This window comes from Bos grunniens, chromosome 20 (genome assembly GCF_055505025.1).
Source record: "Bos grunniens cultivar Pamir isolate PY7600 chromosome 20, Bosgru_T2T1.0, whole genome shotgun sequence".
Taxonomy (NCBI): domain Eukaryota; kingdom Metazoa; phylum Chordata; class Mammalia; order Artiodactyla; family Bovidae; genus Bos; species Bos grunniens.
The window spans coordinates 53847641-54135998 of NC_141184.1; the positions used below are offsets into that span (position 1 = coordinate 53847641).

The 288358-nt window shown below is 41.0% G+C and overlaps 1 protein-coding gene and 2 long non-coding RNA genes across 11 annotated transcripts in view; all 3 read left to right on the forward strand.

The window, feature by feature from the left end:
* Positions 1 to 12272: 12272 nt before the first annotated feature.
* On the forward strand, positions 12273 to 224195 carry ZSWIM6 (zinc finger SWIM-type containing 6). 5 transcript variants are annotated; one of them, XM_086361862.1, is made up of 14 exons: positions 12273 to 13122; positions 140954 to 141310; positions 158058 to 158206; positions 161763 to 161913; positions 197523 to 197702; positions 202487 to 202663; positions 202932 to 203078; positions 208202 to 208348; positions 209420 to 209680; positions 213514 to 213649; positions 217163 to 217320; positions 217911 to 218074; positions 219750 to 219831; positions 221488 to 224195. In XM_086361862.1, the coding sequence occupies exons 1-14, from the start codon at positions 12360 to 12362 to the stop codon at positions 222348 to 222350; spliced, it is 3735 nt and encodes a 1244-aa protein (XP_086217988.1). In that variant the 5' UTR covers positions 12273 to 12359; the 3' UTR covers positions 222351 to 224195. The 5 variants fall into 5 exon arrangements, with proteins under 5 accessions (XP_086217988.1, XP_086217991.1, XP_086217990.1 ...); XM_086361865.1 differs by lacking the exon at positions 12273 to 13122 and adding an exon at positions 87460 to 87629; XM_086361864.1 differs by lacking the exon at positions 12273 to 13122 and adding an exon at positions 95258 to 95331.
* Positions 224196 to 246109: 21914 nt separating this feature from the next.
* The window catches only part of LOC147350425 (uncharacterized), a 217361-nt gene continuing 175112 nt past the window's right edge, over positions 246110 to 288358 (forward strand). For 2 of the 5 annotated variants that reach the window (XR_015148840.1, XR_015148838.1), the window contains exon 1: positions 246119 to 246831. This is a non-coding gene — a long non-coding RNA (uncharacterized LOC147350425). Of the gene's footprint in view, positions 246832 to 288358 lie in introns of all 5 variants that reach the window. The other 3 variants (XR_015148839.1, XR_015148836.1, XR_015148837.1) reach the window with 3 other exon arrangements.
* LOC147350426 (uncharacterized) lies at positions 250226 to 275228 on the forward strand. Its single transcript, XR_015148841.1, has 3 exons — positions 250226 to 250329; positions 250714 to 251384; positions 272319 to 275228. It is a non-coding gene; the product is annotated as an uncharacterized LOC147350426 (long non-coding RNA).

Here is a 288358-nt window from a genome sequence, read left to right on the forward strand (position 1 = left end):
CAAGGTAACACTGTGAAATTAGTGAAGTTCATTCAGCAACCCACACCCCAGTAACCCTCTCCCTGTTAGAACCACCCTGTAGGGCCCATCCTCGATTTAGTTTTCCATGGGAAGTGGCAGAGAGGTTGGCACTCAGTTTAACTAGTCCCTTGGGATTATAAATTGATAATGGCTTCAAGTCTTAGCCCTTCAGGGGATATTGGTATTTATTCTTCTTCTTCTTTTTGGCTGCACTGCACAGCATGGGGGAGCTTAGTTCCCCAACAGGGGATGGATACCTGGGCCGCCTGCACTGGAAGTGTGAAGTCTTAACCTCTGGACTGCTGGGGAAGTCCCTGGATATTTTTCAAAGGGGGTTCATGAAGGTCCAAATGAACTAAATCTCTAACGTTTGAACTGTAAATTGAGAGGACTAAGTTTAGTCTGGAGATGTGGCCTTGCTCAAACACACATTTAAGGTAGAAGCCTTCTTTGGATATTAATGAAGCCAGAATTATAGGCAAGAAAAAGCAGTCGGGATGGGGTAGGTAAGTGCAGTGGGGAGCAGTCTTTACAGGAGGAAGACACCTTAGATGGAGAGGGAGAGGCAACCGGTCAGCTTCCATACAGAAATGAGGCAGGAGATATGTTAGAATCACCTGTCCTTCAGGGAACTTGGAAACTTTCTGGGGACATGAGATGTAGAAAATTACAACACAGGGTATTATATAGTGTGTTAAAAACCAAGTCATATAGAACTAAACACACATACATAGGTTCTAAGTTCAAAGTCTAAAGGAAATGAAGCCCTTCTTAGAAGATGTAAAATTGTTGGGATAGTTGCCTCTTCAGGAGACAAGTAAACTATTTTCTTCATTTTCCAGATTTTTCAAACTTTTCAGTTATTATGGGTCAAGCTTTCTGTGGAAGACTTAATTATCAAAACTATTAAGACTACAGAACAACAACAAAAAAGAGGCAACATCTAATGTTTATTTCTTGCTCTGAAAGTTAAGAAATTTTTATCTGCCTGTGAAATAGCAAAGGAAAAAATAAAATCGACAATGTATGTATAGTGTAGTTTCCCATGTGTCAGAAAGACTTATAAAATACGTTTTAAAATTTGGTTGATCTGAAGTGTTATAAAGATGTTTAGAGGAAAGATGGTAAAGGTTCTCACTCAGAGCTAATAGTTCTCACTCAGCAATTTGAACTTGTCTTAAAAATAATCCTAAGAAGCCTGGGAGAGGGCACAGTCATCTTTAATGTAACAGTTTGGAAGTAGAGGTGTTCCTGGCAGAGAACAATGCCTGGCACATTATAGGCACAAAAATAAATATTGGTTGATGTCACAGAAGCATTGCCTCCAAATCAACATTCTCTCAATTCATGAATACTATCAAAGGGGAGAAACTCTGAAACTCCCCCAAAGTGGATATTTTCCCCCTCAGTCTCTAAGAGATCATTGTTTCTTCATCCCACAGCAACCAGAACACTTGAAATTGCCAAAACTTGAGACAAAAGCCAGACAAATAGAATTAACAAGAGACAAATGTTAAAGGGGGCACGTATGACTGTGTGGCAAATGTTTTGAAATTTGTTGGGAAGATTTGCTTCTTATTTCTTTGCTTGGAATAATGCCATGATGTCCTTGTAGTAACAGACTCACGGCATGCGGCTGCACGTTCACAGAGTAGGTTTTATTCTTTTCTTGAAAGAGAAGGAGAGACCCATGGCCCTTGGCAGTAAGCAAGTAAAAGGAAGAGGTTGGAAACTGCTCTCCTGGCATGTCAGGATGTTAACCACACGAGGAGGCCAGTCTGGCTGGAGTGCCCTTGCTCCCTCCTTTCTACGGAATGAACAAATACTGAGCACCTACTATTTTCTAGGTAATCTGTCCTATACACAACTAAATGAAAAATTACAACTCTCGAAGGGCTCCAAGGGGGAAGTACACTAGCTACAAGAGTGTGTAATAGGCAGAGTTGACCTGTCAGAGTGGCCAGGCCTTCCTAAGGAAGTATGATTAAGCTGAGTAGGAGGAAACTCGGCTGTGACTCTCAGGCCTGGGGAGGGAGAGCATTCCAGGCAGTGGGAACTCTTGGGCAAAGAGCCTCTGGGGGAAGTGAGCCTCAAGTGTTCAAGGAACCGAAAGCAGGCCTGAGCAGCCTGCGTTGGCAGGACCCCAGAGAGTGAGGGGAATGAACTTGGGGCGAGGCCAGCTGGAGGGATGAGCAGGAACTGGGTCCTGCACAGCCTCGGGTCTTGTGGGGTGGGCTTGTTGAAGATTTTATTCTCTCTCCCTCCTCACTCCAGGGGGAACTCAAGCTGTAACACGAATGCATGACAGGCCCTTCTTCTACGTGATCTGGGAATGGCAGCTTCTGCTTCATCTGAAATCCGGCAGGATATTGTCATAAATTCCAGATGTGAACCACCAAGTTTCAGAGGATTATAATTTTATGAAGACTTTAAACCTAAATCATACTCAAGATATATTATTTTATATGGTATCATTCAATAGGCACCTCAGAGCCATCACTGAGAATTTCAAGTATCACCATGTATTAACCCCTCAGAAACCAGAGTCTGACCATCTAATAACCTTCTCTTTGTCTGTCACCTACCTGCGATCCAGAAAGTCTGCAAGAAACCAAAATAAATGTGACATAGACTGTACATATTTTAACCAGAGGGGATGTCCTCATTAAGAAAGTAATTGATTTTTACTTTATTCACAATCCTAACAAGTGTGTTTTCTGGGTTCCAAAGCCACACCAAATGTGAAGCAAAAACTCAGAAATGGAGGAGGGACAGGTTATATGACAATAATTAAAAGTAACAGGGGACAGCACAACTGTAGAGACCAAAAAAAAAAAAAAACTGAGGGGAAAAAAAGACATAAAAGCTAAAAAAATTAATAAAAGGAAGGAAAAAAGGAAAGAAAGAATAAAAGTAGTCTCAGCTTTTAGTTGTGGACAATGGTCTTGCATGCCTTAGTAGCTCTTGAGGGCATCACTGTGTTTATAGGGAGACCTTATGCCTAAGAAGTCAAGGATGTATGTCACATTAGACAATTTCTAGCCTACAGGGTTAAGATTTTTTAAAAAGCTTTGGTACTTGAGAAATAAATCTTCAAGGACTTCCCTCACCGACCAGTGGTGAGGAATCTGCCTGCCAATGCATGGGACACATGCTCAACCCTGGTCCGGGAAGATTCCACATGAGGTGGGGCAACTAATTCGGCATGCACATCTGCTGAGCCCTCTCACCCTAGAGCCCATGCACCACCACGAGAGAAGCCACCACAGTGAGAAGCCCTCACTCCCCAAACTAGAGAAACAAAGCAGCAAGGAAGACCCGGTGCAGCCAGAAATAACAAAGAAAGACGCTCTGCATAACCATAGTTTTTACTGTAGTGTGGTTCTGTGGTAAGTAAAGTCGCTCAGTGGTCTCCGACTCTTTGCAACCCCATGGACTGTAGCCTACCAGGGTCCTCCGTCCATGGGATTTTCCAGGCAAGAGTACTGGAGTGGGTTGCCATTTCCTTCTCCAGAGGATCTTCCCAACCCAGGGATGGAAGCCGGGTCTCCCGCACTGTAGGCAGACGCTTTACCATCTGAGCCACCAGGGAAGTCTGTGGAGTTCTGTGGAGGTGTTAGTTAATACAGATTTCACGTTGCAAAAATATCTGACATACCAGCTTTTGCTGAGACTGCTTCATTTCACGAGATATTTAATTCTGGGTTTGAACGAAGTCATTGGAAGTGACACTTTTCATATTGGAATTGTCATGATGCTATTCTTGACAAGGAATGAGTTCTTGAATATTTAAAAATATTGTAGGTGATAAAATGCCCTTAATAAATACATTATAAAGTTTGGTTTTCACATTTTTAACTTTAATTTTCATGCTTGTCTCTTAAATGCAAATAATCTTTATCTAGGCATTAGGTGCCCTCTAAAGTTACTTGGTTGTCTGAATTGTATGTCTTCACTTCCTCCAGATGGGAATGAAAATGAATAAAATACTGTTTGATCACTTTGGAAAATCCTCCTGCTATGTGTTTATGAAATGATTTGAGGGGTGACATTATTTTCTGCAAATACATCCTTCATGTATGTTCAGAGCATCTTTTGTCTCCCTAGGGAATATGTTCATACCATAGCATTTAATGTCTTATGTGTGTTTTTCTCCTGCTATCTCACCTATCAGAGGTATCTATGAAGAGTGAATTTGTAGATTGATGCAATTTTGAGGAAATCATTAATTTTCTAAGATTTTTTTTTATAGTGCTACTTCTCAATGTTTAAAATTGGGAGTTCTTTTTCCAGTTGACATAGATAAATATGGAAAATTTAAATATTTTTACATTATTCAATTGAATAGTATTCTTCTATTTTATGATAAATTTAATAAAATACTTACTAAAAAGTTACAGTTACAAATAAACCAATCAGTAAATGGGCAGAAGATCTAAACAGACATTTCTCCAAAGAAGACATACAGATAGCTGAAAGGCACATAAAAAGATGCTCAACATCACTAATTATTAGAGAAATGCAAATCAAAACTACAATGAAATACCACCTCACACTAATTAGAATGGCTATCATCAAAAAATCTACAAACAATAAATGCTGGAGAGAGTGTAGAGAAAATGGAACCCTCCTACACGGCTACTATGGAGAACGGTATGGAGAATCCTTACAAAACTAAAAATAGAACTACCACATGACCCAGAAATCCCACTCCTGGACATATACCCAGAGAAAACCATAATTCAAAGATACATGTGCACCAATGTTCATTGCATCATTTAGTAACAATAGCAACCTAAATGTCCATCAACAGAGAAATGGATGAAGAAATGTGGTGTAAATATACAATGGAATATTACTCAGCCATTATAAAAAGAAAAAAAAATGCCATTTACAGCAACATGGATGGAACTAGAGATTGTCATACTGAGTGAAGTAAGTCAGACACAGAAAGACAAATGTCATTTGATATCACTTACATGTGGAATCCTAAAAGAAAAAAAAGGGCAGAAGTGAACTCATTTATAGAACAGAAGTAGAGTCATGGGTGAAGAAAACAAATTTAATGTTACCAGGGGATAAGGGGTGGGGAAGGATAAATTGGGAGATTGGGATTGACATATATATACACAGTTCTGTATAGAACTGCAGTTCTATACAGTTCTATACAGAATAGAACTGTATACAGAATAGGGAACTCTATTCAGTACTCTGTAATGGCCTATATGGAAAAAGAATCTAGAAAAGAAAAAAGGAATGGATATATGTGTATGTATAGCTGACTTACTTTGCAGTACATCTGAAACATAACATTGTAAATCAATTATTGTTGTTGTTCAGTCACTAAGTTGTGTCTGACTCTTTGGGACCCCATGGACTGCAGCATGACAGGCTTCCCTGTCCTTTACTATCTGCTGAAGCTTGCTCAAACATGTCCATTGAGTCTGAGATGCTATCCAACGATCTCATCCTCTGTTGTCCTCTTCTCCTTCAATCTTTCCCAGCATCAGGGGCTTTTCCAATGAGTCAGCCCTTCACATTAGGTGGTCAGAATATTGGAGCTTCAGCATCAGACCTTCCAATGAATACTCAGGGTGATTTCTTTTAGGATTGATGGGTTTGATTTCCTTGCAGTTCAAGGGACTCTCAAGAGTCTTCCCCAGCACAGCAATTCGAAAGCATTAATTCTTTGGCATTCAGCCTTCCTTACAGTCCAACTCACATTTGTACATGAGTACTAGTAAAATCATAACTTTGACTTAGATGGACCTTTGTTGGCAAAGTGATGCCTTTGCTTTTAAATACACTGTCTAGGTTTGTCATAGCTTTTCTTTCAAGAAGCAAGTATCTCTTAATTTCATGGCTGCAGTCAACATCCACTGAGATTTTGGAGCCCAAGAAAATAAAATCTGTCACTGTTCCCAAGTTTCCCCCTTCTATTTGCCATGAAGTGATGGGATCAGATGCCATGATCTTAGTTTTTGAATGTTGAGTTTTAAGTCAGCTTTTCCACACACCTCTTTCACCCTCAATAAGAGGCTCTTTGGTTCCTCTTTGCTTTCTGTCATTAGAGTGTTATTATCCGCATATACAAGGTTGTTGATATTTCTCCTGGCAATCTGGATTCCAACTTGTGATTCATCCAACCTGGCATTTTGCATGATGATCAACTATATTCCAATAAAATATTTTTTAAGTTACAGTTATTAAAAAAAAGGGAAAGATTAAGAGCTATAATTAAACGTGGCATTTCCTATTTCTTTTGGCTATCACTAGGTTCCAAGTCATGTTGGAGGCCTCTTAAATGTTCAGAAATGGCTTCATCTGATGAGATCTTCACCACTGCACTTTGGATTGGAATGAATAGCAGAATGGTAACACTCTTGTCAGTTTTCACAATACTGAAATGGTACACAGACTATCTTTACACTAATGTATTTTTGCTAAAAATTAACAAGAGTAGATTATCTAATATTCAACAAAAGCAAACACTTTTACCTCTGGGGGGTGGGAATTATTGTCAAAATTAAAAGTTGAAGCAAATTAATTTATAAGCAAATTTCCAACCTGATTTTTTGTATATGTTGAGATGTAACAATTTAGTTTTCAAAAACCCAGATTGTAACTTTAAAGACTTTTGTCTTAACAGAATATACTGTTCTTAGAAATAGGATGGAAAAGGTTGGTTGGTTGATCAGTGGTTGTATACACTTTCTTGTAATTGTAGCAAATTCTAGAAGGGTACTTCTTAAAGAAAGAAACTGTGGGTTAGTAAGTGATAATGTGGCCATGGAATTATGAAGTTTCCCAACTTGCCTATTCTGGAGAATTATCTAGGGCATACATTAAAAAACAACAATGACAACAGCAAAACAAACAAAACAGATTCCAGGTCCCACCCTAGCCCTCTCTAGGGGAGACCTAAAAGAAATCTGTATTTTAAACAGGTATGCAGGGCTGCTCTTATCATCTGGCAAGTCTGAGAAGTAGTAGATAATGGGGAAAGATCTGACTTTATCATCAGACAGACTGAACTTGAATCCCTGCTTGGCCAGGCTGGAGCTGAATAACATTTGGTTAATTTCTCTGAGCTTCAGTTTCTTCATTCATTACTTGTGTTGAGACAGGGGTGGGCACAACATGGGGAGCAAGGGGGACTGGGGCACCAAAGGAGTTACTGTTTATAAAACCTCTAGTGCTGTATTGCACCCACTCTTCAAACAATAATAATAGTGAAATACCAGTGGTTTGATTTTCTGGAATTTAACCATTGAAATAGATCAAATTTTTCCTGTCTTCAGAGACAGAACAACTGTTTTAAATTGCTCAGTTCTGGGTTGATCATTTCCTGCCCACTTCTTATTTTGCCCGAGAATGTATTTGGTGGAAATGATTGATCAGGGAGATTCTTTTTGGCACTCTTCCTTGGTTTTGAACATTGTGTCCTAATGAAGTGGCATCTCTAATATCTCACTCTTTACTCTTTTTTAGCCACCTAGAATTCTCTGTCATTCTACTGAACAGGAGAATAATCCCAATTCACAGGCTAACTATACTATTTTAGGCTTTTCTTTCTTTCTAAACAATTTAATTATATCCCAGGGAACATAGGAGAAGGCAATGGCACCCCACTCCAGTACTCTTGCCTGGAAAATCCTATGGACGGAGGAGCCTGGTGGGCTGCAGTCCATGGGGTTGCGAAGAGTTGGACATGACTGAGCGACTTCACTTTCACTTTTCACTTTCATGCATTGGAGAAGGAAATGGCAACCCACTCCAGTGTTCTTGCCTGGAGAATCCCAGGGACGGGGGAGCCTGGTGGGCTGCCGTCTCTGGGGTCGCACAGAGTCGGACACGACTGAGGCGACTTAGCAGCAGCAGGGAACATATTAATAATTGGTTTTGGTTATAATATAAAAAGTCTATCCCAGTACAAGGAAAAGCATGGAAGTGGGAATAGCTTTGTCCAGCTTCAAATGACTTAAAATTCCTTAGATCTAATTCTCACATCTTCAAATCTTCCTATTATTGGAAAATTAATCTCTTAAATATCTGAGACTAGCAATAATGATGAGGCAAAGCCATTTTTTCCTTCTGCAGACCTCCTTCTAAGCATTGGAGCTGTGTGAAGTTCTTGCCACCAAAGGGTAGTTTTCAAACTTGAATGTGAAGAAGACTCATAAGGGGAGTAAGCGAGTGTCAATTTCTGGTTCCCAGCTCCAAAACTGTGTGCAATGCTCTGGGGGTACTCTAAGGATCTCTCTTTGAAAACCACTGCTCCAGGAATTTTATACATCTCTACTGAACTTAATTCAAATTTTCATTCTTAAAGACAGGTAGAGAAGTCATAACAGATGTCTAGATAGGCTGCCACTGCTCCTTTCAAATAAATCCTTAGCTATTCATCTATTGATGCAGCCAAGTGCTACAGGCCAGGCGCTTGGTATGGTGCTGGGGGAGAGGGTGTCTATCAGTTTAGCTACAGGGAGTTCTATTTATGAAGTCAGCCTAAAAGCCTAGCTCCTGACCACACTGGCCGATGCACTGTGGTGTGATGTGATGAATCACTGCATTTGGGAAGCTGAAGACTTTCTGTACTTTGATTTCCTACCATTGCCTAATGTTAAACATTTCAGCATAACCAGAGGCCTTTAGCTGTGATTTGGTCCCTAGGGTTGGGGCCTGTTTGAAAAGGGCAATTAACAGTAATTTAGTAATGATTTCTATGAACACCAGGAAAAAAACATTGTAAATACCTCAAATATGAGAGCGGCATAAAAACTAGCCAAAGATGACATGTTGGCACTTCTTTCTTGACTCATGAGAGTAGCTGGCCTCTGGGGAGATGGAAACCTTGCAGTGCAGTGCTGGGCACCTGGGACTATAGAGACAGAGATGGCTGAGGCATAATCCCAACCCTCAGAGACCTTCTAACCAGGGAAGAGAGAGATGAATGGCTCTAGCAAGTGGAAACATAGCTGTGACCCTTGGCAGAATGGTATAAATGTCACGAGAAAGATCCAAAGTGTCAGAGGAGCTTGAGGAGAGATCACACATCCAGGTGGGTTTTCCCAGAGGAAGTGGCATTTGAGCCAGTCCTGGAACGAAGGGTAGGAATTTGACAAGTTCCATGGGGAGAAAGAATCTTTCTGTTACCGGCAACAGCAACATCTTGAGCAAATGTGCAGATTGGGGAAGCTGGGATGTCGTCTAGGGAACTGGGAGAAGTCCTGATGGGATTTAACAACGTTCCTGTCTGGGACCTGGAAGTTCTGTTAGATTTTAGTGAAAGATGAGGCTGGAAAGTTGGGTTTGGGCAAGATCAAATTTGAATTTGGACTCTCCCTAGTACATGGCAGGCAGTCATTCAAAGGGACTTGAGCAGGAGGGTGATACCATCAGAATTATACTTTAGGAAGCATAACAGCTGGGTGGAGGAGGATTTGCATGAGGAAAGGTTATACAGACACACCAGTGAGGAGGCTGTGTGGAGTGAAGAGGAGGAATAAGTGACTAAGCGAGAGGGCCGGGAGAGATAACTCAGCAAATAAACCTATATGAGAGTTTCAGGCAAAGAGGAAAAAATCTTGGCGGCCTATGAACAGGTGGCAACTGTAATAACAGTCTAGGGGAAGAGAGCCTGGTTTCCAGGGAAATGTGGTACTTTGGGTTTGAGGTGGCAATGGAAAAGAGAGTTGACCACCAGCAAGAAGTGAGCTGAAGCAGAGACCATGGTTGGGAGTTACAAACAGTGGAAGCTCTCCAAGGTGTGGGCCACTAAAAATAGAGAAGAGGACCCTCCTAGGCTGTAGGGCAGGGTTAACATTAAAGTTTGGAGGAAGAGAAACCCCAAAACAAGGCAGAGAAAGACAAGTTGGAGATATTGTAGGATCAGGAGAGTGTCAGGGAACCAGAGGAAGGAGAACAGTTCAAGAGCGTTGGTCTCAGTTAAGAGACTACAAAGGGGGAAAGCTGAGCTGGTGGCTCTGGACTCACCTTTGAACAGAGTTAAATGAAATTCCTCCCATGTAGGACAATGCCTTAAATCCAGGCTCGTTGGTTCAATACAAAATCAAGATCTCTAAACGGTAGGCATTTCCAAAGCAGTCCACTTTCTCACTCAGTATGAGTTAATTTCTTCCATTAACACCTGGTTGGTGCCTGAATGAGTTTACCCTGTCTGGGGATATAAGTTTTGTCATCTTTGACTTTCCAGTTCCAAGATTCTGTGTGTATGTGTATGAAAATCCTTAGTAATCTATACAATATTACACAAGCCTAAGTTCTATCATGGCTGTGTTTGAAGACAGAATGGAAACCACATTTTACTTTCGACTTACTTTTCTCTATCATATATATTTAAATTAAATTTTTTATTTTTTAAAAAAGAAATCCAGAAAATAAGAAAAACTGAAGGAAAAACCTTTCCGCCTTCCTTTTGCCCGTAAGATAGTCTTCCAGTTTCCTACCCAGGCCTTTTCCTAAGCATTGAGGAGGTGCCCAGAAAAATATCAGATGGATATACAAAAACATACTGTCACCAAAATTTTCCTAACAAGTAAGGCAGCTGCGGAAAGTCGGCCAGCATCAGGTCCCCTAGGGACCTGCAGCCTGGGGCTTGGTGGGGCCTGAAGAGGGGAAGAGCCAAGACCTGGAACTCGAGGTTTCCCGGGCCTCGGCCCTGAGTGGGCGATTTTCTTAAAAACTCGGGAGCGTTCTTCTCTCTTTAAATCCAGGCAACAAGGCAGGCATGTGGGTATCAGCCAATAACCTTAAAAGACGCGAACGTGTCAAAGGAGACACGGTTTATGTTCTAAAATAGCCACAGTATCTATCAGTGACATGGTTTACAGGAGAAACAGAAGGCAGGGCAAAGAGTAGGGATGTCTCTAACGTGGTAATTAAGGCCGTGTTTTGGACCCACATTCGACCGAGCCCCGGAGAGTACGAAGAACAATGTCTGCAGCGTTCCTGGTTCACAGGGGACTCGCTTCTTTGCCTTCTCCGGCGCCCCGGCCCCAGCAAGCTGCGCTCTCCGCCGGCCCGCCCCCACGCAGCCTTGCCCCGGGAGGATGGGGCGTTCGGGCGCCGCCAGGGCGGCAGAGAGCCCGGCGTGCGTCCCGAGCGCCAGGGCTCCCCGCAGCCCGGGGTCGAGGCTGGCCGTGAACTCAACGGTGCACCGAGTGCGCTCCCAGCCACCATCCGCCGCCGAGCGGCCGGGGCGCGCCGTCTGCAGCCGGCTGGACTGTGCGCGCGCGCCTGCAGGGTGTGTGCGCGCGCGCCCGTGTCGTGTGTACTCACAAAGGTGTGTTTGCTAAATCCACTACCCGGGTGTGCCTTCCACCTCGAGCCGGAGCACGCCCGGGCCTGGAGCGGGGTCCCGGTAAAGAGGCCGCGGAGCCGGCATCCCCGCCCGCGGGGCTGAAGGCGCGCGAGGGCGGGGCGGCTGCGGCCAGCTAGAGACGCGCGTCGCACAGCTGCGGGACAGGTTCCGAGCGCTCTGCGCGTTTTCGGACACTTTGGCAAGCTTGGAAGCCGAGACTGAGCGGAAGCTGAGACTCGCTCGGGGTTGAGCGTGCTGCAGACAGGAGAAGCAGCGGAACTGGTGCTCTTCTCCGCCTTGGTCTGCAAAAGTGAAATGGAAAACAGCCGACTACCGCAGCCTCCTCCCTCTTCTCCGGCGCCGCAGCCCGGGCTGGGGGTGGGGGGAGTTCCTCTGGGCTGACTGGAGGGGAAGCAGGCGGCCTCAGCCGCACCTCCTCCGCCTTCCTCACCACCCCAGTCCCCCGGGTTCCACGCCGCATTTCTTTGTTTTGAAAGCACCTCCTCCGCCCAGAGGCTTTTCCCCCGGCGGGCTGGCTCTGGCGGGGTGGGGGTGGGGCCTCGACTCAGGGTCCCGCCCCCCAGTTACCCGGACCCCTCTCCCGTGCTCACCTCCCATCTACTCTTCCCTCCCCGCAGCGACCCACGAGGCGCGTCCTCACTTGCGGGACATCAAAGGTAAGCAGGGAATTGGAGGGGGAAGTTGAGCAGGCAGGGGGCGCAGAGACCCATGCACCCTAGACCATGCCGGGCGGCCCGCCCCCTCCCCCGGGAACCCCGCCTGAGCCCCGCCCCCCGCGTCACAGCAGCCTGACATTCTCACAACCCATCGGGCACCCAACCCCACCGCCCCCGCTACCCCCGTGTCCGCGGAGTGCTCTATTTATGTTTCAGCCCAGAGATTTGCATAGGCCCCGCCCTTGGCCCTAGGTCCCCCTATCGGTGCCCCGCCTCGGCCGCGACGTCACGGCGAAGGCCCCACCTCTTGTGCCCGTACAAGGAGCGGCGGGCCCTAGATGGCAGCGTGGCGTCGCGGCGGCGTGTGCGTGTCGCGCTTCCTTGTGCCGTTTATAGGGTCCCGGCACTTCCGCTGTCGGGTTAGAAGCGGCGCGGTCATGGCGGAGCGCGGACAGCAGCCTCCTCCGGCGAAACGGCTCTGCTGCCGGCCGGGCGGCGGCGGCGGCGGCGGCGGGGCCAGCAGCGGCGGCGGAGGAGCGGGTGGCGGTTATAGCTCTGCCTGTCGGCCGGGCCCGCGGGCGGGCGGCGCGGCGGCAGCGGCGTGCGGAGGCGGCGTAGCGCTGGGGCTGCTGCCGCCGGGCAAGACCCAGAGCCCCGAGTCGCTGCTGGACATCGCGGCGCGCAAGGTGGCTGAGAAGTGGCCGTTCCAGCGCGTGGAGGAGCGCTTCGAGCGCATCCCGGAGCCGGTGCAGCGCCGCATCGTCTACTGGTCCTTCCCCCGCAGCGAGCGGGAGATCTGCATGTACTCGTCCTTCAACACCGGCGGCGGCGCCGCGGGCGGCCCCGGCGACGACAGCGGCGGCCCCGGCGGCGCGGGCGGCGGCGCGGGCGGCGCGGGCGGCGGCGGCTCCTCGTCCTCGCCGGCCGCCACCTCGGCCGCCGCCGCCGCTGCCGCCGCCGCCGCTGCCGCCGCCTCCGGGGCCGGGGCCCCGTCGGTGGGGGCCGCCGGGCCGGCGGACGCCGGCGACGAGACACGGCTGCCCTTCCGCCGGGGCATCGCGCTGCTGGAGAGCGGCTGCGTAGACAACGTCCTGCAAGTCGGTGAGTCACGGGGCAGTCGCGGGGTCGTCTGTCTGTCCGTCAGTCCCTCGGGTGGGGGGAGCCCGCCCCCTCCCCTCTGGGCAGCCCCTCAGCGCAGCGCGCGCCCGCACCCCGCCCGATGCCCTCACTGGCCGGGACAGTCGTCCTGAGCGAAGCGCCCATTTCCTCTCCGCCCCTCCCCGCCCCCTGTCTCCCCGGACGGGCCAGCGCGAGTGGGAAATGAATCAGCAGGACGCGCCCCTCCGCGGGGTCCGCCGGGTGGGTGTCGGGTGCCCCCGGCCCGCTCCGTTCCCCACCCTTCTCCCGGGGAGCACGTCCTGGAGAGCTGCTGACACGTTTTGGGGGGTGAATGTGGACAAAGGCGCGGGCGGCCGGCCGGGCTCCGGCGGAGGGTGTCTGTGGTGGGGCCGTGCGGGGCGGGGGAGGGGGCGCGGGCCGCACAGACAATGCCGGCCGGGGCCGAGCCGGCGGCCGGGCCGCGCTCTGCGCTATGCCTCGTCTCTCCCCTTGTCTGTCACTCGCAGGTCTTTCTCCTCTGCACCCCCCTCCCCGCCCCCTCCATTTGAGGGGAGGGAAATACATTTTAATGCCACTCGGCGGCCGCTCCTCTCAGGGCTTCGACGGGCTGGCGGCCGCGGCGTTCCGGGGGGCGGGGGAGTCGCTGCGGCGTCTGGGCTGGCCCGCGCGAGCTCCGCCGGCCGCCCCGGGATTTAAATGTCCTTCCCTCCGCGCCTCTCCGTCTCGGGGTGCGCGGGCGTCAGGCTGGACCCCTTTCCTGAGGGACCTCCCCTCCCGAGGACGCCCGCGAATCAAAGGGGGCGAGCCGGGCTCGTGGCAGCTGGCTGTCCCCCTTACCGGGGGACCGCGGCGTCCCCGGGGCTCCGGCCGGCGGAGTTCGGTTTGCACCGGGGAGGGGGCCGGGGATCGGGCTCGTGCGAGCCGCGGGGAGCTGCGACAGGCTGGGCGCTCGCGGCCGGCGGCGGCCGGAGCGCGAGGCGGAGGGGCTTCGCGTCAGCTCCCGCGTCCCTCCCGGCGCGACCGCCTGGCAGTCGGGCACGACCCCGCACTTTGTTCTCGTTTTCAGGTTTATTTGTGCCCCTTTCAGTTTTCTGTCACCCTCCGAAAAGGAGAAACCAAACAAAAGAGTCTCTTTATTTCTTTTCAGGGCATGTAAAGTAGAAGATATTTGACAAAGGCGAGAGAAGGACTTAAAGCTGCACAGCCCTTCTTTCTCTGACAGACCATGAGAGTTTTCTCAAATACCGAGTTTTAAAAGCTTTCTCTGTGCTCCCCGCACCCCCCACCCTCCAATGTGTCTTTCTGGTCAGATATTTTTTTTTTCCCCCAGCTGTAGTGCTGGGGATGTTTGAGCTAGACGGAAAAGAACAATGCTGTAGTGAAACTCGCCTTTCCTCGTATTTTTCTCCTGATTGCAAAACGGGCGTATTTTTCTACCCCCCTCTTATAGTGCTGTCTATTTAAATTGTGGTGGTGAACGCGGTTCCTAATGAATGGGGAGAGATTTGGCAGCATCACTGTCTCTGATTTTTAATTTAATCTTCTCTCTCCGTAGTCAGTTCCTTTTATCCTTCTCTTTGGGAGTCGGGTAGGGGTCTGGGTGGGGCCCCAAGAGAGAATTAAGATTTGTTTTAATCCTGTCTGGTTAATTTGAATTCTAATGCAATCTGGGAACGTGATTTTTCTGCATGGTCATTTATTTCTAAAGGCCGTCCCCAGTGTTGCCTTTTCTAGGTTAGACACCCTTTCCTTATGTCTGGAGTGGGGTTTAACTTCTGAGGCTATCCATCTATCCTTTAAAAAAAAATCTAATTAACATTCTTTCAAGTTATACCCCTCCTCCCCTTGTTTCCTGCCTGGTTGAAATGGATTGAAGCACATCCATGGTATCTCAGTATAACAAACTAGTTTGTGAGTTTTTATGGCTTGGCTGGCAATGCTGAGTTTTTTTTTCCCCCTTCTGTGCTTGACTCTGCTTGCAAGCAATGAGGAATGACAGGAGAGCGCACAGGGAGGGTTTCTTGGCTGATTGCATTTAAGCCAGGAATTCACTGTGAAAATAAAGCCAAGGGACGATAAATAAAAGATGCAATCTTCTCTAGGAGACAGACACACAGCGTGGGCCTTGCCTGCTTTCATTGGTGAAGAGGCCTGGGTGAGTTGTAAAAGAAAATAGTAACTTTCTGAATAGTCCCCAGAGGGGAAGGAGGCCACTGAATGGAGTTGGCAGTGGTTGATGTGAAGCAGGATGATGCTTCTCATATAGCTTGAAGAGTTGACCACCCCTTTGGAAACACTTACATGCGTGCTAAACAAGTGCTGTACAAATGGTGGGAAAAATTCTTTTTTCCCCTCTGTGTTCTGCCAATTTCCTTAACTTCCAAGTTGTATTACTTGTTGTGCCAGTCGGTGTAGAGATGGAAGGCTGTTAAATGCCTGGCAGCTGGCACTGTGAGATAGAAAACTTATGACCAGGATTTTATTTTTTTTCCCTTGATGGAGAACAGAGAGAGTGGCTAGATTAACCATCTAATTTAGCTCTAAGTGGTGGTTTGCATTGGAACTAACATGAAGCTTATTTTATAATTTTGTGATTTGAGATAGAAGTCTTTTTTGCTTTATAACCTGAAATGGAAAAGAACAAAATATGTGTTGATAGCATCATAAGCAGTTTTCTGGTATTGCAAAATTACAAGTTTGTTTGTACAGGAAATATCCATTGACTTTTGTAGAGATGACTAAATTATAACTACAATACAGACAGTCTAGTTGCTGGACTTTATTTTGCACTTACAATGTTGAAGATTACTTAAGAATTGAGGGGCAGAGAATTGGGACTTCCCAGTATTTAAACATACTTTCTTGGTTATTTTTCAGCCCCTAGATTTTAAGAAGAAGTTTAAAGGAAAAAAATTAAATATTTGAGTAGTAGTTGTAAGCAGTATTTAATTGGTGCAGAGCTGTTCATCAGTTGATTATGGGAAGTTTTAGAGAAAGCATTGTTGGCTTATTATTGTTAACTAACAATATATTGGAAGGGAGCTAATGCTGAAGGTGCTTGAATGTAAATATAATTGACAGTACTTGAGTAATGATTTATAGGTCACATACGAATTTTCCACAAAAATTTCGGCCTGAAAAGTGAGTAAGTGTTAGTCGCTCAGTCATGCCCGACTCTTTGCGACCCCATGGACTGCAGCCTACCAGGCTCGTCTGCCATGAGATTTTCCAGGCAAGGGTACTAGAGTGGGTTGCCATTTGCTTCTCCAGGGGATCTTCCTAACCCAGGGATTGAACCCAAGTCTCCTGCATTGCAGGCAGATTCTTTATCGACTGAGCTACAAGGGAAGCGTGGAAAAGAGCATCCCTAATGGGGTCTGAAACTTGAAATGTAAAGGAAAAGACAGATACAAGTTACTTGATTTAAAAAAAATCTCAAAGTTTCTGTAGGATTGAAAACATAAGGGACCAAGTTAAGCAACTAACTGGTGTAGTTGTTTGCAACATGTTTGACCAAAGGCTAGCAGATAATTCCTGAAATTTGGGGAAAAAGATGAAGAACTTGGTAGGAAAAATAGACATTTCACAAAGAAATGCAAATTATTAATAAATGTATTCATCTTCAAGAGACAAAAATGGAAAGCTGTTTTCATCTACTACACTGACTCACGGGTAGATATTACCCAGAATTGAGTGAGGAGTTGGGAGAATGGGATGCTGCCTCCCCGGATGCTGGGCGCAGTCTTTTTGTGTCATTTCTAGGAATTTATTCAATAGATTTATTAATATCAGTGCGCAGAGATGTTCAGTTCGGTGGGTGATGCTCCTTGTAGTATGGTTTGTAACTGAAAAGCTGGACTCAATCTAAATTTCTATCAGAGGGGAACTAAGAAGTACTCACTGGAATACTATGCAACCATGAAAAAACAAAGTAAATTTTTATATGCTGACATGTAAGGGTGACCACCATGTTTCTTTTGAAAGCAGATCAACTGTTCATATAGTACACTGCAGTATCTGTTGAAAGCAAAGACAGGCTCGCGTATTGGTGTTATAAAGATGTCTGGAAAGGCTATACAAGCAACCATTGAATAGTGATTATCTTTGGAGAAGGGGGCACAGTTTTGGGGAGAATTTTACTTTTCATTGTATTAACTTATGATTGGATTTTTCTTAAAATTAGAAGCATATATGTTTGTAATCTTAGAAAAATTATCCTTGTGCTTTTAATGAATGCATATTTTTTGTTTTGGAGTATGTGTTTGTGTGTGTGTGTCTCCTTTCTGAAGACCTTGTGTATACTTAGTTTTCTTTTTTTGTTTTGAAACACCATTTCCTTATTTGTGATTGAACAATCATTTAAAAGCAAGGAATGTCTAAACAAAACTAGAAACTAGTCTTTTGTAGAAGGAGGGAGCTGAGTTTTAAAAGGAGTTTTTTTTTTTTGCTGGTTGCTTTTGGGAGAAAAGTTATGTTAACAATGGTAAGCATTCTCATGGTCTTTTCAGATTTGTTATTTAAACTTCATGATTTAGGGAGTAGCAAGGCAGTAAAAGGGGATCAGTATTAGATACTAGATTTAGGATGGTTAAAATTTTCATCAGCTGACTTACTTGAGGCTAATTAGTTGGCCTTTGAGTATTTTGATTTTCTTTACAGACCAGAGATTATTGTATAAAGATGCGATTTTGAATGCACTTTCAGAGATAGATATTTTGTTTATTGATGATGGTATAGCTTATTGAATGTATTCCCAAGTTTAAAGTAATGATATAGAACAAATTTGAATCAGAGCCTATACTTGTTAAGTCTTTTGGTTAATGAAGAATTACACAAAAGAAAATTTGAAACTAATGCATATATGTATTTTTCTTTTATTGTCTTCCTCTCTGAGTTGTTTCATTTGCTTATAATTGATTTTTCGAAAGTATTTGAGCATCACATGTGCTCAGCATTGGTCTGAGGGAGTTTCAGTTTTCAATTTTAAGTGAAGAAAGCTTTGAATTTTTGTAATACTTAGTTTTCTGATGGTTAGTACTGGTCCAATGAAGAAATCTGAAGTGTTCATTTGGGAGACAGACTACTTTTCATAGCCAGAAGATTTCAACAGTACTGGAAGGTGGGAACTGCAGATTTGAGTTAAGTAAATACTTCTACTCTTGCTGCAGTCTTTAATTTCTTGCCATCTCCCATCTCCCCATTCTGAGTACACCCTGGAATTGAGGAATAGACCATCTCTTATTTTATTTCAACTGTGCATTGAGTTTCATCCTTTCTTCAGATGTGAAACTTGGATACCTTTCCTTTTAAAAACATCAGGATTTTTTGAGCAGACGAAGTCAGTATTGTCTTTAAGTATGTCCTGGCCAGTTGTTAAGATGTTTATCCGTTTTCCTTTATCATTGGCTTCTTTTCACAATGGGTAGTCAATAACTATCAATTCAAACTTTAAATGTTTCATCTGGAAAAATAACAAGCTAGCATGTCTTCTCTACTCAAAATCATATTAAGGGTTTACTTAAGAATGCATGATTTCAACTAGTAATATCTTTAGTGAACAGGATGGCAGTGAGGGAATGATGCTTTTTTTTAAAGAAAGTTGTCCCTTTTAAAAATTATACGAATGGGTCTGTACTAATTCCAGATACTGATGTGTTTTATATTTTTGTGTTAGAAAATCAGTTTTCTTCAGTGATGGAAAGTGAATTTGGTACCTTTATTTTAAGAAACTTACCTATGTGTATGATAAAACAAACTCATGTTGTGTTAGAAATTTTTATAGGGGCAATCATTAAACTTGATCTGCTGTTGACCTTCAACTGTTATATATTTAAGAGAACAGATATCCTACAAAAGAAGTCAGATTATAGGTAAGTATAAACTTCTATGAACAAAGCAGATTATAGGAAACTATTTTTTAAATGGTAGTAAATTACATAGAGCCCATAAAAGCATTTTTAGTTACCTTTCAAATTACTATCACATAGTTTGAAGAATGGTGATTTTTCCCAACAAAAACCTAATTTAATTTTCTTGGTTTATTAATTTTTGATATATGTAAATATTTGAACATTACTGTAAACTAGAAAACATGAGCCGTTTCTTGCTTTAAGTGAGTGGAAAGACTCATCTCCTGCCGAGAAATCAGTATCGAATGATAATTTGGAGAAATATGTTACATAGTTTAGTCCCATAAGAAGAGACTCTTGTTTCTCAATCCTGGCCAGAGTCTCAAAAATAAAGTGTATTAGTTAGATTTGTTTGGAAAGATCCGAGTATCTTTCCACTTTCTGCTTTCAGTGCCAGGTATTCTGCTGAGAATATGCTTTGTACATAGTTTTCAGTTCTTTAAAAATAGGATGCTTCCTTAATTTTTTTTGATCTAGAAAAGGAGGCCAAAACAAGCTTTGGAGAGAATGCAGTGCAAAATCTGCTTTTCATTTTGAACTTAAATGTTGACTTTCAGCTGATAGTAAGTAAACTCTGTTGCTAAGGGTATGCTAACTGAATTCTTAAGTGATAACTAGTTTTCTGTCAGCATATATTACAAGTATTTATTTTGTTATTGTTCAGCTGCTAAGTCGTGTCTGACTCTTTGCAATAAATAAATATATTTATGTGTTTATAGCTAATTTGATGTTCCCAAGTGAGCGAAAAGACAAATGAAAAGTAGGTGTCGTTTGAGTATCATTACCCTAAGCATATTTCAGTGACCCCTGTGTACAGGTGCATTCTTCTGTTTCTTCTTAAATATACGAACAGGTGAGATGTTGTTTTTATACAAAACTGTTGTGCGATAGTTATTATATACCTGTAGAGCTCTGGAGGGGAGAAGGAAATGGCAACCCAGTGCAGTGTTCTTGCCGGGAGAATCCCAGGGACGGGGGAGCCTGGTGGGCTGCCGTCTATGGGGTCGCACAGAGTTGGACACAACTGAAGCGACTTAGCAGCAGCAGCAGCAGCAGCAGCAGGAGCAGCAGCAGAGCTCTGGAGATTTGTAAAGATCAGTTCCAGCCTCTCCTGTTTTGCTGATGAGAAAACCATGGCACAGACACGTTGAGTAATTTGTCCTGATAGGTATAGTAAATTGCAAAGTTAAACGTGGAATCTCTGTTTTTCTACTCACGGACTGCCTCAGTTTGCTGGGAACATTTGGTAAATTTCAGAAAATCTCCAAAATCAGGACAAGCATATCTTGAATGTAAATTGTCTTAGATGTTAGAGAGATTATTTGGTTAACATTTCATCTAGTGTTATAAAAGTATTTTTTTTTCTAGATAGCATTTTAGTTTCAGACCAGATTCTGATGGCTTCAATTAAGCAGTGATTCTAGCCTTCTAGTTCATGCTAGTGTAAAACATTTGTAGACACTTGGACATCGTAGAGATGTTCTGTGATGAGATTAAAGTTCAGAAAAAGTTGGTTATTATGATTGCTGACTGTATGAAACTCTATTACAGTTGGTGTGATCTACATCATTGTATGCATACCTCCTTGTAATACAGAATTTACTGAGAGTTGAAAATACACAGAACAGTAGAAGTCAGTACCTTGTAGGAAATTCGTTTGCTCTGAACTTAATGTGCTTATGAAAACAGACTTTGTGTTTGGCCTGTTTCTGTGCATTTTTCAGTGTCTCTGTCAGTGGCGCCCCGCCCTCAGCATCAGTAAACAGCACTGTATCCATCACCCCTAGATGCACTTCTTTCATGTAATTGATGCGGCCTCAAAACTTTATCAACATCTCTCTTAAAGACCTTGTGTAATTTGGGGCTTTTCTTTATTTAACTGCACATAGTTTATGTTGAGCCTCTGAATATTCCTGTAACATTTACTAATAGTAATAATAATAATAATAATAGCAGTCACTTTCAGCACACTTAACCATGTGCCAGTTACTGCTCCAAGTACATTATATTTCTTAACAGCCCTGTGGAGTTAGGTGCTTTTATTATCCTCATTTTACAGATGAGAAAACTGAAGCACAGGAAAAAAGCACAAGTGACTTTTGCCCAAGGTCACACAGGCTGGTAAATTATGGAGCCAGACACAGCCTCTCTGGCTGGTACTCTTACTCTCTGAGTAATTTCACTCACGATGCATCATCATTAACTATTCTAGAAAGTTCATCTTTATGTTTATAATAATCTCTTGCTACTTTCTAGAGTGATTTTTCACAGTAGCCAGAATTTTAAATTGTGATCAGAGCTATGATTTTTAACATGTATTTTTAAAATGTGATTTTAAGATTTGAAAAACTGCATTTTAAAAAGGCCTTTGTGAGTTAATTTCAGCTTTGGAAGATGGTTGTGTGGGGTGGTTTTGACTGTCACTCACCAGACACTTCTCTAACTTTTGAAAAAGGAATATCTTCCGTGTTAGATCTAATTGCAATATATATGCCACATATAATTGTATCTTTTATAACTTTTTGAATGTTATGATTAAAACTTATACTATTTCTTATGCTAATAAAAAGATTTAATTTTCTTTGAAAATTGAAAGGATGTTAATTGGAAGGATGCAGGATAACCTGTCAGTACATTTAAACTCTTACTAACTGAAAAAGCTGATCAAATAAATTGGAAGCTCATTTAGTGAATTAATGTCCTTAAAATTCAAGTGACTCACTACCTGGTCCTACCGTATTTAACAGTCTGTCTGTTAAAGCATTTTTCATTGTTAGTTGATGTCAGATCTCTAATGTTAGAAGGTATTATACAGAAACTGTGCATAAGAAGATAGTACGTTGAATGAATCCACAGAAACAAGATTTAAGTTCTTTTAATTACATTAATACAATTTAGAATGCTATATGGGCCACCTTATAGCTGTTAAATATTTGCTGACTGTGATTAGCATTTTTATAAATGAATAGGTATTTTATTATATCAGTGTAAAGGGCAAAGCGTGGAGCCTCTTCTGGTGTCGCTATTGATTGGTAAAGGCTAGCAGAAGTTGAAGGCAATGCTGTAGACTGGTTATGTTGAGCCTTTGTTCCTGCTACAGCTTCTTATTAACTTATTTCTACAAAGAAGATGGTCATGGTTTTTCTAAATAAAATAAATACCTAAAATGCAAATATCATAAATTTGTAGTCAGATGTATGTGAGAGAGGACTTTTTTTTTTTAAGAAGTTTACCTTATTTCTTTATGGCTTTATTTTTTAATTTAAATTTTTTATTTCTTGGACCATGCAGTGAGATTGAACCCAGGCCCTCAGCAGTGAAATTGCTGAGTCCCAACCACCAGATTTCGAGAGAAGTCCTAGACTTTGTTTTTTTTTTTAAAGCATTCTTCAAGCTTCCTTTAACATTTAGGATTTTGAACTGTAGATACCATATTCTCATTCTTTCTTCCTTCTTCCCCATGATTATCACCTGTGTAGTTTTTGTCTTATCTTTTCTATGGACCATGGTAAAAAGCTGAGGACTGAAATGACCAATGGCTGCTTTGTGATGATGAGGTGAGACTTGAGGGTAGGAGATGGGGGAACCTCTGCACTCAGCCTGCCTCAGAGTTCCAGTTTCTTTCTTCATTTTGCTCCTTACCTGTTGCCGGTCCTCATTCTCTTCCTTTGCTGGGTGTGGGAAATGGAGTCGGGTAGTGAGGAACAGGAGAGCGTGGTAGGGAAAAAGACAAGAAATCCAAAGAGGTGGGACATACCAACCGAGAGAGTGTATTCCATTCCTTTCTTTGCCAGCTGTTGTCCTCTCCCCTTCAACCTCCCTTGATTTAGGGAAATAAAAGTTGAGGTCACAAAGACCTATGTGTTCCAGCTGCTTGGCTGCTATTTTTAGCCTGACCCTACATCAGGCTGGCACTGGGCCATGGTGGCATAGGGCCAGCAGATTGTGAGACTGCTTAACAAACCTCAGAAACTTAGCTTTTCAGTTATCAAACTGAACCAATTTTCGTATCTGTCCTGTGCTATGATATTCTACTTACCTCTACTTTTTTGAAATGGGACATGCATGTTTTTTAAGATTGATTTTGGATAGTAGTCGATACTACTATGATAATTACTTTAGATAGGAGAAAGATTTAAGGATTGCCTTATCAGGTCAGACTTCTGTCTTGTCCAATAATTACGGTTTTGTGGTGTCACCAAAGGGTATGAAATTAGCCTAATTTAAAATGCCTTGGGCATCTTTAAAATTGCCATTCCTGTTAAAGTTGTAGAGTCTGAATTGGTTTATATAATTATAGATGTCATCAGACACTTAAAAAAAAAACACATGTACTGTTTTTTTCTACAGTTGTCAGTGTTCTCTGCTGACACAGTTGTGTGTGTTTAGGTTTGGTTAATGCTGTAAGAACATGTGTAGCAAATAAAAAAGCTTACTATTTATTCTAGTAGGAAGTGTTGGTGGGTTTTGATTGAAATGCCAGTATCTGGGTCTAGATTCTATATACCCTAGAGCCAGTATCATGTGGATTATATTTGCGAAGTGAGTCTTAACTTTTGTATGTTAATGTGAATTTAAAATTTATTTGATTATCACTTGTACTCAAAATGAAAAATACGTTGTATTTGTTCTTGTATAATTTTGGAAAGAAGTGCAAAGAATACCACAGTGTGAACCTGTATCTTTGGAGGGGACTTTGGTGGGAAGAAGAGTATATTCTTTCCATAGTGGTACGTAGAAAACTTGAGGTTATGTTAGGGCTGATTTTCAGTGTACTGTGGACTGCACTGAATATGAGTACAATAGGGTGATGATTACTCACTCATTCAATGACTCCTGGTATAATGTACTTAGATTTGTTGGATGGCAGGATAACATTTAGTGCATTGATCTGATGCCCTTCTTAAGGTAACAAAATAATTCACCAAAATAGCTAGAAATAGAATCAAATGGATATTTTCTTCACTTTGTCTTTAAGGTAGTTTATTGGATGAATTTTGCTGAATTCACTGTTTTGAAATAAAGCTTAAGGCAAGAGATTTAGTAAAAGATGACTTGCTACTTTGAGTGAAAAAAATTTCATTAGGGGATATAATCAGAATGTCTTGGAGATACAGTACCGAGTACATTGAACTGTATCACAGTGTAGTAGTTATGCCACATGATGTCTTTCTGCAGTAAGAGGTTATGGTAGGTGTATTTTCCAAAAGTGGATTGGCGATAGATCCATTGATCCATCTGTGTATGTGTCTAAAGATAGGGGTGTGTGTGCATGCTTGTATATATGCACACATTTATATGTACATATTTATAATTTAATACAATGCTTAGAACACTGTAATCTACTGGATGGTCGTAGGTAAGTGATTATCTTATAGATCCTTAATGTAATTTAGATTTTATTTAGGTGAGTCATGTAAATGATGTCAGCTCCAGTTTAACTAAGAAGCTTGATTAAAACCAAAGCCCAGATGGTAGTTTGACTAGTGCTGTTTAAAGTCTTAGAAGCAGAGTGCGTAAATGACGTTCTTTACTGGAACTTGTCAGAGCAGTTTCTTTGCAGTTTTTGTGGATCTCTCTTAGCAATTTATTAAAAAGGCATTTTGTCTAAGCTGTTTGATTAAACAGCAGGAAATTCCAAAGTATTGGATAGTACTGCATTTTTGCTTTCAATGAGAGCTATTGCAGTGGGGAAAAATTTTTTTTGAAAACTTTAAAAATTTGTGGAAATTTTTATTTTAAAATTGACTTTAAAAACTCTATTTCAACAGTAATTTAAGTTTCATCCATGTCTCATGCTCATCTGTTTTCCTTAGTTTGTTTTCAAAGTTTATGATTTTAGATGTGTTAGAAAGAAATTGGTGATATAAGAGCCAGTGACTGAATTTATTCAAGATTCAGTGCGATGTATTAGGTCTGAATTTGCATTATGAGGGCTCTGTCAGTAAAGAATCCACCTGCAATGCAGGAGACCTCCTGTAGTGCAGGAGACCCGGGTTTGATGCCTGACTTGGAAAGATCCCCTGGAGAAGGAGATGGCGGCAGATTTCAGTATTTTTGCCTGGGAAATCCCATGGACAGAGGAGCCTGCAGGGCTACAGGTCATGGAGTCACAAAGAGTCAGATACAACTAAGCAACCAAAGACCACCACAGCATAGCTTAGCAGTGGCTTTGTCTTTTGATTTTGATAAGTCTTGAGACATCAGAGTTTTTGTACTCTTGTATGAATTTTATTTTTTGAATAGAAGAATATGGTTTGTATTTTTAAAAATTCTTTGTGTATATGTTGTGTGTGCATGCCTGTTTGTGTGCGTGGGTGCGTGTTGGGGTTTTGGGAAGGAGTAGTGATAAAGATAATTTATGTGGCGATGGGTTAAGGCCAGAGAGGCACGAAAAATTCAAGAAGCCATGTTCAAATATAGAGGGTCCCTTTCCTCCCCTGGTTTCTGGAAAAGCACTGGTCTGCTTATGTAATGTTATAAAAAATGTATTTTTTACTTACTTCTCCACCCTCCCTCCCATATTCTTCCTGTTAAAAACTTTATTCAGAATGTAATATGTGCAGTGTATAATGGCTGTCTTATGGTGGTTTTATGGATGGATTGGCTATTGCATCTCTAAAAGGCTGCTTTTTAAAATTTACTCCTTGAGTTGAGGTTCTTCTCTTTACAGTTGTGGAGTAACTCGTTTTCTCTTTATTTTTGATTTGCCTTTTTATCATTTAGAATTGAGCTTTGAATCCGGCTCTTTCAAGAAGTCTTATTTGTTAGTAAACCTAGAAAATTCTGTGACTTAACTTTCAAGATTCTATGTCTTGCCTTTAATAACCCTTACCCAGGAAATCCAGAACTGTTGTACTGTTTTAAAAAAAGATGTAATAGTAAATCAAAGGGGTTATTTTGGAGACTGACACTGGCTTGTCTGATTCATGATCTTTTCCAAACTTGAGAACACAGCTGTGGGACTCAGCTCTAATGTAAAAGTTGGAAAAAATGAGGGATAGATTCTTATGAGAAATTACTGTGTGTAGAATTATAGATCTCTAAGCATCTTTTACAGAGGGGGGTACTAGTTAGGTTATTAAAGAACATGAAGTGCTAAATGTAAAAGTACTCTGCCATATATTGTTACAGGAGCATTTTGAGTTTGCTATTGTTTAATATATATTTCTAGTCATGTTTTTTGGGGTGAGAATTATAGAGTATTTAAATACAAAGTCCCCTTTTAGAGTTGAAAGATAAATCTGCTTGAGTGAAAAAAACCCTGGCAAATTTTAAATCCAGGACAGCCAACTATTAATAGTGCCAGTGCTGTGTATATAGTAGATGTCGAAATGTCCCTTAAATGAATGGTAAGCTTAGATTATATGCCAGTATTTTTGTGTGCACCTGTATGAAGTTCTCTTAAAGAAATATTTCCAAGCTCCAGTTTTTGTTTGACTTTCTGAATCAGAGTTATTAGTCTTTTATGAGGTATTTTGAATAGGAATAGGACCATAAGATAGGAAAGTTGGTTTTAAAAACTTGATGTATTATCATCAGTACATTTCTACAAAGACCATGTAAGGTTTCTTTCTTCCTTTTCTAATTTGAGGGGATTTTTTTTCCCCAGCTTGTTAACTTAACAGCATCAGCCAAAAACCTATTCTGAAAGCAGCTTATTTATTAGATGATTCCAGCTTCCAAACAGAAGATGATTTGGGCATTCCTATGTAGAGCAGTACTTTTGGGTTACCAAAGAAAATACCTTTGAATTTTAAATACCTTTGAATGATTAAGAGATTGCTTTTTCCTTTTATTTGATGTTTCACTTTTTAAAGAAGTTGGCAAAAATAAATTTAACTGGTTTCTTAAAACTTTTTTTCAGATGACTTGTAAAGCACATACAACTTCAAAACATCCCATAAGATCTTACACATTGTAAAAAGACATTCATTAATTAGTAGGAGTGTTTATTAAACTAGTCTACAAAATGCTGATGACTTTCTCTTGACATAGAATTTCCTTAAGATTCAATACTGCAGAAGATGGGACACACCAGGCAGTTTTTGGAGCAGTAAGGGTGTATTCCCAGTGCTTGGCTTGTGAAAGGCGGATCCAGATGGTGAGAGACCACATGTTCCCATTTGCCCAGTCATTCTTGTGCCTCTTTGGCTAGCATAATCAGGAACAGTGACCTCTTTTACACATTTTCCGGTTCAGCTGATAACATACATGATTACTCTAGCCATATATCTTGTTTTTCAGAAAGAAGGGGACAATTAATAAATCAGTTTAGAATTACATTCTGTGCATGCACGTGCTAGAGCGTGTGTGTAGAGACAGGAAGGGAGGGAAGGGTGAGTTGTTCAGGACAGAAGGGAGACCTCTGGCTTATCTTTGGTCTTTATCAGTGGGTTCCACTCACTGTTTGTCAGACAGGACACAGATGCTTTCTTTTTGCATTCAGTCCAGTTCAGTCGCTCAGTCGAGTCCGACTCTTTGCGACCCCATGAATTGCAGCACACCAGGCCTCCCTGTCCATCACCAACTCCTGGAGTTCACTCAGACTCACGTCCATCGAGTTGGTGATGCCATCCAGCCATCTCATCCTCTGTCGTCGCCTTCTCCTCCTGCCTTCAATTTTTCCCAGCATCAGGGCCTTTTAAAATGAGTCAGCTCTTCTCATCAGGTGCATCAGGTGACCAAAGTATTGGAGTTTCAGCTTCAACATCAGTCCCTTCAATGAACACCCAGGGCTGATCTCCTTCAGAATGGACTGGTTGGATCTCCTTGCAGTCCAAGGGACTCTCAAGAGTCTTCCTCAACACCACAGTTCAAAAGCATCAATTCTTCGGCGCTCAGCCTTCTTCACAGTCCAACTCTCACATCCATACATGACCACTGGAAAAACCATAGCCTTGACTAGACGGACCTTTGTTGGCAAAGTAATGTCTCTGCTTTTGAATATGCTATCTAGGTTGGTCATAACTTTCCTTCCAAGGAGTAAGCGTCTTTTAATTTCATGGCTGCAGTCACCATCTGCAGTGATTTTGGAGCCCAGAAAAATAAAGTCTGACACTGTTTCCACTGTTTCCCCATCTATTTGCCATGAAGTGATGGGACCGGATGCCATGATCTTCGTTTTCTGAATGTAGAGCTTTAAGCCAACTTTTTCACTCTCCACTTTCACTTTCATCAAGAGGCTCTTTAGTTCTTCTTCACTTTCTGCCATAAGAGTGGTGGCATTCACCAAAAAGAAGCAGTTAATGAAGAGACTTTCCATCTCCATGGGTTTGATACATATTCTCCCCTCCCCTGCTTTTAGTAACTTAAAGATTCATAAATTTTCTTATTTGATGTTGTAGGGCTCTAGCATATGTTTGTATTAATGGTATAATTCTATTTTGCACATTTTCTTACTTGTGTTTGATGTTTGCAGGTAGTACTCATTTTAGGTACTTGCAGTTAGCTACTGCTGTATCATTTGCTGTGAGCTGGAGAAGATGCCTGACCCATCAGAAGACCAGAATCATCTTTGTTGGGTCTTGTCTTACTATCTATATAACCTTAAGCAGATCACATACTGGCTCTGAATTCCCTTGAGCCCTTATAAAATGAAAATAACCGTACCTCTGTCACCTCTGTCATGAGACTGTTAAGAGACCTACGTGGGAATATATGAAAGTACTTGAATTCTGAGTATTTACACAGAAGGGAAATGTATTATTTTTGTGCTCAGTTTCCCCCTGATTTTCTCTATTTATTGTTATTTTCCTCAAGTTTTCTGTATCTTCTCCCGAATCTGCAATCATCATATCTTGATTTTGTAATCAGAGAAAGGAAATATATTTTTTAAACTTTTGTCACCATTGAAACACCAAAATTCACTATCCACAGATTAATGTCTTAATATTTTATTATATTATCATTTTGCCTGATCTAGTACAACTAAGCAGAACATATGTTATTCAACAAAGTATGCCTTGGCCTTAATGTCTTAATGCCTCTCTTGTTTTTGACCCCAATGATTGATGAATTTTGTCTTCACTGGAACACCAGGATTACTCTCCTGAAAGTGTAGGGGGGCATGAGTAAGATCTGTTCAGTTCTATTCTTGAGGATAATGGACAGTTTATGGATTAACCGAATCACTTGTGATTTAGTTTTTAGGCTTCCCTGAATATTTGCAATGGATAAGCAGAGGATGGAAGATAAAGGACACTCAGGTTCAGACGCATTTCTGAGTTTCTCGTCATAGGACTGTATATAAAAGATCTACATTCCCATGTTTTGGAGACGTGAATCAGTGAAAAGAGTTGATTAATATCCTGATTTAAAGATTTACAAGTAAAGTGTTGAGAAAAATAGTTTCAAGTGAAATTTTAAGAGCTTACTGTGAACTAAAATCTTGGTTGTGTATTTTTTCCAATTCTTTTTTTTTTTTTTGGGTGATCTCAAAAATTGTTGCCCTTGAAGCTGTGCTGATGTGCCCTGGAAGACCTACCTACTCCACACTCTTTTCTAACTACCCAGTGAAAGACCTGTTAATGGCCTTTGTGTACTTTGAATATGTACCACAGAGCTTTTCTTTTTCTTGTATACGCTCTTACGTGTGTTCACGCATGAGTAAGAGTAAACGCTATGCATTTGTTAAGAGTGTTAGACCAGCTTTAAACTTCGGGCAGGCAGGGATCAGCTCCTCTGATGCGTGTTGCCCCAGGATGATGCCGCCTGTCCTGTCCCTGTGCAGGACCTTCAGTGGCTTCCCTTTGTTCAGAGGACCAAAGGCACTCAGGGGTGTGCAAGGCCTCGCGTGGTCCAGCCTGGACCCTCAGCTGCCTTTTGCACACTGTTCTCGCTTACCCTTCACTTCCTTTTCCTGTGTGCTTTTTTCTGTTTGAAATGTTCTTCTTTGCCTGATTCATGCCTTAATTGCCAGCTTGGCTTAGAGAAAGCTCCTGGCCAAGAGTTCTCTTCTTTGTAACCCTAATCATGGTTTTCTGTGTGAGTTTTTTTATTGTCTTCCCCGTTAGATTGTATGTGTGTATGTCTATATATGTGTAATTTTGTATTCACAGTCCAGGTAAAAACTTTTGCGCATAATTGACTCAGAAAATGTTTGTTGAATAAATGGATGAAGGCAGTGGTGTTATACTTGAGAAAGAAGTAAAAGCAGTACTTTTACTCAGTGGCTGTCTCCACTGCCTGTCTCACATCTATCCCACAAAGAACGTGGCAGTTTGTGATATTTATTTATTTATTTACTTTTGGCTGTGCTGGGTCTTCGTTGCTATGTGGGCTTTTCTCTAGTTGCGGCGAGTGGGGGCTACTCTGTAGTTGCAGCGCACAGGCTTCATTGTGCTGGCTTCTCTTGTTGTCTGCATGGGCTCTAGGCACTCAGGCTTCAGAAGTTGTGACTCCCAGGCTCTAGAGCACAGGCTAAATAGTTGTGACTCATGGATTTGGTTGCACTGTGGCATGTGGGATCTTCCTGGACCAGGGATCGAACATTGGTGGATTCTTTACCACTGAGCCACCAGGAAAGCCCAATATGTGAGTTTGAAAATGTAGCTCATGGCCTTTTTGGGAGACAGTGGCACCCGACTCCAGTACTCTTGCCTGGAAAATCCCATGGACAGAGGAGCCTGGTAGGCTGCAGTCTATGGGGTCGCTAAGAGTCAGACACGACTGAGGGACTTGACTTTCACTTTTCACTTTCATGCATTGGAGAAGGAAATGGCAACCCACTCCAGTGTTCTTGCCTGGAGAATCCCAGGGACGGGGGAGCCTGGTGGGCTGCCGTCTCTGGGGTCGCACAGAGTCGGACACGACTTGGCAGCAGCAGACTACCTAAAGGTACTTTTTCATTGGTTCTCCTGTTAGAGGAACTTCCTTAGAAGAGTTTGAGAAGCTCCCTTATCAAGGTCAGTTGTATTGGTATGTGGGTGTATATGACAAGGATTGAGAAATTCAGCTTGTTAGGTGTTACCTGGTAAAAAAACACATTAGCCAAGTGTTTTGAGAGGATGGTAGGACGTGCAGTTAGAGCAGGAGACTCACCCACGTGTGTAGGTTAGTTCTCGTCTTTAGTCTTTTTCGCAGTTCTCTTGCACAATCAGCCATGTTCCATCGTGGTAGGCAAAGCACAGCCTTGAACTAAGCTCCCGTTTAGGGTTGCCATGGGCTACATGACAGGTCTGCATGCAACATCTTTTTCTGTTTGTTACTCTATGCATTCTTGCCTACTCTTGAGCTTTTCTCTCACTTTTTTTTTTTTTTGGGTGATGTTAATCTTTGACTCACATGTTAGTTGAACTCAAAAGGTGCAGACTAGAATGATACATGTAAGAAGTACCAAGTATCTGCCACATGAAGTTATTTCTATTCCATTAAAGTGATGTTGGACAGAACTTGAACTATTTATCTTGTTTAGGGTTGAGTTGGGAATCATTTCTAATTTGAAACTTCCGTTCATTTGCTCTTTTATGTAGCTGAAGCCCTTACTGCCTTCCACTTTTGGCCCCCAGTTCTGTGCTTCACAAGCATGATCTCCAGCCCTCAGAATGACTTTGGTACGTTCTGTGGCTGAAGAAACTGAGACTTGAGATGCTAAGTCACTGGTCCAGGAGCACCCAGTGGGTCTCTGCTAGATGTCTTCTCTTGTGGGATTTTTTTCAGTGTCCCACTTTCTTTCTAAGCTTTGCTAGGGGCAGCTTCTCTGCCTGCAGGTGCATAAAGGAAACCATCCAGAGACCTCCTTGGCCTGTAACACCACTCAAAATCCAACTTTTAAAAAGTGTTCCATGATTTCAGGGATGTGCTGTTTTATTTTTTCCTCCTGGATAGTAGTAATGTATGTCTGATCCATAGTATCTTCTTGCTTCTTGGAGCTGTTACTATACTGAGTTAAATATAAATATGACTTTCTTCTTTGCTGAGATTTAAAAAAAATTTCAGTCACAGTATTTGGTGACATTAATAGTTTGGCCTGAAAGAGGTACTGTTTTCTTTTTCATCAGTTCATTGATTTTAGTGGGAGACTTGGGAGTGATGGATATAGGCGATACTTCAAAGAGAACATTAGTATAATAGAAGCTGTGTGAGGCTGCTGAGGTGCACACAGCTCTTACTGGTGGGCAGTTTCGGGTGCTGGTGGGTTATGTTAGCAACCCTGTTGATGGAGAGATGCAGTGGTTTGCTGAAGTACTGGGGACATTCTCTTCTTATTACTAAATTATAGCCTTAATACCTGTGTAACTCTTAGGGCAGATCTTAAATTTTTCTTTCCTTTGGTTTTTAGGAAGCACCTCTGTTTGCAGGCGAGGAAAGACTAGATATGTCTTTCCAGGCAACATCCGGGGTCTTTCCCTTCTCCTATTCCCTCCTGTGTGTAACCATGAGGCTATATAAAGGAACATTTCTGGAGGCTATTTAATCCACTTGCCTGAGATGCCAAGACCTTTATTTTTTCAGTTGAGAGTAGGCAGTTGTAAGGGTATGCAACCTGACTGGCTAATAGAAGATTAGTGATAAAGTCAGGACACTACCCTTCCTTATAAGACCTGGATTATTAGGTTTGCCTTCTTCTGATCTCATTCCTGCTGACCCCATACCCTCTCCTTGAGTTAGTGAATTGCATGTGGGTTCAACTCTCATTGTATAGCTGGATGCGTCTGTAGCAATCGTAGCTTACTGTGTAGACTGGTCACAAGTTAAAAGTTTAACAAATCTTAATTTATCATAGTTTTAGCACTTAAAGTTACTTAATGTATGTGTTTTGATGATCTGATTTATGAATATATCATATTAAAAAGGGCTTCCCTGGTGGCTCAGACAGTAAAGAATCTGCCTGTAGTGCGGGAGACCTGGGTTCGATCCCTGGTTTGGGAAGAGCCCCTGAAGAAGGGAATGGCTGCCTCATCCAGTATTCTTGCCTGGAGAATTCCATGGACAGAGAAGCCTGGCAGGCTACAGTCCACAGGGTCACAAAGGGTAGAACACGGCTGAGCAACTAACACTAACTAAAATGCTATATTATTGCTGAAATATTGAGTAGCCCTGCTTTTTATGACCAAGTTATAGGATGAGTAATTACTCTCCACAGTGAATAGTTCAAAATGAAATAACTGTGTGCCTAAAGTGTGATGTGACACCAGTTGTATTTAAGCCCCAAAGGTATGTAATTATCTTAGTCTCTCGCACATACCCACAAGTATATTTATGCTTATGGCAAGAGTTTTATGTTCAAGAGAAAACACTTTCTGATAAGTGAAGGAACAGTCCATTATTTTTGAGGGGCTCAGAGATTGTTTTACATTAGAGGCACCATTTCAGTTTCCCTGTATTTCTTTAGGATATTATTTAAAGTCATACATCACTGGATTCTAGAGTAAACTGGTATCAAACTGTAAATTTCAGATATTAAGGATAGTTTAGGGACTTTTCTCAAAGAAGCATGTTTATGATTTATAGTCTGCCTCTGTACTCAGAGACTTGTTGTATACGCCATTCTTAGACTCTTGTTTTGACCATCAGTTGTTTTAATTAAAGGCAGTAAATGCTATACTGTGGCTTCCTATTGAAAATAAAAACTCTTTTGTAGTTTACTTAAAATTTTTAACTTTGTACACAGGTTGTCTGTCTGGTCTCATTCTATATAGATCATGAAGATTAAAGGTAATGTCTCCAGCTCATTTATTCTTTCTATTTTTAATTCAGTATCAAAATAGTGTTTTAATACATTAAAAATGCGACTGGTATTTTTTGTTTATCACAAGTCTAATATGAATAAAGACTTGTGAACAAAGTGATGAGGTTATAACAGTTTCTACTTTCAGAGGACCAGATACTTCAGTTTGGTGATGTGGTTGTTAGTTATGGTTAAAGCTGCCTGTTCACAGTCCCAGGAGATGAGAATTCCTTAGCTCTGGGACTGGTAGAGGCCCATAGTGGCTGCTTGGGCTTCCCTTGGGCCAGAGAAAGGCGAGTTGAGATACTGCTGGCTCTGGGACTCCAGGTAAAACAGCAGTGATGGTAGCTTACCTGTTTACAATGTGATTCTCTTGAGAGGCTTCTTTTTTTTTAATACAGTATTACGTGGCAAGAGCGAAATGTTAACATAGTTTTGTAACTGTCTGAAATCAGTACAAACGTTTATAAAGAGTTTAAAGCTTTAAATTCTTAAAAATATAATTCAACAGTAATTTGTGAAAACACTATAGTAGAATATTACTACTATGCTAAGTATCAATGTGTCCAAAAAAGAGACTGGTGAGTTTCTGTTTGTCTGTATCTGTGCTGTCTGACGTGGTAGTGTTTGAAATGTGGCTCCCCTGAACTGCCGTGTGCAGGAAGTATAACACCTGCAACAGAATTTGAAGACTTCGTGCAGTAAAAAGAATGTAAAATATATCATTAATAATTTGTTGAAATGATAATACTTTGGGCATTTTGGATTACATGGAATGTATTAAAACCAATTTCACTTGTTTCTTTTAACTTTTTCTAATGTGGTTACTAGAAAATTTAAAATTACGTATGTGGCTCACATTTTTAGTGCTGGTCTGTAGACCCTTTGGTCTCATAACTGTGTTTGTGCACACAGTTCTGTTGTTCAGTCTTAAATTTCTAAGGTAGAAAAACTATCTGTCAACTGTTTTCTAGGTTTGAGATTTCATTGGCTAAGTTATTTGCAATAATCTGATTCTAAGTCAGTGTTATCTTTATAGAAAACTTCAATGACTTGTTTCTGATATTTGAAATTGAGATTTTTATTTCTTGGTAAGGTATAAAGTAAGTGCTAAAATTATGTTAACTTTTAAAAACCATTCCTTAGAAACCTGTTGGCCTCTGTAATAATGTAAGGAAACTGTCTTAAGGGTTTGTTTTTTTCATTTGAAGGCAGGAGGTTGCGATTTCCTTGAATTTCAGTGTCTTTTGGATTTTATTGTCCAATAAAAAAGGCAGTGATGGTTGCACATATCTGTGAATATAATAAAAACCATTGAATTGTAAACTTTAAATGGCTGAATTGTATGGTATGTGAATTATATCTCAATAAAGGTGTTAAAAAAACTAAAATAGCTAAAAAAGAAAAGGCAGACCAATGCAAGATGGCCAGTTCTTTGTGTTTTGTCTGCTGTAGAATTTTCCAAAGCGTGGTTCAGTAGTATCAGCATCACCTGGGAATTTCTTCAAAATGCACATTCTTGGGCTCCGCTTCAGATACACTGACTAGGAACTGAGGTGGGGCCTACCATCTGCGCTTTAGTAAGCTCTTCAGGTGATTCTGATGTTAGTACATGCAGAACCGCTGGCTTAATACATTGGTTAAGAGTTCACCCAGGAAAAAGAAAACCACTCTTTAAGTTTTACTAGGAATTCACTGTGATGACCTAGAGGGGTGTAGGATGAGGGATGTGGGAGGGAGGTTCAAAAGGGAGGGGATATAGGTACACATATAGCTGATACAGGCTTCCGAGGCGGCTCAGTGGTAAAGAATCTGCCTGTCAGTGCAGGAGATCCGGGAGATGTGGGTTCGATCCTTGGTTCAAGAAGATTCCCTTGAGGAGGAAATGGCAACCCATTCCACTATTCTTGTCTGAAAATCTCCGTGGACAGAGGAGCCTGGCCAGCTGCAGTCCATGGTCTCAAAGAGTCGGATGTGACTGAGTACGCATAAAAATAAATGGGAATTCAGGTGAAGGGCTTGGTTGTACAGGTGATGGAGGAGCTGAGACAGCAGGATAGGATGGTGTAGCAGCCTAGAGATTAACAGCAAGGGTGAGAGAACAGTGTCTCTAATGGTAGGGCTGTGGGTGATCAGGAGCCAGAGTTCCTCTGAGGAGATTGGAATCTCCTGGTAAGGAACTAGAGCCATGAAAGAAATAGCAGCCACTGCTGGAAACACTTCCTGAAGTAGAGAAGGAGGGAGAGAAATATCCTAGCTCCATGGTGCCTCTTACTTGCCCATTCTCCACCATGATTTCCCAAAGGCTGAACCCAGAGAAAAGCCAGCTGAAGTGGGAGCCTGAGAAATGATGTCTGGAGTGATCAAGTCTCCTGAGGTGAAGAGCTGTCATAGATATGTGGAGATAGGCCCATGATTGACACATCTAGTATTTACACTTTAAAACAAAATAATGCTTTGATATAATTTTAAAAATTTACAGGCATTTTAATACCAAAAAATAATCTCAGGATAGGGGATAATCTTAATGGAATGAATTTAGCTTTATAAAAACTAAACTGTCCTTTTATAGTTTCAGTGTTGGCCAGGCAAATCTTTTCTTGGACCAGGGACTCACTTTTCATGGGTTTGGGAAATGCTACCTTTAAAAGACTTCTTATTTGTTTACTCTGGGATCATTTTTTTTTTAATTAATTAATTTTAATTGGAGGCTAATTACTTTACAATATTGTAGTGGTTTTTGCCGTACATTGACATGAATCAGCCGTGGGTGTACATGTGTTCCCCATCTTGAACCCCCTCCCACCTCCCTCCCCATCCCATCCCTCAGGGTCATCCCAGTGCACCAGCCCTGAGCACCCTGTCTCATGCATCGAACCTGGACTGGCGATCTGTTTCACATATGGTAATATACATGTTTCAATGCTATTCTCTCAAATCATCCTACCCTCGCCTTCTCCCACAGAGTCCAAAACACTGTTCTATACATCTGTGTCTCTTTTGCTGTCTCTCATATAGGGTCACTGTTACCATCTTTCTAAATTCCATATATATGCATTAGTATACTGTATTGGTGTTTTTCTTTCTGGCTTACTTCAGTCTGTATAATTTGGCTCCAGTTTCATCCACCTCATCAGAACTGATTCAAATGTACTCTTTTTAATGGCTGAGTAATGCTCCATTGTGTATATGTACCACAGCTTTCTTATCCATTCGTCTGCTGATGGACATCTAGGTTGCTTCCATGTCCTGGCTATTATAAACAGTGCTGTGATGAACATTGGGGTACACGTGTCTCTTTCAGTTCTGGTTTCCTCAGTGTGTGTGCCTAGCAGTGGGATTTCTGGGTTGTATGGCAGTTCTATTTCCAGTTTTTAAAGGAATCTCCACACTGTTTTTCTAGAACACTTGAGAACACTTCCCGGGATCAGTTTTAACCCTCTCACTTCCTAGTGGAGGAGTTACAGAGCTGTCCTCGGTTGTTAGTGCCCCCTTGTGGCAGGTATGGGAAGTTTGATTCCTCAGTTTCTCTGCCAGCTTTTCCAGGAACACTTTGTATGTTTTTATTTTCATATTTTTCCCTTTCATTTGTTGCCTAAAGCTTAGTTCTACCTTTTTACATCTCCTCTTTGCCTCCAGTGTTTAAGTCCCCCGCTCCTTAGTTTTCCAGTGTTTTTTCTTTTCCCTTTCTTCCTTGTTTTGGTTGTGATTAAACTGTGGCTGCTAAGAGAAGGGTAGTTACAGTGATAGGTGTCTAACAAGGAAATTCACGTTGTAGATTTTTTTAGTATAGTTAAAAATAGTTTCTTGAACATTTTGAGCTTTTGAAAAAATCCTGAAGATCCCCTCAGATTGTCTACAGAAAGTCATGCATTTCCTCATCCTTTTGAATTAATTTTTTCCCAGACACTAGCATTTAACTGCTGTCATTTGAAACAGTGTTGTTTTGTAGTATTTGTAACAAATGGAAGCTATGAAGCTAACCATCGTTTTCCCCCTTGAGGGGGACTGTGTTCTGAATTCCAATTGACTGTCTTAGAATTCAATGATGTGTTTAATGGTCCAAAATAAAATTTAATATTTATGAAATCAAATGGGTCTGGAATATGTATTTTCTTATATTTGAAAGATATGTGCTATCATTCACTGATTTCTTTGTCTTCACATTCCGAAAATTAAGAAAAAAGTTGTAAATAAGTGAGAATGTGGTATAGTTTTCATTTCACTTGTAAGATTTTATAATAGGGAATGCTGCCAGTGAACACTTGGAAATAGAGGAGTTCTGTTTCATGAGGTTTGATGGGAGACCAGAGTTACTGTTTTGTGTGCAAGGTGCTGAGCTGGATGCTACAGAGCAGTGCTTCCAACTTCTTTCACCCTATACCACTCAGAGGAAAATACTCTGTACAGTACACCAGGGTGGGAGATTTCTAACAGTATAGAAGCTGCTCTAGAGGGTTGGTGGATGAAGACCACTGGCCTGAAGGCTGGCCAGCCCTACCTGCTTGCCCCAAGAGCTGAGACAACAATATCTCACAGTTTTCACCTTTCATACTGGGAAACTCTGTTATATGGAGAATATGCAAACCGGTCATGAGTTTTAGTCTCCTGAGGAGCTCAGTGCTTGCCGCTTATAACACAAGCATGTAGTATTGGGTGGGTGCAATGCTAGAGAAACTTAGGAGAGGTAATTCTGTTTGAGGTGGAAGGGCTCTAGCAAAGGCGTCCTACCTGGAGTAGTTATTTTGTGCCAAGGTATGGTGGGACCAACAGAGAAAGCAGTGGCACCCCACTCCAGTACTCTTGCCTGGAAAATCCCACGGGTGGAGGAGCCTGGTGGGCTGCAGTCCATGGGGTCGCTAAGAGTCGGACTCGACTGAGCGACTTCACTTTCACTTTCATGCATTGGAGAAGGAAATGGCAACCCACTCCAATGTTCTTCCCTGGAGAATCCCAGGGACGGGGAAGCCTGGTGGGCTGCTGTCTCTGGGGTCGCACAGAGTGGGACACGACTGAAGTGACTTAGCAGCAGCATGGTGGGACCAAAGAGCAGAGAGAGTTTGGAGGAATGCCTGGGATTTCTGATGTGCTTGGGGTGTGAGATTTGGGAATGTGAATAGGAAACAGTTAATTGAGAGCTACTGTTAAGTAAATAGGCAGGGGTTGACTTCAGGAGGGCCTGTGTGTGATTGAATGGGCTTGTGACCTTGGGCAACACTGGTGGTAGTGACAAGATCTGACACCTCCTCTCCTCCCTTTAGGAAAATCCTCCTGGTCCTGTGTAGAATGAACTGGAGCCTGCAAGCAGATAAATCCTTGGGGAGGGAAAGACATTGATCCAGGCACAATAAGGAATAATAAAGGCTTGTACCTGGGGAATGGAGACTCACAGGACTCCCTGAAGGGAGAACTGGCAGATTGTGTTTACTGACGTGAAGATGGGCGACTCTGATTTGGAGCATGGTTGAAGAAAAGGCTTATTGGGACCATTTTCAGAAATCGTCTGTATGCACGATAAGGAACTTGATTTCACATGTGCGTTTAAAGATCCTTGCAGAGTAATAGTTGTTAACATTTATAAAATGCCTTCTAGGGGCCAGTTACTGATTCAAGCCTTTACTGTAAAACAAAAGAAAACAAAAATACCTCATTTTATTCTCACAATAACAGTAAGAATCTATAGATGTTATCAGTTAGTGTCCAATTAGGAAAATAAAAATCACTTGATGTTTTAGGATTTAATGCAGGTAATTAGTTACATGTTAATTGGAAGGGCTGTGTTGTAGGGGTGGGTATTGGAGCAAAAGGAAGAGTGTGTGTGTGGGTATGTGTGCGTGGATGTTGTGTCTGTGAGTGTTGAAGGAGCAAAATGGGGAGGGGATGGTACTCAGACAAAAGCTGCTGCAGAAACTGCCTGCTTTGCAGATTTGCTGGAGATGCTCGTTGGTTCTGTTGCTTTGGAGCCACCACAGAAGCTGCGGTTGTCTGCTGCACTGGAATGGGGTTACCACTAGAAATAGAAAACAAAAGAAGACCTTTTTCTTTCTCTTACCTTGCAGTCTTCTTTCATTGTTTCCCATGGGCAATACCCAGTGGGAATCTAGTTGGCAAGGGAGTTTAGAAGATGTAGTGTGTACAGACTTCTAGCCCTTTTTAATGAAGAGAGGAGGTGAGACCCAACAGAAAAACCAGCCCAGTGGGTACTGTTTTCTCCTTACCATCCTTGGTGTGGAAACTGAGGCTCGGCGAGGGTAAGTCATTCTCCTAAGGTCACACAGCTACAACTTGGCAGAATTGAGATGTGACTGTAGGTAGGCTGGTTTCAGAATCTGTGTTCTTAGCTGCTACTCTTTGATCTTCCCTTCACACATGGGCATTGTTTGGTTTTTCTCTTAATTGGTGAGCATTTCAAATGAGTAGGTGTTTCCATTGATTTTGCTTATCCTGCACTTATTTTCTTTTGGTATCTTTACTAGTTTTAGGTTTTTGTTTTCCCTTTTTGGAGCCTCTCCTCATGATCACCACTGATTTTATAGCCAAGTTCAGTTCAGTCGCTCAGTCGTGTCCAACTCTTTGCGACCCCATGGATCGCAGCACACCAGGCGTCCCTGTCTATCACTAGCTCCTGGAGTTCACTCAGACTCACGTCCATCGAGTCAGTGATGCCGTCCAGCCATCTCATCCTCCGTTGTCCCCTTCTCCTCCTGCCCCCAATCCCTCCCAGAATCAGAGTCTTTTCCAATGAGTCAACTCTTCGCACGAGGTGGCCAAAGTACTGGAGTTTCAGCTTTAGCATCATTCCTTCCAAAGAAATCCCAGGGCTGATCTCCTTCAGAATGGACTGGTTGGATCTCCTTGCAGTCCAAGGGACTCTCAAGAGTCTTCCTCAACACCACAGTTCAAAAGCATCAATTCTTCGGCGCTCAGCCTTCTTCACAGTCCAACTCTCACATCCATACATGACCACTGGAAAAACCATAGCCTTGACTAGACAGACCTTAGTTGGCAAAGTAATGTCTCTGCTTTTGAATATGCTATCTAGGTTGGTCATAACTTTCCTTCCAAGGAGTAAGTGTCTTTTAATTTCATGGCTGCAGTCACCATCTGCAGTGATTTTGGAGCCCAGAAAAATAAAGTCTGACACTGTTTCCACTATTTCCCCATCTATTTCCCATGAAGTGATGGGACCAGATGCCATGATCTTCGTTTTCTGAATGTAGAGCTTTAAGCCAACTTTTTCACTCTCCACTTTCACTTTCATCAAGAGGCTTTTGAGTTCCTCTTCACTTTCTGCCATAAGGGTGGTGTCATCTGCATATCTGAGGTTATTGATATTTCTCCCGGCAATCTTGATTCCAGCTTGTGCTTCTTCCAGTCCAGTGTTTCTCATGATGTACTCTGCATATAAGTTAAATAAGCAGGGTGACAATATACAGCCTTGATGAACTCCTTTTCCTGTTTGGAACCAGTCTGTTGTTCCATGTCCAGTTCTGACTGTTGCTTCCTGACCTGCATACAAATTTTTCAAGAGGCAGGTCAGGTGGTCTGGTATTCCCATGTCTTTCAGAATTTTCCACAGTTTATTGTGATCCACACAGTCAAAGGCTTTGGCATAGTCAGTAAAGCAGAAACAGATGTTTTTCTGGAATTCTCTTCCTTTTTTCTATGATCCAGCGGATGTTGGCAATTTTATCTCTGGTTCCTCTGCCTTTTCTAAAACCATCTTGAGCATCTGGAAGTTCATAGTTCACGTATTACTGAAACCTAGCTTGGAGAATTTTGAGCATTACTTTACTAGTGTGTAAGATGAGTGCAATTGTGCGGTAGTTTGAGCATTCTTTGGCATTGCCTTTCTTTGGGATTGGAATGAAAACTGATCTTTTCCAGTCCTGTGGCCACTGCTGAGTTTTCCAAATTTGCTGGCATATTGAGTGCAGCACTTTAACAGCATCAATTTTCAGGATTTATAGCCAAAGCCATGTATTATTTCAGTTTTTATTTCTCCTTAACCTGTTTCTGGCTTTCAGTCCTGATACCCATTTGTGTGGATTTCCAACTTTGACCTCTGTGGTGCTAACTTGCCTTGTTTTACCTCTCTAAGGCTGCTCGGTTTTCTTTTCTTTTTTCTCTTCCCTTTCCTTAAACCAGTGCCATCTCTTGGCTTGAGTATGATTTCAGTGTTTTATAAGAAGCTACTTAATGTTAATGTCATATTTAAACCAGAATCAGTAGAGGCTTCAGGTACCCAATTCTATGGCTTTTTTCTTTGTGTTGTGAACTCAGAGAGGAGTCTGAGCATCATCCCAATTTTTCTGCTTTGAACACAGAGGGAAAGAGAATGGGGAGTGAGGGAGATGGACTCATTTTGAGTACATACTGTGTGCCAGCACTGTGCTAAGTGATTTAAATGCGCTTGTTTCATTTCAATTCACCTGTGTTAGATGGGTTGTTGTTACCCTTATTTTACAAAAGAAGACTGACTCCTTGTGATGAACCAGTAATAGAATTGGAGTTGAAACCTTCATCTGGCTTGCTCTGATGCACTTTCCTCTGGACCACCTGGGACACACCCTGACTCTATCTGCTCAGCGAAGGAATTGGACAAGATAATTGATAAGGTCCATTTCAGTACTGTCATTTTTTTTTTTAAACAATTTTATCTATTCCTATTTGGCTGTGCTGGGTCTTCACTGCTGCACTTGGGCTTTCTCTAGTCGTGGCAAGCAGGGACTACTCTGTTGCGATGCTTGAGCTGCTCTTGCGGAGCACAGGCTCTAGGCCCACCGGCTTCAGTAGTCGCAGCATGCTGACGCAGTAGTTGTGGTGCATGGGCTTAGTTGCTCCGTGGTATGTGGAATCTTCCCAGACTAGACTGAACTGGTGTCCCCTGCATTGCAAGGTGGACTCTTAACCACTGGACCACCAGGGAAGCTCCAGTACCATCATTCTGATTCTGTCACAAACTCCTTGTCCTAGGCAGTAGTTGCTTCTAATATTAAAAAGGGAAGTTGCCATCCTACTCTAGGAAATGTCCTGTTTTATTAAAACCAAGAATGCTAATGTGATTCATAAATGTTTTGAAGTAGGGCAAAGGCACTTCAAGTAGTCACAATGATAGATCTTTGTGTAAGTTTCAAGAGAGCCACCTTAACCTCCAAATGAGGCTGCTGCTCAGAACATTAGAGGTTGTGGCTGTTATTGACAGGGGCTCAGGATAATAGTGTTGGAACAATTCTAGTCTAAACAAAGGGTAACCCTGTTATTCCATTTTACTTGTTGTTGAGAGCATTTGCTTCCAGATTATTAAGAATCCCCTTTTTTCCTTGAATTTAGTGTGAGATTTGCAAGAGGATAGTGCAAATATATTTTTAGGATAAGATTTATTGTAATGTGGCTTGACATCTTTAGAAAGCCAACGGACAGCCCTAAAATGATTAACTATCATGTGATTTGTCCACGTGTTGTCTTCAGACATGCAAAGAGGTGATTTAAATGGTTACCAACATCCTCTCTTGGTATACAGTACCCACCATAGAATACTTGAGCAAGTGTTCCTAAATATGTGTATATCAGCAACATAAAAGCATTGCCAAGCTCGGTAGCATTGGTTAACTTTCTTTACTCATAACCATCTTGCAACTTTTCCTCATTCATACCTTATTTTTGAAAATTGAAAGGGAGATGTCTCTTTTTTAACTTTTAGTTTTACTGGCTTTCTCTGCAGAAGAACCCTCAGCTTCTTGGTTTTCCTACTTCCTCTCTGGCCATGCCTTCATTTGGTTTAGGTAATTTCTTCCTCTGTTGTGCCTCAGTGGTAAAGAATCCATCTGCCAGTGCAGGAGACACAGGTTTGATCCCTGGGTTGGAAAGATCCTCTGGAGAAGGAAATGGCAGTCCATTCCAATATTCTTGTCTGGAAAATTCCATGTATGGGGAACCTGGAGGGCTGCAGTCCACAGGGTAGCAAAGAGTTGGACACTGATGAACATGCAGGTACTCCCTCTATCCAAGCTGTTAACTGTTGAAGCCCCAGGGTTTGAGGTTGAGCTCTTTTCTCCTCCCTCACGCCTTTTTGCTCAATAAGGTCAAGTTAACCCAAAACTTCCTAATCTTTGTTCTCATGTCTGATTACTGACCTGATTGCTTATTTAACTCATATGCCTACTTAGTTTTGGAAGGTATTTCAAGCTATTTTTTAGATCACACTACCCACTCCCCAAAGTAAGATATTTACATCACAACCCAGTACACACAAATATTACTATAAAAGAAACAAGTTTTCAAAACAGTAGTTACCCTTAAAACATACCACGTTTGTGATGTTTTCAAAAGTATTCATTCTTTTTATTGAAAAATGTTGTATGTGACCCACAACATTGGTCTCTGCCCTGTTCAGTTCAATTCAGTCGCTCAGTCGTGTCTCTTTGCGACCCCATGGACTGCAGTGCGCCAGGCCTCCCTGTCCATCACCAACTCCCAGAGTTTACTCCAGCTCATGTCCAAGGAGTCAGTGATGCCATCCAACCATCTCATCCTCTGTCATCCCCTTTCCCTCCCACCTTCAGTCTTTCCCAGCATGTTAGTTGATTGCCAATCACTCTTTGAAAAACATGTTCTTGAGCCACAATAGATATTTGAGAGATTTAATGTTAATGGGGAGCCTACCACATATTTGGAGACCATAAATATTTAGAGTGCAATAAATAATTATAAAATGAAAGAAGGCATGGACTGATTTCTTGCTTTTCTCTATATCAGAAAGCCAAAATTTCTTGGGCTGTTTCTGCTCTTATCTAGGTCAGTGATTAATCCAACTACTAGCTAGATGACCTTCTGAAGAAATTGCATTTTTGCCTTTTTTCTGAGTGAGAGCTGGATAAATCGAATTCCTAATTACTTTAAAAAATCTTAAAATGAAACCAGTTAGAATTCCCAAGTCCAAAACAAATGTCTGGCCCTTCCACGCCTGCCCCCCCTCCTCCCCGAAATGAGATTTTGGTAGTCCTAAACAAAACATGTATGTTCTGAGTGAATCCCTAGTTTTCAAAGAACTGAGGTAAGTCAGTCTGGTTTCAGTTTGCTGCTTTTTCCTGAGGTTCAAAATGCTTCTTTATCCTGAGGTTCAAAATGAAAAGCTGTTGTTGTTTTTACTACCTGTCCAGTTAGTACATCTCTTAAACCTGCTTGAGCAAAGTTGCTAAAATGAGGAAAAGTATTTTCTCCATTTTCAACGGTGTCCTCAAGTCCCCACACCCACAGGGACACCGTGCATAGAGAAAGTGGCTGATTAGAGCTCTCTGAGGCTGACCAAGTGGCAGAGGTTCATTACAGACAATAGCACTGGTTGAAAAGGCTGTCCCGCATGAGTCACCATGGAATCAAACCCAACTTTTGGTTATTCAGGATTATTTTTTAATTTATTATTTAGAGTTGGTAAGGATGCTCTCAGTCATCTTCTGACATGTGGAAATTGTTGGATTAACAGAACTCCCATGTAATAAGATTTTATAGGTACTTAACCTTGCACGCAGACTTCTGCTATAAGCCTATAGGAGGCTGACTAATCCGTTCTCAGTCTCATCTCTGATCTCAAAGTATTCTCATATTTTAGACCCAACACATCATGTATTCTCTTGAAGCTTCAGGAAATAGTTTTGATGCTATAGAAATTTACATTTGGCACTGTAACTTAAATCATTAGTTGACATGTGGGGAGTGCGGTAGGCCCTAGGATGGACCTAAAAGTACTGTGCTAATAATATGAGCACTAGAGGTTTAAGTCATTCCCAAGGGAAGCTACAGTATGTTTAAAGGTTATTAATAAGATACCCACTTATTTATTAACATTTTGGTATTAACTTTAGAAATTAGTATTTTTAAATAGTCTGTATATAGCACATTTTCTCTTCAGAATTACAGTAGCACATTGTTTAACTTACGGACTATCCCACAGCCCCCTCCAGATTTGAAGAGAACCGAATCTCAGAATTGTAGTTCGTGGGGTTTTTTGTATTTCCTTTTTAAAAAATAATTAGAGTAACCTTTATGAGGGATCAGAAAATTATGACCCATCAGCCAAATCTGGCCTGCCACCAGGTTTTGTATAGCCCACAGTAAGAAAGGTTCATACATTATTTTAATAGATGCTATAGAAATTTACATTTCTATTATGGGAAAAAAATCAAGGGAATTATGTTTTGTGACATGTGAAAATGATATGAAATTAAGATTTCAGAGTCCAGAAATAAAATTTCATTGGAATACATCCATGCTCATTAGTTTACATATTGTCTGTGGCTGCTTTTGTGGTACAAAGGCGGAGTTGAGTAGCTGGGAGAGAGTTTATGGTCTGCAAAGCCTACAGCAGAAAAAGCCCTTAACAGAAAAAATTTGCTCACCCCTGGCCCATATGTTTTGTAGCCCTTTTGAGTGTAACATATTTCATCAATTATATCACTGAATTTGATTATTTTAAGAAGTTCCAATGTGGAATATCTTGTTCATAAACATTGGTAGTAAAAACAGTTTGGAAGTTAAAAGCATGACTTTGTTCCTATTTATATGCAGTTCATATACCAGCTTCTTGGTTAGGGAATGAATGACTAGCTGAATGTTTGAAAATGGTAGAAATGCAGCAGTGCTTTATATAGTTGCTGCAGTAAGAGTGGAATAGTTTAAACTTTGTTTCAGATTTGACAGCTTTTCTTTTGTTTTTGAGGCATCTCAAATAGCTTTTGTATGATCACCTTCATTTCACTCTGCCTCTTATCCTTTTATTTTAATTTAGTGGTGACTTGTCACACAGTAAATAGTGTGATTATGTTCTAACACTTTAGTGGTTTTTGCTACTTGTTTGTCTGATAGGCTCATCACTGAACGTTGGAGTCACTTCTCTTTGCTGCCTTGCTGGAGAGCTGGAGCGCGTGTATGGATAACATTGAGTTGGCAGCATGTGGAATAAAGTTGTTCTTACTGAATCACCACATTGGACAGTACTTTAGGCGACTGTTACTAAACTGAGGACCTTTGAGTGGTGATACCTTAGTTTCTCCTCTGTCCAGTGTCTCTAACCATAAACCCTATCTTGTTTTAGCTGTTACTTCTTAACCTCTACTAGCCCTTAGGTAGTGAGCCAGAAGAAAAAGGTTGTTTATGCTTTTATGGACTGTTTGAGCAATTTGGTGTATTAGCCTGCAGCCACTGTCCCTAACTTTGTTTTCTGATTTGACAGAGTAGTAGTAGTGCCTAGTATGCTTCAGCAAGACCACATTTATCTATAGGTCTGAAATGTATGGTATCCTCAACACTCTCGAAAAGCCACAAAGAAGCTGAATAAGCATAAGAAGCTAAGCCCAGATGTTACAGAGTCCATTCAGTGAAGTTTTCCTCTTAACTAGAGAGACCCTGGCTCCTCCTCCACAATCTGGATATTGTTACTTAGAAATAATTTTGGAAAGTCTAGGGAGTTAGCTTTAAGAACTTACAGCATATTTGAAAGAAGTGTAGAAGAGGCGGAAAGAGAGGGGATGCCTCATACAGATACATCAGCAGCCAGGAATGCCAGCTTGAGAAAGTTAATAACGCTTGAGAAAATAAAACCTTAAGAAAAAGAGGTTTGGCAACTCAATAAGAGCAGTTTGAAGCCATTTGATGTGGGACCAAAGCCCTAATAAACACCTCACTCTTCTTTGGAGGAACACTGTGTTATTGCTTGCTGACGTTTTTGAGTCCTCATTGTGAGCCAGTCTACTAGGCATTAAATTTTCTCCCTGTAACAGTTCCATGATGCAAAAATTATTATATCACGTCTTCCATTCCTTTTGTAGCTGAGAAAAGTAACAGATTTTCTCCAGTTCCTCCAAGACTCATCAGTCAGCACAGGAGCTAGGCTTTGAACTCAGAATCAGATTTCAGAGTCCATGTCTTTTCCTTCCATCTCTAAGCCCTACAAGAGAACACAGAGGCAGTGTGGGGATTAAACTCACTGGCTTCAGATCCCAAGCCTGTTACTATCTGATCTGTTAACTAATACTGAGTGGTTCCATTTCCACATTTATAAAATAGATTTTAAAGTTGTTTGTATTTTACATCATAGGGTTGTTGTCAGGATTCAGTGAGACTGTATGAAAATTGCCCAGTGCACAGCTCATGGTTAAGCACACGTTAGCTACTATATTACATGTAAAGTATGATGTTAATGATTCAGAGTAGACACACCAGTAATTCTATATATTTAAGAAGATAGGTGTTTAATAAATTCTAGAAACATTTTACTCAAAATATTTGAGAAGTATTAATGCTTAAGTGCTCATGCTCATTTGTGTCTGACTCTGCCATTCCATGGACTGGAGCTCGCCAGGCTCTCCTGTCGATGAGATTTTCCAGGCAAGAATACTGAAGTGGTTTGCCATGTTCTCCTCTCGGGCATCTTCTGGACCCAGGGATTGAACCAAAGTCTCCTGCTGTCTCCTGCATTGGCAAGTGGATTCTTTACCACTGAGCCGCCTGGGAAGCCCCACTAATGCTGAGTGGTCATCATTTAAAGTAAGATGATTGGTATTGTTGGGCTCCCCAGGTGGTGCCAGTGGTCAAGAATCCACCTACCAATGCAGGAGACTAAAGAGACTCCCTGGGTCAGGAAGATCCCCTGGAGTAGGAAATAGCACCCACTTTAGTATTCTTGCCTGGAAAATCCATGGGCAGAGGAGCTTGGTGGATTACAGTCCACGAAGTGGCAAAGAGTTGGACATCACTGAGTGACTTAAACTTTTATGTGCACACATACTCTCACACATGTGCGCGTGCACACACACACACATACACGATTGGCATTGTTATTTTAGATATCGCCTTGTCTTATTTGATGTGAACAGCAGAAAAGAAGGGGAAACAAAACCCTTGAGAAGTCTGCCTTTGATATTCCTTTATGGTGTTTGCCCCTGAACTTTCAAATAAATTCCTAAAAAATAAAAGTCTGGGCTTTGGCTCAGTGAGAAGCTTACCTTTTTAATTATCAGTTTGCCTTTTGGGTAGAGAACTGTGGGTTTTCTATTATGCGTGTCAGTAGATGAAACAACTGTTAACTGTTGGCTGGCTACCAAGAAAGGACGTATGTCTTGGATGTCATCATATAATTTCCCTTTGATCTCATTGCCTGCACAGAATGTAAGTTGGTCAGCTCTCTAATGGAGATCTGGCATGGGGAAGAGAGGCCTTTTGCCCAAAGTGTAGTTTCTGCTTTGCCATATAACAGCTGTGTTAATTTGGCAGATCTTTTACTCTCTCTGAGCCTTATTTTCATCTCTTTGATGGTATAATTAATGTCTGCTTTGCTTATTTAAAAGATTGGTTTGAATATGTGAAGGAAGCACCTTGAGAGCTATAAAGGTCTAGTTATATTTTAGCCATCAGAAAATATTTTATATATCATGTCCTTTTAAAAACCATAAAGTACTATATACAAATGTTTGTTGGTGGTTTTAATGATGTAGTATTACTTCCTTTGGTTCTGGATATAGATTCCTGTATTGTTCTAAGATCTGAAGACCCAGTGGTTTTAGTAACTAATGTGGCAGCCCTGGTGAGTTAAATCTCTTAGTCCCTATTATAATCTTATATAACAACCAAAAGGATCTTAGATCATAGGTAAGTGCAAGTCCAAGTTACTGTTGCAGAATGAAGCAATTTCTTCATTGAATTAAACTCAAGTACATTCTTTTAACGTGTGCTAATAACTGAGCATTTTGTGTTAATATCATTTTAAATAATCACTAAAAAAAAAAATTCTCAAGCTCTGTTGTAATAAATGTGTGCTTTATTTGGCTAAAATTAAGTTTATCTGGCATCACACTTAGGTGATTGGGAGGTTTGGCAGAACTTTTTCGTTTTGGTCTTTTGGGCACCCAGTTCTTTTAGAAACATTTTAAGATCTTATAAAGACACCTTTGGACTTGCACAGCCCTGTGTATGTCTGCTTACTTGAGTGGAGGTTTGTGATTTTCCTGACTTATGGGACATTAGTTTTTTCCCTTGTATACCTCCTCAAGCACAGATCTATATGCTTGTATAAGAACCAGCCAGCCACCTTGCTAAATAAGATGCAGTTCTTCTTTCAGAAACTATTACTCTAGTAAGGGAGACATTATTAAGATTTAAAATATTATTAAGTATGAATTTTACTTAATAAAGTTATTTTTTAGATTATGCATGAGTCAAATGGTATAAGTGTTTCTTCTTTTTCCATCAAAGATTTTGCTAAGCATTTAGGATGGCTAAATTTTACCAAAAGACTAGAAAATGGAGGCTCTAGCATAAATGAGGTAATAAAACACTCCAGCTTAAATTTAAAACTCAAATGGCTTTCCAGTTGTGTTTAAAATGAAATAATAATGAAATAACTTCTAAGGCCGTAAATAAGTTGACAGTTTCTTTTTTTGGGGGGGAGGACTTTTACCCAGTGGAACTTGGATCATATAGAAGAAATTACCTGAGATGTCCTTATTGTTGGACGTTATTTTTCACTTTTGGAAAAAAATGTCAACGCTCAAGTTTTTGTTCTTATGTTTTAAATTTGCAGATGCTTTGTGAACCACCCAGTTTTCAAAGCTTTATTAAAATATTAGGAATACTTAAACCACATTATGAAAACATTTGTAAGTTAGTGGGAAAAGAACTCATTCTGTACCATCATGTTAACCAGTCATAGTCACATTTTTTTTTTCTTTTTGTAATTTTTCTTTACGTTCAAAAAGGGCTTTCCAAATCTGTACATTTTTATATCTAGCCCTTTTGGCTTGACACTGTATGCAAAGTATTTTTCATGTCCTAAACATTTTATTATTTATAACGTACAGTGGATTTATCCTATTTTACATGATTTTTCTGTTTTTGGACATGCAGGTTGTTTTCAGGTTTTCACTTTATAAGTAATTGTCTGATAAGGAACTTTATGCATGTGCAGTGAGCACCCCCCTCTTCTCTGTCGTATTTTAATTTTCCCCGTTAATATAGAACTTCCAGAAGAGGAAACTGTGGGCCAGAGGGCATGTGGATGTTTTCATGGCTTGTTCACAAATTGTCAAACTGTCTACCGGTTTCAAATACCCCTTGCCAGCTCTAGATATTACCATAGTTTTATATTTTTGCCAATTTATTGAGTTACCAAAAGTTTGCCATAAACAGATTACCTATTTTAATGTGAAAAACTTGGGTTACTCAAGAAATTAAATATTTTCCCATATGTTTGCTTGTGTGTCACATTTTCTATTTTATGGATTTTATTCCTGTCCTCCTCTTCACCTGTTGGGGAAGAGCAGACAAAGGAGCACAGTGGTGGAAAGCATGCCCTGGAGACAAGAGGGCCCAGTCCACACCTTACATCTGCCCCAGGAATGCAGAATGTGGGCAGCTGCTGGCACCTAGCTGAGACTTTAACTGCTGTTTTGGGACATTTGGAATTTTTTTTTTTTTTTTAATTTTTAGAAATTCAAACTTTGTTTTTTCATTCTGATTTGCAAATTTAATCGACTTTCCTCATCTTTCTAGAAATTTAATACTCAATTTTTTCATTTTTTCCTTCTAGTTAAAAAAATTCTTTTATCTCTTTACTCTGCCTAGATTTTATTTTATATTTTAAGCTTTTAAAAAAATGATGACTTTTCCAAGTCTGTGCTTATTATGAAGACAAAACACGTATTGTTCAGGAATGAAATTTCTCATGACTGAGATTTTAAAATTACAGCATTTAATTGTAGTACAACTAAATGTCTAACCGTTTACTGGCATATTGATGTTGCTAAATAGTATGTTCATGGCTTTACTTAAATTGCTTTTATTTTAGAGAGAACTAGGTCCGAATGTATTAGGTATATTGTCTAGTGTTTAACATGGTGATTTTTTCAGATTTTGGATATTATAAACAACTTTGTTTAGAAATAGCTGGTGAGATCTTTATTTTTGATTTTTTTTTTTTTAAGTGAGTTTTATATAGGAATCTGCACCTCACAATCACATGGTTTTGTGTGTCCAGGGAGCAATTAGGAGGGCAATCTGTTAAATCTTTGCCTCAAGGCAAAACCATTAGGTGTGCTGTGTATGAACCTCAGGGGTGTAAATAACCAAACCATTCATGTAATAGTTTCCTTTCATTTCAAGGCATCCATAGAACCTTTAATCTATGGAAGAATCAGAGTAAGCTGATCTGTCGGATCCAGTTCTTAAAGAGATGGGAATTCCAGACCAACTTACCTGCCTCCTGAGAAACCTGTATGCACGTCAAGAAGCAACAGTAAGAACCGGACATGGAACAACAAACTGGTTCAAAATAGGAAAAGGAGTATGTCAAGGCTGTATATTGTCACCCTGCTTATTTAACTTATATGCAGAGTACATCACGCGAAATTCTGGGCTGGATGAAGCTGAAGCTGGAATCAAGATTGCTAATATGATCAGGTTATATCAATAACCTCAGATATGCAGATGACACCACCCTAATGGTAGAAAGTGAAGAGCCTCTTGATGAAAGTGAAAGAGGAAAGTAAAAGAGCTGTCTTAAAACTCAACATTCAGAAAGCGAAGGTCATGGCATCTGGTCCCATCACTTCATGGCACATAGATGGGGAAACAATGTAAACAGTGACAAACTATTTTCTTGGGCTCCAAAATCACTGTGGACAGTGACTGCAGCCATAAAATTAAAAGATGCTTGCTCCTTGGAAGAAAAGCTATGACAAATCTAGACAGTGTATTAAAAAGCAGAGACATTACTTTGCCAACAAATGTCCGTATAGTCAAAGCTATGGTTTTTCCAGTAGTTCGGAAGGCTGAGCACCAAAGAATTGATGCTTTCGAACTGTGGTGCTGGAGAGAAGACTCTTGAGAGTCCCTTGGACAGCATGGAAATCAAACCAGTCAATCCTAAAGGAAATCAATCCTGAATATTCATTGGAAGGACTGATGCTGAAGCTCCAATACTTTGGCCACCTGATGTGAAGAGCTGACTCACTGGGAAAGACCCTAATGCTGGGGAAGATTGGGTGCAGGAGGAGAGGGGGTGACAGAGGGTGAGATGGTTGAATGACATCACTGACTCAATGGACATGAGTTTGAGCAAACTCCGGGAGATAGTGTACGCCAGGGAAGCCTGGCGTACGCTATCCATGGGGTCCCAAAGAGTCTGACACCACTGAGCGACTGAACAACATTATTGAATCCATGGATTATTTGCCCTCTCCTGATTATTTTGAGAAAGTGTACTTCAGGATTTATAAAATACCATTGAACATTAGGCATATGAACTTTGAATTCCATTTTCCATTTTGATGTGAGCATCCTAATGTTCTGTTATGATTTAAATGTAAGCAGATCACTCTTCTGAAATCATTTATGCCTGCATGAGGGATTTTTTTTTTTTTTAAGAGATTTATTGTTAACTTTCTCGTTGCTGATTTATTAGAGATTATCTTGAGGAGCAAATAAATTCCATTTATGGATGGTTGAGTTTTCTCACTGCCATTAAGTCCATCCTCAGAAGGACTTCCCTGGCGGTCCAGTGGTTCAGACTCTAAACTTCCAATTCAGAGGGCACAGATTCAATCTCTGGTCAGGGAACTAAGATCCCACATACTGGCAGTGCAGCAAAAAAAAAAAAAGAAAAAGAAAATTCTCAGAAATGAGCAGTTTTCCAGTTTGTTTCCTGTATTTTGAGGTCATTATTGAAAGGAAGGAATTATTTGTTTTCCATACTGCGAGTGTGTACAAATACCATTTAAACATGGAGAAATCTTTCACACCTTAAAGAGAAATTTCTCCTTTGACACAGAGCTTTCCTATTGCATTCTTTTTCTCATATTCAAATTTCTTGAAAGAGTGACCATGCCCTGTTTCTTCACTTCCCTCTTAAAACCTCTGGCACTCTAGTCTCAGTCTCATCACTCCATTGAGGCTTTCAACTATTAAGGATACTAGTGTTAAATGCAGTGGGCTCTTCTCATTCTTTATCTTATTTGACAGCTCAACTCAACAAAGACCATTTTTTCTAGTAACACAGCCTTGACTTTCATAAATCCAAGCTCTCCTGGTTTTTTTCTTACCTCTCTTGTAAGTTCAGTCTACTTTGTAGAGTCACTTTCCTCTACCTGTTTTTCTGGGCCATTTTTCTACGCTTATTTGCTCTTAAAACTCCACATATCAGCTCTAAATCTTTACTTCATTAACTTCTGAGCTCTAAACTCCTGTTGTCTGTTAACTAGATGTCTTTACTTGCTTGTCACACTTACGCTTCTAACTTGTTCTTTTCCTTCTAAATCTGCCCTTCATGTCTGCTAGTTCTGTAAGTGGCACCAGCATCCTGTTTAAGCCAGGAAATCATCAATGTCTTACCCTATCTACCTCTCAGACATGTCTTAAATGAATCCTTTATTCTTCTCTGCTGCTACTACCCTAAGTCTAACCATCATTGGTCTGGTTCACTGCAGTTAACTTTTTCTCTGTACTTTTGCCACATTACAATGAACCCAGCCTCTGTACTGTACATAGATGATTTTTAAAAATCAGTTATGATCTGTTATTTTCCTGTTTTAAAGCCCTTTAAGGCCAAAGCCTATAATTTTTTCTCTTGTTGCTCATGATCTGGCCTTGCCTCCATCTTTAATCTCAAATCTTACTCCCCCTGCCCTTCAACAGAGAGAACATGTTTCTCTCTTGATACCTAAGATTTGTAACATTAACATTACAGGATGTAGTAGACATGAATGTTTTTGTTTTAAAATACCACTTATAAAAATAATTGTTCTTCATTGTTATATATTACTTATTAATATATATGTAGACCAATTTATGAATGTAGTACATGTTAAGGTGTTTGTCAATTGTAAATATTAATGTAAAATATTATTTATCTGTACTTTCTACTCCCATTCATCATTCCTTTTGCTTCCATCTGCATGATGATACAAGATATTGTACATGTGGTAACAATTCTATAGGAATGCTAGGGGTAGAATAGACATGATTTTTCAATTTAGAGTGTCCTTTGAATGGGAAATTAGGAAACCGTCCATAAAATAAACTATTATGATAGAAATGATGTGCTCAGAAAAAAAGGTTGCTTCGATTCTGGTCTGGATCATCTGCAGAGGTCTTTTTCAGTTCTTTACCCCTGTGTCTTTAGCTTTCATTTTAAGAAAGCATATGGTGACTGTGGAATTATTTTTTACTTATATTTATGAATAAACTCAGTGAATATGCTATTTTAACAGTACTTATGGCATTCATACATTTTTCATACATCCCTTCTGGCTGTAGGAGGAAAGTTAATGCCAAATGCAACTATTAGCTCTCAGGAAGATCATCATCTTATGATTGGAGACATACTAATATGAAATATGAGTGCTCTAGCTAAGTCATGAATCATATTCATAGTCAGTGAACATAGTTACCACGTATTAGGGTTATTTCTTAAAGATAAATAAACTCCCTAAGTTTATCTGTAAATTGGAAATGATCCCAATAAAAATACTGACAGGATTTTTTTCTTTTGGCTTGACAAACCAATGCTAAAATTAATATAGAAACATGCATACAATAATAGAAACATTCTGGAAAGGAAAATTAATGAGACTTGAGAACAGCCCTAAAAGATATTAAAAGATATCTTTAAGCCACATTAATTACAACTGTGATGAAGGCAAATGCATAGATCTACAGATCAATGAAATAAAATATGAAGCCTGGAAAGGGACCCCCAAAACACACAGGCCTTGATAAAATTGGCATTTCAAATCAGTGATGAAATTTATTCAGTAAATGGTGTTGGGATAACCTGGGAGCCATCTGGAAAGAAAAGTTGAATCTATAATTTATACTTCCACAAGACTGAATTATATGTGGATCCGATTTTAACTTTAAAAAGCAAAGTCACAAAAGAACTAAATAGGGAAGAAAAATTTTATAATTTAGAATGAAGAAGGTTTTTCTAACTTTGACATAAAATTGTGAAGCAAAAAAAAAGAAAAATATTTATAAATTAGACTTAAAAAAAGTAAAAGTTTCTGCATATCAGAAACTAACACAAGCAAAGTCAAGACAAGTTGAAAAACATTTAGAGCTCATCAAAGATTCTGGGCAAATTTCCTTCATGTGTAAAAAAATTTTACAAATCAGTAAGAAAAAGACCAACAATTCATTAAATCTAAATCCAAAGGTGCTGAGTTGCATATATAGTATTTTACATCAACTGTACCTCAATAAAAAATTAAAGATTCCCAGTTTGTAAGAGAAATACAAATTAAAATTGCACTTGTTGTTGTTGAGTCATTTAGTCGTGTCTGACTCTTTGCAACCCCACGGACTGCAGCACACTAGGCTTCCCTATCCTTCACTGTCTCCTAGAATTTGCTCAAACTCATGTCCATTGAGTTGGTGATGCCATCTAACCACCTCATCTGTCACCCTCTTCTCCTCCTGCCCTCAATCTTGCCCAGCATCAGGGTCTTATTCCAATGAGAATGAAAAGGTAAAATTGCACTAGGTGCCAATTAAAAAAAAAACTGCCACACTGATAAAATAAAAATTTAGCACATTAGTAGCCTGACTGTGGACATAAGTTCCTATTCTTACATTGCTGGTGGGAATATAAGTTGAGACAGTCTTTATGGAGGATGGTTTATCAGCATACACTAGAATTAAAAATGCACAGACCTCCCCAAGAGTCCTCATCCAGGAATGTTTATTATGCTAAGTTGAAATACAGTAGTTTATTGAAGCATTGTTTATAGTAGCATAACTCTGGAAACGACCTCAATGTTCACTGCAGAAGACTGGTTATATTATGGTCCATTCACATAACAGAATACAGTGCAGTTTTAAAAAAGAATGAGGAAACTGTATCAATAGGGAATACTATAGATACTGGTTAAATGGAAAAAAAAAGAGGATGTAGAGTAGTGTGTGTTATTTTGCCATTTGAGAATAAACATACAAGCATTTGTAAGTTGTTTGTATATGCATATAACATCTTTGGAAGGATTCACAAGAAAGTCATAATCTTATTAAACTGCCTTGAGAGAGGCTGGGGCAAGCATATTCTTTCAAATTTTTTTCATTTTTGAGTCAATGAAAATTAAAAATAGAGCGGTAAGTAAAGAACAGTTTGGAAATTAACATTAAGTCTCTGTCTCAGTCTATCATTCAGAAATGCTTTTTATTCCTTACTGCAATTTCTTGGGCTAGACCCTGTGAGGGGAATTCCTTTTCTATCCTGGGAACCATCTTTTTGATTTGTGAAGTGTGTTTTATTGCCCCTCTTTTCTTGTAAATCTTTATTGTCTAAATGACTGCACAAAAGTAGACTGTCATCTTAAAATTGTAGGGATTTACTTGTGGTCGAGCAGTCCATTGCCTTTTACAGTTTCATTTTTCCAGAGGGTCCTTTGACTAGTTCTGAGTTGATAACAGTATGGAGACAAAGAATTTGATACCACAAGAAACTAAAACACCCCCCTTTTTTATTCTAGTGCATATTGGAGAAATGGCTCTTTTAAGTTTATGCCTTCTAAGAGATGTTTTTCACAAGGAATAAATTATATTTGGATCTACCCTTTGTATTGATAGAATATCAACTGATAACTGAAACAAAGCAGGATGAACCTTCCTATATATGATATCTTCTGAAGAAAATAAATACTCTCCTCTAAAATTTTTTCTACTGTGGTAATATTCTGCACATGAAGGTATGCTTATGTGCAGCTTGACATTATTAACATCTCCACGTCCTAGGATAGGTGCTGTTACTGTTGCTGTTCAGTCTGTCATTCGTGTCCAACTCTTTGTGCCCCAGTAGACTGTGGCCTGCCAGGCCCTCTGTCCATGGGATTTCCCAGGCAAGAACGCTGGAGTGGGTTGCCATTTCCTCCTCCAGGAGATCTTCCCGGCCCAGGGATTGAACCCACCTCTCCTGCATTGGCAGGTGGATTCTTTACCACTAAGGCACTTGGGAAGCCCCTAGGGTACGTAGGAGATCACTTGCTGCTATTCACAAGGAACTAAAAGTGTGAGTACATTTTGAAAAAGGATCGTTAGCAATGCAGATGCCAAGCTACATCTGATAGACAGTAAACAAAATGTGTGTGTGTGATATTTACGATGAGAAAATGGCTTTGCTGACTTTGAATAGCCTCAGACCTATTTTGTTCTGTTTATCACTTCTCACACTTCTCACACGAGATTTTATATAGCTTTAAGGTATTTATTTAAATAATATTTGATACAACTTTATTCTCAGAATTTGTACCATCAGCAATAGTTAAGTACTCCTTTTAGTACTTTAATAGCGCTCCAGAGAATGTTCTTAACAGTTAGTGTCTGTAGAATATTTATTTTTCCCACTAGGAAATGACAGCCCACTCCAATATTCTTGCCTGGAAAGTTTCATGGACAGAGGAACCTGGTGGGCTGCAGTCCCTGGAGTCTCAAAGAATTGGATGAGCTTGGGCATGCACACAGATGCACACACACACCCACGTATTTAAATTTAGGTTTTGAAAATACTAGTTCCATAGTATACAGTCACAGTTCTTAGGACTTAAGAGCTTGACAAAACTGAGAGGATTGAGTGATTGCACCAGGGACAGCATCCTCTCTGTAGCCTCTGAGAGTCCTTACGAGGTGTCAAGTCAGGCGGTGGAAAGAGCAGGGAATGTGGACCTGGTGGGATTGTCTGGGGCCTGGCACACATTTGAGAAATGTTTGTTTATTGGAAAACATTGACTGGAACCCAGGGAGATTATATTGCTGGGCACTGACCATTGAGTTGTCTTTGGTGATGACTTTTGCTGTCTTTGGATTTTGTCTCAGTGATTACCAACCTCTAGTTTAGAATTAGTATTGCTATCATAAACTCCTTCATGTGTTTGTAAAAACTTATTGTTTCTAAATATATCCTGAACAGGATATATTTGTAGAATGGATCATTCTAAGACTTACATTTTATTTTTAAAGAAGACCATTGACAGTTCTTTTTTTACATTGAAAATCATCTCCAATTTTTCTTTTGCAAATGATGATATTGAATTTACTGTTAAAGTAAGGGTATGTCTGTCCTGGACAGAGACTCAAAGTAACTAACGTTGTGATGCATGTCATGCCTTTATCTTAAAGTACGAAGGAAAGCATGCACATGCCTTATTGCTGTTCAAAAGTGGTGAGCAGTTGTCTGTAGTTTATTTTGTTCTAGTGTGTGTGACATGTGGCCTCTTGGCTGTGGAAAACCTAAGTACAGTATATGGCTTCTTTAATCATTGGACTGATATATTTTCCCCTGTTGTTCAACTGGGACTCTAGTTAACTTTCTGAATGCCATGAGAAAGGCTTTTTTCCTTCTTTAGTAATTGAGGTATTCCCGCGGTGTGGAGTGAATAGATCCCTCCATCATAGTGTATTATGTAGTTTACTGTGTGGATAAATGTAATGCAATCTATTCAAAACAAATGTAAAATATACTAGGGCTTTTCCTGTAGAAGTGGGATGTAGGTGTTGATATAACCGATGAAGTTGGTTGTAGTTAACTGTTACATTAGCAAAGGTCCACCTGCTAAACTTTTGGTTCTTTGTTGAGGGATGGGAAGTAGAGTAATATAGATAAGCCTGTGAGAGCTGGAATGCAGGCCAAAAGCTGGTCTGTTCCAAATGTATGCTCCCAAGACTTAAGTGGCATCGTGTTCATCTGACAGACAAGCGTGGCTGGTGGTGCTTGGTCTTGCATGCTTTCTTATGGCACATTCTCTTCCCTACTCATAGCTGTCAGTCATTTGGTGATAAAAATAACCAGAATACACATCTTTTATATTTTAGAGCAGAAAGAGATAATCCTTTTCATTTCAACTTTTCTCTGATATTTTTGCAAAGAAATCATGAGTACCTTGCTGCCCTTGGCTTTGGCATTCTTATCAACATTCCTAATCTCAAGAGGTGTATTTTTGTTTATGATTAGGTACTTGGTCTTTAGTTACATAGCAGTCAGTGACAGAATTAACTGGACTGCAAAGGAGTCAACAGTTCTCTCTATGACAGTTTTTTCCAGTTTCCCCAAAATGCTACACTTTAAGCAGTAAAGTCATGATGCCTTCAATAGAGAAAGAAGTTTGGTATTTGGGGTGAGTGGGGAAATTAAGGGAGCTAATTTGCACTTGAAATACAAGGTGTCCAAACAGGAAATGTGAGCTAGACTTATTTTCAAATAGTATGTTTTACTTTCAAATAACATGCTCGGTATAATTTTCTTTAACTTTCAAGCACCTTTCCAGGTGAAGGTTCTCTAAATTCAAAGGAATAGATCCAGTTCTTAATCTAAAAGAAATATAGTGAATACAGTGTTTCCACAAAGTCTGGACACGTAGGGAAAATAGTGTGCCTACTGATTGAATGTATTGGAAAATGTAGCTTACATACCGTTTAATTTATTGAGATAAACACACTGTATATTTTCTGTTTAGGATTTCTTTTCCTTTGAGGTTTCAGGCATAGTACTAAAACAATTGTCCAGTAAACAGACACACTAGGCAACTGACAGTCGCCTCCCATCAGGGTCAAGATCTTCTGGGCAGCTTGAGCCTGCGCCTTAGCTTCAGGATGGTGGGAGAACAGTGAGAGGCCGAGGATAAGAGTAGAGGGCAGTGTGTGACAGGCTTTCTTTTCACTCTACCGGCTGGCTCTAGTCATAATTGAAAGCTTGATCTTGTTTTGAGACAATCAAGTCTGGAAAGGTTGATAACTCTGGCACATAACAATACTATTTTACCATTTCTTAATTTGATCTGGTACCTAATGATGTATAAGAACTTTTTCTCATTCATGCTAATGCATTTGTGGTTGGTTTAAGTAATACATCATCATATTTAGAAAAGCAAAAAAAAAATCGCTGAAGTCAGTAATATTTCTGAGGAAAATGACTACTTCAGTGACAAACTTTTTTTTCTCATTTTAAGGATCAGATTTTCAGTGGTAAAATGTTGTTCTCCTTGCTAAACCAGAGAATATCTGATCTTTATTGATAAAAGTCTTCCACATTCTGATGATAATTTTTTAGAACCAATTTTGTAGTGAAAAGTGTATATAGCTTTGTGAGTCTAGGCAGGGAGGAAAGAAAATTCAGATGGTATGAAAGAATACTACCACCCTCACAAAACCTTATGAACAGTTGCTTTCATATAGTACAGTTGAATCTGAATTCCAAAGATTATAGGATTTAGAAAACGTTAAGATTGGTAGGCGACCAGTGTGGCTATGGTGGATATGAATCTCAAGTATTGGTGGAATGACTGTGAATTTAGATGGGATGTTGGAAACTTTGTGTTCCAAGAGCTGCTTAAAATGTCCATCCATTGAGGCACATGCAAATAGCTTTGTTTTCATATTTTTAACACTTCCGCCTTGGACAAACGTTGTGGGGAACATCCTGTAGTCTTGGGGTTTGACTAGGTGGGCTGTGTGGCCCCCTGCATCTCTAAGATGAGTGCAGTCTCTCACCCCAAGTGGTAGAATGCCACGGACATCGCACACACATTTACTGCTTAGTGGTGGTTGGCATGTTCTCTTCAAGAATGCAGTTACATATTTTGAGAAAATTTTTCATCAAATATGGTAAAAATAGAAAAATTTTAGTATTTAAAGGAGTTTGCCCAAGCCAGTTTATACGGCTGGGTTGTCAGGAAAATGCTTAGTTCTCTTTTGAGTTTTAAACCACCTTCGTAGGTAGTAACAGCAGAGTCCTAACTATTCAGGGAAATGTGATGATGGGAAAAATAATAAAAGGCATTATGATTTGATATAACACTTGTTTTGTAGCTAGGCAGATCTGGGTTTGGATTCTGATTCTAACCCTTACCTTACCACCTTTATGACCTGGGCAAGTTACTTTACTTGTCTAGTCCTCGTTTGCATGATATATATCTAGTATTTAGGCCAGTACATAGGTGCTTTATTAGGGTTAGTGCTCTTTTCCTGCTTCATTGTGTCATGATGAATGCACATATTCTGTATGGCACGTACTATCTCACATAACCAGGCCCAGTAGTGTACTTTGCTCTGCCATCGACAGTCCACCCAGATCGCAGTTCTTTCAGGAGCCTGCTCTTAGTCCCTGTACCCCAGGGGCAGAGGGCTGTATATAACCCTGCTGGTAATGGTGACCATGCCCACTTCACTGGGGTTTTATGGAGCAGCCAACCTGGCTCTCTGTCTTTTGGATAGCACAGTAGAGTGGTGGGCACAAGTCATGGAGATTATGGTAACAGTGACACTGTGACCCAGCAGTTGAACGTTGCTAAGGATGGGGAATATTTCAGGCCTAGTTTGCATTTGGCTTTCATGTATTACATATTAATTGAGAACACGTTCTTGTGCTTTGAAGTTGTAAAAGCTCTCCTGCCTACATTCTAGATTGATGTCTATCTGCCTTGAGTTTGCCATTTGTTTTCAAGTACTACATCAGGGAAACACAGACCTCTGGGAGACCTTTGGTTTATTCCCAGTAGTGGACATTTCTCTTCCTGCTTCTGAGTGATTTTGCCTTTGTCTTTGTGCCTTGGTAAGTTTTTTTCCCTCCCTCTGTTTAAACAAAGATTAGTACTTCCTTTAGTTGAGCTGGGCTGTTTTACATGGATTGGTGATTATAAAGCTTTTTCTGAGCAGGTGTGCTACAATGAATAGTCTTTTTAATTTCATTTTTTTGGATTTACATTTTTTATAACCTCTTCTGCAACAAATGGTGAAACTCCATGTCCATGCTCTTTCAGTCAATAGTTAATAGTTTTTCCATACTTCCCAGCTGCTTATTGTGGGCACAGCTGACAAAACCAGGAGAGCCTTTCTAGTAAGGTGAGCTGAGCCAGCGTTTGAGTAAGACAAAGAACTTTGCTACAGAATGAGGGCTTTGACAAAGTGAACAAATGTAAAGGCAGCTGAAAACTTGAGTGTTGCTAATCAGGAATATATTCCATGATCCTGAAGTTTCCAAAACATGTGTGTACTTTAGAAAAGTAATCCAATGACTTGTGGGCTCATAGATTTTCCTGTTTCAGAATCCCTTTATGTGGATTTAAAAAATGTTTTTCATACCTATGAATATCTTACTCTCTCAAAGGACGTTACTAGTTCTCATTTTCTTATATTTCTGTGTCACAAAAAACTTAGGATTTACTTTTGAGGCTCTGTACCCATTTGCTCTTGCTAAATGCTCTCTGTTCGACCCAATTATGGCAGATCCCTTTATCTCTAGTTGCTAAGTCTCTTTAAGGAAGCATTTGCTTTTATTATTTTATTTATGATACTGATAATGAGCACTCCATAGAGTTCAAAGGGGCTTGTTCTGATTATTAAGAATGTCTTTCTTTGCTGATAGTTGCTTGTATCTGAAACAGCTTTCTCCAGTAGATAGGCCATCTGCTTTAGGGAGAAATCTACACTTTCCTCCAAATCAGCAAGTGGGTTAATATCAACAGTAATCACAGTGAATCTGCTACCCCTCAAAATAGCGTATTTACATAAATTCTCTGAAATTCAGGATTGTGTCCATTCCATATTCTCTTCCATTCCTTATGCTGGAGAAATTTAGGATTATTTTACTTCTCATCACTGCAGTATTCAAAATAATGAAATATTTTAAATGTAGGAGATAAAGGAAAAGGGTAAAACAGCACTTGTGAGATTCAAATGTAAAAAGTTATGTGTTGGAAAGTCCTTTTTTAGTTAGTTGGGTGCTTGTAACAGTCTGTACTCTGGGACTGTAATGTAGAAGTGCTTCATGTGTTGAGTACTCTACAGATGTATTTAAGGTTAGTTTGAATTAATGGCCTGTCAAAGTTATTCTTGGAAAAACAAAACAAAGCACCTTCCAAACCATCTCATCCTTTTCTTTTTCTTCTTGAAAGATGGAAGATGGAATAGTTCACATTTCACACCTTTGCTGGGGGAGTATAACTCCTTGAAAAACCACTCTGAGCTGAAAAGTTCCCCACATACTAAAATTTTTTTTCAGCTGTAGAAAACATTTTGCATTTATGTAGTTTTTCAAATTGGGACATACTTGGAATACTTTAGAAGTGACAGTCTTGTTCTGGGAGAGGTTCAGTTGAGGTGCTTATGGCAAACCTTCTGGATGATGGTGATAATGGCAGTAATAATAGTAGGACTCATTACAGGACGTGCTTCATATATTAATTTATTTAAATTAAAGATACATAAGGAAATGAGGTGCAGACATTAGGTAACTTGCCTACTGTTATATACCTGGTAAATGAAAGAGTTGGGATTTGAGCCCGCTCAGTAGCTTACAAATGTATGCCCTTCACCACTTGCCTGTGTAGTGACTGAGAGGCTTTAAATTTTAAGTTAGAATTGTGACTTAGGGTATTTTGCTATTAGTAAACCTTAAAATGGAATCCAATACTGTTTTACATAGAAGTAGGAATAATTGTCGGAGAAGGCAATGGCACCCCACTCCAGTACTCTTGCCTGGAAAATCCCATGGATGGAGGAGCCTGGTGGGCCGCAGTCCATGGGGTCGCTAAGAGTCGGACAAGACTCAGCGACTTCACTTTCACTTTTCAGTTTCTTGCACTGGAGAAGGAAATGGCAACCCACTCCAGTGTTCTTGCCTGGAGAATCCCAGGGACAGGGGAGCCTGGTGGGCTGCCGTCTATGGGGTCACACAGCGTCGGACACAACTGAAGTGACTTAACAGCAGCAGCAGCAGGAATAATTGTGAATTGAAATTGGGAAATTCTGAATTTGGTTCTGCAGTCAGTAAAAGACTGCTTTTAACTTATCTTTTTGAATCATTCTAGATCAGTGTTTAGTCTTTGTCACTTGAAGATCTGTAAATGCATCTTGAAATACTGGGACACTTGTTCCAAACTCATGTCAGGAGAAGAAATGAGAGAAGAGACAATAGGCATCAAAGTCGGCATCAAAGTCAGCATCTGTCAGTGAAACTTGGTCTGTTTTCCTGCCCTTGAGGCTGTCTCTGTGGTGGAAGAACTCTTCCCACCTCGTTGGGCTCCTGCCTTGAGGAAGGCCCTCCTCTCCTGAGATTTGTTGTCGTATCACACTTGGATACGGAAGTGGAAGTATGCTTCTCTGCAACTTGACAGAAGTTAGGGAAATGAAAAAGTGATTTAAAGATAGTGATTTAATGCAGTGATTTAAAGACAAAACATATTTGGAAACCATCTTGTGGAGGAAAAAAAAAACCTAGTCAAAGAGCCTCAGAACACAGTTCTGTGTGTCTGCTTTGTGTCTGTGTTGATCTTCTGTGCAACTTGTCAGTGTTGTCATTCGAGGTTATAGGAAGCCACAGATGTATTTTGATGCGGACATGATGGACTGAGAATACTTTCTTAGCCATGTGCCATACTGGAAAAGGCAATGGCACCCCACTCCAGTACTCTTGCCTGGAAAATCCCATGGACAGAGGAGCCTGGTAGGCTGCCGTCTGTGGGGTCGCACAGAGTCAGACATGACTGAAGCTTCTTAGCAGCAGCAACAGCATGTGCCATACATGCATTAGTCTTGATGTGCAAAAGGTGTTTGTAGTTTTTGATCTGGAAACAAAAAAAGCAAGTGTTTGGCCAATCTGGGGAGCTTCTGTAATGAGAATGAGCCATTAATGACCTTTCGTGATGGCATCTGCAACATGAGGCAGAATTGAAGTTTTCTTTTTCTTCCGTCTTATTTGCTCCAGAGCTCCATTTCTTCTTCACCTTCATTTCTTATCTCCTTTCCTAGACTATGCTTGCCAGCCTGCCAGCCTGTCTTTCCACATATGGCGTGTCCTGCCTTCCCTAAAGAATTCCAGTTCAGCTAGAGAGTATGACAGTTCAGAATTCTTCACCATATTTATTTTTTTAAAGTTTTTTTTTCTCTAGGGCTATATATTTAGACTAAGAAGTGTACTATAATTAAATATTTCTTTATCCTTATGCCTTTTATAAGGAGGGAAATTACTGGAATTCAGAAATACTGTGACCAGCATTGTGCCAAAGTCACAGTTTTTTTAGCTCAAATATTTTCATATACTTGTTCCTCCTCATTAAATCTGAGCTTATGACAAAGTAATATCTTTTGTGTTTTTCAAAATTTTTTCTAAGTAGCAGTGTAAAATTTTATGCCCTGTGTTTCTTTTCCTCCCTCTATCTTTGCCTGGTGCTTTGGAGAGCCCACATGTGATAAAAGTTTTGTGAATGAGCGTTGTCAGTTGGGACAACCTCAGAAACTGTATTTTCAAAACAACAACTTTTTTTATGCCATCCAGCAGGCTTTTCTAGGGCCACCTCCATTTTGCATATATTTTTCTTCAGAATATATGTTATTTTCCTCCATGGTTGACATGCCACTTTTTATTTTCATTTTCTTTTAATCCATGTATAATTGATTTATGCCACTGTTTTACCATAGAACTAAGAAGCTGTTTGAAATTGATTGGGTAATTGGAGCTATATGTAAGATATCCTTGGGAATAAGTATTCTAGCTTTCAAAATTGTGTTTTCTGTGAAGTGTTAGCCACTCATTCGTGTCTGATTCTTTGGGACCCCATGGACTGTAGCCCACCAGGCTCTGTCCATGGAATTCTCTAGGCGAGAATACTGGAGTGGGTTGCCATGCCCTCCTCCAGGGGATATTTCCAACCCAGGGATCAAACCCACGTCTCGTGCATTAACAGGCAGATGCTTTGCCATCTGAGCCACCAGGGAAGCGCTTGTGTCTTCTAGTAAGTAGTATTGATGAATTTGCAATGATGAATCTATAGCCATTTGCTGATTTCTCTGTTGTAGCAGATGGATGGAGAGCGTGGTGGCTGCATCCAGGCTAGCTGTATACATGTACTTACTTGCCTTTTCCTCCCTTTTCTTTTATCCTGTAAAACAGTACTTGAGATGTATGTGTATATGCTGGAGTATGTTTTTCAAAAATAACTTTTGTCTCATATACAAAGTCTGTGTTTCTGTAAAGAATATAGAAAATTGTGAAGAAGTAAGAATCACCATTAACAGTTCAGTAATTGGCATGTATGTATGCCCATGTGCATATATATGCAAACATTCATACATGTACACTCTTGTGTAATGTGAGTGAAGTTATATCACACATGCTATTTGCCAGCCTTTTAAAAAATCCTTTGTTTTGGCATCTTTCCATATTAATGAATATGATCTGTTAAAGTGACTAAACTGTGTTAAGTATAGATCATATAGTTACTGTTTTAATAGGTATTTAGTTTTCAGTTTTTCGCTGTTGTGAACAGTGCTACAGTAAGCATACTGACTGGTGTGTTTATCTTGCAAAGTTATATTTTGGGAGCAGATTTCTTTAAGTGGAATTGCTAATATTTCATTTAAAATATAATTATACTTTGGCCATACAAACGTGTAAAGTCACTTCAGTTGTGTCCAACTCTTTGCGGCCTTATGGACTGTAGCCCACCAGGCTCCTCTGTCCATGGGATTTTCCAGGCAAGAGTACTGGAATGGGTTGCCATGCCCTCCTCCAGGGGATCTTCTCGACCCAGGGATCGAACCCACGTCACTTATGTCTCCTGCATTGAGCATCCAGAAATATAGGGCCAAATGCTCCAGATTGTTGGGCTTTGGGGTTCCTGGTCTTCGTTCTTTTAATAGCTTTTTTGTCTGCTTTTGAACTGTGGTGTTGGAGAAGACTCTTGAGAGTCCCTTGGACAGCAAGGAGATCCAACCAGTCCCTCCTAAAGGAAATCAGTCTTGAATATTCACTGGAAGGACTGATGCTGAAGCTGAAGCTCCAATACTTTGGCCACCTGATGTGAAGAACTGACTCATTTGAAAAGACCCTGATGCTGGGAAAGATTGAAGGTGGGAGGAGAAGGGAATGACAGAGGATGAGATGGTTGGATGGTATCACCGACTCAATGGACAGAAGTTTGAGCAAGTTCCGGGAGTTGGCGATGGACAGGGAGCCCTGGCATTGTGCAGTCCATGGGGTTGCAAAGAGTTGGACACGACTGAGCAACTGAACTAAACTGAACTTCTTTATTAAAAACTCTTCTCTCAAATGTGATGCTTTTAATCTATAGGGAGCTTGAAAACAAGATAAGCAACCTTATATGATGTATAAAATAAAAGCAAGCAGAGTCAGTTACTATGGAGTGTTCCAGTTACAGAGAGAGGATAGAGAAGTTGTTGATAGGTAAAGAAATTTTTTTTTTTTTTTTTAGTTTGAGGCTGTTACTCTATGTCCACTTCCTGCTGGATTAATTTATTTCTGTGACAAAGCAGCAGTTTACTGCTGACTGTAGGAGACAAGGCTATATAAAGTGAGATAAAAGGCAAGCTTATACGATAAGATTCCCCTCCTTCAATTGGTGGAAGTGCCGGTGGAGTGACGGCCCTATCACTCACGGCTGCCGGACACAACCCACTTGTAGCACTCTTCCTTGAGGGAAGTGTGTCCTTGCCTCTGGGTGTACTCCCTGGGCTGCCTGCCTCCTCATTGTCTTCTCCAGGGCTGGTGGTGAGGGAGTCAGCCAGGGCCTGACTGCTTGGGCCCTGGAAGCCCCTGCATGGGATTAGTTCCTGTCTGAGCCTTGGACTGTTTAGTGATACTGGTCCTCCCTCAATTCTGTTTGTTTTGTGCCCAACTCTGTTTGGTTGAGTACTGGGCATGCAAAGCTGAGTCAGACTTCTTCCCTGTCTTCTTGGAGTTCACTGGTGGAAGTAAGATGACCTCGAGGCAAGTAACTTGATTGACAACACACGAAGTACCCTCTGAGTAGTGTGTATGAGCAGAAGTTATCCTTTCTTCTTGGGTATTTGTGAAGGCTTCCAGAAAAAGGGGGGAAACTTGGAACCAGTGGTGGGAAGTCAGAGGAAGTGGCCAGGCAAATACAGTTAGAAGAGGAGGGAGCAGTGGTTGGTCAGAGGAGGAAGGAATGGAAATACTTTCTAGGCAGTAGATAAAGCCCATGCAAAAGTATGGAGGTAGAAATCAGTTATCTCCCTTTTGTGATTCAGAGTCCACACTGCTTCTGTGACTGACAGCTAGTGTTGGAAGAGTCTGGTGGTGGTGGTGATAGGAGAAGAGATGGTAGAAGCAGGTCAGACTATGGAGCACCTTATATGCCCTGATGAAGAGTTGGACTTGATCTTCTAGTGATAGTCGGGTGCCATCACAAGGCTTTAATTAGCCTTGATTCATGGGCGCAGTCATGAGAAGCCAATGAGAAAGCCTGTCATGTTCATTTCATGTAGTCATAAAATCCCGTTTATGAGTTGGGGATGTGCTAAACGTTAGTACCAGAGGGAGTACATTTATAATGTGACTCATCCTTTCGCAAGGCCATCGTGGCCTATAAGGTGACCGGACAGACATCTCTAACGAAGGGGACACCATTTCAGAGAGGTGGTGTAACTGCTCAGTGCTGAGGAAACCATCCTGGCAATCCTACCTGCTGAGAGAATATAGGTATAGGGTAGACACCAAGGATGTCCTTGCACAGTCCTGACTGACAACCCACTGCAGGACAGATGGACGGCTGGGCAGTGCAGAAAAACCCATTTGCTGTGTGTTGGTCGCCCCCCTCCTTCATACCTGCATACAGATATGGATCTGTCAGCATGTCATCTTTGAATACTGAGTTAAGCAATATCAGAGTTAAGATGAAAATCAATGGTCTAATTGATTTAATGAGTATAGGGCTAGACACATGGTTATAACTCAGTAAAAATTGATTTTTTAAAACATCTTACTTTAAAACAAAATGGATTTCAAAAATTGAAAAACACTTGGTTAAAAATATTCTTTTTTTTTGTATCTGGAGAGATGAAGATTTAAAACTTCTAATTTATAAGTTAAGACATTTTATTCACTTGACCTTTTAAGCAAAGTTTTATAAGTAAGACACAATAGGCCATGGACTACATTAGTAATCTGATATTAAAGTGTTCTCAGAATTTATTTCTGTATAAATTATTCAATAAAGTAAAGAAAATGGCTTTACTTAATGGAGGGGGTCGCTCAGGGGCTGTCAACTTGAATATCTTTTAAGCTTTACATGTTTTTTTTTTTCAGGGGTAGTTGTTGGTTTAGGCATTCTAAATCAGTGGATTGCTTGGAAAAGAAGAAACTCAGGAAAGTTTGTGTTTGCAAGTCTACTAAATCCACTGAGATCAAAAGGTGTTGTCTGGTACTGGAAGGTAGCCATGATCTTGGGCAACGTGGACCAGAAGGCCAAACCCTCCTGCGCCGCTGCCACTTCTGTGTGCCCTGGATGTCTTATTTGTCACTTTATCTTCTTTTGCAAAATTATCCTGATACCACTTAATAGTACTGACCTCATAGGTTTATTATGAGAACTGGATGTTTTTGTTCAAATGTGAATGAAGTTTTATTTAGCTTGCAAAAGGCTGCGCACATGTAAGAAGGCAGATTTTTTAGTCTGTTTTAGTGAGCTAGCATTTGTTGTTGTTCAGTTGCTGAATCATTTCCAGCTCTTTGCGACCCCATGGATTGCAGCACAACAGGCTTCTCTGCCCTCCACTATCTTTTGGAATTTGCTCAGATTCTTTAATTGCAGTCAGATTAGTGTGAAGAAGTTTAAAGAAAAGGTTTAGGCTTCCCTGGTGGCTCAGTGGTAAGGAATCCACCTGTGGTGCAGGAGACTCAAGAGTCGTGGGTTCAATCCCATGGTTGGGAGGACCCCGAGGAGGGCATGGCAACTCACTCCAGTATTCTTGCCCGGGAAATCCTATCGATAGAGGAGTCTGGTGGGCTACAGTTCATGGGGTTGTAAGAATCGAACACAAGTCAGTGACCAAACCACCACCACTAAAGAAAAGGTTTAAGTGATTTCATTTAAATAAGGAAAAGGAAAAGATCTGCATTCACAAAAACTAACTAGACATTTAAACATTTTAAGTTTTGGGTTAAAATTTTTTACTTGATGAATAAAAATCAGAAAACAGGATTTTTTGTGTTTGTGTGTGGGGGTAGAGGGAGAAGGCAATGGCACCCCACTCCAGTACTCTTGCCTGGGAAATCCCATGGATGGAGGAGCCTGGTAGGCTGCAGTCCATGGGGTCGCTAAGAGTCAGACAGGACTGAGTGACTTCACTTTCACTTTTCACTTTCATGTATTGGAGAAGGAAATGGCAACCCACTCCAGTGTTCTTGCCTGGAGAATCCCAGGGACGGGGGAGCCTGGTGGGCTGCCATCTATGGGGTCGCACAGAGTCAGACATGACTGAAGTGACTTAGCAGCAGTGGGGGTAGAGAGGGCTGGGCTTAAATAAATTATCCTTCTAATGTCTTCCAAAGATTGCTTATTAAATTTTTGAACTAGAGATTGTTAACCTCCTAGACACACTACAAATATCCATAAATTTGTCCTTTAGAGTTTAAAAAAATTACTGTTTACTGGTTTGGGGACTTCTTCTCAGAGTGGTTAATCTTACTCATGATTGCCCCAATAGTAAGTAGTAAGAGGAGACCTGGAATTTAAACCCAGGTTTTTTGATTTATTGCCTTATTGTCAATATCTGAGCTTATGGTCCAAAATAAGTTATTCAGTTTTGGAGATTGGTTTAGACTTAAACTAAAAAACATTAAAGTAGTTAGAATGTATTCTTTTCCAGTGAAATAGTATCTTATGTGTAATATATATCTTAAAATACCCTACAAAAATGTGTTTATATGCAGCAGTAATCAAACTTTTCTTTAACTTAAACATATTTAGATGTATTGAATACACCACTGAAAAATTTGACCTTAATCAAATTCATCTTGAGTGTTATATAGGGGAATCAGTGAAAGCTCTGAGGGGTGGCGATTGTGACTAAACCCACATTTCAGGAGAGAAATGGCAGTTTGTTTTGTTGGTCTATACGTGCTGTGAATCCTCAACCTTGCAGCAGGGCCCCCCAGGGACTGTGGCATGCGCAGACGCTCGGTGACAGCCACACTGCTGCGAGGTGACTTCTAAAGGAGACACAGTCCTTGCTCCCTGTTCAGCTCCTTGACTTCAAGTGTGGAGAATGGGGCTCTATGGTCCAAACCCACTTAGTGTCTACATTGAGAGGGAAAAGAGAAGGAATTTGATCTGCATGCCTAGCATTTCTAGAAAGCAGTAAAAAAATCGGCCGTTCTTAATGTGACTACTTCACCTTCAGTTTACCTTCCAATAGAAGAAGTTCATTTTCGTATCTACACTTGGTCCCTCTTGATGCAGTATAAGCCTCTGGTTACAAAATAGCACCTCTGCAGTATTTCATGGAATGCACAGTGCCATCTGGTTCATGTGATACTCTTGAGCAGACTTGGGCCCACTCCCTTTGCATGGTTCTAGTTGCTCAGAGCCCAGAGAGTCACTCTCACGAGCAAGCAGGCAGGCAGCATTGTATTGGTTAAGACTGTGGGGACCTGAAGTTCTGAGTTTGAAACCTGGTTGTAATGCTTAGTATCTCTTGACCTTGGGCAGTTAATCTCCTGGAGTCTTGTTTTCTTCATTTGTAATATGAGGATAATAATATTTACCTTATCAACATACTGTAATGTACTTAGCACAGCATCTGGCACTTGGTCAGTCCCAGTAGAGATGTGTTAAGAGTGTGATTTTTTTTGTGAGTAAACTGCATATTGTGTGATTTTAATCTTGAGAATAATTTCTCTGAGTTAGTGAGCAAAACTGAGTTTGTGAACTGGTGTCATTAGCCTGCTTGTTTGTGAGAAAAGAAAGAATGACCTTAGGTTGTAAGGCTGAATGGCAGTTTGGGAGGCTGAAGGAGTGTGAATTGTTTGGCTTTCTAAAAAGACAGTCAACACCTATTATTTGCAAATACGTTTTGATTGAAAACACTGAGTTTGTGGATTAAATCCTTATATGTGACTGGATTGAGAAAATTACTAATATTGGTATCCCAGTTTCTCTTATACACTGAAATTTACTGTTTTCTCTGAAAATTCAGATTCCATCTCTCTCTTTTCAACTGAGGGAAAAAATACGATCTTTTTTTTGCATTTTCTAGAATCTGTCATCCCTTTTTTTTTTTTTTAATTTTATTTTATTTTTAAACTACATAATTGTATTAGTCATCCCTTTTTGAATTGGGTGAAAGTTTGCGCAGTGAGGCCCCTCTTTGGGGAATCACCTGAATCTTCTTGTTTCTGTGCGCTGAGAGCCAAATTCTTAGCGGGAAAACAGATACAGGATCGATCCGTACCAATAAAGAATTGGTGCTTTCCGAACTGTTTGAATAACTTTGAATTTTATAGAAAGAAGTGAAAAACAAGCAGAATCACTCATCCCAAACAAAATGGTTGGTTTTTCAAACCCCTCCTTCCCAAGTCTGTATGAACTCTTGAGAATGTTTTCTGTGAGTGAGAGTCAAAGTGGCCTGATACTTAAAGTGAGAAGATGGAACAGAATGAAGAGCATGGGTCAGGGAGTCCAGAATACTGGCTCCTGGCCTTGCTATTTTATGATTGTGATACCCTGAGCAAGGTGGTTCCCTTGTCTGGCTTCAGTTTTTTCACCTGTATAGTCAGGGGCTGCAGATCTCCAGGGTTATGGGTCAGAAGTAGCTTTGTGTATCCTTCCTTAAGAGAATTGATAGACATCCTTGAACCATCCTTGGCAGCTTGTCATTCTGTCTCTATTTGGCTATTTCATTCACTGGCTTGGCTTCTCTCCTAGAGATGCAGCATTCTTGATTTTCAAGGCAGTTTTGAACAACTTAATTAGGTAGCTTTTCATGTTGTATGGATTCCTAGCCCTCCAGTAGTCCTAGCTCTATCTTGTCTCCATCTTCCACATGACAGATCTTCAGATGTTTTCGAGTTATGTTGGTTCTTTGCCAGGTTATGCTGCCAAAGCTGTTTCTACCATCCCTCTTTGATGTAGTTTTAGACCCTTTGTAATCATGCTAGCTTTCCTGGAATGTTCGTTTTTCATTGCCACTTTAAAATATAACCCTTAGAGTACTTCAAGTAGGATATGATCTGCATGCCCTTGTTGCTCAGTGGTAAAGAATCTGCCTGCCAGTTCAGGAGATCCAAGAGACGCAGATTCAATTCCTAGGTCAGGAAGATCCCCTGGCGAAGGAAATGGCAACCCACTCTTCTTGCCTGGGAAATCTCGTGGACAGACAAGCCTGGTGGACTATAATCCAGGGGGGTGCATCATTGGACATGACGGATCATGAACACAGGCAGTATGCTAAGGTTTAAAAATTGTGATTTCATTAGTTTCGCCCAAGTTGATGTGGGTTTTTTTTTTCTTGGTTTATTTTAGACAGGCATGTCCTGTTTTGAACATGTATGTAACTGTCATCCTTGATGTGTTGTTTTTCACATGAATTGTTCATAGTAAGGCCTTATATTATAGATGAGCAACTTTTGTTTTTATATCCAGGGTAGTATTTTATATTTATCTTTCTTCTTATGAGTTATTTAATACCTGTCTCTTGTTCTGGCCTGGTAGATCCTTCTGAATTTTCTATCTACCTTGGGTATTAGGGAGCCCCACAGATCGTTGTCTCCTTGTTCTCACTGATCCTGCCTCTGAGTCCATCCCAAGTCTGTTTGTTGATGAAAATGCTGACCAGGTAAAGTCAAATACAGTCTCTTAAGGCTTCCTGCTAGGGTTTTTATACTTTCTACACTTGACTTGCGGGGAACTCTGTGGTTCTGGCTCCAATACATAGTATATTTTTAAGTCATGGTTAGATGTAATTTGTCTTGGTTTGAAGGCTTGAATTAAAACAGCTTTCTCTTTAATTTATCATCTATCTTAGAAATTATGTATTTTGTTTTAATTTTTTTATACATTTGGACTCCCAAGTGCTAGCTTTTTTTCAGTTGTGTTCGAGTTAGCTTTTATTTTAGTGATTTCTAATAATTGCTTCCCAGCCCCCATTCATTCTTTTCACTCAGTCTCTCCATGGTTTCCTGACCTCTGGAGTGCTCAGTACTGAATGCTGAACAAGGAAGGCTGGTACAACAACGGAAGGAGAAAATCTCATATGTTAGGGTTTCTGTTGCTCTTCTGGAGGTACCACTATAAGTACACACCACAGTGTTTTGAAAGACTATAACATAAGACAGTTTAAATATATTCTGCGGGGAGATAAGGTTTAAAATGCAGTGACAAGGAGAAATATATTGAAATCTTATTCTAGACATCTTGAATGTTACTGTATGGTGAAAGGAACTTTTGTAGGAAATAAAAGATGTTATAATAAGTTAAAAATGTAAATGAAATTTATCTGGCAAATAATTGGTAAAAACATTAGTTATGAGTATGTAATGGGATATTACTGTGTCAAAAATGCCATGTAAGTTCTCTCTTTTAATTTGTATAAAGAGAAGTATTGGAGTTTGACATGGAGATAGTTACATAGATTATTACAAATACGTAGATCTGCATTTTCTATTTTGTGACTTACACTTCATAATAGAATTTCTTTTGTTGAATCAATGTATTATGACATTGTCTTAGTTTGATATATTACAAAAGAAAGTTTAGTGTATATGTTTCCAAAATAATACCACTGCCCAAGTATTTCTATAAACCAGGCATTTTATGAATTAACAAGACCAATCTCATCTCTCCTTGCCATCTTCTTTTTGTCCTTCTCCCTTTCTTTCTCCCCTAAGAGAGTGCATATTTGTATATGTATGATACAATTAGTTATGTATCCACACTGATACCCACTGTCCTTTTTCTAATCCCAGCTCCAGGGGTAAAAAGAGAGATTGGAAAAACTTCTCAAAGGTCTTATAAAGATGGGAGAAAATTTAAGTAATATCCTATTATTCTGTCACTTAAAAAATATTCTTTTATGGAACATGTACATCCCAAGTTATAGTAGTAATTAGTAGCTATTTCTGTGTTTGATATGCTCTTTAGTATAAAGTATTAACAGTAATAGAACACATACTGTGAGGTAAAGGATCTTTGTAAAGTTAGAAGATGACTATATCAATTTTAAGTACTCTTGGGGAAATGGAGGAGTCACTGAGAATGATTTTGAAGATGCATCTATTAATGCTTGAAATTTTAATATAATTATTAAAAGTAGAACTTTTAAAACTACAGTGGATTTGCCATTATATCACTTACTGGAATTTTGCCATGGTTGTATTTGGATCCCAATTTATATAAAGCTTTTATCATTTGAAGTATAAACTTAAACTTTTGTAATATGAATTTTAGGAGTAGGATACAGATGAATCTCCAGTGATTGTTTTTTATTACAGGAAATACTATGTCCAGCAGCTCTCCAAATGAAGGTGTTTTTAATGATTAACTTTCTGCACAGAACAAGTTACTGTGTGGTCTCTAGATTACAGTGTGCTCTAGGGGGTGCATGTGGAAATTGGAACTCTAATAGGATTCACTTTTATTAAACACATAATGTTTTGCACCTTAAAGGTTAAGTATCCAGTTGCATCTAACTTAGGAAATTCAAAGTTATGGTTTTCACAATAACTGTTACGTTGTCCCTATGGGCAGATTTAGAATTTGCGTTGCTGGGTGTAATGTATAGTTTTTGAGTCTTACATTTAATGAGTGGGAGAAATTAACTTCATTTGACAATATTCCCTGATCTGTAACGATTTGGACACATACTGTGTGATAGGCCCTGGGATATAGAAATGAAGAAATCAAACAAAAAACCCCTGATCTTGTGTTGTATGCTTAGATAATTGGGGGGAATGCAGGAGCTCTGTGATCCTTTGACAAAATTAAGGGGGTAATTGTGCATTGCACTAGGAGTAATGGGCTGCTTACAAATGATGTCACTTGCCAAGTTTGCACATCTGATTTAGAGGAAACAAAGTTTTTAGATTTAATTGAGGACACATGTCTTCGATTTTCTTGTGGTAACTCTTATCTAGTCCTTGAAAACTACCATGAATCCATCAGCAGGACTTTAAAAAACTTCCCATTTGAGGTAGTAAGTTAAGACTGTGTAATTATTCACAGGGGCATGGTTTTCATATTACCAAAAATCTAATAAAAGTTTAAAGGTTCAGACCTCTTTTGGGGCTGCTAAAGCTATGGTATTGTTCATAAAAATTAGAAACTGAAATAAGAAATGGCCTGGGGTTTCTAAACCATGTGCCATGTGGTCAATTTCGTTTTTCTTGATGTAGAGCAAGGAACCATTGTAAACAGGACCATTCTAATCCATATGCAGCTGGCAGCTTCCGTCTTTCACAGACTAACAAGTAAGACCACTGTGAGCCCTATAGCTCCTTTAGTTCTCGCATGGGTGCTTCATCACATGGACGCCAGGGAGGAGGAGCCAGGGAAAAGGAACACTTTGTCTTCAGACTTAGAAAGTATGCTTGGAAAAGAAAAGAGAATCTTTTGAATAAAATCAGAAGGGAAAACACGCATGCAAGCAAGATTCTGGAATCCCGCAAAATAATGCACACTCAAACTCTATGCATGGGAGTTGAAAATGTTTTTTGGCCTGTGTAAGAGTTTTGTCATAAAAGGTTTAGTTTTAGTTTCCAATCTTGTGAGCTTCCTGGTATTTGAATAATATTTTTGACCATGAGAACAAATTATGTTGAAATTTAGCCACTAAAATATATTTTCCAGTATCTTTTCCTGGATACTGTTAGCTGTAGTCTTGTCTACTAAGAGATGAATTAAGTGACCTCATAAAGTCATAAAAATCCTGAGAGAGTTTTTTTAAAAATTATTTTTATACTGCAGGATCTCTACCTCCTCGTTTTCTCTATCAGTTTACATTTTTCCTTGTTCCCTGTGATTAAATTTTATTTATTTTGCAGTCCTGAGGCAAAGAATGGCATAAATAAGAGCAAGAGCAGGTGGAAAACCTCAAAGAGCTTCCTGCACTCTCCTGAAGTTGATATTGTGCCCATGACCTCTGTGCCACCGCATAAGGGAAACTCCCACTCCTGTTTTGCTGTCTTTTGCTCATGTTTGTTGTGGTGCAGCAGACCTTATGGTAGACAAGGGCAAATGGGATTTAAAGAGGAAATTCCCATTTACACTTCTGTTTTAAGAGGAAGTCACCATTCCTGAAATTCTTGCTTTTGCTGTTATTTTCTATCTCTTCTTTTTTTCGAGGGAGACATGGGAGAGAGATACTATATCCAAGAGAGCGGAGGGATTCTCATCTCCTCTTTTATCTGCCTTCATAGCCCTACCCATCTTTTCCTTTTCCAAACTACTTCTTTACAAATCAGATCTAGGGAGTTTTCTTTTTTTTTCTTTCACAAAATAGATTCTGCTATCAGTTACTGTACTTCAGGAAGTTTGGGGCTTGAGTCCTAAGAATCTTTATGTTTCTTGAATTATGCAGGTTCTTTTGATGCACAATTAGATTTTACAACTGTTGGATACATGTATACCATAGATACTTTAGGAGTTCTGGGCCCTAAGTCATAGAAATCAATACCAATGGGGCTTACAACATGGCAGATAGGTTCACAGGTACCAGGGGTTCCTGGGCTGACAGCCAGTGCTTCAAGGAGTGAGAGTGTAGTTGAACTTAACCAAAACCATCCTGTTATGGAGTTTGGTTTTTATACTGCCATATTTAAAGTACATTGGGAGAGCTATCATGATGGCAGAGAAGTAGGATGTGGAGCACACCTCCTTCCACAATTATATAAAAAAATATCTATAAATGAAACATTTCACACAGACCATACACTGAATACTGGCAGAAGAGCTCAGATTTCTGAAAGGGCAAGGAACTCTCCATGTAATGGGTGGAAAAAAAGAAAAAAAGGGAAGAAAAGGAGGGAAAGAAATCAGGACTGGACCTGTGCCCAGGAAGAGAGCTGTAAAGGAGGAAAGGTTCTACACCTAGGAAGTCCCCTCATGGACAGAGAGATCAGCCTGGAGAGGGGGAGCTTTGGAGCCTTGGAGGAGAGCACAGCAACTGGTTTGTGGTGGGCAAAGTGGAGAATGACCTGTACAGATGGTCAGGACCACCGCCTTGTGCTCCTCAGCTCCCCACCCCAGCACTTGTCCACTGGTGTGGGTGGGGACTGGATGCTGAAGTTTGGGATTTGGAGGTCAGACCCAGGGAGAGGACTGGGGTTGGCTGTGTGAGATTGAAGAGGCTAGAGTATGACATCTTACGGTGTACTTGGAAGACGCCTAGGCCCACCAGAGAGGCAAGGCACCACTGTTTGAGAGGAGGGTGCAAGGAAAGCAATGGCAGCAACATAGGAGTGTCTTTCCCTCTGTGTACTCACAGGCAACAAAACAGCACCTGCACAAACTCCTGGGGCATGTGTGAGCTGCCACTGCCATCTTGGGCTCCAGAGGCAGGCATGGGCAGCAACCATCAAGAGACCCAGGAGCAGGCTTTACTCACTGCCCACACTGTCCCAGAAGTATGTGGGCTATCACTGCTGCTGCATGACCCATGAGTGGGCATCAATCGCTGCTCCTACCATCCGAGGAGAGCACAGGGACATCACGTGAACAGGTGCTAGTTGGTGCCTCCATCGTCCCGGGAGCATGCACAGGCCGTTGCACCTGTACACCATATATCAAGGGAATAATGGCCAGCTCATGCTGAGGAAAGAGACAGCAAGCATCCAAACTAAAAGCAGCCCCTTGACTCTAGACAAGATGGTGGAGCAGGAAGACTTGAGCTCAACTCTTCTCAGAAAAAAATCAAAGTCAAAACTAACTGTTGAACAACCATTGACAATAAAGAATGGAACCTACCAGAAAAGATATTTTACATTCAAAGACAAAAGAACACAAGATGATAAGAGAGGGGGTTTTATGTTATAAACAAATCCCATATACACCAGGTAGGTGACCTACAAACTGGAAAATATAATTCAAAGGTCTCCCAATGGAGTGAGAGTTCTGAGCCTATGTCAGTCTCCCCAGCCTGAGGGGTGGAATTAGGGGAAGGAGCCCCCAGAGCATTTGACTTTTAAGGCCAGTGGAGCTTGAGGGCAGGAGCTCTCCAGGAGCAGGGAAACAAAGACTCTACTCTTGGAAGGTGCTCACAAGGTTTTGTGTGCACTAGGAACCTAGCAAAAGCAGTGACTCCCTAGGAGCCTGGGCCAGACCTTCTGGTGGATCTTCAAGGGTCTCCTAGGGAGATGGGTTGGCTGTGGCTCACAGTGGGAGCAAGGACACTGGTAGGGAAGGCCCCGGGGAATATTGATCGGCACAAGTGCTTCTGGAGGTCACCATTTTGGCATAGAGACCTGGCTGAATCCAGTGGCCTTCAGGCTCCATTGTTGGGATGACACAGGCCAAAGAACCAGGAGGGTGCTGCCCCATCATCAGATAGGCTGCCTGAAGTCTTAATGAGCTCACAGCCACCTCTAAACACAGGTGTTGAGCTGCCTTTGCCCACCAGGACAAGACCCAGCTCCACCCACTGGTGCGCAGGCACCAGTCCCTCCCCCCAGAAAGCCTACATGAGCCCCTGGACCGACCTCAGCTGGACCAAGAGGAACTAACCCCTGTAATCTGTGGAAAGGAGACCACAAACACAGAAAGTTAGATAAAGTGAGATGGCAGAGAAATATGGTCTAGATGAAGGAACAAGACAAAAGCCCAGAAGAGCAACTAAGTGGAGATAGGTAACCTACCTGAAAAAGAATTCAGAGTAATGAGAGTAAGATAATCCAAGATTTTGGAAAAGTAATGGAGGCACATACTGAGAAAATACAAGAAATGTTAAACAAAGAAGTGAAGGATTTAAAGATCAAATGAACAGAGGTGAACCGTACAGTAACAAGTGAAAAATACACTAGAAGGAATAAATAGAATAAATGAGGCCAAAGAACAAATAAGTTAGCTGGAAGACAGAGTGGTAGAAATCTCTGCTGCAGAATAGAATAAAGAGAAAAGTTGAAAAGAGATGAGGACAGTCACAGAGACCTCTCGGACAGCATTAAATGCAGCAGCATTTCCATTATAGCTGGTCCCAGAAGAAGAAGAGAGAAAGGGCCTGAGAAAATATTTGAAGAGATTATAGACGAAAACTGCCCTAACTTGGAAAAGAAGAAACTCACTCAAGTCCAGGGTATGCAGAGAGTCCCATACAGGATAAGCCCAAGGAGGAACATGCTGAGACACACGTTAATTGAACTGACAAAAATTAAAGACAGAGTAAAGCAACAAGGGAAAAGCAACAAGTAACACACAAGGGAATCCCCACAAGGCCATCAGCTGACTTTCCCATATAGTCAAAGCAGTGGTTTTTCCAGTAATCATGTACGGATGTGAGAGTTGGACCATAATGGAGGCTGAGTGCTGAAGAATTGATGCTTTTGAATTGTGATGCTGGAGAAGCTCTTGAGAGTCTCTTGGACAGCAAGGAGATCAAACCAGTCAGTCCTAAAGGACATCAACCCTGAATATTCATTGGAAGGACTGATGCTAAAGCTGAAGCTCTGATACTTTGGCCACCTGCTGCAAAGAGCTAACTCATTGGGAAAGACACTGATGGCTGGGTAAGATTGAAGGCAAAAGGAGAAGTGGACAACAGAGGGTGAGATGATTAGATAGCATCACTGACTCAATGGACATGAATTTGAGCAAACTCCAGGAGATAGTGAAGGAAAGGGGAGCCTGGTGTGTTATAGTCATGGCGTCGTAAAGAGTTGGACATGACTTAGCAACTGAACAACAGCAAATATATATGCATCCAACATAGAAGCACCCCAATATATCAGAAAAATCCTACCACCCATAAAAGGAGAAATCGACAGTAACACAAAAATGGGACTTTTAACAACCACTTACAGCAATGGACAGATCATCCAGACAAAGTCAATAAGGAAATACAAGCTTTAAATGACACATTAGACCAGATGGATCTAATTGATATTTATAGAGCATTCCATCCAAAAGAAGAGTACACGTCCTTTTCAAGTGTGCATGGAACGTTCTGCAGGATAGATCACATGCTGGGCCACAAAACAAGCCTTGGTAAATTTAAAAAAATTGAAATCATATCATGCATCTTTTCCCACCATAATGCCATGAGCTTAGAAATCAATTATAAGAAGAAAACTGTAAAAAAAAAACCCCACAAACATATGATGGTTAAATAATATGTTACTAAATAACAAATGGATCACTGAAAATGTTAAAGTTTAAAAAAATATCTGGAGATAGATGACAGCAAAAGCATTAACAATCCAAAACCTATGAGATGCATGGGAGACATTAAAACTGACACCACAGAAATACAAAAGATAATGAGACTACTACAAGGAACTATATATGCAATAAAATGAACAAAGAAGGACTAAACAAATTTTTAGAAGGGTACAGCCTTCCAAGGATAAGCCAGGAAGAAATAGAAAATATGAACAGACCAGACAGAAGTACTGAAATTGAATATATGATTAAAACTTCCAATAAATGAAAGTCCAGGACCAGATGCTTTCACAGGTGAATTCTGTCAAATATTTAGAGAAAAGCAAACACCTGTTCTTCTGAAATTCTTCCAAAAAATTGCAGTGAAAGAAACACTCTAAAGCTCATTCTATGAGGCCACCATAAACCCATACTAAAACTAGTCAAAGATACCACAAAGATAACACATAGATGCACGACTCTGTATAACTAAATCACTTTGCTTTATACCTGAAACTAGCACAACACTGTGAATCAACTATATGCCAAATATAAAATAAACATTAAAAAAATCCAAATGTCTTTGTATATCTTACAAGAAAAAAAATAGTTTTGTCCTTTTTTATATTCCATTTAATTTGAAGGTTGATGGAAAGCTGTACTTGAGGATGTAATGAGTAAGCTGACTCCCTGCCCCTTCCCCAACAAGATGAGACTAATTAAAAACATATACTTTGTACATATAAATGATATATCTAAGTAGATTTTTTATAAAAAGCATCCACACTGTTTTTCTTCCTAATGGTCCATCTTTTTAGTGGAATATAGTATTTCCTTAGTTTCTTTCATCTTCATATTAATATGAGAATTGTAAACATGTATTTTAATGATATTTATCTTTAACATCCTTCATCACCATTATCATCTTACTGGCATTCTCACTTGTTGGAAGGATATTCCAGGTACAGGAAAATATGAGCAGAGTCCGTAGATGTTTGAGGAACAGTAGACCCTGCTTGCTTGGGGCCAAAGGGTAGGCTCCTTGAAAGAAGTGAGTGGAAAAGAGTAGATTAGGGACATAGTGTCAGGAGCTTTAAAGTAATTTCTGTTTGGACTTTATTCTGTGTGTCATTTTTTAGAGAGAAATGGGCTCAGAGTTTAAAATAGTAACTCCATAAATAAAATTGTAGCACCACATCTTAGAAGGCTATATAAAATCTTTTACTTGAGTTAGATTTCAGAACTTTAAAAACTATATATTATGAGCAGTATGTCTATACCACACAGGGAAAATACCTTTAAAAAATTTTTTCTTCACTGTGTATAATAGGCTCCAGTTTCATCCACCTCATTAGAACTGATTCAAATGTATTCTTTTTAATGGCTGAGTAATACTCCATTGTATATATGTACCACAGCTTTCTTATCCATTCATCTGCTGATGGACATCTAGGTTGCTTCCATGTCTTGGCTATTATAAACAGTGCTGCGATGAACATTGGGGTACACGTGTCTCTTTGCCATCTGGTTTCCTCAGTGTGTATGCCCAGCAGTGGGGTTGCTGGATCATAAGGCAGTTCTATTTCCAGTTTTTTAAGGAATCTCCACACTGTTCTCCATAGTGGCTGTACTAGTTTGCATTCCCACCAACAGTGTAAGAGGGTTCCCTTTTCTCCACACCCTCTCCAGCATTTATTATTTGTAGACTTTTGGATCACAGCCATTCTGACTGGTGTGAAATGGTACCTCATAGTGGTTTTGATTTGCATTTCTCTGATAATGAGTGATGTTGAGCATCTTTTCATGTGTTTGTTAGCCATCTGTATGTCTTCTTTGGAGAAATGTCTATTTAGTTCTTTGGCCCATTTTTTGATTGGGTCGTTTATTTTTCTGGAGTTGAGCTGTAGGAGTTGCTTGTATCTTTTTGAGATTAGTTGTTTGTCGGTTGCTTCATTTGCTATTATTTTCTCCCATTCTGAAGGCTGTCTTTTCACCTTGCTAATAGTTTCCTTTGATGTGCAGAAGCTTTTAAGGTTAATTAGGTCCCATTTGTTTATTTTTGCTTTTATTTCCAATATTCTGGGAGAAAAACATAAATACAGTATACTAACGCATATATATGGAATTTAGAAAGATGGTAACAATAACCCGGTGTACGAGACAGCAAAAGAGACACTGATGTATAGAACAGTCTTATGGACTCTGTGGGAGAGGGAGAGGGTGGGAAGATTTGGGAGAATGGCAATGAAACATGTAAAATATCATGTAGGAAATGAGTTGCCAGTCCATGTTCGATGCACGATGCTGGATGCTTGGGGCTGGTGCACTGGGACGGCCCAGAGGGATGGTATGGGGAGGGAGGAGGGAGGAGGGTTCGGGATGGGGAACACATGTATACCTGTGGCGGATTCATTTTGATATTTGGCAAAACTAATACAATTATGTAAAGTTTAAAAATAAAATAAAATTAGAAAAAAAAAATTTTTTTTTCTTGATACACGGTTTGTGATGTAGTGACTCAGTGGCAGACCTGTCCTGAGAGGACTGGAACCTCTGACAACTGTAGAGTAAATGATGGCCTCATTATATAGAGGACAGCCTGAGCTGCATTAGGATCATTGTCTCAGAACTGGGGGACTTCTCCCTGCTTTGGCAGATCTTTATTTTCCGCCTCCTCACTACCCCCTGCCTCCTGCCCTCTCTTCCTCCATTAATGTACTGGTACTTTGAACCTTAGGTCTGCAGGTCTCTATCATCTGTCATCTTGCTGTCCCTTTAGAGAAGCACATGCCCAACATGTTGAGGTTCTTTTCAAAATAGTGGATTCTGCTGCATTTTCAGCAATTGATGATTATTGCATATTACTGTCTTTTAACATCTCCTTAAAGTTCAAACCATGTGTGTTCTTAATAATATGTTTACTAAGCAATAAGCAATTGTTTATCAATATGACTATATAAATATAAAATATAGAAATTCCATAGATATATGGTGTAATAATCATTAACAGATATGGAAAGAAGGGCACAAACCAAAGGACTAGTTCATCCTCATTTGTTACTCATTTTTCTTTAAAGATTGTTCTTCAAAGGCAACATTAAAACTCAAAGTTGGACTTCCCTGCCGGTTCAGTGGTTAAGACTCTGTGCTTCCACTGCAGGGGGCACGAGTTCGATCCCTGGTTGGGGAAGATCCTGCATGCTGTGCCACAAGGTCAAAATAAAGTGAAATAATAAAACAACTGCATGAACAGTTAAAAAAAGATTGTCTACAGTCAGTGTCAGGATTTTGTTTTAATAATGTTTTCAACGTTTTGAATCTTTCTGGTTATTATTTGATGTCTTTATGAAGAGTAAAAGTACTTGCCATAATTAGTCAAGAGTAATGTTTCTGAATGGATATTTATTCTCAAAATGTCAGTTACTTGAAATAACATTAGATAGAATTTCAGTATAAGTCTTTACATATAACTTAATAATGTTATGCTTTAATTTACCCCAGAATCCCAGAAAAGGATTTAGTTTGGTTTAAAAATAAATAAAACTCAAATCTGAAATGTATTTATTGAAACTGGATCTTGTTGTCTATACAAAACATACCTTACTTTTTTAGATTTAAAAATGATTACTGATGATAAAGACAGCATAAAAATAGTGTGAACCTAACTGACATAAAGTAATTTAGTAAATTTAATATATAAGGGTCAGTCAGTTCAGCCACTCAGTTATGTCCTACTCTTTGGGACCCCATGGACTGTAGCACTCCAGGCTTCCTTGTCCATCACCAACTCCCAGAGCTTACTCAAACTCATGTCCATTGAGTCCGTGATGCCATCCAACCATCTGTCATCCCCCTCTCCTCCTGCCTTCAGTCTTTCCCAGCATCAGGGTCTTTTCCAGTGAGTCAGTTCTTCGCATCAGGTGGCCAAAGTATTTGAATTTCAACTTGAGCATCAGTCCTTCCAATGAATATTCAGGACTGATTTCTTTTAGGATGGACTGGTTGGGTCTCCTTGCAGTCCAAGGGAAGGCGATAGCACCCCACTCCAGTACTCTTGCCTGGAAAATCCCATGGATGGGGGAGCCTGGTAGGCTGCAGTCCATGGGATCGCAAAGAGTTGGACACGACTGAGTGACTTCACTTTCATGCATTGGAGAAGGAAATGGCAACCCACCGCAGTGTTCTTGCCTGGAGAATCCCAGGGATGGGGGAGCCTGGTGGGCTGCTGTCTATGGGGTCGCACAGAGTCAGACATGACTGAAGTGACTTAGCAGCAGCAGCAGCGCAACACCACAGCTCAAAAGCATAAGGGTAACATTTCAAAACAGTGAGGAAAGATAGATATTCAGTGGATAATGTTGGGACTAGTGGATATCCATCTAGGAAAAAACAAAGTACAAACTCCAAATATTGTAATGTAAAACAAAACATACAGTATTAGAAACCATAGGATAATTCTTTTATAAACTACTTGGGGGAATGACAGTCTATATCTGATACAATAACCAGGAGACATGAAAGAATAGATTTATAGCCATTCCGCTACATAAAATCCCTAAATTCCTGTATGACAAACCACCAAATTCACCTAGCTGGAAAAAAACATTTTTGCAACTCATCACAGACAAATGGCTAATTTCCTTAATATATAAAAGTTCCTTCAAACTCATCATAGACACAAGACTGTTTTTCTAAACGTATACCTGTATTTCTAATAGTAGAAAAATTGTAAATTGTCTAAATGCTTATATACAGGGTACTGGTATCGATAAATACTGTAAATTGTGGTGGAATTCCTTGCAGTTCTAAAAAAGAAGCAATGGAGAAAGCTGTTGGGTTTACCATTTAGTTAAAAAGGGAAAAAATAGAATATATTTGTATTTCCTTATATGTAACTAAACTACTCCTGTGTAAAAATACCAGGGTAATAAATCACATTTGTTTTTATGAGACCTGGATGGCAGAGGGTCACAGGGTTGGAGGGAGAGTTTTGTCACTGCAAATACCAGTTTGTTCATTTTGTTTGGATTCTTGAAAGTATCATCTCTTGAAAAAATAAATTCTAAGAGACAAATTATGAAGGAAGGATCTTGAAAAAAATTGAACATTTAAATATATTATTTTAACAAAATGTTTTTGTTTCCTTGCTTGAAAAATAACATTGCTCTAAGCGGTGAAAAGTGAACTGTTCAGAGAGTGCATGTTTAATTAAATTGCCTCTTCAGCAATATAAAAAATCAGTCAGTTGTGATTTGGGACGGAATATATTAAAATCCAGTGGGAGAGCAAGTTTCCGAGTTCGCTTTGAATTTCGACCAGGAGGAGAAGGGGTTAAAGGTGTGAAGCAGGTAAAGGAAGGGTTAAAGGCATTATGCAAGCTGTTAAGTAAAAAGGAAGTGCATTACAAAATGCTGAGCTCAGGAGTCTGGCTGCCAGCCAAGCCTTTGCTTTCTTCACTACAGCTGAGGGCTTTCGAAGCTTCCCACCAGTGGGTTTGTCTGAACTGTTTAGGAATGCGGCCGCGGTCGCCAGCTGACGTCAGCGCCGCCAGTTCAGCCGCGGGCCAGCGCCGGGACTGACAGCCCGGGGGCGGGGCTTGCACGTGACTGACAGCGCAGGGGGCGGGGCGGCGTGTGTGTGACTGACACAGCCGAGGCCGCATGAAAGTGTGCGGTTCCTTAATGAATATTATTAAATTCTGGTGACAGATTTTTCCTTGTAAGGCGAAAGAGTTTCCTTTTCCCATCGTTAGGGTTCTGTATTGCTTCAGTTTAAATAGTAAGTATAAGCATGAAATTAAATATTTATAACATATCAGACTGTCAAATTTCATGGGCCTTTACTTTTGTTTTGGAAAGAAACAGTAAAAAAAATATGGTGATTTTTAGTAGAGAAGGGGCCAGAGAGATGATTTTTGCTGAATATAAGGTTCTTGATTTGTCATAACCTAGTTTATTTCAGATTTGGTAAGAGAAATAAATTGTAAAAACTCTCAAGTGGAATTCTGTAAAACAGAAAATCAAAAAGAAGAAATATTATGTGGAAAACTGCCAGTTGTATTGAATACAACTCTCTTAAAACCACCTATGGGCATGATAGGTTTGAGTTATTGCTGCTGATTCTTCAGCCCTTAAAGAAAAATGTGGGCTTTTTTTCCCCCCTCCTCCCTGGGGACATCTTACAAGGATTTAAAGTTGCCTTCCCTCCCTAATCTCCTGTTTTCATATGTTTTCTTTTATTTTTTAAAATTTGTGTTTTTCTTAACTATTTATTAATTAGAACATTTTGCTTAGTCATATCCAAGAGTTTTGTTAATCTTCTGGTTCTTAGTTGATGTGAGTCATAGTCAGAAATGCAAGCTTATTAGCTTTTTGTGTGTGTGGGGGGGGGAGTCTGTGGGGCATGAGGGGTGTGGGTAGTGAACATGGAGTGCAATGCAAGTTTATAAACAAGCGTCTAAAAAAAGCTGTTAAGCTTCTTGGAAAACTTTTTTACTTGGCCAGGCCAGTAAAGGAAGACTATTTGGTGTGCCTACTGAAGTTATCTGTTATAGTTAATTGACTGGATTTGAGTAGCTGTTTCAGGGACCTCAAATTTATAAGAATATGCTATTACGACTTTTGATAGAGGAGGTTTTAGTCTTTCATGAAAGGAAGCCTTCTACTTATTTTTCCATCTTCTTAAAAAATTGTTTCTGCCTGGTCTTGATCATTTTTTTAGACATTGGTAGCACTCACCTTCTGGAGTCAGTCACTGAAATCACACCTATGTGGAGCAGCCCAGCTAAGGTGAAGTTAACCTACAGGAAGAAACAAAGCAACAAAAAATCAGGGCGTTCTTTGGCAAAAGATGACAGATTCAGCCCTAAATTGTCAATCCTATAGAATTTAAGAATGTTCCAAGTTTATAAATAGTAAGGGAATGGCAGCCCAATCCAGTATTCTTGTCTGGAGAATCCTATGGACAGAGGAGCCTGGCAGGCTACAGTCATGGGGTCGCAGAGTCAGACATGACTGAGAGACTAACACAAAACATCATAATTGATATATTTTCTTTTTAAAGCATTAGGCTAGACTTTAAGAACTTGAATTTTCTACTTAGATAACTGGTGATAATACATTTCATGCAGAATAGTAATAAAAGTATAAAGAACTATGAGTTATTCTGTTATATTGGATCCAGATATTAAGGTTATTTCATTTAACATATGAAATATCCAACAGAAAATATTTAGTATATTAAACATTGAATTAGGAAAGAGGTTATGAATTCCTGCTTAGCTTAGTCAGCAATTATATGACTGTCCACTCACTTTTGACCTCACTGTATCTTGGTTTCTCCAGGGAGAAATGCTTTTAATTAGTTCTCCCACAAAACATGAAAGTATTCTGAGTAATGATCCAGCGTGATTGGGCTCCCTAGGGGGAGTAATGCAGGCGAAGAAAACACCACCTGGTGTACTCACTGGTCTCTTCACCCACCTGCTTGTGTGGAGCAACCCAGCACCACCGATGTGAAGTCCTCGTGGGCTCTCCGTTGTGCTCTGGGAGTAAAGCTATAAGTGATTTGAGCATGGATTTAAAATTAGAGTTTCCTTTCCTTGTTTTTGCAAAAATAGTTGTCTTTTCTTATAAGATAAAACCTCTTCAAATACAGAGTAAATGCTTCAGATCAGATCAGATCAGTTGCTCAGTCGTGTCCCACTCTTTGCGACCCCATGAATCGCAGCACGCCAGGCCTCCCTGTCCATCACCAACCCCCGGAGTTCACTCAGACTCAAGTCCATCAAGTCAGTGATGCCATCCAGCCGTCTCATCCTCTGTCATCCCCTTCTCCTCTTGCCCCCAATCCCTCCCAGCATCAGAGTCTTTTCCAATGAGTCAATTCTTCGCATGAGGTGGCCAAAGTACTGGAGTTTCAGCTTTAGCATCATTCCTTCCAAAGAAATCCCAGGGCTGATCTCCTTCAGAATGGACTAGTTGGATCTCCTTGCAGTCCAAGGGACTCTCAAAAGTCTTCTCCAACACCACAGTTCAAAAGCATCAATTCTTCAGTGCTCAGCCTTCACAGTCCAACTCTCACATCCATACATGACCACTGGAAAAACCATAGCCTTGACTAGATGAACCTTTGTTGGCAAAGTAATGTCTCTGCTTTTGAGTATGCTATCTAGGTTGGCCATAACTTTCCTTCCAAGGAGTAAGCGCCTTTTAATTTCATGGCTGCAGTCACCATCTGTAGTAAATGCTTAGGTCTTGTTATTTGAGTCTATATTTGGACTATGTAGAAGGAAGGTATGACTTAATGAATCATCTGCTTTTTAAACTCTTTTAATCTCAACTGAGGTGAGAACATTTTAGCTTATAAAGAATGGGAACATGGCAAAATTTTTGCCCAGCAATCTTGATGTTAGTGAAGAAGGAGCTTCTTAATTGGAAGTGTTTACCCAAAACAACAATGTTTTTGCTACCCAAATACTATGATATATTTCAGAAAGCTTCAACCTTGTCTTTAATAAGAACTCTTTAAAATTACTTTTGTCTAGTTAACCTATTTTCTAAAAAGTATTATCTACAAATACACTTGAATTTGTACTCATTATGTTACTCAAGTAAAATACATTATAGCAGGGAATATCAGAAAACTGAGAGTAATATAACCCGCACCGAGTTGATTTAATTCCAGCTCACATGAAAAAAAAAAAAATAAAAAGGATGTTTATTAGCCTTGTAGCATACCCTTAGTCAACATTTAATTTCTAGTAGATGGTTTGAAAATTTGGGCAAAACATGTAGATACTTTATTATCATTTCCAGTGAACTGGAATTGAGACTGGGGATTGAGTCTTAAATGGATTGAGACTGGGGCTCCTCCACTTGAAACCTTATGATTAAAAGGAGAAGACCTCACAGGAGGTAGTTGAGCTACCTCAGTATGCAGGAATAGAGCTACTGGGCAGTCAGAATTTCAACTGCCGTACATTAGATCTAGCATCTTTATTTGGAATGGAGCTGGGGAAAAGCAGCATCCTTGAGTTGATCCTGTGAGTGCTGATGGCTCAGGCAGAATATAATGGTTTCAGTATGTTTCAGTATTTAACTTATTTGCAGAGTACATCATGCAAAATGCTGGGCTGGATGAAGCACAAGCTGGAATCAAGATTGCTGGGAGAAATATCAATAACCTCAGATGCAGATGATACCACCCTTATGGCAGAAAGTGAGAAACTAAAGAGCCTTTTGATGAAAGTGAAAGAGGAGAGTGAAAAAGCTGCCTTAAAGCTCAACATTCATGCTAAGATCATAGCATCCGGTCTCATTACTTCATGGCAAATAGATGGGGAAAAAATGGAAACAGTGAGAGACTAATTTTTTGGGCTCCAAAATCACTGCAGATGGTGACTGCAGACATGAAATTAAAAGATGCTTGCTTCTTGGAAGAAAAACTATGACAACCTAGGCAGCATGTTAAAAAGCAGAGACATTACCAGCAAAGGTCTGTCTAGTCAAAGCCATGGTTTTTCCAGCAGTCACGTATGGATGTGAGACTTGGACTATAAGGAAAGCTGAGTGCTGAAGAATTGATGCTTTTGAACTGGGTGTTGGAGAAGATGCTAGAAGAATCCCTTGGACTGCAGGGAGATCCAGCCTGTCCATTATAAAGGAAGTCAGTCCTGAATATTCACTGGAAGGACTGATGCTGAAGCTAAAACTCAATACTTTGGCCACCTGATGGGAAGAACCGACTCACTGGAAAAGGCCCTGATGCTGAGAAAGATTGAAGGCGGGAGGAGAAGGGGATGACAGAGGATGAGATGGTTGGATGGCATCACTGATGCGATGGACATGAGTTTGAGTACGCCCTGGGCATTGGTGATGGAGAGGGAAGCCTGGCGTGCTGCAGTCCATGGGATCACAAAGAGGCAGACACAACTGAGTGACTGAACTGATGTTTGAGAGCTTGAATTTAGAATGTTCCCCTCCTGTTTCCTTGCCTATCAGGAATTAGTAATGTGAAGGCATTTATTGTTTATGTTATTTGGAGTAGTTGGCAGTGCATTTGTCTTTTAGCTGTGGTTAGTGTTTTAACTATTTGCATATTCCTTTTATGGGCTACTTGGCTTCTTTTGAGATAGAATTGAAGAGAGTAAGTTCAGCAGTGAAAACAGATTGTCAAAACCAGAAAAGAGGCACATTGTGCTCAGTTTTCAGAACTCTTCTGTTAGTCTCTGTTTTGGTTTCTAAGAGCATTGCTGAAGAATCTGTTTTCTTAGGAGTGTCCATCTTGAATATTAAATTTAAAATGGTTTATTGTGAATTTCTTCTTACTGACGCTGGCTTCTCATATGACTTCTCATTGAAGGGGTTTGACATTAAAATTTATTTTCTGTTCCCATTCATTTATTCTTTTCTCAGATATCCTGTGAACACATACTGTGTCCCAAACTTTATTTCAGGTACTGGGTACATATTGCTGGAAAAAACAGTTCTCTCACAGTCTAATGGAAATTAGCATCAGCTTGCAGTCTAATGGAAATTGGAGATAGTCAGGTGTGGCTGAAGCAAGTTCCTGAGGGCAGAAGGACCTGAATATATATAAAGGGAATTGATGAAGGGAATTGAAAGGAGCCCTGCATGAGTGATGAACCTAGAGGAACATGAGGGGAGAGTGATGCCTGATGGAGTAGGAGAAATGGGCAAGATCCTGTAAGGTGTTTCTAGAACTGGCTTTTATTCTGAGTGTAGTGGCGGGCCACCCACCAGTTGCTGTGTGGAGAATAGGTTGGTAAGGGCAAGAGTGGAAGCACGGTTTCCAGGAACGTGCATAGTTTCTGCAGCTCTGGTACTATTAGCTTGGACTAGTGGGGGCAGTGGAGGTGGAGAGCAGGGGACACTTGAGCAGCATTTAATGATGGGATTGGATGGGGTGGGTGAGGAGAGGGAAAGAATCAAATTTGGATGAACTGTTCAAACAGAGAGGTCAGATAGGCAGAGTGGTTGAAATCCTTTTTTTCTTTGTGCTATAGAATTAGTATGCTTTTCAAATATGAAGATACAGGATTTTGACTTCTACTTGTAGGATGTCTGATTAAGTCATACTGCATGTTTGTTTCCTCTGTGGAAAAGGAAATGTCCTGTGGTAGTTACAAAATGCATCAGAGCCCCAAACTGAAGCACTCAGCATGAAGGAACTCTGCTGTGCTTATTAAATATGATTGGGAGGTAAATCAAGTGTTTCAGAGGAGTGAGCACTCAGTATTTCTTGTGATTAATTGGTCTTAAAGTATTTTTTGCTTATTTTTATATTATTTTTCACTAAGGGATTTTGGGTGATTCAAAGGAAATGACATAGCACAACAGAATAATAAAATGGAAATAGAAAATAGAAAGTGTAGAGATTTGCCATCTGACTAGTTTAAGAAAATTAAAAATAGTGTACAGGTTTGTTTCTGGAATAGTGTTAAAAATTAGGACATTGTTCCAGTCTTAGTACATTTGTGTGTTAGATAGAAGGTTGTAAAGTGGATGATTTATGAATCTTCACTTTATAGATGAGAAAACTGGGTTGTCGGCAGGTCATTTCTTGCTTAAGGGATATAGAACTGCTAACAAATTCCAAAGCTGGGACTTGAACCCAGGTCTGACTGGCTCCAAAGCCCATGCTCTCTTTTTAATGAACGGCACAGGAATACTTAAGATAGAAATACTTACTGTTTCCCAGGTAAGGGTATGTTTGTGTGTTGGGTTGGATATGAGGTGAGAACTAGAATTGGCAACATAAAGGTTCTGGGCCCCATTTCTCTACAACTCACAAAGGTCACAGTTAGAAGACAGCTTCACTACTCACCTAAAAGCCATCTTTCAGTATATGTTGCTGGATGAGCTCAAGTCAATTAAGCTTATATGCAGGTGTGTGTATATGTATATATATATGTCTGTATATATATGTGTGTGTGTGTGTGAAGAAAGCAGTATATTCTGCTTTCTACCTCAGAAGGAGTAGTTACCTCTTTAGAACTTTTGTTTCTTTTCCTTTTTTTCTTTTTCTTTCTTCCTTTCTTTCTCTTTTCTTTCCTTGTTTTGATTTGTTTTGAACAACTGGGAACTTTAAGGACAAAAACCTTCATAAAAAATTTACCAGTGACAGGTAATAGAAGCTTAAGTTATTCAAGATAAGCTTATCGGGGCTTGGAATACCAGAAGTCTGATTTTGCTGTAAAACCAAAAGCACAGATCATAATCTATGTCTAACCTTCTTACATGTGGGCTGGGTAGAGAAGAATGCAGATCCTAGGAATCATTGGGGACAAAAAGGGCAGGTAGAAGTGAGCTGTCTGCACGTGAGCTTGCAGAACAAAAAGCCTTCCTGTGTTGCTCAGTGAGTCCAAATGCTGAGGAGGAAGCGGACAGGCTTGACTCTCACAGCCTTGCTTTCCTACCTGTTGATGTCTGGTGGAGGCCTTCTTAAGATGAGCCAATCCTGGCTGCCCTTGAAATTTCCCTGCTAGTGAAACCTCTCTTCATGTAGCATCATCTCTCCCACCCCACTCCCTCAGCCCCCAACCCAGAAATTCTGAGACTTCTTGAAAATTTTAATAAGAATTTTAGTTATTTTGGAGCCTCAACCTCTGATTATCATGCCACTTTTCATCTTCTTCCTGGCTGATGATAGATATGTCAGAGCTTGTATACCTCTGATTCCTCTCACAGGTGTGATAGCATCCTGTTTCTTGATTCTGTCAGAAGTGCTGAATGACCAGCAGGTAGGCCTTTTAGGTAGGTGGTTAGGACCTCATGCCAGTGAGACTGAATCCCTGTACTTCCGTCTCTGTGCGGGTGATTTAGTTTTATCTTTGCGACCTCCTTTGGCCTCACATAGCCCTCGAGCACTAGCCTGCTACCTTGCCTGCTTCCACTCTTAGATCATAAGACAGACTGAATTGAAATGATGAATTGTGAAAAATAAATTACGGAGACTAGAAGAACACAAAGCCCATGTGAAAGAACAGAAGCTGAGGGAAGTGAATACATGTGAAGAGAATGAATGACAAGGATGGGCAGGAGGAGCCACAGAGATAGTGCTTACCTTTGTTAGCATGAGCCTGTGGATTAAGTGAAATTATGTTGGAACACAGTTGTAGAAATGAACAGGACTCAGTTCACAAGGAATTCACTGCTTATTTCTGCTAGAGAGTCCTGCCTTAGTACAAATTATCTACATTGAACAGGTTTAGAAGATTATTAAACTAAGATTACTCAATTGTGCCAAATAAATGCCACCTAAGATTACTGAAGTTCAGTTTCAAAAGTGAACTTTTGGGGCATAAATAAATCCAATTCCCAATGAAGCCTTCACATAGTTAGAAAAGCAATTTGTTCTTTTCTTATGAATATCTTTTCCAGGTACTGCTAGAGGAGACAGGTTCAGAACTGTAGAACACGAGCTGAAAGACTCTGAGAGAATTGTGACTTCAGTTTGAGTGAGTACAGTTGGAGAGAAATATGTGAAAATCAAAAACTAATCCAAAAGGTCCATGTTAGCATGTGCTTTTTCCTAATGCTCCAGGTTGTTAATAGTAGAACTAATTAGATCTTTACTTCTTGAGTGTACTTTTTTGTTTGCACAGTTAGGAATGGTTTGTGTTTTGAAATACTAGAAATGAATCTTTTTCTATAAGTAAAGAATTGGTATACTCATAATTTTGGAAATGGATGAATTATTGATCTGTGAATTTTTGAAGTAGATTGTACATATCACAGTAGTAATAGGCTCTAAGAAAGACCTTGAACCCAACTGAAGACCATTGAGGATATCGCAGAATGGTGGAGTTTTACAGCTGGAAGTTACTTTAGTGGTTGATCTAATTATCCCATCAGTTTACAAGTGAGGCAACTGAGGCAGTAAGAAATGAAGTGGTTTGTGTAGGGCTAAACATCTACTGGTCAAAAAGTCAGAACCAAGACCCCAGGCTCTTGACTTGGGGTTCAGTTCTCTTATCAGCCCAGCAAGGTAGAGCTAAAAGAAAAAGAGATGACAGTTGCTGTTGTTCATGGGACTTATAAAACCTATCTAGGAGAAGGCAATGGCAACCCAGTCCAGTACTCTTGCCTGGAAAAATCTCATGGGCGGAGGAGTCTGGTAGGCTGCAGTCCATGGGGTCGCGAAGAGTCAGACTCTACTGAGTGACTTCACTTTCACTTTTCACTTTCATGCATTGGAGAAGGAAATGGCAACCCACTCCAGTGTTCTTGCCTGGAGAATCCCAGGGACAGAGGAGCCTGGTGGGCTGCTGTCTATGGGGTTGCACAGAGTCGGACACTGCTGAAGCGACTTAGCAGCAGCAGGGGTTTTGAAAGTCTTGATAATTTTAACACAAAGAAGGATTTGATGATACCAAACAAGTCTATCACTTTTATTTAAATGAAGTCTTCTAGTGCCTAGCTAAGTGGTGTGGATGTGATACTTTACTGTAGGGACAGAGGCAAGGATATGGCCTTTGACATGTTCCTTTGAGTTCTTCGGTAAGTGAATGAAGTGTTATAATTAGAGAAATAATGCCTGATGTACTCAGATGCCTTGCTTTTCATATCCATCTTCTCCTATTTATAATTTAGTTGAATTAGTTTTCATGTACAGTCATGACTCTTTTTTTCCCAGGAAAGCCATTGTGACCTATAGAATAATGTTGAATTCTTTGCCGTGCATAGTTTATACTGTTGGTAGGCCTGGACTTACATTAGTCTTTCATTAGATTTGACTGACCAGAGAGTTTACACAGATTGAAAGATTATTCTACGGTTATCTTTTGGTTGTATTACTTTTGATGGTATCGGATCCATTCTAGTTCCCATAAACTAGTGCTGTCCTCTGGGCTCACAATTTAGTTGATACTCTTTTCCATTTGTGCTTAAGGCTACAACATTAAACAGTAAGCTCAGTTGCCAGGATCAAACTGTGCTCCCCTTTAAGGTTGCCATTAGCCACACATAGCTTTTAAATTAATTACATTAAAAGTTCAGTTTCTCAGTTATGCATTTCAAGTGCTCTTTAACTGCATGTAGCTAGTGGCTACTGTATTAAGCAGCTCACATGTAGAACGTTCCGTTATTGTAGAAGGTTCAGCACTGGTCTAGGATATCATTCTGCGTCCACTTATACAAGCCTGTCTGAAAGCCCCTCTGATGTATAGCCGCTGCTGTCGGGTTGGGTTCATTACAGAAGAGAACATGGAACAGACAGTGAGTTAATCTGGGCTAGAGTTAGGTGTGCAGCTCAGGTAGTCACGGTTTCATTAATAGATTCTAGAAATTGCAGTCGGAGGATATGAGTTGAGACCCAAGCAGACCCTTCTGCTTATTGGCTATAGAGTTGCAGGCTACTCATTGGATGTCTTTGAACTTTACTTTCTTCATTTGTGAAATGAAGATCGTATCTCACAAGACTGTTGTGAGTGTCAAATGAATTGGAAAGTACTGTGTAATTGTGAAGTCTATATAAATATTTTTATGGTCTGTAGGAACTACATGTAGTGGTAGTGTTAATTTATAATAGTAATCGTTCTGTTATCCTTGCTCAGAAGGAATCACACAGAACTGACTGAGAGAGAACTGGTCCATACAAGGAAGCCAACATGTGTTCTAGAGATCTCCAGATTATCTAATGACAATATAGGATTAAGTTATAAAACAATGCTAAAGACCTACAAAATTATACTGGTATCTCAGCTTCTAATAGTCTGTATATCTAAAAGTTCCTACAATGTTATAGACATTTTGTTTATTCCTGGACCAGTAAGTGACTTACGTAACATCAGATTGAAAGAAAGATCACTTATAAATAAGTTATTAAATATTCTTTAAAAGGCAGCTTCTTCTACTTTATGAAAATACAATCTTTTTTTTCCTGGTCTTACAAAGAGTTGTGGCATTAGGCACTATCCATGTTGTTAATAGTGGGTCAAATAAGTTGCAGTGAAAAAGAGGCTGCTGGGGGAGTGGGGTGGGTAGTATGGGGAGATGTGTATTAGAGCAGAATAACTTGGCCTCTGATGATTGAAAAGCAGCTACAGAGATTGCAGTTGTACTAATTTCTTACCTTAGTGAATAGAAACGAAGTACTTGAGGCAACCTATTGTTAGTGAAGAATACATGTAAAATCTTCAGCAAGAGATACTGCTTCAAATCAGATGGTACCACACAGATGGTATGTTTCACTTTGTTTATTCCAACCCTACATTCCTCTGTCAGTAGGATGGTTATCTATGCATTCGGCACTGCGCAAATTGTACAAGCCAATGAGCCTTCTGCCCAGAATCATAAAATGAAAGCAAGAATGTTAGAAACCAGAAACATTTCATATGTTTAAAAGTTCAGCTTTTTGTTTTTATAAAAAAATTTCCCTCTGTAACACTGAATTTTGACACTGGCTGACAGCATTTTACCCCTCAAAAGCTGCCTCCTCTGTGGACTTGTACGCCTTCCCTCTCTGCCATCCTCTGCCCTCCACAAAGGAGCTGCCGTTCTCTGTGTTTTCTTAGCGCTATGCTTGTGTTTCCACGAGTTCTAGCTGTTTCTGCCTCCGTTACTTCCGGCGATGGCAAGTTTTTGAAGCAGGCAGGGTGCCTATGAATTGCAGTCTCAAGACTGTAGTTTTCAAATGAAGACAAGAACTGTCATGAAGAAGAGGAGTTAAAATTTGCAGTGCAGGTTCTGAGGGCAGATGTAGGACTGGGGGTGGAAATTAGGAGATGAAGTTTATAGGAGTATCTTTTTCCATCTTTCTAAAAATAAAAGGAACTGCTTAAGTGTTTGAGCTGAGGCTAGATAACCACTTACCAGAGATGATGTTACAGGGATTAAGATACAAGGCAGAGGGCTTGATTAGGTCATTTTGGTAGTTACTGAGAGAATTATGATTATATTCATTGGGAACTTCAGGGAGAAAATAAAGATGTGGAGACTCTGCTGCGCTGGGGATAGAGAAAGAACTGACTTAGACCCAGGCCTCCCTGAGAGAAAATAGATGCTGATAAGGATTCTTGGCTCTTTCCCCAGGCTCTTCAAGATCCACTTTAATGCACCGCCTCTAATCTTGAGCTTCATCCTAGCCACTTTCCAGCATCCTGGTACCCTCAAAGAGCAAGCTTTACTTTTAGATTTGTCCTAGCCCTGATGCCAGTAGCCCATCCATGCTACAGAATCACCCTGATTGGGGAGAAGTGGATTAAGAGTATAGATTCTGGTGTTATTTGCCTGGGATTGAATCTTGACTGTTCTGAGCAACTTTTTAGCAAGTTAATGAAATTCTCATTGGTGCCTCAGTTTCCTCATCTGTAAGTATGAGGGGATGTCTGGGAATAGTACCATATTTTATCAAAACTAAAACCATTGATCATAAGATGCACCATTGCTTTACCACTGAGAAAGAAGAATATACTGTCCATTTAACAGTATACATTGTATTATTGATAGATCCTAGTTACATAGAGGTTCAGCCTTCCTCTTAGGATTGTTGTGAGGAGTAAATTGATATTTGTAAAGCACTTTTTCTTACAGTATCTGGTAAATAAGCATTCCAAGTGTTAGCTCTTGTTTAATGTTAAACCTGTCCTAGTTTAGAGAAGTTAATTTAGTCATCTAGTCAGCGTTTATGAAGCACCATGCTTGGATAACACTGCCGTCCCTTCTCTGAGAGACCTCATGTTCTAGTTGTGGAGAAACTCAGGGAAAAGAGAGACATCCTCATACAATGCAGGAGTAGGGACACAAATTTGGGAGAGCAAAGTAAGATTGACTTTTGTTGGGAGAGTCAGGAAAGGGTTTCCAGAGGCAGTGGCATCTGAGCTTAATCAGAAAGTGTGAGGAAGGGCTCACTGAAAAGACAAGGCCATCAGAGAAGGACTTGCAGGCAGAGGGAACAGCAGGTGCAAAGGCACAGGGCTTCTGACAGTCAGCAGGACTGGAATGTTGAGGGTGTGTGTGTATGAGGGTGTGATGGCAGCAGATGGTAAATCTGAAGAGGTAAGCTTCCCCAGATTTTGAAGAGTTTTGTATGTTGAGCTTGGTGGGGTGTTCTGTCCAGTAGGAAATGGGTAGATAAGCGGGGGTTTTTAACGGGGAGATGATGTGAGCAGAATAGCGCTTCTTTTCTTTCTAGTTTGTTTATATATTTAGGCCTTATAGATTTGCTTTTTTACATTTAGCTGTGGAAATGTGGAGGCTGCTGGTAAAACCTTTTTTGACACAGGTACCCCTTCTCTTTGACACAGTGAGGCCCTTCAGGCCATTGTGTAATTTGTAAAGTTGTTAGATGATAACATGAAGTCTTGGTTTCACATGGCTATTTAAATATTAATATAAACACTGCATTTACCAAATTAAATGGCAGAATACTGGAGTGATGCATATAAACTTTTCATATTAAAATTTTCTTAAAATTTTATGTTTCAAACTTAGAGAAAAATTGTGCAAATAATGATAATCAAAGAATATCTGTAAACTTTTGCCTCTATTCATTTGTTAACAGTTGAGCCAGCTTGCTTTATCATTTTAGTGCTTTCTCTCTCTCTCTCCTTTCATCCCTTTCCCTTCTTCCATTCCATTCTCTGTCTCTCCCACTGCCTGCCTCCTCTCTCTCTAACACACAGTATTTTTTTTCTGAACCATATGAGAGTGGATTTCATGGGGATATTCTCTGGGGAAAAAAACACACACAGTAGAGACATTATAGCCTTAATGCAGATAAGAACTTTAATTTACTGTCTATATTCCAGTTTTGTAAATTGATTCAATAATATTCTTTACAGGATTTTTTCCCCCTTAGTAATGCGATTCATCTAGGTCAGGTGTTGTATTTAATTCTCTTGTCTCTTTCAGTTGAGCTCAGTCACTCAGCTGTGTCTGACTCTTTGCGACCCCATGAATTGCAGCATGCCAGGCCTCCCTGTCCATCACCAACTCCCGGAGTTCACTCAGACTCATGTCCATCGAGTCAGTGATGCCATCCAGCCATCTCATCCTCTGTCGTCCCCTTCTCCTCCTGCCTCCAATCCCTCCCAGCATCAGTCTTTTCCAATGAGTCAACTCTTCGCATGAGGTGGCCAAAGTACTGGAGTTTCAGCTTTAGCATCATTCCTTCCAAAGAATACCCAGGACTAATCTCCTTTAGAATGGACTGGTTGGAACCTCCTTTAATTTGTAATGTTTACAAGGATTTTATCTTTTGTGATAATTGTCAGTTTTAGAGACTACAGCCCCCCACTTTTCTTATGGAACATACCTTATTCTAGTGTTTTTCCTATGTTTTCTCCTGATTATATTCAGGTTATAGTCCCTGCCAGAATACTACACAAGTAATGGGTCCTAGAGATGTCACATCTGAAGTTACCTATCTGCCCCTCATTGGTAATTTTAATTTTGACCATGACTTGGTCAAAGTGTTCTCCAGTTACTTCATTATATTTGTTAGTAATTCTCCTCCAAAAACTAGTAAGCAATCTATGGGGAGGCACTTGAAGGCCATGAAAATATTCTAGTAGACTTGGCATCTATTGATGATACATGCTTGAGTTAATCTTTACTTGGAAGGGTTACAAAATATTTTTACTGTTTTTTAAAGTCTGATGTTTGCATTCTAATGTATATGGTTTTTTCTAATAATAAGCAAACAGCTTTTTATAAAATTATTAAATTGTTAAAATATTTCAATGACTCTTTCTGACTTGGTTCATAAAAATGACTTTTTATTGTTCATACCACCTAGCTAAGGCTCAGATGGTAAGGAATCTGCTTGCAACACAGGAGACCCAGGTTTGATCCCTGGGTTGGGAAGATCCCTGAAAAAGGGAATGGCAACCCACTCCAGTGTTCTTGTCTGGAGAATCCCATAGACTGGGGAGGCTGGTGAGCTATATAGTTCATGGGGTTGCGAAGAGCCGGACACGACTAGGTGACTAACACACACACCACCTAGCCATGTTGAGAGTTCCTTTTCCAGCTACTGAAGATGGCTTCCTTATTAGTTCCTTTGTATATTGACAGTGCTCTTGGAAGGCTAAATAGGAGCCTGTTAGATTATATCGGTGGAGAGGATGTCGCAGGAAGTCTTTACATCTTCAATGGGCAGTATCTACGGGAGCCTTAAAATTAGAACTTCTAATTTCTGGCAAGGAACTTAAAAAAGACATTTGTTCTGAGTTAAGTATTAAAAATGTCACACCTTTTTTTTTGCAAAAAAAAAAAGAGTAAGACAACCACAAGTGCTACTGTGAACTAAAGCTCTTGGCCTGGTTTGATTTTCCTAACTGAAATTAGAACTTTGGTCATCTTCCTGAGTTTTTAAAGGCATTAGCCTATTTTATTTTTCAAAATTACAGAGATACCAGAAATATTAACGTTTGAAGGGATGGAGAACGTTGTTCAATTTCATTAGATGTCTTCATACTGTTGTAACCTCCGTTGCTCTGGCTTGTAGGTTTTCTGATTTTTAAAAAATCTTTCTTTCTGATCTGCTCTTAGTGAAGGTCTTCACCTATTTATTTTCTGGGTAGCTTTGTGCTTTTCAAAGACTGTGACCTGTGCTTCTCATTTGGCTGACTGTGTTACTCTTGGTCATGAGGAGAAGAGGCAAGATTGTGAATGACTTAATAACAGGCCCCTTGCTACCATGATAAAACTAATTCTCAAATTTAAAGAAAAAGTTACTTTTGTTTCTTGAGTTTGTTACATCTTTATCATTCATGTTTTAAGACAACTTAGAAACAGTTAAAAACAACCCCTGTTTGTAAGTGAGAGGGGTAGTCAAGTGTTGCTGCAGTTTGAAGTTCAGATTCTGAGACCTTTAAGAATGCCTGCTTCACATGAAGCTCTGTTCATGCAAGGGGGTAGGGTTTGTTACAGAGAGATTAATGATGTACTTTTTGTCTTGATCAAATGGCATAGTTGTCTTGCTCTTTTAATTGAAAGTTATTTCAACATTTTAGGTTTCAAAAGCTAAAAATCAACAGTTCAACTAATCAGCTAATTTTAATTGGAAATGTGTAATTTCCAATTACATGATTAATTAACAGTATACATCAGAGATCTATAAAGATGTGGAGAAACTATAGATCTCTTCAAGAAAATTGGAGGTATCAAGGGAACATTTCATTCAAGGATGGGCATGATAAAGGACAGAAACGGTAAGGACCAAACAAAAGCAGGAGAGATTAAGAAGAGGTGGCAAAAATACACAGAAGAACTGTATAAAAAAGGTCTTAATGACCCAGATAACCATTATGGTGTGGTTACTCACCTAAAGCCAGACATCCTGGAGTGTAAAGTTAAATGGACCTTAGGAAGCTTTACTATGAACAAAGCTAGTAGAGGTGATGGAATTCCAGCCGAGCTATTTCATATCCTAAAAGATGATGCTGTTAAAGGGCTGCACTCAGTGTGCCAGCAAATTTGGAAAATTTAGCAGTGGCCATAAAGACTCAACAAGGTCAGTTTTCATTCTGATCCCAAAGAAGGTCAGCGCCAAGGAATGTTCAAACTACTGTACAGTTGTGCTCATTTCACATGCCAGCAGGGTAATGCTCAAAGTCCTTCAAGCTGGGTTCCAGCAGTATGTGGACCAAAAACTTACAGGTGTGCAGGCTGAATTTAGAAAAGGCAGAGGAACCAGAGATCAGATTGCCATTGTTCATTAGATCGGAGATCTATGGGAATTCCATAAAAACACCTACTGCTACTTCATTGACTACGCTAAACCCTTTACTGTGTGGATCACAAGACACTGGAAAATTCTTAGAGATGGGACTACCAGACCACCTTACCTGTCTCTTGAGAAACCTGTATGCAGGTCAGGAAACAGCATTTAGAACCAGACATGGACCCAATGGACTGGTTCAGAATTGGGAAAGCAGTACGTCAAGGCTGTATATTGTCACCCTGCTTATTTAACTTACATGCAGAGTACATCATGTCACATGCCATGCTGGACATATCACAAGCTGGAATCTTGATGGAGAAATATCAGCAACCTCAGATATGCTGATGATACCACTCTAATGGCAGAAAGTGAAGAGGAACTAAAGAGCCTCTTGATGAGGGCAAGAGAGTGAAAAAGATGGCTTAAAATGCAACATTCAAAAAACTTAGATCATGGCATCCAGCTCCATCACTTCATGGCAAATAGATGGGAAAAAAGTGGAAACAGTGACAGATTTTATTTTCTTGGGCTCCAAAACTACTATGGATAGTGACTGCAGCCATGAAATTAAAAGACGCTTGCTCCTTGGAAGAAAAGCTGTGACAAACCTAGACAGCGTATTGAAGAGCAGATGACATCACTTTGCCAAGAAAGGTCCGTATAGTCAAAGCTATGGTTTTTCCAGTGGTCCTGTACGGATGTGACAGTTGGACCATAAAGAAGGCTGAGCGTCAAAGCATTGATGCGTTCGAATTGCGATGCTGGAGAAGATTCTTGAGAGTCCTTGGACTGCAAGAAAATCAAACTAGTCAATACTAAAGGAAATCAACCCTAAGTATTCATTGAAGGACTGATGCTGAAGCTGAAGCTTCAATACTTTGGCCACCTGATGCAAAGAGCCAGCTCATTGGAAAAGGCCCTGATGCTGGGAAAGATTGAGGGCAAAGGGAGAAAGGGGGTGACAGAGGATGAGATGATTATTTAGATAGATTGACTGACTCAATGGACATGAGTGAGCAAGCTCCAGGAGATGGTGAAGGACCGGGAAGCTTGGTGTGCTGCAGTTCATGGGGTTGCAAAGAGTCTAACAGGACAGAGCAACTAAGCAACAACAACATTATTAAATGCATACTAATTTTAAATGTTATATTAAATATTATATTTCTCATAATATTATGGAAGCTGGTTTGTGGTATTCCCAGTATACATCTGTAGAGAACAAGCTGTGATGAAAATGAATCGCTTGTAAGGCTGTACAGGGAATTTCAGGCTTCACGTCCCTCAGTTTTTCCACTGAATCTGGTATATTTTCTGATCTTGAATGAATATTTACATAGTTGAAGATTGTAGTTAGTAGTGATAAGCTTGTATTTCAAATGTATAGTAACAGAGACTTGCTTTGGGAAAATAATATAGGAACCTAGGAAAAGAGATGTTATGCTTGAACCAAGATAGTAAATAAATTGGGAGTTTAGTCTGTATGACCCTTTGACCCAGTAGCTCAAATGATAAAGAATCTGCCTGCAGTGCAGGGGACCTGGGTTTGATCCCTGGGTTGGGAAGATCATCTGGAGAAGGAAATGGCAATCCATTCCAGTGTTCTTGCCTGGAGAATCCCATGGACAGAGAAGCCAACAGGTTATAGTCCATGGGGTCTCAGAGTCAAATACAACTGAGCTGCTAACACATTTTAGTCTGTATGGGCTTCCCTGGTGGCTCACATGATAAAGAATCTGCCTGCAATGCAGAGGACCAGGTTTGATCCCTCGTTCGGGACAATCTCCTGGAGAAGGGAATGGCTACCCACTCCAGTATTCTTGCCTGAAGAATTCCATGGACAGAGGAGCCTGGCAGACTTAGAGTTCATGAGGTCACAGAGTCAGGCACGACTAAGCAACTTTCCCTTTCACTTAGTCTATATAGTCATTGCTAGTATTTGGACAGAAGGTTACGGATGAGAGGGAAGAACCTTATGGTTTTCCAAAAAGCCATCTTATGATAATTAGTGATTTTTCTTTCTTATTATTTGAAAGTTTGACTGTTTTAACTACCTTCTTAATTCTGTTAAAGAATGAAGCTTCATTAAGACATAGTCTGCATTTGTTTACGTGGACATAATATTAATTATCTGTTTTTTTAAGGAAAGTTTTGTGTTTCCTGTTTCTGTTTTTGTTATTGCTTTTTAGTCTTTTAGGGGAGTAGGCTAAGACTGTAGTGGTTTTTTTTCTCCTTTCTGTTTTTCTGAACTACATTAGCCATTCACATAACAGAAGATAATAGCCATTTTTAAAATTCATGTCTTCAAATGTTAATTTGATGCTTTGAGGCATAAATGACCTTTCTAGCCAGCCCAGACTTGTCAAACAAAGGAATGATAGGAACAAGCTGCTGTTTGTTCTAATACAACAGGCTGTTTTTCACAGAGAGTTTCAAAACAATTTTGCTTCCCTCTTCTCTGAAACATTAAACGTCAGCCTGTGCTAGGTTTGAATTTAGGAAGAATTGTGTACACAAAAGTGGTTAAGCGAAATCACAACCATCTGTGCAAAATAAACTGTCGGCTTCAAGCTTGTAGAGTTGTCAAGAGTGTGTAGTGCACTCCTGGCTCTTCAGGCCCATATCGGGGCTCAGAGCTGATCCCGTGAGTTCATAGAGTGTTGGAGGAAAGAGAAGGAGGAAGACCAAGAAGTAGATGAGCTGGGTGAGGTGTTGTGCAGAGAGCTTCATATTACTTTTGTTGCAGATTAGTTGAAACTAGTGAAGTGAACTGAGGCAGTGTTTTGGAATGATTGCTGGTCTTGGCGTCTAAGGATTTGGGTTTTCTCACAGCTTTACCGCTTCACAGCTCGCTTACTAGCCTTGGGCCCTGCCCAGGAGGGGCCCTGCCTGCTGTGTCCATGAGTTTGTCAGATGGGAATAGTATTGCTTGTCCTACTCCATTACCAGCTCTATATGAGGACGTTTGAGAGGCACCAATGAATGATGGATGTACGAGTATAAAAACCCTATTGTGTGTGTCTTAGTAATGATGATGTCAGTATTGCCAATTTGTTCTAGATACTGTCCTCTGACACCAGCTCTTCTTTTCCTGGATATGATGTAAAGAAGTAGATGAAAGTTTTAAGTTTGGGTTGGGTTTTTATGTTCTAAAATAAATGACCAGGAATTGGGAAGCCAGGAACACAAAGTCCGCCTATAAATACTACAAGTCACTCCTTCTGTAACCTTAGCCCCAAATAATTTAATGTCCACTTTTTTCCCTTGAGAGTTTAATATTTCATGTAAAAGAGCAGAATATGTGCTTTGTTTTGGGGAATTGTTAGTTTATTTTTTCTTCTTAGCTATCATGAAAAAGGAAGAAAGAAGGAAACAATTCATTTTTGTCAAAGCAAGATAGTGACTCATTAACCCAAATAAACTTAAAATAGTCACTGTTATGTCCTGAAAATTTGTTTGTCTTAAGTATTATTTAAAGAGATTGCTAGTACTATAACAACAAAAGACTTATATAGAGTACTGGTTTATTGCCTTTTTTCCTCCTCTAAGCAATGCAGAGGAGATTTCTATATTAATTTATATTGGGAATTAGGTTTGTTTCTTAGGGGGAAAAGGATCATTTGTTTGATAGTTCTAATTAGGAAAGGCTTTCTGTTTTTAGGAAAGCATGCAGTGTGGCATATATTAATAGTTACATTTTAATAGAAAGGGGAACATTAGGAGAGCTAAGATGTTATCTTGGATATAAAGTAATAGCTTAGTCTCTTGACCAGGGTAATATGATTGGTTTGTAGACATAGGTTTTAATGGGAGAGGTTGAAGGAGGATGTGAAAAAAAAAAAAAGGAAGAGTTTGTAAAATTAAAATTCTTATAAATTTCACAGGATGCTTTAAGTTCTTACCACAGTTCTGAAACAAATATGTCAAGTTTCATAATTTATGATGACCAGTTATATTTTTTAAAAATGATTAAAATAATTTTAACTTGAATTTATTAAATGGTATAGTCCCTTGATAAAATTCTGTTTTTAGGGCCTTGGGATTTGGTTGGAATAATTTTGTGAAAAGATTCTTGTATTGGAAACCAAGGGATACCTATGTTCCAGACAGAGCCCAACTTGTTTAACCTTGGGTGCTTCACTTGACTTCCATGGACCTTTTTTCATATGATAAATGATTGGAAATATAAATAATTTAGTGTCTTAAATGCCATTTACATTTTTACTGTTTTTGTCCTTGGGGAATGTTATTAAAACCAGTAATGAAGTTTAAGTATATATATTCAAAATACTGTATTTGTTGTTTTCCTTGAAGAGTTTTCATTTAGCCAAATGGATTGATTTAAAGTTTTTGACCACAGCTGCTACAGAAATGTGTGCATAGCTACTGTTTTGGTAAACACAGACTAGTAACCAGATGGTAGTAATACTTTAAAAAGTTGGACTATATGGGCTGGGAACCATCCAACTGGAATTTTAAGTGTTTTGCCTAGGTACATTGGATTTAGTACACAGTAAATGAGTTTAAGTATGTTTTATTACTGAAGTGGCTAGAAAGAACAAATAGAGTATTATGTGGAATACAAATAATGCTTATTAAGCTTATAGTCGATTCCTTCTGATAGATGTTCCAAATTGCTGTCAGACGATATTTACTTACTCATAAACAGATGTGCTTTTGCTTTAACAGGATAACTATTGCAAACTTAGTTATGCAAATTTTAAACAACTGTTAAGGATTACATTATAAAATCATTGTTGATTAAATAAACTGATTTATTATATTTTGTAAGGTTGTTGGTTTGGTGGTTATTTTCAGTGACAAAGAACTTAATTTTGTGTTTTGAAATGCTGATTAAAGATGGGATATCATCAGTTAAAATTTTTTTTCTGGTCTGCAGTTCGGCATGTGTATATAAGATGAGCAGTTGATTATTATATTAAAAAATTTTAGTCACTTTATCAACAAATAAGGTGTTAGTGCCAGTTTGAACATCAGCTGACCTGTGTTTTACATAAACAAGTAGTAGTAGCAGTCTTGTTTTATCTTAAAATATACAGGTTGGTAGTATTGGAGAATATTTCCTCCAGTTTTAGTTTTTTTTTCTCCTACATATATGTATGGTATTGTTATGGTTACTTAAGATCTTTGCTAGGTAGGTGTTATACTATTTATTGAATATATAAAGTTTCTGTAATTTCAGATTCTGATATTAGACTGTGAGCTAACTAGTTCACAGAAGGCCTGGTCACTGCCAACTTTATTTTGGTCTTGTGATAGGTTCTGTTGACTTCAGTGGGTTTGTATTTGATAGTTCCCACTATTTCTAGCATTTATGTGTGCTTGTATTCACAACAAATATTTGCTAAATCATCATCTTTAGGTATTAGGCATTGTGCTTTAGGCATTGTGCTAGAACAGATAGGTAACACTGGTTCTCTGGAGCATGCTTGAGAGCTGGTAAAAGATAGTGTGTGGGGTGGCTAGTCACGTACACATACCTGCAAATTTGTTTTCTTGGAGTATTGGAATCTAAACTTATGCATCTGAGAGAAAAATAGATAATCCTTTAAAGTTTATTACCACTTTTTAGGTTTCATGATTTGGACTTGTGAGTAAAGGCTAAATTATAATGCCTGTCATTTACTATGGGCACCTCACACAGCCACTGTATCTACATCACACTCGCAAGCTTATATCTAGCATCCAACTACATATAAAAGTGAAATCCACTAGTCACCTTTGGTTACTAAAAGGAGTATTCACCAACAAATGTGAATGATTTATAAAGCTAGAAAGTCTTTATTAGTCTGAGCAAGTCATTAATCACAGCAGTACTAATGGTGTAAAGCAGTCCAGATTATCGTGCCAGTGTGATACTTGTAGTTCTGCTGACACATGCATTAGTTCATTACTGTGCATCTAGCAACACTTACGTTTGATTAGTATAATACTGTCATTCACTGTGGTTCTTAAATATTAAACATTCTAAGCTTCCTGCTGAGTATGAAGGTTAATGAACAAAAGCAATTGTAATTTATGGTATGAGAAATGTATAGCTTCAAGTTTTCCCCCACCCCAACCCCATTCAGAGGTTTATTCAGTAACATGCATCACCACAATTTACAAAGTTGTGTCTTTAACACAGAATTAATTGCTGATGAGAGAGAGACATGCTAGAAATACGACTTTTAACTAAGTGTACAGATAGTCCCAAAGAACAATTCTAATATTCTAGGTTTACCAAGAGCTGTTAATAATTTAACACTCCCTCACCCCAACCTCACAGCCTGCATATAAAACTGCATCAAGGAGTCAGCACCTAGGAGATGAAGTAAATTATTGGTAATTGCCAGCCTTATCATATTTGGTTACCTTACTCTGATTCATTTTCTTTTTTTTTTTTTTTTTTGACAAGAAACTTATATTTTGTTACCTTACTCTGATTCATGATTTTTTTTTGTTTTGTTTTTTGTCGTCAGTATTCTGTATGCTGTTCATCTGCACCCTGTGTTATAGACAACAGTAGGGAAGAGACCTAATAAAAAGTCCCACATTTTTCAGAGAATAATTTAGAATAATGCTATTGAAGAGTATCTAATATCAGAACAAACAGGCAATGAACAGCATATAATTCTACACATTATTCAGAGACATTAAATATACATATTAGTAAGGTAGCGGATGCTTTAGTTCAGAAATTGACGTGTTAAGTAGTAGTCTGTCTCTGCAGGGCTCCACTCCAGCCAGCGCTCCTTCGCATGTAATGAATAGCTAATTTCAGTCCTATGGTCCATAGGAGACTTGACTGGGGAACTGGGAGGAGAAAAGCATTGCAGCTCTGAGAACAGCAGGATGTGCTGAGATGTGCTTTTTAATGGAGAAACATTTTAGAACTCTTGGGGGTAAATTCATAAAGAGGGTTGTGCATGTGTTTTTGTGTTTAAATTAAGGAATTATTAATATAGTTAGGCAACCAGGAGTCTGGCAGCTGTACTGCAAAAGAGGAAAACCAGAATCTGGCTACGAACTAAGCTCAACAGTAACTTGCACTTTTGATAAAACTATCTGTGTCCAATGGAGCCATTTATTATAAAATAGGCATTTAAGAACTTATTTTAACTCATTGAAATATGGAGCTGACTTTTAAAGCTAGTCTTTGCATGCATACAGAAAAAGGGAAGTGACTTTTATTCCTCTGCCTTATGGAGACTTCTTTGTCATTTGAGACTTTCTTGTGTTCATAATTTTTCCATCCATCTATCCTGTCAGTATTTGTTGAGCATCTGCTGTGCACCGTGATGTTCTGGGAGCCCCGAAATGAATAAAATCAGTCTTTACCCTCAAACGGTTTATAGTCTGGTGGAAAGACAGACTTATAAATGCTGTAACTAAAATAAGAATAAGGATTTTATATATGGAGGCTAGAGTTTTGAAGCTAAAAGTCTGCTTTTTTTAAACTGTGAAGTATAAAATACATATTGAACAGTGTATAAAGCATATGCCTACAGTTGAACAGAGTGTTAAGGAATTCTACTTTATGTATTCTTTGTGCTTGCTTCTTTTATTCAACATTATGTAATTCCTTTGTGTGATTGTAGTGTTCTCATTGCTGTGTACTAAACTGTTTTGTATCTGTACCATACTTTGTTTAGTCTTTCTTTTGTTGGTGGACATTTGGATTGCTTCCGGTTTGGGGATATTATTAACAATAATATTAAGAGTGTTCTTGATTATGCATCTTGGTACATATGCTCATGTACTTCTTTAGTTTATATTTGCCTAACAGTGAACAACAGACTGGTTCCAAATAGGTCAAGGCTGTACATTGTCACCCTGCTTATTTAACTTATATGCAGAGTACATCATGAGAAACTCTGGGCTGGAGGAAGCACAAGCCGGAATCAAGATTGCTAGGAGAAATATCAATAACCTCAGATATGCAAATGGCACCACCCTTATGGCAGAAAGTGAAGAAGAACTAAAGAGCCTCTTGATGAAAGTGAAAGAAGAGAGTGAAAAAGTTGGCTTAAAGCTCAACATTCAGAAAACTAAGATCATGGCATCCGGTTCCATCACTTCATGGCAAATAGATGGGGAAACAGTGGCTGACTTTATTTTTCTGGGCTCCAAAATCACTGCAGATGGTGATTGCAGCCATGAAATTAAAAGACGCTTACTCCTTGGAAGGAACGTTACGACCAACCTAGATAGCATATTCAAAAGCAGAGACATTACTTTGCCAACAAAGGTCTGTCTAGTCAAGGCTATGGTTTTTCCAGTGGTCATGTATGGATGTGAGAGTTGAACTATAAAGAAAGCTGAGCACAGAAGAATTGATGCTTTTGAGCTGTGGTGTTGGAGAAGACTCTTGAGAGTCCCTTGGACTGCAAGGAGATCCAACCAGTCCACCCTAAAGGAGATTAGTCCTGGGTGTTCATTTGGAGGGACTGATGTTGAAGCTGAAACTCCAATACTTTGGCCACCTGATGAGAAGAGCTGACTCATTTGAAAAGACCCTGATGCTGGGAAAGATTGAGGGCAGGAAGAGAAGGGGACGACAGAGGATGAGATGGTTGGATGACATCACCGACACAATGGACATGGGTTTAGGTGAACTCTGGGAGTTGGTGATGGACAGGGAGGCCTGGCGTGCTGCGGTTCATGGGGTCGCAAAGAGTTGGACACGACTGAGTGAACTGAACTGAACTTAACAGTGAAATTGTTGGGTCATAGAGTATATGTAGCTTCAGATTTACTAGATAAGGCTAAACTGTTATTTCTAAATGATTTGCTCCAATGTATAAAGACTTGAAGGATTTTTGGCATTGTTGATTTTTAAAAAGTCAAATATTACAGGATTTGGTTTTCTCATGGAAATGTGGTGAGGATAGTTATATGTAGCTAACATGTAGTTCAGAAGACCTTTCAGTCTAACCTGAATTGCAGGAATATGCTTGAAATGCCAAATCATGACTTAGTATTTACTCTGGTAACTGGAAAAGTCTTGAATGAATTGGGGAACATGGGGAAAATCTTAGAGACTATAAAGCATGCCACTGTTTTGATTAATGCTAGGAAGAAAAGGGGTGGTGGAAGCTAGATATATATTAATGGTAAGAGAAGTTTAGTGACTTTAAAATTTGAGCTCACATTTTAAAGTGTAATTCTATTTTAATCTCTTCTCTTGGGAAAGAAGAAAGATGACTGATTTGGTAGGGTAATTTTTGAAAAATTGACAATTCTTTGGCATGAGGCCCAGATTTCTTTTCAGATTTTGTGTGAAATAGGAAAATGGCAGTTTTTTAGGTGCCATTGGTTGTGGGGGCAAGGGATGTGGGTAGGGAGAAAGCAGTAATTTTTGACCTAGCAGGAGAGCAGATAACCGGGAGTAGTGGATATTTCACATAATCAATCTCTCTTATCTTCCCAGACAGGAGAAAGAATGTCATGAATATTAGAACAATTAGCAAAGCATTGCTTTAGAGATAGGGGACATACAGGTTACTTTTTCTTAGCCTCCAAATCCATAAGAAATAGGAAGGCTTTTTAAAAACTGCTTTTTAAAATATCTTTTCCCCATAGGCTTCTCTGAGAACCGAATTTACAGAGTGCTTAGAGCTTGCTTTTGCCATCTAGTGCAGCAAAACATGTTGGAGCATGAGTGATTGGGATGTTCAGACCCCAAGCTACATTGAGTGCATGGGAAATTTTCTGTTGTATTCAGTTCAGTGACTCTCTAATGCATGCCAGCCATGTGCCTGGTCCTGGTAGGTACTGAGGACACAAAGATGAATAAAGCAGCTTACACTCCACAAAGACAGACGGGCATAGAAACAATCCAGCTTAGTGTTACATGTGATAAGGGGCTCTAATAACAATCTGCAGAAAGTGCTTTAGTGCACAGAAGCGATGACAGACACTTCTGTGCGTGTACGATGAGCTGTGAGGTTCTAGGTAGTGGTGGCCTTTCACTGCGGGGATGAATGGATTTGAAATAGGTCATACAGGTGACTGGGATTTCTAGAGAGAGAAGAGGCATGTTTCACAGAGGAAATCACGTGAGCTAAAGGGTTTATGTCATTAATTTAGATTATGGGTACTCTACATGAGATTATATTATATATATAAAAGTTAAAATTTTGTGGCAGTTTAGTCTGTGATCCCAAATTTGAAATTGTTTGCTTTTCCTGTTTTGTTTTTTTGATCACTAAAATTGACATACTCCTAATATTTTTTTCCTTTCAGTCAGACTTTAGTAATTAGGCAGAGTTACCTTGAAAACACTTCCTGGATGTAAGATAGTTTCATGGATAGACTAGTCAGTTCATCTTTCATCGTCCAGAGCTACTTATTAAATGCTTAAATGCAAGTCATCTGTGTTCAGGAGAATATAAGAAAAACTAGTATAGGTGTGTGCTCAGTCGCTGAGTCGTGTCCAACTCTTTGTGACCCTATGGACTGTAGCCCACCAGGCTCCTGTGTCCCTGGGATTTTCCAGGCAAGAATGCTGGAGTGGGTTGCCATTTCCTTCTGCAGGAGGTCTTCGTGACCCAGGAATCAAACCCGTGTCTCCTGCATTGCAGGCTGATTATTTACCACTGAGCCACCTGGAAAGCCCAAAGAAAGAGAAAAGCTTAGTCCTTGCTTAACTCAGTCCTTGCTTTATAGTGTGGTGATTTCCAACCCTGCCCCATATGTTTCATATACTTGTAAAAAAGAAAAATTAATCCATACAATGAATATTCCTTTCAGAAAGGAATAAAAATAGTGGTGGTCATAACCTTAAAATTGTCTAGTTTTCCTCCCACATTTTATATGTGGGGAACTAAGGCCTAATTGGGTAAATGACTCATCTGGGAATGTACAACACAGCCCGTCCATATCCTGGGGCTCAGTGAGGACATTGGGATACGTTAGGACAAGGTTCTCTTGACTGCCTCGGCCCGGGCTTTTTCATAGTTTCTGTCTGCCAGGATTTGAATATATGTCACACATCAGTCTTCTCATATTTACTGCGGGTATGGTTTAAAAGTTTATCTGATTAAGCTAGATTGGAGGCACCATGGTATGGCAGAGTCAGATGAATCGCCACTTAGCACATCAACTTTGTGTGTATCATCAACATCAACTCTTAGTTTCCTTTTCTTTATCTATAACAAGGGCAGAGATAATATGTATTTTACTGAGTTGTGAAACTTTTAAATATAAAAGTTTCTAATCGTGTTTGGTTATTAATTGCTACCAGTGTTTGTGTGTGTGTGTGATCATATAAGATCATAGAAATTACTTTTCAAAGTATAGTATTCTGAAGGGGGAAGGGCAGGATGGGGTTGGGGATTCAGTTCAGTTCAGTTGCTCAGTCGTGTCCGATTCTTTGTGACCCCATGGACTGCAGCACGCCAGGCCTCCCTGTCCATCATCCAACTCCCGGAACCTACACAAACTCATGTTCATTGAGTTTGGTGATGCCATTCAACCATCTCATCCTCTATCGTCCCCCTCTCCTCCCATCTTCAATCTTTCCCAGCATCAGGGTCTTTTCAAATGAGTCAGTTGTTTGCATCAGGTGGCCAAAGTATTCAGCTTCAACATCAGTCCTTCCAGTGAACACCCAGGACTGATCTTTAGGATGGACTGGTTGAGGATTAAGAAGTACAAACTATGGATGACTATACTTGTATAAAATTGTAAATCAACTATACTTCAGTAAAAAACCCACATGATAGTCTCATGTTCTTTACAAATGAACATAGGCCTGTTAGTTTCCTTAGAATATATAGTTAGGTAAAACTGAATCACTTTACTGTCCACCTGAAACTAACACAACATTGTAAATTAATTAGCTTCAATAAAAGGTTAAAAAATAAATTAGTTTCCTTCCTCATTCACTGTTTCATTCTCTGCTTCATAACTAGCTTGTTTAATGGTAATATGACTTCATTAAAGTGATTACAGAACTTAGCGTTTATTTTAGTAAATTCCATGATTCTCTAGTAAATGAGATAGTATATGTGAACAAACAAAAAACAAAAAGCTTCTGTTTGGGGGAGGAGAGATGGTAGAGGTGTTGGTAGGCACTGTGAAATTGTGTTCATGGAGTGTCTCACAGAGTCCCCCTGGCTCCGATCTGATGCCCTTGGAGACAGTAAACAGAACAGCAACACTGAACCAGGAAGTGCATGAGAGTGTGGTGAACAGGTCTGTCTTGTGGAAGTAAAACATAAGTGTGTTTGGAAATAGAGAAAGAATAAGGCCATATGTAGTTGGAAGTGGAAGTGGACCGAGACTGACTTTGACTCGATATTTTGAAGAACTCTGAGAAAACCACCGTGCCAGGAGGAACAGAGAGTAACAGGCGTAGTTTGGGGCTTCCTGCTGGCCAAGCCTGGATACGGTGAGAGTCGTGGGTTTGATCCCTGGGTCAGGAAGATCCCCTGGAGGAGGGCATGGTTATTTACTTGAAATGCCACCTACTAGGGGAATATGTTGGGAAGCCTTATAAAATGGCAACACTGTCACCCTGGCAGTCTTTGTGGAGAAGGAAATGGCAACCCCCTCCAGTATTCTTGCCTGGAGAATTCCATGGACAGAGGAGCCTGGTGGGTAGTCTTTGTAATCAGAACATCTTTATTCCCCTTTTGAATCTGTAAAATTTCTCTTTAGCATTTATATCTAAGAATGTTGTTTTATAAAGTCTTAGCTCCATCCTAATATTATAGTAGATCATTAAATTAGAAAACGGACAGCACCAATACCTATATTGGTATTAGGCCCACTGTTGCGTTTCAGTCACATTGGTTTCTCATTTTGGTTCACCCAAGATTTTTAATTTATTTTTAATCCTCTAGAAGTTTAACATTTACTTTCTTGTTCGATTGTTTTTAGCAGCCTAGGTTTGAATAAGTCCGTTTATACCATCCCATAACCCTCCTCTCGTTAAATTATGCCCGTCCGCACTCCAGAGTCCTTAGCAGCTTGGCTTATAGAAGTACAGCAGTGGCAGTAGTTTTCACGAGAGTGTGTTGTCATAACCCCAAGAGTCTCATTCCCAGCGTAGCTGGGATGGATGGTGATGCGGGCTGTACAAACCTTGTGGGGGACCCACTCCATCCTTCTCATGCTCTTCTCTCTGTCAGTGTGCACGTTTTAGGACAGTAACAGTTGTGAAGCAGGTGGGAAGGCAGTCAGTGAAACGCCTGTCCCCTGATTGATGTCCAGGTGTGATTCAGGCAGTAACTAAAAAAGAAGGTTGACTGGAAATATAAATAATTAGTCACCTCACTGCCAGCTTAACCAGCCCAGAGTTGGGCTGGGGTGCCGAGCAGTTTGGACTAATTCTGCTAAGGGCTTCAATGAAATGAAAGACCAGCTTATTTTTTAGAAACATTTTGTGTTCCAAATTAATAAACTCCTATTGCTTCCTAGAAATTCTGAACCTAGTAGCAACTCAAAAGCCTCCTGTCTTCTAACATCCTTAACCACTTCTTTCTCTCCCTTCTTTCTTTCTGCTTCTCTCCTCTCTATTTACTCACCTTTCCCCTCCAGACAATCTGGTAGCAGCAGAAAGGTGAGGGGGAAATTGTGATTTGTTCAAATTCTTCTTTGCCCCAAGTGTGAAATGGTTATTGCTGAAAGCAGTGAAAATGGATGGCTATAGTTTGATTTTAATCCATCAGCCCACCCATTCTTCTGGGAAGAGGATGAGGTGGGACAAAATGGAAACATATCCCCAAGTCTCATATACTCTTGTTTTAAGTGACTCATTTGTGTGATTAAAAAAAATAATTGACAAATTAAATAAGGGCCGCTAAAAAGTATGCACTCTACTGAATTGCCACATTAGCACATATCCTTTCAGCTTGGTTTAGTTCAGTCACTCAGTTGTGTCCGACTCTTTGAGACCCCTTGGACTGCAGCATGCCAGGCCTCCCTGTCCATCACCAACTCCCTGAGTTTACTCAAACTCATGTTCATTGAGTCGGTGATGCCATCCAGTCCCCTTCTCCTCCCACCTTCAATCTTTCCCAGCATCAGGGTCTTTTCAGATAAGTCAGCTCTCCGCATCAGGTGTCCAAAGTAGTGGAGTTTCAACTTCAACGTCAGTCCTTCCAGTGAACACCCAGTACTGCTCTCGTTTAGAATGGACTGGTTGGATCTCCTTGCAGTCCAAGGGACTCTCAAGAGTCTTCTCCAACACCACAGTTCAAAAGCATCAGTTCTTTGGTGCTCAGCTTTCTTTATAGTCTAACTCTCACATCCATTCATGACCACTGGAAAAACCATAACCTTGACTAGGTGGACCTTTGTTGGCAAAGTAATGTCTCTACTTTTTAATATGCTGTCTAGGTTGGTCATAACTTTCCTTCCAAGGAGTGAGCGTCTTTTAATTTCATGGCTGCAGTCACCATCTGCAGTATGGAGCTCCTAAAAATAAAAATTATTCCAGTGTTTCCACTGTTTCCCCATCTATTTGCCATGAAGTGATGGGACTGGATGCCATGATCTTAGTTTTCTGAATGTTGAGCTTTAAGCCAACTTTTTCATTCTCCTACTTTCACTTTCATCAAGAGGCTCTTTAGTTCCTCTTCACTTTTTGCCATAAGGGTGGTATCATCTGCATATCTGAGGTTATTGATATTTCTCCTGGCAATGTTGATTCCAGCTTGTGCTTTAACATATCCTTTAAGTGGGTTAATAAATCCCTCTGACAAATATAGGTTACTGTTGAAGATTTTTTTCACTTTTTGGTGCCGTAATGGTTATACTTCTGTGAACTATGAATGCTTGATCTGCACGATCAGTTTATTATTGTTGTTACTAGATACTTACAGGACTCCAAAGTAGTAAATAGTAAACAAAGAAAATACTGCCTTTACCCATGAACTAAGCAAATGATTCATGAAGGTGAAGCTTGGAGCTTGGAAAAAGCCTGCACTTGAGGGAGAAATAAAGAAGAGCAGTGAGGAGGAACCTCAGGAACATTTGCCATTGGTCATTTTGGGAACACTTAAATAGTCAAGTTTCTTTTTTAGGGCTATCTGTAGTTTTACTTTGTTCAATTGAGGGTTATTTATCTAAAGATAATGTGGTTCCAAGAAGTCTGTTTCCAGGGACTATAGTTTGAAGCTCCTGTTACCTTAAAAAGTATGTCCTGATTCCTGAAGACTGACTGACTGGCTAGTGTGGTTGTTGTCATTGTGATCCATGAAGACTGCTTTAATTCAAGAGTGATTTATCCTGAGTGTTAACTGCTTACCACTGCACAGAAGAGGCAGTAGTTCGAGTTTTGGCCTTTGTTCAGCTGGGGAAACTTAAGCTACCTTAGTCCTTTCAAAAAGCCTGACTAGGAATCTGGCATCATGGCAGGAATGTTTTAGTTAGATTCAGGAAATCAAGGTACAAATGTCAGAGTAATTTAGATGGACAGAGTAACTAGGTTGTTATTTTTTTTAATTCAGATTGTACTTTGAGTGATAATCCTATTAAATACATTATTTAAAGTTTTTTATTCATATATCAGGAGACCTGTAGGAAGTAGTGAAATTTCCTATAATTTGTTTTTATTTCAATTTCTCCAGTGATCTTAATTTTTCAACTTTATAGTTTTTCAAAAGCAAAATTTCACATTGCAATAAAATCCTCCTATGAAAGGAAATGCAGTTTTTCAGCTTTACATTGGTTACTTTTATACTATCTGGGTGTTTGGGAATTTTTGTTTTCTGTCTTTGAAATCAAAACTTGACTGGAAAGTAGTGTTAGGTAAAAGATTATTTTCATGTGGAATCAAGTAGTTCTTATTGAATAAAGATATAGTAAACTTAGAATTAACTTACATTTAAAAAATCCATTAATAACGACCAAAGTAAGCTCCTTATAAGTATACTTTTGATGTCTTATAGCTCAGTCTTGTCATAATGATGGATTTTGGCCAATTTCCTCCCTTGAGAGCACTATATTTAGATGGGGGTATTGCGCTTAGGGCCACTTTAGTGTTCTGTATTTGGAATAGACCTGCTGTTTTTATTATTATGTACCACAGATATGATTCACAGAGTTAAATCTAGTACCTTTATCTTGATTTTTTATACTGTATTTTATACCCAAATGTGATAACTAATCTACGTCAGTCTAGGAATCTTTTTTAAAAAAAAAACTTATTATTTAACTCCAAATTTATTTTGAAGGCCTTTAATAATTTGTAGGTTTTAAAAAATGAGATGCATGAAGTACTTCAAAATCTGAACACATTTTAATCAGAGTACTGAGTTAACTTAGATCTTGCCTTAAGGATGACAAGTGTTGAGAGTTATATAATAACAGTTCAAGTGATTTCTCCTTGTTATCTTCCCAGCATACAAAGGTTTCTTGTTTGTTAAAGGAAAATACTTTATCCCACGATGGCAGAAGAAGAAGGTTCTTTCCTTTTAAACGGAAAGAGGTAGACATCCCAGAGTAACATTGGACTTCATTAGCTAAACTTGCTTTATTTTACATTGTAGTCCCTGAAAGAGTGACATACTTTCTCAGTGTTTTTAAAAATGGCTGTTTTTTACATTAAAAAAATACGAAGTTTGGAATTTTATAGAAATTGAAAAAATTTCAGCACCTAATAAATTGTGTTCAATTGGCAGGACATGGTATCTGTTAAAAGGTAAACTTCCTCCTCACACTTTTTATAAATTAAGTATATAGTAGATATAAAAGAATACTTACCATACATTTGTGAGTTGCAAAGCAAAAAATACAAGGTATAACTTGCTTTTTTCAGTGTTGTATTTGAGATTCATTAAAACAGATGTGATAGGACTTCCTTGATGGTCCAGTGGTTAAGACTCTGCACTTTCAACGCAGAGGACTCAAGTTTGACTCCTGGTCAGGGAATTAAGATCCCACATGCTGTTCAGCATAGCCAAAACAAAAAAACAAAACCACACAAAACCCCCCAAAACAGATACGATTACAGTTTCAAGATTTGTGTGGAACCACAAAAAACCAAATAGCCAGGACTTCCCTGGTGGTACAGTGGTTAAGAATCTGCCTGCCACAGGGGACATGGGTTTGGTCCCTGGTTCAGGAAGATTCCGCATGCCGTGGGGCAGGTAAGCCCACGTGCCACAACTGCCAAAGACTGCAGGCCCTAGAGCCCATGCTGTGCAATAAGAGAGGCCACCGCAGCGAGAATCCTGTGCACCTCAACTACAGAGTAGCCCCTGCTTGCCACAACTAGAAAAAGGTTAGGCATAGCAAAACAAAGACCCAGCACAGTAAAAAATTAAAAGAAAAAAAAAATCGCCAAAGCAATCTTGAGAAATAAAAAACTGTAGCTATCATGGTCCCTGGTTTTTAACTATATTACAAAGCTATAGTAATCAATGCAGTATGATACTGGCACAAGAATAGACAGACAGATCAATGGAACAGCATAGAGAGCCCAGAAATAAATCCATGTATGTATGGTCAGTTAACTTATGACAAAGGAATCAAGAATATGTAATGAGGAAAGAACGTCTCTGTAATAATTGGTGTTAGAAAAATTGGACAGCCGCATGTGAAATAATGAAACTGGACCATTCATTCATGCATTCATGTCGTTAGTTCCTTGACATCAGTCTTGGCAATGGTTTGTTTTTTGGATCTGACTCTAAAAGCAACAGCAAGCAAAGCAAAAGTAAACAAGTAAGACAGCATTAACTGAAAAGCTGCATAGCAAAGAAATTATCAGCAAAATGAAAAAGCAAGCTATTGAATGGGAGAGAATATTTACAGATCACATTGCTGATAGGGATTAGTGTGCACAATATAGGAAGAACTCATTCATCTCAATAGCAAAAAACAAACAAACAAGTAAACCAATTTAAAAACGATGAGCAGAAACATGTATGGCTGAGTTACTTTACTGTCCATCTGAAACTACTACATTGTTAATTGGCTGTACTTCATTATAAAATAAAAAGTTGAATGAAAAGGAGGCAGAAAATCTGAATAGAAATTTTTTCAGATAAGACATATAGATGACCAACAGGCACATGAAAAGATGCTCAGTGTCATTAGGGAAATGTAAATCAGAACCACAGTGCCTCCTCACACCTCATATAGTAGTTATCAAAAAGACAAGAAATAACAAATGTTTGTAAGGATGTGGAGAAATGGAGACCTTTATGCATTGTTGATGGGAATTGCTGCAGCAACTATGGAAAAAAGTGTGGAGATTCATCAAAAAATTAAAAATAGAACTGCCATATGGTTCAGCAAGTCCATTTCTGGATATTTATCCAAATAAAATGAAAACACTAACTTTAAAAGACTTGCATACTCCTATGTTCTTTGCAGCATTGTCTACAACAGTCAGGATATGGAAATGACCTAAGTGTCCATCAATGGATGAATGGATTAAGAAAACGTGGTATATAACAGAATGTTATTCAGCCACAAAATAGAATGAAATCTTTTCATTTGCACCAACATGATGGACCTTGAAGGCATTTATGCTAAGTGAAGTAAGTCAGAGAAAGACAAATAGTATATGATCTCACTTGTATGTGGTAAATAAACCAAAAACCAAGGTCATAGATACAGACAACAGATTGGTGTTTGCTGAAATAGTGATTAAAAACTACAAACTTGTAAAAATAAACTAGTCATTGGGATGTAGTATACAGCATGATAACTGTGGTTAGTAATGCTGTATTGCACATTTGAGAGTTGCTGGGAGAGTGGATGTTAAGATTTCTCATCACAAGGAAGAAAATTGGAACTATGTATGGTGATACATGTTATGAAGTAGACTTGCGGTGATCATTTCTCAGTGTATACAAGTAGGGAATAATCACGTTGTACACTGAAACTGATGCAATTTTATGTGTCACTTATACATCAGAAAAGAAAAAGAAACCAAATATGATGGATTTTCACAGCTCTAAGTGTTTTACCATATGAATATGTCACAACTTAACGTCTGCTGCTGATAGATATTTGGGTTACCCGTTTTATATTACAAAGCTGCTGAATTCTTATGAAGTTGAATTATTTTTTATGTCTGCCGGTACGTACATGCAAGTATTTCTCCAAAATCCTCCTATACTTCCTTTTGCTATGAAATATCCTCTTAATCTTTATTTTTTATTTTATTTTTTAATATAAATTTATTTATTTTAATTGGAGGCTAATTACTTTACAATATTGTATTGGTTTTGCCATACATTGACATGAATCTGCCACAGGTGTACCTGTGTTCCCCATCCTCAACCCCTCTCCCCCTCTTAATCTTTAAATTGGAACTTTAGAAATTTACCTTAAAGCAGCTGAAAGGATCTTTGTGGTTTAGGTATTTATGATCTGTTTGCTAAGATCTAAGTAACCATACTAAGTAACCATGTGCTGTGCTTAGTTGCTCAGTCATGTCTGACTTTTTGTGATCCCATGGACTGCTGCCCGCCAGGCTCCTCTGTCCGAGGGATTCTCCAGGCAAGAACACTAGACTGGGTTGCCATGCCCTCCTCCAGGCAATCTTCCCAACCCAGGGATCGAACCCAGGTCTTCTGCATTGCAGGCGGATTCTTTATCATCTGAGCCACCAGGGAAGCCCTAAGTAACCATACCATATTCTTTTTTAAACAACTTTTTATTTTGAAATAATTTCAGATTTACAGAAGAGTTGAAAGATGTACGGAATTTTCATCAACCCTTGACACAGCCTCCCCTAATGTTAACATGTTACACAACCTTGGTACTTTTATCAGAACTAAAGAAATTAGCCATTGGTGCAGTACTATTAGCTGCAGGCTTTATTCAGATTTCCCTAGTGTTTCTCCTACTGTCCTTTTTGAGCATCCAATCCAGGATACTCTATTATATTTAGTCATTATGTTTCCTAGCTCTTCTAATTTGTGACAGTGTAGTGGTGTTTATCTCTTATGACCTTGACACTTTTGAAGAATACTGGGCAGGTGTTTTTGTAGTGTGTGTGTGTTAGGTGCTCAGTCATGGTTGCCCCTCTGCGACCCCATGGACTGTAGCCAACCAGGCTCCTCCGTCCATGGGATTTTCCAGGCAAGAGTATTGGAGTGGGTTGCCATTGCCTTCTCCGATAAGCAACCTAGACATCATATTAAAAAGCGGAGACATTACTTTGTCAACAAAGGTCCGTCTAGTCAAGGCTATGGTTTTTCCAGCAGTCATGTATGGATGTGAGAGTTGGACTATAAAGAAAGCTGAGCTTGGAAGAATTGATGCTTTTGAATTGTGGTGGAGATTCACAATTCACAGGAGGAGAAGGGGATGATATAGGATGAGATGGTTGGATAACATCACCAACTCAATGGACATGAGTTTGGATAAACTCTGGGAGTTGGTGATGGACAGGGAGGCCTGGCATGCTGTGGTTCATGGCATCACAAAGAGTCGGACGCAACTGAGCAACTGAACTGAACTTCTCATGATTAGATTGAGGTTGTGCATTATTTTGCTCGAATATCACAGAAGCAGTAATGTTCAACATTCTCATTGCATCACTTCAGAGGGTACCTTAATATCAACTTGACTTACTATTGGTTATGCTAACCATGTTCACCTGCTTAAGTGACAGATTTCTATAAAACTTTTACTTTTCATTAGATAGGGGTTGCTAAAGTCCAGTCCACACTCAAGGGGAGGAGAATTAAGCTCCATCTACTGGAATGATGAGCATCAAAGACTTTACGTTACATATCTAGAGGGGAAATTCTTTGAGGCTGTGCAAATATTCTGTTTCTCTTTAAAGCTTTGCCTGCTAATTTTATCATTCATCAGTGTATCTTGGCCTGCAGCAGATATTACTGTGGTGTTCTAATGATTTTCATTTTTCTCATCCTCTCTACATTTTTTAATTGAAATTTTTCTGTAAGGAAAATGTGTCCCTTCTCCATTTATTTGTTTATTCATTCAATAGTTTGTATCCATATGGACTCACATGTTTATTTTGTTCTTGAGTTATAATCCAGTACTAATGTTATTTTGCTGCTCAAATAGTTGCATCCTGGCCAAGGGGACTCTTCAGGATGGGACAGTTCCCTCTATTTTTTTTGAAAGCACTTTCTTTCTGGCATCAGTATTTTCTTCATCTCAGCCCTAGAATCAGCCATTTTTCCAAGAAGCTTTGGTTTCTCTTATTGGAGAATGGTATTTAGAAAGGAAGACCTGGGCACATCTTATTTTTTAAAATAATGTTCTTCTTGAGAAAACATAGAGCCTTCTTATGTTAGACTTCTTACATTAGGTGTGTTTATGCTAAAAGTATTTTTTTTTATGGCTGAAAGAAAACGGAGACACATATGGTGACAGGTAGAAAAGTTAACTCTTGTTAATATTGGTTATCTAATCAGTAGCGATTAATCAAATATGTTACCACATCACATGTTTCTAGTTAGACTTTACCTTTTCAAGTTCAGGCCACAAAACTTGAAAAGTTTATTTTTCTTTAATTATTACTTTCTGCTTGGGATATAATTGAGAACAGTAAGTCAAAAGAACCACTGAAACTGCCAAGCTAAATCCACCAATATCTACCCCAACTCAGTAAAGGAAAACCTCAGACCTGTGCTTAGATCTCATTTAGTCTTATTTTTATACAGCTCTAAAAATGATGGTTGTCTAGTTTCCAAAGTCCTAAAAGATGTAAGCCAACATTTTAGAATAACTAGAGGGGATCCAGCTATTATTAAGCAAAATGTCAGCTTGAAAAGGAGGCATTTGACTTCTGCAAGAAAGGAGAGGGAAAAAGAACAGACTGATACTTGACCATGAGAGCAGTGCAGGAGCTCTTCAGCTAAAAGACCTGGCTGAGTAATGCTGTTGATAGCATTGCTGGAAGGACAATATAGTAATATAGTAAGTGTTCATTATGATAACCTTGAGTCATCACAAGCAAGTGTTAAATTAGGTTTTTTGAATACTGTTTAGGAAGTTAAAGTGTTGATATGTTTTTGAAAGATTTTCATGAATCTGTTAAAATGAACATGCTCCTTCCAAGAATAAATCTCTCGGTTTTTCAGTCTGAACCTTTTGTTCTTAAGAATTATTAAGAGGCAAATTTTTTGAGCATACAGCTCTACTGTTTTAGTAAAGTCATGATCATGAAATCAGATCCTCATTTAATCTGATTATACCAGCTTAGTGTTCCCTTAGGGTATCAACCTTTCACTTCTGATTTTCTCCCTTAAAAATTATATCATTAGTATGGCTGTCATTGTTATACCAGGAGAATTCAGTTCTGCAGAAAGATTTGATGTATCAGAGGCCTTCTCAGAAAGAACGTGTAACAGTAATTTTCCTGTATTTATTTAGGAAAAAACAAAACCCAAATGTTTGAGGAAGAATCATCAGAGAGAATGAAGTAGAATTCCTTAGCTTTTTTAGAAATTATTTTAAGGCTGTTATTTCTTTGGCTTGAGATGTTTTTACCCTCTTGTTTAATAAAATGTTGAACTTTGGTATTTTTTTTTAACTTATAAACTTAGACATGTGTTTTTAGTAGACCTGTTAAGTTGTCCCCAAAAGAAGAAACTTTATTCTTGGCTCAGAATAGCTGAGATGTCCCCAGTAGTTAGTTCATAAATGGTCAGGGTAGAGTTTGGAGTTCCTGGAGAATATAGCTGCCACAGAAAAAGATTTCCTTTGTCTTTCTCTCCTGCTGTGCATATGTATTTAAAGGTAATTTTGATAGAGGAGTGAAAAATAAGGAAAAGTGAGGCAAGGTATTAACACAAATGTGTTTGTTTAATCAAGGTGGAAAGTGTGGAAGGAATTTGAAGGAGCAGAGGGAGGGCGAGAAATGAAAGAGAAGGACCAGTTAGACCAGGTAAAAGATACCGTGGTAGCTGTCCTTCATCTCGTCTTTTCTCTTCTCTCTCTACCGTATTTTACAGTCCTAACATTTATAGGTTTCTGAAGCAGGGAAACAACTTTCTGTTAGAAATGAGGCCATTTCCAATTTCTTGACTATCCTTCTAAGTAAAAGAGAAGAGGCAAATTTATTACATTTTCAGGTAGCAGGGTTCAATTTCACAGCCAGAGAAATTAGTATGAACAATATGAAATGTTTGTTAAGCTAATGTACTGGATTTACTGTGTGTGGCCATATGCTTTTTTCTTCAAAATTCCAAAGCCTGAAAACTAGCCACATAGTTGGTTTTTCAGGTGTTTTGTTTTTGCTTTAAACTATGAAATTTTCCTTGACTGTAATATTTTATGTTTTAGGCAACTAAAATAGCTTTTTATAAACATAATGATTTTGATTGATTAAAGAAGTTGACTATATATCTTTTGACTGGTCTTATATGTCATTGAATTATTATATTTTTATCTGTGTTTAATATATATGTTTTATGATGAAATATAGTAATCAGTCATTGACTCATCAACATGATGCCAGTTATTTATCATCATTCCATTTTCCTTTAATGGCCATTATAAACTTGTTGTCGAATTATCCTTGTTTTATCATTTCATGCTCGTTATTCTGTGGGCTTTAAGTCCTCTGTTTCTAAGAATGGATAATAAAGTCTCTTGAACTTAGATAAGTATGTTGCCACCAAATAGGTGAGTACTTGCATAGGCATTGCAGGTGCCTTTAAGCATCTTAGAAGTAAAGTGAATATACCTTTTAAAATTTTTAATTTTTTTTTCCCCCATGCTGCACAGCATGAGGGATCTTAGTTCCCTGACCAGGGATTAAACGTGCACCCCCTACTTTGAAAGTGTGGAATCTTAACCACTGGACCACCAGGGAAGACCCCTAAAACATTAAGTATTCTTTTCTGAAAAGCCCTTGAAAGTTCATTATAAGCAGAAGGAAAAAAATACTCTAGGTTTCATCATTTATTTGAATGTGAGTGTATATATTTTGCTTGCTTTTGACTTGTTTAGAATCTGAAGTTTTCAAGTGTGGAGGGATCTACAAGGATGCCCTTAACCTAAATAAGTGAATAGATAACAGATGCTGAACTGTGAAATATTCTGCATAATTTTGTGAGTATTTGGGGGGAGCTTTTATTGCCTTTTTTTTTCAGGTCATCAGAGGATCTATGCCTACCTACCTCCTCTTAAAAAAAAAAAAAAAAAGAAGGTAAGGGAGTACTGATTAGTCCTTTAGCCTCCTTTTGCAGATATGAAAATGACGCCCAAGGCTGAAGGTCAAACAGTTAATTAGTAGCAGAGCTAGGATTAAAACACAAGTCTCTCTCCCAGGTCAGTTCTCATCCTATTATATTGACAATCCTTGGCCACATTATTCTGCAACACACGCTAAGCCACTGTATATGTAATTGCTACTTAATTAGCATTTTTTCATATTTGAAGTCATTTGGGTTTATATTTCTAGTTTAAAATAAACAATAGCCTCAAAATTCGTATAGGAGTTGTCTATTCAAAATATTTTTTTAAACCCTTAAGTTTGGTAACATCAGATCATCATTGTTCATAAACAGCTTTAATAATTACTTGATATTGAAAGGAAAATTTTGGTTAGAGTCGTAGACCAATACCTGCATTTTTCTGATTCTTTCTGTAATGTTAACATCACTACATCTAATAGAAATGCTCTCCTAAGCTAAAATAGAATAAGCCTGTTCATTTATATTGCTTTGCTTTCTGAAGAAATGAAACAAATTGCCACTTAAGGTAGTGTATGTAATTGTGTGTGTGTGTATAAAATATACTTACCTATTATTAGTGGTAGTTTTGTGAGATTTTGAAAATATCACACTTAACGTTGTTACCTACAATAAAAATTTAATTAATACTACTTAAACGTGTGTGTGTGTGTGTGTGTGTGTGTGTGTACGTGCGTGCGCGCGCTCAGTTGTGTCCAACTCTTTGCAACTCCATGAACTGTAGCCCATCAGGCTCCTCTGTCCATGCAGTTTTCCAGGCAGAAATACTGGCGTGGGTAGCCATTTTCTTCTCCAGGGGATCTCCACTCAGGGATTTAACCCATGTCTCTTGGGTCTCCTGCATTAGCAGGTGGATTTTTTTTTACTACTAGCACCACCTGGGAAGCTCTCTTAAACATATGCTTCCTGGGTCAGGTATGTAGATCATTTGTTTTCAGACTTTTCTATCTTGTAGCTTCAAATTCATGCTAGAGCAGTTTGGTAGAGTATTCAGATTTTATTCAACCTCTCTACTACATAAAATTTTTACTTTTTCATTCATTCATTCATTTATTCACTCAGTAAATATTGAGCATATGTCACATGCCAGGCACTGTCTTAGGTACTTATAAGTATTACCAGAATCTTAGCAGTCCTTCTTTCATAGGACATCAAGTACTGTTTCTCTGTTTGTACTATGAAATAAACTCTAATGCAAGATTTGCATGTTAGACACTCTCAAGTCCTCTGTTAAAGAGATATGTGAGCTTTGCCATTCATATTTTCAGTATTTGAAGATAAAATATTGTAAGTACTTTACCTGACTATTGTGGGTAAAGAATGTATGGCACTCTGGATTATCAAATATATATTTTGCAATAAATGATTGGTTATTTAATGTTAGATGGGGGATAGTGATGATGAGACATCTCCAGCTTTTAAGTCATACATGTCCAGGTGGGCTTAAACTCCTGGAGAGAAGTTCCAACAAGCTTAATCAATTTATCCATTCTGCTTAATGATTTCTAAACTCTCAGTTGAGCTTTTCATTCTGTTTACCAACCCTACTGCTTATCTTGAACAGTATGTTTTCTTTTTCATTTCCTATAGGTATTCTAGACTGTTTACTACTGTTATTCTTCAAAGTTTTAGTAAATAAAGTTCCACAGAAGTCTATTTACTATATGAGTTCTTAGAGCTGTTACCATTCTGATACGTATCTGGAACTTCCAGATGGGTGACCCTGGATGCAACTTAATCCAGACTTATATAATGCATAGAACCCAATTTGGGAAATAAAGGTTTGTACTGGTTCTCTTTCTGGAACCCACCTCTGATATGACTTCCTAGCTGTTAGTTGCCCAGTAATCCAGTGACTCCTCAGAACTGAAATCCTTGTGTTATTCATGGATGCTTCCCACAGAGACTTGTATATTACCTGTTACCAAGTTAAAAGATTATGAAAGTGGTTGTTTATAATGTTTAATATCTCATAATATTTAATGGATATTAAAGGAAAGAATGCTAATATTTAGGTGGTGAAGGCAGGCCCGATAATATGATCCAGTCTTTTCATTTCATTTTTAATGAGCTTTCTTTTATGTTTTATATTTTTTGGTAATTTATACAAAACTTCACCTATATTTATGCAGTCTGAGACTATAAAGATAGGTTTAGATTCAGATATTAAAAAAACAACAGAAAATATGTAAGCATCTCAGTTATAGACAGATGGCTGAAGATTATGTAGATAAAAATTAAATATTTACTTTTATATTGAATTTCAGAACTTTAAAAAAATTCTCCCCACATGCCAATGACATGTCTGTGACTGCACCTATAGCAGTGTCTATCGTTTTTCTCTCCCCTTCCCTGAGCCATAGCTTCCAAGTCCTTTGAGGTGACCACTGCTTCAATTCTATAGCAGTCAAGGCAGGTCAGAGGTCTTGTGTGAGTGACTTTGGTAACTACCATCCTTCCTCTTGTCTTGGGTAGCTCTCCATTACTGCTGCCTACCTATACACAATTTTTAAAAATCATCTAATGTAATCTATTTCCTTTATTTAATACATGAGGAAAGAAGAGGGGACAAGAAGTAGATGTTGATAAGTAACTTGCGCATGAGGCTAACACTGGATAATGGCTGAAAGTAGAACCAGGAGCCCAGCCTCTTTCTCCTCGTCTTATTTGAGTGCATAATCCATCTTCTCTCAAGTGTGGCTGACCTGAAAGGGAGCCAAGCATCCACCGGTTAAGGAGAGCCTGGGAGTGTCCTGTTATGAAAGTAGGCTGGGCCAGCCAGTAGGCAGAGCTGCTCTGATGGCATTAATGACCCTCAGTGTTTGAACTTGGTATGTGGTCATTGCCAGCCTCCCAGAATGTGTGCTGGACATCATTTATGTAGCAGATTCTTTACTCAAGAGGACTTTGAGAACTTTTCCAATTTTAGCTAAAACACTTTTTTTTTTCTTATAAGTAATTTGTGTTTGTTGTAGAAATCTTAGAAAAACACTATCTCTACGTCAACAAAAACAAGTTAAATAAAAAAATCATCTGTAATCACACTGCTCTGAGGCATGAGTGGAAATGTCTTAAGATTAATGTTTCACCCACATTTTGAACCAAAGTCTCTCTGCTTCTCTTTTATCACTGTATATTTAAGAAAAAAATGTATCTCTATGAGTACATCTACCTTGCCATTCTCTTTTTTCCTTATTAAAGACATGTTTGTTTATATTTTTTGGTAATACTTTTTTATTGAAGTGTAGTTGATTTACAATATTTGTTAGTTTCAGGTATACAACATAGTGATTTAGGAATATATATATATACACACATATATATATGTCTCTGTTCTTTTTCAGATTCTTTCCCTTATAGGTTGTTACAAACTATGTAGTTCCCTGTGTTATATAGTAGGTCCTTGTTGGCTGTGGGTGTGTGTGAGTGCACACAGGCCTAGTCACTCAGTTCTGACTCTTTGCAACCCCAACGGTTGTAGCCCTCTAGGGACAGCCCTCTGTTCATGGAATTCTCCAGGTAAGAATACTGGATTGGGTAGCCATTCCCTTTTCCAGAGGATCTTCCCAACCCAGGTCTCCTGCATTGCAAGCAGATTCTTTGCCATCTGAGCCACCAGGGAAGCCCCTATTTTATATATAGCTGTGTGGATATGTTTTACTGTTATTAAAGACATAAACATGGAACAGAGGACTTTTTTCAGCTGAATCTCTCTGGACAGGAAGATAACAATACTTACCGCCCAGGTAGGGCTAGTAGTGTTCCTTGGGATTCTTTGTGGAGAGCAGGAGCTCTGACCTCACTTTGCTTGTCAGGCCATAAATTACCAAGACCAAAAGCTGTGCTGTGGTCCCTTGTTCTTCCACAACAAGAACTGCAAGTTGCTTATTATTGCATCCAGTTTTTAGTCTCCAACTAAATGAAAAGATGGACTTGAGCTGTAAAAATAATTTACTTACCTTGACATGGAAGGTAAATATTAGGGATAAAAAAAAATGCTTTAGTAGAGAGCTTGTTGAAGTGAGGAGAGAAACATTACTGTTACTTAGGGTAACTGGAAGTTATTTGAGACAAAATTAAGTCTTTTCAGTCCCCTGCTTTTTTCTTCCGTTTGGCGTCAAATCACATTTTAAGACTGTGTTATATAAAATAGCAAGAAATTTTAGAAGTCATAGCAGTTCTATTAATTTGGAAGTATGAATGTATGAGTAGAATCACTGTAGCAACAGCAAACCCTTGTCCATTATTGTAATAGAAATGCTAGCATGCTCTTGAGAGCTTGACATTTCCAACAGCAGGTGCATGCATGAGCATGTGACATTTCTATTACAATAATGATAATAGGTATTCCGTAGAAAAAATCCTTGTGGTAGTTTACACACATTGTCAGCAGTCCTGCAGGATAGGTGAATCCCTTTTTAAAGGTGAGAAAGGGCTTCCCTGGTGGCTCAGGGGTAAAGAATTCACCTGCAGTGCAGGAGACATGGGTTTGATCCCTGGGTCAAGAAGATCCCCTTGGAGGAGGAAATGACAACCTACTTCATTATTCTTGCCTGGGAAATACCATGGACAGAGAGGAGCTTGGTGGGCTACAGTCCATGGGGTTGTGGAGTCAGACATGACTAAGCAACTAAGCAGTAACATAGACGAGAAAATCAAGACTGTTACTTGCCTAAGGTTATTTAATAGAACATCTTATTTTAGAAAGGTCTAACCCTAAAATTCTGCCTGTGTTACCCTGCATATTCTATTGCCTCTGGCTTTCTCACACTGGGTACATTTTGCCTTAGGCAAAAAATGTGTTACTTAAATAGCCAAAAATTTTTTTCCCATTAATTGGATTGTTTTGAATACACAAAGACCCTTCAATTATGAGGAATCCCATGGGACATTGTAAAACAATCTCTTTGTAAAAGTATATACTCTCTGATTGACCATTTTAAAATTTTTATATTTTTATTTAGATTTTTAATGAAGGTTTTACTTCAAACAGGATGATGTAACTGTAAATGTTAACAATTATGATACTGATAACATTAAAAATTTTTTTTCATTTATTATTTATTCATTTATTTATTTTGGTAATGCTCAGGCCAGTTTAATAAATCACATTTGGAATTGGAAACATTTAGGTTACATGATAGGCTAGAGATTGTATACATTTTTAAATCACAAATTATATATTACTTACTATTCTGTTTACTGTGTTTACTTAAATATATTTTTACTAAGAAAGTCTTGTTTAGGCTGAATTGTAATCATCTTAGGTCAGTGATCCCTGGATGAGCAGCTTCAGCACCACCTAGGATGATGGGTGGGGCCCAGCATCTGTGTTATAACAAGTCTTGTAGGTGACTCTGACGCACATGCCAGTTTGAGACCCACCAGACAATATGTTGCATCTACCAAGAGTGTAAGAGAGTTTGTGCTTTCTTTCACCTAAGAGATGCTTCTTGAGTGTTTTGTCCAGGACAGTCCTCTGTGACAAGGGTGCTGCAGAACTCTGCTGCCTCAGATGACGTCACTCTGCTTCCGGCTTAATTCAGTACGAGAGAGAGGTGAACTCTTAGAAACAGGCTTTCATTAAAAGTCGAAGGGTCAAGCCAGAGTTCTAGGTTGTGGGTAGAGGAATTGACTACAGAGGCCTGCATTCTCCCTTCTGGGGCCTGAGCACACTTTTCTCCTTACTCTTGGCTCTGTTGAACAGTTCATTTCCAGAGTTTGTACTTCACCTCAGCTCCTAAACCAAGTAGCCAAGCATTTCTAAAGGTTGTTTTGCTGTAAAATACAACAGGAAACAGGTAAAACGATCTTCTGTCCCTTTCCCCCTTTAGGGGGAAGTAAGACAAAATTGTGTAAAAGTGCTTGGAGTAGGTGTTTGGACACCAAAGGACTCTACAAACTTAATGTGCACTTTAGAGGTGGGGGACCCAGGTGAGAGGCCACGGGAGGAGGAGAAAGAGGGCGGGGGGCACTGAGTTGTAGGGGCAGCATTGGCGGCTGTACTGATGGGGCCTGAATGATCTGGCCTTGAAGAAAGCTGCAAGTCTGGAGCTGCTTTGCTTGTATTAGAGAAGATAGGCATTAGAGAAAGTAGAATTTAAAACTTGGGGCAGATGATTTAAATTCCTAAGAACTTTGTGGCTTTATAGTTGTACGTATATCTCACATTCTACCTAATTCATTTATCAGCCCCCTCCCCTGGTTGCCCACCCAGAATGTGGGGCTGGGCAGTGGTTGGTTCCCTCAAGTATGCATGTTAAAATACAGAATTATCACTTGATGGTAATGTGGGGCCTTTGTGTACTTCAAGTTTGGGGGTGACACGGAGTGCTCATGACAGATGGCTAAATTAGTGGATAAGTGTCTTTTTTTCAGGAAAAATATTAAATAACTGTGTAATGCCATTCATATCTAATACAGTTATTCTGATCATATGGATCCTTGTATGAAGTGTTGCAAGACTCTACGTTAACGAGAAAACAAAACCAATATTGAGCAGAATGCCTCTGGGAACTCTTGATTGGGCCCATCTAGTGCATGCTCCGTAAATTTTTATGTTGTTTATATGGTGTGCTGTGGTTTACAGTCTGGTCTTTGCATTAATTTGCCATTGTCTTTCTCAAATATTAATGAAGTGTAGGAGCGATTCTACTCCAAATAGGCATTTTTAAGATGGACTTCACAAAATAAAGCTTTTCCTTTAAAAAATATTTTTTTTTCTGAAAGACGGAAATCACTTCATTAGCAATTGCCAGCAAAATCTCCTAATGTCTTTCCATAAGCTGTTTAAGCTTTAGTATTAGAAATTAAGGCTAGAGGATTTAATTAGCCAGCTCACAGGATGCAGTCTCTTTAATTTAGGATTTCCCTTTGAGAAAATTATGTAGTTAAGAAAGGATATCATATTTTAGACAAGTTGGTTTTGGGCCCTTAATGTGTCTATATTGTGATCTGGAAATTATGCTTCATGTGAATTGAAACTTTTTGTTTCTAAAATTGATAACTGCAGCATGGCATGTTGGATTGTGTGCAGTAGTTCTCGGAGTTAGGAAAGTAAAAATTGGGTTTTGTGGGGGCAATGATTAACTCATATATTTTACTAGGGACACATAATCAGGTATTATTTACTATACATTTAGCCAATGCACTGGGTTTTAGTTAACCAATGAATACTTTGTTATGGGAGTGTTAAATGTTAACACTTGCATTTTTAGATTTAGCTTTAAAAATTTAGAAGAAACCTCGTACAACCCTTGCCATCCTTTCAGCCATAACATTAACTTGCTTTGGTTTCTGCCTTTAATTTCCCCAGGGGTTCTTTTTATTTAGGAAAAGGGTGAAAGATGTATTTGTGTAAGTACTACACCAGTGCTTCTGTTAAATTCTTTTTCAACAAAGAATTTGTTACTTGAGCACCTCATGCACAGAGTGCATATTTTTCTGAAAAGAATGTGCCCTGAAAGCAGCAGTTTTTAGTATATATTTATTTCATGTCTACCAGTTTATTTTAGCTTAGATATTTTCTAACGCTTTCAGTCTGTAACCATTTTTCAGTTAACCAAGAGCATACACATATATGCACAAAATGGCCAACCTTTAGAAATTATTTTTGTATTTTAAACCAGTTGTCTCTCCAGTCTGTGATATCAGGGGCCTCTCCTTGTCCCTTTTAAAATGCAACTAAAATATTGACTTAGATACAGAAAATCAGCTTTCAGGGAAGGATATTTTTAGAGTATCAATGAAGAATTTAGTATTTACTTTCTAGAAATGTTAATGCTCATTAACGTGAAATTAATGCAGGCAGTTCGTGTGTTCATATGTGAGAAATTTGCCCCTTAAGGATTTTTATGTTGTCATATAAACCATTGACCTACAGAAAGGTCAAGTGCAAAAATGAAGTTTTGGCGTAGTGGACTCCCCTGAAGGCCTCTCGGGTACTTGTGGGTATCCCTGGACTGTGTTTTAAGAATCATTGCATTGTAATATTTTTGAAGTATCTATCTATGGTTAATTGAAAGAAGTCTCTCCCCTAAAATTCTCTAGTTCTCTGTGTATGAAAGTAAGACTCTTTCATGCTTATTTTCCAAGTTACTTCAAGAGTGAGACTCCACCTTCCCCAAAGATTCCAGTAGCTGTGGAGGGAAAAAAGTGTTATGGATGAAGGGAATGTATCCAGCACCCCTCCCCTTTTTTTCTCCAGCTGGGAAGAGAAGGAAAGGGAAGTAAAATTTAATGAGCACTTTTACTGTGTGCCAGGTGCTTTACATATGTTATTTCATTTTAATCCCCCAAACAACCCTAGGAGGTATTTCTAGCCACATTTTGTTCAAAATAGAGCAAGTCTCAGAAAGGTTAAACAGCATGCTCAGATCACACAGCTTTTAAGTGGACAGAACCTGATCCAAATCAGAGTTTTACCAAGGCCTGTACATCACTGTGGGCTTCCCAGGTAGAGCTAGTGGTAAAGAACCCACCTGCCAATGCAGGAGACATAAGACGTGTAGGTTCGATCCCTGGGTTGGGAAGATTCCCTTAAGGAGGCCGTCGCAACCCACTCCAATATTCTTGCCTGGAGACTCCCACGGACAGAAGAGCTTGGTGGGCTACAGTCCTTGGGGTCACAAAGAGTCAGATACGACTGAAGCAACTTAGCGCACACACACACAGCACTGCGCTTTGGTTTAGTTCCTGCAGATTGAGGATGTGAATACTAAAGTTAGATTGGGCTCTGTGGTGGCATGATGACCAGACAGTTTGGCTGCCTGTGAGGTTTGCTGTTAATGGGATTAGCTGTCTTTGACAGATTATATTTTATAAAGTCAAATATATTTATTAAAAAAGATTTGCATAATTTCTTCAGTTATAGTTATTTGAAAATAAAAGTTAATTATCCATGGTTTACTATAGAGCACAGGATTACCCCCTTTTGTATCCTCAGTTCTGGCATATAGAACAGCTGACTATCCCAGTAGGAGATTTTCACATCTACAGTCTTGAGGCAGCTTGTTATCTGGGATTGTCAGAATTCCAGAAAGGCAAAATCCGTTCTCAAGAACATTGCTTTGTTTCAAGTTACCCAGTACCTAATGGATAAGACCACTGTGGGGTGGGGTGGAGAGGGTGGGGGAGAATGTCTTATAGGGACATCTCTAAGAATCTCTGAGGGAGGAATATTCTCCTTGCTTCTCCTGTGGGAGCTCTGGTATGATTTAGCACTTGGAGAAAGTGTGTTGGTAGAATTCCCAAGTTTTCTCGAGCCCTGAAGTAAGGCTTGATGGAACCTCCTACATATTGGTTCAGTATTATACCTGCTGTCCCCTGTGTAATTTTCATGTATCCATCCCAGCCTCAAAGTGAGGAGGGGAAACCCCAAATAGGCCTCTGAGCATTAAATAATTGCCACAAAGCAAGTCAAATTAGAGGTGCAGCTGACCTGAGGGGAATGAATTTTCTTTGAAAGAGAATAGCTGTAGGAGAGAGGAGTCATTGTGATAGCTGATAGTAGAGGAAAAAATGAGAGCTCACTTAAAAGTCCTGCCACCTGCAGTTGTCTGTCCAGGCGGTGCTGTCCCTTTCACGTGGTAACACCCCAAATGGTCAGCTGACTGGGGTGGCAAGGTAAAACCTGTACCATGTAGAAATACTTAAAAAAAAAATGGTTAGAATTTTGAAAAGGAGTTTGGATACTTGAAAGATAATCTAGAATTACTTAGAAAGTGAACATTCATGAAGCACCTCAATCCTGATGATACTACATTAATGAAGTGTACTTTATAAGACATGAATGTGTTTATTTGTGTCCTCACACATCTCTTGAATTGTTTTGGAGGTCGCAATATTTTATAGTTTGCTTTTTAAAATATTTTATGAGAGTAGTAAATATTTGACATAATGAAATTGGATAATACGTGGGGTTTTTCTCCTAGCATAATTGTACAATATCAGGGTTTGCTGTACCTCTGACTTATACAGCTACATGAGTAAAGAAAAGTTGGTTTTGCAAAACTATTTGAGAGCTTCATCAGTTTTGCTAAGGGCCTCTTCTTTGATAGTTAAATTAATCTGTTCTGAAGCACCTGTCAAACTATAGCCTTTCAGACTGTTTAAATACTAACTAGTATAACTCGTTTGGATCCTCAGTTGTCTTGGCTTTGCCTGTGGTAGGAGAAATTCTTCAGGATCACTTTTGCAGAGGGACTAAAGCGCTGACTTGGTGGATAAGGAGAAATAAAGGAGTGTTAAACTGAGAGAGCGGAGAAGGCAATGGCACCCTTCTCCAGTACTCTTGCCTGGAAAATCCCAAGGACGGAGGAGCCTGTTGGGCTGCAGTCCATGGGTTCGCTAAGAGTCGGACACGACTGAGTGACTTCACTTTCACTTTTCACTTTCCTGCATTGGAGAAGGAACTGGCAACCCACTCCATTGTTCTTGCCTGGAGAATCCTTGGGACGGGGGAGCTTGGTGGGCTGCTGTCTATGGGGTTGCACAGAGTCGGACATGACTGAAGCAACTTAGCAGCAGCAGTAGCAAACTGAGAGAGTTTGACTTTATAAATGGTTAGTTTATGAAAACTATCTTTCTGTAGTGACAACTAGTTTCTTTTGTACACATATGTATGTGATAGGTGGAAAACAGAGATCCTTTGCACTAGATATACAGAATATACTTGGAAACTTTCTAGACTCTCTTATAATCTGTTGTTTTTGGGTTTTTTTCTATTTTGTCTTAATCTATGCCTGTGCCATGCATGATCTTCTAATTATTGTAAATTCTTAGTGCACTGATACATAAAAAAGCAAGACTGCTCTTATTATTATTTCTGAAATTTTCCTCGGTGTTTACTTTTTTGTGTGATTATTTTTTCTCATGGGAAAATACATTAAAATTTTTTAAAAATATGATCACATATGCTATGTAGCTTTACTTTGTGGTTTTCAAAAAAAACTTAAATCTTTTTTGCCTGTGCAGGGCCTTTGTTTTGCACGGGCTTTCTCTGGTTGCGGCGAGCAGGGGTTACGCTTCCATTATGGTGCCCAGGCTTCTCGTTGTGAGGGCTTCTCGTTGCAGAGCACAGACTAGGCATGTGGGCTCAGTAGTTACGGCTCCCAGGCTCTAGAGCATGGGCTCAGTAGTTGGGGCTCTCGGGCTTTCTTCGAGGTATGTGGAATCTTCCCAGATCAGGGATCAAACCTGTGTCTCCCGCATTGGCAGGCGGATTCTTTACCACTGAGCCACCAGGGAAGCCCCCACAAAAACTTCTTGACCAAAAGAGTTATAACAGGAAACTGGAATATCCGTTTGGAAACAGGGATGAGCTTTGTGGGAAGAAAACCAAGGATTACCGTATTACAGTTATCAGATTTCCTTATTACAAAGCAATGATAGTGATTTGATTTTTGGAAATACACCTTTTAAATTGATAATTTGGTTAAAAAAATTACAGCACTTTTCTGTCTCCACTTTGTTGCTGAATATGAATTATCAAGATGAAGTTATACGACTCTGAAAGATTTCTTATAAGTTGAATAATGTTTTTCCCAACTCCCTGGCCTAAAGGAAGCCCTCCCTTGAAGGTGATAATAAGTAGGGTTCAGATGCCCCACATGTGCACTTTAGGCATCATCAGACTGTCATTGCCCTGTCACGTCTCTGCAGCTCCAAATGCAGCCCCCCCTCCCAGAGTTCCCACTGGGAGAGAATGAAGAAATAGTGGCCTGCTAGATAAGTTTAATTCAAGTAGCATAGATAGTGGAAGGCTGAGAGAAGCTTCATTACATTTGTAACATTCAGGTTTCTGTCAAGTACTTAATCCTGAGGTAAATGTGGCCTGTGTTTCTAAAGGGATTCCCCTTAAAGTTTATCGTGACTTTCAGAGAGGGTAGATGGAACTGAATGGTGTGCCAAAAGGAATTCAGGATAGCTCCCCATATTTAGGGGAAAGGAGTGAGGGCAATTTATGCCCTAACCAAACAGGACAGGACTGACTGACTGCAGCCAGTGGCAGCGGGAGACAGTTTCCAGTTGGCTGTGAGCTGCAGATAAAGCTATCCATGAGGAATTGCTGCTCGTGTGGCTTGAGTGTCTCATTGCTGGATCCTTCGAATCAGTGCTCTGAAGCCGTTGGTCATGAGGTTGTAGAGAATTCCTTTGTGGTTCTAAGTTGAAGCTATACAGCGTGGGTCCCTTGCCGCTTTGTGATTTTGTGCACCCGTATGTGCAAATGAGCATGTTTGTACCATCTTTACTCTGTGTGATGAGCTTTCCTGATAGCTCAGTTGGTAAAGGATTTGCCTGCAATGCAGGAGACCTGGGTTTGATCCCTAGGTTGGGAAGATCTCCTGGAGAAGGGAAAGGCTACCCACTCTGGTATTCTTGGCTGGAGAATTCCATGGACTCTATAGTCCATGGGGTCACAAAGAGTTGGACACAACTGAGCGACTTTCACCTTCACTTGCTCTGTGATAGGAAAGAAAACCATCATTGTGAGCTACTTCAGCGATGGTGTTGGTTTCAGGTTTTGGTGGGCTTTGCCGTTCCCCAGAGACACTGCTATATTGGGGCTGCCTGGAATAAAGGTGGAAGGAAGGGGAGGAGTTTGTTGAGAAGAAAGCTGAAATGACCTACTCTATTTTTAAAAATTGTTTAAAAAACGGTGGGATGGTGAGGGAGAAAACTACTTGATTTTGGTCAAGTAGGAAAGTGAAAGTGTTAGTCACTCAGTCGTGGCTGACTCTTTACAACCCCATGGACTGTAGCCCTCCAGGCTCCTCTGTCCATGGGATTTCCCAGGCAAAACTATTGGAGTGGGTAGCCATCCCCTTCTCCAGAGGCTCTTCCTAACTAAGGGATTGAACCGGGATCTCCTGCATTGCACGCAGATTCTTTACCGTCTGAGCCACTATACCACAGATTTAAAATAGTGTAATGATGGCTTATTGAAGCTGTGATCTTGGTATAGTTTTGAAGTGGTATATGTATATACATATATATAGGTGTGATGGTGGTATACTGCAGTAAGTGTTTTCATATGGCTGGGTAAAATACTTGAGCATGTCTGTTAAATAGCTTTTTTTTTTTTTTTTTTAACTTGTAAGGTGCTGGGGGAGGGAGGTTTGAGTGACCTGAATGTCTTTACTTGAAAATAAAAGCTGTCATATGTTTTTCTTACTGCTGTCAAGTACTACACATTTCAAAGAATTAAAATATTTTGTAGCATCTGAATGCAGAAGCTGAACTCTCTCCTCCCTTTCTTTCACATAGGTTTCCACTTGAGTGGCACAGTGACAGAACCTGCAATACAATCGGAGCCAGAAACTGTTTGCAACGTGGCCATCAGCTTTGATCGTTGCAAGATTACCTCAGTGACCTGCAGCTGTGGAAACAAGGACATATTTTATTGTGCGCATGTTGTGGCACTGTCTTTATACCGCATCCGCAAGCCAGATCAGGTCAAATTGCATCTTCCCATTTCAGAGACTCTCTTTCAAATGAATAGAGACCAACTACAAAAGTTTGTACAGTATTTGATCACAGTGCACCACACAGAAGTTTTGCCAACTGCTCAAAAATTAGCAGATGAAATTCTTTCCCAGAATTCAGAAATCAACCAAGTACATGGTGAGTATAGACAGCCATTCTATAGCTTGCTTCTTGGGATTATTGTTCATTTATAAGTTTAATTCTTCTATATAAAAGTAAGTTAAATATGAATTAGATCATCAGCATTGCCCTTAGGTAGCTGAGGGTTTAAATTCAATTTTGCATCTTAAAACATTTCTTCTGAAGTGTTCATTCTGGAGATACCAAGCCTTTTATGCTCAGAAAGATCTCTCATTTGTTAAAGCTTGGCTCTTAAACATTTATGTTTTATATTAATACAGTTTTATCAAATATTAGATATTGGCTATGGTAAACACAAATTCACCCTTGTCAGGTGTTGTCAGTAAACTGACTTGCATGTATTCAGAATTTTTTTCATTTTTTTAAAAGTGTATTTTCCAAGGCATTAAGTTTCTAATATGATACTGCATGTTAAGAAATAATTTATTTTTAGAAAAATACTAAAATTTGTTTAGACAGAGTTTAGGATATGACTATTATTGTGTATAAGAAATCTCAAAAAGTTTCTTTTAAGTATTTTATACACTGAACTTATCTGACTTATTTGTTAGCATGTGTATCAGCTGTCTACATATAGTTGAGATATGAGACCAGTTCACTCAATCCTTGACATAGAAAGTGTAAATGTTTAAGGAAAGCAATTTGAGCTCACTTCCTAAAAACTTTTAAAATTGTGAGACGTAACACAGAAAAGTGCATAAAATATATATGTGCATATTAACAAAGTGAACCAACACCCAGGCCACGAAATAGACCACATTTGGCACTTGAGAGGGTTCCACGTGTGCCCCCTTACTTTGAGTCACCAGCTCCTTTCTGTTCCTCATGGTAACCATTGCCTGATGTTTTTACGGTAATCACTTCCTTGGTGCTTTGTGTTTTAATGTTAACATCACTAAACCCTGGTTTAGTCTTACCTGATTTTAAACTTTAGGTATCTGACTTTTTTTTTTTTTGAATTTTATTTATTTATTAATTTTTGGCTGTGCTGGGTCTTCATTGCTGCATGCAGGCTTCTTATTGCAGTGTCTTCTCTTGTGGAACACAGCCTCTAGGGCTCAGTAGTTGTGGCGCACGGGCTTAGTTGCTCCGCAACATGTGGGATCTTCCCAGATCAGAGGATCGAACCCATATTCCCTGCATTGGCAGGCAGATTCTTTACCATTGAGCCACGAGGGAAGCCCCTATCTGACTTCTTTCATTCAAAATCATGAATGATTTGGATAATCATAAACATCATCTCATGTTTATGAGATTTATTTACATTGTTTCATGTACCTTTTAGTTCATTCATTTTCATTGCTCTTAAGCAGCACTAGAAATACCAATAGAAGTGCAGTGTGAACCACATGTATAATTTAAAATATTCAAAAAGAAACAAGTAAAATTGATTTTAATAATGTTTATCTCAATATACTTGAAAAATCAGTTCATATTCATATTAGTCTAACATTCATAAATTCAACAAAAATATTTATATATTTCACTTCTTATTCACATTATTCTTTGAAAATCTGTTTTACAGTTAACCACAAGCACATCTCAGATCAAACTCTAGCCACATTGCAGGTGTTCAGTAGCCACATGGTTAGTAGCGACCTTATTGGAACAGTAGCTCTCTAGAAAGTATTCTGGGTATGAGGACACCATGATTTATATGTCCATTTCACTGTTGATGAACCTTGTTTTGAATAAAGCTGTGAACATTCTTTTGTCAGTCTCCTGGTGTCTTATGATACTTTTAATATGTCTTTTATGTCAGCGGAAAATCCACATAACCATATTTCTTCTAGCGCTCTGCATATCAGTCTCAGCTTTATTAAAGTAGCTATTACAAGGTGTATAAAGCATTTTACTTGGTAGAATCTGCCAGTGTTGAGTAACAGGATGGTAAACAACTCTGCCACAGAAGTACCCTGGACCCACCAAAAGCACATGCACTCAAGGACTCTTTAAGTTTAAGTAGGCTTCTGCTCTGTCATACCATCTGTCTCCATTGTGTTACTGTGTGAAAATTCAGGCCAGCTAACAGTCATCTCAGAGATTTCTCAGGAGCCTGTTTGTGGCTTCTTATTAAAACATTGACTGAAGGCAGAAGAATAGCATATACCATTTCTTCAAACTTTCATGCACTCCCTTTTTTTCCTTTCTTTAAAATTCATATAATCCATTTGGTCATTTAGTTCTCAAAGTTTTAGTTTAACCAGAGGTCCATACCAAGTCAGTTGTTTGTTCTGCATCTGTCTTCCTTGTTTTAAAGGATAGCAGACCCCCAAATTTCTTATCTAAAAGCTTTTAAAATCCATTTCTGCGTCAAAATAGTGAGACTAATGAAACAATCTAAGGTTGGATGTAAAAAAGTATTCACAAGACATTATATTTCTTTCAGATTTTCTAAAATTAGAAGAAAAAACTAAGGAAATATCAAGGACAGAATTCAGGTTAGCTTTAGACTGAATGTGATTTTCAGATAACCGTTGTATGAGAACAGCTCCACGAGAGCAGTGAACTTGAGCAGTTTCTCCTGCCAGCTTTCTCCACTTAATTTATCATCACATTTGCTCCTAGCCTGGAAATGGGCCAATTACACAAGCTGCCTTCCTGCTTTCCATTCTAGTGTGACAAGTGGCAAAAAAGAAGAGAGTTAGAAAGCAGCCCGTGACCTTAAGTGATGAAATGGGAAATCTGCTCCCTGGAGGGTCTTATTTTAACTGTTAGATTGATGACTTAGTAGGGGGTGGGATTTTTAAATGTTTTGCAGTTATTTGACTACATGGTCCCACCTGCCTCCAGACATCTGCACGTTAAGCATCCTCTGACTCATTTTTTAAGCAGTATTTTCTTGCATGGTTTTGAGAATGTGTTCTTTTCTTTGAGAAAAATGTCTTGAACATGAATATTAGGAAGAGTTCATTTTTCTGTAAGGAAAAGCATCACTTTTACCTAACTAGATAAATAGAGTTAGGATAGGATTTAGATTAGATTTTGTTGATAGGTATCTTAAAGAGAATGAGGTTTATCTTATCTAAATACTTTTTAAAAGAAAGCCATAATACAATTTTTAAGTAAATGCAAACTATGCTGCTAACAGTAGGTTTTTCCTTTTTCTTATGAACTTGTCCTAAAGCTTCTTAAAATTCTATTAGTTGCTTTACTTACTATTTTGAAATATTTTTTAAAGAACTTTATGCTAAGGAATTAAAAGTTTTTTCAAGTGTATTCCAGGCATATTGTTCCTGATAATTTCCTTGTAAGCTACATATTGCAAATTTATAATTGTAATAGATTGTAGATGAAGAAACCAAGGAGAATGGGTTAGTGACTTATCCAGGATCACAGACTGAGTAAAAGTACTTGAAATACAGACTTAGTTATTGTAATTGTTCAGTCCTTGTCAGTTTTTTACATTTCATTTTGGTTTCATAAAATTTTTCACATAATTTTGATTAGATTAAATCAATTATTGTGTGCTAAAAAGTGGCTGTAAGTTAGTTAATTGATGTTAATGGCCCTCCAGGGAGATTGGCAGTTGCCGTTTTGCATTGATAAGCAAAATTGTTTACCATGGTTTTATATTATAATAAAACTTTCTAGCTTCCATATCCTCCAAAAAAAGAAAAGCTATTGTTTTTTCTCAGTGTTTAGAAATTTACTGATTTCTAAATGCTAACCTGCTCTCTTGGTTAATTCATCCCAGCCGTTTTTTGGTCTTTTATGCTTCTTATTAATGTATTATAAATTAGTGAATTGTGATATCTGGACAGAACATTGAAATCTGGAGACCTAGAGTACATTATTATCTCTGCTGTATATTACCTGTTTGACCCTGGGTAAGACTCATTTCTCTCATCTTTAAAATGCTCATAATCTTCACTAGCAGCATTGGAAAAATCTTGGTCATACTTACATATGTAAAATATTAAAGAAAAGATAAGAGTTTACGTCATGTTGGGGTACCCATAAGTAGTCATAGTTAAAAAGAAGAGAAAAGAAACCTGTTGGGGGATGGATGATAACAGAGTTGGAGGTCAGCTTGCTGTCCTCTGACTCTCTGGCATATATTTCCTCTTCTACTTTTTCCTCTTTTGCTCTTCCTTTGGGGGACTTCCCTATGGGATAGTGTGTACTAGGCAGACTACGACAAAAAGGGACAGATGGAGTGTCACCTGTGGCATTGGTCTCTTCTTGGACCAGAGGGAAAGGATGTCATTTCTGTGGCCCTTTTACCCCCAGTGCTTGAGTCAGTCGCCAAAGTAGGCTAGATTCATCCCTCATTTCACTGTCGAGTGTCCAGAGGTACCATCTCAGTCAGCCAAATGTAGAAGGCGTGTACAGTTGACCTTTGAACAGTTTGGGTGTTAGAGACATCAACCATCTGTGCAGTTGAAAATCCACACGTAACTTACATAGTTAGTCCTGGGTGCCTGCAGTTCCTCTGCACTCGTGGTTCCTCGTATCCACAGTTCTTCTGTATCTGCAGTTCTGCGTCTGTGGATTCAACTGGGGATTGTGTAGTATTTAATATTTATTAATACTGTTGAAAAAAAATCCTCTGCAAGTGGACCTGTGCAATTCAAATTCAGTTGTTTGAGTCAGTTCTATTTACATGTCAGGTAAGGGTTGACATATGACATGTAAGATCTTTTCCACCCCTAATTCTGTGACTGGTGGTAGTATTTTTATACAGACACACACAGAAGGACCAATGTACCTCTTCTACCCTAGTGTGCATTTGTGTGTTGTTCTTCCATCAGACATTTAGTTTTGTTTCAGCATGGTTTTGTATAAAACTAGCAGTATAAATTCCATTCATGCCTGCCTGTCTTGCTAAATTTAGCCTTCAAATACTTCCATGTCCCAGCCGTTATATATATCAATCCATTCAGTCTCTCCCAGATATCACCAAACAACCAAATCTATTCAGCCATCCCATATTTGTTGTGTAGCTTATTTTTACTTGATTGTAAGCTCCATCAGGGCGAGAACTATGACCTGTATCTTTTGGCAGCTTCCCTAAGGACAGTATTTAAGAAGTAATGGACACTCAAAATTAAGTAACAGTGTCCTTTATTATGTAATAAAGGTCATTTATGACACACCTATGCATAGTTAAAAATCATACTCGGTGGTGAAAAGCTAAAGCCTTTCCTCCAAATTCAGGAACAAGACAAGGATTTCCACTCCCACCACTTGTATTTAACGTAGCTTTGGAAGATCTCACCACAGCAATCGGACAGAAAAAAGAAGTAAAAGCCATTCAAATTGAAAGAGAAGTTAAATTGTTACTATTCACATAGAAAACCCTAAAATTTCTACCCAAAAGCTAATAAATGAATTCAGCAAAGTTGCAGGCTGCAGGTTAATATACAGAAATCCGTTACATTTCTGTACACTAATAATGAAATATCAGAAAAAGAAAGTTAAAAATAATAATGTCATTAAAAATTAAATGGAAAAGAATAAAATACATAGGAATAAATTTAACTGAGTAGGTGAAAGGCCTGTACTCTGAAAACAATAAAACATTGATGAAGGAAAATGAAGATGATACACAGAAATGAAAAGATATTCATGCTCTTGAATTGGAGTGATTAATATTGTTAAAATGGATATACTACCCCAAACAGCCTACAGATTTGATATAAGCCCTATCAAATAACAATGATATTTTCCACAAAATTAGGACAGAAAATCCTAAAATTCATTGTTGTTGTTGTTGAGTTGCCAAGTTATGTCCGACTCTGTGTAACTCCATGGATTGCAGTATGCGGGGCTTCCATGTCCCTCACCATGTCCTGGAATTTGCTTAAGTTTATGTCTATTGAATTAATGCTGCCTTCCAATCATTCCATCCTCTGTTGCCCTCTTCTGCCTTCAATCCTTTCCAGCTTCAGGATCTTTTCCAGTGAGTTGGCTCTTCACATCAGGTGGCCAAAGTGTTGGAGCTTCAACTTCAGCATCAGTCCTTCCAGTGAATATTCAGGACTGATTTCCTTTAGGATTGACTGGTTTGATCTCCTTGCTGTCCAAGGGACCCTCAAGAGTCTTCTCCAGCACCACAGTTCAGAAGCATGAATGCTTTGGTGCTCTGCCTTCTTTATGGTCCAACCCTCACATCCGTACATGACTATTAGAAAGACCATGGTCTTGACTATATGGACCTTTGTTGGCAAAGTGATGTCTTTGCTTTTTAATACACTGTCTAGGTTTGTTGTAGCTTTCCTGCCAAGAAGCAGTTTTCTTCTACTTTCATGGCTGCAGTCACCATCCACAGTAATCTTAGAGCCCAAGAAGAGGAAATCTGTTACTGCTTCCACCTTTGCCCCTTCTGTTTACCAAGAAGTGATGGGACTGGATGCCATGATCTTAGTGTTTTTAATATTGAGTTTTAGGCCAGCTTTTTCACTTTCCTCTATCACCTGCATCAAGAGGCTCTTCAGTTCCTCTTTACTTTCTGCCATTAAAGTGGTATCATCTACATATCTAAGGTGGTTGATATTTCTCCTGGCAGTCTTGATTCTAGCCTGTAACTTATCCAGCCTGACATTTCACATGATGTGCTCTGCATATAAGTTAAATAAACAAGGTGACAGTAAACAGCCTTGTTGTACTTCTTTTTCAATTTTGAACCAGTCACTTGTTCAATATAAGATTCCTACTGTTGCTTCTTGACCCACATACAGATTTCTCAGGAGACAGGTAAGATATTCTGATATTCCCTTCTCTTTAAGAATTTTCCACTGTTTGTTATGATCCACACAGTCAGAGGCTTTAGCGTAAAATTGATATGCAACCACAAAAGACAGAGAATTACCAAAGCAATCTTGAGAGAAAAGAACGAAGTTGGAGCTGTCACCCTCCCACTCATCAAACTATGCTACAAAGCTACAGTAATCAAAACAGCACGGTACTGGTACAGAAACCAGACACAGAGATTAATGAACAGAATAAAGAGCCCAGAAGTAAATTCACACACCTGTGGTCAATTAATCTACAACAAGAATATACAATGAAGAGAAGGCAGTCTCTTCAACATGTGGTTCTTGCAAAGCTGCACAGCTACATGTGAAACAGAGATTAGAACATTTTCTTCCAACATTAAAAAAAAAATCAAAATGGATTAATGACTTAAATGTAAGACCTGAAACCATAAAACTTCTAGAAGAGAACATAGGCATATGATGTACATTGTAGCAATATTTTTTTGTATCTGTCTCCTAAGGCAAAAAAAAAAAGCAAAAATAAATAGAACCTAATTAAACTTTAAAGCTTTTACACAGTAAAGGAAACCATTGGCAAAACAATAAGCCTATAGAATGGGAGAAAATACCTGCAAATGATATAACTGACATGGGATTAATATCTAAAATATACAAATAGTTCATATAACTCAATATCAAAAAAAAAATAACCCATTCAAAAAAATGGATGAAGACCTGAATAGACATTTTTCCAAAAGAGAAATATAGATGGCCAACAGACACATGAAAAGATAATCAACACCACTAATTGTTAGAGAAATGCAAATTAAAATAGCAGTAAGATATTACCTCATACCTATCAGGGTGGCCATCATCAAAAAGTCTGCAAATAACAGGTCCCTGGTAGCTTAGTGGTTAGGAGTTTGCCTGCCAGTGCAGGAGATATGGGTTCGATCCTTGATCTGGGGAGATCCCACATGCTGTGGAGCAGCTAAGCCTGTGGCCACAACTGCTGAGACTGCTCTAGAGCTCAAGAGCCACAACTCCTGAGCCTACATGCCACAAGTACTGAAGCCCAAGCCCTAGAGTCTGCTCTGCAACAAAAGAAGCCACCACAGTGAAAAGTCTGCACATCGCAACTAGAGAGTAGCCCCTGCTCACTGCAGCTAGAGAAAAGCCTGTGCAGCAACAAAGACCCAGTACAGCCATAAGTAAATAAATAATTTTTTTAAAAAGTTTACAAATAACAAATGTTGGAGAGGATGTGCAGAAAAGGGAACACTTACACTCTGTTGGTGGGAATGTAAATTGGTGCAGCCACTTATATTAGAGGCATTACATTACAAACAGTACAGAGGTTCCTAAAAAAAAAATGAAAAACTACAAATAGATTTAACAATGGAGTCACTCCTGGATATATATGCAGCAAAAAAAATAAAGAGTAATTTGAGAAGGTACATGCACCCCAGTGCTCATAGCAGCACTGTTTATTTAGAATAGCTGAGATTTGGAAACAACCCAGCTTCCCTGGTGGCTCAGCTGCTAAAGAATCCTCCTGCAATGCAGAAGACCTAGGTTCGAACCCTGGGTTGGAAAGATCCCCTGGAGGGGAATGGCTACCCACGTCAGTATTCTGGCCTGGAGAATTCCATAGACTACATAGTCCATGGGATTGCAAAGAGTCAGACACAACTGAGCGACTTTCACTTTCACTTTAAAGTGTCCATCAGTAGATAATTGGATAAAGAAGAAGGGATGTATGAATACAAGTGGAATACTACTCTGTCATAGGAAAATAATGAAAGCTTGCCATTTGTAGGAACAAGGATGGACCTAGAGGCCATTATGCTTAGCGAAATAATTCAAGACAGGGAAAGACAAATGCTCTATGATATCAATGATATGTGGAATCTAAAATATAATAATAACAAATGTATACAGCAAGGTAGAAGGAGACTTAAAGATATAGAAAACAAATTAAGTGTTACCAGAGAGGAGAGGAAAGGGAGGAGGGTCAAATTAGGGTTATGAGATTAAGAGATACAAAGCATTGTATATTAAAAAAAACACGTGTACACCTGTGGCGGATTCCTGTTGATGTATGACAAAACCAATACAATATTGTAATTAGCCTCCAATTAAAATTAATTAAAAAAAAACAAAATGCATAACCTAAAAATAAAAAATAGATAAACAACAAGGATATATTGTATAGTATAGGGAATTATAACCATTATCATGTAGTTACTTTCGATGGAGTGTTGTCTATAAAAATACTGAAACCCTAAAACTAATGTTGTAAATCAATGATACTTTAAAAAAAGTAACCATATCATTTTTAAATTCCATTTTCTTAGAATTTGGAGATGTATTCTTGTACATATGTTCCAAATATGAGTGACAGACAGTTGGAGTCGTTTGACGGAGGCTTCATGTCACATCTCTCTTCATTTTGTTTCCCTGTGGATGGTCATATTCATGTAATTGGGCTTGTGTTAGCAACCAGTTTTTCAGTTATCCCAGGGAGATAATTTGGTTATTACAAGCATTATCCTTTCTATTGTAGAATGTTCTGGCATTGACAGTTGGTGAAACAAAGGTATGACCTACTAGTGGTGGTCAATTTAATTAGCAAATCTATAGGAGAGAATTAAAGTTGCTTTAAATGTGCTATCGCAAAGTGCAGTAGTGTGAAACGTAAAAGTAAAAAAAAAAAAAAAAAAGAATACATGTGGAAAAACGTATAGAAGTAAATGAAGATAAAAAACCAAGTACTCGTTGGCTCTCTTGGTCTCCAGTAACTCCCTTATTCCCCCAAGGCAGCCGCTGCTGATAGTGTGGTTTATAGTGTTTGAGGCCGTTTTTTGGTGCACACACAAGTATGTAGTTTTTTAAAAACAGTTTTAAAAGTTTTTTTGTAGTTTCTTTTTTTTTCTTTTTCCATACATCATGAGTACTTTATCTTACTAGTACAAAAAGGTCTGTTACTGTGTTAAGTGCTGTGTAGTATTACATATTATGGGTCTGTTTAATCATTAACATACCAAATGATTTCAAAATTGTTTTCATTTTTTTCTACTATGTGCAATTCTACTGTGACCATTCTTTTTGTATGTGTGAATTTGTGCAAGTGCTTTTGAGTAATAGATTCTTTGTTAATAGTAGAAATGCCAGAACAATTGGTATGGGCATTTTAAGTTTTGTAATTACTGCCAAATCTCCCTTCAAAAATGACCAGTTTTACCATTAAGTTTTAATTAGAACTTGGTGTTTTCATAATATGATTTAAATTTCTTCTAAAAAATTGTTGAAATATACAGTCATGCACACGTGATCATCTTCATATGGAAAAACATCTCGTTTTAGCAGAAGAGAAGTAATCTTTTGGGAGGCATCACGTCTCTGACCCAGCAGGTATACATGATACGGTAGTACAGAAGCAGCCAAGTTACTTTTAGCTCGATATCCTTTATCCTTTCTGTTTTTACCTCCAAGTCGTGCCTTCTCTCATACCCTACAGTCATCTCTGACACTACCCGACTCTCATAATTGTCAGTGGCTTGTTACCAGCTGTGATCAGTTTGCTCACCATCCCTCTCCTGAATGGAGGAGAAGGGAACAACAGAGGATGAGCTGGTTGGCTGGCATTGCCAACTCAATGGATATGAGTTTGAGACACATCCGGCAGATGGTGAAGGACAGGGAAGCCTGGTGTGCTGTAGTCCATGGGTTGCAAGTTGTCCAACAGCACTTGGCGACTGACAAGAACAAGTCTCCATGTTGGCTCTGTGAGCTTTTGTCCCCGTGTCCCTCACTGTAGGCTTTTCACCCCTCGCGCTGTAAGAGTACTCAGGGTGTTGAAGAGCTTAGAAGTTCGACAGCCTGTGTAAGAATTCTAGTCCCTTGCTTTCCAGCACTTTTAGTGGAGGGAAGGAACTAAATCTCCTCAGGGCTTAGTTTTCTTACGTGTAAAACATTGTCTGTAAAGAGTGCCTATTTCATAAGGTCAGGAGAGGTATAAAGGAGTAAAGTTAAGTTGCGATTATCCATCATTGTGATGTGGCAGTTGACCTGAGTCTTCAGCTGGCGGTGGTATCGTTGAGGAAAATAATTGTGAAGTTTTTTAAAAAAATCTTTGAAAATAATCTGAGCAAATCATTCTTGAACCTTGCAATCATAGTAGATCTCTTTTAATAAATCAGAAGAGTCAGGTTACGTAAAAATGAGACTTTCTGAGAACTTTGCATTTAATTATTTGTGTACCAAGTAATTGCTAATATATTAATATATCTGTTAGTTAGGTTATGGAAAATGACCTAACTCTTAAGCACTCTATGCTTATATTCTTCATTTTTTAATGAGCATTAGTGGATGTACAAGTGTTTTATTGCTCTTTATCCATATAAAATACATGATTATTTCTGTACATGAATAAGTATATCACTGAAACTTCTGAAGTAAATTAAAAGATAACAAGAGATGAGTAATAAAGTCAGGTGAGAGGAAAAGAGTAGAGGAGCTATAAACCTTGACAGGCTTATTTGAGTTCCCTGAGCTATATCCTGATTACAGTGCTACTTATTTATTTCTTTGGCATTTAGCTAAAGGGAAGGTGGCTTGTTGAGGGAGCAGAGGCTGGCGCATGCCAGGACTCCCTTTGTCATTAGCTTCCAGGCTAAACAGATTGTCCTCTAACAGCTCTTAGAGAGGACACCACACTGCATCATGGCAGTAGAATTACATGGACTGACCACTGAGAACAGGTGATGAAGGATCTGGCTGTTTCAGCCACCACAAAATTGTATTTGGAAATGAAGACATTAGTTAACTGCCTTGAAATGAGGATTTCAGTAAGAATAAAATTTAAAGCTTTTCTCAAGTGTGTATTTATTCAGTACACATTATTACATTATTTTTCAGTGGTCTTCTAGTTCTTGTCCTTGCTAAAGAAAGATTTTTTTTTTTTTTTCTGAACCTGTGTCACTGAAGTTTGCTGCATTGCCTTTTCTCTCTCAGTGCCAATGTTTGATATCAGGACTTTTGCCTTCAGCTTGTAAGACAGGTGTACCAGTGTCTTTGTAAGCCACAGACTTAATGTTTCATATCTTTAATAGCAGGCACTAAAACTGTAGGAGATGGCATTCCTTTATAGGTCCTGCAAAAGAGGCTGAATTAATCACCTCTGCAGTGTAAACATCTGCTTCCTGCATTCTTCCTCTGTAGACTGAATTTGACAATTTAATTTTAACAACAACAAAAAAGAGCACTGCTACTTAAATATAAATGCTTAAAGCTTTATTTGGACAACCATGGTATTGAGGCAGTTAGGTCACAGTTAAGATGAAGATGTAAACTAAATAAAGCCTTTCATTTTTTGTTTGAATTTGTTTTCCAGCAGTTTTAAGAAAAGAGAAATAATTAAATTCTCCATTAGAATACAAAGCTGTGAATAATTCCACATACCAAACATAGCATAAACCAGTTATTGAATATGTCTTAATATCTCAGTTTAAAATTTGCAGTGTGATTTGGTAGTGTCCAGTGCTTGGAAATGACTGTTTTTGTGATAAGAGACAGATACCTTAGTCAGTAGGTCTTAAATTTAGTGTACTTTAGTGAGTACACTGGACCCTGAATACTTTTCAATCCGAAGATCCAGAATATGCCACCGTGTTTGAGATTCCCTCCAAATACAGAATTGTGTTTCCCAGCTGTACTTCCCATCTCCACGGCCCCTGCCTTGTTATCTGTGGCAAGGATTCTGGTTCAGTAGGTCTGAAGTGGTGCCTAAGCATCTACTTTTCACAGTGTGCCTCACGAGTCTTGATACATTCCTGATCTTGAGAACTGCTGGGGTAAGAGTTTTGATACTGGAGTAAATCAAAGCTAAAACAGAACCAAATCAAGTAGCAGACAGGGAAGGCCAGAGATGGACAGTAGTCCTGCACGTTCATGAACTCTCCTTTGCTCTCCTCCAATGGCATTATGTAACCAAGGTAGGAGAGTGAATCAAATTCATACACTCTGGCTGGGAGCAAAAGCCAATAAAACCGTTGCACTGTGTTCAACAGATAATTTCACTTTCCCTGAAGGCTTGAAACTTTGTAAAATTAAGCTTTAGTCATAAAATGCTCACAAAGATTAATTACACAGTTGTAAAAGTTATAGAGTTTGTAATTATAAATATAAATAAGGGTAAAAAATATGATAGTTTTAAAACACTTTAAAGGACCATTTAATTTATATACCTAGATTCTGGTTCCTGCCCAATGTGGGTTATATCTAATAGCAAATGTATAAAAGCTTGAATTATGTTTCTCTTTGCCTGCCTTTCTCAAAGCTAAATTCTGAGAGGTTTGTCTTTGATTATAGACAGCCATTAGCGAGTAGAAATAAATCTTGCACATCTACATTTTATGCAAGGCTTAGGCAATACTTTAATGCATATAATCATGACATGTTAGGATTTAAGCATTTAGACTTTAGCATTAAAGTTTAATAAATAAATTTCCTCTTTTGGGAGGGTTGTTGTAAACATGAATTTCCTGGTATATAATGTAAAGTGTACGTGTCTTTTTTCCTAAAATGTTGAGTTGTGTTTAGAGTAAATTTATGTTTTATTTATCAATTAATTACCTTTATGTGCATTCTTATGACTGAATTGTTTTCTGCATAGTCACGGAAAATTTCTAATTTTTATTACTTAATTTTTTATTCCTACATAATAGAAGATGAGGGCTGAGGAAACAGAGGCCTGTCTTTGTGCAGGTGTGTGTCTGTGTCATCTTACTCTAGAATCAAAGAAGTGAGCTGGATTACGGGTTGTGTATCCCAATGGGATACAGATATAACCCCAGTAGTTAATTAGCTCTTCACAATATTGTGTATTCTTAAATTTTCCTGTAAAGAAGAAACATGATAACAGATCCCGGTATTCTTCCTTAAATTTTTTTTTGATTTATGGTTGACAACTGCTGCCTTGATGCTTTCAGGGTTCAACTTGAGCTCCGAGGTTCTGGAATATATTCTTCAGCAGGGGAGAGAACTGGGAGACTGCATTTGGCAGTGTGTGCTGTGGACAGACAGGTCATAATCACTCTGAACCTGTGTTTCTCCTTCTATAGAAAGGGGATCATGAGCTATACTCACCTCCAGGGGACATTGTAAGAAGAAAATGAAATCTAATTCGTGTGAGGATACTTGAGCAGTAGTTTGCTTTTGATAGGATTTCCTTCCTTGGTAGGAGTGGAATGTATTTATATCTTTCTCCCTCCTTATTTTCCTCCCATCCCTCCCTACTTGATTGGCTGATAGTGGCTCTTGCCCAGCCTTTAAATGTTGGCCTTCCCTATGGTTCCATCCTAGACAATTTTTTACCCTGTACCGCATCCCATAGTATATCTAGCTCTGTACTTTAAATCCTTTCCCCTCTTCTTGGCTGAGTATCTCAGAGGTACTTCAAATTCACCACATCTAAAACTGAACTCATGGATTTTCCCTGGCGGTCCGGTGGTTAAGACTCAGAGCTTCTACTGCAGGGGGTGTAAGTTCTATACCTGGTCGGGGAACTAAGATCCTGCATACTGAGAGGTATGGCCAAAATACTAAAAATAATAATAATAAATTCCGTATTCATGATGCAAACACTGCCCCTCCCCGAAACCTGATCCTTCTCTGGTGGTCTGTGTATCAGGGAGTGAGTTGTCCAGTGTTTTATCTAGTTGTATAATCCAGAAAACCATCTCTCTCTCAGTTCCCTGATCACCCATATCTCAGGTATATCTTTCCATTGCAGTACATAAAGAATCTTTACATTCATTTTTATGGCTGCTTAATACTCCATGGTCAGATCAGATTAGTCGCTCAGTCGTGTCCGACTCTTTGCGACCCCATGAATCACAGCACGCCAGGCCTCCCTGTCCATCACCAACTCCTGGAGTTCACTGAGACTCACGTCCATCGAGTCAGTGATGCCATCCAGCCATCTCATCCTCTGTCGTCCCCTTCTCCTCTTGCCCCCAGTTCCTCCCAGCATCAGAATCTTTTCCAATGAGTCAACTCTTTGCATGAGGTGGCCAAAGTACTGGAGTTTCATCTTTAGCATCATTCCTTCCAGAGAAATCCCAGGACTGATCTCCTTCAGGATGGACTGGTTGGATCTCCTTGCAGTCCAAGGGACTCCATAGGACTGTTGAAATTGATGTGTATCAGAGCAGAACATTTTTTACTTTCTAGAGTGTTCTTTTCTACTTTGCATGACCTTGTTGTGAATTACCATTTGTTACTTTTAGGGAGAAAAAACAAGTTCCTCCCTTGTCAGTGCTCTCTGGCCCTTCTTCTGTTCTTGAGTTGTCTTGTGTTGCTCTTTGCCCTCATCCTCTACTGTTGAGTTGTGTGGACAGTATCTTTTGTTTCATCTACATACCATGTTCCTTTCTGCTTGAGACCTCTGCCTAAGCTCTTAGTCTCACATGTAGATTCAGTGCTTCCTTTTCCTGCCTTCAGTTATCTTCTAATCTACTTAAGGCAGATCTCAGCTCCATATGCTTATTCTGCCAATCCAAGGCCAGGTCAGAGCTCTCTGATACAGTCTCCTGGCTCTTTGTGCTTTTCTATGAACAATTCATTTATTCTTATATATTTGTATGGGTGATTACATTGGTATTTGTTTCACACACTTAAAGCAGTGTTTCAATAATAGTAGATTGCAACCCATTATTCATTATGAAATCAGTTCTTAAAAATTATGATGAGCCTTTAAAAAGTGAAATAGTACAGAAAATATCAGACTTTCTCACTTTTACAGAAAGGATATTTTTTGATCATACTTTTGCTTCAGATTAATAAATAGATGTGTTCATATAAGTGTCCAGATACACAGGTGTATTGGGTATGGTATTAATTATGTTTCTTATTGTGGCTCTTAGTCAAAAAAGTTTGAAAGCCATTGAACTAGATAATACATTCTGTGAGGACAGGAATTCTATTTTGTACCCCATTCCATCCCTGAGTCTAGCAGAGGGCTCTCAGTAAATATGTTTTCTGAATGAATGAATGCACACTTTTTCAGGGAGGTTCACAGACCAATTCATGCTCCTAGAGACTAATGGAACCTGGTCCCAAGCACATGTTAGTGATTATTTCCTTGGCCAAATGAGTCTGTGTAAGATTATTAAAAGAAAAGAAGTGTGGAACCATATCTACAGATTTTTTTTAGGACTTAATAAGCAGATGAAACACTGTTAATGAGAGGTTTTAGATTTGTTTTTGTATTACTTAATGAATCTTAGGCCTTTAATACCATTTTATTTTATTAATAAATACAAAACAGTTTTCACTTGCCTAAATATCCGGGTAATTTTAATTTCTAAGGTAGTCTGCAGACTGTTACATAGATGTTATCTTTTGTGTTTACTTCAGCAATAAAATATTTACGCAGTTTGGCAAGGTGATACTATAACCTGGTTTAGTACAACAGCTGCAGTGCCTGTTCCCAAGTGGCTTGATTTCCCTTTTTAATCTTTGGTTTTCTGCAACTAAAGACTTATGTCAGCATGCAGTTTATACAGCAGCAAATAATGGTGAAAGCTTCTTGAATTAACATAGTAAAGAGAGATACTCTGCTGAGTTTACTTGGTTTCATATTTTTCTAGTGTCTTTGAAAAACATTTTACTAATAAGTCTACACAGCAGAGTTTTATAAACACAGTATATTCACAATGAGACTTTTTTGTGAATTTTTTTGTTTTTTAGAGAACCTGTAAATTCATCTCCTCATGTACAGTCTCTGATGTTAAAAAAAGGAAACGTCTCAGCTCTTAAGTCATTACCTTTCAGCTTAGCACAGAGCAGCAAAGTTCTGCATATAAAAGAATAATTTCACACTTATTTTCGGTCATACATATGTATGTATATTGAGATTGGATTAAAAAGTATTTAGGCAAAAAGTATAGAATCTTAATTCTTTTCAAGTTTATTGTCAGAGTCCTGTTAGCACAGAGTTTTTATCTAGCATATGTGTTATTTTTTCTTTCTATTTCTAGGTGCTCCTGATCCAACAGCAGGTGCTAGTATAGATGATGAAAACTGCTGGCACTTAGATGAAGAGCAGGTTCAAGAACAGGTTAAACTGTTCCTTTCCCAGGGCGGGTACCACGGATCAGGGAAGCAGCTTAATTTGCTCTTTGCAAAGGTATGACTTTTTATTTTTAAAGAAACATTCTAAATATATACATTTATAGAAAGTATATACAACCATGTATAGAAAAAGATAAAGGCTTCTTTGTAAATTTTTTTTTTTTTTTTAAATGGGAATTACCTGGCAGTCCAGTGGTTAGGACTCCACATGTTTATTGCTGGGGCTCCAGTTCAGTCCCTGGTCATGGGTGACTAAGATCCTGTCAGCTGAGTGGCATGGCCCAAGGGAAAAAAAATAAAGTTATAATCAACCATTAGAGACTTCTGTGTTGTAATGTAAGCATTAATTTACTTAGATGTCTTTAGGTAAGATATGGGCCATTTTTGTCTTTTTTTAGTTCTTATACAATTTTGAAAAACTGTTCAATACTAAAAATAGCTTGATATTAATTGAAATGCCATTTTTTTTCAGTTTTTAAAAAACTTTTCTGGTTAATTTTCCCAAGTAGAGCATAAATTTGAATATAGTCCTTAAGATATGCTTTGTATAATTAGTTTAATGTTAATATTTTAAAATTAGTTTCAAGAACGTTAACTTTGGAGAAATAGAAACCTGGGTTTAAATTTCAGTTCTAAAATCTTGAGTGTGTATATCTTTGCAAGTTATTTAAGTCAGTTTCCTCATGTATAAATTTAGGTAAATAATAGCATATCCCTTCTAGTTGTTGTGATTATGATGTTATATGATAATTGTGTCTTAACAGTTGTTGGGTGTTGGTAAATGTTAATTTTCATCACAAACATTTGATCACCTAAGAGACAAAGTTATCTTCAGTATAAGTTCATTGTGAACAGAAGCTGTGTCTGTTGCTTTACACAGAACTTTAGTACCATGAACACATTTCTAAATACTGGATAAAATGCTTTTTAAATAATGTTAAGGCAATGTCTTTTCATTGGGGGTGCAGCCATCATTATAGATAATGAATTCAGATTGGTTTTAAAGGAACAGATAACTATGTTCATTGATACTTTTGTTAAACAATTTCTCTCATATTCATAGTAATTAAAACCTTTTGTGGGTAAGTTTAGTCACTCAGTCATGTCTGACTCTTTGCAATTCCATGGACTATAGCCCACCAGGCTCCTCTGTCCAATAGGATTTCGTAGGCAAGAATACTGGAGTGGATTGCCATTTATCAGAAGAATTAAAGTAAACTGTTACTGCTTATGGCCAAAAACTAGTGTATTGTGATTAATGAAAACCCTTTGAATAAAGATTTAGCCCGGGATTTTCCTGGCAGTCCAGTGGTTAAGACTCCGAGCTCCCACTTTGATGAGCACAGGTTCCATCCCTGGTCAGGAAGCTAAGATCCCGCATGCCATGCAGTGCAGCCTTTAAAAAAACTTTTATCTCATATACCATATATAGATTGCCAGTTTTTCAAGAATTATAGTAGTGGCTCAAACAGTAAAGAATCTGCCTGCAATTCAAGAGACCCAGTTTAATTCCTGGGTCAGGAAGATCCCCTAGAGAAGGAAGTGGCTATTCACTCCAGTACTCTTGCCTGGAGAATCCCATGGACAGAGGAGGCTGGTGGGCTACAGTCCACAGGATGGCAAAGAGTCAGACATGACTGAGCGACTTTCATTTTTCACTTTCAAGAATACGTCTAACTCTAAAATTATTTCACATGACTTAATGAATCTTTGGTAATTCATAGCACTTCAAACTCTTATAATGCGTCAGAGTCAACAGTCTGAAATTAATTACCTTTAGGCTATATAGATGTACTTGAGTGTTGGTTAATAGTTCTGGGTTTATATGCTTAGTAGTAAAGCATTTATTTTCATTGCTGTTGCTAACTGAGTAGTAGGTTAGAAATTCATCAGGGAAATAAATACTAAATTAAATCTATAACGTGAAGAGGTAATATTAAAGGTTTGGTGTATTTAGACACACAGTAAGTATTTCTTAGATTCTCATATCAGTAGAAAGTACACTGTGGCCTAGTGGAAGCAATGTAAAAGAGGAATTAGATGGGCCTGCAATTGCTATTTTTATCTATGTATATATGGTGTACACATTATATATGTTACATGAAGTAACAGCAACATCTAATTTTAAAAATGGCATAATTTCCAGAGTTAAGACAGATCTGGATTCTGATTCCAGTTGTTCCTCTTGTCCTTTGGACAAGTTACTTCACTTCTGAGGCATGGCTTTATAATTTGTAAAATCAGTGTTATAATCTGCCCTACTTATTATGGATGTTGTGAAGATTGAAAGGAGAAGTATAAATGTAAAACTCTTTAGCGAGATGTCCAACAAATGGCAACTCCATTTCTTTCTGTTTTTTAGTACTTCTTAAGATTATTGAAACAGCCCTCCTGGAAGCACACTCTTGTGATTCAATGTAGAAGTACATTTGAGTTCTCTACAAGACTCAAATTCTGAAGCCTGTGGAGAGGTGGTTCCATTACTTCTCAGGGTACAGGCCTGAGGCAGAATATATTGACCTAGAGCTTTAGGCTGCTTTATTAAAGATCTACTATTTCCTCCTCCATTTGGCTTTCACATAGAAAGAATTTTGAATAAAAGGACTCTTCCCCTCTCAACTACTACTTATGACCTTGGTCTACTAATTTCCTATTCAGAGAACTGGCGTTCAGCTTAGATTGCTCTTGTTGAACATATAACATTTCACGCTTTAGGAATGGATGGATTCATTAGGATTTCCTGTAGAGCAACTTAGCCTTATATTTCCTTCTTTGCTTTCTCATTTATCTGGGAACTATTAACAGAAGAATAATGGACAGAGCTTGATGTTCCAAAACAGAGAAGCAGAGTTAATTTATGAAGTCACTTATGATTCTGCTATAAGGATTGCTTATTTGGAGCAAAAAAGTTCTTGAACTTACACAGCCCTGAACATTTCCTCTTACCATTGCAAAAACAGTCCCATCTGAATGAATAGAAGTATGTGTTGCTCTTTATGTTGAAACCCTTGGTGAGAAAGAATCTAGTGTAATTACTAATTTACCTCAAAAACGAAGGACTTGTACAGCTTGTGCTTGAATATACTAAAAACCACTGAATTGTACAGTTTAAATTGGTGAATTGTATGTATGTGAATAAAGTTTTTAAAAAAATGAAGGATAGATGCTATTACTATAAACATCATTAGATCAGTTTAGAAGATCTCTAAAAAGTTTTTGGTACACTTCTTTAGACTCCATTACTCTGGTGGTAGTGCAGTCGGTCAGGGAGTTAAGAAGGTACCGAATGATTTGTCTTGTTTGTTTTGGTGTTGCTTTGCAGTCTGGCAGAAACATTTTTAGGGGGGAGTTAGGAAGTTAGGCAATTTATTTGTTCTTTTGTGGATTCAAAAATACAATTTTAAAACAATTAATGGTCATTCTTTGATTAAATTGCCATTGAGGACAAAGGCTTATTTTTAACAACTTCTGTTTGCTTAAAAAGGATGGTGTTAAAAGAATCCACCACCACCACCGCCCTAACTTCCCTCCCCAAAGAAGTAAGGTGTACCGTCTCTGTATTACTGTTCATTTTTTAACATTTTTCTGAAGGTATTTTTTCCCCCCACTAGGTGCGGGAGATGTTGAAGATGAGGGACTCAAATGGGGCCCGAATGTTGACTTTGATAACAGAGCAGTTCATGGCTGACCCTCGTCTGTCACTTTGGAGGCAACAAGGCACTGCAATGACTGACAAGTACAGGCAGCTCTGGGATGAGCTGGGTAAGTGTGAATCTTCTGATGGATTCCCAGTGAGTTGTGTGTGGCTGAAGCCTGGGATAGAAAGTGGAAAAAGCATGGTCAGAATATTGCAGAAGAGAGAGCTGCTCTTACATGAACTTGCCGCCAGTGTACCCTGGCTAGGACAGGGAGAATGAAACATTTGCAGGAATCAGTCTTGGCAGCGTTTGGGGGAATTGTCTGATGTCGAGGAAAGTAAGCACAGACTCTGCTTTTAAGTATTTGTGGGGGTGGGGAATGTGTATTTCCAGATAGGTATTCGGTACAATAGCATTGATTATTCATTTCCAGACTAATATTGTAATCACTTCAGCTGGAATTTGGCCATTTTCCCCTTTTACCTACATTAAAGTTATTGAAAGTAACTTGAGTCGTCATTTTTAAAAATTATTCTCAACTTAGATGAACTACTGATTGTCAGAATGGAAAAGTCACAGCAAACTCTATAATTTTTATTGCTTTCCAAATCCATGGTGGTAAAGATGTAAATACAGCAGGTGGTTGAAAAAAATGAGAAATCCACTACTTGTGTTTACTGAGAAATTTGCAGAGATGACTCTTGTTACTCAATACTCATTGCTAGAGAAATTAATAATGAATTTGTTGTCTATTAAGAAATCTGTATGTGACAAATGGAATTTTTGGCAAATATTTTGTCAGTGCCTGTTTTAATTTTATGTTCTGGATATTTATTAGAAGGTTTGGCTTCCCTTGTGGCTCAACTGGTAAAGAATCCGCCTGCAATGCGGGAGACTTGGGTTTGATCTCTGGGTTGGGAACTTTCCCTAGAGAAGGGAAAGACTACTCATTCCAGTGTTCTGGCCTGGAGAATTCCATGAACTGTATAGTCCATGGAGTCTCAAAGAGTCAGACATGACTAAGCACTTTCACTTTCACTTTCTAGTTTCAGTGAAGTTGAATAGTAGAAGTCTTCATACCTTCACCTTCTGTCTTCCTCTTCGCTATTGATGGACCACATCATGCTATTGATCCCATGCCCCGACCAAGAAAGACTTGTCTGTGAAGATACCAGTTATAATGTTTGGAAGGGACCTTTGAGATGAACTGCTTACAGATAAGGAAACTAAAGTCTGAGGAGGTTAGGAAACTTCCACAAAATGACATAGTGTGACCCTTTAAGGTTATACAGCAAGATGGTAAACAGTTGGACATCAAAGTTTCCTTTTTCCCATTAATAGGGTGTGTGTTCAGGAACTGGTTTGTGGATGACAGCTCCTGTTTGTTTTTTAACATGTGTCTGCTATTCCCCAACGTTAAGATACTTGTTGACCTTTTCCCAAAGTATTTTTTATTAAGTGTCTTATAATAATTTAATCTTAGTACTTTCCTTGGGTCACCGGAAGTAGTGTTAGTGGCCTTCCCCTCAATCAGAATTTAAATCAGTCTGTAACTGTAGTAGATCCTTTTGGTGTCCTGGCAGGAAATGTTTGGGAGCTCAGTGTGGTAGTTGGAGAACACAAGTGTAATGTGTGGTTTAAACAAAAATTTTTATAGAATACTGAGTGGTTTGTAAGTAAAGACTCCTCAGTTTTGTAACTCTACAGTAAGTGTTGAATTGACTAGTTGGTTTATGGCAGTAAAAAGGATTAACATTTTAAAAAAAACTATAATGAAGGGAATCATTTCAGGAAAAATTATTGGATTGATATCAGATGAATAAAATTTAAAGAGCTTTGGTACTTAAAGAAGCTTAAAATTACAAATAACTAATTAGAAAATATCAACTAAATATTTTGGTTACCAAAAAAAAGTACAAGTGATACAGTTAAATAAGATTTTCAGTGTTTACATTTAATCCATTAGTTGTATTTCACTTTTGCAAGTTGGCCTTGAAAATTATGTACTTCAACTCCCAATCAAAAGTATTAATTCTCATTAGGCAGAAGTTTTCACTAGCTGATTCTTATTATACTCTCTGATGGACTACATTTCTAATTATGGACCAGGCTTTATCCAAGTTCTTTGATTTCAGCCCAGGATGAAGAATACATATTCTTGGCCTGTGTTTTCTTTTTTCACAAATCATGCCCCCCTTCCTGCCATCCAGTCATTACTAGACTGCTATAAATTCTCCTGCATACTGTGATGGTGAGCAGAGGTCACTTGCCATTTTAATGAAGTCTAAGTTCTGTGAAGAATCTCACGTGGGCCTAACAGTAGCTCTCAAATCTTAATATTCATTCACCAAAAAAATTAAGTAAAAGTTGCTTCTGGACTACAAAAGAAAAGGATTTTGCTTCTTAAGAAAATGGGGGAATTTGACTTTGTGCCCCTGCACAGGGCTCACATTGCTTCAAGGCTCTGCTTTGGAATTAAATGCTGAGCACTGCCAGATGCCAGACATTGAGAAGAGGCTGAGTTTTGTCGGCAAATGGGATCTGCAAGTTAATTGGTGTTTTCTGCAGGCTTCTGGCTGTGAAATGAAATTGGAAGCCCTTTAGCCACATGGATAATACAGGACCTGAATACAAATGTCACATGTCACCATCAGGACCCACTGTGAGACAATAGTGTTCCCACTCCAACACTGCACCATTACAGATCATTTAAATATGGGGATTACATTTAAACTAAAAGCCCCATTTGCCTTTTACTGCAATTTAAATGTCCTCTTAGCAAAAGCTAAGTGACAAATTAAATGAAAAAAGTGCCCACATTTTTAAAGCTGTAATGCAAAACAACCTTTTATTGCTTCTCATGTGCCACGAATGAATCATTATACTTGTCAACCCTAAACCAAGCCATAATTGGAGCAGCTACTGTTATCAAAGTAGGGCCGCTCTGTGACAGCTTAATAAAGCTGAAACTGTTAAATTAAATCTCAGATGCTTAACTCCTTAGCACCGGTGGATTCGATGGGTCCATTTCTGGCAATGGCCAATACACCAGGAGGAAAAAAATTCCTGGCATGAAAGCCTTAATCTGATGAAAGTGTACAAGTAAGAGTATCTCAGCCAAGTAACTGCTTCTTGGCAGAGAGATTCAGAGGCATCAGATTGTCAGCCAGATTACAGAATTTTATTTTTCTTTCATAGGATCAGATACCCCCCTCCCCAAGATTTACAGTTTTTTTGAGTATATGTGATTTATTAAAATGCAAGTGCTGATGTTTCAAAGTTAGTTTTAAAAAATAACCTATTCATTTAGTTCTTTCTTTCATTCAAATAAATGCATGCAATCTTATTTGAGGTATCAATAGGCCCAATTTCTTTGCCCCATTCTCTGGCTAACAAAGGGATGATTATGCTCAGTTCTTGTCTAAAATAAATGCCTATGATATTCATTTGGTCTGAGTTAATTTTTTTGATTTATGCTGTGATTTTCATAATGTAGTATGAAATAGATTCAGATGCATACTATTAAGATCCCGTGAATCAGTTTTTCCTATATTAATTTTACTTTTCTCTACTTGATGTTTTCTTACACATCTGACAGTCTTCTCAAGATGAGTGTTGTATCATGATCAGCTGTGAGAACATGTATATATTAAAATTTTGAGACAGAAAGCCCAGTGCAGCGGGAGGAGCTGCATGTTTGATAGATATGACACATGCCTCGTAGAGCTATAGAACACATACCTTTTCAGTTGTGTTCTTTACTCCAGGCACATTTTCTGGAAAGCAGATCACAGAAATAACCCTTGGCTTTCAAGGAACAGCCCAGTGCGGATTGGTGGTGAGCACACCTACTGTTAGCCCTAATGGCTGACTGTTTAGCACACTTAATTATTGTGGAGGTCTTTAGGGATGAGGGAATATATTGTAACCTCTTGTCTGTGTTGATGGGTCTCTTGCCTTAAATGTCTTCTTAGGCCGCAAGTTTACTTTGCTTCATAAAACTATAGGTTATGGCTGCCAGTCTATTAAAACTTAATTAAACTGGACGTCATTAGAGGAAATAGTTAAATAAGATTTAATTACAGTTTTATCACAGGGAAAAATCCTTAAATTTTCATTTTCATAATATGTTGTATGTAATACTTTTCCTCCAGATTTTAAACACTTTTCCTCTGGGCTGAGTCATCTGTTTTGCTCTCTGGCATGTAGCCTTGTTTCTTTGGGAGAGGCTGGGCTGCCATCACAAGGGTCTTACTGCTCTGAGTTTGCTCATGTGGTTCACAAGAACAAGGTGGTATCTCTGAGTTTTCTTCAAAGCTTTTGATAGAGACACCTAACTGTGTGTGGGTAGAAATAGCCATAGTTAGATTTTTTAGTTTGCATTTCCTTGTATACTGTTATTGTGTTTGTGTGTGCTCGGTTGCTCAGTTGTGCTCGATTCTTTGCTACCCCAAGGACTATAGCCTACCAAGCTCCTCTCTGTCCATGGAATTCTCCAGGCAAGAATTCTGAAGTGGCTTGCCATTTCCTACTCCAGGGGATTTTCCCAACCCAGGGATCAAACCCACATTTCTTGTATCTCCTGCATTGGCAGGCAGATTCTTTACTACTGTGCCACCTGTGAAGCCCCATACTGTTATTGAGCAGTGGTTATAATAATATTCCTTGGTAGGGTGCTGGATAGATTGAGTGGGTATAAAGATTCAGTGGACTTTGAAATCAGAGTAAATCTACATTGAGTAGTAGAGAACTTAGCCCAACCATTGGGACTACATATATTGCAAAATACTAAATATTGCCTACTCCATGGGGCTTCCCAGGTGAAGCTAGTGGTAAAGAACCCACCTGCCATTGCAGGAGATGTAAGAGATGTGGCTTTGATCCCTGGGTCAGGAAGATCCCTTGGAGGAGGGCATGGCAACCCACTCCAGTATTCTTGCCTGGAGAACCACATGGACAGAGAAGCCTGGTGGCCTACGGTCCATAGGGTCGCAAAGAGTCAAACATGACTGAAGCAGCTTAGCATACACACATGCACCTACTCCATGGACCTAGAACCCTGTTCAAGCTATCATCCCAGATATAAATAGTCACTTCTATCAGCCTCTTCTGCACCTACCCACATTATTCTTGAATACAGAAAAAAACTTATGCTTTAGTCACATATTCAAAACAGTGCTCTAAGTAACTGGAGGGCCTTGTGCAGAACCAGAAGTAAGATTCTAAAGGTTTAGCTTTGAAGGTAATTGTGGAGAAATTTTATGCTATCTTATGTCTCCAGAAGCAAAAGTCTTAGTAATTCCCCCACTGTTTTGAGCTCCATACTTAGTTTTTATGGTAAAGGCAGACTCAGGCTTTCTACATTTTAAAGTTGATCGAAAGAAAGTGAAAATCTCTGAGTTGTGTCCGATTCTTTGCAATCCCATGGGACTGTACAGTTCATGGAATTCTCCAGGCCAGAATACTGGAGTGGGTAGCCTTTCCCTTCTCTGGGGGTTCTTCCCAACCCAGGGATCGAACCCAGGTCTCCGGCATTGCAGGCGGATTCTTTATCAGCTGAGCCACCAGGAAAGCAGTGGCTAGTAAACAGGCTGAGGAGTAACGGGTTCTCATTGAAAACTGGAAAGCATTCCAGTATAGCTTGCCATCATATAAGTTGATATGCTTTTGCTAGTGCCGTGGAGAAAACAGCAATTCCCAGAGTCCCTGTGCAGCAAAAAGATGTCAGTACAGCCTTGGAAACTTCCATGTAGCTGTAAGTGTAGTGTGTAATCCTAATGAACCACATATCAGGGATTGCTCATCACCTGCCAGCTTGTCTTCCTGGGCACAGGAGAATATAATTTTACCACTTAACACCATTTCAATGCCTTCCTGTTAACCCTTCTTTTCAGAGTCTTTTGTGTTTCCTGATCAGAAAGAATAGATGTATTAAGTATTTGATTTTACTGCTGATGATGGTACTGGGAGTATAGAGGGAGTAGAGATGCAACCGGAGAAGGCAATGGCAGCCCACTCCAGTACTCTTGCCTGGAAAATCCCATGGGCAGAGGAGCCTGGTGGGCTGCAGCCCATGGGATTGCTAAGAGTCGGACACGACTGAGCGACTTCACTTTCACTTTTCACTTTCATGCATTGGAGAAGGAAATGGCAACCCACTCCAGTGTTCTTGCCTGGAGAATCCCAGGGATGGTGGAGCCTGGTGGGCTGCCGTCTATGGGGTCACACAGAGTTGGACACAACTGAAGTGACTTAGCAGCAGCAGCAGCAGAGATGCAACCACCGGGAGACATGAGAAATTAGAATAGGCTTGAATGAACTGTAGAGCACTTTTTATAGAGTAATTTATTCACATATTAGTAAATAAATAGACTGAACTTAGCATGGTTTTACAGGATGTTCATGAAGGAGAGTTATAGGAAAGAAGCAATGCTTCCCTGGTGGCACAGATGGTAAAGAATCTGTCTGCAATGCAGGAGACCCAGGTTTGATCCCTGGGTTTGGAAGATCCCCTGGAGGAGGGCACGGCAACCCACATGGCAACCAACTCCCATTATTCTTGCAATCCCATGGACAGAGAAGCCTGGTGGGCTACAGTACATGGGATTGCTGAGTCGGGCACGACTGAGCGACTAACACTTTAATTTTCAATGAGAGTACTACAGAAAAAAGGAATAACATGAGCAAACACAAGGAGAACTCAGTGGAGGATCTCATTATCCAAAATGCTGTCTTTTAAGATTTTCAGTCCAGCCTTGTTGATCTTCATTGTTGCTTAAATTCAAGGGGTGGGGAGGAGGAGGAGAGAGTAGACATTACAGGATCCAAGTTTTTGCTTTTCTCCCCATTGTGGTCCAGCTACTACACTCAACACAGATGTCAGCACTTATTTATCGGGCTCTATGCTAAGCGCATAATGCATACATTATTTTATTTAATTCTTAAAACAACCCTGTGAGGTAGGAACAGTTACTGGAAATGAAAGTCACTCTCTGTGACCCCATGGACTATACAGTCCATGCAGTTTTCCAGGCCAGAATACTGGAGTGGGTGGCCATTCCGTCCTCCAGGGATCTTCCTGACCCAGGGATCGAAACCAGGTCTCCTGCATTGCGGGCAGGTTCTTTACCAGCTGAGCCACCAGGGAAGCCCAAGAATACTGGAGTGGGTAACCTATCCCTTCTCTAGCAGATCTTCCTGACTCAGTAATTGAACCAGAGTCTCCTGCATTGCAGGCGGATTCTTTACCAGCTGAGCTACTGGGGAAACCCAGGGACAGTTATTAGCCCCAATTTTATAGCCAAGAAAACTGAACTATAAGAAGATCAGATAACTTGCCTAACGTCACAACAGCAGAACAGGAATTTGATCCTAGGTGTCAGTGACTTCAAAGACTTAAACCCTAAACTACACACCATCCTCAGCTTATTTTAAAAGACCAATATTCCTCTCTGCCTGGCAGTCTTTCTGCTTAGAGGAGAATAGGGGCAAAGTGAAGCTTACCTCGGTGGCAGCAAACACTTTGAAAGCTACCTGGCCTGGTCTGCCCACCCATGGCCCCACAGTCCTGTTTGCAGTTGTTAGCAGATCTTACCTAGTCTAGTTACCCACCTGTGTTCTCAGAGGCTCTCTAAGTTCAACCTCTGAAAAAAAAAAAAAACAACCCATTAATGCAGAATAGCCAAATATATGCTATTGATTAAGAACTGTAGTATATAATAAGCATATCGACAGGGAGGCCTGGCGTTCTGCAGTCCATGGGGTTGCAAGGAGTTGAATATGACTTAGTGACTGAACAACAACAACAGCAATCATACAGAAACTGCTTACTGCAGATGGAATAAATGGAACCTTTGCTCTTCTTTTCCAGTCCCTCTTGTTATGGAGCCGGTGAAAACCCTTAGGTCACTGTCTCTGTCTTGGCCTGTCCTTACCTCATGTGGTCCACAGGCTCTGCAGACCCTTCTGCCCATGGGCTGGGCTGTCCTGCTCTGAAATGGGGTTTGTGCTCCTGTCTCAGCCTCTGTTTTTCCCCTCATTATTCAGAGCTCCCTCTAAATACAGAGGCTTTGTCCATTGTATTGCTCAGGAGGCTTTGCTTCCCTCCAGCACTGTTCTCAGAACGTCTGTCTGCTACTGAGTCCTCATTACTGGGGCCTGGTTTCTTTCTCCGTTGTGTGGTTCTCCTGCTTTCTGTCCCTTAAAACTGAGACCTCTGTGTTTTCGGGTCAGAGGCCTCTGGGTTCTCTTCTGCTGTGGGGACAGGAAAAGGGGTTTATTTTCTGCTTTAAGTAGGCAGAGTAATTTCTAGTTTGGGTCAGAAGTTAACCCAAAAAGAGAATGCATATTTCTATACAGTGGGCAAATCTCTGATAAGTAGCTCCTGTGTAATACTATCAACCATCCTTCTCTTGATGGCAGCTGCTAGGGCTTAATTATCCATTCAGTACCCTGTATGAGAAAGAGTACAAATAGAGAGAAAAATGTAAAAGTGTATACTAATAGAAAGTAGTAGATTCTCGGCATTAAAAGAGATCTTTACAGATGACTTGATTCTATTTAACCAGTTAGAGACTATTAATGATATTCATTGTCTAAATTATTTAGGTGTACAGTTGGATGATTTTAACAACTGTTAGGGATCACCCCCTTGTGTATTTTTGTAAAACTCTTCTAAATATAGACTGCAGAGCTTTTATTCAGAGTTAGGTGTAGTACGCTTTTGTTGTTCAGTCCCCAGTCTTGTCTGTTTGTGAACCCATGGACTGCAGCACACCAGGCTCCCCTGTCCTTCACTGTTTCCCAGAGTTTGCTCAAACTCAAGTTCACTGAGTCGATGATGCCACCCAACTATCTCATCCTCTGTCGCCCCCTTCTTCTCCTGCCCTTAATCTTTCCCAGCACTGGGGTCTCTTCCAGTGAGTTGGCTTTTCGCATCAGATGGCCAAAGTATTGGAACTTCAGCTTTAGCAGTAGTCCTTCCAATGAATATTCAGGGTTAGTTTCCTGTAAGATTGACTGGTTTGATCTCCTTACTGTCCAAGGAACTGTCAAGAGTTTTCTCCAGCATCACAATTAGAAAGCATCAGTTCTCTGGCACTCAGCCTTCTTCATGGTTCAGCTCTCTCGTACATGACTACTGGAAAAACCATAGCTTTGACTAGACAGACCTTTGTTGGCAAAATATCTGTGCTTTTTAATATGCTGTCTGTGTTTGTCCTAGCTTTTCTTCCAGGAGGCAAGGCATCTTTTAATTTCATGGCTGCAGTCACTGTCTACAGTGAATTTGGAGCCCAAGAAACTGAAGTCTGCCTCTGTTTACCTTTTAGTGTTCTGTGTTGTACATGTAGTGTGCTAGTAGCATTGTTGGGACCAAGAATAAGTTCCAGTTACATTCGTTTAGGCTGTCTTTCCGTTTATAACAGGAGTCCATTGATAGTAGATTTTTTTCTCTCATTCATGGCTAATAGGAACGTCAGAGCAACAATTTCAGAAAAATTCTCTCCTTAGTTTTGTCACTCCCTAAAAGTTAGTATTGTGTTTGTCCTCAGGAAACTGCCGCAAAAGGGAAATCTGACTGGGGGAGTCTCTTTGCTAGAATGTGGATCTCTAGAGAGTACCATCCGATAGAACACAGGAGGAGTGAGGGAGTGAAAACCAAGAGAAACAGGCTGGGGATCAGTTCCTTTCAACATTTCTTACCATGAAGTGGCAGCATACAAAAATTAATGAGGTCTGAGGAGCCTTATATTAAGACATCTGTGATGCTCAGGGGCTTCACGGGAAGTCAATGCTGCCAGGAGCTAGAATGAAAGAAGTGGAAGCCAAGGGAAGACTGAATCCGACACTTGGGCTGTTTTCTGTGTCTGCTGGCACCTCGCAAGGTGCTTTGCAAATCTTTTCATAGTTCATTTAAACTTAGATGGCCTAATGGGATTGGGGAGAACCCAGGGAAAGGTGGTCCCTTAGAAAGATGTTTCATACATTGCCTCACAGAGCCCCCAGGGTGAGATGGGAGGGAGAAGAGTGTGATGGGAGAAGGCAGGTCCTTCTCAATCCCCATACAGTTACTTTCACCTCTCCATACGCTAGCCTTTCCACTAAGATTACTCCAGAACAGAGGATTCTAAGATTTAAAATACATGCTTGTTAGTGATTATCTTCAATAGGTTTTTAAATAGCCACTCATTTTAGATGTGTACCTAAGAATGACTTATTTATATCAATTTTGTTGTTCGGTCACTAAGTCATGTCTGACTCTTTGCGACCCCATGAACTGCAGCACGCCAGGCTTCTCTGTCCTTCACTGTCTCCCTGAATTTGCTCAAACTCATGTCCATTGAGCCAATGATGCCACCCAACCATCTCGTCCTCTGTTGCCCTCTTTGCCAGCGTCAGGGTCTTTTCCAGTGACTTGGCTGTTCACATCAGGTGGCCAAAGTATTGGAGCTTCAGCTTCAGCATCAGTCCTTCCAATGAATATTCAGGGTTAAGTTCCTTTAGGATTGACTGGTTTGATCTCCTTGCTGTCCAAGGGACTCTCAAGAGTCTTCAGCACCATAGTTGGAAAGTGTCAGTTCTCAGAACTCAGCCTTCTTTATGGTCCAACTCTCACATTTGTACATGACTCCTGTAAAGAACCATAGCTTTGACTAGACGGACCTTTGCTTGCAAAATGTTGTCTCTGCTTTTTAACACGCTATCTAGGTTTGTCATAGGTTTTCTTCCAAAAGGCGAGTGTCTTTTAATTTCATGGTTGCACTCACCATCCTCTTATTTTGGAGCCCAAGAAAATAAAATCTTGCACTGTTTCCATTGTTTCCCCATTTATTTGCCATGAAGTGATGGGACCAGATGCCATGATTTTTTGAATATTGAGATTTAAGTGAAATTTTTTAAGCTGTTTTAAGCCAACAGTTTTAAGTTCATCAAGAGGCTCTTTAGTTCCTCTTCACTTTCTGCCATTAAAGTGGTATCATCTGCATATCTGAGGTTGTTGATATGTCTCCCGGAAATCTTGATTCCAGCTTGTGATTCATCCAGACCGGCATTTTGCATGAGGTACTCTGCATATAAGTTAAGTAAGGAGGGTGATAATATACATCCTTGCCGTACTCCTTTCACAATTTTGAACCAGTCATTTGTTCTATGTCTGGTTCTAACTGTTGCTTCTTGTCTTGCATGCAGGTTTCTCAGGCGGCAAGTAATGTGGTCTGGTATTCCCATCTCATTAAGAATATTCCACAGTTTGTTGTGATCCACAAAGTCAAAGGCTTTAGTGTAGTCAGTGAAGCAGAAGTAGATTTTTTGAGGGTTTCCCTTACTTTTTCTGTGATCCAGCAAATGTTGACAATTTGATCTCTCATTCCTCTGCCTTTTCTAAATCCAGCTTGTACATCTGAAAGTTCTTGGTTCGTGGACTGCTGAAGCCTAGCTTGAAGGATTTTGAGCATAATCTTGCTGGCATGTGAAACGAGTGCAATTGTATGGTAATTTGAACATTCATTGGCATTGCCTTTCTTTGGGATTGGAATGAAAACTGGCCTTTTGCAGTCTTGAGGCCACTGTTGAGTTTACCAAATTTGCTGGCATAATGAGTGCAGCACTTTCACAGCATCATCTTTCAGGATTTGAAATAGCTCAACTGGAATTCCATCACCTCCACTGGTTTTGTTTGTAGTGATGCTTCCTGAGGCCCACTTGACGTCACACTCCAGCACCTCTGGTTCTAGGTGAGTGATTATACCATCGTGGTTATCTGAGTCATGAAGATCTGTTTTATATAATTCTGTGTACTCTTGCCACCTCTTCTTAATATCTTCTCCTTCTGTTAGGTCCATACCATTTCTGTCCTTTATTGTGCCCATCTTTAACATGAAATATTCCCTTGGTATCTCTAATTTTCTTGAAGAGATCCCTAGTCTTTCCCATTCTATTGTTTTCCTCTATTTCTTTGCAGTAATTTCTTTGAGATTAAAAGATGCTTACTCCTTGGAAGGAAAGTTATGACCAACCTAGATGGCATATTCAAAAGCAGAGACATTACTTTGTCAACAGAGGTCCATCTAGTTAAGGCTATGGTTTTTCCAGTAGTCATATATGGATGTGAGAGTTGGACTGTAAAGAAAGCTGAGCACCAAAGAATTGATGCTTTTGAACTATGGTGTTGGAGAAGACTTGAGAGTCCCTTGGACTGCAAGGAGATCCGACTAGTCCATCCTAAAGGAGATTACTCCTGGGTGTTCATCGGAAGGACTGATGTTGAAGCTGAAACTCCAATACTTTGGCCACCGGTTGCGAAGTGCTGACTCATTTGAAAAGACCCTGATGCTGGGAAAGATTGAAGGCAGGAGGAGAAGGGGACGACAGAGGATAAGATGGTTGGATGGCATCACCGACTCAATGGACATGAGTTTGGGTGAACTCTGGGTGTTGGTAATGGACAGGGAGGCCTGGTGTGCTGTGGTTCATGGGGTCACAAAGAGGCGGACAAGACTGAGTGACTGCACTGAACTGATTTCTTTGCATTGTTCACTTAGGAAGGCTTTCTTATCTCTCCTTGCTATTCTTTGGAACTCTGCATTCAGGTGAATATATCTTTCCTTTTCTCCTTTGCCTTTTGCTTCTCTTCTTTTCTCAACTGTTTGTAAGGCCTCCTCAGACAACCATTTTGCCTTTTTGCATTTCTTCTTCTTGATGGTTTTGATCACCACCTTCTGTGCAGCGTTAGAACCTCTGTCCATAGTTCTTCAGACACTCTATCAAATCTTATCCCTTGAATCTGTTTGTTACTTCCACTGTACAATCATAAGGGATTTGACTTAGGTCATACCTGAATGGTCTAGTGGATTTGCCTCCTTTCTTCAATTTAAGTCTGAACTTGGCAATAAGGAGTTCATGGTCTGAGCCACAGTCAGCTCCTGGTTTTGTTTTTGCTGACTGTATAGATCTTCTTCATCTTCGGCTGCAAAGAATATAATCAGTGTGATCTCTCGGTATTGACCATCTGGTGATGTCCATGTGTTGAGCTGTCTCTTGTGTTGTTGGAGGAGGGTGTTTGTTATGACCAGTGCTTTCTCTTGGCAAAACTCATTAGCCTTTGCCCTGCTTCATTTTGTACTCCAAGGCCAAACTTGCCTGTTACTCCAGATATCTCTTGACTTCCTACTTTTGCATTCCAGTCCCCTGTGATGAAAAGGACATCTTTTTTGGGTGTTAGTTCTAGGAGGTCTTGTAGGTATTCATAGAATCGTTCAACTTAAGCTTGTTCAACATTAGTGGTTGGGGCATAGACTTGGATTATTGTGGTGTTGAATGGTTTGCCATTAACTTCCCCTTATATAATTTAGGTGGAAGGCAGACTGGCCAATGATTTGCAGTAGGTGAATTTTTGTGAGGCTGCTGTAAGCTTGTCTGATAATTTTGTAACATTGTTTTTAGTGCTTAAGTTAAAAATTCCAAGTTGAAATAAAGATAGGACTCTAAAGTACAGGTGCCGTCTGACATTTAGTTGCTTGAAATCTTAGGGTATTTCCTCAGGCTCTGATCTAGAGACGAATATCCAGTAGTAGTGATAGTAGTGGTTGTGCAAATTGTGGCTAACTCACTCAACTCTGTGAGCAAAGATAACCTTTGCTATGGAAATCCACATATCTGTGGTTTTAGAGCTATGACCAGCTAGACCTTGTTGTCCTCGTGTTGTGCTCCCCAGCCCCATTTTGGATAACTTAGTAAATTTCAGAATTTGCTTCAGCAAACCTGGAGGAGAGTGTGAGAATCATTCATAAATTAGGAATCAGACTTCAATGAAAAACAGTCTTGAAATGACTTAGGCTTAGGAAGCTGCAGTCTTCCTTTTTGGAGAGCAAGGGCTGAGGGGGTTGTAAATAGGACACCTAAATCAAATATAAGCTTGAAACTGAGAGAAAATTCTGTTACAAGGAATGCTTTCAAAATGATGCCAAGAGCACAGAAGTCTTACTTCATTTCTTCCCTACTCTGCTCCCAATACGCACACATTTAAAGATGAGATTACTATATCCAGCCACCTATTAACCATACATGTTGATCATACACAGAAAATGCTCTTTGCTAAACGTTAGGATCCTGTATAGACCAAATAATCTGAGAGATATTTTGTTTGTTTTGAAGCTATTAAACTACCATCTATATTTAATATTAGTAGTCCAAGATCAGTTGCTATTTTTATTTTGGGCCATTTAAACTAATTTCATGGCCATCCTTGTAAATCCTTGTATTAGCATCCATTTAATAATCTCATGCTACGTTTTTCCTTCTTGTCTAGTAATAGAACACTGAAAATGATTCCTTTTTTTTTGTTACCCAGTAAAAGTGAGAAGAAAAATATACCTAGAGTTAGTGCTCAGTCAATATTTGTGAATAAAAAGCAAATGAATAATTAAATGTAATGCTAGGCATCTATTTGGAAGCAGTAAGAGGTAAGCATTTCTGATGTACTGAAAACAGTGACTGAAAGGCATTGATCTTCACTGTGCCCTCAGGTTTCCTTTCCTGCCCTTCTGGTTTTTCTTGCCTTCCTGCCCATATACAGAGGAATCTTCCCGGGCACCCGTGTACTGAGGAACACACACGCATGCACACTGAAATATAAACACAGTTTAGGGTATAGAAGGGCAATGATTTCCCCTTGCCATCAGTGCTACAGGTAATCTATTGCATTAATCAGCCAGCCAGTGGGAAATGCATGGGAAGTGATTATACTATCATGCACAATACAATCAGCATGAAGCACTTGTCAAGACCAATACATCAAACTGTAATTCGGTAATAGAATGAATTAGAGAAAAATGAAACATTCTGTTCTTCCAGAAACTCAGTACACATCACAGACTCTTTCTGAACTCTATAGAAAAGTCAGTGTATTAAAAACTTGTTTTTATAAGTAAAATTGCAGTTCCAGTATGACAGAATACAATACCATAAATTCATTTCCTTAGGGTTTTTACACAGCTATAGTGCTGAAGTGTTTACCCATCATCAGTATTCTATAATCAAAGCCATTGATTATTTTTGATAGGGCTTCTGATTATCTCTTGTCCTAAATTGGTTCTCCACGGTAAGTGGAAGGAAGGTTGTTGTACCAGTGGCTCAGGGACGCACTTGTCGGTAAATGTGGTGGACTGGTAGGACAGTGCCTTACCAGTACAGCAGGCAGATTAACGTGAACCTCCTTTTTATAGTTTCCTGTGGTAGGCACTGCCATGTCGGAGCTTAGTTAGAATGAGGAAGTAAAAAACAGAAAGGAGCCCAGGTAAGACAACAGAAGTGAGGTTATATAATGTAGGATGTGTTTCAGAAAATTTTGAGGTTAGATGTAATATATTTCATATAAGTCATGATCCATATTAATTTGTAATATATATTCAAAAGTTCAATAAAAATTCAATGTAAAATTTTCACCACATTTAACAAGGCATGCTTTTTCAAAGGGGCAAATTGAGATGATTTCTGTCTACAATCAGGATTGTTTCCATTTTTAGAGCCTACAACTAGAATATAAAGAAAAGGGTTCTTGGAGCCAGATGCTCTTTAAGTATGGATTCTGATCCTTGTATTTATTAATTGTGTAGTCCTGGACAGGTTCCTTATCTTAGATAGAACCTCAGTTTCCTTCTATGTAAAATGGCATAATGCAGATTTTTGAAGCCTAAGATAAGATAGTTTAGATAATACACAACACTTTCATTCTCATTCCAAAAGGCTTTTGTCTATGTTGAGAAAGTGGGCCCAGTGGGAAGCTTGGGAGAGAGGCATCCTGAAGACCTACAGAGTATTTTCAGCACTCAATTTGTATAGACTTGGAAGCATGGCTGTTGAACGAACCATGCCACTGTTGATGAAGACAGTTCAGTTAAGCAGCCAATGCAGAGCACATGTCAAATGTTCTTGCAGGTTCCCACGCTTCACATTCCTTCTCCTCACTATTGACTGCCCTTTCATATCAAACTAAGATAATTTGTCATTGTGCCCTTTTCTTTCTATTTTTTTCTGGCTTTCCTTTTCTCCCTTAAAAAGGAGAAGGGTGGTGAGTGGTGGAGGAGCTGGTCTGGTCATTTCCTATAGAACCAGGTCCTACTGAGGTCAGATGGTATTTGACGAGTTGTGAATATTGGCCCAGTAACACTGACACATAATACACAGAAGAAGTGTACAAAAAAGATCTTCACGACCCAGATAATCACGATGGTGTGATCACTCACCTAGAGCCAGATGTCCTGGAATGTGAAGTCAAGTGGGCCTTAGGAAGCATCACTATGAACAAAGTTAGTGGAGGTGATGGAATTCCAATTGAGCTTTTTCACATCCTAAAAGGTGATGCTGTGAAAGTGCTGTACTCAATATGCCAGTAAATTTGGAAAACTCAGCAGTGGCCCACAGGACTGGAAAAGGTCATTTTTCATTCCAATGCCAAAGAAAGGCAATGCCAAAGAATGCTCCAACTACTGTACACTTGCAGTCATCTCACATGCTAGCAAAGTAATGATCAAAATTCTCCAAGCCAAGCTTCAACAGTATTTGTACCATGAACTTCCAGATGTTCAAGCTGGTTTTAGAAAAGGCAGAGATCAAATTGCCAACATCTGCTGGATCATCGAAAAAGCAAGAGAATTCCAGGAAAACATCTACTGCTGCTTTGTTGACTATGCCGAATCCTTTGACTGTGTGGATCACAATAAACTGGAAAATTCTGAAAGAGATGGGAATATCAGACCACCTGATCTGCCTCTTGAGAAACCTATATGCAGGTCAGGAAGCAACAGTTAGAACTGGACGTGGAACAACAGACTGGTTCCAAATAGGAAAAGGTGTACGTCAAGGCTGTATATTGTCACCCTGCTTATTTAACTTATATGCAGAGTACATCATGAGAAACACTGGGCAGGAAGAAGCACAGGCTGGAATCAAGATTGCCGGGAGAAATATCAATCACCTCAGATATGCAGATGACTCCACCCTTATGGCAGAAAGTGAAGAACTAAAGAGCCTCTTGATGAAAGTGAAAGAGGAGAGTGAAAAAATTGGCTTAAAGCTCAACATTCAGAAAACTATGATCATGGCATCTGGTCCCATCCCTTCATAGCAAATAGATGGAGAAACAGTAGAAACAGTGGCTGACTTTATTTTTAGGGGCTCCAGAATCACTGCAGATGGTGGCTGCAGACATGAAATTAAAAGACGCTTACTCCTAGGAAGAAAAGTTAAGACCAACCTAGACAGCATATTAAAAAGCAGAGACATTACTTTGCCAACAAAGGTCTGTCTAGTCAAGGCTATGGTTTTTCCATTAGTCATGTATGGATATGAGAGTTGGACTATAAAGAAAGCTGAGCACTGAAGAATTGATACTTTTGAACTGTGGTGTTGGAGAAGACTCTTGAGAGTTCCTTGGACGGCAGGGAGATCCAACCAATCCATCCTCAAGGAAATCAGTCCTGAATGTTCATTGGAAGGGCTAGTGTTGAAGCTGAAACTCCAATACTTTGGCCACCTGACGCGAAGAGCTGACTCGTATGAAAAGACCCTGATGCTGGGAAAGATTGAAGGTGAGAGGAGAAGGGAATGACAGAGGATAAGATGGTTGGATGGCATCACCGACTCAAAGGACATGGGTTTGGGTGGACTCTGGGAGTTGGTGATGGACAGGGAAGCCTGGCGTGTTGCCGTCTGTTGGGTCACAAAGAGGCGGACGTGACTGAACGACTGAACTGAACTGAGCGCTGACAAGTCAGAGGGAATGGGAATGCTACATTGTAATTAGATGAGGGCCCCGGGTTATCCAGGAACCTTATCCAGGATACCAGTTAGCTGATTTGAAATATCTGTGTTTTATGTTCTTTCTTGACCACAGAAGAAGTGGTTATTCTACTTCAGTCTTTTCTCAGAGCCTGGTTAAATGATAACTAGTTGTATGCCCTTATGCTGTTTGACCTAAGTAATCTCAAAAACTCTTTACAGTGTCTCTGAGGCTTTATTTTGAAATTTCCCCAGAAGTATTTTAGTGAGTTGGGAACTAGCATACTGCATTTCAAGTAAAGAGAATGTTTTTACCAGTTAAATTTATTTTCCAAACATGGGTTACTAACATATTAAGCCTGAAGTGTACTGAGAACGATACCATAATTAGGGTCAACAATTTTTGTGTGGTCTGACCAAAGAAATTTTGTGACTATAGTTTTGCTAGCACAACTAATTATGCCAGTGATCTTCTATTTGTGACTGCAATTAGGCATTTCATGGCCCCTAAATAAGTATAATTAGTTAATTGGATCATGCATGAAATTCTATCCTCTTGTAATAGCCTTGAGAACAAAAATAAATATGATAAATATTATGAATTGTTTTATAACTATGGAACCCTGGGAAATACTAAAAGTGATTGTCTGTCTTTGTCTACTAGTATTTCATAAGAATAAACATATTAAAAAGTAGAAATTAAATTTTCCATATGAAAGTCTTCATTTTCCACCTTTGAGACAGAGGAAGAAGGGAATCTTCCTTCCTGGCCTTTCTTCTCATCTTTAGAGAAGTGGTGTTGATTGCCCTGCCGCTTTGTCCCCTGCTTCTTACCGCTGCTGCCCCTGTGTTCTCTCTAATACCATTATGCATAATATCTTCTGGAAAATATCTGGAATTCCAAAATGTCTTTTATAGAAAATGTCTAGCTTTCACATTAATTACTAACTTGATTTGCATATTAACAAAAACTCATGAAGTAGAACTTTAAAAACAAGTTTTATTGTCTGTGGGAAATAGCAGGAGATAGAGAATGGCCAGCTGACTTATTCAGTCACATATCATAGTGCTCCACCCAGCAATACACCAGCAGGCAAAGAGCACACTCAAGTCACAAGTGCATTCTCCCAGAAATGCTGATGTGAGTCCACTCTAAGAGGCCTCGAATAGTACATCATCATATTTTCAGAGATATGACTTGAATAATCAATCTTGAATTGTAAGTTGAACTCTTGATTGTTTATCTGCTGTTTTAATCTGCAGTGAAATTACTTATTTGCTATGCCTGTCAGTCCTGAAAAGTGCAGAGTTTTCATTTGTTTAATTAGACCTTTTTGGACGGACCTGTGTAAGTTTTCATTGGGTATGATTCTGTATATGCAACATGTTGTAAGTTTGTAAGAATATAGTTAAATAAAGTACAGGGTTTATTAGTTGTACATTTAAGACTACCCCATAACTTTCAACAATAGTATACCATTTGTATTATACTGCTAAAATATTAGGAGTGGATCAATGATTCTGTCAAAAGACTAAAATCATTAATCTTAGAGTTCATATATGCTAATTGCACATAGCAAGCCTCGCTTACAGAGGTGCTTTTTGACCATGTGTCTGGGCAGAAGGCTAAACACCATAGTATTTAAGAATGTTAGTTTTAGGGGCATGTGGGCCCTAGTTATAAACCCTGGCTCCTGTCTTTAATAGTAGCACTCCATTTCTACTTGTCTCTGAACCTCCATTTAGTTATTTGCAAAGTGAGTCTTTCTGTGAGGGTGAAATGTGATAATGTATGTAAAATAGTTCTCACAGGGTTCGTGTGAAGTGTTTTCAATACATGGCAGCAGCAAGTGTATCAGTAAAGATGCCGTTCACTTTTAGAAATATGTTAGCTGAACTAGATGAAGTGATCTTTGTACCCTAAAGACAGACATTGTAAAACTAAATGTAGTTTTACATTAATAAATACATTTACATTAATAAATGTAGACTCTATTTAGAAACTTAACACGTGTAACATGATATTGTTAGGATTTTTCTTGAAGGGATAGAAATTAACATACAAATCAGCACTTAATATTGTGTGTTGGGATACCTTTTATGCATAGTGACTTTTTTGTTTTTGCTTAATTCGCAGCTCTTTTCTTATGTTGAGTGGTTTGTTTGGATTTGATAATTGTAACTAACAACATTTTCATACCCACTGGTAATACTTTTCCATTTTGTAATCTAGCAGAGTTATTTCCTGGTAATTGTGATAGATTACAGTGGCCACAGATGCTTTGCTACTCTCTCATTGAGATATGGGGTCTGTGTTTTCTCATTTTTGTAGATGTTTGATCAACAAAATATGACATTAGATGTTTGGGGCAGTTTCTGGGCCCAGTCCTGAAGTGTCTGGCAGTATCTACTTACTGTCTCTTAAAAGGTTCTATCCTAAAGCCCTGAGAAACAAATACAATATTGTAAAGTAAAAAATAATAATAATAATAAAAATTAAAAAAAAAAAATCTGGCTATCATGAGGCTGCCATGCTATGAGAAATCCCACACTGTCCACATAGAGAGGCAGTGTTGGGACACAGGAAAAGTAAGAGGATTTCTGACCTACAGAACCATGAGATATAATGATACATTGTTATATTAAGCCATTAAGTTTAGGGTAGTTTTTTTACATAGTATTAGATAACCAGAACGTGATTCTGTATCTTACGATACTTCACCCTGCTTCTTTTGGTTATCCTCCAAATACCAAATATCTCTAGCAGTGTAGAGTAAAATAATATGTAAAAACAAAGTTCTGTTATTTCAGTTAACTTCATCCCTTGCGTTGGAGTAAGTCGGGTGTTTGTCAAAATTGAATCTGTATTACTAGTAAATAGTGTGAAACAATCCTAGAGTATTGTACATCTCCATTTTTAATACTTTTAAGGTATTTTTCCCTCACCTTCATGTTCTTCTTACATGAAATTTCACTTGGTTTGGCTTCCAGGTTTTCCCTCTCCAAAAATAAGAATCTGGGTTCTGATAACGTTTGAGTTCCCGTAAAAGACTGGAGCCCTAGCACTGACACTGTAAAGGAGGCAGGGTGAGCTGCAAGTATGGGCCAAGATGCTAAGGAAAGATGGGGAGGGGAAGGGTGGCTGAGGGAAGAATGCCCAGACTGCACTCCATGCCCATCCTTTGGCATGATGTTGTCACGGGCAGAGAAAATGTTATAGAACCCTGTAGCGTTGGGAATCGGTTTAAAAAAGGCCTCCTCTGTTCATGAAGTCAAGGATAAAATTACCAAAGCATCTCAGATCTCTAAGTGACTCTGCACAAGAACCTGTTATGATTAGTCTAAATGTTTAATGTCACTGGCACCTTGTTTGTCTAATATGCTCTTAATTGTTTTATTTTACTAAATGTAGAAATATTTAAGGGTGTTCAGAGAATCACAAGTGGAGTCCTTCAATCCTGTTTTCATCTTTTGAGTCTCAATTTCCACAACATCAAAGTCGTCTACACTGAGGTTTGCTGGAGTGCACCTTTTGGTGCTGAGTAGAGCTCTGCATTTTCAGAACATTTCTGCACATATTAGTATAAATAGCTCTACAAGTAGGTAGAAATTATTACCCTGTTGTTTAATCAGGGACTGCCACCACAGAGAGACAGAGTGGTCTTGCCCAAGGTCTTGTGGCTGGTAATCCATATCTTGTCCTCTCCAGATCAAAGTTTGTTGATCAAACATTTCTTCTGGTTGGAAATGTAAAACACTGGATATGTGGGACAAAATGATGGTTGTACATCGAAAATTTGATAGACAAAACTGGCCTTCAGGTCATTTAGAATTCATTAATTCTTGTTACCCTCTTTTACTGGAAGCATGTGTGCTTGTCCATTGACAGTGTGACTGATGAAATACAAAAGCGACTAAAAAGGCCTTTGTGAGGATTTGTCATCTGCCGCTGTGTTTCTGTCCTTGTTATTTGCCTGTTTGGGTCAGTATAGGATGTAAACAGATTTAAGACCACCGAATGGTTTGGAACCATTCACCTTGTGCAAAAAAAAAGGTTTTGTTTTCCTTCATCTCAAGGGAGCTGCCTTTCCTCACTGTGCTTTACTTTGGCTTGTAGATTACAGTGCATCTTTTTGCTGAGATCACTGAGTGCAGATTAGGTGGAGTAGTGGAAAGGAGAGTAAAAGCATGCTGGGTGGTGGAGAAGATACTGAACTAGAGCTGAAATGTGCCATGGATAATTCAGAAACTGAATGATGCACACACCAGTGATTTGATAATTGCTTTTATATACTTTGAGGCATTGAAGCTAGGAAGGCAATTTAAAAGTATTGAATTTGTTTTCATTGTAATTCATAGCAAATAATTAAGTGTCCTTTGTGAAAGAACCAGCAATACTTTCTAGATGCTGGGTTGTCTGCTAGGTGCTGAAAATGCTAAGTTTCGCTGAGTACTGTGTCCTGTTTTTGGTTGAGTCCTTTAAAGAGGCTTTATATTTCTGAGGGACAGCAGAATGAAGTGTTTAATCATCAAAGAGCTTTATTTTTAAAGCTACAACTGTTTCAGGAGTGTGTTGGAAGGGACGGAGATAAATGCTCAAAGTGGGACCCTAAATTAATAAAATTTGGCGGATGACTTACTCAATTTGGTTAACTTGGTTATTAAGGCTAATTACAGCTTTTGTAGTGGTGACTGTTTAGATAAAAGACCGTATCTATTATAGCTCTGAACCTGAATCTAACATTAAGAACATTCTTTCAAGATGAAACCTCTCTTTAGGGAGGTGAACAATAAAAGAATGTAACTGGCAATTTAATAAAGGCTTGGCTTTAAAATTTTTTTTCTCATTCTGCAATGGAAATTTTCTTATTAGAGAACTGTAAGCATGAAAATCTAGTTTTATAGCTATAACTTTTCCTCGAATCATAGAAATCATTGTTGAAAGTTTTCAAGAGTATTTAACATTTTGTTTTTAAGATCTTGTAATCCGTTTGCATTTTAGTTTTCTCATCTTTAATGTAGGTGTATTATTTCTGATCATAAAGGATTATTGTCGTAAGTTAATGAAAAACATTTGTAAAGCCCTTAATATAGGGCCTGTAGCACATGATAGGCACCCAAGAATTGGTGACTATTAGTGATAATGATGATTATTTAATTAAAGTTGTAATTGGTATTCCTACATTTATTGCCTCAAAGGAACTTTTTTCAAAGCGGAACTGTATGCTTTGTCAGTATTGTGCTAGCTTCTATAAACTCTGAGTTTTCACCAAATGAAAGTGAAGCTCATTGGATCCTTATCACCTTGTCACATCATTCATAGGCAAGTCAATCAGTCCTTCAGCATTGTACACATTGATTAGTACTTTCTTAATTTTATCTTTGCGTTACTTCAGAAAAACCACACAGTGCTTAGGATAAATTTGGTTTTTGATTCTATTTTTAAAACTTTGTATTGTACTTATATCTTTAAAAAGAAAAAGAAATTGAGTGTGAAAAACAGTAGATTTGAGATACATATATATGTTAAGACATATAACTTTTGGTTTTAATTCAAAATTAACTCTATCTTCTACTTTTATTTGGCATGTGGGTGCTTTTAAGCCGATTTCCAAAATAAATTACAGTTCACACAGGTGGAAAGAAATACAGAATTCTAAAATTACAAAATAGGCACATTAAAAATAAATAAACTCATTTTGGATAGACATTTACATCATGTTATTTGTCAGTATTAATTTACTTGGTTGCCCTTTTACACATGACCTTGATTCTTTACTAACAACCTGATAATGAAATTTCTAGTCTTACAACACATCTTTCAGAGCAGTTTTTTTTGTTTGTTTGCTTTAATTTCTTCTTTTTTTGATTGGAGGATAATTGCTTTACAATGTTGTGTTGGTTTCGCTATACAACAGTGTGAATCAGCCATAAGGATACCTATGTCCCCACCCATTTGGACCTCCTTCCCACCCTCCCCGTCCTACCCCTCAAGGTTGTCACGGAGCACCAGGTTGAGCTTCCTGTGTTAAACAACAACTTCCCACTGCTATCTATTTTAGAGCAACTTTTTTATTTTAGTTTTATCTGATGTTCATTTAAGAGTAGTAGAATTATAATATTAAAACACATCTTGGCAGAAAGATATGAAAAGTTCTTAATTCTGAAACATTAATTTCATTTTTAAAGAAAATTTTATGATTTAGAAAATGAATTCAGTATAGCTTTAGAGATAGAAATGCTAAGTTTTGATCCAGTATATAGCATTCATTAGATTTAATTATTACCATGTATCTTTTTGTGTTTGTATTGTTATGTTGTCCATCAGTTCAAAATCTAAAGCCTGGTAAAGTTGTATCTCATTTTCCAGTGGGGTGCCATAGGGAAAGCTGTCACTTACAGGTTCTTTAGATACCATTTTGATTTGTCCCTTGCTTTGTGACAGTGTGTGGTCATGTTTTATGTAGTCATGTTTCATTTGAAGCTGATTTTTCTGGTTCTTAGCACGGGAAATGCATACAGTTAATAAGATACCGATGTCCATTGACTTGTAGAGAAATCCTGCAGAGAGGACACTCATAACTAGGACTTTGCATACCAAGAGATAAAATTGTTTGATCTGTATATTAATTAGCAATTTAAAAATATTTTTTGTTACATACAGTAAAATTCTTAACTATATTGTAAAATAGATGCTTTAACTGGAGCACGTATTACACCTGACATTTTTAGTGTGCAATTTTGAGTTTAGACAAAAGCATAGAGTCATATGATCAGTGAAGATGTGGAATGCTTATATCGCCTCCCAAAATTCCCTCACACCATTTTTTTTTATAATCAATTCATCACCTGCCCCCTGTCCTTAGCATTGGTAGTCTACTCTGTTCCTTTAGTTTTGCCTTCTCCAAAGTGTCATATAAATGGAATAATAAAGTGTGTGTACTTGTGTGTGCACTTATATACACTTTTGATTCTGGCTTCCTTCATTTAGTATAGTGCATTTGAGTTGTTATGTGTTTTTCAATGGTCTGTTTCTTGTTGCTAAGTAGTATTATGTTATATGAATATACCAAGTTTGTTCTTCCATTCACCAGTTGAAGGACATTCAGGTTGTTGACAGTCTTTTGCATTTACAAATAGAACTGCTGTAGACATTCTTGTAAAGTTTTTATGTGAACCTAAGTTTTCGTTTCTCTTGGGCAAATCCTGAGAGGTAGGATTGCTGGGTCGTATGCTAAATGTTTAATTTAATGAGAAACTACTGAACCATATTCCAGGACACCTATATCATTTTGCACTCACAGCAGCAGTTATGAGCATTGTTGGCCATCTGCATGTCTTCTTTGGAGAAATACCTAGTCAGTTCTTCTACCCATTTTTTAATCAAGTTGTTTGTTATATTTATGTTGAGTTGTATGAGCTGTTTATATATGCTACCTATTAACCCCTTACTGATCTTATCATTCGTAAATATCCTGTTGCATTCAGTAGGTTGTCTTCTTGTTTTGTCAGTGGTTTCCTATGCTGTGCAAAAACTTTGAAGTTCAGTTAGGTCCCATTTGTTTATTTTTGCTTTTATATCCTTTGCTTTAGGAGAAAGATCTCCCCAAAAATACTGCTATGATTTATGTCAAAGAATGTTCTGCCTGTATTTTCCTCTAGAAGTTTCATGGTTTCCAGTCTTACATTTAGGTTTTTAATCCATTTTGAGTTTATTTTTGTATATGGTGTTAGAGAATGTTCTGATTTCATTCGTTTACATATAGCTGTCTAGTTTTCCAAGCACCAGTAACTGAAGAGACTGTCTTCTCTACGTTTTATATTCTTGCCTCCTCTGTTGTAGAGTGATTGCCCATAAGTGCATAGGTTTTATTTCTGGACTCTCTACTCTGTACCATTGATCTGTGTGTCTGGTTTTTATATCAGTACCATGCTGTTTTGATTACTGTAGCTTCATAGTATAGTCTGAAGTCAGGGATTATGTTGGCTATTTGGGGTCTTTTGTGTTTTTATACTAGAGCCATTGGAATTGTGGTAGGGATTGCATTAAATCTGTAGATTGCCTTTGGGAGTATAGTCATTTTAACAATATTAATTCTTCCAATCCAAAAACATGTTCTGTCTTTTCATCAGTTTGTATCATCTTCAGTTACTTTTACTAGTCTCTTACAGTTTTCCAAGTACATGTCTTTTCCCTCTTTAGTGAAAGTGGTAGTCGCTCAATCTCGTCCGGCTCTTTGCAGCCCCACAGACTATAGTCTGCTAGACTCGTCTGTCCATGGAATTCTCCAAGCAAGAATACTGGAGTGGGTAGCCATTCCCTTCTCCAGGGGAGCTTCTCGACCCAGGGCTGGGGAGACCTCCAATTTTTTTTTCTTTAAATTGCTTGGTTATTCTCTATTTTTGTCAGTTATGTACACAGACGCCTGCTGGGGTTTTAAGTAGGGTTATGTTGATTCTTTACCATCTGAGCCGTGAGGGAAGTCCTTTTTACATCTTTAGGTAGATTTATTCCTAGATGTTTTATTCTTTTTGATGTGACAGTAAATGAGACTGCTTCCTTCATTTCTCTTTCTGATAGTTCATTGCTAGTGTATATAAATGTAGCAGGTCTGTATAATAATTCTGTATGCTGCAGCTTTTCTGAATTCATTGTTGAGCTCTAGTAGTTTTCTGGTGATATCCTTAGGATTTTTTATGTATAGTATCCTGTCATCTGCAACAGTTTCCGTTCTCATAATGATTAATGATGTTAGCATGTTTTCATCAGCAGTTTTCCATCTGTGTATCTTTTAAAAAATTTACATATGTATTTTTGCTGGGTCTTCATAGCTGCGTGCGGGCTTTTTCTAGTTGCAGCGAGTAGAGACTACTCTCTAGTTGCAGTTGCGGGTTTCTCATTGTGGTGACTTCTGTTCTAGAGTGGGGCTCCAGGGCACGTGAGCTTCGGTAGATGTGGCATGTGAGCTCCAGAGCAAGCTTAGTAGTTGTGGCACGTGGGCATAGTTGCCCCACAGCATGTGGAATCTTCCTGGACCAGGGATTGAACCCATATCCCTTGCATTAGCAGGTGGGTTCCTAACCACTGGACCACCAGGGAAGTCCTCAAACATCTTCTTTAGTGAAGTGTTTTTTTCCAATTTTTTTTGCCCATTTGTACTAGAATTACTTATTTTCTTGATGAGTTTTGAGCAGATTTTACATACTCTAGATATAAGTTCTTTGTCAGATATATGATTTGCACATATTTCTCCCCATCTGTGGCTTGTCTTTTCATTCTCTTTGTATTGTTTTTTTGTAACACAAAAAGTTTTAATGTTGTTGAAATCCACTTGATAAATTTTATCTTTCATAAGTATGCTTGATATTTATGTAAGATTATCTCTGCCTAGTCCTAAGGTCACAACAGTGTTTTCCAGAAGTTTTATGGTTGTGCTTCCCAGGTGGTGCTAGGGGTAAAGAATCCACCTGCCGTGCAGAAGACACAAAAGATGCAGGTTCAATCCCTGGTCAGGAAGATTCCCCTGGAATAGGAAATGGCAGCCCACTCTAGTATTCTTGCCTGGAAAACTCCATGGACAGAGAAGCCTGATGGACTGCAGTCCATGATCCATTTTGAGTTAATTTTTAGTAAGTTAATTGAGTTAATTTTTTAACAAACTGTGTATTATAGATTTTTTTTTAATTTTTATTTTATTTTTAAACTTTACAATATTGTATTAGTTTTGCCAAATATCGAAATGAATCCGCCACAGGTATACCTGTGTTCCCCATCCTGAACCCTCCTCCCTCCCCATACCCTCCCTCTGGGTCATCCCAGTGTACCAGCCCCAAGCATCCAGTATCGTGCATCGAACCTGGACTGGCGACTCGTTTCATACATGATATTATACATGTTTCAATGCCATTCTCCCAAATCTCCCCACTCTCTCCCTCTCCCACAGAGACCATAAGACTGATCTATACATCAGTGTCTCTTTTGCTGTCTCGTACACAGGATTATTGTTACCATCTTTCTAAATTCCATATATATGTATTAGTATACCTTATTGGTGTTTTTCTTTCTGGCTTACTTCACTCTGTATAATAGGTTCCAGTTTCATCCATCTCATTAGAACTGATTCAAATGTATTCTTTTTAATGGCTGAGTAATACTCCATTGTGTATATGTACCACAGCTTTCTTATCCATCCATCTGCTGATGGGCATCTAGGTTGCTTCCATATCCTGGCTATTATAAACAGTGCTGCGATGAACATTGGGGTACACGTGTCTCTTTCCCTTCTGGTTTCCTCAGTGTGTATGCCCAGCAGTGGGATTGCTGGATCATAAGGCAGTTCTATTTCCAGTTTTTTAAGGAATCTCCACACTGTTCTCCATAGTGGCTGTACTAGTTTGCATTCCCACCAACAGTGTAAGAGAGTTCCCTTTTCTCCACACCCTCTCCAGCATTTATTGCTTGTAGACTTTTGGATCGCAGCCATTCTGACTGGCGTGAAATGGTACCTCATAGTTGCACATTATAGATTTAAGTACATTTTATGTGAATATCCACTTGTTGTAGCACTAGTTATAAAAAGAATTATCTCTTCTTCATTGAATTGGCTTTGAACCTTGAATTGATGTTTACAATGATATATGTACTTGTTATTTCACAGTCATGTACTCTCTTGATTACTCTTAATTTTTTAGAAGGTCTCAGAATCAGGTGCTAGGGAGACCTCCACACTTTTTATTCTTTAAATTGTTTGGTTATTCTCTATCTGTTTTTGTATGTACACAGATGCCTGCTGGGGTTTTGAGTAGGGTTATGTTGAACATATAGATCAATTTTCTTTTCCATGTATTTCTTAATTAGATTTACTAATATTTTGTTGCAGTGTTTTATTTTATTTATGTAATCATATTGGTGTTTTTTTGGGGGGGCCTGGTAATATCAGGGCAATGCTGGCCTCATAATATAAATTGAAAACCATTCCCTTTCTTCTGTTTTCTAGAAGATATTTTATAGAATTGGTGTTATTTCTTTCTTTACTGTTTGGTAGAATTTTCCAGGGAAACATCTAGACCTGCATTGTTGGAGTTTTTAATTTAAAGCTATTGTGATTATTATTTTTCTTGAGAGAACTGTGATAGTTTGTGATTTTTCAAGGAATTTGTCCATTTCATCTAATAGAATTTATGGTCATAAAGTTGTTCATAGTATTCCTCTATGAACCTTTTTAAGGTCTCTAGGATCTTCAATGATGTACCCTTATTTTATTCCTGATACTCATAGTTTGTCTTCTCTGTTTTTTAGTCAGACTGATTACAGTCTGACTTCATTAATCTTTTTAAAGAACTAGCTTTTGGTTTCATTAAACAAAATTTAGGGGGTGGTTTTCCATTTATTGATTTCTAATCTGCTGTTTTCTTCCTTCTGCTTGCTTTGGCTTTGATTTCTCATTCTATTTCTAGTTTCTTAAGTTGGATATTTAGATTATTGGTTTGAATCTTCATTTAATACTGTAATTGTCTTTCTAAACTCTTTATAGCCATACATCACAAATTTTGAAATATTTTGTTTGCATTTTCATTCAGAACAATGTATTTTCTGTTTTCTTCAGTGATTTCTTTTACTCATTAATTATTTAGAAGTGTGTTAATTCCCAGATACTTGGGGATTTTTCTGAATATCTTCCTGTTACTGATTTATACTTTGTATAGTTTTATTTCTTGAATATTTGTCAACATTTGTATTATGGCCCAAAGTATGGACTATGAATGTTCTGTGCATAAATGTTGTAAATATTCTCTGTGCATTTTAGAAAATATAGGATTTAGTTTTGTTTTTTCTCTACTGATGTTAAGTGGCATGTCTGTAAATGTCAATTAGATTGTTGTTGATAGTGTTATTTTAAGTGTTCTTTATTCTTGCTAATTTTCTGTCTACTAATTCTATTAGTTATTGGGAAAGAAGTATTGAGATCTCCAAATACATTTGTGGACTTATTTATTTCTCCTTTCAGTTCTGTCGGTTTTTGCTTCATATACTTGGAAGTCTTAATGTTAGGTGCAGCATCCTCATTTAGGATTGTTACGGTTTTAGGGGAACTGACCCTTCTATCATGCTGTGTTTCACTTTATCTGGTGTAGTACTTCTTGTTCCAGAGTCTACTTTGTCTGATAATAATATGGCACTCCAACTTTATTTTGCAAGTGTTTACATAGTGTATCTTTTCCCATCCTTTTCCATCTAATTTATCTATGTCATTTTATTTGAAGTGGGTTTTCTAGTACACAGCATAGAGTTAGGTCTTATATGTTTTTTGTTTGTTTGTTTTAGGTCTTGTTTTTTTAATCTGATTTTATCATCTCTTTAATTGGTATGCTTAGATGGTTTACATTTAGTATAATTATTGATGTGGCTCAATTTAGGTCTATCATTTAATCATTTATTTGCTGTAGCCTCTCTGTGTTCCTTTGTTCCCTTTCTCCTTCCTTCTCTCCTTTGGAATATTTTTTAAAGTTTTTTTATTATTATTTCATTTAAATTTATCTATCACCTTTTTTTTTTGTATTTCTTTGTATTTTTTAAAATGATTTATTTAGTATTACAAGAAAAATACCTAACCTTAAACTGTTTATTTTGAGTTTCTATTTTGCCACTCAGAGTAGAATGTAGAATCCAACACTCACATAGGTCCCTTTGCTTGCCTCCTTCATGTTACAGGTTTCATGCATTTTACGTCTGTGCTCAGTCACTTCAGTGGTGTCCGACTCTTTACGGCCCTGTGAACTGTAGCCATCCAGGCTCCTCTGCTCATGGAAATTTCCAGGCAAAAATGCTAGAGTGGGTTGCCACTTCCTACTCCAGAGGATCTTCCTGACTCAGGGATCAAACCCCCGCATCTCTTGTATCTCTTGCATTGGCAGGCAGATTCTTTACCATGCATAGCTCCACCATACATCTACATACATTTGAAACACTGCAAGATAATGTTCATGTTTTTGCTTTCAATAGTCCTACTTATCTTAAAGAACTTAAAAAGGCAAAAATACTCCATTTTATTTACTCAGGTTTTATGTTTCTGTTGTGATCCCTTTATTCCTATAGTTCCAAGTTTCCCTTTAGTGTTATTTCTCTTCAGCCTGAAGAACTTGCGTTAGCATCAAGTCTCATAAACAATATATGTTGTTAGTTTTTCCTGATCTGACAGTGCCTTCACTTCACCACCACACATGAATGATATTTTGCCAAGTCTGGGTTGATATTTATATTTCTTTTAACACTTTAAAGATATTGTTCCACTGTCTTCTGTCCTGTATAATTTCCAATGAGAAATCACTAATTATTTGAGTCATTCTGCTTTATACAGTATTTCATTTTTCTGTGACTGCTTTCAGTGTTTTATCTTTGGTTTTCGGTGATTTTAATTATCACTGGGCATGGATTTGAGTTTATGCATTTTTTTGGTTAGCTCAGCTTCTTTGATCTGTAAATTCCTAACTTCAGTTTTGGGACATTTTCAGTAATTATTTCTTTTAAGTTTTTCTGTATCTATGTCTCATCTTCTTTGGCTCTCCAGTAATACAAATGTATTCAAATGCTTTTGAACGGTGGTGTTGGAGAAGACTCTTGAGAGTCCCTTGGACTGCAAAGAGATCCAACCAGTCCATTATAAAGGAGATCAGTCCTGGGTGTTCATTGGAAGGACTGATGCTGAAGCTGAAACTCCAATACTTTGGCCACTTCATGCAAAGAGATGACTCATTGGAAAAGACTGATGCTGGGAGGGATTGGGGGAAGGAGGAGAAGGGGACGACAGAGGATGAAATGGCTGGATGGCATATTCACTTCTGTCAATAGTGTTTACCTTCCTTGGTGGCTCAGATAGTAAAGTCTGCCTGCCGCTCTGGAGACTCATGTTCAATCCCTGGGTCCGGAAGATCATCTGGAGAGGGAAGTGGCAACCCACTCCAGTATTCTTGCCTGGAGATCCCATGGGTGGAGGAGCCTGGCAGGCTGCAGTCCATGGGGTTGCAAAGAGTCGGACATGACTGAGCCACTTCACTTTCTTTCTTTCTTTTCATCTGATGGAGCATAATTATAATGGTTGCATAAAATCTCTGATAATTCTAACATCTGGTTCATTGTTTTTCCCTTTGGAATTGATCACATTTCCCTTTTTTCTTTTAAACCAAGTAATTTTGGATCCTGAATATTTTAAATATTATAAGAGTCAAGGTCCTATTATAATCCTCCAGAGAAATTTTTTTTTTTTAAGCATACAATCAGTTAGATATATTAAGACCACGAGTTTCACCTTCTTGGGGTGATGTTCTGCTGCATTGGTTCAGTCTCAGGCACATGAGGTATGAGAATACTTGTGCCTATTTTTGTACCAGATATCCAAGGGTCTCCCTGTCTAGTTTCTGAGTGGCAGGGGGGTTTCCCTTTTCGCAATCAAGTTTTATTTCCATAAACCACTTGCTGTTATTTATTTTTCAGCTTTTTGTACTTTTTTTATTACTGTTTTTTAAACTTCATCCAGTTTTTAGTTGTAATTATGGGAAGAGATAAGCCATAATGGGCTTTACTTCATCTTGATCCTATCACATTTTGTTTCTGATTGGCATTTTAAAATATAGAAATGTAAACTGTAAACACCTGTGGCTTAGGTTGTAGCCATGTTTATTTTTTGATATAAATATCAAACATTTTGATATAAATATCAGACATTATTTGATACTTAAAATATCAGATTCTCTAAATGAAGAACTTGCTAATTTTAAGTATGAAAGAATGTAAAGTATCTCTTTTGGACAAGCAAAAAACAAACAGATCATTGTTACCTTTATCATTCACTTGGTTAACACAACTGATTAAAATGAACACAGATTCACTTTTTCAAAGAAAAAGTGTTATGAATGGCATTGAAGTACTGGTATCTGTCTTGTTTTGAAATTAATAAAGTAAAATTTGAATTTGTTTTTTTTTTGGCTGCACGGTATGGCTTGTAGGATCTTGCCCTTTCCCCCTGCACTGGAAGTGTGGAGACCTAACCATTGGACCACCAGGGAATTCACAAAACTTAAACTTTTAAAGCTTTTAAAACTGAAATATTTGCTTGAATTAGCTACCTTTTTGAAGAATGTAGAAAGCAGTGACAAATTTATCACTTATTCAAATTATGAGATATGCCTTCTAAATTCATTATGGCTTTTCCTTTGAAAAACAAGTGAACATTTTTATTGAAATATAGTTGCTTTAAAATATTGTGTTACTTTCAGGTGTATAGCAAAGTGATTTGGTTTTATATATTTATATATGTAATCAAAAATATTCATATTCCATTATTTTCCATTAAGGTATTTATAAGATATTTGACTGTAGTTCCCTGTGCTATACAGTTAAATTCATATTGTTTATCTGTTTTATATATGGTAGTGTATAAATATCAATAACCTCAGATATGCAGATATGCCACCCTTATGGCAGAAAGTGAAGAGGAACTAAAAAGCCTTTTGATGAAAGTGAAAGTGGAGAGTGAAAAAGTTGGCTTAAAGCTCAACATTCAGAAAACAAAGATCATGGCATCTGGTCCCATCACTTCATGGGAAATAGATGGGGAAACAGTGGAAACAGTGTCAGACTTTATTTTTCTGGGCTCTAAAATCACTGCAGATGGTGACTGCAGCCATGAAATTAAAAGACGCTCACTCCTTGGAAGGAAAGTTATGACCAACCTACATAGCATATTCAAAAGCAGACACATTACTTTGCCAACAAAGGTTCATCTGGTCAAGGCTATATGGTTTTTCCTGTGGTCATGTATGGATGTGAGAGTTGGACTGTGAAGAAGGCTGAGCGCCGAAGAATTGATGCTTTTGAACTGTGGTGTTGGAGAAGACTGTTGAGAGTCCCTTGGACTGCAAGGAGATCCAACCAGTCCATTCTGAAGGAGATCAGCCCTGGGATTTCTTTGGAAGGAATGATGCTAAAGCTGAAACTCCAGTACTTTGGCCACCTCATGCAAAGAGTTGACTCATTGGAAAAGACTCTGATGCTGGGAGGGATTGGGGGCAGGAGGCGAAGGGGACGACAGAGGATGAGATGGCTGGATGGCATCACTGACTTGATGGACGTGAGTCTGAGTGAACTCCGGGAGTTGGTGATGGACAGGGAGGCCTGGTGTGCTGCGATTCATGAGGTCGCAAGGAGTCGGACACGACTGAGCGACTGATCTGATCTGCTCTAATGTGTTAGTCCCATACTCCTAATCTATCCCTCCCTCCTCTTCCGTTTGGTAATTAAGTTTTCTATGTCTGTGAATCTGTTTCTATTTTGTAAGTTAAGTTTCTTTGTAATACTTTTTAGATCCCATGTTTAAGTGTTACCATATAGCATTTGTCTTTGTCTGACTTACTTCACTTAGTATGATAGACTCTAGGTCCATCCATGTTGCTACAAACAACAGCAATTATTTCATTGTTTTTCAATATTCTTTTGTGTGCATGTATGTATGTATTATGTAAGTATGTATATATACATGTGTGTGTGTGTGTGTGTGTGTGTGTATCACATCCTCTTTATCCACTCATCTGTTGATGGTTACTTAGGTTACTTCCATGTCTTGTCTATTCTTTGTATCTTTTTCAATTAGGGATTTTGTCTTTTCCAGATATATGCCCAGGAATGGGATTGCTGGATCATATATGTTAACCCTATTTTAGGGAACCTCCATACTGTTCTCCATAGTTAGTCACTCAGTCGTGTCTGATGCTTTGTGACCCCATGGAGTGTAGCCCACCAGGCTCCTCTGTCTGGAATTCTCCAGGCAGGAATACTGGAGTGAGTAGCCATTCCCTTCTCCAGGAGATCTTCCCATCCCGGCAATCAAACCCAGGTCTCCTCCACTGCAAGTGGATGCTTTACTTGAGCCTCCAGGGAACATTCTCACCAACAGAGTAGGAGGGTTCCCTTTTCTCCACACCCTCTCTAGCAAGTGTTTTTTTGTAGACCTTTAGATGACAGCCATGCTGACCCATGTGAAGTGGTGCTTCGTTATAACTCTGATTTGCATTTCTCCGAGGATTAGCAGTGCTGGAATCTCTTCACGTGCCTGCTGGCCATCTGTATGTTCTCTTTGAGGAAATGTTTACTTAGGTCTTTTGCCCATTTTTTGATTGAGATTTTTTAAAATATTGAGCTCTATGAGATAATTTATGTATTTTGGAAATTAAGCCCTTCATCACATTGTTTGCAAATATTTTATCTGAGGCCATAGGTTGTCTTTTCATTTTAAAGCAAGTGAACTTTTGATAAATGTTGAATGGTTTCATTCACAAAAAGACAAATTTAGTGATTTCATTTATATAAAGATTAGTTACTACTTAAATCATTTAGGGAAGTATATTTAAGTAAATTTTATTTTTGAAAGATCTGTTGATATATAGATATTCATACTAATGAACAGGCATAATAAAGCTGGAAATGCTTATAAGGAGACTAGGAAATAGTTTATTGGTGTCCATTGTTAAACCTTTATGATTTTATTGTAAAAAGGTAATCTTAGGAATAAATTTACTTTTTGTACAGAAGAACCGTTTAAAGTAGTTTATTAAAGCACCCATGAATAAACTCTGCTTGTAAATGAAAGTAAGAAATTGGTCCTTAAGTTTGTATTCTGAATTGACTTTGATCCAAAATGTCACACAAGTAGGAAGGTGATTAAAATCACCTTTGAAATCTCTCTCATCTTTATGTGTAACAGTATTTGGCTTCTTTGGTTCAAATTTGGGCTCTTTTGTCCTCTTTACATTGACCTCTCTATGAGATATGTTGCTTGGACTAAGGTAAAATTGCGTTATAAAAACACAGACTTGGGTCCATTTTGAAATGACTTATCATTAACTATTAGAATTGGACATTTGTAAATTTTTAAAAATTTACTTTCCTCTCTCCCTTTAAATTAGGTGCTCTGTGGATGTGTATAGTTTTAAATCCCCACTGCAAGTTGGAGCAGAAGGCCAGTTGGCTAAAACAGCTAAAAAAGTGGAATGGTGTTGATGTCTGTCCATGGGAAGATGGAAATCATGGCAGTGAATTACCCAACTTAACCAATGCTCTGCCTCAGGGTGCAAATGCCAACCAAGGTGAGTCCACAGTGATAATCTGCTCATTTTGTACCTACTTAATTGTGCCTCTGCGGTTATAACAGTAACTTACAATAAATTTGGAAACATTATTTTACTCACTTAAGAACTTACTATAACTCATGGACTTAATGTTTTAACGTGAGTGTGTGTGTGTGTGTGTGTGTGTGTGTTTTAATTTTTAATCAAGATCTGTGATTTTTTTTTCATATTCTCAGAATACAGATGGATGTAATACTTAACATGTACTAGTATGTGTTAAAATTGCATACTAATTATTTAGTTTGAATTTTAAAAAAAGTTCATGTTATGGGTGGTAGTGAATTACTGTGTAAAACAAAATTATTGAGAGACCTGAGGAACTGTTATTCTGTGTGTTGGTCAGTTCTTATTTGGGATACTATGCTATGTAATCAGTTAAAAATTCTTAGTTTTAGAATGTAGTATTTACATTTAACTCCTGGGACTACATGGGAATGGGGTGCTGCTGGCATTCAGACCAGGAAAATTCTTTATTGTGAAAGGACTGTCTAGCATACTTGCTCCCACCTACTGTAGGCAATAGTACTCTCTAGTCTTTGGCAGCTAATGCTCCCAGGCATTTCCAAATATCCTCTTAAGTACCTCTATCTCTCATTTCTCTACTGTTTTGTGTGTGTGTGTATGTTTTTTTTTTAAGTTTCTCTTTCTCTATTGGACCCACCCATTCAGGACAAGTCTTTCTAATCTTAAAAAAAGTCTGTCTTGCCCTCATTGTCCTGCTAGCTACTGACAGATTTTCTCCTTTCACATCCAATATTTAATTAATTCTTGCAAATAAAAATGTCATTCACTGTCACTGTTTTTGTGTAATTTTGTGCTGCTGCTCCCCCTTTTTTTAGAAAATGTGAAAGACTTTAAATTTATGATATATGCAAGATGGGAGTTAAATGACATCAGGAGGATTCAGGAATCAAGACTGTCTTTCAGTGTGTGCGGGTTCCATCTGTAGTTGGTACTCCTAGAAAGAGCTGGACAGTGCTGAGTATGAAATGTGATGTTAGCACAGTGTTTTCTGTCTCTACAGAGAGAGAAAATAATATGTATTATTCCATAGGGACTTGTCCAATCAAAAAGAGGTTTCAGGCTTTGGGAAGGATGATTGTCTGGCTCTCCTTTGTCTAGAGATATTTGCCTTGGGAATTCAGTATTTGAAATCTGTCACATCTTTATTGCTCATGATGATTTTATTTAATAATTTCAAAGAAAATAAATCTTCCTCTTATACCCCAAGTTTTTTTGCAGAGGCTCAGAATTTTCAAGTTTAACAATTCAACATTTATTGTCTTCCATTGCTAGGAAAAGGATGCTTACATCTACATAGGCAATATATCATTGATCTCTTCTTGACTTTATTATATTTAGAGGCTTCTTCGTGGCTGCTGTCCTAACATTTTACAGTGTACTTTTACTTTCCATTTGGTTACTTTCCCCTTGGTTAAACTTGACTATTCCATAGGCTTTAGAAAACTTCTTAGGAAGTGGTCCAACCTCCAGATAAAACAGTTTCATTTATGGTTTGACCCAGGGATATGCAGTCAGAACTAGTTTCTAAGGGCAGTATTTATGGCTGCTGTGGCTCCTCCTTTTAGAACATCCATATTCTCCAGAGGGGCTGGCAGAAGAGACAACCCTACAGAGGGGCTCTGGTGTTCAGCCTGCAGTGCTTCTGCTGGAGGGCTGAGCAGACTGGCTAGCGGAGAGCCTTTGGTGGCCCACAGAGCCTAGCAGCCATGCAGGTGGGTGAAGGGCACACATGGTCAGACCACGGGCAGAATTGCATGTGTTTGCACATCAGAATGAATGTGAAGCACAAGTCAGGCCATGTCTTTGCTGAGATTATTTGTTAGAATTAATTGACAACATTAGAATCTGTACCCTTAGAGTAGTGTTTATTTTTTAAATATACCTGAATGAGAGCCTTTTTTATCTTTTTTGATTGAAAAAACTATTATTTTATATGTGTGTGTGCTTAGTTGCTTAGTTGTGTCCAACTCTTTGCAGCCTCATGGACTGTAACCCACCAGGCTCCTCTGTCAATGGGATTCTCCAGGCCAGAATTACTGGAGTGGGTAGCCTTTCTCTTCTCCAGGGGATCTTCCCAACCCAGGGATTGAACCCAGGTCTCCCACATTGCAGGTGGATTCTTTACCCTATGAGCCACCAGGGAAGCCTGAGAATACTAGAGTGGGTAGCCTCCAGGGGAACTTCCTGACCCAGGAATCGAACTGGAGTCTCCTGCATTGCAGGTGGATTCTTTACCAGCTGATGATGATGATTTCGTCACTAAGTCGTTTCCGACTCTTGCGACCCCATGGACTGTAGCTTGCCAGGCTCCTCTGTCCATGGGATTTTCCAGGCAAGAATACTAGAGTGGGTTGCCCTTTACTTCTCCTACTTTGCCACCTGAGCTACCACAAATTTGTGTGTTTATCATTCTAACCATTTAAGATCATGTTTCTCTATTTTCTGTGCTACTACAAAAAATTTTTAAACATAAGATATCTAAGATAAAAATTGACCAGAAGAAAAGAAAAAAAAAAAGAAACTGACCAGGACTTCCCTGGTGGTCCAGTGGTTATGACTCCACATTCCCACTGCAGAGGGTGCAGTTTCTATCCTTGGCTGGGGAAACGAAGATCCCACGTGCTGTGTGGCAAAAAAAAAAATTGACCATAATTTTGATACTTAATCAAGTCAACTTTTTTAAGTCATTGTCTCTGTACATTTTTTTTGTTTCTGTGCTATTCAAAGCTTTATATTTTATATTTTCTTTTAAACAGTATTTAGGTGTTTTTTTTTGTTGTTACAATTGGTATTATTGATCTCTTAAGAGCCAACCACTGTAAAAAGTCTGGTGTGTGTCTTCTATGTATGTCTATGATCTTACAGTCACATAAAAACATGAAAAGTTAAGATTTTAATTTTTTTAATGAAATTGATACCACAGTGGATTAAGTAGACAGATAGGACTTTCATTCTCTTAGTGCGTGCATAATACCAAGTTGCTCTTTTAAAGTCTTCTTTTAATTTTAAATTCTGTTTCTGTGATTTGAGTTAAATGAAATTGCACAGCCACTTAACACTTATGTGTGATTTGGATTTTGGACTATTTGATTGACTGACTGTAAGAAGTCATGGAATCAGTTTCTTTATATTTATTCTGCTCTGCAAAAAAGCCCTGGTAGGTTCCAAAGGCTATGAAATACAAGGTCCTCGTTCCCCATCTGCAAAGTGTACACTGTCTGCTCCTAACAGGCAGTCTGGGCAGGGGCCAGAACAGATACATCAATGTTTATGCCTCTCAAATTGTCTGTCATCCATGCATTTTGATATGTCTGCCATTCAAGTACAGCTGTCTAAGTCCACCTGAGACCAAGCTGAAGTAATGTCTCTTTCTGTTAAAGACCATTCAAAAGCCTTTCAGAACAGCTGACATAGCTGAATTTGGAGTGAGGTTATCTGTGTTTTGATCTTGACTGCCATTGCCTGGGTGTGTGACCTTGGCAAGTCACTGTACGTCTCTCGATTTTCGGTTCCATCAGCAGAATAGAGGGTTTGGTCTGGATAAGTTTTCAGAGCTTTTCTTGATTCAGGTGTGTTTTGATTTTTATGATTTCCTTTATGTCTGTGCTTAGCCAAAGCTCCAAGGACAGGAAGATGAAACTTTACCAATTAAGGAAGCTCCAGATTTTACTTCTCATTTAGTTAAGTCTCAGAACAGTGAGGGGTGATACTTGAGTTAAATAAAGTACCCATAAATAAAAATAGTTTGTTACCCTAATTGTCAGTTGAGGCTCTTTCTAAGGTTTGTGCCATAGTTGAAGGTAAGTCTGGAGTTCGGGACCCAAGGGCTGGGAGGGCAGGTAGAATTCGAACCATGTTTTCCAGAAGAACTGAATAATCCCAGAAGTTGGGGTAAGAATATCCTTTATTTCGCAAACATTTCTTTTCTCCGTCAGGTCCTGAAACTTGAACCCTCTTCGGAGTGTGTGCCTCTGCTCTTTTGTGATGCCCCAGCATACACTATGCTGGGGACATCACACCAGTCATGGAACCTGCACGGGAGTCAGGAGGCAGCCTGTAGGGCAAGGTAAGTGCGCTGGTTTGTTTTGTAGCTATGTTGTGTGGCTTTGTGAAATGTTAAATATATGCATTTATGCCCTTTGGGATATAAAGTACCATTTCATCATTATATCCCAAGAAGCATAATAATTTTAATTGTGCAAAACCGCACAATATAGTTAAAAAATACAACCAAAAGCACAACCCTTCTGCATATTTTTAAAGGCTGATTGCATCTTCCTGAAAGGTTCCATGGCTGGTGTCTCATCTCTTGCATAGTGTTTGTTGATCCCATCAGGGTAGCCCACCACAGCACCTCAGAAATGGGGAGCAGTGAGTTTTCCTGTGATTTTTGTGCTAAGTGCCTCCTCCGAGTGTATTTGGCATGGAAACTAGACGTGACAATTCTTTTTGCAGGACGCCTTTAACCTTAGCTTTGATGGCTGCAGAGTGTGTGTGTTTGATAAAACAAGAGAATGAATGGTGGCTCTTTGGGCTGATTTGCCTCCTAGTACTTAGGACATGAGACTATTCACCCTCCATCCTTCTGCTTAGGGGGTGCAGGGCAGTCTGTGTGGGTGTGTTCATGAACATCTGGCCACAGAATGCTATGGTATGAAACTGATTTATTGACGTGTGAATCATAGCTGACACAGCTTTCTGAATTGTGGAAAAAACAGATTCATCGAACAGGCCACATCGGACAGTGTTCACCCGAGCCATTGAGGCATGCGATCTCCACTGGCAGGATAGCCACTTGCAGCACATTATCAGCAGTGACCTATACACCAACTACTGTTACCATGACGACACTGAAAACTCCCTCTTTGACTCCCGCGGGTGGCCCCTCTGGCATGGTAAGTGGCCAAACCGGAAAGACATTTCCATGACTTACTTCTTTGTTTAGTTTCTATAGCATTACTGGAGTGGGAGGTGGAGAGTTGAGGGATTCAATGGGAGATGGATGAATGCTTGGCAGTAGGAGTTTTTCATTCAAATCCAAGTTCAGAAATGGTTTCTTGTGTCTTTTTAATAGTATTTTGGGGGAAACATCTTACTATTAAATCCTGTTTTTATAGATATATCTGATAATGGCAACTTTCCTCCCTTCACTTTGTGTTTTAGAACATGTTCCTACAGCCTGTGCACGAGTGGATGCATTACGTTCTCATGGGTACCCCAGAGAAGCACTGAGACTAGCAATAGCTATTGTTAACACATTAAGACGACAGCAACAGAAGCAGTTGGAAATGTTCCGAACTCAGAAAAAAGGTGAATGTGTGAAGGAGTTTGTTTCCATTGGAATGGGATTCTTGGTGATAATGTCACTAGGTTTCATGTTCTTTGGCGGGGAGAGAGCTTTTAAAATTAGAGCCATGGAGATGGCTTCACTCACCACTCTTTTGAAATGTTTAATAGCTAGCTAATCGGTGACAAATTTTAGGCATTTTCCCTCTCTGGTTGAATGTTGTGAAACATAGGTTGTTTTTTTGTTTGTTTGTTTGTTTTTTAATGTTTCTTAGTTTCCTAAGTTAATTTTTTTTAAGGGGACAGTTGTTGTTTTTTGGGTTTTGTTTGGTTTTTTTTAACTGTTTGAGTTATGTAGTATATTTAAATTACCTAAAATGCAAGTTAACCAGATATATTTCATTCTGTGAAGAAACATTTTAATTGTGACAGTAAGGGCTCCAGTGGTAGACTGCCTATGTTTGAATTCTGGCAAGAGGTCCCGGCTGGAGACCTTAGGCATTGACTTGATCTTATCTGTGGACTGGGGCTCAATTGAGGACTTGTGTCCTGGAGTTGAAAGATTAAACTAGTTATTTCCTATAAAGTGCTGAAAGCAGGCCTCACATAATATAGAAGCACTGTAAAACATTTTAATTGTAATAACTTGTATATCAGGACATGATGTGTATTTAAAGTGACCAAAGAGAACTCCTGGATTTTTTAGATTCTGTAAATAACCTTTGATGAGCTGTCAACTGGCAGAACATATTTAACTCCTCTTTGTCTCAGTTTATTAATCTTTTAAATTTTAAATAAGCATTGCTGCTGCTAAGTTGCTTCAGTCGTGTCCGACTCTGTGCGATCCCATAGACAGCAGCCCACCAGGCTCCCCTGTCCCTGGGATTCTCCAGGCAAGAACACCGGAGTGGGTTGCCATTTCCTTCTCCAATGCAGGAAAGTGAAAGTGAAGTCGCTCAGTCGTGTCCGACTCTTAGCGACCCCATGGACTGCAACCTACCAGGCCCCTCTGTCCATAGGATTTTCCAGGCAAGAGTACTGGAGTGGGGTGCCATTGCCTTCTCCATAATAATTGCAACAGAGTTGTATTACATGCATAAGGCCCTGATCAAAAGAAAGAAATACGATGCTTTCTCTGATTAATCCATGTGCTTCTTTTTCTTCTGTACATGTAGATCTTTTTTATTTTTCTCTGGTAAGATTGTTTTGTTTTTACTCTGGAATTTTATATCTTATTCAGAGAGAAGTAGTTTTAGTTGTGATTTTTTTGGCTTGTATTTTTATTTTATTCCTTGGGCAGTTACACACACGGTCTAGGGTATAGCTGAAAATTATCAAAAGTTAAAATGGGCTGGAGATTATTAGATTGTTGTAATATTTTATATCCTCTATATTACAAGTATTAAAAATGTTAACTAACATGTTTTGATGAAAGAAAGTTCCAAAGTGACCACATGAACCAAAAAAGGGGGAGGTCAGATAGGACTGGAATGTCATATCCCTGAAAGTCATTACTTTGTCCACTTCTTCATGTTCATCAAAGCATCACTGGTTACCAGATATATTTGCAGAATATGTTGTTTGGCCCTTAGCAAAATTTTTCTGAAGTCTCTCCCTTCACCTAAACACATACAATATATGGCCAAGAGGCGTTTACTTCTGAAAAGTAGAAAGGATGAAAATAGGCTAAGAGAGAATGAAGTATTTTTTATACTGCAACAGGACAGCTTGTTCTTGATCATCATTGGAGTTTTGAAACTTTACTTTATTGCTCTTTACTAAAAATATTTTTAAAATGAATTTAATTTAAATGTTACAATATCTAAGAAATACAAAATGTAAAAATGTTAGTTCATGTAGATTAAGTTGAAACAAACATGTTAAGGTATTAATAGCTGCCTTTGAGGTCTCAGACTCATTTCTCTTTTAGCCTTTACATAAGAAAATTTTTAAATTCAGACTATTCTTTACTAGTACTACATATCATATCTGTATATCTTTCCCTACTTTATTTTTGTTTGCCCATATTCAAATAATAGGCGTTTTTGTACTGTTACAATTCCAAATTGCTGTAGCAGTTATTTCTTATGGGGCCAAGATTAGTAAATAAAATATTTGGCATATGTCAACTTTAAAAAAAATTGATATAATTGACATACAACATTGGTTTCAGGTATAGAACATAATGATTCCATATTTATGTATGTTTTTAAATGATTGCCACAGTAAGTCTAATACACACACATGCACACATACAAAGAAATAGAGGAAAACAACAGAATGGGAAAGACTAGGGATCTCTTCAAGAAAATCAGAGATACCAAAGGAACATTTCATGCAAAGATGAGCTCGATAAAGGACAGAAATGGTATGGACCTAACAGAAGCAGAAAATATTAAGAAGAGATGGCAAGAATACACAGAAGAACTGTACAAAAAAGATCTTCACGACCCAGATAATCTAGGTCAGTGATCACTGACCTAGAGCCAGACATCCTGGAATGTGAAGTCAAGTGGGCCTTAGAAAGCATCACTACGATCAAAGCTAGTGGAGGTGATGGAATTCCAGTTGAGCTATTCTAAATCCTGAAAGACGATGCCATGAAAGTGCTGCACTCAATATGCCGGCAAATTTGGAAAACTCATCAGTGGCCACAGGACTGCAAAAAGTCAGTTTTCATTCCAGTCCCAAAGAAAGGCAATGCCAAAGAATGCTCAAACTACAGCACAATTGCACTCATCTCACACGCTAGTAAAGTAATGCTCAAAATTCTCCAAGCCAGGCTTCAGCAATATGTGAACCGTGAACTTCCTGATGTTCAAGCTGGTTTTAGAAAAGGCAGAGGAACCAGAGATCAAATTGCCAACATCCACTGGATCATGGAAAAAGCAAGAGAGTTCCAGAAAAACATCTATTTCTGCTTTATTGACTATGCCAAAGCCTTTGACTGTGTGGATCACGATAAACTGTGGAAGATTCTGAAAGAGATGAGAATACCAGACCACCTGATCCGCCTCTTGAGAAATTTGTATGCAGGTCAGGAAGCAACAGTTAGAACTGGACATGGAACAACAGACTGGTTCCAAATAGGAAAAGGAGTTCATCAAGGCTGTATATTGTCACTCTGTTTATTTAACTTCTATGCAGAGTACATCATGAGAAACGCTGGACTGGAAGAAACACAAGCTGGAATCAAGATTGCTGGGAGAAATATCAACAACCTCAGATATGCAGATGACACCACCCTTATGGCAGAAAGTGAAGAGGAACTAAAAAGCCTCTTGATGACAGTGAAAGAGGAGAGTGAAAAAGTTGGCTTAAAGCTCAACGTTCAGAAAACGAAGATCATGGCATCCGGTCCCACCACTTCATGGGAAATAGATGGGGAAACAGTGGAAACAGTGTCAGACTTTATTTTTCTGGGCTCCAAAATCACTGCAGATGGTAACTGCAGCCATGAAATTAAAAGATGCTTACTCCTTGGAAGGAAAGTTATGACCAACCTAGATAGCATATTCAAAAGCAGAGACATTACTTTGCCAACAAAGGTCCGTCTAGTCAAGGCTATGGTTTTTCCTGTGGTCATGTATGGACGTGAGAGTTGGACTGTGAAGAAGGCTGAGCGCCGAAGAATTGATGCTTTTGAACTGTGGTGTTGGAGAAGAGTCTTGGGAGTCCCTTGGACTGCAAGGAGATCCAACCAGTCCATTCTGAAGGAGATCAGCCCTGGGATTTCTTTGGAAGGAATGATGCTACAGCTGAAACTCCAATACTTTGGCCACCTCATGTGAAGAGCTGACTCATTGGAAAAGACTCTGATGCTGGGAGGGATTGGGGGCAGGAGGCGAAGGGGACGACAGAGGATGAGATGGCTGGATGGCATCACTGACTCGATGGATGTGAGTCTGGGTGAACTCCGGGAGTTGGTGATGGACAGGGAGGCCTGATGTGCTGTGATTCATGAGGTCGCAAGGAGTCGGACACGACTGAGCGACTGATCTGATCTGATCTGATGCACATACATATATGTATGCATGTGTGTGTGTATATATATGTATATATATAGAGAGAGACAGACGTGTTGCTAAGAGTAATACTCATGTTTCTGTTTTTATCCTGGTTGTGTATATTAAAAATCATTGACAGAAATTGCAGGGAAAGAGCCTTCCAAGGAATCTAGCGCTCAGTTTCCATAGATTGTAGTACATTGTGCCAGGCCATGCTTTATTTCTATGTACTAAGAGTTGGTAGTCCAAAACAGAAGACTTCTAAAGGAACATTGAACTTGGTGGAATAGCTCTTTAGCTATTTACAAGCCAATATTTTTCTTGTTTATTTTATATTATTTGTAGTTTTTATTGTACTTTCCTTCAAGAAGGAACTACTACTGTTTATTATTTTAGTAAACACTTACATGTAAAGTACTGCATTGTTTACAATAATGGAGTGTACCCTAAAGTACTTGCAGTTTTTCTCAGCACTCTAACTTGAGAATTTTAAAGTTCTAACGTTCCGTGAAGACAATGAAAAGGGATACATTCCATCCAAATTATGTTATCTTCTGTTGTAGTTCCCCTTTGTGGAAAAGTTTCTCTCTTAAATGGTTTACATATCCATGATAAGGAAGACTCTTGTAAGGTGATAGGGGAGTTCAGGTCTGACCCAGAGTGTAGCTGCTCTTTAGACTCTATTTTAGGTGACTCAGTGAGAAGAATATGTTCTTAATAAAGTTGTAGTTAGTTAGCCAATGATAATTCCAGGGAGAATTCTTAGTTCTCTTTAAAGCCACTCCTCGGAGGTAAGCAGAGTTGTCCTTAGCTTCTCAGGTGAAAAGTTGGAATTCATTTTTCCTCATACATTATAATTTAATAGTGTAAACAATAATGTCAACCTAGTACTCTGGACACATGAATTAAATAGATGTTTGAGAGTTTTCTTGGGCAGTTAACACCATTTACATTGATTCACAGATGACCCTTTAGAACTTAAAATAGTTTACAAGTTCGGGTTTTACGAAACCTTGTTTTTTAATTAAAGAGGAATTTTGAATTGAATGTAGTATTAATTTGTGAGGATGCTGCTATTAAATGGTAAAGCCTTTCTTTCCTCTACTTCTCTTCATATCTCAATTCTCTTTTCTTACACAGAGCTACCCCATAAAAGCATAACCTCAATAACCAATCTGGAGGGCTGGGTTGGACACCCCCTGGATCCCGTGGGCACACTTTTCAGCAGCCTTATGGAAGCCTGCCGCACTGACGACGAAGGCTTCCCTGTGTTCTCAGATTTTACAGGTAAAAGTAAAACATAAAAATAAAATAATAAAAACGTTGACGTTTGTCTCGTGTGCTCCCCACCTAAACCCTGAATGGCGTTCGTCACTGGTCATGGTTCTTCGCTGTTCCTTCTATGAGTCCATTCCATATAGTTAACAGGACTAGCGGTTAGCAGGAAATGGTACTGCCACTTTTTAGGCAGGCTTCTCAAACTGGGGAAAGTCTTGGCGTTGACAGTTGGCAGCATGTATCAAGAACCTAAAAATACTCATTCCCTTCTATCAGTGATTGTGTATCTAAGAATTTATCTGTGTTTCTTACTATTTTCCAGCATAAAGATATAAAATAAGGATATATATCATATGGCAGGGAAGAAGGTTTGTACCTTTGCTGCTCCCATGACTGGATTAGCTTGGAGAGTTAATTATCTAGCCTGTGGTGGTTGCCCTCATGGATTTTGGTGACCCAAACTCTTATCAGGAGGGTGAGGGTATGACTCTGAATCCACTTTCCTTGGGAGTTTGACAGTTGAAGTTTGTTAAGAATTTGTAAATAGAAGCACCTTAACAGTGATAAGACGATGTTCAGAGAATCATTCTCTTTTGACAACTGATGACTCTGATAACAAAAAGGACCATGAAATTGAGTTACATATATGTTGTGTTCTCTACTGTTTTTATTATAAATTACAACACTGGTAAAAGTATGAAAAATTTTCAATTCTAGACTTTAAAAAATTGGTAACTATTACAGTCATCCTGTAATTTTACTCTTGGTTAATTAAAATTTTGTTTACTGTTAAGTATTCTTAGTATCTCTTCTTAGATTTATGGTTTTCTTTGGTGATTCCTTTTTAATGAGAGAAAAATATTTGTTCTATGCTTTCCTCCAGAACATACACATTTAGTCAATTGATGGTCATTTTTTTTAAAGATATTGGAAAACTATATACTTTAACATGGTTTTCCAGCTTTCTTGGAGCTAAGTCAATAATTCGTTTAATAAGAGTTCCGGGTAAAATATTAATAGATTGTGCCTGTCAGAACATCTGCAAAAGTAGTTTCTGAACTCTGATTTCTTCTGTGACAGAGAATATGGGACAGTGCAAGTCTCTGGAATACCAGCATCTACCTGCACACAAATTCCTAGAAGAAGGGGAATCCTACCTAACGCTGGCCGTGGAAGTAGCCCTAATAGGGCTGGGACAGCAGCGGGTCATGCCTGACGGGCTGTACACCCAGGAGAAGGTTTGCCGCAACGAGGAACAGCTCATCTCCAAGCTTCAGGAGATTGAATTGGACGACACACTGGTGAAAATTTTTCGCAAGCAAGCAGTCTTCCTGTTAGAAGGTAACTGATAACTTCTCCACTTGTTTAGCCCATTTTATTTAGGCATTCCGCTTTCTTATGTTGGGAATACTGTTTGAGTACATTTAATACAGTAGTTATCCTGATTGGTATGGTCGCTGAGTGTCACAGGCATGTTCATTTTCCAAAAAGTAGTATCACTTAATAAAAAAGTATAGATGTTTAGATGTTTACTATTTATTAGGTGGTCATGTAAGCAATGAGGCTGCTAAAAATGAGCCCTATTTGAATGTCACAAGCTTTAAAAAGGACTGTTTATTTTTAAACTGTTGTTCTTGAGATAAATGTAAATTTTATATTTAGTGAATTATTGCTGGTAGCCATATTCCTTTATGACTGGTAGCCATATTCCTTGGATCTATTAAGTAATAAAATGGAAACTGGTTGGCATTCCTCCAAATTATTGGCTGTTACATGACTTCTGGATTTTGAACCTGTCATTTGCACATCCTGATAAAGGACCAACAACTGTAGAAGTGAATTTTCACTGTGCTAATTATTTCAGAAAATCCATTAGGTGTAGATTCATCAAGGTAAAAGTTTCATAGAATAAGGCAAAGTCAAGTTTTTTTCTTTCTTTCTTGTAAGGTCAAGAGAAAAGTGAAAATGTTAGTTGCTCAATCATGTCCAACTTCCTGTGACTCCATGGACTGTAGCCCGCCAGGCTCCTCTGTTCATGGAATTCTCCAGGCAAGAGTACTGGACTGGGTAGCCATTCCTTTCTCCTGGGATCTTCCTGACTGGGGATTGAACCCCAGTCTCCTGCATTGCAAGCAGATTTTTTACCATCTGAGCCAAACAGACAAATCCCCAAATTTTGACTGATATTTTTTTAAATGTTTTTTCCTTGTCAACAATAAGTGTACTTAATGTGGTAACCTACTCTTTTACTGGAGAAGGAAATGGCAACCCACTCCAGTATTCTTGCCTGGAGAATCCCATGGACAGAGCAGCCTGGTGGGCTACAATCCATGGGGTCACACAGAGTCAGACAAGACTGAGGCAACTTAGCATTAGCAGTCTTTTACACAGATTTGGGAGATGTCAGAACTTTTTAATTGCTTCCATCTCTCAAGTACATGTGTGTTATTTTTGTGGGATTCTCTGTGATTGATAAGCTCATAGAATATGGTTTCTTTGTCTTGTATTTGGAATGACTATACTTAGGGAAGGGATTTAGAGAAAATAGCATTTCAAAACCTCTCTTATATGTCCAAAGCTAAAGATCTAGTTGAAAAAAATTTTTTTCATTAAATGCACTTTACATTTATATATTTTAGAAGTACAGTTATTTTTATACTGGCTCTTAATAACTCTTGGTAAACTGCCTTTTGAGTTTTATTATTCTGAAGGAATAGAAGAGGATACGTGCTTTTCAAAGTTGATAGTGTCTGATACCTGTTCATCACTTACTTATCTTATGTCTTCATGTTCATTACTTACGAATATTTTTAAACTTTGTTTTACTCTTTGATTAGACCATACTTTCTTGTTAAACATTTTAATTAGAACTATGCCCGATAAGGAGTGCTGATGACTTATCCCAGCCTCCGCTCCTTTCCCAGCCTTGCTCAGCCCACAAAGAGTGGGTGGTGCAGGACAGGAAGAAGTCCAAGGGGAAGCCAAGGGACCATTTCTATAAACTCCAAAAGATAAATGCTCCATGATAGAATCAACTGCACTGGGCACCAAGTTCTTCATGCATTTATACTCTGTGAATTTCAGGGGCAAATTAGTTAGCTGACCTAAGTATCTGAAAAAGAGGAAGCAGTAACCCTGTATTGTTGCTGAGTGTTAGTCACTTCTGGACATACTGTGGGCATATTGGATCATACTAGACATACTGTGGACATACTGGAAAAACACTTCTGGGGAACTTAGATTCCAAATTTAATTTTTTCACTTTTCAGTACACTGGAGCTCTGGGACACTGATTATTCATTGACAAATAATTCTATGATACCTGACTGAATGTTTTGCTTGTTGGGAAGTGCTATTATATTGATTATGCATCCTGGCTTTCCTTGCATAGTACAGAAAGGGAACTTGATGGTTTAAGGGAAATGCTGAAAGGAAATGGAGGAGAGATACAGAAGAAAAACAGATGTTTGCTATAATTAGTCCTTAATAAAGTAGAGTTAATGTCTTACTCTGCTCAAGCTGCCATAAAAAAAATACTACAGGTTAGATGCTTAAACAACAGAAGTTTATTTCTCACAGTTCTGGAGGCCGAGAAGTCCAAGGCCAAGGCGCTTGCTAGTTCACTTTCTGGTGAGGGCCCTCCTGCTGCCTCGCACAGGGCTGCCTTCTCTGAGTTCTCACAAGGCAGAGACAGCATTCACTCTTGTCTCTTCTTAAGGGACGCTACTTCTGTTGGACCAGGTCAGGGCCCCTGTGACCTCACTTAGCCTTAATTACTTCCATAAAGGCCCTGTCTTCAACTACATTCACGTTGGGAGATAGGGCTTCAACATAGGAATTTGAGAGGAGGGCAAGCATTCAGTCTATCATAGTAACAAATAATTTGGCCTCATATGAACTAAGGGTAAAAACTGTAATGCTATATCAACTTTTTACTAATACCAGATCACTAAAACATTTTAAAATATCTTCAGTTTGTCTTGGTAAAAAAGTAGTCTACATGACTTTTAAAGTACTTAAATAAGGAACAGTTCAAAACTGCTAACCAAAGAATGAAACAATGACATTTAAAAACAACTTCTGTTAGTTTAAAATGATCTAAAATATATCATGTTCTTACCAGAGTGCCCAGTTCAATAACTCCTTTCACCGTTTCCTCTAAACTGCATTTCTTGCATTCTAAACCCTTCACCAGACTTAGTTTTCTCATGGAAATCAAGTGTATTATGTCCTTTGAGCAGTAATGTGATGGTTCATAATTCTAGAGTCATGAAACCAATGTTACCCAAAGGTGAGATGGAAACTAATTTACAAAACACTTTACAGTAACTAGACCTCAAAGTACCTAAGCGGAAAGTAGTTGAACTAACCACTGTGGTTTCCTTTCAAAATTTGTTTTAAAAGTTGGTATTGCCCTTCGTAAGGTAGCATTTAGAGAAGACAAAGGGGGAGTCAGCTCTGCCACGATGCCTATCATAACTTCTGAGAAATGAATTTTGATAGCTTCAATATAAATTTGCTTTTGAAATTGATCTTTTGAAGCCCAAATGGTGGCAGACTCAGTTACTTTTTTTCTTTTGCGTATGGTGAGTATTATTCTATTTTTTATTATTAATCACTTTCTGAGAATTAACATCTCTTTCTCCTTATTAAAAGCAGCAATACTTAAAAGTCTTTGTATTGGAATTTGTGGTTCAGAATCTCCATCCCTCCCCCTGAAGCAGAGCACTCTTTTCTGGAAGCCTGGCTTATGTGTGCCCCTCCAGCTGAGTCTGGGGCAGGTTCCAAAGTGAAGCTGAGAGTCATCTGTGTATTTGAAAATCTGGGCACATAGATATCACACATTGAGAGAGGGCCTGTCCTGAGTTGAGTGAGGTTTCCTGCTTCCTTGTTTCCTGAAGCAGTTGTAGTGTGAACAAGCTCCGCCCCCTAGTTGTGTGATTCACTTTCAGCTGTGCTGCAGGGAGTTGTTCCTGAAGTGAATTTGATGTTGTCTACTCTACCCTGTCGCATCATTTCTGACTTAAGAATTGTATTCATTTCAATCATGTCACTTAGATTACATTCTTCAGTAGATTAACGCTGTTTATAACTTTACATAAGAAATTTATACTTTACAAGAAGTCTTAGTTCCTTGTTTAAGAATGTAAAATGTATATGCTCTCTTCCTACAGCCGGCCCATATAGTGGTTTAGGCGAAATAATCCATCGGGAGAGTGTTCCAATGCACACATTTGCCAAGTATCTCTTCACCTCTCTCCTACCTCACGATGCTGAACTGGCATACAAAATTGCACTGAGAGCAATGCGGTACGTATTCCGCCCCGTGCGCAGTGGCGATCCAAATCCCCACCGGGGAAACGTAACTGACTTCTCGCTCATCCGTGTTTCTTGTAGGCAGCAGGAATCTGAAGAAGCTATCGTGCTTCTGCAGTTGTGGTGGTGGTAGTTTGTTGCCTCGTTTGGCTTTTGTTTTATTTAAAGTAAGGGAAAGAGGGTATTCTTGTCGGCTGTCACACTCACGTTCATGGTGGCTTTATCCTACTCTGTCTTGAAGCTAGAATTTGAGACCAGAGAACAGTTTCAGGTTGGGTTTAGTCACAAGGCAGCAAATGTTGAAACCTTCCTAAATAACTCATTATTTTGAAAAAATTAGATTTTGAAACAGTGGTAAATAATACATACACTTGGCTGAATATAATTGAGGGAGCCCTTCACACCTGCTGCAGTTACGCGTCCCCGTCAGTAGTGCAGGAGAGCCGTCCTGGCGAGGAAGCACGTTTGCTCTCAACTGGAGAGTGAGAGAAGGTGGGACTCTGTCCGGCGTGGACGGCATCGCAGTCCAGGGGTCGCCCAGGATTTTCCTGCCTCCGCTCTGCTCCCGCCACCCTCAGTCCCTCTTTCAGTAATAATAATTGGAACACGTTGTCTTCTGCCGCTGACTTTTCTGTTTTCTCCTCCTTTATAAAGTCAGTTCACAAAGGAATTATTTTCATCATGAATTTGTGGTAGCTGAATATTTTTTAATGCATTCAAGATTACATTTTTCAATCTTATATATAGCCTTTTAAACTTTAAGGACCTGAAAGAAATAATCTACTTTCTTAAAATGTGAGCTTTTTCCTTTTGTCTTTTTTTTTTTTTTTTAAATCAACACACTTGTTAAAGTGCAGATTAGACCCTGTTATTGCCATGTAAAGACACACCTCCAACTTGAGATGTTGGAAAATAGTTTGATTCCACAGTTAGCCAGTGTAGTGGATTCAAAAACAATGCCTTTCCTGTATGAGTATAACTCATAAATCACAGGAGGCCTCTTTTTTATGCAGCAATAGAGTGTGTATTCCGGAGAAGGCAGTGGCAACCCACTCTAGTACTCTTGCCTGGAAAATCCCATGGATGGAGGAGCCTGGTAGGCTGCAGTCCATGGGGTCGCTCAGAGGCAGACACGACTGAGCAACTTCACTTTCACTTTTCACTTTCATGCATTGGAGGAGGAAATGGCAACCCACTCCAGTGTTCTTGCCTGGAGAATCCCAGGGACGGGGGAGCCTGGTGGGCTGCCGTCTATGGGGTCACACAGAGTCGGACACGACTGAAGCGACTTAGTAGCAGCAGCAGAGTGTGTATTCATGTATGTGTTTATATGTACCTGTGTGTCATTGTGTATGGAGGCTGACATCTTTTAATTTGACATGCTTTCCTTGGCAACATGAAATCTCATTAACATATCAGGAAAACTTTAAAAGTTCTCTCGTCTATTTTTTAAATATCAAAAAAAAAAAAATAACTAACATGAGCAAAAGTCCCCCACCAAATTACTTTACACCACTTGGTTTGTATTTTAGAGAACAATTTTATAAGTATGTTCCTATTCCCATTTTTGGAAGCTGAAATGGAAGTTGTCAGATGAAGACAGGCACTCTGCTCTGTACTAAGATTTGTGCTTCTGTGCAAAGGGAAGGATGCTAATGCTGTGATGCCACCAGATGCTATTGCCTCAAATCCTGTTAAGTTTAAGGGTAAAATAGCTTAAGGTTTCTCTGTGTATCTGGCTTATGTGAAGGTATCTATCAGGAGGAGAAAGGCTTACTTTTCTAACATTCAGAAACTCATCTATGTCTGCCCTTGGTGGCTGCCAAGGCAGAATGTTCATGGGGAATTTCAGCAGGGCACAGGGGAATTGTTACCACCTCTTTTCCACCTGCCACATGCCCTCAGCCAAAGGGCTGCTATGGGAGGGAGGTGGTGTGAACTATTAGAGCATCTCTAGTATGCTAGCCGGAGAAGGCAGTGGCACCCTACTCCAGTACTCTTGCCTGGAAAATCCCGTGGATGGAGGAGCCTGGTAGGCTGCAGTCCATGGGGTCGCTAAGAGTCAGACACGACTGAGCGACTTCACTTTCACTTTTCACTTGCATGCATTGGAGAAGGAAATGGCAACCCACTCCAGTGTTCTCGCCTGGAGAATCCCAGGGACAGGGGAGCCTGGTGGGCTGCCGTCTATGGGGTCGCACAGAGTCGGACACGACTGAAGTGACTTAGCAGCAGTATGCTAGGAGTGAATGTTCTTCTCGATGGATTCTGATACTGTTTCCAGCCTCTGGGAACAGCCAGGGGAACAGGAAGGAAAAGAGACCTGTGGCTTACTTGCTTCTTAGTCTTTCTAGAAAGAGAGGGGAAGTCCTGAAGAAAGGTGCTTTCACAATCATTTAACCATCTTTCCAGGAATGTTGACTAGTTTCCTCTACAGCAACTCTGGAAAGATCTGTCTGTGAATATAAGGATATTCTGAATTTTTAAAAAGCTAACTAGCAACCTCACCAAAATTCTTACTACTAAATTGCCACCGTCTAATGCTAACATCTCTGTGTCCCTACATAAAAGGAAAAGGGAGGGAGGCATTTGACCTGTCAGAGCAGTAACTGCTGTTGGGCGAGGCCCTAAGCCCAGCATCGCAGCCTGAGCCCACCAACCTCTCCTGGCCCCCAGCTCTTACTCCACAGTCCCTGAACTGGTGTACTTGAGTGAAGGTCAGTATTTTTGATGGTTGTAAAAAAAAAACTATTGCAGTTACAGCTACTTTGCTAATCTCGTTGGTGCTTGTATTTGGAAGAGACCACTGAGCATGTGCTGTGTTTCAGTGGTTGTTCTTTATAAGTCAGCATTCTTAAAGACAGACTGATTAAAATAAGAAGTGGTGCTGAGTTTGTGTAAGACTGTCAAGGGACAAATACTCAGATCATTTGCACTCATCATCTGTATGTAATGTGATTGATAGAACATTTTTAAACTACAAATTTCTGAAGTATAAGGAACTAATTCTGCAGAAAGTGTGAATATATGGAAAGGAAGTCATTTTTCTTTTGCTTTCCCTCCCATTTTAGTAAGTTAAGCTTATTCGTCTCAACTATACAGTGATCCCTAACTCTTTATCATCTCAGTCTTAAATATCCACTTCACTATCAATTTCTTTCGATTTTTATTTTTTAGTGAATTATAAGGTTCAGAAATTTTACAGTAGGTAAACACTAAGACTTGTGTTTCAAAGCTCTCTATTGTAACATATCTTCATTTCCTCGAATATTGCCATTTTCTGAATGATGCTAAAGAAAGGAAACTCTTAGGTTTAGGTAGTGAGCCATTAATGAGGTAACTTCAGCATCCGGACAGCAGAGCATAGCTGTACCAGCTCTCCCCTCACCAAGGTCCTGAGCAGTCTCTCCCAGCGTGTTCCCTCTCCTCTGGCTTCTGCCAGTCCCTGTGGCCCAGGTGATGGACAGGTGATCACTGAGCGCTGCCTGCCTTGTCTTATCATTACAGGTTGCTAGTATTGGAATCTACTGCTCCAACGGGAGACCTCACCCGCCCACACCACATTGCATCAGTTGTTCCCAACCGATACCCTCGCTGGTTCACTCTAAGCCACATAGAATCCCAGCAGTGTGAGCTGGCGTCCACCATGCTAACTGCAGCCAAAGGTACTGGGTCGTCCTGAGGTCTTGTGATTATTTCGTGAATTTGACTCTTTAAGGGTCATGTTTTCCATCATGTTCTCAGTGGTGGAGCTTATGTTGTAAAGGATTCTTTTCTTTAGATGTTAGCTTAGGAAGCAAAACAGGTGCTACTCACTTGAGGCAACATTTTCCTCATTTAACTGCATCGTTAAACTGGCTCCTGGCAGAGTTCGGGTTTAGTCACCATGCCATGTAAATGGTGGGTGAGCTCCAGAAGCAGATTAAAAAGTTGGGTTCCATTTTTTTTCTCCCTGAAATACTCACCAGAAATACATCAGTAGGAACCTGAGACAACTATTTGCTATCTCTTATTGGTTCTGGTTCACATGCTTTTAGTCACTGAGGGTGTGTCTCAGTGTTACCTTTTTTTGAAGCTGGGATGCACAGATATTGCAATAACCTTGAGACACTTGGTTGGGCCATCTGTGAACATTACATGTAAATTAACTTGTGCTTTGTGTTTTGTTCCTTTTTAAACTCCCTTTGGGTGTGTGTGTATGGTTTTTTTGTTTGTTTTGCTCTGCCTTGATTTTGTTTCCCCCTGTTCATTGCAGGTGATGTTCGGAGGCTGGAAACAGTATTAGAATCCATCCAGAAAAACATTCACTCCTCATCCCACATCTTCAAGCTTGCCCAGGATGCATTTAAAATAGCAACTCTCATGGACAGTTTGCCAGACATCACTCTCTTGAAAGTGTCTCTGGAGCTGGGCCTGCAGGTACGTGACTGTGGTTTTTACCGGGGTGCCAAGGGCTGCTAATAAAAGCATCATCCTCAGACTGTGTCTGCTGCTTTGCGTGTTTCAGTGCAGGCCCATGACTCTTTGGTGCACAGGTCTGCTAGACCTCAGGAGAGCCCTGCGCTTCACAGACGCAGTCGTTCCCAGCTGCGCCGCTCTGCAGCTGCACGTGTAGGACTGTGCCGCTCAGAAGCCCTGTTGGTGTCTTTCGACAAAAAAATCATCTTCTGTATTAGAGCCTTAACCTCACCGTTTCTCCTTTAATGAGTGAAGAAGAGTTATTCCTGTGCATGACTTAAGCTCTCATGTGTAATAAAGATTCAGTTGTTAGGGTTCTATTTTTAGAGGAAGTATAGATATTTATTGATGTTTTTTCATTTTCATAACAGATGGACAGTTCTGTCTCCTTTTATAACCCTGAGAAAATTAGGTAAAGGTAGAGGGATTGGGTCTGGTTTCAGCTTCAGCACGCATGCTTAGACATATTATCAAGGACACTACAAGTTAGTTATTTAAGTAGATGTGGCTTCCTTAGAGTATCTGAAAAGATTACTGTATAAATCAGGAACTCAAAAGTTTATGTTTCTACTTTTCTCAGGGAATCCCTATTAACATTTGTGTTTTTCCCTCCATGAAAAGCAGTAAAAGAAATTGCCACCTTCTAATTTTCTAAAGTATGGGGATTAGAATGCCCCAGTTAGATGATTCATACAGTTTTCTAGTTATAGCTTCTCCTTACAGTGATTAATAAGGTTAAAGAATTAGATGACAGGAAAATGCCCTTGCCATATATATAGTACTCTACAAGTAGAGGGCATGGGAAATTATACTTAAAGCTATATGATGACATTTTAGAAGTTTCTTTTTAAAAATAACTTCATATCGTTTGGCTTACTTTTGTTATCATTTGCCTCAGAGATACGATGCAGAAAGAGCCATTAACATGAGTTTTCTGGTTATTTGGAATTCTGGCAGATTATTTTGGTAAATGGTAAATAGGAGCTTGCTCCCTGCCTCATTCTTCCTGGGACCCAGGAAGGAATCCCATAGACCTTTCCAAGAGAGTATTATGTTCCTAGAGGTTCTGAATCTTAAAAAATGAGGGAAGCAGTAAGGTATGGTTGATTTTATCTAGGAATCCATTAGAAAGTAAACAACAAAATTAGATTGCCAATGGTGCCAAAGGATTCCCTTCTGTAGACTTGTGCTGATCTTCTTAATCACCAGGAAGGGACAAAAGAGGCTGAAGAAATAACTAAAACAATTATTTTTTTTTAAATGGAGGGTTCCCAGTCAGAATTGATTCAAGAGGTGGCTCAGAGATTTAAAAGCAGGGAATGTTAAAGATGGGGAGGAGAAGAGCACGTCGGCCATGTTTAATGTGCCAGTCCAGCCTTTGAGTTTTGCAGAGGAGAAAAGTGGTTGATTGAGTGGCTTGCCCAGGATGCTACATCTAGCCAGTCGGTGCACCAGGAGGAGAACACAGACCTCCTGCCTCCCAGGCTGGGACGAGACCAGCGAGGGAAGCCGTAGACAAACCCAAGTTCATTTGCCGAGTTTTGCTCCAAATAAGGTTCTACCTTGGGGTGCACTGTTTTCTTTTTCACTGACTTGGTATAACCTTCCAAAGCATTCTGTTTTCCTGTCTTTACAGGTTATGCGAATGACACTGTCAACCTTAAACTGGCGGCGACGGGAGATGGTGAGGTGGCTGGTGACGTGCGCTACTGAAGTGGGTAGGTAGAGTCAGGACAGGGGGCTTCCCCAGGTGCCTTGTGGTCAGGTTCAACTTGTCACTTCCAGATACACACAAGAACATTTTCACTCTGTTACTTTGACGTTTCCAAGGCTCCTGCCCCTTCCAGCAACCTACGGGAGCTCCCTTCCCCCAACCCTCACCTTCCACCTCCAGTTCTGCCCACTTGCATTGTTCCTGTCACATTCGTGGGGCCCCAGCGTCTTATCTAAAATGGAATAGGCTAGGGAGTAAACCCTTTTTATTCAGTTGTTCTGTCACACTTAAGGTGCCTTTAGTAGCTTCTTGTGATAATCAGATTTACAGTTTTCATATTCCAGAAATGGAATGAATATGAAACTTTGGTAGGAGGGAAACCATCTGAAAATACCTTCAGACTGTGGGTTAGGGGTTCATAGCACTTTAATGAAAATAATATACAGTTATCTAGTTGCTCTGAGTTTTTCCTTCATTATCTGAGGGCATTTCTCAAGGTACCCAGCAGAGAAGTGACCACTGGGTACGGTTTAGGTGAGCTTTCAGATGGACGAGAATTTTTAGTAGCCACAAGAAGACCTGGGCTGCACATACAGGCGCCGTCTGTGAAACCCTTCAGCCAGCTAGCGCCCCTCTGCAGCAGTGAGGCAGAACCAAAAGCCCAGACACGCCTGGTGAGAATGCCGGCACAAACCGAGTAGGGCTGTTTAAAATAAACGGTGCTTCAACAGCCACCATTTCTTTCCGTTTGCATCAGAAAAGAATACACACCTCTTGCTGAGAATACCAGCCACCTCAGTGTGTATCTAAAGACTGACACAGCAGATACCGTAAAAGCATTTTCCTTGTTGTTTTTCTTTTGTTAATCTACAATGGTATGTTATCTTGGAAAGCAGGAAATTGGTCTCAATATAAAAGTTATATTATCGACGTGATGCGTTAGTACATCGATACAAAGATAATACCAGTTCAAAAACTGCCACACCACTACCCTACCCTGCACCAAGACAGAGGCCTCATTTCTCTTCGATTTAGTGCCTGCTTTTTAATGGCTCATGTTTAGGATTTTCCTGCAGCTGAGGCACATTGATCTGTGTACTTAGAATGACAGTCAAACCTTGTCATCCATTTCAAACATTCAAGTCATCTGTATGTCTGCTTCTGTTGACTTTTTTCTCTCTGATTACAGGTCACATTTCCTTGCTTCTTTGTGTGTTTAATCATTTTGTATTGTGTGTACTTTAAACTTGGGCACATACACACACATCACATAAAGACTCCCTATTCTGGTGAGGGTTGTACTTTTTCTGACTCCCATTCTGTAGTCGGTAACTGACAGGAGGCCCCAGTGAACTGGAACTCATTAGCAAGAAGCCGTTGTCTGAAACGGCAGGCAGGCAGCAGCACAGCGCAAATACCAGCTACCGAGAGGATTCGCTCTTTATTACAGGAAGTTCATGTTCCTTAGGCATTTCACTGAATAACAGTCTATCATAACCTTATTGTAAAAGGTTGCTCCCAGGCACATTACCTTGCAGGATTTTCTGGCCGGGCTCATGTTCTGTGCTAGTTAACAGTGTAAGCATTGATTAAAGAGTGGAAGTAAGGCAAGACCCCTGGGCAGCCAGTCAGTAATGCGGCTTCTCTGTGTTCTTGGCAGGTGTTTATGCCCTGGACAGCATCATGCAGAGCTGGTTTACACTCTTTACTCCCACCGAAGCCACAAGTATTGTTGCCACCACTGTGATGTCCAACAGCACCATCGTCCGCCTCCACCTGGACTGCCACCAGCAGGAAAAGCTGGCCAGCAGCGCCCGGACACTCGCACTGCAGTGCGCCATGAAGGACCCTCAGAACTGTGCCCTCTCCGCGCTGACCCTGTGTGAAAAGGATCACATAGCTTTTGAGACGGCGTACCAAATCGTTCTTGACGCTGCTACAACCGGCATGAGCTACACCCAGCTCTTCACAATAGCACGGTACATGGAGCACCGCGGGTACCCCATGAGGGCCTACAAGCTGGCCACCCTGGCCATGACCCATCTCAACCTGAGCTACAATCAGGACACGCACCCTGCCATTAACGACGTTTTGTGGGCCTGTGCGCTCAGCCACTCCCTTGGTAAAAACGAGCTTGCAGCTATAATACCTCTGGTGGTCAAGAGTGTCAAGTGTGCAACGGTACTGTCAGACATTTTGCGCAGGTGCACTCTGACCACTCCTGGCGTGGTGGGGCTTCACGGGAGGAGGAACTCTGGTAAGCTCATGTCGCTGGACAAAGCCCCCCTGAGGCAACTCTTGGATGCCACGATTGGGGCCTACATCAACACAACACACTCACGGCTCACACACATCAGTCCTCGGCACTATAGTGAGTTCATAGAGTTCCTCAGCAAGGCCCGAGAGACCTTCTTAATGGCGCATGATGGACACATTCAGTTTACACAGTTTATCGACAACCTGAAACAAATCTACAAAGGCAAAAAGAAACTGATGATGTTGGTTCGGGAGAGGTTTGGTTGATAGAACTTGTATGAATGAGGGTGGGGGTGGGGTTGGGAGGGATGGTTTGTTTTTACTTGAGCCTGCCTTTGTACCCTTTTTAACTTAAAGAACAGAGCCACACCGGTATTATATGTGTATAGTTATATTGCGTTTGCAGACTAAATTGTCATGTTGTGAAAGTTCGTGTGTTTTTAATTTTTTTCCCTTTTTCTTTCTCTTTTGTTTTATTTTTTTTTAACTCTTCCTTTTTTTTGTATGAGAGAGAGGTTGAAAAGGTTGGGTTTACACTGAGTATATGTTGTCAAGTGGCAAAGTCCACATAGCTCTCCTGTTTTCTGTATACGTTCACAGCCTCAAAAAAAATAATTGAAATGGCTTTAAAACCAAACAGAACACCTCCATCCTGTGATAAGTACCTCGAATGGATTCAGCTTTACTCCTTTGTAACTCATCTTTACATTTGCAGCATATTTAAACAAACCAACAAAACGAAATATTAATAGTTAAAAGGCTGACCCACGTGGCTTTGCAGTGCTGTTCGTCCAGAAGCATGGCACACGATGCTTGTGCATGTGGAAACTTAGCGACTGTCAACATACATTCTCAGGGATTTATCAAAAAAAAATTAAAAAAAGAATGAGAGCATTTATTGTACTGTATATATATTATAGTATATGTCTGAATATTGAAAATATAACATTAACTAATTTATAAAAAATATTCTATGTAATGCAAAATACTTGAAGCTGCAGTAGCTTGGTTTTAAACAAAAACAACAAAAAAAACTGAGAGAAAACCTATCAGAAGGACTAAAAGTGCGCCTTGCTTCAGGGTTGGCTCAGGCGGTGAGCTTCATGCTGGGCATCTGTGCAGAGCCACCTTTTGGATTGCATGGTTGGACTGAGATCTACTGGGAGAAATTATATATGTATATATATTTATACAACTTATGTATACATATATATATGTATACACACAGACACAAGACACACACCACCAACCACTACACCACACATGCTTGTAACAGGCACTAGAACGAAGAGGGACAAGATACACAGCCAGAGCAGCAAGCCTTAGCATTAAGAATATACAGTATGCCGGAACTGGGCTTCGTGCCTCCTAGCCTAGGAAACTCAAAAGAAATACCCTTTTGACACAAAACGCAAAATGTTTTCCAAAACAATTGACATATGATACATTACGCCTTTGCAGTGAGCTAATAATAAGCTAACCTTTGTGCACAAATAACATTATATATATTATATATCTATTCTGCATAGGTATTTTGACTTTGTGCAGGACAGAAAGTTGTGTAGGTATGACTGTTCTACTTTTCCGTTTTCTTTCTTTTTTTTTAAATATATTTTATTTTCTCTAGAATTACTCAAAACGAAAGCAGCCTTCTATCTTGCCTTGTCTTAATGCTTTAAAATAACCAAACTGGAGATCTAACTACCAAACTGTTCATTATATTATTAAATACCAACTTTGGTTACAGTATAGTGTCTTTACTTTAGCTGATGGTTCTGTAACCTTGTGCTTTTTAAAGCAATTTTTATGTTTTGGTGCAAAAGTTGTCCAGTGTCTCTTGTTCCCTTCATTAGAGAACATGCTAGAGGTATGTTTGTAGGTATTTTTGTTTAGAGGAACTATTTCATGCGCTCCATTTTATTTATTATAATAGGTAAAAAGAAAAAAAAAAGGTTGTACTTCATCACCCATGTAAACATGCTCATGAAGTTGAAAGTAATTAAGATTTGATACACTGATATCAATTTATTTATGTAACTAAATCACTGTTTTATAAACTTGTTAATGATCAACAATTTTTGTTTTGATTAAAATTAGTTTTTTGAAAGTTGATTCTGCCTCCTTTATGGTATATCTCTAATTACACTTGAATTTCGTGATTATGGACCTGGGTGTTACCACATCTCTCAAGTGTTTAATACCATATTTGCTCATTGAATAAATATTTGTATACTGTTTTCTAGGCCCTGGAGATACAATGGTGAATAAAGCTAGACACTGGAGCTTACTTTCTGCTTAGCGGAAAAGACAGACATAAATGAGATAATCACAGAGAGACAGACTAGTCAGTTTTCTTCAGTCTGTACACTCGGTATTTCTCCCTAATAAACTATTATTTAAGATGCTCAGTACTTAATATATTTAATAAATGCTAAGTTGTGAGAGGTTTTTTTGCATGTGTGGTTTAAAGGAAATTACAACATAAAGGTTACGTACTACATATACATTATAAACACCTGCCCCGCCCCATCTCCATCAAAAACCTATATGTAAAATGGTGAAAATGCATTTTGTGTGTGTGTATGTGGTAAAACTGCATCATAAAATGTACCTCCTTAACCATTTTTAAGTGTACAGTTCAGTAGTGTTGAGTGTATTTGTTTGAAACAGGTCAGAACTTAGCCATCTTACACAACTAAACTCTATACCCACTGAACAACGGCTTTCCCACCCCCCAACTCCACTCAGTACTCATTGAACAGCTTTCCCCCAACTGGTAACTACCATTCTGCTTTCCACTTCTATGAATTTGATTGCCTTAGAGACATAAATGGCATTATTACAGTACTTGACCTCTTATGACTGGCTGTGTATTTCACTTAGTATGGTGTCCTCAAGGTTCATGCATATTGTCGTATATGAGAGGATTTTCTTCCTTTCAAAAGCTGTAGAGTATTCCACTGTATATATACCACGGTTTATTCATCTGTCTGTGGACATTTGTGTTGCTTCCACCTGTAGGCTGTTGTGAATAGTGTTGCTGTGAACACAGATGTACAAATATGTCACTGATACTCTGCTTTCAATTCTTGTGGATATATACCCAGAAGTTATACTGACAGATATGCTTTTTAAAGCTACAATTAGTCAATTATTCAATCCCTTGATTTTAAGTTTCTCTTTGAGACTCTTTGACATCCAGTCTTAAATGTGAATAAGTCAATAGGTGGAAGTTAGATAAGCCCATGATGACATAAATCACATTAGTGCTAAGTAGGAATAAAAATATAAACTATAAAGTGGTATGAGGATTGGTTCTTTTTTGTAAGTTTATTCTTAGTTTTTTGAAAGCTGATTTTGCCTAAGGGTCAATGTAAATTCATGTGTCTATTAAAACACTGGGACATTGCATAATAAAGTGGACTAATTAAAGTCGAGAGTGGCATCATAGGAAGAATAAAAGTGACTTGTAGTAAAGGTGACTTGGCCAACATTCTTGAACCGCCCTGAGTTCAAGTCCTCGATGAGGACTGTGGTCCAGCAGACAAACTTGATGTCATATGTACGTGTTTTCCTACCTTCCAATGGGCCAGTGCTGGAAAAAAAATCTTAAAAAATTTTAGTATTGTTAAAACTTGAATAGCAGGAAGGAAGAATGGAGGAATGACGAGCTTAGACAATGTAAAGGTGGCAGAATGTGTTCCTAATTGAAGCCTGGGCTGTAGAATTCTGCATTTCACTGCTCTCAATTTCTGCTTTCATTTAAGAACAGAGGCTACAGTTTCAGGGGGAAATAAATGTTTCATGACTTTCAAATCCTAAGTTGGATAAAAAATCATTATTGTCACAATTTTTTTTCAATATAGTAGCAAAGGAGAACTAAGCTTTTTCCAAATTGCTGAAAAAAATTGGTAAATGGCAGCTGTTTCAGGACTTAATGAATGGTCAGTAACAAGATGGGACGATACAGGGAAAAAACTAGCATGTAATCTGATACATCTTAGTGAAGGAAATAAGAGTGAGGTAAAATTTAAGATGAACTGTTAGACACCACTATGAGGATGGATTCAAGCTAGCGGGGGTAAGAGATTGAAATAGGAAATGTATTAGAAGGATTCTGAATGGTTCACTCAGAAAGCCTCTTTTGTGTTCCTACCATGTGATAGGCTTGGTTCCAGGTGCTAAGACAAGTCATGGACCAAAAAATGTCCATTCTTGTGGAGCATATATTCTAAGTTGAAGGAAGACGTACATAATGTGTTAGTGATATGTATTATAAGGAAAAGCAGAGGAAGGGGTCCTTTAGGTGGAGTGATCAGAGGAGATTCCAGTGTGGTGAAATATGCAGAGACGTACCTGAAGGAAGTGAGGGAGGGAGCTGACCATGCTAACATCTGGCAGACGTGTGTTTGAGGCAGAAGGAACAGCAAGTGCCAATCCGTGTCTGAGATCAGCAAAGAAAAGGGACCTTGGCTGAGGTAGAATGGGGTGGGGAGACTGTGAGGTAGGCAGAGAGAGGAGATAAGGCTAAAGACTAAGTTAGATTGAATAAGAATTTTTTTTTTCATTTTTATTGGTATGAGGACTTACAGGTCGTCATGAAGATTTTTACTCTGTTTCAAGGATCCAAAGTAGAGGAATCTTATGACCTGACTTGTGAGATGAGACGCCATGTAGTTAGGAGGGCAAGAGGGAAGCAAGGAGACCAATCAGGATGCTTACTCGAGTAAATCCAGGCAAGAAACAGTGGAGCCTGGGCCCTGTGTCATCAGTGGACATGGTGACAAGTGGTTAATGTCTCCACATCTGGCAGGGATCAGCCATCACTTGATATGGCGTGTGAGAAAGAGAGGCAGCAAAAATGACTTCAAATGTTTGAACTTGAGTAACTGGAAAGAAGTTGCCAGTAACAAATGGAGAATATGCCAGGGAACAAGTTTTTGAGAGGAGGACCAGGAGTATAGTTTTGAACACATTAAATTCAAGATGCTTCTCAGAACTCAAGACATCTAAGTGGAGCTTTCAAGTAGGAGTTAGTTCACTGGACAGATTGGGGAGTAAATGAAGATAATTTGACCCCAAACAGAGAGTCCTAACAGTGCTCATCTCTCTGATTGTGACTGTGACTCAGGCCTTTGCCCAGCCTTTCTTATCTTCCTGGTCTCTAACTGATGGCTTTTCTTTAGCCCTCAGTCCTTGGAGTATGTCTTATTTTTGTTCTCTATATTGATTTCATGCTCTTAAAATACTTTCATCACAGCTAGGACATGGGCTTCTGGTTCTCACAACTCATAGCTCTCCATTAGAGGAGGACTGTCTTCTCTTAGTTCCAGTCTGGAAAATCCTGAGGAGGACCCCCTCAGGACACAGCCACTGACATAATGGGGAAGCTCAAAGGCACAGATGTGGCCAAGGAGGGGGTCCTGTTTACTGGGGTGTGGGATTCCACAGAAGGGACATTTATTTTCAACTCTGTAAGCATTAACTTTGGTGTTTTCTATGTTAGGAACTGGGCTTCCCTGGTGGCTCAGATAGTAAAGAATCTGCCTGCAATGAGGGAGACCTGGGTTCTATCCCTGGGTCAGGAAGATTCCCTGGAGGAAAGCATGGCAACGCACTCCAGTCCAGTATTCTGGTCTGGAGAATCCCGTGGACAGAGGAGCCTGGTGGGCTGCAGTTCATGGGGTCGCAGAGAGTCAGACATGACTGAGCGACTAAGCACATGTTAGGAACCACGATAGCCCATTGACGGGCAGCCGTATGAGTATGACTGCCTTATGAACATTTTGACTTTCTCCTGCCCTGTGCTGTCCTTCGTAAGAATATGATGCTTCCAACATTTTAGAGAATCTTGAGTTGCTTAAAAGTAGATAAGGGATTTATGGTCCCTATTCCTCCCCCTTTTTTTTCTCCCCCTCAACTTTTTATTCTGAAATTCTCAAACATACAGAAAAGTTGAAAGAACAGTGAAAAATGTTACTTCCTAAATGTCCGCATGAGCTGTAAAACTTGAAGCATGTTTTGTGTTTGTAGATTTTGTGACTCAGCATGATATGGTATGATATGAATTGCTCCCATGCAGGGAATCCATTTCTAAATAGAAAAGGAAGAAAAGAGCCTCGTTCCTCTTCTCTTCACATCAGAGCCAAACTGGAAACAGCTTCCTATTGTACGCAGGGAAACATATGAAGAAGAAAACAAATTTGCTTTTCAAAACAAACTGCCTAATTTCAAACTGTGTGAACAGTTAGGATACACCTCCAGCTCTACTGCTGCTGCTGCTGCTGCTAAGTCACTTCAGTCGTGTCCGACTGTGTGTGACCCCATAGACATCAGCCCACCAGGCTCTCCTGCCCCTGGGATTCTCCAGGAAAGAACACTGGAGTGGGCTGCCATTTCCTTCTCCAATGCATGAAAGTGAAAAGTGAAAGTGAAGTCGCTCAGTCGTGTCCGACTCCTAGTGATCCCATGGACTGCAGCCTACCAGGCTCCTCCATCCATGGGATTTTCCAGGCAAGAGTACTGGAGTGGGGTGCCATTGCCTTCTCCGCCAGCTCTACTGATAAATCCTAATTTAAAGCACGTGGAACATTCTAACATAAGTATATACTAAAGAATTTAGTTTTTCCTCCTTGGATGGTTGTAAAAGGGTTGCTGCCTTATAAATGTGATCCTTTAAGTAATACAAAATGTAAGAGAAGATGAAATATATTTCAGGACGGTTTGAACACTGCATTTTAGAATAGGGCAATGTGCATATTACACAGTGCAAAGACACTTTGGTCCTCTTATATAGTTTTGGTTACCAGCACCGTAACTGCAATAATGATGGTGACCAGAAGAGATCTTCTGAAAACACTGAAAACACAAAAAAGGAACCACAACAAGATGGGTAGGAGGTGCAGACTTGCAATATATACTCAAATCCCATGCCCTCCTGGGCGGGATACCCACAAACCAGAAGCTAGTTATACTGCAGGGCTTCTCCCACAGGAGCGAGAGTTCTGAGCCCCACATCATGCTCTCCAGCCAAGGGGTCCAGAACAGTGAAGAGGAACCTCCAGAGCACTTGGCTTTGAAGGCCAGCAGAGCTTATTAGTTGTAGGAGCTCCACAGGACTGGGGCAATACAGACTTCACTCTTAGGGCACACACACAGTCTCCTGCACGTGGGAACTCAGGGCAAAGGCAGTAATTTGACAGGATCCCGGGTCAGACCAGCCTGTTGGTCTTGGAGAGTCTCCTGGAGACGTGTGGGGTGACTGTGGCTCACCCGGGGGACGCAGACACTGGTGTTGCACACACTGGGCAGCATTCAACCATGTGAACACAAGGGCTGCCATCTTGGCTCTTTGGCACCAAGGCCCAGCCCCACCCAGCAGCTTGTAAGTGTCAGTGTGGGGATGCCTCAAGCCAATTAACCAAGAAGGGCCACAGCCCCATCCATCCGCTGCCTGAAGAGCCCACTGCCACTGCCAGATGCAGCTTTGCCCACCAGAGGGCCAAGACCTAGCTCCTGTTCCCCGCCCCCCAGCAGTGGATGGAAACTGGACCCTCCCACCAGAAGAAGTGCACAAGCCTCACTCACCAGGGAGCAGACACCAGAAACAAGAAGACCATGACCCCACAATGCAGGCCAGACCCTACCCTGGGGCCAGCTGGGCCCCAGCCACAGACAACTAGAAGGAAAATGCAAACTTTGGGGCACCCCAGGCCCCACACCCAACATCCAAAGTGTGCCAGAGATCACCACTCTCCCCACCCCCTTATCCAGACAATCTGCAACAAGCTCTGGATTCCTGGGCCCTGAAGCTGCAATTCCAGGAGCCAGCTCTGCCTGTGAGTAATCCAGCCAGGATCTGGCTTCACAGGCCACCATGTGAGCAACGGGCCCAGAATCTTCAGGACCTGGCTCCACCCACCAGTAAGCCAGCACTAGACCCAGGGTCCCCCAGGAGTCCACAACCAGCCACCTTATGACCAGACCCCACTAGAGAGCAGCTGGCAGCATCTGCACAAGGCAGGACCTGGCAACCTACTGGACTAGGGGCCAACCAATCTACCAGAGCACCTATCCACATAGTCAGCCCACTGCAACAGAAGGACCCACCCAGAACTCTTAGGGGGAACCCCTAGAGCATATAGCTTGGGCGATGAGAGGAGAGTGCACTGTTGAGACACACAGGACACCTCCTATGGAAGGTCAGTTCTCCAAGGTCAAAAAACAAAACTAACCTACCACATACATAAAAATAGAAATAGCAACTTAGACAAAGGAGATGGTGGAGGAACATGCTCCAGAAAAAGAAACCAAAAAAATAAATAAATAAAGTTCTTCTTCCAGAAGAAGAACTAAATGAAGATACCCAATCTACCAAAGAAAGAGCTCAGAGTAATGATAATAAAGATGTTCAAAGAACTCAGAAGGAGAATGGATGCACAGAAGAAGTTACAAGATTTTTTAAAAAGAGAAAGCATGAAGAACAATCAGATGAAAAATATAATAACATATAAAAAATACACTAGAAGGAATCAATGCTATGCTATGCTATGCTAAGTCACTTCAGTCGTGTCCGACTCTGTGCAACCCCATAGATGGCAGCCCACCAGGCTCCCCCGTCCCTGGGATTCTCCAGGCAAGAACACCGGAGTGGGTTGCCATTTCCCTCTCCGATGCATGAAAGTGAAAAGTGAAAGTGAAGTCGCTCAGTCGTGTCTGACTCTTAGCGACCCCATGGATTGCAGCCTTCCAGGCTCCTCCGTCCATGGGATTTTCCAAGCAAGAGTACTGGAGTGGGGTGCCATTGCCTTCTCCGAGAAGGAATCAATACTAGAGACTAAATGATTCAGAAGACTGGATCAGTGAGCTGGAAGAAAGAATAGTGGAAATCACTGCCACTAAACAGAACAAAGAATGAAAAGAAATGAAAACAGTTTAAGAGACCTCTGGGACAACATCAAGGATACTAATATTCAAAGTCAGGGGTGCCAGAATGAGAAGAGACAGAGAAAGTATTTGAAGAGATAATAGCTGAAAACGTCCCTAACCTGGGAAAGAAAAGAGTTGTCCAAGTCCAGAAAGCACAGAGTCCAAAACAGGATTGACTCAAAGAGGAAAACACCAAGACACATTGTAATCAAAACGACCAAAATTAAAGATAAAGAGAGAATACTAAAAGCAGCAAGGGGAAAGCAACAAATAACACACAAGGGAATTCCCACAAGGCTGGCAACTGATTTTTCAGCAGATTTTCTTCCGGCCAGAAGGGAGTGGCATGATACCTTTAAAATCATAAAAGGGAAAACCTACAACCAAGAATAATCTACTCAGCCAGCCTCTGATTCAAATTTTATGGAGAACTCAGAAGCTTTACAGACAAGCAAAAGCTAAAAGAACCCAGCACCACCAAATTAGCTTTACATATAAGAAGGAACCTGTCTAGGCAAAAGAGAAAAGGCCGCAACTAGAAACAAGAAAACTGCAGAATGAAAAAATCTCACCAGTAGAGGCCCTGGTGGCTCAGATAGTAAAGAATCTGCCTGCAACACCAGAGACCCAGGTTCAGTCCCTGGGTTGGAAAGATCCCCTGGAGGAGGATGTGGCTACCTATCCAGTATTCTTTCCTGGAGAATCCCATGGACAGAGGAGCCTGGCAGGCTACAGTCCACAGGATCACAAAGAGTCAGACAGGACTGAGCATGGGAGGGGACACAGGAATACGGATAAGGAAGCCCAGTTTTAAAGATCATTTTTATTTTGCCTTCACATCCTACATTCTCAGGTCTCCATGGAGGGTTGATTAGGAAGCAAGATGGACTAGGAGCAGGTTTGGAGGATGGGCTGTCGGCTAAGCCGGACATGTCCCAGCCATCAGAACCCTGCCTCTTTCTCTTGGCAGGATCACTTCTCTCTCTGTGATTCCCATGTAGCACCAGGAAAAATGCCTTTTTCATCACAGTCAGGGAAGAGCTGTCACACACAGATGTGACACACAGCAGTTAGAGAATACCTATGGGCTCGAGGCTGGGTGAGCTCTCTCTGGGTGAGAACCAGTAGAGACAGAAAACATTCAACCAAAGGGCTCTCTTGGACAAAATTAGGGATACTGCTTCCTATGACAATCAATACATTAACCCATACGTACAGCACTTAAAAACAAACAAACAAAAAAGTGAGCCTGAAGAAAATCAGGCAGTAAACCTGGCAGACATGAGCCCTTCCTAACATTACCCTGAGTGGCCCAAACGGTTTCCGTGGGTGTTGCCAACTGTGGTTCCCAGAGCTGAACGGGCAGCCGCATCTGCGTTTAACCATTCAGTTGTGCCAGATGATCGGATGCTTTTTGTCTTTTACATGTCATACCTCAAACCCTCAGACCCCCTCCATGGCCGTGAGACAAAGCCACTGAGTTTTCATATTGGGAACCAGTCAATTGCATTTGTGGATGAAATTCACCAAATCAACTTTGACTGCTGTCACTTTAGGAGACTTGGAAGACTTGGAACCGATGACGCTGTGTGAAAACTCTAAACGGCTGAGCAGAGAATTCATGCACAAGGTCTGCTGGCCCTTCAGGTCCCCTGGGTCTTCATGCCGGTCCTGCCAGCGGTTCAGGTGGAGCTCAAGCGGGGGCAGGGGAGTTTCTCTTTATCTTGATGACATTCTCAAGGGTCTCTTTCTCTGAGTCACTGGTCTGACAGCTCTGAAGTTCCACCACACGCTTTATAAAAACTGGGTCTTTGAGGCAGCGGTTTGTCTCCTCTGAGGCCTTCCTGGTGGGACTTGGTCACGCTGTGCACAAGAACGTCTGCGGAGAAAGTGGCTTCCTTTATTTGCAAGGTGTTTCCAACCAGCTGTTCTCAGGCCAGGTCACACATGACGTCTGCCTCGCTGACTTGGTGACTCAGGAGTCCCTGCCTGACCCTGCTCAAGTGCAGTAAAGAGGAAACCAGACACGCTCTCAGATGTTTTTTTTGTTTGTTTCCTTTTAATTAAGGAGACATTTAAACATAACTGGCTGTTACCCACCAGTTGGTGCTTGTGGTTTCAGTAACTCCAGAGGGAGAAGGCTTGGTGCCTGCTGGACAGTGGGCAGACACAACCCTTTCACAACAAATCACCAAACAGAAGTGCCTGGCTCATCTTGCTCCTTCAATTAAAGCCACGATGGTTGTGAAGCATGTAAGCCTAACACAGAGATTGTGTGATGTGCAAAAAGCTTTATTTCACCAAGAGCAAGACTCGAATTCTCTGCGGCCTCGTAAAGCTGAGGGGAGGGGGCCTTTGTCCTCGGGCAGGTGGATGTGCCAACAGTACGAGGCCCTCCCCTGGCCTACTGAATCCTCACTGCCTGCCTCCCTCTGTGAGGCCGCACTGTGGAGTCTGAACTGCTCCTGAACACTGCTGGAGTGAAAGGCATTGCTAGGATTCTGCCCTTTCCTCTGACAAGCCAGGAAAGCCACAGCCCCACCAGAAGCAGAGACGGAAATAAAGAGACAGAAACTCATACTCCATGTTGGATGATGCTGCGAGGCATCCTGTGACCCTGACCAGGGCTATAAATGCAGCAGGAATGTTTGAGGGGGGAGTGTCCACCTGCAGGTCCCAGACAAGCCTGGAAGAGCAGAATCCTCTCACACACCTCAAAGGGCGCAACTGCCCGTCCTTTGTTGGAATCAGAGGCATTAGGATACATCAGCAGGGGGTGGGAGCTTACGTGGCACCTTCCTGGAATCAGGAAGTGGCAGAGACGTGAGGCCAATAGAAGAGCACTCAAGAACCATCTCTGAAGGGGACAACCTGCCTGAGAGGATGGGAAGGAGAGACTCTGACAGTGCATCGCCTTGTGGACTGTTGATTTCACATATACACAACTCTGTGATCACACTAACTATTTCTGCAGGTCTGAAACCCAGGCTGGGCTGCCCATGGGAATCTCCTTTGAAGGGCTGGTCCAATAAGAACTAGCCTCACTGAAAAATAAGGAGTAGTTTAAAAAAGAATGAGTATAGGATCTATACAAGCACCCTACAAACAAAACACGAGGAAAGGAGCAAGAGAAACAAATGATCAGAAACAGGCACCAGAAACATGTGGCCAAAAAGTAGGTGAAATTTATGACATCACAGTGAATTCAAAAAATGTTACAGGTTGATTTAAGAGCTCAAAGCAGCAACATAAGAGCTCAGGGAAGAACCAGCTCTTACTATTATTGTTATTACCACCACCACCACCATCTCCTTATGCTGATTTATTGCCAAGTAAACCTTAAAAGGTGCCCATTGTGCTTTAGAGTGCTTCTGTGTATTAACTGACCAATTGCCACAACAGCCCTATAAGGGAGATGCTCTTCCTTTCCTCAGTTTAAATAAGAGGTAACCAAAAGGGCATGGCAGAGGATGATAATGGTTGGATGGCATCACCAACCCAATGGACATGAGTTTGAGCAAGCTCCAGGAGTTGGTGATGGACAGGGAAGCCTGGTATGCTACAGTCCATGGGGTGGCAAAGAGTCAGACATGACTGAGCAACTGAACTGACTGAAAAGTATTGAACCAGTTACTGTTAAGTAGAATGAAACCCTGACTTAAGAACCCTAACTTTTAACCACTAGACAGATGCTAGGAACTGGAAGAGTCCAGGGAGGACACAAAGAGAAATGAAACCTGCATTGGAGTAAGCACAAAAAGGAATAAACACTGATGAAAATATAAGAAAGACACAAAGGCTTGATAAGCAGGCAAAACGAATTGGAAATGAAGAGTTGGACAAGAATAATATGAAAATAACAGAGACATCTGTTCAAAGAGACTTGCAAGCAACAGTTAGAATTGGACACGGAACAGACTGGTTCCAAATAGGAAAAGGAGTATGTCAAGGCTGTATATTATCACCCCGCTTATTTAACGTACATGCAGAGTACATCATGAGAAATGCTGGGCAGGATAAAGCACAAGCTGGAATCAAGATTGCCGGGAGAAATATCAATAATCTCACACACGCAAATAACACCACCCTTATGGCAGAAAGTGAAGAGGAACTCAAAAGCCTCTTGATGAAAGTGAAAAGGGGAGTGAAAAAGCTGGCTTAAAACTCAACATTCAGAAAACTAAGATCATGGCATCTGGTCCTATCACTTCATGGCAAATAGACGGGGGAAACCGTGGAAACAGTGGTAGACTTTATTTTGAGGGGCTCCAAAATCACTCCAGATGGTGACTGCAGCCATGAAATTAAAAGAGACTTACTCCTTGGAAGGAAAGTTATGACCAATCTAGACAGCATATTAAAGAGCAGAGACATTACTTTGCCAACAAAGGTCTATCTAGTCAAGGCTATGGTTTTTCCAGTAGTCATGTATAGATGTGAGAGTTGGGACTATAAAGAAAGCTAAGTGCTGAAGAATTTATGCGTTTGAACTGTGGTGTTGGAGAAGACTCTTGGGAGTCCCTTGGACTGCAAGGAGATCCAACCAGTCCATCCTAAAGGAGATCAGTCCTGGGTGTTCATTGGAAGGACTGATTTTGAAGCTGAAGCTCCAGTACTTTGGCCACCTGATTCAAAGAGCTGACTCATTTGAGAAGACCCTGATGCTGGGAAAGATTGAAGGTGGGAGAAGAAGGGGACGACAGAGGATGAGATGGTTGGATGGCATCACCAACTCAATGGATATGAGTTTGGGTAAACTCCGGGAGTTGGTGATGGACAGGAAGGCCTGGCACACTGCAGTCCATGGGGTCACAAAGAGTCAAACATGACTGAGCGACTAAACTGAACTGATCCCCATTGAAAAGAACCAAGCAAATAGAAGGAAATACTCAAAGATATTATTTGAAAATATTTCCAGAAGTAAAAAAGACTTGAATGTCTATTATGAAAGGGCATATCATGTGCCAAGATAAAATGATACACTAAGCATCAAATCATAGTAAAGTAACTAGACTTCAAAGATAAAGAATCCTGTGAGCATTCTAACCAAGAGGAAAAGTCACCTACACAGGGAAAAACATCAGGCTAATTAATATTTAACTTCTCCACGGGAATAGTTAACACTTTTTTAAAGTCATGGAAAGAAAATGTGAGGAATCCAAGAATTTTATATCCAGCAAACTTGTTGAACAAGTATAAAAGCAGAAGACAAACATTTTCAAATATGTAAGACCAGTAAATGTTGACCACTTTTTAAACACACTGCTGCTGCTGCTGCTAAGTCACTTCAGTCGTGTCCGACTCTGTGCAACCCCAGAGACGGCAGCCCACCAGGCTTCCCCATCCCTGGGATTCTCCAGGCAAGAATACTGGAATGGGTTGCCATTTCCTTCTCCAATGCATGAAAGTGAAAAGTGAAAGTGAAGTTGCTCAGTCGGGTCCAACTCCCAGCGACCCCATGGACTGCAGCCTACCAGGCTCCTCCATCCATGGGATTTTCCAGGCAAGAGTACTGGAGTTAAAGACACTATAGGTAGGCAAATTTTTATCAACCAAGGGGTCAGGGGAGAAACCTTAACAAAAAGGATGATGGTAAGCATGGAATCCACACAGCTGTAGGACTAAGAATTAAAGCACTCATGGAAATTAAGGTTGTAATACATAATGCAAGTGTTATACACTATTTAAATGTAGAAATAATATATTTCACCAAGTTTCTGGAAGGAAAAAAGAAAGCAAACACACTGATTTCCAAACATTTTATAGATGAAAGTTAAATGATGCTTTTTGAAGAAGGTAGGTGATAACAGTATAAAATAATTAGAGAAAACTATCGAATAGTTTTCAAGATGTATAAAGTATTGAAAAAGCAAATCAGAACAATATATACAGTATACTACCACTTAGGGGGTAGGGAATATTTGATATATATAAACATGCTTATAGCTACAAAGATTATCTAACAAAGAATATACACAAAATTGTTAATAATGTTTATTCCCAGGGAGGGCATCTGCTTGGTTAGGATGTAGGGTAGGAGGGAGACTAACTTTTTCACTCCAGAATTTCACACCATGTGCTTACATTAGCTAATCAGTAAGTAATTTTAAAATTTGAAATTAAAAGACACTCCTTGGAAGGAAAGTTATGATCAACCTAGACAGCATATTAAAAAGCAGAGACATTACTTTGCCAACAAAGGTCCATCTAGTCAAGGCTATGGTTTTTCCAGTGGTCATGTATGGATGTGAGAGTTGGACTATAAAGAAAGCTGAGCGCTGAAGAATTGATGCTTTTGAACTGTGGTGTTGGAGAAGACTCTTGAGAGTCCCTTGGACTGCAAGGAGATCCAACCAGTCCATTCTGAAGGAGACCAGTCCTGGGATTTCTTTGGAAGGACTGATTTTGAAGCTGAAACTCCAATACTTTGGCCACCTCATGCGAAGAGTTGACTCACTGGAAAAGACCTTGATGCTGGGAGGGATTGGGGGCAGGAGGAGAAGGGGACAACAGAGGATGAGATGGCTGGATGGCATCACAGACTCGATGGACATGAGTTTGGGTAAACTCCAGGAGTTGGTGATGGACAGGGAGGCCTGGCGTGCTGCGATTCACGGGTCGCAAAGAGTTGGACACAACTGAGCAACTGAACTGAACTGAAGTAACTTTAAAGCCAGGCTTGGATACAGCCTCATGAGCCTGAAGTTTACGCCACTTTTTTCTTTAACTATTTTTTTGGGTCATTCCATTTTGGCATATTTAGCTTGGTTCTGAGCTCCTTTTGCTGGTCTCCAGGTTGTCATGCTGAGTCTGTCTGAAGAGTCACTTGCCATTTTTTCTCATCATAGAACTTTTAAGGCCCTGATGAGAATCACCTTTTGTTAAAAAGATGTCTTCCTTGGTCCTCATCCCTACTTCACCCCGCCTCACCTCTTGCCTCTCACCAGGAATCATTTGCCTCCTTATAAAAGTCTCTCCTCTCTGACTTCTGAGATGAAATGTGCATGCCTAGAGGGAGAAAAGCTTGTCATCAAAGAAGGGTGGGCAACTGCTGAGGTCCACAAAGAGGGTCAGTAAAAGTGGCTGTCTTTTTTCTCTGCAGATAACCTGCAACTCACTGAGGCAGGAGCAACCTCCACAAAGGACTTGGGATGTAAACAATGGCCTCTTTATTATTGAATCTAAGAGCTCAATAGGAGCCTCAGACTGAGACAGGAGAAGAGTTGGCTGGTGAATCCTTCCAAAGCACTGCATTGCTATGTGCCTTGCAGAATTCTGGACTTTCTGAATGGGCTGGATGGGTTAGCTGCTGTGAAATGAGGTCAAATATTGGTGATCAGTATTGGGTCTTTAGTCCCTTCTCACATTTGTGAATGTGTGCCTTGGTGTGATTCCATGCAATCTCCTGCCAGGTTGACCATTCCCTCAGCAGAGCATCTGGCTTCCTGCTGAAGACAAGCTGGGGGTAGTGTTTTCTCCCACTAGAAGGTTCCACTCAGAACAGAACCTATCTCAGTTCTGTTGTTCTGGAGCCAAAGTTGCCATCTGGCTTGAGGTTGCCAGACAAAGCCACCTCCCTATCCAATAGCTCTCCTCTGGCTTCTTCTACACTGAGTCTTCTGGTCCCTTCCATGGCCTGGCATGCACCTGCCCTTGTTCTCAATCACATCTTGGCTATCTGATGCCCCCCGCCCTGAGAGACAATGTGGGACAGGATCTGTGACTGTGCCAATCACTATGTAAAGGCTTCATTTGTCCTATCGATTAGTAGTCTATTATTGAGGACCACTAATACCAAACACAGCACTAGGCATTTTACAAGTAACAATTCATAACAGCCTTTTGAAGTTGGTATTTGAGGTTTAAAGAAGTTTCAGGTACAAGCATATTTCTACCTGACTCCAAATCTATAATTTGTTCAACTGGGTCACCATCTTATTCTATCTGCACAGTGATTCTGCTGCTGCTGCTAAGTCACTTCAGTTGTGTCCAACTCCTAGCGACCCCATAGATGGCAGCCCACCAGGCTCCGCCATCCCTGGGATTCTCCAGGCAAGAACACTGGAGTGGGTTGCCATTTCCTTCTCCAATGCATGAAGGTGAAAAGTGAAAGTGAAGTCACTCAGTCGTGTCCAACTCTTCACGGCCCCATGGACTGCAGCCTACCAGGCTCCTCTGCCCATGGGATTTTCCAGGCAAGAATACTGGAGTGGGTGCCACTGCCTTCTCCATAGTGATTCTATGAGGTACTTATTACTATCTATCTTTCTCCTACATCACTAAGCATGGTACTATTTCTGAATCTCAAGTGGACTGCCTGAGTTGAAAATCAGGAACTTAGGTTTTAACTCTACACCTATCTATTTTTTCTTCCTCCTCCTTTGTCTCTCTTTCAAACAATAAAAGTGCTAAAGACACAGCAGAAGATAGGATTGGCAGAGTTGTCGACTGAATGTGGCGGTACTGCTTCCTCTTTTGCCCTCTAAGATCGGAGGGACACAAAGTGTTCTGGGGCCATCGGCCTAGATATTGCATCTGGGAGTGGGAATCTTTGGGCACAAATGAGACATATAAAAAGTCATGAAGCTGTAGATACTCTAAGGTCACTTTCTTCCATTCACATGGCATTTTTTGAACCATTTCACAAAAATAAAATAGGTCTTCCTAGATTCATGTCATCACTAGTGACGTGGACAGTCTTTAAAGGTCTGGGATTTCTCAGGTCTCTCTGTCTTGCTTTGAAAAGATCCCACCTTGCAGTCCTGCTTCTGATGTCCCCCACTCCCTATAGCTAGAACCTCCACAACCTCCTCAGGTGTCCCATAAATTGCAGACCCAGGCATGACCAGGGCAAAGAGGTGTTGACTATTTCAAGGTCCCCCAGCCTGAGGCTCAGCATCATTGCTTAGTTGTTGATTGGACCTACGTCTTGAATTTCAGTGTTGTTACTGAGCCAGAATCCTCACTATGGGTCATAGGAGTCACGCCAGGCTTCAGCTTTATCCATATCCCCCAATTCCTGTTGTGGTCTTATGACTCATACCCTCATCCCTTTCTAGGGCTGAGCCCTGGTGGTTCTTTTAGGACCTTCTTCTAAGAAATGGGAGGATATAATTAACATGTATTCAACCACAAGTCTGTACAGGGACTTTTAACAGATGTTACTTCATTTTATCTTCATAGAAGTCTTAGCAATTGGCACAGCAGGACTGAATAACTGGCTCAAGATTACACATGTCCAGATCTTCCCGTTACCAGAGGTCTGTGCTTTCTACCACAACATGGAGATAACCCTGGTTTTGCTCTTTTTGGTAAAGCAGCCCTAAACACTGAATTCAAAGGTTACTTTACAGGCAAAAGTATCCCCTAGGGTTCAAGCAGCCATGATATCTTTAAAGACAGTTTTAGTGAAATGTAATTTACATGCTGGGGCTTTCCTGATGGCTCAGCGGTAAAGAATCTGCCTGCAATGCAGGAGCCACAGGAGACCTGGGTTCGATCCCTAGGTCAGGAAGATCTCCTGAAGGAGGAAATGGCAACCCACTCTAGTATTCTTGCCTGAAAAATCCCAGAGATCCCGATGAGGATCTTGGCGGGCTACAGTCCCTGGGGTTTCAAAGAGTTGGACATGACTGAGCACACACACACACAATTTATATGCCATAAAATTTATCCATTTAGAGTATACAATGCAATGATTTTAGTATATTTTACAGAGCTGTGAATTATCACCATAATCTGAAAATATTTTGAATCACTCCAATAAGTAACCCTACACCCATGTATAGTCACTTCCAATTACCCCACCCTCTGCCCGAGGTAACCACTAATCTTTCTCCATATATAGATGTGTTTATTCTGGACATTTCATACAAATGGAATTGAAAGTAGTCATTTATGCCTGGTTTTCTCTCACTTAGCACTGTATTTTCTACGTTCATCCAAGTTGTATGTACCAGAATCCCATTCCTTTTTTATTGCTGAATAATGTTCCATTGCATGGGTATATCACATGACTTTATCATTCTTCACTTGGATTGCTTCTACTTTGAGCTATTGTGAATAATGCTGTTCTGAACATTAAGTGTGAGTGTTTGTGTAGACATGTGTTTTCATCCTGGGTGTATGCCTACGAGTAGACTTGCTGGGTCGTATGGTAACTATGTTTGACGTTTTGAGAAGCTGTCATACTCTTTTCAAGTGGCTGCACCGTTTGACATTCCTGCTCGTATAAGGATGCTAGCCATGGGTTTTTAAAAAGTCATTTTGATAATGTTTCTTCATCCACGGCAAGGGGCTAATAATGTCTACCCCACCTCGTTCTGGTGAGGCCTGAAGAACATCATATATAAAGAGGGACTCTCTCAGGCTCTGGGGTAGAGGAGGTATCACCCAAGGGAGGCATTTGATTCCCAGCAAAGGGGACACACAGCTCATGGGCCACAGCCACGAGAAACTTTGTATGTTCAGGGCTTTCTTCAGCTTCATTTTTTTCTCTGGCTAAAGATGCCTTAATGAAATCTCCTATCATAGCAAGAAATGGAGACACCTCAGTCACCTGAGAAGTGTTGATTGTGGGGGCCCACCCAGACTGGACCCAGATTGTCAGGACCTGAGGTGGCTCACAGGCCAGTTTCCTTCCCTAATGTCATTGGGCAGCTGGGCTTCTTTGGTCTTTCTCTGTCACTGAGGCTCTGAATGAGCCCCAGGGGTGTGGCCTGAGTGGGTTCTCGGGTTACAGTGAGCTTGCTGTTGGTTTTATTCATTGGTAACAATTTAGAAGTGAGTTCTAGAGCTCTCAACTGTCTGGGGATGCCATGCATCTTCACACTTGATCTGCCATCACCAGGCCTGGAGACCCACACCCACCAGAACGGAAACCTGGGTGGGCACCGAAGCTTGTTATCTGCTGGGGCTGGGTGGGGGGCCAGCAAGAGTCAGGTCTGGTAGTTGGACTTCCTACCCATGGACCCAAGATTTAACAACGAAGGCATGAAAACATCGTGTGGCACAGAGTTTGAGTAGTGTTGCAACTTGGCAAGATGCGTATTTCATTCCCAGCAGTGCCGCTCAGCCAGACGACCCAGCACCAAATGTGAGCCTCTCCCCATCTGAGCAGACTCTCTCTCAACTCTTGTCTTTATTCCTTTAAATTCTTCTATGGCAGCTGCTCCCTGGCCCCCAGACTCTTGCTCTGAGTTGGCCCCAGGGTTCTCCTTTTATTGTAGCATGTGTGGAATATGGCTTATAAGAAGCCCCAGTTGTATTTCTTCAGACACTGACATGATGCTATTATCATGTCTGACTTAGAGGCCAGAACTGTCCTTCTAAGGACTGGAGATCATCTCTGCACAGAGGCTTTCTAACAGGCTGACAGCTGGGAAGATTGGAGGCCTCAGGAGACCGGCACCATGTCCAATATTCCTCATCATTCATCCGTCAAAGCCTGTGAAAGCTACGCTAATTAAATCAGCACATAATGAGAGGATACTGGGGTCTTCCCAGGCCTGTAGAAGCATCTACTTCCTAGTGGCGTGATCAATGATATTAACACAGTTGATGGAGACACAGGGGGAGACTGACTTGCAAGGGAACTCAGAAAAGGGGTCACCTGCAGAGGAATGGGCCACGCGGTTCCCCTGAACAGAGAGGAGAGAGAGAGAGCCTCAGAACTGGGAAATCAACATCTCAGACAGGGTGCTGTGAGCACTTCAGACACTGGGAAGGGACCACTCCATTCTCCCCCAACCTCTCCCTTTGCTATCAACACACTGGCAGCCTGGCTCATCCCCAGGCCACCTGTGATGATACCTGGATTAAGTCACCATCACTGAGGAAGATCACTGAGGATACAAGAGAAGACGGATTGTAGAGCTGCAAGGACAGCGCCTAGCCTTTGGACTCTTGGGTCTCCTGGTGAGCCGGCTGCCGGCATCCTGCCCTGGCCATGCCCTACACCGTGGCAGGCTGCCTTTCCAGTGCCACCCGTAACCTTGGAGGCTAGCCAGGAGATGACGAGCTGACAGGCAGGCCAGCGTCAAGTGGGGTGAACAAGGAAGGCTGTCCCGGGCATTCGGGGTTTTGATATTTAAGCCTAGAGAGATGTCTTGCCTGTGCCTCAACTACTCTCAGTCACTTCCATATTGTTTGTTATTGACTCATGCCAACAGCTCCCTGAGTCTCACATCACTGTCCTTAGTCTGTAGGTGAAGGGACTGAGATTCAGAAATGTGAAGTCGCTCTCCATGGTCACGCTGCTGGGCAGAATAAGGACTCCCGCTTTACTTTGCATGGAGGCCCCAGTTGAAGGCCTGGAGGTATCTGAACCCCTAGCCCTGGTGCCTCCTCCCCGTTGCCCTGACCTCCCCAGTCTAAGCCCTGCCCAGGGGTTGTGCAGCTGCGGCCCTACTGGGGGAGAGGGGATTTCCACTCGTGCCCAGGCTATTCGCTGAGCACTCTGCTGGCTGGTTCCTGCTTTGTTGGGACAAGAGTGGCTGCAGGCTTTGTTCTCAGGGGCCTTAGAACGGGCGGGGCCTCTGTGAGGAGAGGTCACAGCAGCTACTCTGGTGTCAGGGCAAGGCATTCCTTTGTGAAGGCATCAGCTTCCCTGGGAAGGAAATGCACACTGGAAAGGCTCACTGCCAATAAATCCTCATCAGCACGAGGCGGAAGAAAGACCATTTCCACGCAGATGTCCATGGGGGAAGGGAGGAAGGCAGACATCCTGTCCGGGAGGGAAGCACGGATTGTGGTCACACGCCCCGCGGGCCTTCAGCTTGGTTCTGAAACCCAGGATTAATCCTTCTGCAGAGCCCCACCCCGGCTCTCATCTTCATCATCAAAAGACCCAGTGACATGGTTTCTGGTTGGGGTCTCTGACACTGAGAGGCCTCAGTGTATCCAAGGACGTGGGGCCTGGCCCTTCCTTTGCTCTCACACCTGGCCAGGGCACCACCAGTCCAGTGCGGGCCCCGAACTTCTATGAAAAAATGTCATCAGCTGATCTGCTGAGCTTGACTTGATGAAGTGTAAGTCTCTGCTCTACCTCAGGCCTTCCTTCCACAATCCTGGATCATCACACATCTTTTCCACTCAAGCTCAGGGTCACCATCCAAAACAGTTCATAAACAGTGAAAATCTAGTAATCTAAATCAAAGCTCTATTCACTCATACATTTCAAATCTCTGCCCCTGCCTGCCCCCTGCAACTCTGCACACACACACACACACACACACACGTTCCTTCCTGGCAAGGCTTGGTCTTGGATGCCTGCAGCAGGGAGGATCGCTTCCTTGTTCCACCTCCTGTCTTACTGCTGTTCTTTTGGCTCTTTCAGGGTATAGCCTGGGGGAAAGGGGAGGGGGGTCTCTGAGAAAACGTGCCTAGAGTCCAAACGATGAGGTTATGATCTGGAGTCAGGACACTCTGGGACTATTCCAAATGTGGGATGTTTTGTGGGTTTTGGGGGGATCGCCCATTTGCAGTGACTCACAATGGGCAATGCCTTCTCCAGCATGCTTCCCCCCACTTCCTGGTTCCAGAAGCCCGTCCCTCCTTTGGCAACCCCTCCTCCCTTCCTGCCTTCTCAGGCTGATGCCGCTGCTAGGGCCCCTCAGAAACAGACACCACCCTACCTTCCAAAGCTTTCCCTCTGGCTCAGCCACCTTCCATTTATAAGCCAGGAATAAGTTTCTACCTCCCTAATTCCCAGAGATGTGAATCAAGCTCCCCTCTAGAAAGATTTCCTTGAGGACCTCCTCACTTGCCTCCTCACTCACCTCTCCCCCAACACCCCTAGACAGCTGTCTCTAAAGAAATCCTTTCAACCAGCCTCTTCTGTGTCCTGAACTCCAAACCGGTTCTCCAGCATTCACCCATCATCACCTCCAGGCTACGGATAAGAAAAGGCTCTGTGCCAGGTGACCCAACACCTGGCTCTAGAGGGTGGAGTCTGAACATCTATTGTTCTCAGTCTGGGGGCCTCAGGCAACACCGAGAAACAGGAAGAGTCTTGTCTAACAACTGGTTAGACAAGAAACACCCAGGGAGACCATCACCACAATGTCAGCTTTCATGACCCTTCTGAAGGCTGGCAAGTTGGCAGTGCCCTCTCACCGGTGGAATTCCCAGGCCCCATCCTCAGCTTATCTTTGCTTCCTGGATGGATGTCGGTCTCCATGAGAGCCTAGCATTTCCAATTTTGACCTCACTGTGGGAGAAGAGGTGAAGTGGGGCTGAAATGCTTCCACATCTAACCCAAGCTGCCCTGGCCAGAGAACTGGTCAAGGAAAGACAGCAGGGAAAGGGGCGGGACACAGCCACCAGATAAATGAAGAGGGAGCGTAGCCACTGGGATGTGATCAAGACCAACTGGAACCAAGGTGGCTTTGAGAATAGTCTGGTCATTATAGCTTCATTGTAATACTGAAAAATCACTCCCTGTTACATCATGACAGTTTCGAGGCAGACCCTGAAAGGCCAAAAAGTGGGCAGTGGCCCAATTCCTGGGAAATTCCCATCCTATCTGAAATAGTAGGAATATGCCTCCCACTTGTTAGCAGTATGAAATCACTCAGCCCATAAAATCCAGGAAACCTATTCCCTGGGGTTGCTCTTACTTTCTGATATGCTCTGTATTCTGCCTACAGAGTATGCCTCCAAATAAACTCAATTTCATTTTTCTTTGGCTCGCTCTTGAAATATTTCCTAGCCAAAGCCAAGGACCCTCAGATGGCTGACTGTCCTAGAGACTCCTGCAGATCCCAGGACGTGACATTCCCCTCTCCTGTGACACCGGTCAGCACCTCAATCTGAGGGATGTGAAATCTGGAGGGAGGTCGGGCTGTGTCTTTGCTCTCGAGTTCAGGGCTGGCATTAGTTTTGACTGAACAACTATCTGGCGGACCTTGACAAACACCTTAAGGGCTTCACCTGAGGAATGAAGCTGGGACTCGTGTCTGAGGGCTCATCCAGCCACAGAGTCAAAGTCAAAGTAAGCACAAGTGGGAAAATGTGGCTTGCTGCCTGGTTGCTCCCGTGTGTCGTGGGCCCAAAGTGTGTTGGTGCCTCCATGAGCTGGAAAGCTATCTCTCGGCAGACCTGATGGTGTCTGTCTCCAGATTGCTCCTCCTCTGGCATTCCCCATCCCAGAACCACAATCCAGGGGAGCCCCAACTTCTCCCCACTCACCCAGGATGAGTCCGACAAAGTCCCAAGGACTCTGCCTCCAAAATTGATCTTGAATCAGCTCATCCTCTCTTCTGCTTAGCCCAGAAAGACTTACCTTATCTCTCACCTCGAGTCTTCATCTTTCTGACCGTTGGCTTAAACCTTTGTCACCGGACCCCAACGTCGGTTGAGTCAGTCTCCAACAAGGGTTTTCCTGCCTGGTGTTCTTCAAGCCAATTAACGGGACCAAATTTGGTTCAGGAGCCAAGGAAAGCTTTCTTTTTTGGACAGAAACAGCTCCCAGCGGGCTCTAAAGCATACCCAGCCATGCACCTGAGGCTCCCGGCTCCCCGTGTTCCCCACGTGCTCCTGGACAGGCTGTGGGAGGGGCTACTGTGTAGGGATCTCCTGGCGGAGGGGGCGGAGTTCCCTGCGGCTGGAGACCGGTGCTCTGCTGAGGCTCCAGGCAGCGTCTCTGCACACAGCGGCCACCACCATCCTAGACTGAGTGTGGTGAGCAGTGCTTCTCCAAACGGCCTGGAGCTGAGACGTCAGTACTAGGGGCTCTGGCCCCCGGTGCTTGGGGCAAAGCGTCTACAGGCAGCCCTCTGTGAACAAGTGAAAGGGACTGAACACAAAGGACTAAAGAAAGGTAAGAATGCATTTCATTGCCCAGTTTCTATTTTTGTTTCCGGGGAATGGTTAATGGGCTTTGTGGGTGATAAATCCATTCTCTGTCTTTTGTTCTGCTTCTCATTTTTGAGGGGTGCTGAGCGGCTGCAGGACAGTGGTCTGTCTTATAACTGCTTCTGGCTGAGTTCTGGCATCCTCATAACCTTGAGTAAGAGGAACAGAACTTCTTCCATGCTGCCTTTAGACATGCTTGATCATCACCAGGCCTTGGCCCTAAACATTCGTATCCCTGAGTAACCACCATTTGTCTGACCTTTTGGAGATGAAGGACACCAGACAATTTAAGAAACATGGCCCAAATGTCAGCACATGATCAGAGAATGGATAGTTGCTATGGGGCCCAAGAAAGGTAGAAACCAAGTAATTCTGGAGGGACCTGTTTTACCCTGCTCCACGTTTCAAGGTTAGCCTGGTGGGCTTCTGTTAGCCAAGTTGCCTTTTCCAGTAGCCTGTCTGCACTTTCTCCAGTCAGGCCACTTGCACTGACATAAAAGTAAATTGGCCAACTGGTCAGAGCACAGACCCTTCCCTATGCTAACATAATCCCATGACGTAACCCTAGCTAACATAATCTAGAGCCATTTGGTTATCTAGGACCATATTGGCCAGTGAGAAAACAAATTTTTATATGGAATTTAAAGGTTTGGGCTGCTTCACATGTCAAGATTGTTTTTTCCCCTAATATTTTGAAGTTGAGGTCAGTCTTAGTGGCCACTGTGGCTGCCACCTTTTTTAGGGTGATGGTGTTATAGGTAGTTCCCTTAGCCAGGGTCACTAGTACCCCAATAAGTGCAGTGATTCCTGAGATTAGTAATATTGTGGCTTTTTTTTGGAGTGTCACGGCTTCTTCCTTTGGGTAGTGGTTTGACCGAAAACTCCAATTAAGTTTGAACCTGGTCCCACAGTTCTCATGGTGATACCACCCCTCACCTTGGTACTGTCTAAACATTGGATGCCCAGCCCCTTGTTGAGTCTGGGGGCTTAGCCAAGAACACATATACTCTTTGTAAGCACAGTGACCCTCTGCCCTTGGCTTGAGTCCTTGAAGTGGCAGTGCTTTGGTTTTTCACCTGGGTATCTATCTAAGGACCCATCGGGGCACCCAGGTACCAGACTCAACTGGTTGTTTTCCCTCATTGGATCACCTGATTCACATATTGTTGATGCTGTTTATCCATAAGTATCACAAGTGAGACCAGCTGAGACTTCAACTTGTTTACAGTTTCTCTCCGGCTGGGAAGAAGATGATATTTAGTCCTTCCCCCTCGGTTATTGGGTTTCCTCTTAAAAGTGTCTGATGGTCCTTTCCTGTTTCCAGATCAAACAATCAGTGACTTTCCATCCATCTTGAGCATCTCTGGTCACATTGTAGAAGAAATGTGTTTGCCCTGAGGCAACAGTGGGGTGAGCATTGTAATGCCCAAGATGGAGAGAGTATAAAGGAAGTATAGGGCCCTCAGCTTTGTCCCAGGCATACGGTGGTGGTGGTTACCGTGGTATCTTGTGGGCTGCTGGTTTTGTGGGATTTTAGGTACCCTCCGTTTCCAGACGGAAGGGATGTAGGGTCAGGTCAGCAGGGGCAGGCAGCACCCGGTTACCTATTTTGTGAGAACTTTCATGGTTTCTCTTTCCTGAAGGGCATACTTGAGTTGTTCCATTTTAAGGGAGTTAAAATATCCCTTTTCTTGGGCTTAGGGAATGAGCCCATAGTACATGAGTTCAAATGCAACTTTAATTTATCCTTTTGGGCAATCTTAAGAAGCAACTTAATCCAGTTTTCTTGAGCTTCCTGACATAGCATGACTAAGGTTTGATTGGATCTCACTTTTCCCAATGACTGGGATCTCCAGGCTAAGTGCAAGGTCCGTTTTATGCCCAGGGCACTCGTTGGCTAGAGACACAAATGCTGGACCATTATCCCTCTGTAGGGATCCTGGGAGTCCAAACTCAGGGATTATTTCTTTTAGTAATGCCTTAGCCACTCCAGCTGCCGTTTCAGTTCTATCAGGGAATGCTTCTATCCACCCAGAAAACGTTGTCTACTAGAGACAGCTGAAATTGCTTGGTGCTCTCAGCACGGCAGTGAAATCAATCTGCCAATCTTCTCTAGGATGTGTCTCTCTGGTATAAAAAATTTAAGATCTTCCCTTTTCTAAGTTCTAGGGCTTGGGTGAAGACTATCAGCTCTGCCTTCTGGGCAGAAGTCCCCACTGCTAGGCTTCTGCTTCTATGACTTGGGTCTGGGAGGTTATTGCTTCTCCTGTCAGCCTTTTTCCCTCCCACATAAAACCGCTCCCATCTCTGGACCATTCCCTTTCTGAGGGCAACTGGAATAGACTGTGTCTTTTGTTTCTATACAATCATGTTTCAAGGGCACTGTTTCTGTAGGTAGCAAGATGGCAGAGTTTAGTGTGTGACAGGTTTTTACAGTAACCATTGGGTTGTCTAATGGTTCTATGAATGCCCATTCTTGGGCCTTCCTTGATACCCCTCAAATTTGACAACTCTTGTGACCAAGTTTGCCAGAACTGAGTAAGTGGCACTGGTGTCAACTAGGAATTCAACAGCCTTTCCCTCTGTGTCCAATGGCAGCTGGGGTTCCTCAGGGGTCAGTTGGAGTACCAGCTTAGGAGCCCCCTGACTCCATCGTTCTTCATCTCTTTGGGCCATCTGCTTTGAGGGTAGTGGCTGGGACCTGCCATTTCTCTCTTCCTTTGGGCTCTTCCAGTGCCGCTCTTGTTTGCTTATGGCATACTGACTGGGTCCTGGTTTTCTTGGCTTGCTTCCCCTTGATGGGGTCTGAGGGTCACTTATGAAAGTTGAGTCTCTGTGGATACTTAGTCCAGATTCCCATACCAACTAGATGCCAGGAGGGCAACAGCTCGTAGGTGGGCTTGTCTCCAGGCCTTTTTATCCTCTGACTTCTCCTCCTCTGTATCTTGGTTATTAAAGGTTGAAATAGGCAACCTTGACCAGATGAGAGAGATGGGTATCTGGTTCTATTTCCAGTTTCTGAAGTTTATGTGTAATGTCGGGGGTACTTTGGGAAATGGGATACAACCTCAAGATTGCATTGCCTTCCAGTGACTTGGGATCATTGGCAGTATAGATTCAGAGGCATTCCCTGAGGCACTCTAGGAATTCCAGTTTTTTCCCATTGACTCCTAGTTGATTTCCTTTATTTATTCCCGTTGACAGGTGTCTTTCCTGCTGCCTGGCTTCTCTTTGGGATTGTGTTTTTGTAATGGGTCAGCCTCTGTGCTCCACTCCCCTCCCCATTGCCTCAGTTGGTCCCAGCTGGATTTGTTATCTGGGCTGCTCGATTCCCCAGTTGGAGAGGAGCATGGCCTGCATTGTTTGTGTTCTCTCGGTGTGCTTCCTCTCGGGCTTTTGAGAAGACTGTGGACTTTCCTTCCCCTGTTAGGAGTACATGGAGGAGGCTCCGATGTCAGCCCAGGTGGGGTCATGGGTCTCAATGATTCCCCTAATCAGATTTAGGACCCCTCTGGATCTGCCCTTAGTCCCTTACAATGACATTTTTCCAACTACCAATGGAGTGGTTGGAGTGATTTGTTGGCATGAAAATACCATTAGATATGCCCCAAATAAGATGTCCAGTTTGGGAAATTTGGACCCAGCACCAAACTGTTTGGGATTCCTCAAGAGACCCAAATAGGCATGGGCTCTCATACAACTGGGGATTTCCCTTGAATTTGTCATGGCCCATCCTTGAACTAGTCAGTCCTTCTTCAGTCGGAATGCCCCACAGGAGGTTAGATGGGACGGCCTCCGGGCCAGAGCAGCTTAGCTGAGGTGAGTGTCTTCTCTTTCTTCCTTTCAGCCAAAAAGGAGAAGTTTTTGGACTTCCTGCCGGTTAAGAGCTTAGAGCAAGAGGGGCTCCCACGGGCACTCACCGGATCACCAGGGCAGCTGGAAAGCTGTGGTGATACCTGGAGGTGAGCCCATGGAGCCCCAGCCAATGAAGACTCAGCCACGGTTAGCCTCATCAGCAGTGCGGGGAGGAGAGCCTGGCGGGGAAGTGTTTCCTCTTCTTGTCAGCAGCCCACAGGGCTTCCTGATTATGGGGGTCCTGGTCTTGCGAGTGGCTCACAGCGCTCCCTGGCCCACTTGAGAGAAACTAGCTCTGGCAGGAAGAGGTCAAGTCACCAGTCACTTACTCACCTGAACCGGGATGGGGCATCCTTGTTCCAGCTTGTCAGGTGGTCCTCATTACCTGGGCCTTTTCCTGGTATCACCTCTTGGCTCACTGGACTGGCCACTTTCCTTTACCAGATCAAAAGTGACTTGGGAGAATGCTTCTGCTGACCCCCAGAGATTGGCAAGGACAAAAACCCCGATGCTGCCACTACTCCCTTGTACAGGGGCCAGGAGGACAGTACTGCTGGTGAGACAGTGGGCAAGACTGCTGTGGCTCCATCCTGTCAGAGATCCCCACCATCCCCAGGCCCCAGCGCTGCTGGAAGGCCAGCCAGAGGCAGCAGACAGACGCGTGTGAGTCAGTCTCTGATCCCCAGGGATGCCTCAGAATGATTCCCTTAAGAGAGGGGGTCCAGATGATGCTGGTGGCTATGTTGTGTGGTGCACCACACTGGGTATTGGCTTACTGGGCAGAGCTGCTCTAAGTTTGGCCGGAGGCTGCTGCCATTCCACCCTGTCAGAGAGTACTCAAAGATCAGAGTCCTCGTGTGAAGCTCCCAAAGCTTCCACCATCCTCCCGCTGAAGCCAGGGGAGCAAGAAAACCATGGTCTGTTTCTCCATGGTCACCAGAGTTTGTTACCAACCCTTTTGAGTCAGGCCCCAGGCAAGGTCCTCCTGCTTGTTGTCATTCAGGCCAATAGAATGAGACTGAGTTTGGTTCAGAGGAAAGTTTTACTCCTTGATCAAAGAATGGAGAGGTGTGAGGTACAGTTCTAAAGTACACCTTCTCTGAAACAAGCCATTGGTGAGCTGCTTTGTAGGGCTCTCTGTGGAGGGGGTGGGGTGGGGGTGGAGTCTTCGAGGCTCAGGGGCAGTCGTGTTGCTTACGCAACTCCAGATGGAAGTGGCGGGCGCAGCATTTCTGCACGTGAAACACCAAGATAGGGTGTCAGGCGCAGCGCCTCTGCGCTGAGAACGCTAATCGGACACGTGAAGTGCAAGTCCTCTGTACACGGCACCTTGTAGGCAAGTGAAACCAGACTAAGCACAAAACGAGAGGTTAGACCTTATCACCTAAACCCCATCTTACCTTTCCTGGGGCCCCCAGTGGCTTTTATAGGGGACATCTTCTTGGAACCTTGCTTGATCAGTCTTCCTTGTCATATATGCTGATAGCTTCCTTCCTTTTGCTACATTGTACCTGCCTGTGCTTCCATATTTGTATGATTATTCAGACAATGGCTGTGTTGTCTGCTTAGACTACAAAACTCCCAAGGGCAAGGACCGAGACTGTTTTACTCATCGTTATATCCCCAGAAGTAGCACAGAGCAGAGTAGATAATAGATGCTCATTAAGTCTTTAATAAATGACGAGTGAAAGGATGAATGAATGGGAATCTCAGCAGTCTCCAGTCAGTCTCCCTGATCTCAGACTTGGCTCCTGTAGATCATTTTAAAATTTTCTTACCAACTATAGGTTCTGTTAATCCTTCAGGCAATAGGAAGAAATTAAACCTCTTAGCTTGGTCCTTCAGAATCTAGTTCCAGTTTGTCCATTTCCACTCCTGTCCTCCCTGCAAACTCTAGCCCAGATTTTCTCAACCTCAGCACTATTGAAAATTTTGGCTAGATAGTTTTTATTGTGGGGCTGTCCTGAGCACTACAGGATGTTCAGCAGATTACTGACCTCAACCCATGAGAGGCCAGTAGTACCTGCCCCTCGTTGTGATGACAGTATCCCTCGCTAATCGCTAGGTTGCTTCAGTCGTGTCCGACAATGTGCGACCCCATAGACGGCAGCCCACCAGGCTCCCCCGTCCCTGGGATTCTCCAGGCGAGAACACTGGAGTGGGTTGCCATTTCCTTCTCCAATGCGTGAAAGTGAAAAGTGGAAGTGAAGTTGCTCAGTCATGTCAGACTCTAGCGACCCCATGGACTGCAGCCCACCAGGCTCCTCTGTCCATGGGATTTTCCAGGCAAGAGTACTGGAGTGGGGTGCCACTGCCTTCTCCGGACAGTGTCCCTAGATGTTGTCAAATGTCCCCTGGGGAGCAACTGTCCTCAGTTGAAGACCACCACTTGAGCTATAGCATAAGCTTTCCCCAAATATATTAAGCTCTTTGATGCCCTGGTTGGTTGTGGTGGTTTAGTCGCCAAGTTGTGTCTGACTCTTGTGACCCCATGGACTGCAGCCTACCAGGCTCCTCTGTCCATGGGATTCTCCAGGCAAGAATACTGGAGTGGGTTGCTATTTCCTTCACCAGGGTAACTTCCCAACCCAGGAATTGAACCCCAGTCTCCTGCATTGCAGGCAGATGATTTACTGACTAAGTTATGAAGGAAGCCCTTTTGATGCCCTAGATCTTTGTAAATCTTACTCCCCCAGCCTGAAATGCCACCCTCTCTGGGATAAAGGACTTCCTATTCATTCTTCAAGATCTAATCCAATGTGTCTCTTTTCTTGAAACCTTCTCTAATTTCTCAGGGCAAGAACCAAGGATAATATAATGCTGGCTTTTGTTATCTTTAAGAGACTCATATGAAGATGGAATAACTCAGTGTCCATGTAAGAGCTTAGCAGAAGGCACAAATGCATGTGTCAGATGAGTGAACAAATGTTTGGTAGGCATATGGTTGGTATCCAGGGAAAGAACCAGATTATTTATTTGTCTTCAAAGAGCTGAAGGATGATCAGTGAATGAGCAATTACTTGGTGAGCTATGAGTGATCTTGTCTGGGAGGTTGATAGTAACTGAACTTTAGAAAAAGCTGTTAATAAATAGGGGTGTCAGGCCTATGGTAAAGGGAGCACCCAGCCCAGGCTTTAGAACAGTTAGGCAGAGGCTGGAAGACCACCTGCTGGGATGTGATCGGGCTCTTTGCTTTGGGTGGAGTTGAGCTGTTTGGCTTTTTCCTTTCTAAATTGAGGACTCTACAGTTTGACATCTTCTCACTGTTTCCTGATAAACGGATCTTCGATTTAGTGGCAGAGCTGGGCCTGGGAGTAACCCCAGCCTAGAGGAAATCCCCTTTTCATTGTACTAATTGTGAAAGATCTCTGCACCCTGCTCCCCCACATGTGGTGAGTGAGATTTCTGCTCATCAAGTAAGAGGAAGGGACTTCCCTGGTGGTCCGGTGGTTAACACACTGTGCTTCTAATGCAGGGGTGAGGGTTCAATCCCTGGTCAGGGACAAAAGATCCCACATGCCTCAAGGTCACAAATGAAGAAAATCACCCATAAAGCAGAAGCAATCCTGTAACAAATTCGATAAAGACATTAAAAATGGTCCACATAAAAAAAGTTCTTTAAAAAAATAAAAGTCATCCTGGTTGGGGGCTTGTGGTGGGTGCTGTGACATGTAACCCCGTGGGAGGAGATCCTTCAGTCGCTGGCATTTTGGGGGGTTGTCTTTGCTGGGAGAGTCATCTTGCCCACAGCTAGCCTGCCTCCCGGAGCAGCCACGTCTGATGACTGATCCCCAGGGGAGGTTCGAAGGCCTGGCTCCCCTCCCAGACTCGGGATGACTCTGCAGGCCACGCCGCTCCCTGTGCGGTCAGCTAGCCGAGGCCTCCGCTGAGATTGTATCACAACTGAGTATCTACCTCTGTCTCCTTGAGGTGTTGATCCAGAGCACTCTAATACACATCCTGCATGCTAATCTCTCTCTGTCCTTCTTGGGAACCCTAACTTGAGACAGGATCCCTCTCTTGCTCCCCATTTTGGTGTCTCTTCATAGCTCCTTATACTTTGCCCATGGAGGTCAGAGCCTTGAGAGCAGTGACCCCTAAAAAGCCATTTAAATTCTCACTGGACTGTGGGGAACTATAAAGTTTAGGAGTTATAATCGAAGTGGCTTTTGACTGTAGGTCTCAAAAATGATGAAGCCTTGGATCACTCTGCTGTTTCCTTGCTGCCCCTGCGTGGGGCTGATGGAGAGCTTTCTTGAATATCTCTCTATTCTAGGAGTCCCTGAATTCATGGCAGCAGGATACTGTGGCGTAGTTTTCAGAATGGGAAAATCAATATAATTTTGGTGTGGTCCATTGGCATGGCCACACAGGTAGGACTCAGAAAAGCTGGGATTTACACACAAGTCATCTGATCCTGGAATCTACAGCTATAATCACAGAATTAAACTGTCCTTCTATCAGCCATAGCTTGGAGGGGAGCTGACCCATCTCCAGAACAGGAAAAGAGTCTTAGGCAGAAGCATTCCCATTCTTGAAACATACCTGCTCACAGAGCAGAGAGAGGTGGGGAGAATGCAAGTGATGGATCTACCATAGAGACAACTTAGAGGGCTAGGTCCTGGCACGGGGATCTTCTATGAGCTTTGTCTGATTTCCCCCAAAGTCTTAAGCATGCTTGACACCCAGCAAGGACACTAGGAAAATCTGGATAAAATTCTGCCCCTTCCTCCCGCCCACAGCAGCTCCCTCTCTCCTTTCCAGTGGCCCCCTCTGAAAGGTCTGCCTTCACTAAATTGCATTTATTCAAATGATCTGTCTCAGAAGGATGCCAGGCTGAGTAGAAACCCCCCTGGGATTTGAACCTGCAGTTCCCTGGAGCAAAAGTATTTCAAACCTGAGGCTGAGGTCACTGAGCCAGACCCTGAGGGGATCGAATGCAAATTTTGTATTTTAAATATGGACAGGAGAAAAAGTGCCTGCTGCCTGGGAATGCTGGAGTGCCCCAGCTCTTCCTGGTCTTTGTTTCTGATTGCAGCAGGCCTCCTTGGCAACAGGGAGGCAAAAACAGGCTGCAGAGTGCAGGGCTTCTTGCAATTGCCAGATTTTCCTTCTTCAGTTGAGTCTCTTCTCATTGAGTGAGTAGCTCCTATGTGCAGATCACAAAGTTATCAAATTCTCACCATGGCAGTGAAGGAAGTGTTGTTTGGAAGCAGATCCAGGAAGCTAGAGCTCAGGTTTTACCGAGATCTCACACCTAAGCTCACCCCACTGCATTTCATAATTCCGCTTCCCGTTCTCGTAAATCAGAATGCCACGGTTGGAAAAAATTAAGCATCCTCTTGTTCTTTAGTGCTCTTTCTGGGGGCAAATGCATATGCATTAAAACCTGGGTAAGGGTCTCAGAGGTCCACCCCACCAGTTTACTGTGGGTTGTAAAACACCAGAAACTGGACTTATGATGGAGCCAGACACCAGCATGCCTGTGCTGATGCTAATGGGCAGCTCCAGAATCAACCCCACTGATACTTTCAAAGATCTCCATCCTGTTTGGTGGCTGCTTGAGGTGAATCTTGTCATTTTTCTCTCTCAAAGCATTTATATCAACAGCTATGCAGGGGCCCTTGCTGGGTGCTGGCTGTTCCTCCCCCAGACTCTTGGGGTATTCCTCCTGGCCCATCCCCATGTGCTGGTAGGGGTGCATGCTTTTTGAGCCCACCTTCAGTTGTCTTTCCTGGTGACCCAGTTTGGGTCCAAAGGAGGGGCTGAACAGTCAGGGGGCCAACAGGATGCTGAGGGCAGGTGGCCTCCCTCTGGGCTACAGGGAAGTCTATACTGCCTGGACAGTGGTCCTCTTCCAGGAAAGCCCGAGAAAGGTGGACACAGGCTCTTAGGCTGATCTTGGGCCAGCCCTACCTGGCATCATGTTCCTTCTCTCGAGAAGCAGTGAAAGGAGTATGAGGAGAGGATGTTGCCCTTTAGGTAACCTTTCTGTCTCCATACAAGACGGGGACAGTTATGGGCTGAACTCTGTTCCCACCCCGCTCAGAACTCGCATATAGAGTCCTAACTCCCAGGACCCCAACATGTGGCTTTATTTGGAAATAGGCTTGCATTGGAGAGGAGAAGGGGGAGAGAGGATGAGATGGTTGGATGGTGTCACCGACTCAGTGAGTTTGAGCAAACTCCGGAAGACAGTGAAAGATGGGGAAGTCTGGCATGTTGCAGTCCAGAGGGTCACGAAGAGTCAGACACGACTTAGCGATTGAACAACAACAACAAGGGTTGTTGCAGACACTGAGAGTTAAGATGAGGTCATTAGGTTGCACTCTAATTCAGGATCCTTATAAGAAGGGGGCATTTGGATCCAGATGTCCCCATGTGCAGACAGGAAGAGTGCCATGTGACGGTGAAGGTGGAGTCGGAGGCGATGCTTCTGCAAGTCAGGGAACACGGAAGATTGCCAGGAAGCTTCCAGACACCAGCAGGGAGGCCTGGGGCAGAGTCTTCCTCACAACCCTCATAAAGAACCAACCCAACCCACACCTGGTCTCGGACTGCTAGCCTCCAGACTGCAAGACGAGAAATTTCTGTGGCTGAAGCCACCCAGTTGGTGGTGCTGTGTTCAGGCAGCCCTAGCACACGAGCAAAGAGATCCAGGGTACCCCAGTGTATCCCAGTGCTTGGCCCAGGGGGCTCTTGCACAAATACTCCTTTCTGGGAGGGGCGGCTCCTGCAAGGAGCATGCTCTCTACTGAGGCCAAAAGTGACCTATATCCATCCTATCTGGTAACAAAAACAGAAGCGGTGTCTCTTTCATTTATTTGGTGTCTACATTTAGTGCATTTGAGCATCTGCTCTTTACCTGGCACTGTTCTAGGTGCTGAGGATGCAGCAGAGAACGAAACAGCGCTCATGGACCTTACATTATAGCAGGTGAAAGGAGGCAGCACACAGATGTGCCAGTGAAATGGTCCTAAATACTGGGCCATGAAAAGTGACACAGAGAGAACTAGGACTAGAAGATGGGGTCAGGAAAGCTGGGGGGCTGTGGGGAGCCATTCGTAGGAAGGAGCTCTCTAGGTAAAGTTCAGCAAACCTGAATGAGAAGAGGGGATGTTGTGAGAACACCCAGAAAAGAGCATTCCTAGCAGAGGGGACAAGTGCAAAGGCCCTGAGGCTGGGATGTGTCTGGCATATTTGGGTCCCGTAGCCGTCTGGAATGGCCTGAGCAAGTCAGAGTAGGGAGGGAGATGGGGAAAGTCTGCATTCCCTGTCTGCACACTGCGAAACCCAGCTGCCCCCTCTCCAAGTGACACGTTGCTGGCTGGATCACTGTAGGAAGCAGGTTGCTCACCTCCTGTTGCTAGCTCCAGAGCCAGAAACTACCTGAGGCAATTGACAGAGTCTCTGCCTGCGGGGGAAAATCAGTCACTGTTGCTCCGGGGTCCCAGGCAATGCCGCCTGGTGCTGGGCTCCAAGAGGAAGCCAGGTTTTCTCTCTGCAGGAAGCCCTGCCCCACAGAGTCCCCCTCCAGCCTGTCCAGGGAAGATGGGTCTTCTGGGAGAGACAGGGCCCCTGGCTGAGTCTACTCAGAGGAATCTACCTTTGAGTGCTGCATGTGGTCATGGTGGTGTTCCAGGCTTGAACCTCCACCAGCAATGGTGCAGAAGTAATTTATATCATTTAAAGTGAAAGTGTCAGGCGCTCAGTTGTGTCCTACTCTTTGTGACTCCATAAACTAACTGTTAGCCTGCCAGGCTCCTCTGTCCATGGGATTCTTCAGGTGGGGAAAAGCCATCTCGAGTGGGAAAGCCATTCCCTTTTCCAGGGGATCTTCCAGACTCAGAGATCAAACCCACAGGCAGATTCTTTACCCTCTGAGCCACCAGGAAAGCCCTATATCATTTAACTTCCCTTCTGATTGTTACAAGTCAGTACCACTCCCCGAGTTGTTCACTGGCTTCCTCCCAGGAGCTGGAGATTCAGAGGAGGAAGGGAAGGCAGGGTGCTTGTCTCTGCTTCTCCTTCTCATGATTGAAGACAAGGAGATAATACTTAGCAACTGCCTTCTGGATCCGATGGCAAAAGTGATTGGACACTATTATTACCTTGTCTTGTGAAGGGTGGATGTAGGGAGCCCTTTCACAGAAAACCAAATGATCAAATGTTTAAGTCACCGGCGTTATGACATACAGTATTCCATGGAAGAAAAAAGGAAAGAGATGGCCAAGGCCCTGCCCCAGGAGGGTAAAATCCTATTAGAGAAGCTGAGTCTGCATGCACATGGTTTTGGTGGCTGGGGGCGGGGGTGGTGGTGTCAGGCGGAGAAGAGGGGAAGGAAGACAAAAGAGCAATGGGATCCATAAAGAAACCACTGAAGAAAATAAGCCAGTTGAAGTCAACTGGACTCTTGGGGGAGTGACTCAGCTTTGAGGAGGAGGACAGAGGGGCTCAGACTCCTTGGGGACCCTGTCAACCCAATCTTAAATGTCGCAGATGGTGCTCCAAAGAGGCAGGACTAGAGACGTGGTTTGGGTCGCTGAGTCAGGGGCCCTTCCCAGACCTCTTTCCAGAATTGGTTTTGTCTCCTAAGTGTCTACAGAACCCTCAGACTGTTTGATCCATGGGCAATGTTTAAATGCACAAACAGATCCACACATATGCACATGCAGAAACAACTTTGAATTTTCAATGTTTCTTGCCTAGGGAGAAAGAAAAGGACTTGGCTCTCAGAATGCAAGCCCTACTCTGCCTTTAGAATGGGCGGAAGCAGCCTTCCTTTGTGTCGTTTGCCAAGGGCTTGGAATGCCATCTGTGGCTGCTCTTGTTCTGTCCCTTCTGGTTAACAATGAGCCCGCCCTCAAGCCCAGGAATCTGGCTCATTTCCTGTATCTCCTATTTCACTCGACATGTGGTACATGATTCCTGTAAGTAGCTTGTGATGCAAGCCTAGCAGTTCAGGAGGTGGCAGTTCAAGGAGGCCTAGGTGACTTCTGCTAAATGACAGGGCATGTCCCATCCCTGACCCAGGAGCAGCCCTGACTGGGAACTTGCCTGTTGGTTTGTAAGCATCTTAGAGGACCAGCTCCAGGATGCGGGTGGGTTAACAGCGGTGGAATTCATCAATGAGGAAACATCTCTATCAGGGAGATACTCCAACTTCTTGGGATTCTGTCTCTTTATAAAATTAGATTAAAACCAGGAGGAGGAAATGGCAACCCACTCTTGCCTGAAAAATCCCATGGACAGAGGAGCCTGGTGGGCTGCAGTCCGTGGGCTTGCAAATAGACACGACTGAGCACGCGTGCATGCATTCTGTGTTTTAATTTTTGCAGGACTGGTTACAGGGAGCCTGAAAGCAGCCACACCTGGCCACGCTGTCCTGGTGAAAGCCTGTGCTTTATATTCTGTATTTGACTTCCTTCCCTGTGGTAGGGCCTCTAGACAAAGAGAATCTCCACACACAGCCTGGCCTCCAGTGAAGGTGATTTCTCACCCAAACAGGGTGTGTTTGATCTTGGGATAAGTGCCTTTAATCAATAGAATAAGTATAGGGTTAGCTCAGTTTCTCACGAGCTTTCTGTTTGACAGAGGCATCGCGCGATGGGCCTATGAGGTCCAGTTGCCTAAAACTTCAGTCTAAACATATGAAGCAAGATTCTCCTCAACTTTTTAAAATTTCCTATACAAACCTAGAATCCATGATTCATGAATTTAATCCGGTAAATGTGAATTAAGTAGAATGTGAATGGGCTGTTCTTAGTGGACACAAAATAACACAGTGGCTAAAGGCGATTGGAAAGTCTTTCTCTGTGTGACTGTCTATGCACAGCAGCTCAGTTGGCTCGGGAGGTGGCCCTGGGCAGTCCAGACGAACTCTTTCTTTCCTCTCTTCTGTTACTAGGATCCTTTGCTTACATCTACATGGGCTCACCTGGCTGGCCAGACATCTGCATCCAGCCACAGAAAAGGTGGGCAGAGGAGAGGGAAGGCGTACTTCTTCCTTAGACGGGACACCCCAGAGCTGTGCGTGCTTGTTTGGTGCACTTCCTTTTGGCCAGAACTTAGGCACAGGGTCAAAGTTAGCACAGCAGAGGTTAGGACATGTAATCTTTATTCTGGGTGGCCACCACGTGTGTAGCTTAAAAGCAACTCATCTATTATTGGAAGCGAGAAAGAGAGACTGGATGTAAGGGACAGTCAGCAGCTTCTATCTTACACACTCAGTGGGCAAGATGCTCAGTGCTGGGTCAGGAGAAACAGGATGTGGTCCACTCCTCACATTAGATGCATATAATTTAAGGAAACTACAACCCTGCTGCTGCTGCTGCTGCTAAGTCGCTTCAGTCGTGTTCTACTCTGTGCGACCCCATAGACGGCAGCCCACCAGGCTCCCCCGTCCCTGGGATTCTCCAGGCAAGAACACTGGAGTGGGTTGCCATTTCCTTCTCCAATGCATGCAAGTGAAAAGTGAAAGTGAAGTCGCTCAGTCGTGTCCGACTCTTAGCAACCCCATGGACTGCAGCCCACCAGGCTCCTCCGCCCATGGGATTTTCCAGGCAAGAGTATTGGAGTGGGGTGCCATTGCCTTCTCCGAACTACAACCCTAGTGTTCTTTTTTTTTTTTTAATGGTTTTCTTTCCTTTTAAAAAAGTTTTATTGGAGTATAGTTGATTTGCAATGTTGTGTTAGTTTCAGGTGTACAGCAACGTGAATCATATATATAGTATATATAGTATAGTATATATATATATATACTGTTTTTTAGATTCTTTTCCCATATAGGCCATTATAGAGCATTAAGTAGAGTTCCCTGTGCTATACCGTAGGTCCTTATTATATGGTAGTATATATATGTCAACACCAATCTCCCAATTTATGCCTCCCCTCTCTTACCCTCTGGTAACCACAAGTTTGTTTTCTGCATCTGTAACTCTGTTTTGTAGGTAAGTTCATTTGTACCCTTTTTTAATTCCACATATAAGCTGTATCTGTGGTGTTTTTCTCTGACTTACTTCACTTGATGACAATTTCTAGGTCCATCCAAGTTGGTGCAAATGCCATTATTTTTTTCTTTTGAAAATCAGCCTAGGATTCTTTATAAGAAAAGCACAAGGCTGAGTTTGAGAAGGAGAATCGGGCAAAGGAAATCTCTGTTGGCATGAAGAGCTGGAATTCAGGAGAAGGGGAAATTCTGGGCAGAGGAACTAGCTTGAGACCACAGACCATGATGAGCAAGAAGGGAGAGCCAGTGTGCAGATGCAGAGAGAGGCGGGAGGGAGGAGCAGCCAGTCAGAGAGGAGCAGCTGTGGGTGGGGCAGGCACATTCTGAAGAAGGAGGGAGGCAAAAAGCGGCTGCCTTGATCTGATGGTTCTCCAGGGCCAGTCCCAGCTCTTTGTGAGGCCTGACTGCAGCTTTCACCCTCAGGTTCTAGGAGACATCCCGGCTTCCTCATAATAAATCTACTTTACCTTAAGCTAATCGGAAGAGCTTCTGCTCATGGAGCTAAACCATTCATCCCCAGGCCCCTGGCACTGCCTTACCCAAGTCACTAAGCTCAAGTCACAGCTGGGTTTCAGCTTCTTCAACTGCAAAATAATAACATTTATCTTTAATGGTTCTTTGAAGATTAAATGACATATTGTTTGAAAAGCACTTAGAAAAGTGGTTGTTACTTAATGCTCATTGCATAATATGAAGTAATATTAGTTTGTGAAAACACCTAGCCGAGTGCCTGGCATTGGATGGGAAAGCAGGGTCAGTTGCCCAATGTATGCTTTCATGAATCATCATACCTTGCCCTGCTCTCTTAGGATGTCCTCTGCCATCATGTGCCATCACAGGGGCTGATCCCTACTTAGCGTTCTCACGGAGGTCTCCTAGATGATCCTTCTCTTTGATGACAGTGGTTCTGCATCATCATCATTTTACTTCTGTCTCCTCCTCCTTGATATATAAAGGAAGTCATGCTTTTCTTGGTATCACCAATTTGTGCAGCAGACTACATACATGATAAAGTCTCCTGTTTGATTAGTGAATTAATGGATGGGTGGAGATGTCCAGTCTAGTCTGTGGGGCCGAAAACATCACATGGGGGTCATTTACCAACAGAGGACACTTGAAGCTATTGGTGTGAATGTGGTCCCCTGGGGAGTATAGCATGGGAAGAGAAGAGGATGAAGACAGAATGTGGCAAAAACGTACTGGGTGGGGAAGAGTGGGCTCAGAGAAGGCAGCAGAAAAAGAAGAAATTTAGAATAAGGTCCTTGAAGGAAGAAGAGAGTGCGGAGATGCAGAAACCAGGAAAGGAGAACGCTGGAGAATGTGAGGAGTAGTTCGAAGGGTCAAAACTCCACGTTGTCATGGAAGAAGGACAATTAGATATTGTATATTGCAATTTGGAGACTGTTAATGAGATATTTGAAAGCAGATTCAGAAGGCTAACTAGGAGCAAGTCAAATTTTTGTGTGTAGATGGCAAGTAAACACTGTTCCTTTGGGAATTCAGTGGAAAATGAAGATGAAGAAAATATTAGGGAACACAGGAGCAGGTCAAAGCCACTTACACATACAATCTGCCCTACTTTCCAGTTCGTGGGCTCTCGAAGCTTTCTGCTTTGCAGTGTAAAGTATGTCAAACTCGTTCCCTTCTCCACTTGCCATCATCGCGAAGCATCTCTAGACTTGATAAACCAGTTTTTATTCATCACTGGGTATACTCTATGATTTTATATACTGGTTGTTTTATTTCTACCAGTTTTCCTGTGGAAGTTCATCCATCTATCCGTCCATACATCCGTATGTCCATCCTTCCTTACAGTATTTATTGGGCCATCCTTAAGATGCAGGTACTACTTTAGGTGTTGTAGGGAATCAGGACCGCCCTCGAGAAGATTCAAATACGCTGGCTGCTTTCTCTGGAGTTTTCTAGCTTTGTTCTTTTGGGAGTTGTAGCCCCCTTCTTGGTAATTCAGGTTCCCCAGTGGTTTGCCTGACCCCAGCAACGGTGTACTGTGATCTGAGGATTCCTAATGACTGGGCGGCACAGAACTCACCTGACCACAGGCAGAAACCTCCACTGCAGAGCGTTGCCTGACAGTGGACCCGAGTCCAAGGCGACAGGCCGTGGATTTGGGAGCCTATCTGTGAGACCTGTGTGCATTATTCATGGCTTGTCATTTGCAGTTGGAGAGACAGGCTGCCCTCTGACATCTCTGAAGAAGTTCATGATTTATTGGAGGCATCAGAAGAAATATAAAACTAAATAGTAATATAATCCCCTGGGGGAAGCCTTGCTTCAGTATTTTACATAATATTAGAACTTTAGCAAATAGTTTCCCTGAGATAAAAACTTTGGCAAACAGTCAACTGAAATGTTTGAGAAGTGAAACCATTCATAGTTTGATGTCAGGAGACTTGCTTGACTCTCATCCAGTCTTCTAAATATCAAATTTTAAGAAATCCCCTGATACAAAGGAACAGGAAGTCTGTAACTCAAGCAACACAATGTCAGCAGTTCTAACCCCGGTTCAAGAGCTGGTGGGTGATTTTGAACTCTTTGCTCCTTTCTCCATCTCACCAAAACAAGTGCTAACCTTTTAATGTGTGATTACTTAGGGTCAGAAAAAAAAAAAAAAGAAATATGAATCTTTCTTATCTCTGTAGGATCATACTTGCATAATTCAGGAATCAGTTTTGTTAAAAACAACAGAAAACCCAGCTCTGAGAGACTTCAACTGCTGGGTTGGGCTGGTTTTCCTCATCTAATAAGTTGGAGATGGGCAGCCCAGGGCTGGTATAGCTGCTCCAGAATGCTGTCTCTTCTGGTCCCATCATTCTTAGCATGTGGCTTTGAGTTTCCTGTTTGCAACACTGTTTCCAGGCAGGAAGAGGGGGGATGCCAAAAGCAATTTTCTTGAGAGACTTTATAATTTTGTTTGGAAGGGGAAGTGCTTCCCTCTGACTTTCAAGTCTATCTCCAGAATCCGGCTTTTCCTGGCTTGAAGATGGCTAGGAAAATGGAGTAGTCAGCTCTTCAGTCTCTGTGCTAGAGAAAGGCAAGTATCTGCTGCAACTCCATGGAAACCATTTTGGAATTTTTGAAGTGCAAGAACTCATACATACATATTATTTTTCATATCAGTGAATTAAACCCCTCAGTTAATAGCTGTCCAAAGAGTAGCTCCACTCAGCATACAATGGTGTCTCAACAGGAATTTTCATAATGTTTGATTAAGAGGCATTTCAGAATGTTTCAGTTCCACTCAGAGCTGGAGAGTGAAGAAGAAGGTGGAAAAAGGGAAAGGGCTGGATGTCTTCTTTTTCCCTAGAAAACAGAGTTGCCTCTGACTTTAGCTCCTCTTGGTGACAACCCCTGGGCTGACGAGTAGATGAACCACTTCAGGGTGGCTTGGTTTAAACCCCTGGGGAAAAAATCCAAAAGGAGCGATCCTAACAGTTGATTCCAGTGCCGGTCCCCTGCGGGAGTTCTGAGTGTGCGCTTGACGACATGTCCCCTGGGAACAGAATGACCAATCTGAGTGCTCAGGCAGGTGCTGCTCTGCTCTGCAGGTTTCAGCGGCAGGTGCCAGACCATCTTCCCTGCTTACTGGTTCTGCTGGGTGCGCCAGGATCATGTGGCTGGGCCACGTGTCCTCCGCTTTGAATTGGGTGGTTAACTCATCACATCCAGGGAGCTGGTGGTTAAAATAGGAGTCTTCTCTGCCCCAGGTGGCCAGATCTGCCCTCCTGCTGCCTTCTCCCCCCTCTGCCTGCCTGGTGGGCTCAGGATAGAGCCAAGAGAAATTCCTGAGCATGATCCCTGTGTCCCAAATGGCTATTGGGACAAAATGGTTGTTGTCTTCCCCTCGGTGGATTGGGCTTGCTTGATTTAAGTGAAACCCTTACTTAAAAGTGAAATTCTGGGAGATCGTGTTGGATAGACAAAGATGGTGCAACCAGAGAGAGGAGAGAGAATGCTCAGATGATAGAAGCCCAATCTTAAGGCTGCAGAGAGGAGAACCCCAGGACTTGGGGCACTGGGGTCACGATGGAGATGAATTTAAGATAACTGGCATTTTTTGAGGTGTACACTTTATTTTTTTCCCAATTTTATTGACATCTAATTGACATGTTTAATGTGGACAGTATGATTTGACTTACATACATCATGAAATGATCTGCTGCTGCTGCTAAGATGCTTCAGTCGTGTCCGACTCTGTGCGACCCCATAGATAGCCTCCTACCAGGCTCCCCTGTCCCTGGGATTCTCCAGGCAAGAACACTGGAGTGGGTTGCCATTTCCTTCTCCAATGCATGAGTGTGAAAAGTGAAAGTGAAGTCACTGAGTCATGTCCGACTCTTAGTGACCTCATGGACTATAGCCCACCAGGCTCCTCTGTCCATGAGATTTTCCAGGCAAGAGTACTGGAGTGGGGTGCCATTGCCTTCTCCGAATGAAATGATCACCACAATCAAATTAGTGAACATCCATCATCTCATACAGATATAAAACTAAAGAAATACAATTTTTTCCTGTGATGAGAACTGCTAGGATTTAGTCTTTTAACAACTTTCATGTATAATACACAGCCATGTTAATTACATTTATCATGCTGTACGTGATATTTATCTTATGACTACTATTTATTTATCTTATGATTGGAAGTTTGTACCTTTTGCCTGCCTCCATCCAATTCCCCTGCCCTCCACCTTCCAACTCTGGTAACCACAAATCTCATCTATTTTTTTCTGTGAAGGATAACTGACATTCTTGTGTGTCCACCCATTTCATGAATTCCTAAAAGCAACGGCTCATGAGCCAGAGGTTCTTTATAAAAACCTGCATCTTCAACCTCAATTGTGCTGGGCAGCTTTTCTCTAAGGAAACAGGTGGAGAATAAGGAAAAAGAAGGAAATAAAAGCTATGCACAAACCATACAACTTAATCTTCACACTAGTCTTGTGAGATAAGAGAGGTCTATTGAGGAAACTGAGGCTCAGAGAGGCAATGGCCTGCCTTGTATCACATAGCCAGTGAGGGGAGGGCAGCCTTTGGTCCTCCTCCTGTCTGATGATAAATCTGAGTTTCCGTACGGTTGCCTGTTAGGAAACCCCCCAACTTAGAAGTGTCCTAGCTCAGCCACGTGAGAACTCCCCAGGCAGTATCTGGCAGGGGAGAGTGGGCGGAAGTGCCCTTCGTCCCTCAGAGCAGAAGCACCGGGCTGGCAGCCCCCTTCAGGAGCAAATGTTTCTCGCTGACCAAGTCGGCTGCAGAGTTCAGCTGAAGTCACTTTCCTAGCTCCATCTGGAAGCTCTTCAGAGGCATAATTTCATTCCAGCCAAATGTAATTAAGAATTTGATTTGATTAAAAAACAAATTGAACGAGAGAAACGAGGATTCTCTTCATTCTCTCTCTTTCTTCACAAATAGGGTGCTCATTAGCAAGGTGTGTGCAGGTGCCAGGGGCCCGTGTAGGGGAGGGACCCCTCTGTCTTGCCCTTGGCACCCTCCCTAAAGACCAGTGGCTGGTGGGGCTGTGAAAGGGGAGTAAGGTTGCTGTTCCCACAAAAGATCAGGGAACTCAGAAAATAAAAGCTAAGGATTGAAAGAATTCTGATTTGGCTTCCAGATACTAGCAAAATACAGCAGCTGCACCATGTCCATAGGAACGAGATGTCCACTTAATTAAAGCATGGCCAGGCGGCGGGCGTCTTCTGCAGGGGGAGACTCAGCATACTGGGTACTGACCAAACCAGACCTGCTGCCAAGAGAAAGCGTGGTCAGCAGGGAGCACCAGCTTGCCTCTCCAGGAAGACGGGCTCCAGAGCCTACTTGGGTGAAAAAAGTAAAGGAAACTGGTAGGGTGAGAGGAAAAGGTTTGTGATATTATATTATTGGCCATGACCCAAATAATCTGCCTCTGACCTACTCCAGCTTATCTCGGGGGTTCTAATGAGAATTGTGTGGTGAGCTTTTGTAAAGGGCAATTCAAAATGAGATGAGGGAGGTCAAATACTGTGTGGGCTGCTCCTGGTAGATTTCTGCCCAGGCACAACTTCTTGCTTGCTCTCCTGTTTGTGGGAATGCTAATTTTTTATTTTCTAAATCTTCCCTCTTTTCCTCTTTAGACGAAGAGGCCTCGTCTGAGTGCATAGGCAACTCTGAGCTAAGCAGGAGCTGCAAGCTATTTTTCTGATGTTCCTATGTGGTCAGAATAAAGCAGAAGTTACTAAAAAGAACTGGCACTTACAAAGGAAGTTCCAGGACTCAAGATTGTCATAAGATGGGGCTAAAGCGTGAACTCTAGGGCTAAGGTGGCTGCTAGGGTAGATGTCGCTGCTTACAATGCTGTGGACTCAGGGTTTTTTTCTCTCTTTCTACTACACTATCCTTGGAGAATTGCCTTTGGCCTCATGTTTGGTGACTCACTGGTGCAAGAGGGTAGCTGCAGGTCCAATCATCACATCTATATCAAGACAGGAAGGAGGGTGGAAGAGGTAGCATTGGCCCCATCCATTTCATCTTATAAGGAAAGCAAAAACTTTCCCTGAGTTCCCAGATGTTTTCTAATGTTTCATTGGTTAAAATGAGCCATAGTCACATGGTCACCCCTTGCTACAAGGAGACTGGGAAAGTGGGTATTTATCTGGGAACTTTGCTGATCTGATAAAAATTAGAATTCCATTTACAAGAAAGACAGGGGCATGGGCAGTGTGTAGGCAGTGAACAGTGTTTTTGGTAGGTGCTTAGATTACTGAGAAGCAGCAGAGTCTGTTAAGAAAGATGAAAACCACTCCAGGTATGGCAAACAGAGGAAATTCAATGCAGGGATTTGGTTGTTTGACAAGAACCATCAGAAGAGCCAAAGGAGGGGGGAAAAAAGAGGAAAATCAGGTTATTGAGGCATTAGGAATTATAGGAAGTCATTCTGCCCCTAGGCTGTAGCTGTCAAAAAGAACATGATGTTACCCCAAACTTAGGACTGCTGGACTTCTGGACTGTATACCTGCTGCTGCCTTCTTTCAGGACATCAGAAGCCTGTGCTCTCATTGACACCACAGGAGCCTGGGAACCTGAATACCTCCACCCTGAGAGTGTTGCTACAGGGTTAGATCTTATGGGTGCTGAGCTGCTAAAGTTGCTGCCACTACTGCCCAGGAAGCCAGGAGTGGCTCTGCCTGCAACTTTTACTTCACTGCTGATACCAGAAGCAGAAAAAACCAAAAAGATACCTTCTCCCTTCTTCCCGCCTTCTAGTCTCCTCCAGTGCCTGCCATTGGCAGAACCTAACTGGAAGCCACCAGGGTGGGAATGGACCTGAGAAATATTGTAATACTGTTTGCAGGCTTCCAGCCCCTATGAAACAGCAAGGAGCCCAGATGGCCAGAATGGCATGAGGCAAAGCATGCCACAGGGTTCAGCCTCCTCCAGTGGGAAGAAGAGGTGGGGTTGATGCCACCAGGTCTGTGAGACAGCATGAGTGGGCACTGTCTTGTCTGCACTGACTAGTCGAGGGAATGCTGAGGCAGGTGGCAAGAGTAGCCCAACTTCAAATACCAGCCTAGTGGGAAATCCAGAAATAATTCTGTTCGTTGTATATCCAAAGGGCTAGCTTCTAGATCAAGGGATCCCTTCATTTAGTTGTTTTCGGGATGACAAGAGTAGCTAAATTTCAACACTTGAATGGATTTTTAAAAAATGTCTCCTGTGAACCCTGTCTCGTGTGACATCATTTGAGAGTATAGAGGAAAACGACAAAGGATCTTTTGATTTACTTTTGGTCGCTCTGGGTCTTTGTTGCTGCCCGTAGGCTTTCTCTAGTTGCGATGCACAGGCTTTTTGTTGTGGTGGCTCCTCTCGTGGAGCACAGGCTTCAGCAGTTGCAGCGTGTGGGCTCAGCACTTGGGGCACACAGGCTTAGTTGCTCTGCAGCATGTGGGAGCTTCCTGGACCAGGGATCGAGCCCGGGCCCCTGCGCTGGCAGGCAGATTCTTATCCACTGAACTAGGGAAGTCCCAACGGATCGGTCGTAGTGAACAAATCCCTTGAAGAACAGTTCCAGCATTCTCTAGTAGTGGGTCCGGTAAGGCCGTTAGCAAAGAAATTATAGTAAGCTGATTGTGGTCGTGGTGTTGATCAGTTGCTTTGTCGTGTCCGACTCTGCGACCCCACGGACTATAGCACACAGGCTTCCCTGTCCTTTATCATCTCCTGGAGTTTGCTTAGATTCCATTCTAATGTCAACTTGTGTTAGAGAAACACTAACCTTAGGGCCAGTTTGGAGCATCCGGTTCTGAAGGCAGCAAGTGGACAGAGGCACGTTGAGAAACATTCTGTTATTAGGAACCCAGGGTGCAGGGGTGAGAGTGCAGGCATGTAGGTCAGGAGCCTCAGGCAAACAACCCCGGAGGCACCTCTCTGTGATAAAGCTCACCTGGAAAATCCAAGAACACAGGCACAGAGCCAAATCACAAAATTGCCATGGCATGGAACATGGGCCAAGAGTCACTCTTTGGGCTGGGACAGGAAGGGCAATCCAGGAACTCATAATATTAACAATGACCCTTTACATTCCTGGAACACCTTATGATTTACAAGGTGCTTTTGTATAATCTTGACAGTTGATCTCACATGGTAGTCACTTGTTCTGCAAGTTAGGTGTGTCCAATTACCTATTGCTACATAACAAACTTCCCCAAACTTAATGCCAGTCCATCTAGAATGATGCAATCACATGGCTGGTCGCGGATGTGAGCATGTGGACTGTGGGCTGGGACCACTTTTGGTTGTCTGCATCTACAGGAGGCCGCCTCAGGTGCCCTGGGCTTCTCAGTTCATGACACCTCAACCTTGAGAAGGAGCGTCCTGAAAGTGAGTGCCCCGAGAGACTGGACTGGAAGCCCTGACTCCACAGGATCTGGTGGTGGCAGCACAGGCTCACTTCCTTTGCATTCTCTTGGTCGAGCAAGTCACTGAAGCCAATTGGACTGCAGGGGAGGGAAATGAGACTGCAGCTCTCAGTGGGAGAGTAGCAGGGGACTGGGGGCTATCCATACTCCATTGTAAGAGGTATCACGAGTCTCGTTTGACATTTTGTACACAAAAATAATTTAGTTGAAGTGGTCGAGTGAGTCAGTGCCAGCACTGAGTTGGATTGGATCATGGGCTTATTGACTCTGTGTGTTAGTCACTCAGTTGTGTGTTACTCTCTGTGATCCCATGGACTGTAGCCCGTCAGCATCCTCTGTCCATGGCATTCTCCAGGCACGAATGTGGTATTCTTACTGAAATCATGTTGTGTGTGTGTGTATGTTTAAGCCCGTGTTCTCTGTACAACACCTCATGACTTCATGGTCATTTGGAGAGTACAGAACCCTCTGGTGAGCTGGTCCCTCTCCCAGCTATCTCTCTTTGTTGCAATGATTTCCTATGGCCCTACTCAAGACAAGGAGGTCCCTTCATACAAGCCAGAGGGCAGCCGTTCTGGGTCCCAGGTGTGAAATGGGTGTAACCTTTCCTTAAATCCTGGGGGAGTTGAGCTGAGCTACCTGACGTGGCTCCTACAGCCTCTCGCTTTAAATATCGGACCATAGAGGACCCTGCATCTTACTGAGCAGGAGACAGAGACCCAAAGATGGGGAGACAGTTGCCTCAGGGTCCACAGCTAAGTCCAGGCCTAGGGTTGTACCCTCAGCTGCAGCCCAGCCTGACTGCCCTTTCAAGGAACAGAGCAGTGGGGCCTCTGAACTCCAGGGCCTTTCCATCTCCATGGCTCCCCAGACACTCTCTCAGTCCCATATGCTCATCGCAGTAGAGAAGGCCAAGGGTGTGAAGACTGGCAGTGGTTTCGATGAAGGTAGATGGCAGCTTAATATTTATGGAAGCGTTCACACCGAGCTGTTGCCCCACTCTGCAGATGGCATTTGAGCTTCTGTCTGCTGCGGCTCTCCTGTTGTGTGCTTTTTCAGTAACTTGCTCTTCTGAAGCTTGGGCCTGGCACCCCTGGACTGGGTGTCGCTCACCTCCGTGTGTTGTATCGGATTCACTCAAAGTGAATATGTTGGGTTTCTTTGGAGAACTTTTTGTACTCAGTAGTTTTATGGGTATATTGTCTTTGCTTCTGCTTTAAACTGGTTTACTAAATTGTTTCTGGAAAATAAAACCACAACTTTGGTTTGTCTCACAGTTCATTTAAACAACAGAAAAGAGGAAATATTTAGTCTCTTTTTAGGTTGGCAGCTCAGCAAATTACAGAAGAGTGGCTTGCTGTGGTTTGGGTTTGCTCTTCAAGTCTTTGGTGGAGGCACAGATACTGGAACATGGCGGTAGGGTGGTCCCTGACTATGGAGGGTGGGAGGAGATTTCTGAATGAGAAGAGGCAGGGGGGCGGACAGAAGAGGGGGTGTTCAGAGAAACAGAAGAAGCAGAATTCTATGGTTGCCCCTTTTAACACAAGGGCTTTGAGGTTGAAGGGCAAGAGAATCATATATTTAAAAACCTCCCGTGCTTGTACCGATTGTAAGTTAGCTGTTAGAAACTTGATGTAGTCTAGATCTATGTTGTTATTTATCTATTGCCCCATGTTTTTCCAGGAAGAATTGGGGAATACATTTAGCTGTTTATCACCTGCTGAGGGAACTTCTAAGAACCAATGTCCGATTTCACTCTGCAGTCCTGATGCCATTGGTCTGGAGCATGGCCTGGACAGCAGGAATTTTAAAAGCCGCTCAGGACATTCTGAAGTTTAAAGAAGGTGTAAAACTGGGGAAAGTAGAGCTCCAGGTATCCATGTGGATTTGAGCAACAATCTTCCTTACCAAATTGCCGGCTTGGATAATCATGTCTCAAGCTTCAAAGATGGAGCATAATGTGGTGGTTGAAGAACTAATCTTCCTTATTTTGGATTCTAGATCTGCTGTTTACAAACCGTGTGACCCTGGCCATGATACTTAATATCACTGAGTCTCAGTTCTCTTGTCTCTTAAGTGGGTATAAGTGTGGCAACTATGATTATGATGCTATTATGATGTTTAAGGGAGATGATCCATGTAAATAATTTAAGCTTAGGTTTTCTCATATAGCCTTTTCTCCCAGTAAAGACTGATTAAAATGAAATTTAAACTTCATATGGTTCTAAGTGACCTCTCTTGATTTATTCTGTTGGTCTAGATGGGAACTGGCTTGTTCAGAAACCTCCCTGGATGATTCTAACGTTCAGCTGGGGTCGAGGAGCAATCTTGGTGTCTGATTCTGCTTTCCCTGTTCTCATAGGAGCTTCCCAGGTACCTCTCTCAGTGGTCTAGTCCTCAGGCTTGTTTCAGGGCCACTTCTAAACAGCTTTGAATCCACATAGTTTTCCTTTTGCTTTTATAATTCTTGTGTTTTTTTAATCAGAGTAAATGTGGATTATTACTTCTATTTCATTGTTTTTATTTTTCTAATGGCCATTTTCCCCGATTTTAAGAACCCATGTTTATTTTATTCCCCACACAGAGACAAAATAATGAAAATATTATATTTTTGTCCAAATTTCTATGTATCATGTGTCTATAAATGGAAGTTTTAAAATTGCAAAGGTAGTTTTGAAAGTTGCTTCTTTTGCTTCACCTTATACCATAAGCACAGTCTCAAATGCTACGGATTTTGGAAGTATAATAATTGATTCTGCTTGCCATTCTGATGTATCCCACTGTATTTTACCATCCCCTTACTGTCAACAGTATTGGTTTCCTTGGGCTGCCTGAACCAAACACCACAGGCTGGGGTGGCTTAAGACAACAGATATCTATCCCCTCAGAGTTCTAGAGGTTAGAAGTCTGCAGAAGGTGTAGGCATGCTTGATTCCTCTGGAAACTCAGAAGAAGAATGTGTCCCCTGCTGCTCTCCCCACTTCTGGAAGTTGCCCCAGCCTCTGGTGCCCCTGGGCTTGTAGACACATCACTCTATTGTGTCTCCCTCTTCACGTGCTTTTGTGTCCCTCTGTGTCTCTGAGTCCAAGTTTCCCTCTTCTTATAAGCTCCTCTCTGACCCAGCATGACTTCTTCTTAACTTGGGCTATATCTGCAAAGACCTTATTATAAAATAAGATCACTGTTACAGGTACTGAGAGTTAAGAATTGTATTGTTTTGAGGGACATGATTCAACCAGGTATATCAGCCATTTATGACTTCCATCTGCCTTTTTAAGGGACCAGTAAAGGTTTACCCAACAATACTGGCCTTCTCAATACTTCTACGTTTCAGCTCTTTATAGTTTCCCGCCCTGCTGTGAGTTCACACAGGTGCTGAGGAAGCCAGGCCAAGGGTAGAAATGGGGCCGAGTGTTCACTTCTGTCCTCCCTAGATGCCCACCTTCCCTGGAGCAAGCTGGGTGCCTGCCTGGGAAGTCCAGGAGGGGCAGGCTGAGTAGGGAGGGAGCCACAGGTGGTGGGAGCATGGCTTCCTGCAGCTGCCTGGCCACCTGGCTGGACAGCTGTTCTCCCGACCAGGGAGCTATGGTTGGCAGGGCTGCCTGGCTTATCACGGCCTCGGAGAGTTACATGATGCCAAAATGCCTGGTCGAATCTGTCAGTTCTTCTGAGCAACCGTTTTAGGGGGTGGAAGAGTGGCACCGGGGGCATGGAATCTCCAAACTGATTGTTTATAGTGCCTGCTCAGTTTAGACAAGTATTGACCCGAGGACACCCGCAGTCACTGGTTCAGCTGGGATTGTCTGTTCCAGGGGTCCGCTTACTACACCCTGCAGGTCAGGCCTGGTACACTGCCTGCTGTGTACAGGGAGCTAAGAATTGCCTTTACAAGTGAACATCTGCAATTGATTTGATGATGGGAGCCCTGACTTTGAATCCCAAGTAAACAAAAACGTTCGTTATCCTCCACCCTCAATGAATTTCATTCTTCTCACGATTAGATCTTTATTATAAAATATTCATACTCAATGATCATATTTTGAATTTCATCAATAAAAAATTCCTGGAAAACTTTTTTTCTATCTTATTATGAAAGTATGTGTTATAGTTCCAATACTACCTCTAGGCCTGCAAAGTCTAAAATCTCCACTATCTAGCTCTTAACAGAAAAAGTTTGGCAATCTTTGGTCTGGCCAGATGTCTCAAACAATATCAAACATCCAAAAAAACCTGCAGGGCTTTTAAAAACACAGACTTCTGGGTCCCACCCCTGGGGTTTCCCACTCACTAGGCCTGGGTTAGGGCTCAGCTGTTCCCATTTCTAACGAGTTCCTGGATGCTGCTGCTGGTGGTGGTCTGGGAGCCGACCCTTGAGAACCACCACTCTGTCCAGCAGCCAATCAACAAACATTTTTCTAGGAGGCAACATCCTTAGGGCTCGCAAGAAGAGAAACTAGAACCCGAGCTGGGTCGTTGTCCGATTCTGCCACTGACTCTGTGATCTTGGGTATGTTATTTACATCTCAAGCCTTAATTTCCTCACCTGTAAAATGGGGATAATGGAAGTACCTACTTCATAAGCATTGTGAAGGTTTAAATAAAATCCAGCTTGCAAAGCTCTTAGCACACGTTAGCTTGTCTTTCGATACTTGACTTCAGACAATTTGCAATTTGGGGCCATGGAAGTGAGAATAACTTTATTGAGCGGCAAGGGCTATGAACTGAAAGAGCAGGGGAGCAATCCTGGAGGATTTCCTGTAAGAGGGGAGGTGTGTGCTGAGCACATGTGAAGGATGGGAAGGCAAATGGGACAACCTGGGGGCTTGGAGGTGGGGACTAGATTGGTGTGCATTTCGGACAGAGAGGAGTTCAGACTGCCCAGTGGGTAGAAAGAGTTGTCAAGTAACCCATGGGACAGGGGAATTATGCCAGCTCTGGGGGTCCAGCTAGATCTCACAGGGCAGATGCAGTGTGTGTAGGCAAGAGCCTAGGAGTCCTAGAAACTGCTCTTGGGCTCTGATTAAAACCTGGGTGCTTGGGAAGCTGAGATGTCCTGTCTATTTCTCAACGCCCATCTGCATGTCTTGGGGCTGCTCAGTGGGCGGGCCTCATCTCTGTGTCTCCGTTCTGTTTACCCCACAAGCATTCCTGTCGTTTGGTAAAAACTGCTGCCTGGCAGAGAAACCTTGGGAAGCTTTACTCTGTCTTCTAAGAAACAGGAAGTCATTATTTGCCCAAAGCAAACAAACTCGCAAACTGCAGGGTTCACGTTCTGTCCAAAGCTGCAGTCCCAGGAGGTGAGCGTGTGGGCTGAGGACGAGGGGCCCCAAGCAAAGAATCCTGTCCCACCCTGTCTCCCCTGGTCAAATAAACAACTGTGATAATTTCACAGCCCGGACTGGCTGGAAGCCTGGAGGTAAGGAACGCCTGCACGATGTGTAAATGCTGAGCAGAGAGCTCTTCCCCAGACGGCATCCATTCCCATGTGGGAATCCTCTTCCCATGACATCAGCAAAACCATTTCCATTATTCCTGAAATTGGAGGAGGATGAACCTTCCACATGCTGAGCTTCTTTCCTTTACCAAGAGAGAAGAAAGGAATGAGCCCTTATTGGAAGGCTGCTGTATGCTGTGCTTGGCCCCAGCCTCGCCTCAGTCCTTTCATTGAAATCTTGCAACATCTCTGTCAAATAAAGGATGGTCACTTTCCCAGTGTCACTAAGTAGAGCTGCCACCTGAATTTCTGTCTGGCTGATTGTACATGTGCTCAAAGCTGCTAATGTCCTTTCTCCTTCCCCAACTTCCTTTAAATAAAGTTTTGCCTTAACTCTTCAAAAATGTGACATATAACTTTTCTGCAGCATATGCAGTTCAGGAGACTAAGAGAGTAGCCGTGTCCTACTTATGTGGGGCTCGCAGGAAACAACTGCAAGAATGGTGGGCCCCTGAAGGATACCCCAGCTATTGAATGTGTAGGACACTATGAAGGACACCCATGGTAAGCCAACAAGAGTCACTGTGTACTTTACTCAGGCTTCATGTGACAAGGCATACGAGGGGACAGAGGAAGGACTTCAGGGGCTGATAAGATGAGAAGACATCTCCAATCTCCTGTGGGGAAAAGCCTTGTACCTAACCTGGGATTTGATAAACTGTGTGTTCAAAGTATGATGTTCTAAAGCACAGAGCACTGTGGCCTCTGGAACCAGAACACTTGGGTCCGAGTCTTGGCTTTACCATTTACTACCTGTGTGCTCTTCCCCCCGACCCTTTGGCTGTACCACATAGCATGGGGGATCTTAGTTCCCCGACCAGGGATCCTGCCTGCACTCCTTGCGTTGGAAGCACGGAGTCTTAACCACTGGACCACCAGGGAATTCCCCCTGTGTGCTCTTTTGATACCTCAGTTGCTTCATCTATGAAATGGGGATAATAAAAGTTCTTATCTCACAGGCGGTAAAGTGCTTACAAATGTGCCTGGAACACAAGACCCCAGGGTTCAGGAGCCACTGGAATGTAGGAAGAGGGCAGACCGTCCAGCCAGTTAGGGAGTAAATGGACCCTGCCCAAACCCATCTCCAAGGTCCAAACAGATCAACTGGGCATGCCCTTGGTGAGGCCGAATCTTCCTTCCTGACATATTTGTTTGATTGTAGTGAAACCTCTTGGGTCAAACCTTTGAAATACTTAAGTACACTTATTCCAATCAATTAATTATTCATGAGTCATAGTCTTCCTGGAGAAGGAAAAGGCAACCCACTCCAGTATTCTTGCCTGGAGAATCCCATGGACAGAGGAGCCTGGCGGGCTACAGTCCATGGGGTTGCAAGAGTCAGATACGACTTAGTGACTGAATCATCTAAATCACATAGTCTTCAACATTATATCAGTTTCTTTATCCAGACTTGAAGAAGGAAAACAGGAACTGCAACAAAGATTGGGGAGAAAGAGGACACAGAGTCTCTTTGTATATACCATCTCAACCGATACAATCAGGCCCCTCCTGACGGCCTCCCCCACCTTCTCTGCACATGTTTAGGAAACCTGGCAACAAGTGACTGAGGGACTGTTTGAGGCTGGCTGAGGGCTTCTGATATCCAGTGTGGCAGGAGGGGCCTGGCAACAGGTGGCATCCTTGAACCCGCAGCTGTACTTGGCACTGGTACCCAAGAACCTGGGGAGGGATGTCCTTTGTGATGTCACTTCTTTGCCTAGTCTACCTAAAGAGTTCTTAGGTTGCAAAGGTAATACTCATATCACAAGCTGGGTCTTCATAATGCTCATTACTAGTCAGTAGTGATAACTGGAGAAGGCAATGGCATCCCACTCCAGTACTCTTGCCTGGAAAATCCCGTGGATGGAGGAGCCTGGTGGGCTGCAGTTCATGGGGTCGCTAAGAGTTGGACACGACTGAGCCACTTCACTTTGACTTTTCACTTTCATGCATTGGAGAAGGAAATGGCAACCCACTCTAGTGTTCTTGCCTGGAGAATCCCGGGGACGGGGGAGCCTGGTGGGCTGCCGTCTGTGGGGTCGCACAGAGTCGGACACGACTGAAGCGACTCAGCAGCAGCAGCAGCAGCAGCAGTAGCAGTGATAATAACAGTACTGATGATGATTGTAGCTTTGGAGCGCTTACTGCGTCCCAAGCATGGCCTTGAGCATCTTATACCACCAGTGAGATCTTACTCTGGAAAGTACTAGAGAGCCTAGCTCTAGCAGAAAGTGCTGGCACCAGCCTCTCTCCTGCCGGCCCCATCATTTCCATGAACACTCACCCAGCTGCCAGCTCCTGCATCTCTTTGTCTGAAGATCTTGGGCCTTTTCTGGAAGCAGAGGTCTTCTCTGCCTGTGCTTAGGTCAGGCCAGCAGTGCCAGGGAGGGAATGCCTTTCATTCATGCCCTGAGCAGACTTCAACCTTGAGAAAGGGACCCCGTGGATAAATACCCTGCCTCCTGGAGTTTCTGCTGGGATGACCCTGAGAGGTGTGTTCTCACTGTTTCCCAGAGCTGCTCCTGGATTACACCCCTGCAACTCTCAGTGACACCTGCTAGATGATGCCTCTGTCCCTGGCTTTCTTCCCTTCCCCGTCTCACTCCTCTACTCCCCTTCCCATGTTTTCCTCCAATCATCTCCCACATAAATGCCTTGTGGGTGAGTCTTTGTCTTAGGGTCATCTTCTGGGGAAAATAAATGAAGTCTCCCAAACCAAACTGTCTTAAGGTGAAACAAATGTTTGCCAATGTGCCTGAAAGTCTGGCTTTAGGACTGGCTTGAGTCAGCTGTGCTGTGATGTCCACAGTCTCCCCTAAATTCCACTCCTGGCTGTATCTTTTCTGAGTTGACTCCATCCTCCAATTTTTCTAACTGCCCTCAGACTCACATCATCACCATATCCAAGCCAGAGGAGGAGAATGGCCAGTTCCCTGATAACTTAAAATCCTGGAGAGGGGAGTCTAGCCCTGATTGCCCAGACTTGAGCCATGCACCATCCTTGAAGCAGTCTCAGTGGCTGGGTGCACGGCGCATGTGGCTGGCTCCTCCTGAGCCGGGTCTTCTTCTGCTGGAAGGCCCAGGCTGAGACTGGGGGAGGGTGGTTTTCCCACACAGACGCTGGAGCACGGCCACTGTGCAGAGGGCAGAGGGATGCTGGGCACGACAGGATAGCGACCCATGCTTGCGCCTTCCTTTTTCCTCATGCAAGGATTTCTTCCCCACAGGGCAGATCCTGAGGCTCAGAACAGTTATACATCCAAGGTCATGATGCTGGAAAGGGCAGGTGCTGGGAATGGGCATGCTGGTTTAGCTGTTTCTAACACTTTCTCTGCTATAGTGCCTGTGTGTGAGTGCTTAGTCTCTTCAGTCAAGTTCGACTCTTTCTGACCCTGTGGATTGTAGTCCACCAGGCTCTTCTGGTGGGATTTCCATGGGATTTCCCAGGCAAGAATACTGGAGTGGGTTGCCATGCCCCGCTCCAGGGGATCGTCCTGACCCAGAGATTGGACCCACATCTCCTGTGCCTCCTGCATTGCCCATGGATTGTTCACCACTGAGCCACTGGGGAAGCCCTTCTCTGCTACAGATGTTGACTTAAATGTATTTTTACTTAAAAGGAATGAATATACATTTGATTCAGGGCCAAACCCTGTTTTGGGGTGTAGGCTCTGCTGATTCCCAACCCCCCTCATCTCTCTTGTGTAGACTGCTCCCGCAACGCCTCATCTACAGTTCTAACTTCACTGTCTTTCAACAGAGATGCTTGGTAAGCAGTCTGAGTATGGCATTCTCTTAGATTTTCACGTGCCCCTCCTCAATCTTTTACATTTGTCTCCTCTATTGCTATCTAATTTGACAGTAATCTTTTTTGGAAACTTGCCTTCATTGAGCTTTTCCAAAGCAATCAACTTAATTTTCGTGGAAACAAAAGTTCTCTTTTTGTTTTGTATTTCACCAGTTTACAGGATAGTTAATTAAATTACTTCAGCACAGTGACACATGCAGCTGGCATCAGTGGGTTTGGGAACACACATAGCTGACTCTTGGTTGGCACACAGCTCAGCTGGCAGAAGATGGCACAAGCATCCTAGAGGGACGGTCTGCCAACTGAGAGGGTCAGCCTGCTGGGGGCAGCAGAGAGGACCTTACAGAGGGGAGGGGAGCCCTGGCCACTGGGGCCGTGAGTGGGGGGAGCTGCTTGAGGACACGTCTCCGCGAGCATCTAGAACCCTGCTGGGACGTGGAAGGTGTTCATAGGGGGCGGCCGCTGTCAGGCAAGACAGGGATTAGCTGTAGAACATTCCTTCTGGGGCCACAGTTGCCCTGCTTAGTCATCTGAGGTTGTGCAGGAAGTGACAGACCACGTGTCCCATTGTCCTTAAGGCTGTGGAGATGACTTGTCCCTCATGTAATCAGAGAGCTTCAGTGTGAGGGAGAGGAGAGAGCGGGGAAAGCACACCCCTTCCCTGCCACAGATGGGGATCCTGGCGGCTCCCGGGGGTCCCCGAGTGGGAACACATTTGATATTCTGTTATGTGTTCTAGTGGCTAAAGGGCATTTCTTAAGGCCACCACTACCTACGCATGCTTTCACACAGATTAGCAAAAGGTACCCTCTTTAGCGGGGGCTAGGTGGTGCTAGTGGCAGAGAACCTGCCTACCAATTCGGGAGATGCAGGTTCGATCCTGGGTCAGGAAGATCCCCTGGAGGAGGGCATGGCACCCCACTCCATATTCTTGCCTGGAGAATCCCATGGACAGAGGAGCCTGGTGGGCTATAGTCCATGTCGCAAAGAGTCGGACACGACTGAAGCAACTTAGTACACACACGTGCACTGGTTGCTCAGTGATCAAGAATCTGCCTCCCAATTCAGGAGACAAGAATTTGGTCCCTAGGTCACGCAGATCCCCTGGAGTAGAAATGGCAAGCCACTTCAGTATTCAGGCCCGGGCAATCCCATGGACCGAGGAGCCTGGCAGGGTATAGTCATGGGGTTGCAAAGAATCAGACACGAATGAGTGGCTGAGCATACACACGCATACACATACCTTTTAGGTAGATAAATTGTACAAAAGTGCTCTCTGGACACATGAGCACCATTTTCCAGGTCAACACAGCCCCTTGGCAGAGCCCACGGCTTGGCTAGTGGAGCAGGCACTCAGGACCGGGCCCCTCATCCCCTCAGATTCCAGGTGTGGTTGGACAGTGCACAAGCTATACAACTGCACAAGGAGGCCCTTAGGAATGTTGTCATCTGCACCACGTTTCTGTTGTTGCAAGCTGAGGGACAGAGCACAGCAGTCAGGCTGTGCTCTTCAGAGTGTGCGGCACACGTCAGCGTGGCAGCGACAGCCCCTGGGGAACTTGCTAGGAATGCAAATTCATGGGCCCTGCTGTAGACCTGCTGAATCACAGTCTCTGGGGGGTGGAGTCCAGCAGCTGTGCTTTAACAGGTGCTCTGGGTACTTCTGATGCTCGCTCAGGACTGAGAAACGCAGCAGTCAGACCCGCTGCCGCCTGGCCGGCTCGCGGAGCCTGCCCTTCCTTCCTCCAGGCTGTGGGGAGGTCCCACTTGCTAGGGACGGCACTTGTCAATAAGTAAGGGAAACCCTTGCATTTCTCACCACATAAAATTTTCTTTTTTTGCTTTGTGGGAATGAGGAAAACTGTTCACTTCCTGGAGCATAGGATTTCTGCCAAGTCCCAGGCAGAGCTGGGCCTCAGGGTCCCGTGGACTGAATGCCCCTCAGAATTGGGTGGAGAGGATGTGAGAGCTAGAGTGGGAGTGCTTGGGGGTGTGGGGAAGCAAATTCCCATGGTTTAGTCACTAAGTTGTGTCTGACTCTTTGCGACCCCATGGACTGTAGCCGGCCAGGCTCCTCTGTCCATGGGATTTTCCAGACGAGAATACTGGAGTGGGTTGCCATTTCCTTCTCCATTCCAGGCAAATTCATCCCGCAGCTGCAACCTTGACCAAGGCAGAGGTTGGGGACTGCTCAGACCTCTTCCCTCTCCTCGCGGAAAATGCAGTTTGTTTCCTGTGATCAGTCTGCTGTCTTTGTGAGCCCAGGACCCTTCCTTGTCCCCTGTTCCTCCCCTCTGGGTGGCAGTCAGTGGTTCTCCTGACTGCATATTTTAAATTTTCTCTGTCTGGTAAAGATTTGATCTCTTTCAAGTCTGAGCTCCAACGGAAGCTTGCTCCATCCTTTTGCTTGCTTCTTTCTAAGACGAGGTCTGGATGTGGGGGAAATTGTGGTCATTCCGTCATCCCAATGTTTTGAGGATAATGCTTAGGGCATTTTGCAGGCAAAATATTGGCTCCCAGAGGCAAAGAAACCATGGCTTGAGTTTAGAACATCAGAAGTCGGTGTTGAAAACTCAGTGAGGTCTAGTACAGATTTTAGAATTTAAAGCAATAAGAATTAGAGGCACAAAAGGCAAAGCAAAACAAAACCCTTTATATGTGAAAAGCAGAAGAATTAGACTGCCTTTCTCCTCCTTTCTCCCCATGAAAGGAAGTTTGAAAGAAGTTGATGCTATTGCAGAACTTGAGAGAATCTTTCAGTGTTCTAAAGTTGTGGGCCCAGTCCACATTTCCTCAGAAGGTACCAAGACCTCAGTGATTACTGCCAGGGAACACTAGGTCCTGTGTTGAAAGGAGGGGGAGCACGCTGTGATCAGAGAACCCCTTTGAACTGAAAAGATACCACATTTACCAGCTGGTGTGATCTTGGGTCAATTTCTTCACTTCACTGAGCCATCAGTCAAATTATGCACAATAATATCAAATAGGTGTGTGGTACAAAGTGAGGTGTAGGAATTAAATAAAAGTATATATTTGAAGTATTGGCACACAGTAGGCATTCAAGTGTTAGTTTCTTTCCTTCATTATTCACTCGTCTATAAAACATGCTTTGTGTGTGCGCACGCGTGTGTGCTCAATCATGTTCAACTGTGACTCCATTGAACCCACGTCTCCTGTGTCCCCTGAGTTGGCAGGCAGATTCTTTACCACTGAGCCACCTAGGAAGGCCAGACATGCTTTATGTTTTGGTGACATGTGGAAAGGTCCTAGCGAGTGATGGCTAAGCACTATTGTTCATAGAGAGTGAGGTCAGAATTCAGGTTTTATGTGTTTTTAGCAATGTGAAATGAGGTGGTTGCTTATTTTCTCAAAATTTCTGTTTCTTCCTCTGAAAGAGTGGAAGTTACCTTAGTACTTATCTTGAATGATTGATTGTTGAGAAGATTCACTAGGATAATGTTTATAGAAGTATGTTTAAACAATGCCGAGTACATAGTGTATATGAAAGCTATTAATATAACTATAATATTTAAGTATATAAGGCTTCCCTGGTGGCTCAGATGGTAAAGAATCTGCCTGCAATGTGGGAGGGTTCGATGCCTGGGTTGGGAAGATCCCCTGGAGGAGAATATGGCAACCCACTCCAGTATTCTGGCCTGGAGAATCCCTATGGACAAAGGAACCTGGCGGGCTACAGTCCATGTGGTCACAAAGAGCCAGATATGACTGAGCGGCTAAGCACGTTAAGGCTTCGGCTGACATGCATGGAGGAGTGACAGTGGGCCAGGCTCTCTGTTGAATGCCACGCACACAGAGACCAGCGGGCCACAGTTGGGGCCATAGAGGTCTTAGAGTCTGGTTCAGGAGACAGAAAATTAACCTGGTGTTTCTCATAGTGAGTGGTAATGAGAGCTGCAGGGCAGGTCAGAGCATACAGGAGGGTTCCAGGTCTGGAGAGTCCGTGGAAGGCAGGAGGGCACTGGAGGGCTGAGGTAGGGAAGACATTCAAGCAAGGAAAGTGCAGAGGCAAAGGCTGGGAGGCTGCAAGCCAGATGCGAATGTTTAGGTGGGGCCTGGAGCCTGTTCAGAGTTGAGGAGGAAGAGGCAAGGGGCCAGGTGGCTTATCCTGCTGGCCCAGGCAGGCATGCTCTGTTCACTGCTGTCTCCCAAGCCCCCACAGCAGGCTGGACCAAGGGAGACAAGATGTAACTGGTTAGACTAAAGGAAAGTGAAAGAAGAGGGTTGAGAATGGAGGCAGGAGGGGTTCACGCCCAGAGGGGATCACATCCCTGGAACACCCATGGCAGAAATAAGGCCCAGGGCGGTGGATGCAGGAGGGGCCCAGTCTCCCCTCTGGCAGGAGGGTGGGCGGCGGTGGGGTGGGAACACCTGGGACACGGGTTATTAGGTGACAGTGAGGGCAGGGGAGGAGGAGAGGCTGAGGCTGCCTCAGGGACAGGGAGGAGAGTGCCCACAGGCTGCAGTTCTGACTTAGCATTTCTGTGAGCGTGAAGGGAGCTCCTAGTGTGAAGGGGCCTGCTGCTCAGGGTCCAGAGTGGGTGCCTTGAAGCGGGGGCACCATGGGCGTGACTGGGGGACTTTTCTCTCACAAGCCTCAAGTGACCAGTGTGAGTGCAAAGAAGGGGATGGGGCCTCCATCAGAGCCTCAGGCGTTGCTGGCGTGTGCAGTGGAACGCCAGTGGTGGGCCACAGTGCCTGGGCTGGGAAGGAAAACACCAACGATAAAGGATCCAGCTGATTCCATGAGAAAGGAGGCCAGAAGGGTCAGGCCAGAACTGGGTTAATGGAGGCCCCGTGTCATTGTGCGGGGGCAGCTTCCCTGTCATTGCCTGGAATTCCGTACACCCACATCTGTGTACACCCAATTTTCTCATCCTTCAAGGCTGTCCTTGAATACCCTTTGAGCATCTTGGAGCTGAAATTTCTCCCTCCTTTGAACTCCTATCCTCCTTGAAAGTGAAAGTTGCTCAGTCATGTCTGACTCTTAGCGACCCCGAGTGCTATGTAGTCCGTGGAATTCTCCAGGCCAGAATACTGGAGTGGGTAGCCTTTCCCTTCTCTAGGGGATCTTCCCAACCCAGGGATCGAATCCAGGTCTCCCGCATTGCAGGAAGATTCTTTACCAACTGAGCCACAAGGAAAGCCCCAAAATACTGGAGTGGGTAGCCTATCCCTTCTCCAGCGGATCTTCAGGATCCAGGAATCAACCGGGGTCTCCTGCATTGCAGGTGGATTCTTTACCAACTGACCTATACTCTTTAGTTCAGTTCAGTTCAGTCGCTCAGTCGTGTCCGACTCTTTGCGACCCCATGAATCACAGCACTCCAGGCCTCCCTGTCCATCACCAACTCCTGGAGTTCACTCAAACTCACATCCATCGAGTCAGTGATGCCATCCAGCCATCTCATCCTCTGTCGTCCCCTTCTCCTCCTGTCCCCAATCCCTCCCAGCGTCAGAGTCTTTTCTAATGAGTCAACTCTTCCCATGAGGTGGCCAAAGTACTGGAGTTTCAGCTGTAGCATCATTCCTTCCAAAGAAATCCCAGGGCTGATCTCCTTCAGAATGAACTGGTTGGATCTCCTTGCAGTCCAAGGGACTCTCAAGAGTCTTCTCCAACACCACAGTTCAAAAGCATGAATTCTTCAGCCCTCAGCCTTCTTCACAGTCCAACTCTCACATCCATACATGACCACAGGAAAAACTATAGCCTTGACTAGACGGACCTTTGTTGGCAAAGTAATGTCTCTGCTTTTGAATATGCTATCTAGGTTGGTCATAACTTTCCTTTCAAGGAGTAAGCGTCTTTTAATTTCATGGCTGCAGTCACCATCTGCAGTGATTTTGGAGCCCCCCAAAAATAAAGTCTGACACTATTTCCACTATTTCCCCATCTATTTGCCATGAAGTGATGGGACCAGATGCCATGATCTTAGTTTTCTGAATACTGAGTTTTAAGCCAAACCTATACTCTTTAGACTTGTTTATTCACCCAGACAGGGGCTTTCCAGGTGGCCCAGTGGTAAAGAATCTGCCTGCCAATGCAGGAAACTTAGGGTTCGATCCCTGGGTGGGGAAGATCCTCTGGAGAAGGAAATGACAACCCGCTCCAGTATTCTTGCCTGGGAAATCCCATAGACAGAGGAGCCTGGTGGGCTACAGTCCATGAGGTTGCAAAAGAGTTGGACATGACTTAGCAACTACGCATTCATGCACGCACCCAGACAGCTTGTCTTTCTCACGAGGATGTGGACTCTTGTAGACCAGCCTCATAGTCTCTGCAGACTCTGCTGCAGTCCATCTTGTGAGTAGATGAATATGCATTTGCTGCACAAATCAATTCAATGTCTGGTCAACATTCCCTTAGAGTTAAGAAAATCACAATAGTTCAGTCAGTAAATTCTCTTTCTGTAGAAAGGCAATATTGCTTGAGAGAAAGCATACTTTTTTTTTTCTTTCTGGCTTTTATAAGTTATTTAGTTTTTTTTTAATTAATTTATTTTTTAATTCAAGGATAATCGCTTTACAGAATTTTGTTGTTTTCAGTTTTTGAGACTTGTATTTCCTTGTCATGAAATGCATCAATGTCCTAGAAGTAAGAAACAGCGTATAAGCAGGGTCTCTCCTGGCTCGCATGATAGCACGTTATGAAAAGGCGCCCCTGGCTTGCACCAGGACAAAGGCTTCGACGAGTGGATTTCAGGCCCCACTTGCTTCTCAGCCAGACACCTTTGTGGAAGGCACACCTGGAAATTGTGGCTTTGCTGAAATGCCTGGTACACAGTAGTCATTAAATCAAAGTAGCAATTATACCTGTAGTTATCATTAATACAGTATTATTGTTGTTATGCGTGGTGCCCACCTGGCACTACATGCAGGCAGATCCTTTGATTAATATTCCGCTACAGTCAGAAATTTTCTGTTTTAAAGATTCAAGTCATAGGCACACAGGAGCACAGTCTGCCTTGAAGAAGAAAAATGAAAGGGTGTAGTAAATGATGCTATTAGAAGTATACTTTCTTCATTACTGAAGTAATATGATCCTGCTTTAAGGGCTCCAAGCTCCCTCAGATGCTGAAATTTAAAAGACAAGACCTAGAACAGAGCCCTGGAGTAAAAGGGAAGATTGTAGAAAGCCATATAAATGGATTGGATCTCTTATTAGTGGTCTCTATTCTCTTGGTAGGGCCAGGGAAGCCAGCTTATTATCAATAAAAAAGAATAAACACTTTATAGGAAGCAATTTTTGCTGTCACCAAACGTTTTATATACCTGTCAATAATTGTAGCAGTTAAATATGACGTATTGATGAATACAGTGGGACCAAAGGATACTTTTTTCTGATTAGGGTGAAAAGACTTTATGTTCTTTCTTTTATGGATGAAAGTAATCCAACTCACAAACTTCAGCTGTCTGTAATCCTCTATGGGAAGGCAATAAAAGAGAAGGGAAATTCTGAAAGGAGCCTTTTTAACCAAGAGCTCAACCCCATGGAGCCTATCCTTACTGAACTGAATTGGTTTCCTAGGCTGTCTGGAGGGTCCCTTGAGGGTCTGACCTGTGGTGGCATCTGTGTGGGGACTTTGGCCAAGAGGCCCTGTACTCCTGGGCACCTATCTATCACTGTCTCAGGTCCGGGTTGACCAGATGCGGCAGTTAGGATGTCTCTGGCTGAGCAGGCAGAGAGAACTACTTGAAAGATAGAGAGAGGCACTTCTGGAGTCGAGTTCACATGAATATGTGGTTCATGGTTCATGAAAATGAATGCATCCCCACGTCTCCATCTCCTTCCTCCACCTGCTTCATGAAGTTCTGTCCATCTTTCCTGCACAGATCCCTGGATCTCTCCGTTTCTCTCCGTCTCTGCCACCACCCTAGTCCAACGACCTCCACCTGCCCCCTACTAGTGCTGAAGTAGCCAGTCAGGGAGGACCTGGAAACCACTGGGACCCTGGCGGGTCTGCAGGGGCCCCCTGGAGTGGGCTAGGGGATCAGAGTGAGGTCCAGGTCAAGCCCCTTCCCCTTCACAAGGCCCTTGTGCTCTCAGCTGCTCTTCATCAGCTGGATTCTAGCTCACTCTTTGACTTCAGGCTGAACACTGTTTTCCTTGGGGGCGTTTTCCTGACCCCCTTGAACCTGCCATGGCAAATGGCTTTGTTGACATCATCTCTTGCCCTCCTTTCCTAGGATCCTGAGGGAAAACAGATGCTTGTCGATGCATAGGGCAAGTGGGAATGAGAGTTCTGGCTTAAAGAGTGACTGCTTGAGAAACACTGCAGAGTGTTATTCTCCCGATTGATGATCCACTTAACAGAAAAATGTAAGAACTTAAAGAAATCTGTGAGTTAATTTGGGTGGAGCTAGCAACTTAACCAAAAAGTGGCATGGGAGCAATTCAGACCA

Coding starts and splice junctions, on each gene's coding strand:
- ZSWIM6 (XM_086361862.1), top strand. CDS start 12,360: ATGGCAGCGTGGCGTCGCGGCGGCGTGTGCGTGTCGCGCTTCCTTGTG. Junction 13,123..140,953: donor AGACAACGTCCTGCAAGTCG/GTGAGTCACGGG, acceptor TCTTTCACATAG/GTTTCCACTTGAGTGGCACA. Junction 218,075..219,749: donor CTCTGGAGCTGGGCCTGCAG/GTACGTGACTGT, acceptor CTGTCTTTACAG/GTTATGCGAATGACACTGTC.